This window comes from Aptenodytes patagonicus, chromosome 2 (assembly GCF_965638725.1).
Source record: "Aptenodytes patagonicus chromosome 2, bAptPat1.pri.cur, whole genome shotgun sequence".
Lineage (NCBI taxonomy): Eukaryota > Metazoa > Chordata > Aves > Sphenisciformes > Spheniscidae > Aptenodytes > Aptenodytes patagonicus.
Genome location: NC_134950.1, coordinates 153,170,274 through 153,430,882, shown reverse-complemented (window position 1 = coordinate 153,430,882; position 260,609 = coordinate 153,170,274). Strand labels below are relative to the sequence as shown.

Genomic DNA, 260,609 nt, shown 5'->3' with positions numbered 1-260,609 from the left:
ATTAGCTTTATTGATCTTATGATAAAATGAAATTGTCTGCACCCCTAAAAGGAAACCTGTAAATGTTGCAAAATGGAATACTGAAATCTCATCTAACTTATTCAGAATGCTACTTGTTATTAACTAGAAAATTGTAACCTGAGGGTCTTCATTTAAAAATGTCAGCATTTATTATTAACATTATTTATTTAACTTTACAAGATAGGCTTTTAGCTATTGCTCAGAGCAATGTGTACAAAAGTTAGCTTAATGAGAAGCATAATTTTAAACTGGACATTTGACTTTATTAATGCTGTGTGTTAGATTTCACATGTATGACAAACTAAGCATGATATGAGCAAGGTTTTGAAGCTTCTTACTGAAGTGAATATAAAAGGCATCCGAAGACAAAAGAAGATGGAATTACCTGGGTCCATTAATAGAAATAAATTAATGATGTATTTTACTCATTTCAACTCTTTCATTACTCTCTTCTTTCCTCTGTGATTTGTTTCCTAGGCACTATGTTCCTGATTGATTGTTAAAATGTTGTAAGGATGATTTATACAAGTAGAATGTTCATTTGAAGTTTCTTCCATCCAAAGGTCAACCTGTGTTAACTCATGTGAGAGCCAGCTTTGAAGTTGGTCCTCTGATCACACCAGTGTTAAACTTTCTCCTTTACTTGCTCCCTGTTGACTGTTTGGTTACATTCACGTGAGTATTAAAATTTACCCCTTTGCCTGGAGGCCCATGGAAAGCCTTTGAAACACTTAACGGTCTTATTTTGACCACGTAATAGTAGTTGAAAAAAACTTCATAATTTTATTTTGAGATTTTTTTCTGTTATTTGGGGTTCAAAATAAACCTGTATCACCCCACACACACATTCCTCACCCCCCATAATTTTCACAGTGTTTTACAGAAAACTTTATGGAAATAATTGTCAGTATTTTTTGCTTGTCAGAAAGTATCCCCAAAATCTGAGTATGTATTTACTCATCTTTCCATCTCAGTGGGTAGTTTTCAAGTCCAAATGCTAGATTACATATTTTTGCACATGCATTTGATTTTCTGTAGCTGCATGTCAATATTAGGCTGCAAAGTTCTCTGCTCTTTATAGTAAATACATCTGTCACTTAGAGCATATGTATAGTGTATAGCATTTAGCCAGTTGTAATGTGTGTATAGGGTGAGAGATAGTATGAGGAAAGTAGCACTATAAACTAGCTGTATTTTCTTTTCTGATGTGAAGAAGTGAGAAGTGGAGGTTTTGCACAATCACTTGATTCCCATCAGTGTAAGCACTGTCTGCAAGGAACTGATGGAAACCCTCAGAAATAGTCTTCAGGCCTATTTTTTTCTACAGCAGAAGATCCTGATAGTTCCTGCAGAATAGGTTTTAGGTGTGTGGCCCTTACTGCTCATAAGGGGCCAAAGTAGGAAGCAGAATTTGCCTCAAGTCATAGAATCATAGAATCATAGAATCATTAAGGTTGGAAAAGACCTCTAAGATCATCGAGTCCAACCGTCAACCCAACACCACCATGTCCACTAAACTATGTCCCTAAGCACCTCATCTACACGTCTTTTAAATACTTCCAGGGATGGGGACTCAACCACTTCCCTGGGCAGCCTGTTCCAACATTTAACCACTCTTTCAGTGAAGAAATTTTTCCTCACGTCCAATCTAAACCTCCCCTGGCGCAACTTGAGGCCATTTCCTCTTGTCCTATCGCTAGTTACTTGGGAGAAGAGACCGACACCCACCTCGCTACAACCTCCTTTCAGGTAGTTGTAGAGAGCGATGAGGTCTCCCCTCAGCCTCCTTTTCTCCAGGCTAAACAACCCCAGTTCCCTCAGCCACTCCTCATAAGACTTGTTCTCCAGACACTTCACCAGCTTTGTTGCCCTTCTCTGGACACGCTCCAGCACCTCAACGTCCTTCTTGTAGTGAGGGGCCCAAAACTGAACACAGTATTCGAGGTGTGGCCTCACCAGTGCCGAGTACAGGGGCACGATCACTTCCCTACTCCTGCTGGCCACACTATTTCTGATACAGGCCAGGATGCCATTGGCCTTCTTGGCTGCCTGGGCACACTGCCGGCTCATGGTCAGCCGGCTGTCAACCAACACCCCCAGGTCCTTTTCTACCAGGCAGCTTTCCAGCCACTCTTCCCCAAGCCTGTAGCACTGCATGGGGTTGTTGTGGCTGAAGTGCAGGACCTGGCACTTGGCCTTGTTGAATCTCATACAGTTGGCCTGGGTCCATCGATCCAGCCTGTCCAGGTCCGTCTGCAGAGCCTTCCTACCCTTGAGCAGATCAACACTCCCGCCCAACTTGGTGTCATCTGCAAACTTACTGAGGGTGCACTAGATCCCCTCATCCAGATCATTGATAAAGATACTGAACAAGACCAGCCCCAATACTGAGCCCTGGGGAACACCGCTCGTGACCGGCCGCCAACTGGATTGAACTCCATTCACCACAACTCTCTGGGCCCGGCCGTCCAGCCAGTTTTTGACCTAGCGCAGAGTACACCTGTCTAAGCCGTGAGCCGCCAGCTTCTTGAGGAGAATGCTGTGGGAGGTGGTGTCAAAGGCCTTACTGAAGTCCAGGTAGACCACATCCACAGCCTTTCCTTCATCCACGAGGCGGGTCACCTGGTCATAGAAGGAGATCAGGTTGGTCAGGCAGGACCTGCCTCTCATGAACCCGTGCTGGCTGGGCCTGATCCCCTGGTTGTCCCGTACATGCCTTGTGAGCGCCCTCGAGATGAACTGCTCCATAATCTTCCCCGGCACCGAGGTCAGGCTGACAGGCCTGTAGTTCCCTGGATCCTCCTTCTGGCCCTTCTTGTAGATGGGCGTCACATTGGCAAGCCTCCAGTCGTCCGGGACCTCCCCTGTTAACGAGGAAGTCCTTGAATTAAATGTGGAAGCAGATGGGGAATACTGATAGAGTTTCATCTTCTTGCCCCACCTCAAAGGGAGGTGTGTATGAAATTAGCTCATGTATATGAAAATAACAGATGGAATTTGGGTGCACAGACAGTCCTTTCTGGTAGGTCCCAGTGAGCCAGACCAAGTGATGTCATAGCAGTGCAAGTTAAGTCTACAGAAAAGGTATATGTAATACAAAAATTTGAGGCTAAGAGCTTTGTCATACCATGACAACTTTGTCCTATCTTGGCCACCTCATAACATTATGTTAGACTTGTGTTAGATACAGGACAATTGTTAAGCAAATAAATATTCATCAGTTTCCACCCTACCACAATCTTGTATGGTGAATGCTAAAAGAAAAGCTACTTGCTAGAGCTTAACACACTGCAGCGGTGGCCTCAGCTCATGCTTGATGGTTTACACTGCTGCTGATAAATAAGTATAAGATTGCCAGGGAACTTTTTTATTTCACTTGAGTCCATAAAAATTTGCCTCCATAAAATTGTAGATTATCTGAAGGGTAGTACATACCCTGCTCAAGTAATGTACAGCTGAGCTCTGAATATTACTATTAAGAATTTGGAGATCTTGACCTTTCTATGCTCTCTTCTTCTACAGGTCTCCATGGTCTATAGTTGGTGCTGTGAGCCAAGCAAGAGTCTGTGAGCCAAGCAAGAGTCAATGTGAGACTCTCCTTACACTGTGCAAAGAAAGGACATCACCCCACCTGTGGCCAGTTGCATCGCTTTTACTCAAGACTATTCACCTCACATGATTCACAAGAGCATAAGACAATGAATGATTTACTGAGGTAGATGTAGTAAGCTAACAGTGTTTTCCAGATGATGTTGACACTATAGTTTTCCATAAAATACAAGTCGAATATGAGCTCTATTTGAATTTAATAGAATCAATACTATGTAAAAGAGGAACTTGACAATAGCATTGTGCTTCCTTTGGTAGCTTTTTTTTTTTAATTTTAGTAGGAGGAAGTGAATTCTCACTTCCTCTTCCATTTAATAAGTTTCTATACTGCCCAGTTGCAATGTACGATTTGTATTATTTTTAGAATATTGTTATAAATAATATTTCAAATACTGTCATGTTTTCCTCATGATAGTTTGAGTGTCCAATTATCAAACATTTGTATTCTTGCCTAGTGACACAACCATCTGCTGACACAAAAGAGCTTCCTATGAGAATAAGGTAAAGCAAGCTTTGACCCAGCAACAATAGTTAAAATCATTATACAACTTAAGTATTCCAGCCAGAATCATATGCTTCACTAGTCTTTCATGTTCCTGGGGATGAAGGTTCCTATGTACTAGCTATGTCAGTGGCAATTATAAGAGTTTCTTGCAGGACACATTAAGGCAGGATGTGGCTTTGTTTTTTGGGTAAAATTTTTGCAGAAAGTATGTCAAATAATGTAGCTTGCCTTTGCGAAAACTGTTCCTTCTGCTCTAAAAATATGATAAGCACGAAAGATCTTTGGCTGATAATGTTTCTCTGAAAGTAAGCAGATTATTTTCTCAAATAGATTTAACAAATAACTTCAAGCTCTTAACCAATTTTGTCCAGGATTTTATGGAAAAGGAGTGTGTTCTGGTTTATGGCTGTATTTCAGCAAAGCAATTAAGGAAGTGCTTGTCCCATACCCATGTTCAATCCACCATGTTTGGTGTTTATACTCGGTGCTTTCTTATTCATGTTGAAGTTTCTGCTTCTGTTCCCTTTTTGCCTCAGTAACACTATTCTCATCTCTCTGATTATCTCTGAACATAGTTCAAGTTGTTTGCGTACTCTTCACATTTCACTCTTCAATATTATTTTTGCTCATTTTCCAATGAAAACCCTTTGCAGCAGCATTTAGATTATCCTCAGCTGACAGAGACCTTTCTAAGTACTGGTGGCAGTAGTAGCGTAGCAAGTATGTGTACTACATTGTCACTGGATTTCAAAAAACCTTTGGAAGAAGCTTTTTAGAAGTTTCAGATGTGAAGAATAAAATGTGAAGGCTCTTGTAAATTTTAATAAATGGGCAAAGGAGAGATGAGAGCTGGTGAGTCTGTAGTGAAAGAGAGGTGGTATGGAATGTGGAGAGTCCATAGAGGGACTTGAAAGTGAAGATCAGCAGCTTGAGTTTGATATAAGTGGGAAGCCAGTGCCAGCTAAGGAATGCAGAGACTAAGTGGTACAATAAAAGCATTGGGCCTAGAAAATAATCTTCTGAGCAAGAAAGAATAAATGAGAAGGGAAAGACCACATCTGGAGACTAAAGATAAGGATACGAAATGAGAGCCTTGCTTGAAGCTTTGACATATGGAAAGAGGACACCTATTTTAGTGCTGCAAAGAAATAATCAGCAATCTCTAGACACAGCTGATCTGGGAGGATCTGGATATATATCTGAGTCAAGGATGATGCCCAGTTTACAGCATGGACAGAAAGCATGTGGAAGCAAATACTTTCTTAAATCTCTTCATTGGCTCAACTTGAGCTTGAGTTGACAGCTGGATAAAGAAAAAAGTTTAAAAGCATACGTTGCAAGCGAACCTGGAACATATAAATGTTCTTTCCAAATAAATTCAGCAACTGGCATGCACTGATTTTTGAAGCAGTCAGTATTGTCACGTACACGGTATGCACTTGATTTGTTACTTGTGAAGGCTGTGAAAAGCAAACTCTACACTTTGCTCTGGTGGTAGAGTGTTGTAACGACAATAGGACTTTCAGAGACCAATGCAGCATTTTTAATCATAATTTTTTTCTGTATTCAGTTTTCTTTTCCTTTCCTATGCAGAAAGAATTCCTTGCCTTATGATACAAACATACAAAAGGAATGTCTCATTTATGTGAACATACTCCAGAAAAAAGTCTTAAACATTTACAACTTTGCGAATATGTTTTTTGTCTCATAGTGAAGGTAGTCTTGCTTGACAACACTATATACCACTTCTCCTCTATAACGGTCATATGAAATGAAAAGTGTAATCCTCTTCAACTAAAAATGACATTTTCCATAGGTTTAATCTCTCTTACGGGCTTCTTTTCCTCTAGTAACTCTGGGTCTCACATTCTCCAATGTATCTGCCTCAAACATTTCTAGAGGGTAAGGAAGCCTGCTCTTTCCCTTAAAGCACAGAATACTGGTAGTAAAGCAACGGAGAGTGAGGTGAAGGAGCTAAATGAGGGTTTGGAAGACCTGAGTTGGTTTTCCAAGTCTGCCACTGGACATTTGTAATCAGGTTGCTAAAGGCATTTAAAGCCACCTAAAAATGTCAAAAGAGCTAAATGTCGACCTCGGATTGTAAAAAATATTTGGGTCCCATTAGCTATGTGACTGTGCCTAAACTCCTGGAAATCTGCACCTTGACTGTCTATGAATCAAATCCTTCTGGGTGAAGAGTGGGGAGGGAACACTTCTTTAGGTCTCAGATGTGTTCTGGACACACCTGCATTGGACTGTGACCTTCTCACAAACTCTGGCCAGGTAAGTACCTCAGGGAGCTAGATAGGTGATTTAACCACAGCACAGAAACTCTAACACAGCTCCTGAAAATACTGAGCAAACACAGGATATAAGTGAAACTAGTGTAGTACATGAGAAGAAAGACACAGATATGTAGCCTGCTCAACGGTCTTTTTCTTTATAGAAACAAAATTTTTGCCAGGTTAATATTATTTCTAGAAACAGAGGCCAAAACAAACACTCCTCTTGGACTATCTGATGAAAGTCTATCTTGAGTAGAATAAACTCAGCTGGGTCTTGATCAATCAGTGTTTGAAACATTTCCAGTTTGACTGTTAATGTGGTTTTTTTGCCAAAATCTTAGGCTTTAAATTTATTTTAGAACTACATTGTTGAGGAAAAGTCTTTGTAATTGATCCTAGCCTATTTTTAGGATTACCAAAATAAGGTCTTGGGTCTTGATGGTGGGCAAATAGCCATACTGAAAAAAGATCCATAAACATCTCACAGCTTGGAGCAAAGCTCAATGTAAGCTGTTTACAAAGGGTATTTGAGAGACCACCAGACACTGGACCATTATTGAGAAGAACCTTGTGAGTTACTGTGCAGAATTCTGTACTAGGAACCAAGGAAGCTAATTTGCTTTTCTCTTACACAGCAAGAGTGTACTTCCTCTCTTAAGGAGAAAACTGAATTCGTCTTATTGATAGAAAGGCACTAAGACAAGCTAATATGCGATGTTTTTTGCAAGAGGTTTCATAATAGGTTGGAAAACACACAGAGCACCTGATTCACATCTGTAGTAAAGCTCCTTCACATGGGGTAAATGAGGATCAAGTCTACAGTATTTAGTAGCTTAAACAGTCTTAATTTAGTCGTCTTTCTGAGAATAACCCCCCTTTTTTAAAAATTCTAAGCTTGCATACGGAAATGCACAGGTCTAAAGTGTCAGCTGCTATAATGCTGCCTATCTTTGCAGAAGCCATTCGTGACAATGCCCTTTCCTTGGGTACGCCTGAAAAACTTTTTCCTGTATATGAAAAACCTCAGTTGTTCTTGGATGAATGAAGATAAAGAACTAGAAACCTATAAATGCTCCATGGTATCACTCCTGTGCTGTTTCTCCCCTTGTTAGTCTGAAAAACGAGAAATTCTCATGAATTAAAAGAAAGGAAAAAAGTGGCCATAGCGATTATTACAATTGGAGTTTTCTTCCCATTTTCACCCTGAAGGCAAAAGGCACCAAGAAGCATTCCCACCTTTCTTGTAACTCTGCAGCCTGGCTTTTTTGAAATTACACTGCTATAAGTTGTGTGCAGAAAAATTATCTGGGATCTAGCTGTCTTCTTTTTTGTTCTCTTTGGCAGCCTCAGGACTGAATGGTAATATTTTTCAGCATTAGTGAAATATAGACACTATATTTCACTAATATAGTGAACACTCAAGATTTTGTCATTTTGAGTTCCAGGTTCAAGCCCCCATTTTTAACAGTGATTGTACACTTGTCTAAAACAAAGTAGAAACATTACCAGATTCATACCTGATGTACCTCTAGTCTGGAGCGCTCACTGGAAGATTTCACAGCTGACACTTTCCTTGGTTAGATTTAATTTCTTCATTGTTGGCCGGTGCTTCACATAGTCATTGTTTCTGACTGTTAGACATAAATTGATCAGAAGGAACATTGCCAAAAGCTTTTCAAAATGTTAGGTATATAATTTCAAACACAGTTGCTTTTTTTTTTTTTTTAAGTTTCAAGAAGACTAATCTTAACAGAATCCAGCAACTAAAGTAAAATATAAACAGGACCATCTTGTCCTAGTTCCATATTGACAAGTCCTGGTTCAGAAGTTTTGGAAGTGAATGTTAGATCTCTTAGTCTGTTCTTTTTTATAACACAAGTCAAAAGCCCCTACACATACACACTGTACTAAGCCAAATATTTTTTTGTTTTGGAAAAATATTGTTTTGTGATTTGAAGACTTTTAAAGATAAAGAATCCAGTCTTGCACCCAGCTAGCTCCAGATTTTCTAGGGTTTTGGGGTTTTTTTTTTCTGTCTTGGTTTTCTGCCTGAAATCCTGACACCACTTATAGCTCTGGGTGCTTTACCATTAACTTTTGTGGATCCAGGACCTTTTCCTCATTTTTCACTCATACTAGCTTTTAAAAATATTTTCTTTAACCACCATCTCTTTTCCCTCAGGGCTCTTTGGTGTTCCAAGAGTAGCTGGTACATTTTAGCCCAACCTATACCATACTCTTACATATTTACTTTTGCAGGGGCTGTAGAGTTTTGATAGGTGGTAACCTGCTAGTGATTTATTTTATACCAAATATTTAACACATAAGCATATACCATACCAAAGCTTTTATTAAGGCTGCAAAATAAAACTTTCATGACTTAGGAAATGACAGAATTAAGACTGCTGATGTAAATTAATTTCTGTCACATTTTTTGCATACAGTATATAGCTTTTTTATATGGCCTCTACGCTTTTTTCCACAAACCACTGCCAGAGACAAACACCTACCAGAGTATGTATTGGTCCAAACAGTTGAAAACTGGCAAAAGTGTAAAAAACTGAAACCAGATCTTATAATGGGAAAATCTGAGACAGTTTTACTAGTAAGTGATAGTTTCTGCTACTCCTGTAACGAAAAAGAGAGACAATAGGTTAGATTTGAGGTTGTCCTCTAGCCATTAGAAACAATATATGGAAGGAAATACAGCAGTTAATATGGAACAGTTAGGTATCTTTTGCACTAGATGACATTTATTTAAAAATGTTATTTATGTCCAGCAGGGGACCCTACTCCACAGTTCACGGTAGCCCAAATGTGCATTAGTGGGATGTACCTCAAGCACACCTTCTTCTCTTAGTAGAAGACCTTCTGTATGAAGGCTTGTGAAAACAATAGGGTCTTCCAAAACTTAACTCTAGAGTTGCTCAAGAGAAATCTTTTCTCAAACACTTGCATACTGTTCCCGCTACCACGATATAGGGACCCTGCAGAACAAGACAGACTCCTTGTTTGGGTGGTTTGATCAGGAGAATTTCTGGGCAGCCTGGTAATCTGTATTTGACCATAAGCCTTCAAAGTAGAATGCAGAAATCTCTGTCCAAGAGATTCTCTCTCTCCAAGTATGAGTACGTTGACAAGGATTCTGTGCTGCGCTACTAGTGCTCACATGTGGCATTACTGAAGGAGTGCAATCAGCAATTAGGAGAACAGAAGGTGACCCAAAGATTGTTACTTCAGGAGGCTGAGACTTGTAGTACCGAACAAATGCTGATCAGCTAGTGTAGCCAAGACTGAGATGTTTTTATCATTGTGTCATCCAGCTACAAATGCATCTCTTTGGAAACGCCATTCTGCTGGAATGTTTTCTGTCAAGAGTTGCTGGTTCATTGAGAGTGAAACGTTTCATGAAAGCTTATCTCAGCGAGCCTTATAATGGAATACAGATAACTTTTGATAGTTCTCTGCTAGGTGGGTCAGCTGCCAGTTTTCCATTCAGTCAGATCTACTCCTGTATGGTGGCCTCTTCCTTGTCTCAGGGATCCAGGGAATACAAGGACCTCCTGGGATTCAGGGCTCCACTGGTCTAGAAGAAATTGTTGCTTTTTGGAAGTGCTGTGGATCTTTGTTTCCCAAATGAAGTTGTTACAGGAATGTCTATTTCCTAGGAAATGTTTTAACAGTTTTCATTCTAAATTGGGAGAAATTAATATTTCAAAGTGGTGAGATTTCTCAGAAAATATAAATTCTGAGCTGTGACTAATTCTAACCATGAGCAGCTTCTAAGTATTGGTAGTATGCTCCAGCTGTAAAATCCTAGAATAGGCAGAGTCTGAGAGTCTGAAGGCTTATCCACAGGGCAGATACAGCTCGCTTGGAGGAAGCAGTTGCAACACAGAGCACATCTGCAGAGATGTGTGCAGCCCTGTGAGCCAGTGCGGAGCAAATTAGCACACCGATACGATGCAGCACACTGTTGTGCCGAGAAACTACACTGGGTTGTGGAAACAGTGAAATGGTATCAGTAACCTTTCAAGCTGTGGTGTATGCATTCTCCTGCTCAGCTATAGTACAATTAAGAACTACGTTGTGAAAACGATCTAGTTTTCTCTCAGCAACTGGAGAAAAACATTTGTATTTCCTGTCTTTGTACTATTTTAACCACAGAAGTGTAACTTACAAAGACTAAACTTGTACTACCAGCCTAATTTCATGGGCTTTTTTTATCAACTTATACAAAAATTATTTTAGGTGATTCCTTTAAATTGTTTGGATAATCAGGTCATTCCAAAACTTACTTAGAAAAGGGGATTCCTCTTTTGTTTGCAGCTATGCTGCAGAATTGTTGCTATTGCTTCTGTGCAGGTGGGGGTTGGCAGTATTGGTTGTCTGAGATCTATGGCACACAGAATAACTCTTCTTTTTTCTGACTCAGTACCCATATGCCAAGGTAACTTGACTTCTTCTTGTGTGTGACTTAGCAACAGTAAAGTATATCCTTTGAACTATGTTATTTCCCTTTTTTATTGCTTTCATGAAAACCTAGCATCTCTGTGGGGCTATTGTTTTATTATTGTCATTATTCAATAGTTTCTGCAGATGTTTCTGCATCTTCTCCCTTTGGACAGTTGTGAGTTTACATTTCTTTCCCCATACCAACTAGATGGTAAACTGTTACCTGTAAAAGGATGACAGTCTAGACATCTAAAGGAGGTTGGCTATCTCATAAGATTTGATGTCAGTTCTTTATGGAGGACATAGCAGAGAGAAGTACTACTTCAGTGACATGGCGCTCTCCTCTGTTTATCTAGTTGTTCAGTCCTCTAAGGTATAGTTACAGGCAAATTGGTCATCATGGACATCATTGCACACTATTTTGCATGACATAAAATCATTCAAGGAAAAAAGGAATAAAAGTTTGAGGTCTACCCACTCTGTATCAGCAACTGTAGGTGATGGCTCTTTTAGGAGAAACTTGTCAATCCCTAAGCACGTACTATTAATCAGCTCATCTATACTTTGATTAGAAATCCTTTTACAATGTACAGAATAATCTGCTTGAAAGCCAGTCAAGAAATAAAGACTGAAGGTTAGTAGACATTAAAAAGAATTTCTAAACAAGAAACTTAGCAGTTCTGAAAATACTGAAAACACCTTGGAATTTAAATTTGATAATGCTTTGAAAACCAGTGAAGGATACAAGGCACTGAGCAAAATTAGGGTGTTTCAAATGCTGGCTGATAGTGAGTTAGATATATTATAGCTGGATTTGTTTCTCCTTATTTTTTTTTCCTTTCTTTCTTAGTTAGTGATCATGCAAAAATCTCAATAGCTTTAATGGAAAAACTCAAAACTTTTCCCATGCTTTTCATCTGGTTCATAATTATTTCTTTATTTAACTATCAATCTTCTTTGGAAGCCAACATTTACTAAAAATGACAGTAATATGCAGAATTTTAGCCTGAAAAATAAAGACTTGTAAAAAATAAATAATTGAAAACAACCAGACAAAAATATGTATTTTGTTCTGGTTTGGGGTTTGATTAAAGAAAAATGCATATCTTGAAAGGTATGCACTGTAAGCAGTCCTGCTGGATGTAATAGTAATTCAGATTGCTAAGTTAAGCATGTCTGTAAAGCCTGTAGGATCAAATAATTGTAGTACGTTGCTATTGTAAAAGATTGTGAAAGGCAGGAAAACAAAATGGGGTTTAGATGGCACCTGGCATGGATTTTTTCCAAAACTGCTGCATGGTTAAACTAGAGATTTAAGAAAAATTAATCATATTGAGCAATCATGTTTATGTATGACTGCTTTGGATGTTTTTTGTTATCCATATTGCAAAATATTGTCCAACTTCAAACATGCTTAATACAGGTTGTCCGGACTTTTGCAAAATACTGGTTCATGCAGAAAGCACACAAAAAAAGAACACTTTACAGCATCCAGCTGCCTCAACTGGTTAGAAACAAGGAAACAAGCAGAAAAAATGTGCGGCTCAGGTTTTGACAAAGCAAACGGCCTTTAAGGAAGCCGTGCCCCTCAGGGCCTGGTACCGGGGTCCGGGCCTCGCTGCACGGCCCCGAGAGACCCCAAACCACCGGCCACGGGGAGCAAAATCGGAGGGGAAAGGCGGGGGAGTGCGGGGGAAGCGACTTCCTCGTTCGGGACGGGGACGGGGACAGGACGGGGACGGGGACGGGGACGGGGACAGGACGGAGACAGGACGGGGACGGGACGGGGACAGGACGGGGACGGGACGGGACGGGGCTGCCGGCCAGGCGCGGGGTCCTGCTGCCCTCTGCTGGCTGCCGCCCCGCCCCGGCCTCGCCCCGGGAGGGCTAAGGGCCCCTCAGCCCCCCGACGGGCTCCGGCAGGCCTTGAGGAGATGCTGAGCCTCTGTAAAGGGTCTCTTTGGCCTCGGTGAGATGGATTTCGAGGTGAGCAAAGCCCGTCTCCCGCTGCACGGGACGCGCTAGAGCTGCTGCGTCTGCTTGAAGATGGTGCTAAGTGAGTCGATTTTGGGTTCTTTCTGGGTTTGTGTGCTGGTTCGGAGCAGCACAGCGGTTTTGAAGCAATTATCTCAGTCTTCCTCACCTATCGCATTCAGTTGTGGTGCTTGCAGAGGGGGTCTCTTTTGGAGGAACCTAACACATAAGCTCTTTTCTGGACAATCACCAAATGGGCACCAGCGCCTGATTGGGGATGTAGGGGTCCAGGCCAATTCTGTATGAATTTTAATCGTTGCAAAGTCTGAAGTACCGTCCCCAAACTGCACATAGTTTAGATGAAGAGGCCTCCTTACCTACTTCTTTGATCTGAGCCACTCCTGTTGTGCTAGTGAACACAGCCAATCTGAAAAATGCCATGAAGAGAAAAAAAAAAAAGCCTCGCACCAAACCATCTTGCAAACATGTGAAGTATGGACTCTCCCTGCTTACGCAGAGCCCATGCAGGGAAGGAAAGCAAGAGTGAGATAGGCACTGCTTTATGTGTATTGACATACAAGTCACTGACTTCAGTTTGGATCTTTGGCAGGTTTGCTGGGTGACTCTGTGGTACCTATGCACTGGTAGACAGTACCTACAAATAGTGTCGTATAGCTTATATGCCATATACTAGACATCAGCAGAACATTTTTTTTTTCTTTTTTTCCCCTCTCTATTTAATTGATGCACAGTTTTTCAATCACGAAGGACAGCATACGCATGTTTATGCTGCTTGTCAAACCGATGGCAGTATTTCACACTGCTGCATTCTGCAATATAGGCACTTCCAAAGTCAAAACGCATGAATCAGTACTCCTGTTTGCGCTATCACTGATACGATGTTTGCCTATCCAAAGGCTTTTTTCTGCAAAAATATTGTCATTAAGATTCAGGTTTGAAGTTAAATTCTGTTCTTATTTTTCCCAGCAGTATATAAACACCTCAATTTCAGTAGAGTTGCTCTCGATTTGTGCTGCAACTGAGAATATCACACAACTCATGCCATTTCATGAATTATTAGCCTGCAGGTGTAGCTATTCTGGGAATCATCCCCAACTCTATAGCTTTTCTATGTCATTCCTGAAGATGATCCAAAGATGAGTTTGCATCTTAGGCAGCTTTATATGCACTGGCATGTGTCCCCAGAACAATACAGCTGTGGTAGTGATGTATTGGCTGCAAAACCTATCAAGGAACCTGAGAAAATACAGAGGTATTAATTCAGAAGAAAAAATTAGCTCATGCAGAGCTCCATTCTACCACAGCTGGGCTGTGGATTCTCTGGAGGGACAGATCCTGGAGATTTATCCCCATTTATTCCATGTCTTTTTGTGGTAGAGATAGTGGAAACCATAGGATAACCTAGGATCTCTCAGGAGTAGCTGACCCCGGAGTCCTACTTCAGTTGAAGGTCAGGGCAGAGAGTCTAGGAACTGTTGGGCGTTTCATGTAGGACTCAGTCTGGCAGGGCTTCCAGGTTTCCCTGTCCCAGGCAGGAGCCCTGCAACCTGGCAGGTCACCAGCCTTGCAGAATTCAGCTGGGGGTACCACCCCTTGGCATCTGGAGTCTTTGCTGCTGCACAGCATTTCAGTTTTGACAAGCTGGTGTTTTCAAAGGAAATAATGCTTAGTCAAAAAATGGCCAGCCAGTTGTAAGTGATGTATGTGGTATGCTTTTTCTGTAGCAAGGGAAACAGTAAATTGGCCGGTCTGAATAAAAAAATGGAGATTCCCAACAAGTTTCAAATAGAATTTGTAGGGGGGAAAAAAAGAACAATGTGCTGTTTCTCCTCTTTCCTGTATAAGTGATAGCAAAGGAACCATGTGAGAGCATTGCAAAGATACTCTGAGAGGGGGTTTACATGCGTGTGAGCCCGGGGATGGAAGGAAACTGAAGATAGTGAATCAATAAATAGTATACTCTGTAATTGTTCTTCTGTCCATAGCTATTGTATCTGTGCCGGCCAACTTCCCAAAGACAAAATGCGGCATCGCAGTTAGTGCTGAAGTGGACACATACTTGATGTCGCTTTCCCCCAGTAGCATGTGGAAGAGATTAGATAAGTGAGGTGGCTCCTGCTGCGGGGAGTTATTCACGCTTCGAAGCACTTGAAAGGTATGCTGATTCTCACACATCGGTGTGAGCGTTGCCAGAAAGAGTCTAGGAGAGCTGCTTTATCAACATCACCACAGCCGCATGGCCGATTTAAAGTCAAAATAAACCCTCCGCTTCGGTTTTTGCTGCGGCTGTAGGTAGCCTCAGAGAAAACGGCAGCTGCCGATCGTGGTTATCTTTGGTGTAGGTTCCTGACGATCAGAGTGAGAAACAAGAAATCAAACTACCAGTAACTTTTTCCAGCCGCGTGAAATTTTCTTTACTGGAAACTGCGTCGCGCGTGTACTTTATTCCTGTTGTTTTGGGGTCATTATTACTATTTTTCAGGAGAAATAAAACCACTCGGAATGCAAGCCCACCTTTTAAGACGTGTACATATCACTGCCGGGCGCCTTGGGATAACACCTACTGCGAAGAAATGCCGGCGGCCCCCGCGAGAGAGCCGGAGCCCGGCGGGCGGCGGGAGCCGCGGGGCAGCTCCTTCCTCCGCCCCGCCGCCGCCCCGGGAAGCCGGGAGGGGCTGGAGGAGCGAAGGAGTTAAAGGGAGGCGCTTGGGAAATCTGATGCTAACGAAGCCTCAGGAATGTTGCACATTTCCATTCCCCTCCAGCTTTCGGAGGAGGTCAGTCCCCGCTGCGGGCAGCAGCTCCGAGGACCCCAGCCCCGAGGCCGCACTTGCTCCGGGCGCTGCCCCGCACCTTCCCGCAGGTTACGCCGGGAGACGCCGGGGAGGGACGGGACGGGACGGGGCGGGAGGCGGGTGGTGTGAAAAGTTTTTCCCGGATTTGGGATGCTCTGGCGCGACCTGCAAAACCGAGGGGGAGAGGGATGAGGGGTCCGCGGCTCTGCGCACCCCGGGCTAGGGCGGAGGGAGCGGCGGGTGCGGGCCGCCCCACAGAGAGGGGCAGCTCCCCTGACCCGCCGCGGCCTCTCTTCTCTTGCAGGCGCGGCCGGAGATGCCGGGGAGACGGCTGTGGTGGGCGCGCTGCTGGCTCGGCGTCTGCCTCTCGCTGCTGGGCGCGGGGGGCGGCACCGCCGAGCCCTGCCGCGGCCCCCCCTGCGGCGGCGGCGAGGCGCCCCCGCCGCCCTGCCGCGGGGCCCGCTGCGGCGGCAGGGCCGGCCGCCCGGCACGCTCCTTCCTCCACACCGCCACGCCGCTGCGGCCACCGCAGGGCAAGGCGCCGCCCGCCGCCCCTCACGCCGCCCCGCCGCCCCGCCCGCCGGCCGGCAGCGCCCCGCACCCCGCCGCCAGGGGGGGCGCGCCGGAGGCCTGCCCCGGCGGAGACTGCGCCGCCAACGGCACCCGCCGCGACTGCCAGGGCCTGGAGTGCCGGCTGCCGCCCCGCCTGCGGCCGCGGCCCCGCGGCCCGGGCTGCGCCGCCCCCGCCGAAGGCTGCCCCGAGCCCGCCCTGCTGCGCGCCGCCGAGAGAGCCGCCCAGTTCGCGGGGGACGACTTCGCCTACGCCGCCCCCGAGCTGGGCGGCGGCGCCCTGGGGGTGCAGCTCACCTGCGACGTCAAGCCAGGTGCGGGGCGCCCTGAGGGGGGCGGGAGGGCCCCCCGGGGCGGCGGGCGCTGAGGGCCGCGGCTCTACCGGGGTTCCTGCAGGCCGCGGCGGCTCAGCGTGGCTCACCAAGAGCCGTAGTCGCAGGTGTGCTGGGTCTCCTCACGCCTGGCAGGAGTCCGCTGAGCCGAGGAGCTTGAGCACCTCTGGGAGCCTGGCCACAAGGGCGCCCGCACGGGTACACCAGACCTCCTCATTTTGGGAGAGTTAGGAGGCAAATCTGGCACTGGTCTTTATGATGCATGGGGGAACTGCTGCCCCGGCTCCCCTCTCTTCTCTTCATCTCCCCTCTCCACACACGTGCACATAGGAGACCCACAGCAGATGAAACAAGTCAAAACCTTTTTGCTTACTATCTTTAAACAAGTTTAAGACCTCTAACTGTCTCTCTCTTCACAGTCTAGTATTTCTGGGGGGGTTTAATTTATACCAACATCGTACGAGGCTTCAGTGGGGGGGGTGTATGTTCCACACCCGGGATGAACGGACTGGTGCCATTGGTAAGAAACTTGCTGCTGCTGACAAATTGTCTCGCTGTAATTGCCAGCAAAAAACCAAACCAAACCAAAAAAACAAAACAAAAGAAAAAGAAAGAAAGAAATTGCAGAGTCTCTCTTACTGCACATCATTCAGAGCACTTGTCTGTCAATTGACGAGCACAGCTCTGGTCAATTCAGTATCCCTGTAGAAAGCCAGGTGTGTCTGTGGTTATACTCACAGGTCAGCAGAAGGTGTTATGTAATTGCCTGGGATATATGGATTTACCCACATGGAAAGCACCAGCAGATCTTTAATGACCACAAAGCAGTTCGGGTTCTGGTTTAATGCCTTATCTGAAAGATATAGAATGTATGAGGAAGGGTGATTTATTTTATTCCCCATTGATGTTAAAAGCTAATGAAAAGCATGAAGAAGGTAATATAAACTTTGTCACATTGGTGTGGCTAATCCGAGGGCTGTGGCCGCTTCAGACACCAGAGCGCATGCCAAGCCTCGTTACCAACGTCTATGTAGTGAAGCGATGTCTCCTCCAAAGCAGATTCCAGCACTTAGTGGTGATTCCAGTCCCAGGGCTGAGCTTTAGCCCCCCTGTGCCTAGCGCAGTGACACTGTCTACCTTCATCTTGCCTGATATTGCTGCCAGATGTCTTACAGAACCTCTGTATGCTCCGTGACCAAAGGTGGACTGAAAACAGTGAAGTCAGTATGGTTAGCCTCCATTTTCTCTGCTTTTGTGCATACTCTTTGTACTATCATCATAACTGCCATGCCTCTGTTTTGCAAAAGGACCCAGGATATTTGCGTTTTCTTTGTCCTTACCAAAATCCATCTCTATGTAATGCAAGCCCTGGCAAATAATAAGGGCATTCTGCATGGACAGAAAAAACTAATACTTCTTGGATGGTGCTGAAAGCAGACGTACTGTATGTCCATGAAGGTCTTACAAAGAGCATCCAGCTCAGCATGACCTCTTTCTCCAAACATCCTCTTATTCTTTGGCCGTCTTTAGAGGACCCGGATCAGTCTGTGTTGCCCAGTCTCCAGTACCATCAGCACTTCCAGCTAACATGGTGAGTTATGTGCACCCCTCATCTCCTAGGCCTTAGGGTTAGGTCCTCTGTCCCCTCTGATGTGGGTCAGAGGAAAACAGAATAAGGGAAATTAAAGCAAAGGGGTCAGAGAGTGATGATGCTGGGGATTTTGAAGACTCGATGCAGAGTTCACTGTACTTGTTCAATTTTATGCTTGTTGCGGGCCTGGTGCCAGGTGAAGTCTCGGAGGAACAGAAGTCTGGTTAGAAGTTTCCCTTAACAAAATCCTTGAACACATCAAGAATGGATTATACCTTATGGCCAGTGGCAGTCATGGATTAGTGCATTCATTTCCTTCCTGTGGCGGAGAGAAGCATCCTATATGTTGGAGAGAAAGCAGCGTACAGCACTGCCCACTAAACTGCGTAATCTCATGGAAGGCACTGTCAGCATCGAAGCACACAGTGAGCAAACCTGTGATAACACATGAGCTTCTATGTGCGAGAGAGAGTTTTCAGATGAGGACAACTGCAACCTCAGAAGTTCTCCCCTCTCACCGTTTTTGCCTTGTGGCCAGCGAGTGACACTGGTTGGCACCAGCCCACACCCAGGCCTGCTGCAGCAATCATGGCTGCAGTTGGTGTGGATGAGACCTGCTGTAGACATACTTCTGTCCAGACTGGACAGAGGACATATATACATGTTTTGCCCATTCCAAAGACTGGACCCAGGCCTTCGCAAGGCAGCTTTCGCTCCTAGGAGTGGATTCATCAACATCTAGCAGAAATTCCATGTTCTTGGCATCAGGAACAAAAAAATAAGCCATGTTGACAGTCTTTGGTTTCCTTCAAGTCAGTGTACAGGCAAGCATCCAGTATTTTGCTCTGTCTGCAACCTCTAACATTCTCTGCATTTGCCTGAGACCTTCTTTTGAACGCAGGTCAGTGGGTTTCCTGCATTAGTGCAGAGAATACCTTGTTCAGTCCCCATTTGCAGCTGGAGTGGTGGGTCTTGGGAATAAGCATGGTTCTGCATAGCAATTCCAGCATGGCTTGTCTATTAGAACAAACAGAACAACAAAATGTGATAATCAGACATCTAATTAGGAGAAGTGCATTTACGGTTGTCTGGGGAGAGCTGCTACTCAAACAGCATGCAGTGAACACGACAGGGCAAATGCAGGTAAGGGTCATGAAGAGCCTACTGCAGTTCCAGTCTTATAGAGAGCCCTGCTAGGGGAGACTGAGAGCTCACTCAAGAGCTGTGCCCAGTCTGTATGGTGGAGATGGTGGCTTTCCTGCCATGAAATTTTGTGGATAAATCTCATTATGCAGGTGTGGCAGGAGTCTGTCTTACAGATGTGCAATACAGATGTAACTTCATGGAGAAGAACCAGATTCAGGGAGAACTGCCTGTGGTGGTCAATAGCGTGTGGGGACCAGCAAGAGTCCCTCTGAAGGAAATCTAGGGACCTCTTGAGTGCAGCAGTGAATATGCTGCAGACAGGCATAGCTGAGCTCTAGGAGTCTCTGGGGTTAGTCAGAGTGCACAGAGTTGCCTCTAGTACTCAGAGTGGCAGCCGTGTGTTCCCAGTCCTCTTTGCAGTGTCTTGTGAGATGAGGCTGCTCCATGTGCTCAGCATGTGACTTAAGTGAGCAGGAGGCAAAGAAAATACCACAGTATTTTAAGTATTTTTTTTCCTATGCACAGTACATCTTTTGCATGACTGCAGGGTGATGTCTATACATTTTATGGACGGCGCAGGTGTATGCCTCCAGCCCATGCAATCGTACATTTATTTTAGCCTCCAGGAACTTGTCACACAGTCGGAAAGAACACAAGTTTATGACAGATTATCTGCCACCTCTACATCCTCACCCATACTCCTAATTCTTCCTCAGTTAATCACCCCAAAAGAGGAGGTTTCTCTGGCAGCCATGTGCAGAGAATTTGTCTTGGGGATTTCTAGTGTTTTTAGATCAAGGATAAAGGTACAGTTAGTTCCTGGTGGCAGAAAGAAACAGAAGGCTGTCTGGCCCTTCAGTTTCACATCTAAGATGCTGTAGCTGAAAACAGAGGAAACCATCTATTCAAGAAGAAACAGGTCAGTGACTGTCATTTCTCTTGTTTTTAGGGGAACATTTCTGTCTGGTTACCATTTCAGCACGTCACTCTAAGGCCAGCCGCATGGGGTGTTTCTTTGCCATTGTGCTCTCCTCAGACAGCAGAGGAGCTGAAATACGCTGCCTAGGTGACCCTAAGGCCATTTTTCTGCCTGTATTAATTCACCATCCACAGGTGGAGACCTGGTGGCCCACCCCAGCCTATGACTACCAGCTCTGTGACAGTGCATGAGTAGATTTGCAATGATTCTTCAGTCACTGAGAGATCTCCCCTCCAGTTTACCTGGCGGAGAAGGCTATGTTTTGGTGAGCAGAATAATATTTTGTTCAACCTGTTGTGTAGCCCCATTCGTGTGAGGTGCAGTCTACTGGAATGCTTGCTGAAGACCATGCCTGATATCAGCCCTCCAAGATACAGCCCAGTATCAGGGGCTCCAGGTGATTCCTAGTACTGTGTCTGTGTTTGCAGGCTCATCTGCATGAGGCAGGTGACTGTTACTCTCCACCAGCTTCCTGCCAGAACCAGCACAGCCCTTCTGTGGTGATCATACAAACATTCTCATCATCTTTTCAGCCAGTATCGCCAGCACCACAGCTACTATCTGGAAAGTTCCAGCCAGCTGCAGCTAAACCACCACTTCAGTTGGCCAGGTGAAGGTGTTGGAGTGCAGACTTGTACCCCCTTTTCAAATCAGATGAGCCCATTCCTCTGCAAGATTGTCACTGCTATTTCTCAACAGCACCGTGAGTACACCTTACTTCAGATGAAGGATTGGCATCCCAAAAGAAGGAATGCACAAGACCTGTTTTTGTTGTCTTACCGTTTTGTATTCCTCTGTGTTTCTCTCCTCGTTAATGGCCATTAAATCCTTCATTTTTCCTATCAGACCCATTTTTCTGTTGTTTTCTTTTGGGCAGACTTCTCTGTAGCTGCAAACACCTGCATTTGGGCAAAATAATGTGCAGCTGCCATATCTCATACCTGCCAAACCTGGTGAGCAAGGTTGTACATTCTCATGCTGTTGCTATCTGTGCACTGAGCAGTGCCTGCAGCCCACTACTCTCATCTCCTGTGGTTACCAGGAGTGACTGGCACCATCAGATGGCCCTGTGCTCTCCAGTCCCAATCAAGATCTCACCTTCCCTTCCTCACAGTAGGATGACTGCCTGCTTTTAGCCTCTGCCCCTTGTGCAGCGGCAGATTGTGCCTGAGGGCTACGTTGTCCATGCAGCATGCCCTCAGGATGATGTGTCCTTTCCAGGCATACTAGGGAAATGTAGCAGAGGTTTGTATGTGATACTATGTTTGTACCAGGGATTGATCCTGGAAGCATGGAGCAGATGTCTGCAAAACAGACCTTGCCATGGCTGCGTGTGGTGTGCATGTGCAAGGAAAGTAATATTGCATCTGTGGTCATGGGAACATCTGAATGTTGCTAGTGGGTGTACCTGTTTGATGCTTGTCTGGACAATGTGGAAAGGTGCTTAAGTGGGATTGCTGGCATCTGCTAACACGTAAATATCACTTGCAGTGGAATCCTTCTCATAATTTTAGACATCTGTGATAGAGACATCCCCATCTGACATGTTCACCGTACCTCACCTTTATATAGTTAATTGAGAGAAACAAGGCCACATTTAGGGCACTCTACATCTGAGCTATTTTAGACTTCTTCAGAATTCTTTTGGCAAACAAGGTATCCCTTTTGCTTAATTGAATGTAGTTTATTTTCAGTAGAGGCTTCTCTTTCATGCAAGACCTTTATTACACTCTGTTGCTCTGGCATTGTGAACTGCCAGTAGCACCGATTCTACTGTGCAGTGAAGGACCTCTTGTACCGTTAAGTATAAGTTCAGTCATAGTACTGCAGAATGGATAAAAATAAGAGAAAAAACTTCACAAAGGATTTTTTGGGTTTCACATTCTCACCAGCTGAGCTTTAGACAGCCAAAAGGAGCAAAGCTAAATTGACTGGCTGGAATGTAGCTGTTGTTACAAAGTTCCGTAAGGCCGTTTAGGGCAGAGGTAATAGAAAGCTGGTCCATCATGTTGAGTAAGCTTCACTGCGGTCAGTACTTAAAATTATAGCTGTTGTTATTGCCAGGAAGTCAGACAGTTACTGGTTGAAGACAATGCTCCTTAAGTATGTGCTTCAAAATAAGCTCTACTTTATGCTTCTTACTGAATCAGGGCTTTAGTTAACCTTTCTTTGCTCTGGTAGTTTTGCTCGTGTGTGAGAAAAGCCCAGATTCCCAGGACAGGAAGAGCCCAATAACCCTGTCTTAGAAGAGTCTGTATTCTCCCTGTCTATAAATTTGTGATGGCTGGAATCATTCAAAATGTTATTGTTATTGGTCCCTCAATCTCAGCCACTGAGAACTGGAGGAAGAGTCGTTTTGGAAAAAACTGGTTTGGTAATATATCCTTGACTATAGGATTTACTTCCTCTCACAGTCCCCCAGAGGCATTTCCCTGGGCTGACTTTTAAGTGGTGCAGTTGGACTTTTCCTCACCTCTGTGAAGGTTATTTCTTTTTTCCTTTTTCATTGAGAAAGAGGGTCAAAAGGCCTAGAAAGGGGGAGTTTAATGCTGTTACTTTCGTTACTATTTATTCCTTACAAACCTGAATTTGTTAACATTTCAAGCTTAAAGTCAAGATAATCTCTTTCTGAAGTTATTGATAAAGGCAGACATGTACGCAGCTCGTTCAACAGTAAATGCGATGGCTGTTAGTACTATGTAGCAGTTTCCTAGGGGAATGCATTTAGATTTTAGGTTTTCTGGTATTGTAAGAATATTGTGCTCATTATTTACTACATTTATATTATTTTTATTGATAACTGTATTGCTGTACTAGCATGGAGCCCTGTTCTCACATGTGATCTCAGCATGTAAGAAATCATATTCATGCAGGACAAGAGGATGAAGTCCCTCTCAGAAAACTTACAGGGAGATCTACCAAGAAACAATTAAGTAACAGGAGTCAACATGGTAGCCAAAGCCTCAATATGCCAGATTTCATCAGCTATTTTTCTAGGTGCATATGCTTTATTTGGTCAGATAAGAGCCGCCCTTTTCCTCTCAGACTTTCCGTCTGCTTTGAAGACATAACTCTTGCTGATACATGGTGTAGTCCTTTTGCGTTGTGTTGTCACTTGTACAGCCAAAATACTTGGCAAAGACCTGTGTTCTTCTGCCTGTATTCTCGGTTGTAAGCCAGACTTCTGAGAGCAAACGTTTTGTGAAAAGGAATTTGTTAATGTCTTTCCAGCCTCAAGCACAAATGGAGCCCATGTAGGTTGATGAAAAACCTTGATAGGCAGTGTGCTTGTAACTATCTTGCTGTTCAGTATCTGTCAAACCTATGGGCTGATTTCAGGCAAATTTGACAACAGGCAGAGGTATTAAAAGTAGGCAAGGTTGTATAAACTTTGTAAGAGGTGATTAAAAACAGGCGAGAGTGGAATATGAGCATTTGAAAATTTGCCTCTAGCTGTTAATCCTTTCAGCTGGTAGGACAAAAGCAGCTTGGTTGTTGCTCTGTATTCTCAAGAAGAAAGGTAGTGAAGGTAGTGCTACTTATTTAGCCAGTCAAATAGAAGACACAAATCCACAGAGAATCAGATGACATTGGTTCTGCTCTTCACAGAACTACTTGTTCATGTTAGGCGGAAGGAGATCTGCGGGTATAATTTACCAGATATTTCAAAATCTGGAATTTCAACTAGGATGGGGAGTGTGGCCTTTCCTGGATCCTGGTCTTTACTTTCTCAAATCCAGTACCCTGCAAACTACCTTAATACTTAAGTGAATACTGAAAAATAAAAATTAATGTGTGCCTTATGCAGTGAATAAAAGTAACTGAACAGCAAAATATTTTAGGAACGGTAAACAGGAACTGGCTATGGTCTTTTTCATTGTCTCATCTTTGATGTTCTGCACTCGAAGAAAATTCAGTGCTGTGTAAGAACAGATGAGTGACCGTATTGGATTCAGGATTCTCAGGCAGTGTCCAGCAGCAGATACTGTGGAAAGCATGGCGTGGTATTTGCCTAGATCATTTTCCCAGCTCCAGCAGATTGTTGCTCAGATTTCCTGAACCTGATTGATGTCTGTGTGTCTTTTAGCCCCAGATTGATTTTATTTTATGTATTGGGCCAGCAACTTTCTGGACCTGATTGAACTTTTAAATGAAGGCAGCAGTTTCGATACATGTTAATGCCCCCTAATTCTTGTATTGGAAGAAAGAGTGAAGAGTCTTTCCATATCCACTTGCTTTAGGACACCTGTAATATAGCACAGCTGTTTGGTTTCTCTTTTTTTTTTTCTGAGCCTGAGAAGTCCTACCTACTTTCTCATATTGTAGCAGTATCATACGTTGGATTTTCCTTTCTGCCCTTCTGTGAACTTTTCGAGTTCTTCTGTGCCCTTTTTTGAGATGGGGAACCAGGACTGTATGCTGTATTAAAGATGCTCTATTGATTAATGTAATGTCATAATGATACATTCTCTGCTGTTATGTTTTCCTCTTCTAATTAGTCCTAGCATTTTATTTGCCTTTTTGACCTCTGTTGGGCACTGAACTGATCATTACATGGCTCTGTAGCCCAACATCTATATCTAGATATATTACCTCAAGATTGTCTCCAAGTGGTAATAGTAATCTACCAGTGCAACATTTGATATAAAAAAACTTAGATTCCCCCCCCCCCCCAGTGGATGCTGCATTTCACCTTTATCTCCTTTGAGTTTCTTTTTGCCATTTTATTGCTGCTACTCAGTATCATAGACTCCTTTTGGAGCTCTTTGCAATTGACCCTTACTTTTACTACCCTTAATAGCTTAGTATTCTCAGCAAGTTTTATCACCTCATTTTATCGCCTCTACAGTGAAAATTGACCATTTACTCCTTACTGTATTTGAACATGTACCTATGAATGATTAATCTGTTATTGAACCCCAGTGATGATTAATTTATGCCCTGAAGCAGGGGGCTTGATTACGACTTTTTTAATGTCTACAACTATAAATGTTGTTGCTTATGAAATAGAGCCCCTCCCATGAAGGGGCTACAAAGATAGTAAAGGAACTGGCCTTATAATCATGACTTGAATTTAGTGAGACTTTTCATTAACTTATTAAAATTTGAATGCCTTTGAAGAGATAATACAGCAAGCTGGAAAATTACTTTTCTTGGACAATAATCGATCATTTGTATTTCAGGAGAAAATGAAGTTCCATCTGAAGATGCCCTAATACTACAGCTGCACCTTGCAAAAGGGCATGAGAAATTTACTGAAATGCTAAAAAGCCAACAGCAGATCATTGTCGATTTGCAGCAAAAACTTGCTGAGCAGCAGCACATATTGGTTAGCCAGCAACGGGAGATTCTTGAACAACAAAGAAAAATGTATGAGCAAATGGATCTGATCAAAGTCCAGTATGGCATGCTTTTTGATACGGTGAAACAAATGTCATTTCAGAGTTTGCAAGAAGATATTCAAAATTATTTTGAAAGTCATCTTCAAGGACTTCAGAACCAGGTCAGAAATCGTCTCCAGAAGTCATACTCTGTGCATAAAGTAGAAGTGGATGCAAAAGTGATTAATGTTGGGGAGTCTTTGCTGGACTGTGGCCTTTGTGAAAGTGATGAATTTTGCAATTTCCAAAAGACACCTTCACAATGTGAAAAATGCACATTGTGTCCTGCTGGTTTTTTCCAAATGGCCGAGTGTTCTGCAAACTCTGATCGGATTTGCCAGGTGAAATATAATTCTGTGTCTTTCAGTTATTGCTTATGAAGTATTGTGTTGGACATAATGGGATAACATTCTGGAAATAACTACTTGAAGAGCTAGAGAGATCCAGTTTGAAGCATGTGTTTTTCCGAATGGGTCTATGGCACTTCAAAGTCTGCCTGAAGTTTTTGGTGGGTTTTCTCTTTACCATGTACTGCTCTAAATGGGGCACTAGTTTGTGCCTGTTGGGTGTGACGCTTTCCCAAAACTGACCGCTGGCAGGACTTTGATTCTTTTCATCATGGTAGGAAAAGACATCCTAAAACATGTATGCTTATGCATGCTAAATTTGTTTATTTAATCCCAGTCCACTCTACAGGAACTTCTAGACATCTCTGAAAAGCAGAGGAAAGCTTTACTAGGCAAAACTAGAGATATTTATTTATAAGTTTGGAAACAAGTTGTCAGTTAAAACAAATGTAAAAACTAGTTCCAGCTTAAACATATAACATACAAACATATAAAACACAGATGCTTTTATTATTAAATACATTTTATTATAAAATACATTTTATTAGACAATACAAAAACAGCATGTAAGCAACATAAGATGGTTCTTTGGTCACTTTCTCTCATTTAGAAGTCCTAAGATATATGGGGAACTTGATATTTAAAGCAGTGTCTTGTTTGTCAAGTGTTGCCCCCAATTCTTAGCTTAACATGAGCCCGAACAGCTGGTGACCTAAGCCCAAGATACTGAGAAGAGAACCTGAAAGAGTCTGTCCAGTTCCCTCTCTGCTAGTCTCAGTTTTCTTTAATGCTAGCATTTAAATGCAAATGTAGCCTGTTATTCTTTCACCTCTGCCTGCTGTAGGGTGAAAGGAGGGCTTGTTGACAGGAAATACTACTTTATCATTTACCTTTCTTGTATGTTTTTCAGTTAGCACCTTCCTCGCAGACTAAATGTCTTTAAGAGCCTTTTCTAACACTGTCTTGATTGTTACAACGTCCTTAAGACCAAACGAGTGATGCATTGCTCTCGAGAATGTGGTACTGTCTTATAGATCATGCATGGTAACAAGTGTTAGTTGTACAACCAATCCATTTAGCTCATCATCTGCACACTACTAGCTTTCTGTGGACACCCCGCAGTCTTTTTCGATACCTTGTTAAAACAGGTGACAAATCCAAAACAAGTTGTCTTGCTCCAACTTGCTTATGGGATCAGCCCCCTTTCCATCCCTACATATGCCTTTTACTGGCAGATGGGTGTCACAGAGCCTGAAGAAGTGCCTGTTTCAAATTTAAGTTGTTGCGTTAAAGTGTTTCAATGTGATTTTTGTGGTTTACAGGACAGAGATGAATGCACTGAATCTCCAAGCATTTGTGGCGAGAGGATAAAATGCCTGAATACTCCGGGTAAGTTATATTCTCTGATAATTAAAGAATGAAGATAATTAGATCTTCAGGAGCAGGCTGAAGAGATAGATAAGGACTCAGGCCTGTATGTTCGTGAGTAATGACATGCTCAGCTTGCTGGAATCAAAGGGGTTGAAAAACACTCAACTGTAAGTTGATAGCAGTTGTTGTGGACAATGGGCTATTTAGGACATAATATCCACTAGGAGCATTGGATGGTCCCTGTTACCTTATTTTCGTGGGGTTTTATATGCTTTGGTTTTAATTTTCACATATGACCTGACTTTCTTCTTGTTTATGCTGGTGCAAATGGGGTGAAAATCAAAGATATTATTCCTAATGGAAAAAAATAGTTGTCATTTTCCTTCTGCTGCATTGGGGTAGATATTTGATTTGATCTAATGAATGTTCTTATAAGGCCTCCCCCCATCAATCTTATTCTCCTTTAGCAAGAATATTGTCAGATACTGGGGAACAATCAACAATTTCCATCATTTGTGGGGTCTTGGGGGAATTTTTCAGACACTTAAGAACAGATTTGACTGGAGTTCTGCACTGCAGACTTCACCTTCATTACTTCTCATGGCAGTCAGACACAATAGAGCAAAATTAATAGACATACTGAGCAAATTATATCCAGGTACTAGGTTTCTTTCTACTTGTCTAATTTTTGGTCAGCCAAAAAAACTTGAAAGGAACTCTGTGATCAAATAGCGCATTTCACCACTTGTGACCTCTACCTGAGGGCTCCCAGTCAAATAACTGAGGGAGGGGTTCATTAGGTTTTATGTTTTTCCTCCTCTAGATTTCTTACTTGTAAAAAGAGGGTGGCCTCTCTGAAGGGCAAGGGCTGTTTTCAGTTGATTATGAGTGATTTTGTACTATTCCTGCCCTGCCACTGGTGGAGAAAAATGTGGGAGAGAATTGGTCCTAGGAAAGGGTTAAAAGAGGACATGGACTCACTTACATTGTCCTTAATTCCTCTGGGCAGGAACTGTGGTGGGTTGGATGGTATTACTACAAACACCACAGGAAACTGGAAATGACTAGAGGAAGAGACTGTTTAGTGTTGCCTTATGTGGTAAATGCTGAAGAGGAGGTACCATCAGTCTTACAAAAGAAGAGGCAAGACACTTTTAGACAGCCTTAGTGGTGGGCAGTTAGAGACAAGACAGCTTAGGGCACAAAATTTGAGGGAGAGCATTGGAAAGGTGTAAGGTTTTTTCTCTTCTTTGGTAAGAGACTGGGTTTGGTTGAGTTAGTGGTTTTGTGGAAGGAAGCCCACAAGGCCCCAGCCCTAAGAAAGGAGAGCCACCAATGTGGTAGTCATTTGGTGTTGCTCTAGTCTGTGGCTTGAAAGAGGGAAGGCTGTAAAGATTTATCCAGTGGGTTCTGTGGTGGGGGGACCCAGACCAAGAGTGGGTCTATACAACTGCTGGAGTAAATAAGTGAGGGCAAAATACTGCCAAGAAACAGACGGATAGTGGTGCTGTGTCAGACCACAGAAAGGCAGTAGCAATGTACTTGAAAGGAAAATGACTCTTCCCTTGATTCCTCCTCTCCCAGTTTTAATGGTGGCTTATAAAGATGTGAAAGCAAACTATTTCCCATCACCTGGATCAGGAATCAATGTCCTGTCAATGTTGTCCTCGTCTGTCATGGAAGAGAGAGCGTTCTTTTTATTTTTTATTAGAGAGGACTGCTACTTTCAGCCTGTCTGTTCATGATAGCTCATTATCTTATACAAATGCAATTAACTTGTCAGAAGGGAGGCTGAAACTGAATGTCTGTTTTGGGTAATGTAGGGGAGATAGGGATGTGATCTGACATACGAGTTCCAGATGTTGTATGTGGTTTCTTGAGCTGCACGCAAAGGTTGTTGCATCTGTAGCAACTCATGTTCACTGTACAGTGTGAAGGGAGACAGTTGCGTGTTTCTTTATTGTTATTTGCTCTAGGAGCCTCTCTTTCTTCACCCTTCCACTTTCCTCTACATCATACCTTCTTCCCCTGCTGCTTTTTCTTGCTTTTATCTGGGATGAGAGTTGTTAGGCTATTTGATTGAAGGCTAGTCATCAAGGAGCAGTGACAGTTGGAGGTACCTAATCAGCGAAAACGGAGTCCAGTGCATCGTTTCCTTCTTAGACAATCATGGGAGGGTGGTCAGACTGTTGTCTTTGGTGTGAACCCACCAAGCGGAGTCAACCAAAGGCACTCTCCCCAGAATGCCATGCAAGCTAAAGTGGACTTATGGTAGAACTTACTGTGGGATGCAGGGGGAAGAGGAACAAGAACCTAGGCAGATAGCCCCGGTTTGTAATTAGTCATGTTGATTTGTGATGATCTAAATTTGACATAGAGGGTTTAAAAAGAGATGGATTCCCATACTTAATCTGCTTGAATGTCACCTTTGCATCAGGCAGTTATGAGTAGTAACAGCAGAAAAACATATGCATGGCTCACTCTAATTGCCTTGCAATTGCCTGGCCTCCATGAATGGCGAGGGCTGGTGAATGTGCTGCAGAGATACTCGATTTCAGAAAACCAGCTTGAGTACAGCTGGGCTGCTCACTGTTAAACCTGATGCAGCAGTGCCCAGAGCAGGAGCCAGGAAGAGGTGGGAGAGGTTGTCAGGCAGAAAAGAGAGGTAGGAAGCAGTCACAGCATGCTCCTGTGCTGGCTTTCTGATGTTTGACTATCATTTGCTGCTTGATCTCTTCTGGGTAAAGGGTAGAATGCTGCTCTTGCCATTGGGTCCACAGTATAAAACGGCCTATATGCTGCTTTGAAGTCACCTATTTGAAGTACATGCAGGGGGAACACCTGCTGCAGATCTAGCCAATAAAAGACTAGACAGCAAATTGGTGAGAGTAGTCACCACACGTATTTGTAAAACTTGATGTTTATAAAAATCCTTAAATATACATTAAAATATTTTAAAGAAGCAAATAGCATAAAAAGTATTTCTAGGCACTACTGTAGGTCTTCTCTGCTGTGTGAACCAGCTGTATTTGTGTACTCAATAGCAGTTCATCCAGTATTTCTCAGTGATGGGGCAGCCATTGATATGAGAAGTAGAACTGGTTAAGAAGTGTCATGTGAGCAATTACACCATGGTTAAAACTGATTCCAAAAGGAAAGTTTGTCTGGGATTTTTTTTCTGTGTTCCCTCTAGAATGTTCTTAGTTGAAAAAATGTGATCTTATTTATTTGGCTTTTGTTTCTCGTTAAAAAAAAAAAAAAAAAGGCAAGCCAGACACTTTCGGGGGAACAAAGTGTTAAGTTTCTCTTGATTTTTTTTCAAATGGAAAAAATCTTACTGTTCTGCAGTGAGCTCTTTTGAGAAAATGATACCTGGTCTCAGAAAGAATGTTCTCACATCATAAATTGTATAGTCCTACGTATCAGTGTTAGTGGAGAATCATCACTTACGTGAATGAAACATAAATAGACAAAGAGATATGAGGGTGAATATATGAAGCCTGTATAAATTAACACAGCGTCTAGTGTTCTCTGCTGAATAATGTAGTATCAGAAGTGAATTTTAGCCAATATTCTGACCTCCCTTGTGGGCTAGGTGCGTGTGTACTGCTCTGTCTTGCAGTTCGCAGTATGTGTGGCATGCTTTTCTGCCTGCATCAGCAGTCTGCATAGCCAGCTCCACCCTGGGATTAGCAATGGAGAAAAATGGCTTGTTGGGGTCCATGTCAAATGCTTGTAGTCCCAGTCTCAGAGCAAATCCCAGCCCAGATATAGCAACTTTCCAGCTGAGGAATAAAGCAAATGTATGACACAGTATTTAGATAGTAAAGGATATTTAAGAAGAACTATAAGAAAGGTGATTATTGAGTTTTGATTATGGTGGTAAAAAAGCAGAAGCGAGTGCATTAGTGGTTAAGCTTTGAGGCACAAACTGCACGTGGTTATTCTTTAGGGTGCCGCAAAGCTTGTGTGTTGATTTAGATCCTGAAGGCTCCGCGCACAAAGGTTTTGGCCACCGGTTGCTCCAGCTGGAGGTATTGGCAGCTGGTGGTGCTCTTGGAAAATTGCCATAGAAAATTACAGGCTGGTTTTAAAACCTGCTTTTTGGGTGTGCATTCTTTGATCCACTGAGGTCATGGTGTAGCTTTTAACAGAACAAAATTCCTTTATGTCAAATAAAGTCATTTCAAATGGCACCTCTAGATGTTCTCTTTACTGTTTGCAGCAGTGTTTTATTTTAACTTTAGATTATCACAACCACTGTTGTCCTGTGTCTTAGGGCAGTGGTCTTCCATCTTTTAAATGTGTGGACTTCTGCATAATGATTTTAAGCCTGCTGTTTACAATTTTGTTTTTCCTACTTGTCTCTTGCAGGTTCTTTAAAAACTGTACACAGAATGCCTGGGGTCCACGTCCCTTGGGTTGAAAAGCACTGCTTTAGCAATCACAGCTACAGCAGTGCTACCCCATAACATGGCCGGGCAGACAGTGTACGTTTCCCCTTGTGTAGGGGAACTCTCCATTAGTTGAAAATATCTTTGCTGCTCAGTGTGCCAGTTAGTCACCATGCCTTTTACCTCAGGGAAGGGAGAGAATGTCTTTGGAGCAATATCATTGTATCTGATCCGTTACAGGTTTTGGTTAGAATTGCCCCTCTGTAGCTCCTTTCCCACTCTAAACCACTGGACTCGGCTTGGACAAGGTGTGTTACGCCTAATATTTCCTCTGTTTGCTGTCAAGGTTCCTTTAATAGCACAAAATGATCTAACATCATAATTGTCTTTTGTTTTCTCCCTTATGATTAGATGTGTTATCAAAGATACTTGATATGTGGAGCTGTAGAGTTCTTATTTTTAGTTTTTTAAAGGTATGACAATAAAAATTGTCCGTTTCCTGCGAACAGGTGGTTTCCGATGCCTCGGAATTGCTGAGAAAGATGCAGCTTTGGGAATGTGTGGAGAGGAGTATTTCTTTAATAAGGAAATGCAGGAATGCCAAGCGTGTTTAAAATGTGAAGATGGAATGGTGACCATGCCTTGTTCCACTGTCAGTGATACGGTTTGTTCAGCGACCAGTGAAAACAAGCTCTCAGAGTCTTGGGCTGCAAACATCATTCTACCCTCTGTAAATGCTGGCATCTCTCAGGTCTACTCTGGCTTGAACTTGAAACTAAAGGGAAAGCTTCCCTGTGAAATCCTATCTGTTGAAGATAACAGCCTGGTATTCAGGCAACACGGTCTGTTGTGGACTGACCTAAATTTTGCAGTAAAGCACAACTGCAGGAATTTTTTGCAACTTTCCTTAAAGCTAAATGGCAGTGAGGAAGGCTACGAACTGAGCGGTGTTCGCATTGAACAGCCAGAAGGAAAGTATTTCCAGAGCACTAGTTTAAGCAGTGCTGCTGAAGTGGAGCCCAGCCAAACTCTTTCTGTGTATTTGAGGAGCCCCAATCAATTCTGCAATCAAAGTAAAGACTTAAATATTTATGAACTTAATACCCCACTCAGTTTGTTTTGGTTGTCCCATGACACGGGTGCTGTGGCACTCAGTGCACAGATGTCAACAACGATGCATTACCAAACCAACTATCGACCTACCTTTAAAATAATTTCTGTTTCCGACCCTTACATGCTAAGTTTATCTCATGATGGCAGAGCTATAAGGTTCACTGAAACCGGTGTTGTCAAATTTGTGTTCCACCAAGCATTGTATTCCATGGGTCATACGTGTGTCAGGGAGGGCTTCTCCTTAATTTCTTATATCAATAGGAATGGTACCAACAGAGAATTAACAAATGTATTTAAATCTGGGGTAAATTACAGAGACACATCAATATCTGCTTCTGGGGCCACAAAAGTTGGTGCTGGAGATCTGATTAGCTTTGAGATACTTTCTCCTGCACAGTGTAATGTTCGGTATTTTGGGGATAGTTCTGGAATTAGTATGTTTAGCCTGATCTGGATCCCTTCAGCAGTTTCTAGTGCCATATCAGCCACAGTTTCTGTTACAGGTCTGCCTACTGGAGCTGTGAGAAACAAATTACTGGATTTCACCCAGGTCTCATCCAATGAGAAACAGATACAGCTGGTTTCTTCTGGACAGCTTGCTCAGAAGTACTTCATTTTTACTGAAAAGGGAGTTGCCAGTCTTGCATTTACCTTAAAGCTAATCCACTCATGCAATGTGCTCAAAATGACTCTCAATCAGTTGACCATGGATCACATGCAACCCACAGCAATTGCTCAGCAGATTGGAGGTCAGATGCCAGAGGGAAGTATATGGACCAGTGTGTCCCTCCGTGCATCTTTTGAAGTGCATAACGGAACACTGATATCAGTTTCTCTTGACTGTGTGCGTGGAAGGATCAATCAGATCACTCATGAACATGGAACCAGTATATCTATTTTATGGATTTCATCTTAATTTCTGTACAGTGAAGTTGGCACAGAATTGGGGTTTAAATTGCATTTGGATTCTACTCTGATTCTGTACATAGCTGACACCTTATACTGTGTTGACATGAGCAGATTGTCCCACTAAAATGCTCTCAATTTTAGGAATATTTAAATATAATCTTAATTGAATGATCAGTATTTAAAGAAAAGAGAGCTTTCAGTGTTCCAAGATTTTACTTCTGTTAACATCTTCAGGCAGGGGAACCTTGAATTCAGACCAAACTCTCTTATTTTTAATAAAGCAGTCTCTTGAAATTGGTTATTTCCGGACCACAAAAAATTGCAGGTGAGGGTAAATACGTACCTTTTAGTACTGCAACTGAAAGCAGCACAGCCAAATAATGGAAACCTACTTTCAGTTTCTTCACTACAACAGGCTAATAACAAGACTAAATGCACTTTGAGGCGTATTTGTCTACATCTTATAAAATGTTGTGCTTTCTATAAATGGAGAGAACATGCCTCAAACTAGAGGTGATAATATGGTAACACTGGAGTATACATGCTTAATATTATAGAAGTTGACTTGGGTCAAAAATAGAACATTGTTTTTACAACAAAAACATTGGAACTAATGACTGTTCTAATTTCATTTGGAAATAATCTGCTTTTAAGTAATTTGGGAAGGCTGTTTCCCATTTTTAGTTTTGCCAGTGAAAAGTTGCAGGATGAGAAGGAAGGAAGTCTGTTCTAAAAAGTAAGAGTATATAGAAGAAAAGAAACGAGTATTAAAAGCATGTCTTGAAAATGAGACTTTTGGAAATTAAACAAATTTTTATTCTGTTTCTTATAAATGACAAAATATTTTTCTGACCAAAAAGGAACACCATTCACAAACATATTTATTTTGCTGAACAGGTACTTAGTTTAAAAAGGGTTTTTTTTTTTGTTAAATCGCTCAGTTAATTCAAAGAAATGGTGTATTAATGACACTGATTTTTGTCATCTTCCAACTCTTCCATCAAACTATTCTTTCTTTTTCTATTCCATGTAGAGTGTTTTCTCTCATTTTCTCCTTTCTCCTCCACAAGTGCTGCTTCACTCTCCTTTCTCATTTCTTTTGTTAGGAGTAAATGAATGGTATGCTCTGTCACATAGCTCAACTCCTTCCAGCCGCCTTTTACCATCCCTACTAAAGAATAGATGTATGTATGTCACATACGTAATTATAGAAGAGGGACATAATAATGCACTTGCAGGCTGCCTTACATCACTGAAAGAAGGAATATTATGCACGATATAATTTTAATGTAGGTGTCTGCCTGAGTATGTATATCTAAAATATATGTACTTTCCTGTGCTCTTCACCTGTTTTGGAGTGTTTTTGCTGTATAGTCTCCTCCTATAATTTTCTGTAAAAAAATGAACCCAAGTACAAGACTTCTATCTGGTGGTTCTGTTTTTACTTGTAACTTTATAACTGTATCCTTAACACCTGCAGTTATCTTTCCATCATCTTTTTTTCTTCGAGTGTATACTCAAAGATGCAGGCTTTGGACAAATTGCTCTCCTGCTCCAAATAGAGAACAGTAGTTTTTCTTGTTTTCAGTTGCAAAGTCTAAGCAGTCCATCACAAGATACCTCACTGGGCATTGTGTTGAAGCCAGCATAAATATGGCAACCACAGTAAGTTCAATCCTGGTGTCCCCGAAGTCTGTGACAGAGGTCTCAGTGCCTGTGTGTAGCCAGGCTCTCATTCATTCTCACAAGGTCATAAGGAAGTATGAATTAAAGCTAATATTAAAGGTGTTCAACATTTGCAAAATATGGTTATCGTTACAGAAGATATTTTGTAGTGGTAGAGAAGGACTTCTGGAATGAGAGCATGTGCATCTATTATATACAGAAGAGCTGCATTACCTAGGAGCAGAGCAGTTTTTCTGGGTACTTCACTCTGGAAGTCTACTGAGGCTGAACAAAGATGAAATGCCACAGGAGTTAAAGTTTTCTGCTATGTCCATCTGCTTTCTGTAGAAGGATGCACGTGATGTAAGAGGAGGTCTGCAGAGAGCAGACCTGGGTATTTCTAAGGTAAGACTTCAGGGGAAGACAATGTTAGAGAAGGCTCAAAATGATACGCTTACAGTTTTGTTTTAGAGGAAGTTAAGAAAGGCACTTTCTCACAGACATAACCCCTTATTTTCCTTTGCTGTTTTGTGCTATGCAGTTGTGTTAAAGGCTGACACTCCCCAGTATAATGACAACTTAAGAGTCATTCTAGATTTAAACCTTTGTAGCAGGTATCAGAATCTGATGTTAGACATAATCTGGCACATCTTTAGCAAAGTGCAGATGTTACTTGAATATAATAAGCATTTGCCTATATATAGCATATAGCAAATCTAATGGCATGATTTGTGTGAGTATGCTTTATTTGAGTGAGATTGTGATATCCGTGGAATTGCTTGAATATGGAAGAGACTGATGCTCAAATCCTGTATTATGCACACATTGGTGGTACTTGCATTTAAATGCACCATTATTAAAGGATGCAGAAACTACCAGGGAGGTACAAGTGAACATTATTGCAGCTAAGAGAGGTTTCAGTATGAATTCTTCCACGTAGTAAATCTTCTTGGAGGATTCTCAGGGGAGTGCCCATAATTGCCCTTAAATTCAGAGTAGATTTTTAGATGCACAAGGGGAGAAATGCAGTATTTTGCATCCATCTGGTGGTGGTAATGCATCTAATACTTTTTTGCTAATGTCATCTGTGACAAGGTACTCACGTGATGAAAAAAAAAGTCTTATTAAATATGTAGTATTAATAGCAACTTACAGCAAGCTTAGCCTTATTTCAAGCAGGAAAAGGCTGATCATTTGAGCCTTTTTTGCATCTCTCCCTTTCAAAAAAAAAAAAAAAAAAGCCTGAATCCATAGTTCAGGCCACTTGCTGACCTTGGTTATAGTAACAGGAATTTCGAGTGAGTGTGTTGTAATCAGTGTGGATTTATGATAGCCTAATTAATGGCATAGTATATAGCCTTTGCATCTATTAAAATGATATATGTTTCCACATACCATGCAACATTAAGTGGTGCACTATGATCCTAAATAAGATAAAGTTCAAGAGGAATCAGATGATACACAATGAATGCTAATTTTATGGCACTTATCCCATTTGCTGTAATAAATTGCATGTTTTATTGACAGGTATATCTTATTAATTACATTTACAACTTTTGAACTTTTTTATTCATTTTTTCATATGGTTTCTTTCTATTAGTAGCACAATATAATACTGTGAAGTATGGAATTCATTTAAAAACTTTTCTTTTGCATCTTTTGGTACCACGTTCATGAATATGGTTAAAATAGCTGGAGACAATCTCTCCAATGCTTTCTGCCAAAGAGTGTTTCCAATGGAGGTATTCATAAAGTAATAGAGTAAGTATGAGGCTGGCAGAATCTAGCTGTACAGAAAGAGTTTAAGTTAATACATCCAGGAAGGCAGATGGTTATTTCACTTACATTATGCAGATAATGGGCAGCAGGTTGTTATAGAAAACTTGACCATTACAGGACGAAAATAATTTAGGTTGTATAGTGCTGCTCATACAAGAGGAAAAAGGATTTGACTTACAAAAACCTGCATTATTTTGTATTGTGAAACATTTTGCAAATTCAAAGGTAGTTTACCTGAGTATATTTTGTTACCTATACAATTTTTTTATGCTTTCTATGAAGTAAAAACTGGGCAGAATATGTTAAGTCTATTTTAATATTGTGGATGCTTCCTCTGTTCTGTGGTCTCTGCAGATTGCAGTACACCGTGAAAACAACACTAGTTTCAAGTGGTGCTTTTTTGTGAAATTTCCTACTTTGAAATATTACCTTGTTTTAAAAATGCTGTTTAGACACTTGCCTCTGTTAATATTATATTGTAATGTTTTAAGAGAACTTTACTGAAATAAATAAAACAATAAGGCTTCATTGGTGTGTTTGTTCTGTTCTGAGGAAGACTAATTGTGGCTATTGTGATTTTTACCACTGACTCTTTTGGGGCCAGGATTTCACAGTTGTTATCTGAATTAGTTACCTGTGTTTGCTGAAGTGGCACTAAACAAGAACAGTAATAGTACACATTTCTAGAGATCATCTAGTCTACCTGTTTTCTGTTCCCACTGTCATAACTGTAGATCCGAGAAGATGAAAATTGCATTTGATATTACTATACTAATAAATACTTGTGTCAAAAGGGCGGTACAGTTTATCTTGGTCATTGCTACCACGCTAGTAATACAGAGAAGAAAAATGAGAATACATTTTTTTAATAGAAGAAATTTGTCTGGTCTTGGTGCTTCATAGGCTCTCTGTCATATGTGGAAGCTTTGACAGTGTGGTGGGGGGTCCTGATCAGACCTTTGCAGTAGCACAGCTATGCTTTTGTCAGGGTCCATGCAAGTTAAAGCTCATGTGTTCTCAGTAGAGACTCTTTACAATTACTTTAAATTATACAACTGTTTCTTCTTTTCGGAGATGTTATTGTTTATTAGATCTGAATGAAAGAGAGGTGCTGTCAAATGACCTTCATTTAGAAATAATTTTGAAACAGATTCCTCCAAAAAACAATTTGAGACCAAATTGGTGTTTATTTCAGCCTTTTCCTTTAAAAGCAAAAAAGAGAAATTTTACATGATGTGTTTTTCACTAGTTGCATTTGTACTGATTTGAAGGGCTCAGAGGAATAATTCCTATGAGAAGGGGATTACAGACGTCATTAACATAGCCTAAATTAGTCAAGGATGAAATTCAGAGGAAGGAGAAAAGTTGTGAAATACTGGTGAAAACAGAACCATCCTCCTCCAGGCTGGATCCAAAACTGCCCCTTCTCTTCTGGCCTTCAGCAGCTGATACGGTTTATGCCCTTTCCATAACAGCCCAAACCACCTTGATCTTTGACCGTGGCACACAATGGCGCTCTCAGATTCACCTTATGTTTCTCTTCAGGGGTCTGACGTTCACTTGTACAACATCCATACTACAACATCCATACACACGTGTCTAGAAGCACGCTGTGCGACCAAGCCTGGTGCCCCTTCCTCTGCTTGGAGGGTTTGCCTTAAAATAAGGCTCAGAAGATACTAACTGTGGTAGTGGCAGTGCCTGTGCTGCTGTGGTAGTGCTGCCTGACAGAAATAGGTAGTGAGTGGGCCTCAAAATAGCTGTGTTGCCAATATGCTGGACTTTAGCACCTCTGTATCTATACATGTATACACGTCTTTCACTGTCTGGCTCTGGATGCATGAAAGCCAAATGACTGCAAAAGGGGGATCCAAGACACTCTTGTTTGCATTAAATAATTGAATCGTTATTGCTAAAACAGAGTTTCTTGGCCAGCTGCAGTTTGTGTAGCTTTCTTCAGTCCTTCCTTGGAGCTCTGCAGGCATGTTGTGACATTCAGGATTGCATCTTTTGTTTATAGGCTCTTTAGAAGAGAAACTAACCGCTCTCCAGACAGTCTAGTGCAATCTTGTTAAATGGCATCTCTCGAAAGTAGCCTTAAAAGGCTGGATGTAATTTCCTTGCTAGAAGGGTGTTAATGCCTGGCTTTAGCAGAAGCTTGAAGTAAAAGCCTGTCATGTTAAAATATATATGTATCTCCTTGGGTTAAATAGCATTTCCTCTAAAAGAACAACTGTGGAAAAAGGATTTTCAAAAGTTTCTACATCTTCTTATGAAAACAATTTTTCTGACTTTCACCTTTGCCATTTTTCAACTGGAAAGGTAGAGGAAAGAAAGGAAAATAAGGAACTGAAGGTAGGGGGAATGAAGATAGAAGAGGAGAAAAGTGGGAGAAGGAAAAAACAATCATCTCCAGTGTTTAGGTAATTTAATGTATGAAAATTTAAACTAGTTTTCTTCAGAACTTTCTGAAAGAAATTCTTGTTTTTTCAACTAGTTGTAACTGAAAATTTGTTCAACTGAAAATGATGTCTATCACGTTTGGCTTCATTTCTGTCTCTTCATCAAAGCACTTTCCACCCACCAGCTTCTGTAAACTTCACTAACATTAGAGTATCCTGAATATGCTTAAGTATTTTGCTGAGCTGGAACATTAAGTTGGGTAATTGGGTTAATTAAGTGCCAACTTATATTGGGAAACCTCTGGATATTCTTGTGAGTTTTGGCATGCAAACCTCAGTTTTCATCATTACCTCTTAACTATGTTTATATTGGGAACTGCTTCTCATTAGATAAATAGGCCTTCTCTGAGCTCCGCATTATCATCACTTGACTGCTAATGGTACCTAACATTGCCCATTTAAGTCTCCTTTGGGTATTTTTCTATTATACTGCAGTCAATAATGTAGACATGTACTGTGTCTTGAGGACCCCTGTACACGTGGAATGTCAACAGTGTTCTTGTCACAGTTTTTCCTGACTTGCTTCATTGTTTTAAATCGTAAGTTGAAATCAGTTCAGGAGTCCATATGATAGATACGGGCTTTCAAAGCAAATGTGACCTGGTGAGTGATTTAGACTGGTAATCACATCTGAGTTGCATGATTGCAGCCTTCTCTTGCAGGGTACAAAAACTTCTGAGAATATTCACAGATTAAATGCAGGTGTCTTGACTAAAGAGCTGGAGATGCTTTGCATCAAACTCAAATAAAAACCTCATACTCTACTCAGAAGGTCAAAAAAGTAAAAAGATTTAGTATATACTGTAAAATATGCTGTTTGTTGAAGGAGAAGTACATTTGTTGGTTTTATTAGGAGAGGAGAATGAAAACATGTGCTTTATGCCAAGTAGAAAAGACAAATTGCTTAAGATGCCTTTATGCCTGAAAATGCTCTGTACTTCACTTTTTCTTGAACACGTACCTAGATTTGTTTAAACCTTTGCTTCAAACTACTGCCATATCAATGACTTAGTACAGGCTTGATTCGTGCTAGAACCTCTTTGAGGATATTTTCCCCCCTGTATGCCAGACAAACATAGAATCATAGAATCATAGAATCATTGAGGTTGGAAAAGACCTCTAAGATCATCGAGTCCAACCGTCAACCCAACACCACCATGCCCACTAAACCATGTCCCTAAGCGCCTCATCTACACGTCTTTTAAATACCTCCAGGGATGGGGACTCCACCACTTCCCTGGGCAGCCTGGTCCAATGTTTCACCACTCTTTCAGTAAAGAAATTTTTCCTTACATCCAATCTAAACCTCCCCTGCCGCAACTTGAGGCCATTTCCTCTCGTCCTATCGCTTGTTACTTCGGAGAAAAGACCAACACCCACCTCGCTACATAGCATGTTTCAAACACATCTGATCAATCCTTGGAAAATAGTGTCTGATACTGCAAGTCTCCCGAGAGATGTGAGCCCCGCGATTCTGGCTGAGGCAGCAAGTGTTATTTTCAGCTGCTTCAGCCTCCTGAAGCCCTTGTCCTGAGGTGGTCAAGCTTTCCCCCACCTTTTGGCATTGCTAGAGAGGTGCAGTGACAGCTGTCTTGCCTGGGAAGCTGCAAATACTTGTTTTGGATCAGCCATGAATGTTTTTTTTCCTCCAATTTCAGCCATTCTGCCTTCCACCCTCCTTTCATGGTTAGCCATGAGGTGGAAAATCCACCGTTCCCACAACTCCACCCTTGACATGCACCTTTACTTCTGCTCTCTCATGTTTCAGTGTGTGACTGTGGTTTGAATCATTGTTTTGCTGGCTGTAGGCTTCCCTCTCATACTCATCTGTGAAGCACCACATACACTTAAGCACCACGTACCTCTGAGAGGCTTAGACATATGCATAACCAGAGATGTTTTGTCCCGTTTGGACCTGCTTACACCCTTGGGAGGCCAGATTAGTGGCATTCTGCAGGAATGGTGGGAGTCGTAACAGCATCATTTGTGTAGAGCACAAGATAGTTAAAGCATGCAAAACCCCTCCTCTGGTCAAGACTGGGTTTTGATATTCTGTGTTTTGACTGTCCTCAGGAGTTCCTTTCGTTGGTTAAAAAAGGAGGTGAAAACTCTTACAATGCTGAGAACAAATATGTATTTTTCTCTGCCCAGCTTTTCTCCCTGTTACTTGCGTATCTCAGGCTAAGGCAGCAAACAGCCTGCCTTCCTTTTGCACAGTGTCACTGTGCTTCATGCTGCAAGCTTTCAGAACATTTGACAAGCCTGATTCTGGCAGCCTGCTGTGAGCCTTGAAGAACCACTTCATAGCCAGAATAAGTAAGCCAGAGCCCAAAGTGAAATGGGGAAAAATCAAGTGCACAGTTTTAGGTTATCCATCAACATCATACAACTCTGCTCCTAAGACAGTAACTTTTTATGGAAATAAGATTTGGTAAATTAAGCCATAAAGGTCAATCCAGAGCCTACAATGTGCTTGCTACCGTGACAAAGCACGCAGTCTTTTCTATTCCATAGCTTGGGGTAAGATTCAGAGTAGACTTTGGTGCACCATTCACCCATAGGCCCTGTTCTTAATGGAGGTTTTCATTTTCCCAGTTCTCACTTTGGGAAGTACATAAATTCACTAACATTCCCATAGTTCTGCTTTTCACACCTAGAGATGACCTGTTTCCATAACAGCTCTCTTGCAGTGTTTCACACCTTTTGGTACCATCCCTTGCTCTAAGTAAGGCTGTTGAAATACTGATGTCCTTGAAAACTTCTTTCAGGTCCATGTGTATGCATGTGCACTTGAGAATTCACTTATATCCTGGGAGAAGAGGGGATATCTCTCTTTTCTTACCTTTTCAATTGCCCCCAAAGTCAACTATATAGAAAAGATCTGCTTTCATCCAGTCTTCCTGGCACTCGATTTCCAGACGCCAAAACACAAAGCAGTGTGTTTCCTATTCTGCCTATGTTGATAAATGTTGATAAATACCTACAATATTATTGGTGTGCTACTGATAAAATCTATTTCAGAATTGATAATCTTTAACTTCAAGGTAATCCAAATCATCAAATACTTCAGTTGGTTTAATTATGACTATAAGGCTAATACTCCAAATGTCCTAATACTAATGTTAATATTCTGACTAATAAGAAATACAAGTTCTTTAAGATTTGCAATACATGGTTGGGGAAATGGATGTTTTAGCTCATGGTCACAAACACCTTTTATAAAAGCTATTTTGGTGAAGACTATCATAAAGATGCTTTTTCTCCCAACCCCCCTTATTTAGATGTGGTCTCTGGGATTATGGCAACTACATCATGTAGAACAGTTTATGGCTTTTTTGAAGTTATGCCAGAAGCCATTTTACTTCTAGTTGCTCTTAGGGCCATGAAAGTGCACAATTGGATTAAAATTTTATTTCTACAAACCTGCTCTGCTCTACACAGCTCATCTGGTATAAATCTGGCAGCATTATCAGGTTCTGAGTTGGATTTATAAACAGCGTTCCATTGGGCAAAAGAAATGGAACAATCCTTGATACCTGGTAACAGTTGTTGGACGGTTATTTCATATGAAATATCCCTTAGCAAAGTCCCTTCAATTATTAATTAAATTATTAAATTAATTAATTAAAATACTAAATGCAGACCTTGATGCCGCAAGGAGTTTGTTTGTATAAAAGGTATTGGTATGTGTAAGTGTAAAAGTGTAAGTCCTAGAAGTAACGGGAATACTCATGTGCACAATAAATATGGCTGATGGTTAGGATCTGGGGGACTTGAGCTGTAAATGGTAGCATTTTATTTACATAAGGCAAATGTGGGAGGCTATGATGCTCAATGACTGGTCTGTGACCCTTGATCTGTTGGCTTGACACTGTTGTTTGCTAAAAGGCACCTAAGTGTTAAAGCATTTTCTGTAACTTTGCCTACGGGCACAAGGGATAATGAATTTGGCCAGCTCTGCAGGCAGTATTTACATCACAATGCAGGTATCAAAGTCTTTGAAGTTTTGTTTCTGTCCAAGCTGGGCACAATATTTTTTGACCAGAAACAGATCAGAGAGCGGGACCTCTTGCTGAAGCTCAGGAGTCAGCGTGACGGAGGGTCCCGCTGCAGCCTGGCCCTCGCAGGTGTAGGAGTGTGTGGGACCTTACCAGCCTCCAGGACATGCTAAGCTTTAGGTATGGCTGGGGTGTGTTGAGGCAATTTTGCTGTCGTAGCATTTTTGTTGCTGATTGCTGTACTCCTACGGCTAAGTAATGCTTTGCTTGGAAGGTTGCCCTTATTCAGTGCTGCATCTAACCGCAACTTAAGGGAAATTTATTCCAGGAGCCCAACCTGGTTTGAATATCTAAGCAAAATGCCTAGAAATTAACGATGCTGTAGCATGGAGATCTTCCCGACAATGGCTGAGTTTTCACATGTCAGTAGGGGCACAGGACACATCACTTGACAACAGAGAGACTTAGGCTGGAACTGTAACATATACCTTTAATTTTTGTACTGTAAAAATGCCACTCTGGTGGGTTCAGTGTGGCATGCTAAACTATGCAAGTATCCAGTGTGAGGTCTATATTAGGGATGGGGGTAATCTTGTGGGTAGTCCTCGATCGACAGGTAAAAACTGTTTCTGACATAACTCAAAAACCGTTCATTCTGTCTGTGCTGTAGTTCACCACATCTGTAGCATGTGCTACATACTACAGTGACTCCCAGGAAACCAGCAGATATAAATTCACCGGACTTTGATGGTGAAGTGTTGAGGGCTCCTAGTCACATGCATCTAAATTTATGGAGTGAAACTTATGAAATCTCTTCTGCAGTCATTATTTCCAGCTATCTAAAAGATCCACATGGATCTGCTCTCTTCTAATAAATAACCACTTTGAAATAGGTATTTGAATTACAGTATTTTTGGTAAACTGAAAACCCTTACTTCAGTAGCAATACTGTTACTAACTGACAAGCTACATCACCGAGGTCTGGATCCTTGCTTCAAGTGGCAGCTACTCAATCCGTATTCAAGCTCTCAGTCCAGACTTCAAAACTAAAATACCCTTACTGATCACCAAAGTAGCACTGTAGCTCTGTTAACAACAGTGTCTTAGGAGCCGGGCAGTAGCAACGACTGTCTCTAGACCAGGAGGGCGAGTAGCTATACGTGAGTGGGACCCTGCAAAAAGTAACAATGCCTTGCTGAAAAGCTCAGTGCCCCCATTCAAAAACAGAAACTCATGCACCCAACACCGATGTTTCCTCTGCCGCAGCAGCCTCAGCCTGTGCGCAGGAACATCCCCTCGAATTTCACGTCCTTGCAGCCAGCCAGGTAGAGGGGAAAGCCAAGTCGGGCACTGCCCGCAGCGTGTGGCCGCGCAGTGCGGCTCCCTGTAGGCCAGGGAAAGCTGCAGATGGGAGGCTGCAGCCAGGAAGGAAGTTTTCTGATTTCAGGGCCACTAAGTGCTGATTGCGTTCGCATTGCCCCAGAGGTGTTTCTGTGCCCATCAAGGCGTCCAGTAGCAGGTTTGACTACTAGAGAGGATTTTTTTCATTCTAGTGAAAAGCTCTGAGCAGGGGAAGGTCTTATTTGTCACTGGCTTGGCTTAGCATCATAAAAGTGGCAGTAATAGTTAGCTGATAAGGGCAGTAAAAAGGCGGGTCTCCAACCCTGGGGAAGGTTTTGACAAATGGCTGCTTGCTAGATTGGAGGTGTTGCTGGCTTGGAGACAGATGGGCTCATCAGATGAATGTAGGTAATGCTACAGGTAAATGATAGAGAAATTAATATAGACATAGTTGAGGTAGTTACAACAATCTCTTTATCTACTGTTGGCATCTTTTGCCTTCATAGTTAACTCATTTTTCTTTTAAAGAGACCTTCAGAGGCCAGGGAGCGAGGGATGAGTGAGCTCTTTGGGCACAAAAAAAAGGATGTCTTTTGATTTTGGTGCCATACATTAAACAGCTGTGTTTGTGAGAAGTCTTTACCCCAAATTGTTTTGTTACAAGTTACATGGGCTTCTGATTTGCAATCAATTCATGATAGATTTTTTATTTTAGTCCTTGCTCTTACAAATTTTTGTCTTTTCTGTTTCCTTAAGTGTATCACAATATGCATCAGCTGATATTCACTGTAACCATTTGTTAGAAATTTCTGTACAGATTTAGATGAGTGGTAATTGAATGTTAAACCCCCATACACACTCATTTTCAAAAGGAGAGGAATACGCAGTCTGCAGTTTGCCTTGTACAATGTTTTGAGCAATACAGACCTTGTTATATTTCTCCTCTCATATTTCTGAATGATCAAATCATTTTAAAAATAAATGTTATGTTTGAGGTAGCTTTTCTTTTGGGCTTGAGTCTATTTCTGAATGTGAACATCCATATGGTCTTGCCTTAGGTGCCCTGAGGTCAACACTGAAGTCTTCAAAGGCTGAATTAACCTGACATAAGAAGATACTCAGACACAGAGGATGTAAGAATGAAAACAGAGGAGGTCACAGTCACCCTGTTCCCTCAATTTCTGTTATTTAGCTTTTTCTGGTGCTCTTGCTACTTATCTCCAGATTTCTCAAAAGGGACTGAAAGCCTGTTACCACAGCCTGTGTTTTCAGTGTATTACCTGTCATCCACAGTTTACCCTGAGAGCCCTGCACTGTTTCTTCTTCACTAGGAATCTAAAAAATGCATGTCTCAGCATAGCAATTTCTACTATAAGAATAATGAGAAATAATGATTGTTCTAATTGTTTCTTTGTTCTAATAAGAACAAAGTTTGCTGGGCATGTGATAGACTAGAAAAGAAAACGAAAATAAAGGGCAAGGAAAATACAGCCTGAGCATTGGGTAGCGTATCAGATGGTCTATTTGCCTATGATCGGGCCATTCCTTCATCTTCCCTAAACAGAGAAGACCTCCCACCCTTTCTTCTCTTCCAAGCTTACAGGGAGCTGTGCTCGTTTGAAGGCAGAAGTGAATGGAGCATGAGAAAAAGTTGGGTTTTGATGGGTAATGTCTGCTCATTTCCTTATCTCTATCTTTCCATTGAATTTTTAATAAAATTACCAGTATGCTTAGGATAAGAGATTTTTCCTACACCTTTATTTGATTCTGAAGCACAGAGCCCCAAACCACATCCATGTTTCCCTGCTACATTCAGGGAAGAAACTATCGCATATCCTTGGAAATGAACCTGGCACCATTCCCTGGCAATGGGCTGGTGGCCAGTATCAGGAGCTGGACTTTTGTTATCTTTACGCTCTTCTCTAGTAGTTTATTGTTGACCCATATAAAAGTCACAACACTGACTGGATGATGGGTACAACTGCTGTGTTCTTGTTTAGATTTCAGCACTCTCTGACCACAGAGTGCTGGTATGACTGGGCAGGCGGCTCCATCTATTTGCTTTCGCTTCTTTAAAAATGGGATAAAGTGCCACTATAATACAGAGGTGTTATGAGGGTAAAATTCATTATTAATGACTGCGAGGTATTCAGATGCAGTGGTAATGAGGCTATATGGATGTCTGGAGTATGTGCTTCACTGCACATCTGAAGCAAAACATGTCTGTTTCCTTGACAACCCCTCTGCATCTGTACCATTGTAGCTGCTCTCCACCGTACGTGGAAATATCAAGCATCATTACTGAAGCTTGCTCACATTTTGCTCCATTCATATTCTGCTATTAAAAAAATTCTGTTTGTTGCATTGACAGTGTGCTGCTCTGAATGGTGCAGGCCTATTCTTCCCTGTTACTTCCCCTTTTCCTCCTTCTCCCTCCCCAGGGGTGCATTGCCCCCTTTTTCTCTACCATCAGGATCTGTGCTCACCCCTGCAGGAGACCAATTTGGTTCAGTTGACTGGTAGCAAACTAACCTCGTGCAAAAATGAAATAAAGGAATAGTTTTCTGCTGAGCTGCCTTTCAGAGGGGTCAGACTGGCATTTGGTGCTGCGGGGATAGCAGGGGCCAAGCAAGAGCAAAGAGAGGCAGGAGAGAGGGGAGCCATGGAGAGGGAGCTCAGCTTAGCCCTCTTCTCTGCCTACAGCAGAAGCCTCAGGGTCACCCCACCAAAGGTGGGAAGCAGCAGCACTTCTCTAAGCGGTGCACAAATGTGGTAATATAGAAACACATCATGTCCATGTCCATGCGTTGCCCTTGAGAAAATTAAAACAACATGAACTTTCTGAACAACAATTAGTGCTGCCATCTGTTACTGTCAGCAGATGTACACGATAACCTTGTGTTTGCTGCCTTGGAAAGAGCTGTGTGTATTTCACTTATGTTATCCATAAATGTTTTCCTTTCAGCAATGTAGAGATATGTGATATTATCTAACAGTTTTATCTTGACATGTGTCATGGTTGTACGAATGCCTTTACATAAAACAAATATCAAAGAGATCTTCTGCAGTTCCAAGCCACACACAGTCACTGTTTCTAAGCAGGTGAGAGTTTATAGCCCATGGAAGCCCAAAGACTGCTCATGTGAGAAAGTGCGTAAACTTATTGCAGCCTCATCCTCCTAATGCAGCCAGTATCTTTGTTCTCCTTTGAACTCCCGCGTGTTAAGATGATTTGTGACTACCAAAGATCCAATCCTACATATGGAGAAAATCAAATGTGTCGTGTTTAAATAGTTGTCACCAATTTCAAAATGAAAACTTCAGGTTTCAGGAAGTCAGTTCTTCTCGCTGTCAGTCTAGCCTGATTACCATGTAAAGATACAAGGGGAATATAGGCAACAAAGTGGTGGAAAGGCACCCGAGTTCAAATTCTGATGCTCTGCTTGTTCCCAGCACCTACGTCTCTGCAGCTCAATTCCCAAGGGGTTCATTGCACCAACCAGTACTTGCTTGCACCTCTGTTCATGAACAGGTTTGCAGCTCTGTGCATTTGCACTGGGTGACGTCCCAGGAAAAAGTGCCAAATAAGAGGGTTAAGGTGTTGCAAAACTGAACATGAAAATAAATTTCTGCTTAAGAAACTTTTTATGATTAAAAGGAAAAGGAAGTACAGAATGTGGCTCACAAAGTCTGTCCTGTAAATCTGCCCATTTATTCAGTTTTTATGTGAGCATGATATTACCACGATTATATCTTTAGTGCGAGTGAGACCTCCATCCATTATCTAAAAGCTGGAATGTGAATAGATGCAAAAGAAAGGAGAACCTTGCTTATTTTTAGCAAGCACTGAAGGCAGGTCAAGGAGACTTTTCTCTGTGAGATCTACGAAGATTATCCTAACAGTTCCTCCTCACAGTGCATGTTCTACCTCTTTCAAGTTTATACATCTCCTTTAGCCTAAAACAGGTTGGTCCCTACTAAAATCTGTTTCTTGGAGTAGTATTTGTTGCAAATTAAGACATAAGGAATTGCTCTACAGTATCTTGGGAGACCATTTTCCATTTTAAAATCAATGCTAATTAAGTGTACATACTTTAATGTTAACATAAATTGGTTCCAAATTTACATGCTACCAATACCTTACAAAACATCATTTTCCTTGATTCTAATGAGATCTTCCCTCAGTGTGTTTTGTGCAAGTTAATTAATTAAGTGCCTTTGTTTTTACATAAACATAAACACACACACACATATAGTATCTACATGTGAAATAGAGGGAAGAAACAATGGGAATTAGCTTTTTTGGGCAGATGTGGGTTGAAATTCCCTTTAGGTATAGGACCCCACTGAAACCAAATCTTCTAAAACATCCTAAGCAGGCTGTTGGAAAAAATGACAAATTTGCTTATGTGTGTTTGTGAGAAAGCACTGACACAGATGTCTAATTCCAGGACGGGGCTCAGGGTCACTAATCCAAACTGAAAATAGTCACTTTCTGTAGCTTTCATATAGGAGTTAAAATTCCTGGAAGAGATGGAACTTCCCCATTTCTTACTGACCGTTTCATGCAAATCCCCAATCTCCAGGCGTACAGACTTTTGTTAGGGATGTTCAATTTCTCTGAAAATTATGAAGGGACTTGAGCATTTTCATGCCTGGCAGGTATTTTAAACAGCTGAGCATGGACACAGCAGCAGAGCTGCTCTATGGGAAGCGTACAGAGAACGGCAGAATGTTCTTTGCATTCGACATAGGTACCAAGAAAGCATTGGCTACGTGACAAAGAGACCTTATGGTACACATGTTTACTTTAATGAAGGGCAGGGTAGGAGAACACATATATTTCTCCACAGACAAAAATATACTCCAGAAATATGGAAGCCATATGGGGAAACACAGCAATTCCCTGTACTGGGAAAAAGACTCAAGTGTGACAGAGACCTCAGTGAAAATAAACTTCAGGATCCAGTAGGCACTTCTGCAAGGGATTAATGAAGCAAATGTGGACTTGCCTCTAACAAGAAACAGAGTCCTAAATTCAATACAAACCAGTTAGCCCGTTATTATTTGGGTCATGGCAAAACTGTGAGAAGCAGGGAAGCACGCCCCTTCGTATTATAGTTTGCTGTAGCTGTGCACCAGGTTTCACATTGATTGGACTTCTAGATTGCCTCCAATCAATAAAAAGCCCAGGACTCTCCACAGTGCAGTGCCTAGTGGTCTGCATTTCTGTAGGGAATCAAGTCAAGCCTGTGTGCTGGGTCCAGTGGGAAAGCTGGTTTAAGAAGCTCCTTCCTTTCTTCATAACAGACATGAACAAGTGTTGCAATGCTATGCTGAAGTTTACTGCCTCTAAGTTATGAAGTTATGGCTGGTTTTGGGGCCGTGTTGTAACCCAGATCACTGAAATGTTTAAAACAGTCACCAGAGACTCCAGGGCAGATACTTCTGAAGCCAACTTTGTCATCACAGCCAGCACTGCATAACTGCACAATAAATGTCGTAGCTGAGTGCAAGTCCATGGAAGAAACATGGAAATCCATGAAAGAACATGAAGAATGAAGAATGAAGAATGAAGCATGAAGAATGAAGAATGAAGCATGAATAATGAAGAATGCAGCCTACCTGTGCCTTCCAGCTGTATGATAAACAGCTACTGGCCACAGCTGCAAAGAGGAAATAGAGCAGCCTCCCAGACCTTGGTTTAGTTATTTACAGCACATCTGATCACACCACATTATTGCCAGCTACAGTTTTGTTAGCAACCTGCAGTTGTTTCACAATTTTGTCTTGACTTTTAGAACTGTTGATGGGAAAAACCCTATGTGATTACCCTCAGGATGCTCTTTTTTGGCTATTCCTGAATGAAATTGTTCCATTTTATTAAAATGGCTTATTTCAATTTATTTAAAATTAAGAAGAACCAGCAACCTTAAAATGCCCTTACATCTAAAAAGGTGTTTCATTTCATCCCAGCTCATCCCCACCCTTCTGCTGATAGACTTTGGCAAATATTTGGAGAAGGAAGGGCTTAAAAGCAGATGTAAAATCCCTCTTGTATGGAGATCAATGATCCTTCTTTCAGAAAACTGCCTTCTTGCAAATCCAGCAGTGATCTTTAATCCATTGACTTATACTTCTGACCTATGATTTCAGCATCTTCTAAATAATAATCTGGAATAGCAACCTTCTTGTTGGTGGACCTCAGATGCTTCTGTAGGATTAAGGAATGTAGTCATAGTGTCCAGACCTCTGATTTTGCAGGCAACTCTGCCAAGTTCCTAGAAATGTACACTGAAAGCAGCTCTGGGACACTCTCACTTGAGTTCCTGCCCCTACAAGCAGATCTGGAGGAGCATAGAAGTAAAAAATCTCTATCATCCTTCAGAACAGGAATCACTTAGTACAAACTCAGTGTGGGTATGCCATAAGACATAAATGACAATCTCTGGGTATGGACATTACCCTGGACCAGAATGGGCGCTTGATACCAAGGACATGGGGACTCCGTGTTGCTCACTAGCAGTCCACAACACTCTACACCTTGGAGGACTCTTGGTCTGCTTTAATTAAAATGAACTATACGGTCCATGACAGCTCAGTGTTAGAGGGCTGCAAAGGTGACTTAAATCTCATATGTCTGTTGTGCTTCACAGTATTTTTCCCTTTTCTTGCCTGCTGTGCTTGGTGGTTAATGATTATAATTACTTTTAATAGATGCAATCATGCAGTAGTAACACAAGTCCTTTGCTGCTGCTGGAGCTGCAAAACTCTTCATGTCTCAACGATATTTCAGTGGGTACGATGGAGGCAAGGCATAGGCTGTTTAGGTCACTCTCTGTGAGTGTGCCCAATTACAATGTTGGATCATCACTGGCACACTGAGAATGGAAATTTAATCATGTACCAAGAGGTATTGCCTTCAGGCTATGTTTTCCTTAAGTTCCTGTTCTTTTTAAGTTATTGTCAAGGGTTATAATCCATCAATTTGAAAAATATTACTCCTTTGAGTCTATCCTTAAAGAGGACTCATCCATTCCAGCGGGCTGAAAGAGTTTAACATCATCAGCTGCTCTATTCCTGGATCACCACGTGTGTGCAATTGCCTGGAATCCCAGGCTTTCCCATCTGCTTTCACTAAAGGACAGTGCTTTTCTGCCTTAAAGAGATTAAAAACAGACCTTGTACTTTTTTGGGCCGTGACCATCAGGCATCAGAATGGGAGGACACTAAAATTTTGTTTGAAACAAATTAAGTGTAACAGGAGCTTTCTTGGGGAGAGTTGCAGTGTCTGTGTGTATTTAACACATAAATGATGCTTTATGCTTCACCAAAGCCAAAAATATCCATAGTATTTGCACTGTTTGAAAATGTCTCTGAAGAGCTACCCTAAAAACTTGATTGGGGGGGGGGTAAATCTTAATTTTCTAGCTTAAGGATAAAGACTGAGCTTTCCTGGGGACAAGTCTAAAAATATACAGTCATGAAAAATTTCTGTTAGGGTATTTCTTCAATTCACTTGTCTAAAATTGACATAGAGCAATAAGGAGGCTAAATGTCTAGTCAGGTAGAGTCCCCCCTACCAATACAGGACACGACATTTCACAGACACACACTGAGCACTTGAGTGGCAACAGAAGAGAAAGCAAAACACACATAACAAATATTATCTGCATCACTTGATGCACTACTGGAAGATGTTGAGATTCTGTGGCATTATAAGAATGCACAGAAAACAGCATATACTTTTAACTCTTCTGGTTTTTTATCACAGAAGTTAAATTTTCTTGTTCTTATGGGTTTGAACTTATCCTCTGTAATCTAATTCTTCTTGACTTCAGATAGAGGCAACAATATCAACTCATCTAGAGAGCAACTACATTAGGGCACAGATGATACATAAACAAATTATTGAAATTGCTGAGTTTGAAGACTTGTACTGTGACCAGTCCTGAGTTTCAATCTGTCTTTGCTTCTGACCAGTCCTTTTCAGTCAAACCTCCAGGAGATACACACACCTCAGAGACACAGCTGTGTGTTTGCCCACCATTCTCCTTGCACTTGCATTTTCTGCTTCCTAAAGCTGCCTCAGGGTCTTTGTAAAATAGTGGTAATATTCATGATGGTGATAGTTATATAGACTTTTAAAATATTGTGATGAAAGATTTGTTTTTATGAAAAAAGATTTTCACTGTCTTCAATAAGCTTTGAAAGAGGTGCTAAAACAAATTGGTAATTTAGTCGTTCACAAACAAGATAGTGCAACACATAAAAGCTTAATTCTGCTTCCAACAAAATCAATGGCAAAGTCCCCACTGACCTCACTGGGGTAGAATCTGGCTTTGGGTACTTGATCTTGTGTCTTCTAAAGGCAAGAAGTTTTGCAGTGAATATAATGAAAGCACAAATAGCTGCTAGAATAGCTGTACAACGTTCGGGAACTCAGAAATTCAATACTCCTTGTACTTAGCTAAGAAACAACAAGAAAAAATTTACATATCATTTGCTCTGCTCAAAACAGAATCAGATTTTATTGTATTTTCTTAAAGTTTTTTTGAAATCATGATTTAAATATTGATATTCAATGGAATTTTAAACATTAATGATCTGCATTTAATGCAACATTTTGGCCTCCCCTTGGAGCACACCTACCCTGGACCAGCTCTGGAGTTTGGCAGGAACCCTGCTGGTAGCACGGTGCAGCAGCCACCTCTCATGTAACACTGTTCACAATGTAAGATGTTTACATGGGTTAGACTCAAGCGTGTAGTACTGCTGTATAATCAATACTGCTACTATTTCTGTTTGTTGTACGCCAAAGGGTGACGTGGGTAAGCAAATTTGAGAAGGCTGTCAATACAGTTATATATTCAATACAGTGCAAGCTGTATGTGCAGGTGTGTGTAGATATATAACATGTGGTGTAAATACACACACACACACACACGCACACAAAAATAAGGTGTGAATGAAAAAACAAAGCCTTAGTTTTATAAGCATGTGCTAATTATTTTTAGGAAATGTGCACAGTCATACTAATCACTCTGAGCTAGAAGAAAGCATATGTTCCCCCTAGGATAAATATACTTTTCTGGAGTGAGGTTCACTTACCATCTTTTAGTCAAAAAAACCATTTTTTTTCCAGGGGAAAAAAAAAAAAAAAAAAAAAAAAAAGAAGGGTCCAACAATAAGCACCTAAAAAAAATTATAGTGCAAGGTACTTTTCTTTGAGTTATGATTTTAAATCTGTTGAAGCAGAGGAGAGAATGAAATGTCATTGCCCTATCTCTGACCGTGGATGCCTGAATAAAGGACAGAGCCGTGTCTCCATGGGTGTATGCTGAACCCCGTCTGTTTTTTGTACGTGAGGGAAATCTGCGGGGGGAGTATATGGAATGAGATGGTAAGAAATCCAGTTTGTAGTCCAGAAATACTACATTGAGCTAAACACTCACCTGATTAGCTACACCAATATGGAGATCTTTCAAGGCATGCCCAGAACACCACCTTGTAGGCTCCTACATGTAGTGAGGACATGTATGCCTCAAAATTTCTTATGTTGCAAGGTGGGGCTGCAGATTTTGAGGCTTTATTGGTGATTAGATCTAGTTGCTTTTGTCCCATGTTTCAGTCCAAAATAAGCCTCCAGCTTGCAGTGCTACACTGGCCACAGAAGTATTTCTGTTAACCCATCTACACATTAGGGATCATACTGGTGTTTTGAGATACATGGATTTCAAATGCTAATTGTTGTTACAGCCATTAAGTGTACAAATATCACTGTCACTTTTTCACAAAAAACACCGCTTAGAGTTCATATCATGCCATAAATATCTGGGTATGAGAGGTTTTGCTTTATAAACAGGAAGAGCAAGATGGTTCTGCAGTGATGAACCAAGATGCCTTCTTGAAGGAAAGCACTGGTCAAGCAGCTGTTGCTGGCAGGATTGTGCCTACCTTGTGGACATACAGAGCCCCTGGAGAGCCACTTGAATAAGGGTAGCTTAATACAGCTTCTGGTGAGAAAGCAGAGGTTTTTTTATTGCCCTTTCTCATAACGTTTTCTTACCCTACATTCTTTTAATGGGTGAGAATTTCTTGGTGCCCCTCTGACTTCATCTTGCTGTTGAAGAAGCAAAGGAATGCAAGCAGCAATGCCCTCCTCACATGCACCAATAACAACTTACAAGAGGAAGAATCTCAGCCCAAAATATAATTTTCATAATAGTGTAATTAAGAAGGATTTGCAGTGAACGATCACCTTGTTTTTTTGTATTATTTTGGATTGATTTTTTTTAATGAAGCAATTACTTGCAAAATTCTTCAAAACAAAACCCATCAGTTTTTCCCCACCTAATTCTTCTTGTTGGTAGAAATGTATCATTACCTTTGGCAGAGTCTGAGTGTGTTCACACTTGCCTTTGCACAGCTACTTGAGCTTTCTGCAGCAGTAGCAGGTAAGATGAGGGTCAGTAACCAGAAATTGGGGTCAGTTTTCCAGATATCACATTACATATCTCAATCACTAGGTCTTTCTGGAATATTTCATCTAAAGACATTAAAGTTTAGCTGCCTTTTAAAGCAAGGTCACTCAGTTTCTCCGAATTTGATCTCCATCCTGTAGCTTTTTACACAAAGACCCAAATAAGATTTGCTCACAGCTGTTTCTTAGCACATGAGTGGGCTTAGTTTGCTGGGAAGCAATTTGAATATTGACAGAAAGCTGAAACAATGCTGAGTTAGTGCTCCAGTCCAGTGCTTTCTTAATTTAAAGGAGAGGGAATTGAGCCTGAAAAAAGCTACAATATCACAGCGCTATTTCTACTGTGGGAATTTTGTATACAAGTCACAATAAATGTGTGCAATTCAGAAAGCAGTGTTTCCTGTTGTCGGATGGGAGGGAACAACACACAAAGTAATTGGATTACGAATAGAGCAATAGCAATGAAACACTTGTTCGCAGTGTGTGAAACTACAGGGAAAACAGAACTTTCCCTGCTGTGCTGTAATGTTTGACTTTCCCCCTGGGGAAATCCCGAGCCCCAGCCCCTGGTCCCCACGGAGGAGCACAGAAGGCTCCATAGGGAGCCGCTGTGCAGGGAGCTGCCACAGCCAGCCAGGAGTGAAGGGCACAGGCAAAGGCAGGGCTGAAATATCTGTCTGACGTGACTCAGAGGAGACCCGTGTAGCCAGCTCGTGTTTATTTGCATGCTAGTCCTCAAACTAGTCGGTATTTTTCACAGAAATTATATGATGACAAAACCTTGAAATATAGTTGTTTGGTGACATCAGGGTGGTGAGATACGGCTCCTTGCCATTGCTGTCCAGATGATTTGTGCTTTTCATTACAGCAATATGATAATAAAATCAGAGTCCGGAGAAAGAAAATGACAGGCAAAAGCAGACGCTTGCCAGTAGTGTGGTATAACAAAGTCCCTTGCTCTGTCTGGAAATATAAGCTTTTTACCTCAGTAGAAAGCTATTTAGATCGTTCTCATTAAATTTATTGGTAGGGTGAGTTTATATAGGTTTGACACAATGATTCGGTAAAGGTGGCCACTGCATTTTTCTAAGTGTCTTTTTTTCAAACACTGAAATGTCCCATCAGGCAGTAAACCTGGCTTTAGTGGTCAACTTCAGCAATTAGTGGGAGAAAATAGCCAGAAGTTGCTGAGGTCTGCAAAGCGATTCCTTTGTCTATTTTTAATCACACCTTTCTGGAGAGACACTGAAAATTTGAGAACATGCTACCAGGGAATTCAAGCTCCAGCACTTTTCTCTGTATGTGTTAGGAACTCTACTAGGGAAAAAAGAAACAAAAGTAAAAAATGTTGCATGATTAAATGGTTTGGGTAGAGGGGAGAAACTTGACCTTGGTTTAAAGCAGAATAGTAAAAAACTGAAATTAAAAAAGGGTCACTTTTTTTGCAGTGGAAAAAAGCTGATGTCCAGCTCACAGCAATTTGTCACATTCATTTGCAGGAAAGACACGGGAGTGAGAATCATAGCAGGGGTAAAACTGCAAGGAGGGTCAGATAGTGCTTGGGAGGGATGTTTAATGAAAGGGGGTATCTTCAGAGGCAGAAACAGAAGATAAGCTCCTTGGGTAAACATTTGTAATGCAATAATGTAATAACCAGGGCTCAGGAGTCTGCCAGGGGCAGAGTACCCATGGTTTTATATTGCACATGATGGAAACACGCCTTAGTACAGCATGAGTATGAGTTATGGAGGGTAGAGCTGTCTGCCTTTGTGCTAAATCTCCTGTGGCTTTTTAAGTGGACAGTAGCAATTTCTCCCTGCACACGGGAATCCTCAGGGGATGGGCACCCAAACCTTTGGCACAAAGGATAAAACAAGACCATGCCTTGCTGCAGCATGGCTGGGCCAACACAGCTGCTCTAACCCCACGGTGCTCCAGACCCCAGCAGGGTCGTGCTCCAGGGAGCAGTGAGATGGTCCAGCCTCACCTCGCTCCAGCCCTTGGCTCTTCCCCCATATTGCTTTTCTTGCTCACTAGTCCATGTCTGTGCCCAGACCTCGAGGGACTGATCCTGCAATACATCTCTCAGCAGGGCCTGACTTTTCAAAAAATTGTCAGACTGGTATTTTTAGCTCCACATCTGTCACTACGCTGTATTTTAGTTGACATGGCATTTTTCAGACTGATTTCAGTAGCTGCCTGATAGCTTTGAAATTATCAACATTTGTTTCAACAGGAAAGCCTGTACTTGTGAGAAGAAATAGCTTTTCTGATTGGTATCCTGAAAAAAGCAATGGTGCTAATGACCATGCTGTCCGAGAGAGGAAACAAGCACCTGAGCGTGGACCACAGCAAGATCTTCTAGAGCTCCCAGAGATACTGCAGCAGTACCCAGAAGAACCTCCAGCATACTCAGAAGCAATAAGTGAGCTGAGTTAATGCTGGACAATTTCTTGCTGAATACTAAAATGTCCCACTTAATTTAATGTTCAGCGTGTTGTCATTTTAGGGCTTGGCAAAGGAAAGCTGGGAGAAGCATCAATAGTGTTTTGCTGTAAGGTGAGGTATGTTACTGATTTCATTTAAACAGCCATTTGTACCTTAAGGAAAGCAGAGATTATCTGCTTCCTATTTGTAGAAGAATATTAAAGACTATGAAGCACCAGATAGAAAATGAGGACTGGTAAGCGCCCCTAACACATTAAGCATTATAGGGCAAATTGCTACATATAGTGTGCCTGCACATTTTCTGTGGGTGTCAATTACATGCACAGAGTATCTATTCTCATTGGATAATTGTGGTTAATAACTGTCCATCTGAATACACTAATGGCCACATGATTACTCAAGGGTTGAGTTTTGCAAGTAGATTTTGCTTCTGGCTCTTTATCCAAATAATAAAGAGGAAAAAAAAATACAGTAGACTTTTGTTGAAAAATAGGAGATGAATCTGAAAATAAATATTTCTCATGCACCATTTCTTAGTAGTTTAGTTTACAAAGCAGATTAAACAACCTGAAATCTATTAAAAAAAATAAAAACGTATGTCTGAGAAAGTAATTTCCCGTACTAGAATCAGACTAACACAATAGTTTCCATTTCTGTCCATTTCCACGACATATGCAGCCAAATCCTTATGATTTTCTTACAATTCTGCAAACTAACTCATGACCTCTTCAGAAATATCCTTGTCTTCACTGGCTTTACGGGAGACTATAATGAGTTTAAAACCACCATTTAAAAACTGAACCACATGTTTTTTTCAGAATTTTAGAACTGGGAGTTTGTTAAAACTACAGGTTGTTGGGGTTTTTTTATTGCATCTCTGTGTAGTAAGGCCTCTTGCTTACTAAACATTATGACTAAATGCAGTTGTGTTTCTTTTTTTAAACTACAACTCTCACAGTAGCAGCTAGGCTAAGAACATGTAAAACTTTCATTAGACAAAAAATCCTGGTTCTCTTTTAATTCACACTTAGAAAATGTAGCGATTTCTTTGTAGTCTTAGCAGCTCATAAATCTATAGCATACTTTTAAGTATTTTCCAAGTTATTTCTATAAAGATATAGAAAAAGTAGCAAATTAGTCACTAGCCATGACATGCAGCTGACTTAATGGAGTTTGTGTAAATGCTAACAATCATTAATGTCTGTTGAATAATAGGGCATGCATGTATAATCCACTTTTTTTGTATACCAAAAGGCACAAGCTAACACAACATAGGCTAATGTGTACTTCAAGGTTTTCATCATCCTAGTTAATCTTGCCTTGATCCCCGTTCTTCTGCTTAAAACATCCCAGGCACATTCCACCTAAAGCTCTTCTAATAGAAAACATCAGCTTAGGATAGTGAATGAAAGACAATATCTCATTGACCCTGGTAGAGTTACTTTACTTTCGTTTTTCAACAAATGCTTGATTTCCATATATATTTTGTGTATATATATCTTAGACTGAGCAGAGATGATACCTATTCATGATACATTTTCAAAACACTTCTGTTATCCTTGCATTATGGAATTTTGCAGAAAATAAACGATGCTGCAGAATTAACAGAGAATGTAATCCCTGCCACGGGGGTCTGTAGGATGCTTCAGAAAACACAGGCCTTGCATTCTCCTTTGAACGTTTTCCAGTTTCTATTTATTTATATAGCAGTGCAGTGCTTCTGTAGACTGTATTCACTAAGTTTTCCAAATACTTTTTAAAACATTATAGAGTCATCGTTTTATAAGTATTTTAAAGCCATTGCATGCATTCTGTTCATATTCAGATGAAACACAAACTCCTTGCTTAATTTTTGGCAAAGAATTGTTTTCTCACGCCACAGTCCACCCAGAGTAAGGGGCAACGACTCGCTGTGGTGTCCAGGAGCTGGACAAACTTACAGAGTTTAAATTCTTCTTTCTCTTTGACTTCCTTGGGAGTAAATCAGCATCCATCTTTTTGGAGGGTGACTGGCAGCCCTTTCTTACCCCTAGTCCTGGAGGATGGACCCCCAGTCTGCCCATCTCTGTGCCAGCCTGCAAGTTTCTGCCCATCACTCTGCCTGGAAGCAGCAGGTTGGAAGCAGCGAATTTTACAGCCTCAGGTCCTTTCTAGCCTCTGTGCATGCCCAGGGTGGCTTTACAGTTTAGCTCTAAAAAGGCCAAATTGTCAATCTACGGCAAGCTTGTCCTCTTGAGAAGTGCAGGGTCTGGAGAGGGTACCACCTTACACACTGTCAAAATGCAGCCCCTCTGTCACTGTGGCTTGTCAGCATGCAAAAAAACACCATCAAACCCAAACAGCTCTGGTGGGAGGAAGTAGCAAAGATGGCCAGTGGGCTCCTCAGACCTCTGGAGTCCACAGCAGTTTTATCTCTGACTTCAGCATGGTCAGGATTTCAACCACCAACTGAATTAGGCAGGTTGTAGGAACTGTAGTTAGCTCCGAAGCACCTCCAATACTTGAAACTTTTTTTTTACATCGTCTTCTGACATAGACTCTCTTGATCTCGAGGAAAGCATTACCCTGATGGCCAGCTCTGTGGTGTGCTGGGATGCTCGGAGGTGCTGCAGCCCAGCCCCGCTTCACTACACGCAGTACTTGCAGCAAAAGACTTGGCTGGAGGTGGTAAGACTGCAAGCAGACATCATCTCCTCATCCCAGTGCAGCATCCTCACATCCGCTTGCCTTGACTTTTAAAAAACCTTCACAGGCTTAATTTGTATTGGAGCACGATTGAGAAATAAAAGCACCAGGAAGCTCTCTGCTCTTTGTTAGTGCCCACTAAAATTTACCCTCCTCCTCAGCTTCAGCCGATCCTTCTTAGTGGCCGATTAATGTCTGAAATGTGAAAGCTTGACTTCATGTCCTGCTACAATCTCTCTGACTCACTCTTCCCCAAACCAGTCCAGGTACCTATGCTTTGAGCTATTCTTTTTTAAGCTACATTATGTAAAATATCCTCTACAGAGAAGTAAATGTTTCTAGGCAGAAAGTTAACTACAAAGTACAACTAAGGTTTCTTTTATTCACAGCTTAGTAGATTTAATTCTACATTGCTATTCATCTCTGATGTGTGCCTCATTGAGAGAAATACTATCTTTATAGACATATGGCACTAAAATTGGATGAAGATAAAAGTATGATATAGGTATAAACATGAGAAGAAAAAGAAATAAAAGAAAACGAGGTACGGAGGAGAGATACGGATTCATGCATTAGAAACACATAAGAAAATAAGGTGAGAGGAACAGTTTTATCTAATGAATTTATGAAAGTTGGTTATTAAAATGCTTAGATGAAAATATGTGACTAAGAAAAAATTAGGAATCACTGTAGTCTTATATAAAATGCTGTCTAATTGTATCAGCAGCTTTCTCCAGCTAGCTAGTAATGAAGGGTAAAGTATACCCCAACTGCTACCAGTGTATTATTAGTCTGTTTACAGATTTAACAATTTAATTGCACAGTCCTGGGTCAGCTTGTCTCTTTTTAAAAATAATGACATCCAAGGTGAGAACGAAACAAAACATTTCAGGTTGTTAAATTAGCCACCAGGGGAAAAATTATAAGGTCTCCTGAATACAACTGAGGTACAGAGAAATTACAGGAAAGACTAACAAAGAAATCCATCTTCTTAATGATGGCAGTCACTTTCACATTTAGCAGCCTCCCCGCATGGGTACCAGTGTGTCAAGTAAATCCTTCCGCTCTTCTAGGTCGGTGGAGCTCTGCGTTATTGATGTTCGATGTCTACAGCAGCTTTCTGTCCCTTCCCCTGTCAAATTCAGGTTTCTATTAAGCAGTCAAACTCACTGAAGGTCTGATTCTTGTGAGAACAACCAGATCGCAACTGTGTGATGTAGAAGATAACTACCCACTCCGGAAACATCGTCCTTTTAATGGAGAAAACCCGATCAAGTTCAGAACGACACAAGAATATCAGGGAAATCCTGTGATCCTTACAATAAATGGGAGTTTTACTGCTGATTTCTGCAAGGCTGGGATTTCATCTAGCAGCTGGACTGCAGAATCCCTTCCCATAGCCAGGCTGCAGCTGGCCAGGCAGCCCCAAGCAACCACTGCCACAACTTGGAATATTTAAATAGTTTCTCATTTAAAAGACAGATCTTAGGTTGGTACCTTTTTCCCCAATTTCTAAATTGAAACTCCTGTAGTCGATAAAAATCCCACGTTTTCCATGTCATAGGCCTGTAGTTGATCTATGTGTTTAAAATATCCAGCCTACTGTAAGGACTGCACTTTCACTCTTTCTGTACAAATGTAAGTTGCCCTTGGCTGCAGGAAAGCCAGCTTTACATTTGTATGAAATAAATTTCCATGTACTTAAATCTTCTCTGCCCCTCTAACTTGGCTCTCAGTCTTTTCTGAGGCCTTGGAGAGTCACCTACCTTCCTCCATGAGCTATGTGAGGAACTTGGGCATATAGGTAGTTAAATTAAAAAAAGCTGGAATTGTCACATCGGAGTGGTCAAACCGTACTGGTTTAACTGCTATTTGGTACTTAGCTGTCTTACCCCTAAAACACTGCTTGCAGGTAGAATACTTTTTGAAACCATTACACGTAAGGTGGGGATAGGGCATCCCCATTTAGTAGAAAAAAATTATGGTGAGTTAAAAACACATTAACAAGCCGGCAGTACCTGTGGGAGCGTCTGCTGCCCTCTGAGCTATCCTGTCTCCTGCCAGTGGTGGTGTCTGCGCTGTGCGTTTCAGCTTTTACCTCTGATCTCTGTCTGGTATGAAGTTTTGACATCAACCAATGGCATTTGGTTAGTTTTCTCTCATTTCCTTTCAACCCCAACAATCTGGGTCCGGTACCCAGTGGTCTGAATGGAGGGAAGACTGCACGGTCACACAATACTTCACTGATTCACAAAATCCACCATTTTGTATGGGGCGGCTGCCGGGCTGCCTCTGCTTGTTAAACACCCATGCTCTACAAATACACCTTCAAGTTAATTGTGGCAAGGAGTGAGAAACAAATTTATGACTTGATGAGACTGAAATGAGTGAATTTGCACACACGGTAACTCTGCTTTGGTGTAACTTTTTATTGAAGCCCCACGTTTCCAGGCGGAGGGTGTGCATGAGGAAAAGCCGCATTTGTCACAGAGTACTCCGGACTCATCTCTCGTCACCATGCAGCAGCTGGTGGGTGGTCATGTTTCTGCTTTTTCTCCCCACACCTTTGCCTTGCCCTCACCAACCTAGCACAGGCAAAATGGTACAGAAAGAGAGAGACGACTCACTTTACTGTAATTAATGCACAAATGTGGTCCCATCAGGAGGCAGTGCGAGGCCACCTCATTCCCCAGCTACCTCACGGCTGGCTGTGACGGACTCTTTCCCAAGGGCTTGGCAAGTGTGTGGGGCGAAGGAAAAACTCCTCCAGCAATGAAGTGTGGTCTGGGGGGAGAAAAAGGCCAGGTGGCCTCCAAATGCAACTTGGATCAAACCAACTTTGATCATCTAGTTATGCTGGACAGAAGGGTAGTTATAATCTGAGCATGTTTGAGAAACATAATTTCTGCATTTTTAAGCCGAAGATGTGGCATTAATTTTGAAATAGCAGTTTTTGTTGAAAACTTTACCCAAGTTAAAAAAAAACCCAAAACACACAACAGGTTTAAAAGGCTAAATAACCCCAAAAGAAAATACAACATCAGTTCAAACAATATCATTTGGTTGACCAGAAATTAAACTGAGGGGGGACATATATATTTTTTTGTTTCTGCAATAAAAATTCATTTCAGGTCAACTCAAATAGATTTTTTTAAAAATCTTTTCTTACCATTGAGCTGAAAAATCCATTATTCCTCTTCCAAGTCTCTTAATTCTTATATCTTAATTTTTCCCTCCTCATTTTTTAAGGTAAATATGCTTTCTCAGTTGGACTGCCAGCGTATAGTAGCTGTTAACCGGTTTCTGGTGCCTATTTTAATTCCCTCATGCATACAAATTCAATATTCACCTCCAAAAGTACGTGCAGGTCAGGAACCAGTTTTTTATCCTGTAGACCTTTGCAGTGGTTTGGCAAGGTTTTACCTGTCTAGAAAGCTGACAAATGCTCTTTGCCAGCCACTGCCTGCCATGGGGTGTGAGGACCTGGTGGGGCAACGTGAGGATGGACATTCAGCCGCTTCCTCCTGCTCCAGCTGACCCTAAAGGCACCCCCCTGCTCTGGTACCCCCTCGGCTGGGAGATGAAGAGCAAGCACATGAACGCTGCTCTGGGGAAAGCTCCTTGAGAAATGGCTGTGTCTGAAGAGCTGTTTTGCAGCAGCAGTGACAGTCCAGGTTTCCATTTGGCGTTTGCCTGTCAGGCCCTGCCTGGCCCCAGGGCTCAACCGATTTGCTAGGTGTCGTAAATGGCATTGGAACAGATGGACATTAGTTCAGGCAGCCAAGACATCCTGTAAATTATGTGGCTCATAAACTCAGTCCAAGTCCATTTGCAGTCAGTGGGAATTTTGCCACAGACTTGGGCAGGGGCTGGATCAAACTCAGCTTGTATGGGTGTAGAGGAGCGGGATTTACAGCTACCTTCCTTCAACACATATCTGTCAGTAACTAAGGCTACAGGGTATTTTATCACCTGTTCACCACTGCACTGGGTTAATTTTCAAGGCGAGTCAGGGTGAGAGAGCATCCAAGATCACCCAGCTGGAAAGATGAATTAAAGAGGAGTCACCACCAGCTGGATCTGGCTTCTGTATTTCATTAGGGACTAAACCAGGACTGTCCTGCGATGTGCAGCGTCGGTGCCTCTCCCCATTCTCCAGCCCCAAGGGAAATCACACCCCCTGTCCAGCCACCTTGCTCCTACACCCATCCCTCCCTTCTTCCTTCCCGTGCCCTGAGGGCACATCCCAGTGTAGGAGGGCTGTCAGCTCCACGCCCTGTTTTATCTACTTAAAATCTGGTAATATATATATGTAAAAAAATGATTAATGTGCCAGTGCGTAGTGTAGTGAGAATACATAGGCAAAACAGGCTGATGAATTTGAAACAAACACAGAAGACTGAGTTTGTTTCCCCCAGTCCTGGTTTTAAGGGATTAGGACAAGCATCCAGGCTGCTTCTCCAGCAGAGCTGGTGGGAATGAGTCCGAACTCACCCCCTTCCCTCTCTTCCTGCTTTTTCTTTGTTACCTTCAAAATCCAGTTGCAAGTGCAATCTGGATTTCTTGTTCTGACCTCTCTCACAGTACTCAGATTTGAGAATCCTTTTTAGGAATTCTGCTGTGTTTTGAAACATTTAATGATTTAGGAGGAGACAACAAACTGTATGGTTAACATAGGGTAGCAGCAGTCTGGGGAGTTGGCAGTTCAGGTCACTGCCTTTGCCAAAGGAGGATAATCGGTACAGTTCCTTACATTTGTTATCACACTGATTGTCTGAGATCTCTACAGCTCTCTTGCTACACTGGATTTCCTAGAAATTAATTTCATCTTAATCCACAGCACTGACAGTCTTGAAAAGTGTCACTGAAAGGAATTACAGGTAGTCACAGATTAACCCAGGGCTGCTGCCTTGAGTCACAGAAAAATACAGCGTGAAGGACTTCAGGAGGGTCCCTGGTCCATCTGTCTGCTCAAAGCAGGATCAGCTGTTACTCACTTAACATTCATCCATCCTCTTCTGAAGACCTCCAGCACCCCATGGTCTCCCAAGGTAAGCTGTTTCAAGGTTTTATTATCTTTACCGTTGGAAAGCTATTTCTAATATTGAATTGAATCTTTTCTGCTAGACTTTGAACACATTATTTGTTATCTGAGCCTTCATGACCACAGAGAAAAAAAAAGTCCCTTCCTCTCTGTCCTGGTTTCAGCAGGGATAGAGTTAATTTCCTTCCTTGTAGCTGGTACAGTGCTGTGTTTTGGATTTAGGGTGAGAACAATGTTGATAACACAACGATGTTTTAGTTGTTGCTAGGTAGTGCTTACACTAGCCAAGGACTTTTCAGCTTCCCATGCTCTACTGACTGAGAAGGCTGGAGGTGCACAAGAAGCTGGGAGGGGGCACAGCCAGGACAGCTGACCCAAACTGGCCAAAGGGATATTCCATACCATGTGACGTCATGCTCAGTATATAAAGCTGGGGGAAGAAGAAGGAAGGGGGGGACATTTGGAGTGATGGCGTTTGTCTTCCCAAGTAACCGTTACGCGTGATGGAGCCCTGCTTTCCTGGAGATGGCTGAACACCTGCCTGCCCATGGGAAGTAGTGAATGAATTCCTTGTTTTGCTTTGCTTGCGTGTGTGGCTTTTGCTTTACCTATTAAACTGCCTTTATCTCAACCCATGAGTTTTCTCACTTTTACCCTTCCGATTCTCTCCCCCATCCCACCGGGGGGGAGTGAGCGAGCGGCTGCGTGGTGCTTAGTTGCCGGCTGAGGTTAAACCACGACACTCTCTATAGCAAACTTCTAGATATTAGAAGACTTTAGTCATAATTTTTGACATGTTTTTTTGGCAGACAGTTCAACTTTCAGTATTTCCTTGCAGATTGTACGTTTTTAGATTGCTAATAATTATTGTTGCTGTCATCTTAATGTCTTCCTGGAAGTGCGATGCCTAAAACGGAGTATTATGTCCCAATTCAGGCTGTACCAGTCATCACTGGTGACCAGATCAGAGGGATGACTCAGTCTGTGGTGCAAGCCATTTTCCCACTCATGTATGACTACATCCTTTTTCTCTCTGATAGGACATTGTTCACTAATAATTGAGCCCCTTTTTTTGAAAGGCTACTGCATAACCCAGCTCCCAATCTATGACTGTCATTAGTCCTGCTTGAAGTGACACCCTTCACTTGCCTTTACTGAGCTTTAACCTATTTTTTTGGACTATTTTTCCTGTTTGTCGAGATTGATTTGAATTCAGCTGCCCCCTTCCCCTGTTCTTCCCAGACTTCTGCCCCTCCTTGCACCATGCCATCTAGGCACTTGATAGACATCGTCTGTATTTCACTGTCCAAGTCATTAGTGAGAAGCTGAACAAAAGCAGGTCTGAGACAGGCCCCTGCAGAGCCACTCTCTGTGTGACCTACAAAAAATTCTCTGGGCACATCTATTAACTAGTTTTGTACCAACCCCATCATAGCTTCAACCAGACCACACGTCAGCAGAAGGGATTAAGAGCATTTCTTGCCCCTATAAGCACCAATGAGCACTTTATTGGAGTGTGCTGGTGTGGATTCAGGTCTCATTAGATAAAATTAGTTTGGACCTGAGACCTCATGGTGTTGTTTTTGAAGGTCCCAACCACCAAACCACCGAATGAGCGGGGAGACCTCCTCCTCTGTGAGCCTTTCTTGATCTTCAGCCTATTTTGTCTGCTGTTTGTTGCTCTTCCTGTGGCAATTCTTCACGGGAATCAACTTTGAGTTAGTTCACGTTCAATGACTATGTAGTAATACAGCAAAGGATGATGGACAACAACAGCCAACAGCTCGTGCATGGTCCTGGGCATTGAAACTAGGGATGGGTGGCCAGAAATGAGGATCCACCCTTAGTTTTCTAAATTTCTGCTTACAGCACTACTGTGGACAGTAAGGACCTTGAGGTAGGGTTATATCAGCTGAAGCAATAACAGAGGCCTTTGCCTCCTCATTGGGACTTACTGTATAAGGCAGCTAAGAACACAGTTGTTTCCATTTGATTATTTTATGGCACTGAGCTAAATCCTGAAGCCAATGACTGTATACATTCATCTTCCTACAGAAGGGACAAAAGACAACAAAGAAACAAAGTGCTGGAGTCCTTGCTGGGTGGAGAAGTAAGGGTGCTGCAATCGCTGCAGGACAGAGCCTGGCTCATGCTATGCGTGAGCAAAGGTCCTGCAACAGGGTGAGTTTTCTCAGGGTTAAGAAGTGCTTGGATAGCATTAGTTCCCTCGTCCAAGAATAAGGGGAGCAGGGAACATCTTGGTTGGGCTAGAAAGCAGAAAAGTACAGACAAGAGAGCTATTTATGGCATTGCTCCAAAATGCTGTCCCTTCTGCTCTGCTCTAAATATTCACGTGCCAGGTAATGGAGCATAGCCATTTGCCAGCTACCCTTGAGGACCCCCTTGAGCAGCAGCACAGCAGTCTCATAGGAGATGTGCTATCAGTGAGAGCCCTGCAGAGAGGCCATTGTCACCTGTGAGGACAAGTCATTCCCCATTTCTGAGGATCTCCTTCCTGTCAGCCCCAAGATAGCCAGAGATAAAATGAAACCACTCACCATCTTACTGTAGTGCCTTATCGGATACACTTGAACAAAGATATCCTGGCGTATCCTAACCTCTGCTACAAGGTGTTTGTCTGGAGCAGGAAAGTGCTCAGATTAATTTAATGCATTGGTCCTGTCACTATGTCTTTTGTACCTCTGTGGACTGACCCAAAAGACGCCCTGGGCTGGCTGGCTGGGCTGATTTGTATCCACCCTGCTGAAGGCCAGCATGTTGCCCACATCCACACTGCACAGCACTTTGACCAAGTCTCTTTAGGGTACCGTGAGGTAGTCCTGAGGCATAATTATCACATTTTCAACACTTCTTGAAAGACGTGTAGATGTGGCACTTAGGGACATGATTTAGTGGTGGACTTTGCAGTGTTAGGTTTACAGTTGGACTCAATGATCTTAAACATCTTTTTCAACCAAAATGATTCTATGATTCTGTGAGATCTGAGAGAGCTCTGTTACAGCCTGCAGAATGATGTCTTTATGCATGACACTAGGGTATTTTTTGTGTACCCAAGGGAGAGCAGGAGTATTTTTGAAATTGCAACATCCCCTGTGATGTAGAAGTCAAACTTGGTGCAGCCTGCATCTATGCTGTCTGCTTGGATCAGACTCTGTGGTGACCTATCCTGTCAAATGTGACCAGTTTCCCATAGAAAAGGATTAGTTGGTTCACTCTAAAAACAAGCCTGAGAGCAAGCCAGGCTGCCCACAATGTGGACAAAGAGACAGACTTTCTGTGTGGGAAATATGAAGGCTAGTGATCAATAGCTACAATTTATTCGAGATTCCTACCAGAGTTACTGCAAGAAAATTGCTTTCAAGAACTGTAATACATCAGTAATTTTCCACGGCATTGCAATTGAGGCATCTACAATCAGATCCAATCACTGGAAGGTTTGAGTTTGGTTATTATTATCTCTTTTTTCATAAAGACTGTAGCTGAACTAGCTGAAGAAAAGGAGAAAAGCGATTGCAAATTGTCATCTGTAGAAGACAAAGTCTATCACAGCGGTAAATAAAATGCAGACTGTTTCAGAAGCAATGGCAAAGTAGTGAGATGATCCGTGCATACCTCTTGGGTTGCCAATGTCATATCAACAATACGTGCTTTGCTTGTAGATTTTCCTGCAGCACCAGCTCATAAAAACATGACACTGTGAATTAAGAGAAATGGCAAAGGGAGAAATGAATCAATGCAAATTGAACCATATTATGGACAAACAAGGCACTAAGTAAAGTGCGTCCATCAACTGACATTTTTGAGCACTACCGTTAATCGTACAGATTTTGTATTTCACTTTAATGTGATCATTTCTTTCAACTGCTGACATCTACTGAAGTTTTAGTAAATGTGGGATATAAATAGACAGATCTCTGTCTGGTTAAGCATGGAAAACACCTCTTTGTATTGTAGGTAAAAGGACAGATTGAGATATGGAGGCACTTGCACTATTTTATAACCCTGCCATTTATCATTTGCCTCTTGGATACTAATTCCTGAGGCAGCTTATTGGTTCTGTACACTGCAAACAGGAAATGATTATATTTTAATCCAAAGTTATCACAGAAAATAACCCAATGGTAATCTTGCAGTCTAAACATTTCTATTGAAGCGTCTATTCAGCACTGTCATGAATCTCACTGAATAGTAAGAGCTTACTTAAGGCACTCTGCATTTTATTAATATCATCCTCACCAACTCTCATTAGTATCACAGTTAATACAGTTTAATTCTCAATCTCCCAAATTTAACACAGACAGGCTTGTCCGGAGTAGCTGCCCAAACTGTTGGTGCAAGAGCCATACATAGAATAAGGGATGGAGAAGGTATGTGAGAATAAATCTGTTGCAGGTGATTTATAACTTGTCTAGATCTGTTCTGCTCCCAGGTAGGACCTCAGTGTCCACTGCAGGAGGAAGGTGTACTATCCCACCTCCCCCAGGAAGGACAGCTTTATTGGCCCGGTCTCTGGGAATCCTCTTCACAGGCACTGTGCAGAGGTGTTGTCCTGGTTTCTTTGAGCTTTCTGCAGCCAGGAGGATTTATCAAACATGCTGGTGGAGGTCATGCCTCTGGCAACTGGTGAAAGGAAACAGAGCAGCTCTGAATTCCCTGTGTCCCAAAGTCAAGTTCATTGAAAGATTAATCCAAACAGAGAATTGCCTGAAACCTTCATATTTTATTTCCACAGTCTCTCCTGATGAGAAGGAAAGATTGGTGAAAAAGAAAAATCATCATGTGAGACAAAGACCTGAGACAAGCTCTGTGTACCGAGTCTCTTCCATGCTTTCAGATCTCGAGCTGACAGTGTTACAGCTTTTACTGCTATGAGGCTTGGGCTTCAGCTGGTTGCCAGTGTAATACAAACAGCAGTGGTTCATCTGAATGGGGAAATTAGCTGGATTAGCTTTAGCAGAGTAAGCTGTTTGGCAGGGACTGTTGTGGCGTCGCTTCCCATGGTGGGCATTGCCCCTCAGCACAGGAGCACCTGGGGAGCTCTGCTGGGCAGTCCTGCTATGTGTGCAGTCCTCAACCACGCTGCCTCATGGCTCTTTATAGACTGTCTTTAAAAAGCTGTGGTCTGCAGCTAACTATTTTAACACAAGCCATTTCCTTTTAATTTCTCAGAGCAGCAAAAGCATGTTTACATCAAGTCCCAAACATCTGTTCTTTCTTCCAGAACTGGTTTCATTACCAGGACAGAGGAGGATGGGTAGGAAAATAGAAGTCCATCGTGCAGGCAGTGCAGAAGTGTGAGAAAATGCAAGTTTACTGATACAGGATTATATAAAATAATAAAAGTATCTAGGGCAATGGGGCAAATCATGTATACTTATTCTTATACGCCCTCTTCTGCATGTTAGTTTAATGCTTGTTGTGCGGAGCATATCTGTCGGCTGCTATGTAATTAAAAGCTTGTATGATTGTAGTGCCCAGTGCAGGTCAGATGCCAGTAGTACACTAGGCCCTGTTACTTGTAATGCAAAATGAAGTTTTTTAGAAAGAAAGGTTGCCTGGTTGTGTGGCTTTCAAGCTCTAAAATCATTCTATGGAAGGTAAGGACCCCTTTAGAAATTTCGCATATTGCAGAGCAGTACATGAACTTGTTCTTCGCAGTTATCAGTCTCAGACCTCTGGGAAATTATCCATAGGGGTTTACAGGTCACAGGCTGAAAGCCAGTAGTCTAGAGGACTGGGATTAAGCAATCTGGGTTCACATCATGCAAGTTAGGTATCTGAATATCTTTGGAAGACTTGGCACCAGGCATCAGCTGGAGTGAGAACATTCACAGGAGCAGCTGTTGCAGAGTAGTGGGAGAACTGGAGGTTTCCATCCTTGCTTGACTTGTGACTTTTCTCTGTCCTGACAAAGTAGCCTTTGCTCTGTTCACGGAACGTGGATTTATAGAACAGATTTTTTTCATCTTTCTTTGTAATGCAAGAATTTCAGCAGCAACATGCATAGGCTTTTATTCTAATACAAAAAAAGGTACGTATTCCTTTTCCTCTGACTCTAACCTCAGACCCAATTTTGTGCTCCGAAGTACAGTGTAAAATCTATACACCTGCATCCTTCAGTGCTGTAATGAACAGTGCCACGACCTGCAGCTGTTCTGTCTTCTCAGTGAAGAGCAAAGTCAGGTCTGTAATTCTTCCAGCTGCAGCACTTGCCTTTCCCCTAATGGCTGGATTACTCCCTTTAGTTAGGCTGGTCAGGTAGAAAGCTGATAGTTCAGACATTGTAGGTCTAAGACATTAGCACATTAAAGTCAGTATCCTGTGCCTTGCTACAGGGCTCGCTTTGTACCTAGAATGATTTTCTACTTGGCAGTTAGCCTGGCTAAGTCAGATAAAAGATTTACATTTCCTTGAGCTCTGTCTTGCTTTGTTCCTTCCTTAGCCATGCTGGAATGTGATTTTCATACAACTAACTTGATACTTAAACTTGCCTTCCTTGGAGCCGTGGGCTGTAGAGTAGGTGGGGGTCCCTTCTGGAGGCCATTTGCAGAAAAGCAAGCAGCGTTCACGAGTAGCCAGAATCGTTGAGACCCAACCACCACATCAGCCATGTCCTTGGCTGGTCCATCTTGTGTTGTCAGGCCAGCTGGGCCTTCTTCTGCCTCTCATTTGCCCGTCAGCCTCTCCTGTGCTCTGAACAGCATGGCCCCAGGGCCAAGGATTTGCGAGAGCTGCAGGAGAGCCCACCTACACTGTTGTCTCTGCATTAGCGACCCCCCCCCCCCCCCCGGTAGCTATTAACTACCGAGTATTGAGGCAAACATCATGTCAAGAAATCTCTTTTACGTATTGTCTTGCTGTTCTTTATAGCTGTGGACTTCAAAATCATGTGCCAGTGCTTGTTCCCCCCCCCCTATAATAATAATAATAAACAACAAAAAAACCCTACAGGATTTATGTAATTCGAGATGTGGCTTTCTTTGGTGCAGACACAGTTCTTGGTCTGCAGTTCTGCTTGCACTGGATGGTGCCTGTAATAGCTGTTTCAATAGCTGAATTTGTTTCCTAGTTCCTCATAGCACATAAGCATCATCAGTAAAACATTCTGCTGTATTTTATTGACACGATGCAGTTTTGCACTCTGTCCATTTCACGACACAGCATCCATTTAGGGAAGAATAGATATCTTCAGTAGTGGGAAGAGTGTCTCTCTGGATGAAATTATGCACCACAGAGTAAAACCCCAGAGGATATCACGTGCTGGTATGTCAAAACTACATGATGAGGTCATGTAACAGGCACTGTTAGGTTTGCTCATTCAGCCAGTCTCTGCTTCACAGAATCTCGTTTATCTAAGCTTTACTAAATCATATTTTATTAACCCCAGGTTTAAGAAGTGAACTACAAAATGCTTTATCAAGAGCATGAAACACAGTCAGTGGACTGTGGACGTGAGTCAATTGGGATGGCTCCAGGCAGGTTTTGAGGTCTCCCTGCGGGGCTCTTGGCGCTCTGCCTCCTTTTGCAGCAGACTGGCTCCAGGATGGGGTCACCCATTGATACTGTGCCTCTCGTGGACTTGGCTTGGACCAGGACCACCCCATGATAAAGGAAAGAACAGCCGCTTCTTGGATTGAGGACCCCAGTCTCGTTGTAGTGGAATTTTAATTGAATTTGTAGGCTGCAATTCAAAGGAACCTTAATCTCTTAAAAAAAAAAAAAGTCCCATAAAGGTACGAAGATGGTTAAGATGCTCACATACAGACATGTTGTGGGAAAGGGGCCAGAGGGAAGAGAGGCATGAAAAGGTGGAGCAGGTGCGGAGAGAAAGAAGCAGCACAGTGGGGCAGCGGGGAGAGGCAGAGCGTCCCGCGGGGGCAACAGCTCCTGGGAGCTCTATGGGACTGCACAGCAGCACGGGAACCCACCAGGTCCAGATGCAATATCGCCATGCCGGTATGCTGCCACAGTGAAATAGGTCATCTCTTCTAGATCCATGATTCTCCCTGCGCAGAGTGTGGGTTTTGTGGTAAGGAGCAGAGAAATAACAAACCAGAGCTTCTGTTCTCATAGGAGAATGTCAAAGGAACCAGCCTTTGTAAAGAGCAGGTGCTCAGGCTGCCGCCTGAATTCCCTCTTCTTCGGCATTTTGCCTTCCTTGAGCACAGCCAGGACTCTGAGCTCAACTCGTCTCTCAGGGAGACCCCACACAGCTCTGGGTGCGACACGTTTACAGCAAAGCCCAAGCTTCATGCACTCCCGTGGGAGTAGTACTCAAAAATACTAACCCAGTGGTCCCTCTCCCAGTGCCAAATGAAGAGCTTCATCGGGGTAAGGTTAGTATCTTATCCCCACATCTTCTCCCTCTCTGTATTTCCCTACAGAGCTCTTAACTGAGCTCTGCCCAGGCACTTGGCATAGGCATTCATCTCAAATTCTGCTGCAGACTTAAAGAAATGATACAGAAAATCTCATTTCAGGTGTAAGCTTTCTGACTGGTGCTGCTTTCACGGCATCGTTTTGTTTTCCTTCTCTGCTGCTAGCATCAGGCTGGGCAGCACTTGAGAGGGTGGAAGGAAAGTAGAGCAGACAGAGAACAGATTTTGGAGGAATGAGGCCCTGGGCCAGGGGAGACATGAGGATTAAAGTCTTAATTTTTTTATCAGTTGTTTTGTCTTTTTTATTTCACGGCACTTTTAAATTGTTGCCATCGTATAGTCTGTGTTGTCCTGGAAAGTGCCCTGACTGCTTTCACTGCTGTGCCGGAGGCTGATTAGAGTCTATGGTTAATTTGGGGATAACTGCTCGTGGAATAAAAAGACAAAACAAAACACAAAAAATTTTTCAGCCTGTCTGAGGAGAATAAAGCAACTAAATCCGTCTTGTAAACATAAGGTAAAGGAATACCAGATGGCAGATTTACACTTGTATGCTGGTGCTGAGTATCGCCTCAAAAAGGGTCTGGTGATGGAATTGGGTTTTTTATGTTACAGTAATTAACAGAATGCATCTTGACATGAAAAAATCCAGCAGGAGACATAGAAAATTGCAATTAAACATTCTCTTTATTGGGGCCTTGCTCCGAAATTGCACAAGTGATAAGTGCTCAGAGTGCCCATCAATGCTGCTAATGAAAAGACCCAGTCACGTTTCACACTTTTATTTGGATTTAGATCAACACCACAGATAAGATACTTTGGTCAAACACAAGAAAAAGGTTGCTATGCTGCTCTTTCCTGGCTGCAATAAGTACAGTAACGTGGAAAAAAAATGCTGGTTCTCCTGGAACACTGAATGTAAATCTTGGATTGGCACATACAGCTAATAAATACATTGTTTGCACTTCGCACTTCAAAACGGAATTGCACATGCAAGATGTAACCAGGCTACCGATCACCTTCAGCATTGTCCCTGTACTATTTTTACTTTTTAAGCTCTTTGCTTGCCTTTTTCCCAGCAAGAAAAAAGAATATAATTTGCTGCTTTATTCAGTATTTCAGTGATTAGTCTGCTGATTTTGACACATTTAGTAAAGGTCACATTGAAGTCCTTCCTGGTAGAATTGGTATCTCCTCTATAGCTTGACGTGCAACACTATATGCATCGCAGGCAGCAATGGAAATCCACTGAAGTGAGGTGAGGGGTCTGCCCAAAAGCTGACGAGGAGAGGTTAACACCAAGCAAAGATATAGTAGAGGGACTGGCGTGAATGCAGCTCTTATAATATCAAGAGTCAATACTACTACCACACAAATAATGACATATCAATAATATATTGTACAAGCTTATACAGCAACACATGTTGATTTGCAACATTGTACAGTTTAAATCTAAAGTGCACAGCCTCAATCTGAGGTGACAAAACAGTACTATCAATATAATAAAGGCAACACAATTACAGACACAATTTATTTCCTCTTACTTCATGTCCTCGTGATATTACATTGAATCAATACTCCATTTATCTATTTTAGATGAAATTAAAACCACATTGCACTTCTTTTTTTTTCTCTTCAAGTATTTTAGAGACAGCAAAACAATATTGCTTTACAAAACAGAAGTTGGCCGTTTAGGCAAATTTAAACCAAAACTTTAGTAGGGTTATAAGTAGACAGGCCCGAGCTGCAGAACTCTTACCAACACCTCCAGATGTTGGGGGGAAAGAGGATCAATGTCAGTTTCCATGCCAGAGTCACCTCTAATGTTAAGGAACGATGCAGCACATGAATTCTGCAAGAGCTGTGCCCATGGTTTCTAAAAAGGCTGTGAGGCTCCGCGTGGGCTGTTTTAGGCAGATGTAGCCTTAACTCAATTTTTTCTGCAATTTCAAAAGCTGTTGCAGACAAGGATGGAGTCCAGCACTGGGAGAAACCTTTGACAAAGCAGTTTGCTACTTAGACCCCATCCCTGTCACTCAGATTACAGTCACACTTAATTTAGGTCTTGCAGACCTGTACATCTGTAAGAAGTCTTTACCCTCCTAATGTAGCCGTGAGGTTTCATGCTATTTCTTTAGTAAGAATTTCAGTCAATTTTAATTTTCAGTGTAGTTTTGGACTGCCCACAGCAGAAATGGTTATGAGATAAGTGTTTATTCAGACATGTGACATTTTTTGGATAGGCTTTTTGACCACAGAATACAGAAACCATCCAAATACAACCTTATTTCAGTCTTGGTTAGCACTGTATATTGATTGTGCGTCTGCTTAGTTAGGCCAAGTGGGAAACAATTAGGAATAATAGCATCCTATTGTTGTACTGTAATTGATCTTATTAAGTGGTTTTAAGAGCTGCAGTACTCTTGAGGTTTTTCAGTAATCAACCCTGGAGATGTACAATCCATATGACATGGAGAAATGAGGTATTGGTACCTCTTAAGAAAGTAGTAGGTGGGCTTATATTTTAAAATAAGCAGTAATAAATATCTGAGGCACCTCCATCAAAAGAAAAGAATCCTAGTTAATTTTCAGCTTCTGTCCTTGAAGTTTTATAACCCATATAAAATAAAAATATATAGTTTACAAAATAGGATTTTTTTAATATATATATATTTCCTTTTGTAAAACTATACCTATTTAAATACATTTGAAATGTTGCTCTAGGTAAATTAGAAATTCTGTTCTAATACTATGAAAAAGGCAAAATACTTTCACTTTTAAACATGCAGCTTGTATGCTCTGCTTCTCACCGCCCCCTCCCACTTCCCCAATTTGATTTTGTCATCATTTTGGGCAAATTTGGCACCATTCAGTCTGATTGCTTTTAATTTAAAGTAGTTGCTGTGTTAAAATTGGGGATAAAATTTTAAGTATCTTCCGTTCTTCCTTATTTGTTTCAGTGAAGCTTTTTGTGCAGCTAATTATTAAGGAAGTATTCTAAAACTCAGGAAAGGACTTTAAAAGAGCCATGTTTCTTGATTTTAAACTGTACTCTACTCCAACGCCACAATATAGAAATAGATTTACTTTGGAACAAACTACAAATACATTCGCACAGTTTGTGACAACTTAATTGTCTACTTAGAGGTCCAGGAACAGACTTTCACACCCAATTATTATAAATCTTGTCCCAGGCGTTCTATTTCACCAATCAGGAAATCAATGTCTTGGTGAGTTGCTGCGGGGTTTGAGATGACCATCCGGAAGAAGTTCACTTTGTCTCCCAGGGGCTGATAGCTCACCATGGTCGTTCCATACTCCATCATCCTGGCTTTTATCACCGGTGCCACCTGCAATGTAACAGAAAGCAGGGGATGATGATCATGATGATGATGATGAGTATCATCATCATTATTATAATTATTTTCATTATTGTCATTATTACCATCATCCTTATTATTATTACAACAAAACACAGACTATGTTTTCTTCTTTTAAAAAAGATGAAGAGCTACAAGAAGCAGTTAAAATGAGATTACATCCAATATTGATAAAACAGTTAACCTCCATTAAGGAATAAATGGCTCATTGAAAAGACACTGGGTTTATCCTGTTTCTTTGTCCTGCTCTTAAAATCACTGGGGAATTTCCCCCCCCCCCTTTCTCAATATTGCTGACAGCCACACAGTAGTTGTTTTTTGTAGTGCTCAAAACATATTGTTACAACCATTTTCCATCTTCTTTTCGTATACCATAGTGGCATGGTATTATCAACCTATTGTACTTGCTGGGTTTAGCAATTGCAGTCTGCAGTAACTTCAGTAAATATACACAGGGTTCAAATAAGTACTCTAGAGACCAGGCAAACCCAGGGAATACCAAACGTGGAGACCAGAGTAAGGTGGTGCCAGCCTAACCTGCACTAAAATGACCACGGAGGTGTCATTTGCCGGAATGTCGCAAGGTGACCTTGCCCTGTGCCCTGGGAGACCATTTTGAGGATTGCCTGCCTGCAAGGATTTCACTGTTCACTACACGATGTCCTGGAGGGTGCTGCTTACCTTCATAAGGCGGCTCATTCTTTCTTCGTTGTCTTCCATACTGCGCAAGCTGGGAGGTATATACCAGAAGCAGACATTTGTGTGCTGAGGCTAAACACAGAATAATGGTTTATACTGTAAAAAATGCTCATAATATCTCAGTTGCAATTAAGTTCGTGCCTTTCGCCCCTCTCATATATCATATTGTGACAACAGTCAATGGTTTTCATTATTGTGGTCCACTGAGAGTCATCATCATTATTAATGCAGAAAAGATAATTTTAGGCAATTTATTCCCAGGGTGTCAGATGCAGAAACACATCATCCAGCTGTGCAAATACATTTATCCCCTACTGAGAGGCATCTAGATTTTGTAGGTGCTGTCCCCTCCAGAGGCTGAAGGGATCGTTTGGCTAAGGCAAGAGTCTATTACAGATAATTTAGAGGTGAGGACCGTGTCATTTACTTTTATGACATGACTGAATAATATAAAATCTGGTTCTGTAAACAGGAGTCACATAGGTGGTACATAAGACAGTCTAAGATTTTCTTACATTTAATGAAATTTATTACTTCTCAGTTTGATTCAGCTAGCTGCCGTATTAATATGCATGCACCACAGCGTCTTAGTTAGTTTAACTTATATGGGAGCACCAAGTAGAAAGGCATAAAGTAAGAACCAGTTGACAAATTGTGTATTTTTGCAATCTCCCAACAGTTGCCTCCCTTGCTACGTTCCTCTTTGCTGGGTGCTAAATGTGTGAGTTACAGCAACTCCTGCTGCTGCTGGTTCCTTTACTCATCATCAGACCCAGTGGACCAAATTCAGTGATGATATATAAGGTGCAGGACATAAATCACATAGTGGCATGTGGCTATGAGCCTGTGATCTCTGAAGAAACATGGTGACGTTTATCCTTGTGCTGCAGAGCACTTAGGCATGCACTAAGTGATCACTACCAGGGAGCAATGTTCTGAGAGACAAAACCTTCCAGGGCAAGTACAGAGACCAGAAACCATCACAAGTAGGAGGAAAAAAGCTAAAATGACATCTTTTTTTTCTCTTTTATAGGCAAAACACCAGTTAACTTTGCAACAGAGGTTTCTACCAGGCCTGTCTCCAGCCATCACAGCCAGAGAGGGTTGCCCACAAAGAGCTGGCCAAACACGGGACAGTCCGGTGCAGTTCAGAGGTATAGCCACACAACCCAGGCAGCACTACCTTGCCCTGGGCACTATGCTCCAGCTGAGCACCTGGCACCCAAGGGTCCCATCTCAGCTGGACTCCCTCAAGAGAAACAACATGCCTAGAGATATTTGCATCCCACACGGTGGTGTCACCTCTGCCACATGAGCCAGCTGGGCTCCCGAGCAACACCAGCCCCTGCCCCGCTGTACTGCACCCCATCGCAGCAGCCTCCCCAGGTCACCCCAGGTCCCCTGTGACTGCCCACCTGAAGATGCTGATAAAAGTGCTTTGCACAACCATCCTTTCAGAGTTGTGTGGGGCACTGTAACCCTCCACTCATAACAGACCCTGCTATTAGGAAACCACAACTTGTTTTTATTACTTAAGAGCTGGTTCTAATTGTGTGTGTGCTGTGTTAGCCTGAGATGCCAGTGTTTAGTTTCAGTGGGGTGAAACTGTGCAAACTGAAATCTTATGTACAGCTGCCTCATCTCCCTTGTCCCTGGATCCCATGAGGAAGAGAGATATTGGCACAGTAACAGGTTTTGTTACAAGGGACGCTGCTTTCTGTCACGTGCTGTTTGGTTTGACCTGTTGGTAGCATCCCAATAGGTGACTAAGGCAAGCGCTGTTGACCAACTGGGAGAAAGAAGTTGCAAGACATACCTTTCCATCGAACACCATTTCATACCCTTCTCTGTTCTTTATTTTATTGTATAGGTATTCTGCAAGTTCCAAGCACTTATCAATTTGTGCTTCAAATCCTGTGGTTCCCTTTAGAGACAGAGGGAGAAAAAAAGTTATGGGACTATCTGTTCTGTGAACCGAAACAGTGAAAGGACCATGCAGCACTTGCCAAAGCACCAGCACAAGTCACCTCTCAGAAGTCTCTTCTGAGTCTTCTCCGACATCCTAATCTGTCAGAAGGGACAGATTAAGGATTTGATTCTACGAGACGAAGGGCACATCGCTAAGCAGAGCTCCTTTGTCTCTAGCTCTTGCCACTGACTCCCTTATAGCCACCTCTGCAAAATAAGCACTGGGTACTAGCTTGGTTCTCAGCAAAATATTGCTAACACCTCCGATGAAGGGTGCCCTCGTTGGTAGATTTTGTAGAGGCTGAGCATGGTTTCGGACAGCCTGAGCTGGCGCAGAGGAGGGTCTCTAGAAGGTGCTGAGTTCCAGACATGGGGAGTCTCCTGCTATTTTCAAAACATGGGATTTTAATCTTCCAGAGGTGATGGGCTGGGGGCTTTTCCAAGAATAATTTATCTTTTTTAATTAAACACAGAATGGGGCAGATATGCTTTTAGAGCCCGGCCTGATGCCTGTGAAAATGCACATTTTGTTTAGATACTGCCCTGCCTCTGTAGTGTTTTTCTCTCTTCTTTTCTAATTGACACCATATAAACTCAGAAGCTGTTTTTAAGAGCTGCAGCAAATCCTGCTTTTTCTTCTCTGGCAAGAGTCATAATCCTCTCTCTGTGACATCATAATTGTTCCTGCAATCACCAGCTGTGATGCCACAAACAAAGGATCCAGCTTTATGAGGGAGGAAGGGGAATAAACAGCTGGAATAGATAAACTGTTTAAGAAACACACATCCTATTTTGTAACGTTAATATTACAAGCGGAGTGTGAGAAGAGAAAAAGCAGTACAAGGCATATTGAAAAAATGGGGTTTAGAAGAAGAAATGTCTCTGAGTAATGGATGCACGTCCCTGCTAAATCTGTTCTGGCAGCGCAGAACTGACTTAAAAGCCCCTGACATTATCTCTCTGTGTACAGAGATTTCAAAACAGGGTAGAGCTAGCACAGCCCTGGGAGAAAGGCTTGGAGTTAGAGACATGTGGCTAAAATTGCCTGCCACTCTGGAGACCCCAGTTAGCACAACAGCTATTGCGACCACAGAAACTTGCATCCTCCTTTACAGACTCCCACACCTCCAGCTACATTTGATGTCGGTCTCAGAATTGCTTTCAGAGTTTTCATGAAGTACATGAGGATCTTTAAGGCTTTCTGGAAATGAAAACAGTGATGTCACCTCCTCTGAACAAACCTGAGGCAACTTGACATAATAGGTTGGATAAATATATGGAAGAACTTATTTAGCAACATTCTACAAATACAGATTAATTAATCATTAGAGCTGGTATTTTCAGATTTCCCAGAGAACAGATTTTGATGAGTTTTCCTCTGCTCCTTCAAAAGATGACTTCTTATCTACTGCATGCAATGAAACTAGGTATTCCAGTCCTGATTTGCCATGTTTAGTTTCTGAATGTCATTAAAACATCTTTTTATTTTGAGAAATCTTCATAACAACATTCTTAGGTATATGATTTATGCTGTTAGACTCCTACAGTTACACAAAGCAAATGCTATGCAAAGCCATGGAGTTCAAGTTTCAAAATCATGTGTGCTGCTTTGAAGCTAAATTGTTAAAAGTATGAAAAACCAGAAAATAATAATGTTCTTTCTTTCATGTTATAAATGGGAAATTCAGGTCAGATATTCTCTAAAATGATGATTATGGAATAAAACCCTGTATCTGGTGTGCATTATTTTAAAGCAAACAAATATATTGCAGGCAGTCCTACCTTTGCCCTCCACATCAGCCATAGCTTGAAGACATCAACATGCCGTCCACATTGCAAAGCCTTGTCTCCTGTGTCATAAGACAGGTCGTAGTGCTTGTCTTGTTGAAAGAGGTAGGAAGCATGCATTTGATTGCAACTCTGCATCAATCCCTTATAAAAACAAAGGCACAAAAAAGTGATGTTGGCACAGATGTGACTACTGCTTTGAGGGTTGCTTTGGGCAAAAAATTACAAACACCCAAATTCAGTGGAATATAGTCCAAGTGCAAAAGGAAGATCAAAAAAAGAGACAAAACCAGACTTAGTTGCTCAGTGGACTAAATTTTTCATATCCCATTCAGTGCCCAGGACACCTTCGTACCTGACCCAGCAACGTGTAATCCACTCCCAGAGCCAAGGCATTTTTTAAAAAAAAGCTGGACATTGTGCTTCCTAACATCATTGTGCATAAGTTCATTTTTGGATCTCACTTTTTATTCCTTATTCTGGTTCCTTTTCCTCCTTTCCTTGGAAGGCTTTTTTTCTGGTTGAGTCAGACCAAGCCAATTTGATGACTAATCTAAATAATATCACACCACTTTTCTAATTGCTTTGGTCTCTAAAATTCTGATTTTCATTGTTTTCTTTCTTTGTAGGCACAGTTCTTTTCTGCAAAGCCCTCAGTTGCAGATTGGATCCTTAAGTGGTATAGAAAGCTTTGAACAGACAGAAGAGCATATGGTCTTTAAACAGCCAGCTAGGGCTATTTCTGGGTTGCAAGATACCATTTTGAGAGGCAGCTTCGTGGGAGGGCCAGAAGCCAACAAGGTGAAGAAACCTGGCTCATGAAAGAATAAGGTTTCCTTTTTAGCTTTTTAAGTGAAATGCAGAGAGTCATGTTCTGGCTCTAGTTAAGTCCTCAACCAAGTTTAAGGTATACCTTACGGCTGTTGCCTGAAACTGCAATTTTGAGTCCAAGAAGAATCAAAACTTGGCTGTTTATCATCAAGTCTAATCTTTATGTGTAATTCAAAACTGAGATAGTAAAATGAGAGGGAAAAAAAAAATTGGCTTTCTCCTAATCTGAGCCACCTGTTCTTACTAGAGGTCAAGGATGGTACTGACTTCAACCAGGCAGGATTTGTCTCGGGGAACTGACCCAGAGGGCAAATAAAAGCCAGCTTCTCTCTTCCTAAGTGCAATCACTTTGTATACAATCTGTTGTACAGCTGTCAGCAAAACAGCAACCAGCTTTTTGATAGCTTGTCTAGTAAGTGGTGGTTGTATAGCGGCTGTCCCAGTAACTGATGGTTATATGAAAATTACAGGCTTGAAGGGTAATTCAAATTCTAGTACTAAATGAAATGTCTACTTTTTATTCCAAGTGATCTTAGTCTTCCCTTTTTATTTCCACATACCCCAAAGTGGATATATGGATCAGAGTTGGGCTGAAATATCTACCATAAAAGTCTAGAAAGTATAATGATGTCTAGATTCTGGACCAAATGTCATGTTGCATGTATACCATAGCATTTATTCTAAAAGGACTACAGTTTGCCTACAGCTACATTTTATGCTACACAGAAACTAGTGGGGTTACACAGCTGTGCACCCACAACTTAACTATGGATATTTTGAATGGAAAGCCACAAACTCTGTAGAGACATTGCCATTAATTTGATCTATCATTTCTGCTAGACAGCTGCTTTAATTCCTTTTGCAGTCACAGCCTGAGCATGTAACTAGAGGTCTACTTCTCAGTTTCTTTTATAATCCTCATCACATTAGCAAATAGCTATGACACAGTTATGAGGAAAACATCCAGTATTTTCAGAAGCAAAATGTCAGAAAAGATCAGAGAAGTGAGTATATTGGGACATACCTCTTCTCTTACTAGCAGGGCTGAACACTGCAGCGGGACACCCATCATCTTGTGAGGGTTCCAGGTCACCGAATTGGCCCTGGGACAGCAAACCACATGAAACTCAGACATTGTACTATGGTGGTGAAACGATGGAGACATTTAGTACTAATAATAATGAATGTGTAGTAATGCACACTTTCTTCTTTTTCTGAGCAAGCAAAGCTGAAAATAATCATGGCAGATACTAGGAAAGTAATGCCTTCATAAGGGAACTAATCCACTCTAGTTGGTTTTTGGATGACAATTCTGGCAACTTACCGCAGGACAATGGCTCTATCCACTGAACTTCATCAGTATTAAACTTTCTGGGGAGTCATCTATACTTCATAAACATAGGACAAAAACACCCACCTGACTGATGAACTTTCTAAAGTCGCACAGCTGATTAAAGATGCAGATAGGAAGCTGGCAAACTAGCATACTCCCTCCCATCGATTCCAGTTTCAGTAAGATTTTAGTAAGTAGCTCACATAGGCATTTTTGAAAATTCCCTTAAATACTTCTGGGTACCTCTGAGTCTCTGAGTAACTTGGAAAACCTGGCCCAAAGTAATTTTTCTCAGTGTTCTGCTGATGGTAAATTTTCATAGCTCCTTCATTTTAGTTTGGCTATGATAATTCACACAACTGAAGGCCTGGGTCCAAAATTACCATAGTAATAAACATAGAACTGATCCACGCTTCCACAAAAGAGCCTGATCCTGCCTCCCTTCAGGACACATTCACTGCAAAAATAACTGTCAGCCCAGATCTTGTGAACAAACAGGGTCCTGTCACAATACAGCTTAGAGAAGAGACATTTGGGACTGTGGCGAGGGCTGAATGGAAGATTGTCCAGTTGTTTATTATTTTAATTTTGTGTTATGCTTGACTGGCTATTTGTTAATTACTATTATTACATATGATTAGCTGATAGATGTATACATTTGTGTCCTATTTGGCAGGCTGTCAAGGATGCATAGTGCACAGGATTTCATGTAGTGCAGTGATTTGAATTTTGATGGTATAAAACAGTCAACTGGGGCATGTGAAATTTAAAGGACCCAGGACACACTTGCAGGTAACACTTATGTGAACAGAGGTGAGCATGTTGGAATCTGGCAGTATTTTTCTTTGTAGGATTTGGAGACAGCGCTATAGGTTTATGCAAGTCCTTATCATTTCCTGCCAAATTGCTTTCACTCCTTCAAAGCAAGCAACTCCAAAATTCGCATGGACACCGGGCAGCACTTCTGTGCTTTCTTCTTTGCTATTTAAATGGGACTGCGCAAGTGTCTGATGCAAAATCTGTAGGGAACAGGCTTACACAGGCAACATCTGGCCACTTGGCTTGGCTTTTCGAGTATTTGGCAGCTTTTAATCAGCTCAGAGTCAGTCATCTGATTGCAACACCAAAGCTAATGATTCTGAACGTGCACTCAGGTCTATGAATTTCCTTTGATACGATACTTTTTAATTTTTATCTGTGTCTACGCAGAATCAGGCAGAAATTCTTTAAAAGACTTCTAGGTAATAGTAGTGGTATGGGTTTTCTCATGCAAAAGGATTATTTACTGACAACAGCCAGATGTTAATTATCTGCCTAAAACATTTAATTTACCCTAAGGTCATTTATTTCCCCAATTACATCCCAATTGCACATAGAAAAAAATTAATTATGTAAAATAAAAATCCACCATTTTTCATTTGTTACCAGTCATTCTGGGCTTCAGCCATCAGTATCTGCTTGAAGAAATTGCTGACTGAGCCAAACAGTGAAGGAAAAAAGCTACATGTATCCACAGATGTTTTTTTAAAGCATCTCACGTTCACCCAAATAACTGAGCACCAAGCAGCTATGGGATTTTTTGGCTGTGGGTCACAGACAGAAAAAAAAAAGAGAAGTTTTCCTTTAGAGATTTCAAACGGATGACAGGAGAGATTCAAGACTGGCAGAATTTGGTCCTCAGCCATCATTAAAAACAGACTGAGGTGCATTCACTGACCAGCCACAGCCCCGGAAAGGATGCCCAGACCCTGTACAAGAGCACTCATTCAGCTGCAAACATGCTTTTCACGTGTAGCTGTCACCCCCTGCCCCAGCTTCTGGGAGAGGGACACCAGACCGAAACTCCTGACGGTGGCCAGACTGATCTGCTCCAGACACCAGGCGTTCAGGGTGCCTTGGAGCAGCTTGAAATCTGCCATGTGGGGACTGGAGGGCACCGTGAGGATGGTCCTGCAACTCCTCCTGCCTTTGACAAGAGTATTTTTCTGGACTGTCTGTTACCAGAAGGATGGGAGTACTCAGAGCACAGAGTGCTCCATTTAATGCTCCCTCCTCCTTGTCCCTTTCTCCCCTATCAAACATGAATAACAGCTCCAGTTCTCTTCTATCCAGACCTGTAATGACTGGGTTGTACTCTAGTATCTACCATGAAACAGGAATGTCCATAAAAGTTGGGTCTAGTAAGTCTCCTCTAAAGATACCCACATTTGAAATCTGACAAACTGAAATGAGCTGCTGTGTCCATCAAGCAGAGGAACAGCATTGGAAATGACAAACTTCATTAATTCACTGCCAAACATATGGAGATGTTGCTTATCAAAGCACTAGATAAAATCCAGTGGAGTTTTGGATCTAAAGCGTATTATTTGGAAAGCTGTCCAATATAGATTCAACCTGAACTTCTCATTCCAGCAGAATTTGGACAGCAATTTGGGAAGCAAACTCTTTTTTTCATGCTCTGTCCTCACAGGCAACTGGGTAGATTTTTCTAACTTGCTGGATATTTGGATGCATATCCTTTTAATGCACAATATGTAAGTTTGGAGTGCTGGAGGCAGTCTTAACTTAACTAAATTGAATTCATAGAACCATTGGCCGATTTCCAAATTTTGCATGTGAGATGTATGAGAAAGGAACTGAATCATCAAGGTATCCTCCTAATCTTCAGGAACAGGATGAGGAAGTTGTTTGTAATTTTAATTGGCAAGGAACAGCAATTCGATTTAGAGATAAAAAAGGCGGAATGGAATAATAATTTACTCTCGAACAGCATGAGCTTCAAAAAATACACAAATGTGAGAGTGACTCCATCTAGTCCAGTGTACCGTCTCCAGCAAGTGGCCTTAATAGGTGCCTGGGAAGCACACAAAACAGGGCAAGCATATACGACCTTCCTCCAAATGTTCTCTGAGCCTCCAGTCATTTGTGGCTCACAGAAGTCCCGAATTGTTTTTATTTGTCTTCCCTTGAACACAGGTAAATCTTAACATCCTATGGCAAGGAGTTCCACACCTTAACTAAAAATTTCTGAATAAGCAGCTGTTTGTAAGTTTAAATTCAGTATTTCCAGACTCTGAACTGGACTGGCATCACTTATGTTCATCTGTGTGTATGTGCAATGTTCATGAGCTCATGACTACGACTATGTATATCCAAACACAGATTTACTGAGAAGATGTCATTAACACAGCCTGGAGGGGGATATTCTCTCCAGAAGTGACAGAGCAGTGGTCAGTGACTGCCAGGACACCTGTCCAAACTGAAGGTGCATCCACCTTTTATACTTAAGACTTCAGCATGCAAGACCTCCAAGATTCATTTCTTAGAGGAATGCAATTGCTAATTCATGTTGGACACTGAACCAGTGGATGCTGCAGAAACCACTCTGGAGCTGCACATGTATGCTGGAAGGAATGAAAAAGCAAACAAGAACTGTCTGCTGTTTGTACGACAAAACAAAGTGCCACACTACTGTAGCATTGAACAAAGGCACGTAGCAATGCTACTTCAACTGGAAGGACAGTTTGCACAAGTTCTTCACACTGTATCTTGGAGAGAACATCGATTTTTATTTTTATTTATAGACATTGCTATGGTAATCACAAGTGTGTTAAAATGTAAAATTTAATAAATGTATTTAATTAAAGTTAATAAATTATACCTTTCAATGCCATTTAACTTCCATTTGTGTTTTCTTGACATCAGGAGCCCGCCACCCCATGCTCCCTAGAAGGCAAGACACATCTTAATGAGAAGACAACTCTGCGTTTCTCCGTGATGACATCTGTGCATTCACATCAGTTTGGGGCCCTTTCTTTCTTCTTGCTGATGTGGCGCGTTCCAAAATGACCAGGCAGATGGGGCCTGAGGCATTAGCTGTACTAACAATTTTCTTCCAGTAGCTTGGAAGCAGTGGTTTATAGCCCATAATCCGAGTGCCATCCCTTACCGTCTGCTAACCCCTCCCTCGCCACCTCCTCTGACACTGACACATTGGGCTGCCCCACACTAATTAATGACTTGCAGAGCTGCTCCTGGGTAAGCTGCCTTTTCTCTTTTAGTGACTACGTGATGATAACAGACCAGACTGGGATCTCAGCTGCTCTGGTGAGTTTTCATCATATTTCAGATCACTACTGCTTGCCCCCTGCTCATTTGCTTTTGCTCACAGAGATCTGGGACAAGCAGGCGTTTCATGTGACTGAGAAGTAATTTAAGGTAAACATGAATTCTTCCTTTGAATTGGAGTGATTTTGGCTGACAAAGTAATCCAAAAGCAAGATATCCAGCCTTACGGAAATTCAATTACCAAGCCTTTTTGGAGAAAGGATTTGCAAAAATGACACAAAAGCCATTCTAGGGCTGAAAGATGATCCTTCAGAAAGATTTATTGGTAAGAGCCCAGATAAAGCTAAGGAGCCAATCTGATAAATTTCTCTAGCATTTGCATTAACCTGTTCAGCAATTTGCGGTACTTTATTCCAGACAAATGTAGCCTTTTTCATTATGTATTTATTTTGCAGCTGCTGCCGAAGCTGAGCCAGTGCTCAGTATGGTTCTTATACATTTCTTGTACTAATGGCATTTAGAGATAAAACTGAAGGCCAAAAGCCCTCAAACTAGGTCATCTTAAGTGTCCCAGTTGCTAAAAGTACCGCGCAGTCACAGCTCCTAAAATGTCCCCCTTACCTTAGCCTTTCAGAGGAGTGGTAAGTCAGTGCTTGGATGTTAGACTTAATTAATGGAACCAAATACAACGGTTTTTGTACAAGATGACGCTGTCCAAAATGAATAAATTAATGCTAATACACCTTGTAATCCAACCTCCTACATAAGATGATACTTACATCCACGTGCATCCAGATTTTGTATTTCTTGCAGATGTCTGCAATAGCTATGAGAGGATCAAACGCCCCGTACACTGTTGTCCCAGCTGTGGCACTCACCAGAAAAGGAACAAATCCCTGCAAGAAAGCATAGAGGTATTTGGCAAGGTCAGGGTGCTGCAGCCTCCTCAGTCCGCAGCAGCCCCAACTCCTCTTGTGCTGCCTCCACGGTGAGCCCACAAGTGTCTCCTAGAGGACATCCCTGCTACATTACACTGGTTTTCTCTTAGTTTAGATGCCAGTGATATTATAGTTTCTACCTTAAGGTGGCAGCAAACTTCCAAACCAGCATGCTCCATTTATTAGGATGCATGAGACAGGTAAGGGCTCAGAAGAACAATTCTGCCCCATGCCACCTGCCTGAAACAAAGAGGTCTGCTCTGCATGATGTTGCATAAAACAAACCTCACCCAGGCACCACAGTGCAAGAAATATCTCTGGTGAACTGTGCCCTGGGCTGTATTATAATTATCCCAGTGAGCATCTGAACGTGTGGTGGCCCAGTCCTGTCAGTGGGAGCATCTTGTCTGGGGGTGTCCCCTGGGGGCAATGCACAGGGGAGGTGTGGGGCTCACCTCCAGCCCCATCCCTCCTGCAGAGCAGGGAGACAGCAATCTCCACGGAGGCCAGGGACCATCTCTTGGATTCCCTCTGCTAAATGTTGTGCCTCACAGAGCAGCACTCACTGTCCGCCGCATGCCATAATTTATACCAGTGTTTCATTTTAAATTCATTTGTAGTTCTGTTGATTTCATCAGCAGTACTCAGAGCAACAAAGGTAAAGAGTGGCTACATTTTTTGCAGAGCTGGGGTTTAAACTATCGAAAAGGTCTAAACTTCCCTCTGCAAAGTGAAGTACGTGGTCAGTAGGTTTGGGTGGTACTCTGTTGCCATGTTGCCTTTCATTTTTATCTACTATATTGCTTTTCCTAGCCAAAGGAAGCTTTTAATGAAGATTTGTGTTATCAATGAGCTTTGAATGCTGTGTTTCTAATTATTATTTACATAAATGTTGTTGAAGGCACAGGGCTAAATTCATTGCATACTTAGTAATCTGTTGTTTTAATTCTAGCTTCTATTAATGAACACATACAAAAGTAGTGCATTTTGAGAGATGTGTGGATTTTAGTTTATCTTCCATTGTTTTGATAACTATGAGGAATACTTTCAACATGTTAAAATACATACAAATTATCCAAATGATTACTCTGTTTTTGCCAATATTCAGCTGAGGAACTGCATCATAGGCTGATAATATAAAAAAGGAGGATGTTATGCAGAGGAACATGTAAAAAAAGCCAAATAGCTCATGGAAATTATAAAGTAGCTCTAAACCTATTTTGTCAGCAACTCTTGCCTCACTAATTGCCAGGCTACATTTCTGAGAAATAAATCAGAAGTTAATGGGCAAGCCTATGTTGTTTTACCAAGGAAAGCAAAACAACTAGCTGTATCATTCTTGGGTTTTTTTTCTTTGGAAGCAGAAAAGCTAGTAAACTTACTTTTTGTTTGGCTTCAAGAATTCTTCTTTCAAGGTCTGATGGGATCATTTTCCCTCTGGAGCAAGAGAGAGTTCTATTAGAAATTTGATCTTGAAATCAGTTCTTGCTGTTACTTCTTCACTTAACAGGAAACCCAAATAAGGAACTTTTTGCCTAAGGCTTATGCAGCACTGAAGAGCACAGAAAGACTCTGACCATTAATCTGAGTTTTTACCCTAATTATTTTGTCAACCAGCTTGCATCAATATGGTGATGGTAACTGAGACAAGTTATCTCATGGCCACCCTTATTAAAGACTGATGCTGCTCCATGGAGCCTCCTGGTCCTGTTTGATGTTACAGCCCTGGGAATATGCTCCAGGCTCCCAGGGAGAGGCTTAGCCCAGGGTCCCAAGAAGCTTGCTGGGTGCCAAACCCCATGCTCCCCTTTCAGCAGGCACAAAAAATGCCAGCTGAGCTGCATGGCCTTGAGCAGCGTGACTCAGCTCTGGTGTAAGCAGTCGTTTCCGTGTTTCTATCTGAGGGATGAACTCATTTCAGGGCAACTATTCCACAGTTTGGTGCATTACATGTTTGCATTTGCTTGAAGCAGGATATGAGAAGAAGCTACTAGTCTGGACTCATTAAACGCACTGTCAGGCCCTTTGTGTTGACTGTATACTGTATTTGCAACACATTTAGTATGAACCATTCACTTAAGATTCAGACTCAGCAGTATAAGGCCTGAAGGCTAATTTATGAAATCCTGTAAATGAATTAGGTGCAAGGTAAAACAGTGCTGATATTGAATATTGAGGTTAAGTTTTTCTTTGCTTTAGCCACAAGCAAGACTAGCTAAGAAGAGAGTATGCATAACAGCAATACAAACATGACAGCTCCCCACATTACAGGAATAAACTCTTCACTGGATTTAAGTGTTGTCCATTTAGATTTTTATGCGTATATGTACTTTGAAGGACTTTTTCAGTTTTTAGTACAGTTGGACACATTTTTTTCTATCACAAGCATTGTTTCCTGTTGCTATAAAAAACCCCCTTTACTAAAACTCAAAATAGCAGTTTTAGGGAAACAAATAAAACCACGAGTTTTAGTTTTACTTTTACATTAAAAAAAACCCCTGAAGCGTTTTCATGACATTTGGACGGATGTAAATAAAAAAAAAAGAAATTAATTTCTTGTAGTAAGATACTGCTAGGTTTTATAAGTTTTCATCCTTACACAGCTCACAATAAGTCAGTAACTATTTCAGTAGAAATGGGTTTGCACTGCTGAGTTTTTTGCAAAATCTGTCTAAAAATTAGCCCCGATTTTTCTCATAGAAATTCAAGGTCTAAAGAGTATTCAACTCATTGTGAGCTCTCCCCAGTTACATGACATGTTCAGAGAAAAGCAGTAGTTGTCTTATCTTCAAAAACTGTTTCTGGGATCATTAGAAGAATAAAGAAAAAAAAAAGCATGCCAAAGGAAGGCAATGAGTTCCTCCTCCAAACATAGTTTAGATGTTGGTCTTTAATGGCTTCTAATTTATTGAGCTTGTGCATACAAACAGACACAGAGCTGGGCAGAACCCTTCATTGCCAAAATTTTTTTACCAAGACAAGTGATTATCTAGCCCCTGGTCATGTTGAGTATGCCAAGCTTTACCAAGGAGCAAGCAGTAGGTTGGCTTTGGGAGAGGCAGAAGAGACTCAGCAGCAAAAGGACACCAAGCATAGAGTAAGTGTTGGTGTCTAAGTCTTCTCATATTACCCACACCTGCACACAGTCTTCACTGCTGCCACACCACACTAAAGTGTTTTGACCCCAAACCTGCATGTAATATGCTACTGCTACCAAGATGTCTGCATGGTAGTAAAAGAGGCAATGGAAATATATGGTTGTTCAGTCTGGGGTATGAGCAAGAACATGATTTTCTGCATGTTCTCCTGGTTTGAAATTCACCACACATTTACATAGTCCCATGATACAACAAAACAAGGCAAACTTGGCAGGTGTGGGTCAGGACGGAGAAGAGAAGAGCCACCAAGAAGTGTGCTTGGTCATGCTGGAAACATCAAAAAGATCTCATGGTGCTCCTTCACCCTCCCACAGGCCCAGATCTTCACAGAGGGTCCTCTCCACTGCACAAGCCCACATCCTGTGCAAAGAGCCCGCTTTGTCCCAGTGGTGTCTGCTGGGACTTGGTGAGACACGCAGTAATCCCGCTGTTTACTTCAGGGTGGGCAGGGTAAGCATTGTGGTCTTCACAGAAAATCATCACGCTGAATTTGCACAAGAAGAAAAGGAAGACGTGACTTCATTGATCCATGTCTGTGTTTAGTGAACAGAAACAATTGGAGGTTTATTTTGATGTGTGTTGGTTGTGTTGATGTTGTCATTAATTCCTCTTCAAGGTGTGCTCAGTCTTTTGTTAATAAAGAGATAATAAGCCCGTAAGTCAATATGCAGATGCTGTGATTAGCACTGTACATTGCTTAGTTGATGCTCTTCTTTTAATGTGGGAGCAGAGTATTTTGATAGCAGTAAAACCTTCCATTTACGCTAGAGCCATAAATAATTCAATACCTTATAACAATGATATTTGGGACTCATAGTAAGAGCATATTCTATTGAAAAGATTCTCAGTAGAAACCATAAGGACTGTTCTATTAATTTTTGTCCCATAGAAAGCATGTTTTCCCTAAAATTTAAAATCTTCATCAGAACATGTTGATTTTGTTAATATTCCTTTGCCTTCTCAAAATGGGTTTTCATAGAGAATCAAAACCTTTTAGTTGGGTGAGTTAAGCAAGAAGTTATCTACCACCGGTTTCGTACTGCTGATGAGACCTGTAGGTTAGGTGCCTGCTGTGCTACTCCTTTCCATGGACCATCCCCCTCCTTGGCCTATGCTGCCCACAATGCTGCCAAGACCCTTCTCTCCACATCCCATCGCAGGGGTGTCCCCGTCAAAGGCACTGGGGGAAATGTGTGGTCCAGCTGAGAAGGATGGTGAGAGCATGAAGTAATAGAATTACATTAGCAAATGCGCCTTAATATTTTACTGCTTTAAAAGGCTCACTTCAGTTCATTTTAATGGATCAAAATGTGTCTAAATGCTCCATTTTGACCAAAACAGGCTTCTTCCTCGTTTCTTAGCAGAACGTGTAAAGAATGATTGTTAGTTGGACTTTTTGTTTCATTTCAGGATGAAAGAAAAAGCAGTATCAGAAATCCCTGAGGAAGGGAACTTTAAGATTTTTGATGAGCTCCAAAAACTGACTTGCAAAGAAGCTACTGACAGAGTCAGTTCCTCAAGCAGGATAAATCACTGTAAGGCTGCTAAAGATGATAGCACTATGATGAATTATACCAACTGTTGACTGCATCCTGTATGCTCTCTCTGAGCTGAGCACCTGATGATCTTCTATGTACCGATAAAAAGAGCTGTATTTGGCATCTTTACTTACCTTTCATCACATCTAATCAGAATCACACTATCTGTACCAATACCCAAGGCTGCAGCTCCTTTCTTCACAGAAAAGTGACTCTGAAAAAATACATTTATTATTACTTATTATTTTTATTATTATTTCTTATCCAATTTAATATAAAACACTACACTTGCAAGCCCTTTGGCAAGTAGTCCCACACGGGCAGTAATTCTATTCATAGACTTTTTGGAAACCAATCACTGTAATTTGAGGCTTCGTATCAGGTCGCTACAGTCAATTAGAGAAACAGCAATCACTCTAATCTGGATTTACTCCTAGAATATTAAATACACAATTGTGGCTGATGATGGACCCAAATTCTGTCCTTGATGCATACCTGCAGCTTCTATTGCTTGTACAGATTCAGCTATGAACTTGATTCACTGAAACAAAAAATTCTTCCCTAGAGAGTTCATTTAGTTCGTAGCATCCAGAGTGATGTGCTTCTGCTGTATAACTTCTGGCCAAATAATATACTGAGAGAAATTAAGATAGGAAGCCTAATTGTGATCTCATGCCAGTGAAAGCTAGTAATAACCCCCATTAATAAATAGAGCTACTGCAGTTTAAAATCAGAACTGGGCTATTAGTAAGACTATTACTTAATCTGTACGTACAGAATAAAAAGTGGAAGTTATATACTGGAGTGCAAGTCAGCCTAATTTTCTCTAGCTCATACGACTTAACTCCTGAGCCAGTGTTGGTTTATAATTCTAATTTAATTCCTAGTGATTATGATAATGAAATAGTTTTATATCAAATTATACCACCAAGAATCTGATTTTTAGTAACTCAAACACAGCTGTAACAATATTCTCCAAAGTAATTTTAACTACAGATTATTAGACTTTAAAAAAATGGAAATTCTTTGCATATACTACAGTACCATTAGCTCAGGATGTAACACTATAAAAAAGATCAAGGAGATAAAAATCTAACAGGGTTTTTTAGGTGTCTGAGATGTTAAAGAAGAAAGGAAGACACACAGTCTGCCGGAGCAGAGAAGCAGACCACAAAGCAGAGAAGTACTCACTATTGCTTTGTCAAGTGAGTATTTGGCTTCAACTGTAATGAGAGCAGTAGGGAGCTATAGGGGAAGAGATGGACACGACAGTTACACGTCTGCTTCCCTTAAAGGCCGTGAAGTCAGTGGGATTTCACTGCATACTTATGGGCTCCCTTCATAATGAACACTTTGAGAAATGAAAATCAATTCTAAATCAACTTTGTGAAAGAGAGAGTGGAAGAAGAGTAGAATTGCAACATGTACCTTCAATTTAGTAAGTAAAAAAACCCCTGTGTTTTAAAAATCACTCGGGGGTAATTATTGTTAACAGTCCTGACTACTGTGGTTTCCACTCCAAACTCCTTTTTTCATATGCCTGTATCTCACACCGTTTTGGTTGAAATGCCTCAAGTTTTCATGATGCCCATGGACAATTTGAAAATACTTCCTTCAAGTGAATGATGTTTTTCATACTAGGTTAGGTTTTTTTAATGCAAGGGGGTGGTATAGCTTTCCCCCATGGGGCATGGCTGCAGTATACCAACAATTTGTATTGAACAGCCATTGACCACCTTGTCTAGACCTAAAATCAGTTTTTAAGGCCCTAGTACAACAAACCATCCTAGGCCCTGAATTAAGCACATTCTGAAATGTAAACATATGCACGTCGGACTGACCTCTGCACAAGCTGATGATCAAATGAAATGCATACCCATGCGCTTAGATGAGCAACAAGGTATTTGTGCTTGTGCTTCAGTGTTTTGCTGAATTAGACTGGGTTCACTGCAGCTAGCCTAATCAGGCTTAAGTCATCATGTAGGTTCCTCTGCAGTCTCGGGCGGGAGACAGGCACCTCCAGAGAATGATTCATCCAGCATGAGGGTTGCTGTTTTGGAGCGGGTGCTGAATGACATCAGGTGAGGAGATTTCTACCCCTTCCCTATGGACCAAGCCCTGTGATATCTGCTGTCTGTGAGAGCGGGAAGTGTACAGCACCTGCAGGCACCAGTGCTCTGGAAACTGGTAAGATATTTGATTTTAACACACTGTTATTGTCTAGCCTATTAAAACCACAGGTTAGTGATATGCTCAGATTAGATACGGAGTTTGCCCTGCTGTGTTTCTAGCTGGAGTCACAAAGTGCTAGGAAGTATTTACACATTGAACATCATGGGCCTGCTCAGCATCACACTGATATTTTTCATGGCACGTACTTATTTCATGAAACCAAATTTTTGAACAAACACATTTCCATGAGCTTCATCAGCTTCACTAAAATCAGTGGACTTTTCCCAAGTACAAATGCACCGTAGATTAAGGCTTGGACTGGGACCAATCCACAAACTTCTGTAAGTGGAAGATACTGAAGTCTCTTCCCAGCCTTGCGGGTCTCCCTGAGCCCCATGGTGCAGCAGTGCAACTTTATGAGAGCAGGGAGGAGGAGAGGCCACGAGGAGGCTACCGGCATCAGGGGGCTTATAAAAAATTCCTAAGTTTAGGAAGATATCTTTGAACTTTGCAAAAATTGAAACAGAGCTAGAATATTGCCAGCATAATGTCAGTTCATTGATATGCTATGTTAAGCTAGAATTGAATTTATATACTTTAAAAAAGAAAATCTGGGGTTTTTTTCATGTATGACACAAACCGATGTGCACATATGGGGTAGTGTAATATATAAATACAGGTAGAGAGATAGGAGTGAAGAGTCAGATACATTTCACTGGGTTTTGAGTAAATGACATTATATTGATGAATTTTGCTCCTTATTCCATACTAGTTAAAATAGATTTACTACTGTAATTTGTTTTTCTAATAGAAAATAGAACTATTCAAAATGCCTTAAAAAAGAAAATACGGATTTGAATGGTTTACTATGAGGAAGAAAATTAAGACCATGTGCCCAAAGGCATCCACTGGAATATGGCCAAGCTCAGCTGCCTCATTGAGAAGTCTCATGGCACTGCTAAAACAGCATTGAGGAAAAAAATGAACGTAGTGCTGATAGCTCAGTTGCCTGAAGGCTTTTTACAGACTGAAGGGAACTCAGTGGTCAGGAACCAAAACACGTTTAGGGATAAATTGGGAAGAAATACAGAAGTCTGTGCACAGAAGGGCAAATGCAATTACACTTTCTAAACAAACTTTGAATATGAAATTGCTCAATCTGAGTATACAGTCACAGATATATGACTACTGTTATGTTTTCTGTCTCAGGGTAACATCAGAGGAATTACTCCAACTGCCTGAGAGGCTCTAGAAGAGCCAGGATGAAAGTGAAAATGGAAAAAATATGGTTTTAAGAGCAAAGAAAACTTCCCTAATGATGATGACTATTAAACTTTGTTTTAATATTCCTGGGATGGTGCTGAAAATTTGGTTGCCTGTGTCATATAAAGGCGAACACAGAGAAATATAAAGGTCAAAGAGAAGGAAAGGCTTGCAGAAATAAGCCTGGTTAGACAGAACTACTGACAGATTCAGCTGGGCTAACGGGGAAGAAGGACATTAATTGTGACCCCTTTGGGAATATGGGGGCTACAGTTTGGCCAAGCAAGGAAGTGAGCTTGAACACCATCTTTCACGACACAGCCATGTAGGAGTTACGCAGATCTGAAGTCTTATGGTGGGAGAACCAGGGTCAAAAAGGGAGGATGGGGCAGACTGCCTGCTGCCAGTCCTGAAGGAAAAATCAGGCTATGAGAAGCCGGCAGGACCAGAGTCTCACCACTGTCCTGTGCTCGCCAGAGGCAGGACGACACGCAGGTGGGAGTGGGCTGTCACTGTGGCTTTCGCCCTCCCTCCCTTCATGCGGTGCTACACTGCAAAAGGGTGCATGGAAGACTACAACTACATCCCCAATAGAGAGGAACCTCAATTCATCTCTGAAAAGAAATGTGGTTAAAATTCAATGGTGAAGGAGAAGGCATAGAGTATTAGTCAATATTAGTGACAAAAGCGTATTATTAGTCAGGAAAAAAAAATGGTGATCTTGAGCCAGGGGAATCTTCCCTTTGTCTAAAATGTCAAATGCTGTTAGGAATAAGTTTGTTTGCCTGATAGCCATTTTTTCATAGTTAGCTTTGTAAAGTAAGAACACATTGTAAATTTATTACAGGTGCAATAATGAATAGGCCTTTTGGAAAAAGGAAGAATTAGAATAATTAAAAATGTTATGATGCTGAAAAGTATGGCATTGTTATCTTAAATGAACAGTGCTTCAATATACAGATGCTCTTATTTTTATAGCTTGACAAATTAATTGCTCATAATCTGGCATGGCTGAAGCTGTCAGGAAGAACCATCCTAATGCTGTGAGCCCCAGAGGTCACTGCTGGTTTTTCAGATTGCAGTTTCTCCCTGCTCACATAAACCCAGAGTGGCATAAGCTTTGTGGAGGGAGCTCATCAGCAGTGAGTTCCCAAATGCTGAGCAAGCCGAGCCATCCAGCAGCCACAACTTCTCCAAGGTCTGCAGGTTTGGTTGCTGACACCCCGGTGCTCTGCAGACCTGGACCCCCAGCCTCACCCCATCAGCCACACGCCAGCAAAGGAGGCACACACGCTTTCCTCTCCATCGCCCCTGGGCTTTAAACATTGTGGGATCCCTGGATGTGTACGCTGGGCTACTTCTCTCTTAATTTTAATCATCTAAAAATGTGTGTCTGGTCTAGGCTTGCTGTCCAGGCTCCCTCAATCAGTGGGGAAGAAAAGGTACCTCCAGAAGGCACCTCATCCCTGAGGCTTTGGCACCCATTTTAGACTAGGATGAGTTGTCTTCTGCAGATCTTGCTCTCTTTTTATTGGCTATAAAAAGTGCATAGTCTAACTCAGATTAAAGATTTACACTTCAGGTGATTAAAGTTAAGTAAGTGACATGAATCCTATCTTTAATGTCTCATTGTAAGCTACAGCTTTTCTTTCAATTATCTATGAAAAGAGTATACTGTATCCTATCACATTTTTAAATACACTGTAAATGGTATATATGTTTGCTATTGTTTCCTTTAGCTACTGCTATTCAGTTTTTAAAGTTATTTGTTAATGTCAGGGGAGAAATGAATATATTAATGTTTCTGCACAACATACTAATATTTCCATGTCCTGCATTTTTGAGATATAAAACTTCATACTGCTTTTCTAATCCAGCAAGACTCACAACTTGTTTTTTTCCAATGCGGATAGTTTTAGAGCATTATCTGTGGATAAGAAACGTTGCATTGAGTTCAGGAGGATCCTGTGGCAGTGTAAAAGTCACGAGATATCAACCAGATGAAGGATTAGACCCAAATGATGAATGTCTCCTTTGGGACAGGCTGCCTTAGAGCATTGCTTTTCTGGAAAATGGTTTTACTTTGATTTGAATGGAGTTACTTGAATTAAGTTGCTCCTCAAGTAAGACCAACTTTTTCACTGTTTTCCTCTGGCTTCAAATACCACCAAGCAATACTTTTCTAGTTATTATGCACTAGGTAATGCAAAGAAAGAATGTGTGAATCCATGAGTTTGATTTTTAGTTTCCTTAGGCGGAAACGAAAACGCTCCCTACTTACTCTGCATGCTTAGAAGTGTAACTTACAGCTTCGTAATTTAAGCCACCAAATGGAAAACATGATCTCCAGGCTCCTCAAATCTTTCCCTAGAAGTCCCACCACAGTGGTTATCCCTCGGAGAGCTTCTTGCAGGTGGCAGTCCTAGAAACTGCCTCCTAAGTAGCCTGGCTAGAGGGCAATGCTAGGTGCCATGAAGTGGTGGGACTAGAGATCAACTTTTCATTCTGCACTGAAACCAAACCAAAATCTTCCGTAGGCTGTGTGAAATGGAGTTCTGTCGAGCTGTCTGCTTTGAGACAGAAGTCACTTTTTAATGTCCTTCTGTTTCAGAGCCAAGAACCTCCATCTTAGATTTCAGAAACTGTTCAGACAAAAGCTTTGCCAAAGCCACTCTTCTCCCACAGCTACTGGTGTAGTTTGCTGTATTCCCTGCAAGTAATGGGGCTCGTCCACGAGGGGAAATCAGCGTGCAAGAAGCTGAAGCGGTGATTTATTGCAAACCGCCTCCTCTGATCTAATTGATGTGTGGATGCTGCGCGCACTATGGCTGCGAGGGTGCTCCCCTACCACTGCAGACAAGCCACCTCTCACAGATGCTCCCAGTGCTCCAGAGAATAAGCTCCCTCTGAGTATGTCCGGCTGTCTACAATGCTGACACCTTACACTTAAGCTGCCAACAGACCCTCCCTTCACAGTCAGTGGCTGCTGGAGCCATACTTCCAGTGAAACCTTGGGCAGGAGCCGTTTCACCCCGAGAGCAGTGCACATGGGGGGATGCCAGAGGCAGAGACACCCTCTCTGTGCTCCCCTGGCTCTCTAACTGGATGAACTGCCAGTTCTTACCCTGTGGTTTCTCTTCCAAAACTAAGACAGGAGTTGTATTGCTATTTCCCTGGGGAACACCTGACAGGCGTTCCTCCCTGTGGTGGCTGCTAGAGGGGGTGGGAAATTAGGAAAGCTGATGTGGCCTACATGAGCACAGTCTTGCTGGGTTGGAGAACAGCAGAGGTGACAAAATCTCTATGTCTTCCCAATTATGCCGAGCTTTTTTTCATTCCCTGAACTGTGGATTGAGTCTGTATAGCCCCCAATTAAACATCGAGTCCATGTAAAAGGTGCAAGTCTCTTCAGCTATTTTTATACTATCAAATAAAAAGGCCAAGGACTGTTTTGTAACCTGAACCCAACTAGTTCTCTACAGCTAAACTTTTCCACTCTGCACCCCTTTCCTCCTCAGAGTACAATGACTTTGTCCTTTTTGCCTGCTAGGGGTGATCCCTGCTCCATGCTATTCCCAGCTCCTGCTGGATGCTATCAAAGGGAGTGTTGGTTGGCCAGGTCAAAATGACAACATGGAATGGGTTAAAATTCAATAGGACTTGCCTTATAGACAAATGGATCAATGAAAATGTTCTGAGAAGGCAGCTCTCCCTTTCAGCCGCTTTCTCCACACTGAAAAAGGGATGTGCTCAGCTGAACACTCACAGCAGCCTAAAGCTGATGCACTGGGACACAGGAGGCAGCCTTCATCTTAGATTTTTCATTGTGTTTGAAACGATAAGACTAAAATAGGTTTTTACAAATGGTATCCATCACTTTTATCCTTCCGAGTCAAGGTCTCTTGTGTCACGTGCAGTCCAGAACAGCTGCCCTGAAGGACATTACTCTGCTCCTGCACCAGTGCAGATGAAAGAACCACTGATGATGCACTGGTGAATACAGAGGATTGACTTAAGTCCTGAGCAAGTGCATCTCAGTGAAATTATACCTGCACCAAGACCAACCTAATCAGTTACAGGGTACTTCACTGTACACTGTTTCTGTGTACTGTTTCACTTCACTGGTGAAACAGAAATAAACAGAAGCAGAGTGAGAGATAAGTCACGGTCCTACTGAACAGCTTGGGGAAGATCTGCTTACTGGGAACACTGGAATAGTCACATAACCTATTTTAGGCACCTAATGTAGGTTGTGTATGTCAGGAGGCTGATCTCTGTGTATGGTCAATGCACAGAAGTAGGTGAACCCCTCCTGAAGGTGATTCAGAACATCTAAATTAAGGAATATTTAGATTCCTAATTTGGATGCTCTGAGCTTCCCTCCAGAAGTGCCTCTCTTCCCTGATTATGCAGAGAGTGAGACTCCTAATTTAGGAACATGATGCACTCCTAAATTAGGAAGGGAACTACTTAGAGCTGTGAATTACTCCCTTCTTCCCTTCTCCCCCACTGGCAGCTGAACCTATCACGGCATCAGATTGAGGCCAGATTCTGATTACAGTAATATTGGTGGCAATTGTGGTGTAACTTCATTCGTTTATAGTAAAGGAAGCTCTAGATTGTTAGAAATGAAAATGGAGTCCAGTCTGTGATGCTAATATTCTTGTCTGACAATTGCTGATATTGGAATCTTTACTTCTGTCTGAAAATTTTGAGACAAAAATGTCAATGTTTCTAAACACATAAAGTAGCTTTAAGCTTTGTTTACTGTCATGCCACACACGCAGAGCATGAGGAAATTATAGTATCCAGTTTACAGACTGCTTGTTCCACAGCCATCATCTTACAAGAGCATCCAACTATGGCAGAGAGAAACCACAATCAGGCTGGGGAGTCTAAAAGGAAGTAGAAGATCACCGTGACGTGATAAATGAGACAAATGACATTCTCATATCTTAGTGTCCTTTCAGGTTCTGCAGGACATTTCCTACCTAAAAAGGGGATGGTACTTCTGGGCCTCTGCAATTCCTGTAACAGTCTCTGCTATTTTGAGGGTTAAACCCTGATCCCACATCCTTTGGGCAAATAAGAGTTAAAGGACTCTGTCTTCACTTAGCATGGTTTCTTAACTTCCCTAGAAGATGCGCATGTATGTAAAGAAGTATGTAAACATACTTTATAAAAACCTTGATTGAGGAAGTGACAAAACTGTAATTTCAAGATTCTTTTAAAATGTAACAGATTTCAGATGCTGTTCTATGGATTTGCTATTATATTTGATTTTAGAATGTTTAATTTGCTAAGGGAACTGCTTCTTCCCTGGCATGAAAACACAATTATTAAAGCTCATTTCATTATTTTTGCGACTGATAGCACAATTTGGTTCTTTGTTTAACATTCCATCGCTATGAATACAATGGAATTTTCTAATGATTAATAGGATTTATTATTTTAAATAATCATGCTGAACCTTATTTGCAAGACTTATTAGGTCTGTAACTTCCATATGAATAATGCATCTCTAGCTGTACAGCCAACTTTGGAGAGTTGCTACTCATTTGTAGAATACCCTGCTCTCCGACTGCTTTGGGGACAATTATTCTGCAATGTGGAGCCCACAGTTGTGTATCGCATCTCATCCTACTGCCATGAAAGGCATCCTCAGAGTGATTTCCTCCCAGACATTTCTGATCAGTTTTTAGGACACTTTGCTCTTCACACTCGCACAGAATGGAAACACGTTCTCTGGTAAGTCAAAAAAGGTAGCCAGGAGGATGCTGTCACCTAATATGGACGGCATCTTGCTGAGCCCCAGCCATGAAAGAGTCCTTTCTGGCCAGGCCCACACAGTTGGAGAGAAATTTAGAATGGGACCATGAAGCCTGAAGAGAGCTCACAGCCCCTCCTGGGTATAACCTTTCCTTTTCCCCTTCCTCCTGCACACGCATTCTCCACTGTAAGCTGCAAGGAGGTTTTAACTGGCCATAAACCCAAAACAACCCCCACAATACAGACAGAAATATGACTTCTGTATGATTGTTCAAAGAGCAAAAAACTCTGTGTTTCTCCCATGAGGACCACTCTGATTTCTCCTGTGCCCACCTCCCCTCGCTGCTTGCACCGCCAGATCCCGTCAGTGCCTGTGATGAACCCCGGTGTGCTGAAGCTTTTGCTCACAGGCAGAAGCCCACAGTAAAGCCCAGTTCCCCACCGTATACCGCAGCTGCTCTGCTGTACACACACACAGCATTTCCATAATACTGTCTTCATGTATGTTATCACCCTCTCATTAAATAATAGCAGAGTGGTTTCGGCTAGAAACATTTTGACGCACAGTGATTTTCTGTTCCCCCAGAGTGACCCAAACAAAAGACATTCCTGGCAGAAAGTGCTGAAGCCCGACGATGAGCTCTCATCGTTTGATGTGGTCCTTACCGTTCACATCGACATTTATACAGACACAAGTGAGAGCAAAAAAATGGCAGCGGTTTGTAGAACCTGCTCTCCCTGGGTTTCAGCCACAGATAACCGCACAGCTCATCCCTCTATATATGAAAAAGCCAGCCCCTTCCCGTTCTTTTATTCCCAGTGAAGGAGTAACAGAAATGAAGACAGTTGGGTACAAATTCCCATTCGGCTATTTTCTTCATCATAAATTCATACAAGCAGATGTAACAGATAGGAAAAAACAGAAACACATACATGTTCTGATGTGAAGGCAACCAGTCTGGGAATAGTTGCCATTCCTTTTTCTTTAACTTCTGGGAACATCTTGAAACGTGCAATCAACATAGCATACATGTTAGATATGGCACCACCTGGAGTCCACAGTAATATACTGTTACTTTTTCTATGCATTGTAATATTATTGCAGAACAAACGACAAGTCTTGCTACAGTTTTTCTAACTCTAATGTTAATGTTTCTGCCCAATGGCAGATTCTTCTTCCTGATGCTCCCTCACAGCTGGGTTGTGTAATAACAGGATCTACTACACCCAAATAACAATTTATACAAAAAGTACTGCTGCAAAAAATGATGGGGGTTTCCTTTCATCCTCATTTTTGCTACCATTTCTCCTTTAGTCCCCAATCTTATCTTTCCATATGCCATCCACACATAATCCTTACTCTGTTCCACCTCCCAAGCGGACGCCACCACAAGGCAACTTCCAAGTGCAACCTAAACTGTGCTCTCCCCTCCCAAATTTGGGTGGTGTTTCATGCCCTGGCTCTGAGGAAACCCACACAGTGAGTCCCAATAGACACTATCTTCCGGATAACTGGAGTGGGGGGAGGGAAGAGAAAGGAAAAAGGGTCATTCTAACAAACATTTTTCTTTTTATTTGTCCTCTGATGGGAGCAAGGGGAAAAGGTTACATGTCCCTAACACCAGCCTTAAAATCACTGGCACACATTGACTTAAAATACCCATTTCAAGATGGGTATTTTACCCATTTCAAGATGAGTATCGGGTGACAGCTCTACAGTATTCTGTTCCCATATTTCAATTATCAATGCATAAATTAAAAATGAGCACTTTGTTTTTCTTTTCTGATATTTTTACAAACTGAGCCTCTGTGTCTACAGTGGAACAATGTTTGGTTATACATTAATGCTGCATGAGCACTATGGGAATATAATGCAGAACCTGAGGCAGAGTCTCAGTACTTTTACATATGTACGCACATAAACACACACACACAGAGACACGTATACATAAAATCCACCAGTTTTATCCTGTATATATATACTATATATATATACAGACTGATTATATATTTATGTTTATGCACATATATTTATATAAAGCAAAGGTGTATACTGGTCATGCTTTTAGGCTTTTAAATGAACAGGTCAGAGTGCAGCTGAGGTAGAGTTCAACTAACCCAACTTTCATCCATCTAAAAATGGAGTGAAGAGCACAAGACAGGCACTTCCAGAAGATGGTTCAGTTCATCCTAAGGTAGCTGCCTGTGGTAGGTGGGATGACTTTCCCTGCAAACACATCCACCCCTCTCCCTTGAATATATGGGAGCTGCTGTAACTAGCTCAGGGTAGACACCCAATGCTTGGACAGCCAAAGTGAGGTAAGATAAAATCCACCCTTTAAACAGATCAAGGTAGCTCTGCTGAAAGCAGCGACGTTACACCAGCAGGGTATATGTGCTGGCGAATTTAGTATCGTTTTGACTTTTGTAAGATTTGTATTTATCCCACTGGAGATATATATACTGTTCCACAGCCCACAGAAACCATGCCCTTCATTTCTAATCAATGTCCTAGCTTTGCTCTTGCAGTGAGGGCTGCCTCTGCTCTGGGCTTTCCTGGACATCACTGGTCCTCCTGTGAATCCAAGGGAAAATGCCACAGAGGGATGGCATTGCTGGCATGGGGGTCAGTACAGATCGGGCTTTTTCTTCCCCCTTCAACTATCTTGAGAGGTATGAACATATTTCTACACCTCTTTTCACAAACGACAAAACAAGAAATGGAGAGATTAAGAGGAAATGCTCAGGTACCTGTCCCTAAAAAATGCAGATGTCATGTAACGGCTGCTGTTGATGATTTAGGTGACTGAACTAAGGTGTCCAAGTTGAAGAAATTTGGCCTATATTGTCTGAAGTCATTGGCTCAGTGTCAAAAGAATCAAGACTGAAACGTTAAGTTTCTTCAATACCAGGCTCTCCTATTAGTATTTATTACCTAGTCATTTAACCTTAAGCTTATTAATAACCCCGCATTCTGCCTTTAATTTTGCAGCTGTGTTTACACCCACAGTTAATTGCAGGCAACAAAACACACCTACAGAATTTGGAAAACCTAATCAGGCCTTTATGCTTTGCATGTATTGATACTGTATATTTCATTCCAGAGAATGCAGAGAGCGAGAACCTTTTCTTTGCAACAGTAATGTCTTCAGCTGAAGCCGTGACAGTTTGAAATGAGAAGACAGCATAGAGATGATTTTGATTATTGCCTAAAAAAGCAGAACCTCCACACTGGGTATTGCTGCCTTAAGAGAGTGAATTAGAAAGATGCACTTTGCACAAACCAGAAATTTGCAGAGAAAGAAAGGATGAGAGGGGGCAGCACTGCAAACGGCCAGCACAGGTATGCGCCTGCCAGAGAGCTCGTCCCCATGCAGGTTTCAGCTAGCTGAAGTGAGCTCCAGCATCTGACATGCTAGCAACACCCTGACTCCCCAGGTCAGGCAGGGACCTCTCGCTGACGCAGGACGGACGGCAGTTCCTTCTGAGGCATTCATCTTTCCTGACTCACACTATCTCAAACACAGTTTGCCAGACTTGGGCAGATCTGGCGCATGCACTGAGCCTTTCACCTCCGCCTGCTACCCGTGCCCAGCCTCTGCCCACCACGTCCGCTAAGCAGCATTGCTATTGCTCTTCTGTCCCCGACCAGCCCGGCAGGGCTATTGCAGCTCAAGCCTGCAAGGTGAGGAACTGAAGACCAGCTGTACTGAGTCAGGCCAGGGACTGGACAGTAACCAACCACTGTCCAGTTTCCAAAAACTTTGGCTTAGGTCCTGGGCTCGTGATACACGTTTAGATGCTGCTCTGTGTGATGGAGGCCACGGGTTTTGTCAGGACCTCTAAGCACTACAGTAAAAGCTGTCAGAACTTTTACTCTCAGTGCTTTTTAAATAAGGACTCAACAAGAAGTAATGTAAATTCTTCTCATCTTTTTCTCCACCTCTGTGGAAAGGCCCAGGACAAAACTCACACACTTCCCATGTGTGCATTCAGATGTGAGAAGTTGAAGACGAGCCTTGCCTGATCTTCTGCACAACATGAACTTTACCATTCATGCCCTCAGACAGCTGCACATCCTAGGCTGTTATCACTGAGGCCTTTCCTTTGCTCAATAGTCCAAACACTCTTTCCCTCTCCATTAGGTCACTGAACTTTCTTTCCAGAAGGGCTCCTTCCTCACCAGCTATCAGTCTGTTCTCTTTTGACAAGCCAAGATACCATGCCCTATGTAAATTCTTCAATTTTTTGCAATTTGGTGGGAAAGATAGGCCAAAATTTTTAGCAATGAAATTCCAGAGTAAGGTAGGAGGTGACAAAGAGTATAAATCAAAAGACTAAGTGGAATGATTAAAAAAAAAAAAAGTCTTAACAATGTCGTGTTTGACAGAGTCAATGATTTCTCTACAGTTAATCACACTCATTTTTTGCCTTATTGACTTGCCCTGACGGAACCAGGTTTCTGAGCCTTTAAGCACTCAGATTAACTAGCCACCCAAGTACCCCCACTGAGCTCAACAGGCCAGCTCACACATGGAAAGCTAACTGCAGACTGTAATGTTGGCAGGATCTTACCAACTCCACTGAAATTACTTAAAGGGATGCTACGTCTTTCCCTCTTTGCTCCAATTTCCCCTGCGGTGATGGAGAGCATTGTTGTGTTTCTTCCCTCCATTATTAATAGAATAGTCTTTCTATTTCATGTAATCCATAAAAAGTGGGGGCAAAGCGAAACTGCAAGGCAAATGTCTCTTCTGATTATGTTTCCCATGTGCCATTACAGCTGCTCACAATGCAGTGCAATTTGCTCAAACAGACCCTCATAATCACATCCCTAAAATTCATAAACATGCAATACTTTATCTCAAAGAGGCCACTGGTGGTTACTAGCAAGTGTCCTCTCGAACATGCATATTTTAATTACGTTTACTCTTTAACTACAGGGATGTCATACAGCATAGTCTGAAAAATAAAGAAAGCTTGAAATATCATGTACCAGGTGAAAATATCCCATCGCCACAGCCCCCTGGCCAGCCAACCATCTCTCTCATTTTCCTTAGTGTGACATATTCCAAAAGTACAAACACTGGAGCAATTTCATAGGTGAACCTGAAATGTAGTAATGTCCATATTTAATGCTTTCATCTACAACACTAACACATCTTTTTCCAGTATTACATTACATTATAGCCACAATATACTCTATCTTGCTCTGGACAGAGTTCTGTTTTACAATACTTTTGATAATCTTCCTTCTGATTTGACGTCAAATGTCTAGAAAGAGAAATGCTGAGAGCGCTTGAGACTCCGTTTCCACCCATTTCAGTGAAACAAATCTTGCCCACCTTTTCCGGGCTCAAGGCTTTGCCCTGTAACCAAGAGCTGCTGGGCAGAGCCAGACCTTCGCCTTGCAAAAACCCGTGTGCCTGTCTAGAAGCATACACGTCAGCAGTTCTGTTCATGATGACAAGACAGTGCATGAAGCTAAGCAAGTGCACAAAAATGCTTCCTAGTCACAAAGTGAAAAAAACTCCACACTTCAAATTCTGCACCTCTTTCTTACAGAAAGCAATGGCTCTAACTGCTCTGAGTATGGATTGTACATAACCCCTCTACATGAATGCCAACTGTTCACTTAGCAAACCTTCCATTTTACGTGTTTATGCACGCAAAATGCTAAAATATTTTTTTCTGTGTATTTTTTGGGGGGTAGCAAAACCAACATCATATTAGTACGATGACATTTTATAGAAGACAGCCTACAGGACAATGTTGAAAGTCTTCATGTAAATAGCTGTAGCAACCACTTAAAAAGCAGACAATTGTTTTTCCAGCAACCTTAACATAAAAGTATTCTTTCTTTCATTCAGCTACAGCAGCTAATATTTTAGAGTGTAACTGTAAATATTATTATGGAAAAAAAATCTGCTACTTACATATTAGTATTTGCTGCTGATGTCAGCCAGTCTGCTGCCAATCCAACCATGTCCAATCCAGTTGAAAGTTGATTAAAATATCTAGGGTGCCCTGCGTAAGATGGAAAAACCTTATGTATCTTATACCCTGCATAAGATGTCCAAAACCAGGACAGTTATCAAAAGGCTGATGACTCTGAATGAAACTATTCAGTGCTGAACGGTATATTTACCTCCGGATTTCTATAGAGAAGGAAGTGCTTTCAAGGTACGAAACAAAGCAAACAGCAATAAATACATTTCTTGGAAAAGGCAGGATTTATCTTCTTTCTCATTCCAAACTCAGTAAAATCAGACTAATTACACTGAACGCAGAATATTTAATTCCAGCATTCCCTATTATCCTCTCAATATGCCTTGAAAATTAGCACATCACTGCCTCACAAAAATAGCTGTGTGCTCCCGTTACTGTGTCACATGTTGTCACTGGATGTGTTTTTGCCTGGCTAGGTTTGAAAGGCACGCACGAGACACCATCTGAAGAGCTTGCCAGTACATATAACATCAGTAATGAATGGCTAATGATTATAATAGACAGGGCGAAATGAGAAAATGGAACATTTTGGTGACTGCTTTGCACATGACTCAAAGGCTGATGATTGCATGAAGATGGCAGGGAAGGTGGCGGTCCTTGTCATTTCTTCCCTGTCAGAGTGCAATTACAAATGGCCTGGCTGCTCGCAATGGCGATTTTAAACAAACCCCAGGAAAACCAGCATTGCTGCCCCAGCAGAATGATGCACAAGAATATACTCAATGAGCTGATAGTCCATTTACCTGGTAAATCTAATTGGCTCCTGATTTTTTTCTAAAATCCTGTCAGAGATTTTTCTTAAAAACATGCCTTCAGCCATTAAACCCAGGAACCATTAAAACTCAGTTTTTACTAGTTGCTCCCCGCAAGCCCCTGTTAAGTGGCATAATTACTGGTACAAATTATGGATGGTTCACAATTACTTAAATGTCATCTGACTCAAAGGACAGTAGCTTCTGCTTGGAAAACACCTGTCCTGACCCACAGACGACATACTGTTATTGCCATCACAGAAAACAAAACATAGAGTGAAATGATTGAGGAAATGCAGACCCAGCACCAAAAGAAAACTTATCTTTGCTCTCCGGTGGCCTCTTATCAGGCACAGACACATGGCTGGCAGAACAGCACGGGGAATTGCTCCCCGGCCCCCACCTTGCACACACAAAGGCAGAGTAATTGGGCTGTGCGGGCAGACCAGAGCAGGGGATACGGGGCTGGGGGGGGGGGGGGGCACACACGCAAAATCCAGCTCCCTGCACCCTTAACCTGAGACGAGCCCCATCCAGCCATCCAGCTGCCATCCAGCTGCCATCCAGCCTGAGTGCGTTTTGTACCGAGCCCTCCCCACCGCAGATAGGAACTGCCACCTTCCCCTGGTCCACGCTGCCCAGGACAGGCAGCCAAAGCCCCTCAGGCACACACTGCCGAGATCTAGCAGGATGAACAGGATCCGGCCGCCACCCCACATGCTCTCAAATGGGGTAGGTGGGCCTGGGGCACACGTGCACCCTGCCACCACTGCCAAAGCCACTCTTGCTTTGCAAATAAATCCACACGGAAAAGCTGGGGAATAGCAGAATTCATATTTGCAGCTGCAGTGTCTCGGCAGCTCTCTGTCAGCCCCGTACCCAGCCCCAGGCGACAGCCCTGTTGTCACTGCTTGTTTCTTCAAGGAAACCTCACAGCACACCTCCTGCTTTGGGAACTGCTGTAGGAACGGGGCCGGCTGCATGCAGGGGTCAGGGCAGCCGTACCCTGGAGTGAGATGGGGGAGCAGTCTTGTGCTCCTACAGAGACGTTAGTACAGGGAGAGCAGGAGCTGCTGGCAGAGCCCCCAGCACCTACACCTGTAACATGGCCCCCTCCACTCAGTGCCCTTCCCTTCTGCAATGTGGCTTTAACACGCAGTGGCAGAGAACGTAATGCCCCAATCTGACCCCAACCTCAGCTGCAAGTGTTTGTCCATCCATGTGACACCCTAATACGTGGGTGAGCTCTCTTCCCTCAGCTAGCTGGCCACAGAAAATTGTGGCTTTGCTTAAAATACAGGCTCCACCAGCCAGGTAAGACGAGTTTGCAAGAGATGCTCAAAAATCACTACCCGGGTGCCATCTGCCTGAAACGCACATCCTTTGTTGTGGTTGTCACTGAACAAAGAGGTGACTGGAAAAAAAGACTGACAGGGTGCAGGGAGTGGGGGGAGATGTGAAAATAGGAGATTATGGCTTACTGGTTGGTTTAGCAATATACAACACATTTATGCATATCCCAGAGTAAATCGGGAGATGATGGGCAAGAGCCAGGGCTGAGGCACTAGGACAGCCAGGGATGGGCTTTCCCTGCTGAAGATGTGCCTTCGTCTCACACCTTCTCAAACATGCTCCTGCTTGCACTTGGTTTTAGGCATGGGCATCCCCTAGCATTAACATGCAGCCTCCGCAGCCTCAACAGGGAAGCGACAAGGGCCGGGCAAAGCTGGACAGCATGAATGAAGGCACGGCTGGTGGCACTGGGTTTGCCCTTGCTCACAGCCCCACTGCGTGCACGGCCTGCTACCGGCATCAGGGCCTGCCAGGAGCAAGGCTGGACCAGCGCCAGCTCCTCACACCCTTCCTGGGGTTTCCAAGCCATTTTTAAATGCTCGCATTTCAATTTCCCCTGTGAGCATTGCACAGGAACTGAATTTCACATCTATCTTTCCCTGCATTTTCAGACGCTGCTTTCTATATTCTCAGATGAAATTCTCGCCAGAGGTGGATGCCTGGAGCTGGTAAGGGGGCAGAAAGCTGTGTGTGGCTCCCCCGTGCAACCCAGCGAGCCGCAGCACGCAGGCAACACCTGGGAGCATCCTACACCCGCCCCTCGGCCGAAAAATCAGCCATCTGGCTCCTTGAATCCCAACCGGGGATCAGTGCTGGGACTTGGGGATCCAGCTGTGAGGCTAATCTAAGCAATACAATTTATTTTCCAATCTGCCGCCCAGGTCCCTGCAGCCACACGCAGCCCAGGCGCTCCTCAGCCCAGGAGGGGCTGTGTCCGAAGGGCTCCTGCAGCGGGAATGGATGCAGACCCCTGCCGCCAGAAACCTCACCGCACTGTCCTTCCTCTGAGGGTAATTCAAGCGTTTCACTCTGAAGCTTGTGTGATGGGGGTGGCAAATGCCGAAGGGCTCTGGGTGTAAATCCCGCGCGTTTCGTGGCCCCCCCCAGGCTGGGGCAGCTGCCCCAGGATGCTGAGGAGCGGCAGCAGCCAATCGAGGTGGATCCGTGCCCCCCAACCCCGCAGGCAAACCCCACCGCACCACCACATCTTGCACAACCCCCCCACCACCAGTCCTCGGACCTTGAAAGCATTATTTTCATTAAAACAAATAAAAAAATGCCAAGAAGGGAAAGCCTTGCATATTCATAGGGAGGAAGAGAAATGGTAACATTGTTTTAAAGGGTCTTTTTTGGATGCAGAAAATGAAGTAGGTCCATTATGTGAAACAGGCTATGACAAAAAAAGATTAACGAAAATTGCTTAAGAAATCCTATTCTTTGATTTCCCAGATTCACAGATCCTGTGTGTCACAGCATTCTGTGAAAATGTTTCCTACCCAGACACATCACATGGATCACTGGACTGATCGACTTTGTTCCTGTGGACATCATTTATCTAACTCTTTATTCCAATATTTTACAGACGTTTTGACAGCACCCAATTCCTGCATCAAAAACATTCAGCTGGACATTTCCACCTCTAAATGAGGAGGATTACACAGATCCCCCCCAATATTTACTGGGATCATTCTGTTCTGTTCCCAAAAGGTGACAAAACCTGATTTTTGTTTTCCCCTCAACCTCTATCCACAAATCACCTTTTTGCCTCTTTCAGTAATTGCTACACATTTATTTTTAAGCAATTTCTCAGTAATTCAAATTTCTACTAAGAGCTCCCTGCACTCCACATTATTTCTCAATCGCAGCCGTAATTGTAGCTACGCTTTTTGTCCGCTCTGCCGCAGTTGATTTAATGTGGCCCCGGGTGCGGAGCCGGGGGCTTCCCCACGCCCGGGTGAGCCCCACGCTGCCGCCCCGCCACGAAGCCCACATGGGGGGGAGGTCCCAGACAGGCAGGAGTCAACCCACCCCTGTCCTCCCCAGTGAAAAACAACAACAACAAAAGGCTAGTGAAACAATACGGGCTTTGTTTCTATTGCTTGAGCCTAAAGTTGGAAAAAAAACCCCAATACTCCTGTGGGCAGTTCAATCAAATTTTCCTATTTTTATGTCCTGCAGGTAAGGGGAGAGACACAGCAAATGGCCGCTCAGAGCTCCCATTTACAGGATGTTTATTGCGGTTTTGGCTGTTAAATGGGCTGGTCCCTGCTGCCCCCCTGCAGGGACGCCCCCCTCCCCCCCCCCCCCGGCTTTCCTCCTACCCCGCCTGCCTCCGAGCTCCGCGCCCGACGCCCGCCGGTCTGCGGGGCAATCCCCGGCCCATCACATGTAAAATGGATGAAAAGGAAAGGAGGAAAGTCGCCGAGGTGGTGCAAAGGCTGCTCAGTGGCACACTCGGCAACTCCGACGCACAGAAGCATTAATTTTAAATCGGAAAGGGTGTGCGATGCTGCACCGAGAGCTACAGAGACAGGGTTGCTGGAGTATTTTATCATTTAGGAAAACGATTCTGTCTCTGCTAGAAATTGCCTGGAACTGACAAAACACAGTGGCTGCTTCAATCTTTAACGTTTCAAGCTAAAATGAAATGACACCTTTAATCAGTGGCTGAGACCATATAGGATAGAAAATTAACATGGCTATTACCTGTTTTAATCGCATACTTCAGGGTTGTTCGGCAGTTCAATAGAATTTCTTCCAAGGTCTGTGGCTGGTCTGCCAGTTCCCAGTTATATTCCTGGAGCAGCTCATTTGGGTAATGGAAATCAATAACTTTTGTTGATCTATCAAAACTTTTCACCACATACTGAAGTAAAATGTCCACAACGTCTTGTAGGAAAGACATAGTTGTTATTTCTCCGTTGCATGCCGGCAGAAGATCTGGAAACGGAGAAATGAAAAGTTAACTTCGTTTTACGACCGTATACACGGATTTCGGACAAAGGCTTCTCCCGTTTATGTTTAGGAAATCTTTCCACTGTGTTCAATACAAATAGACTTTGTTTTCATTTAATAAGCAAATCGTTAAGACTGAATTTTAAGCAACGTTCTGAGAGATAATAGTTAGGTTTTAATATCCTAGCTAAAATAGCAAATTTTGCCCACGGTATATTTCAGACCAATTTTTAAGACGATGAGAGAGAGTAGGGAAACAAGGAAAAAGGGAAAACGAATCCTGGGGAAAATAAAGATTGGGAAACAAACGCTACAAGAAGCACTCTAAAAACTGTCGTTTGCCTTGCAATAAAATACCTTCCTTATGACTCTCCAATGCAAGTAACTTGTTGATAATTTAATGCCTTTTTCTGAGGCGATGCTGCACGGTCTCTCAGTGCGCACACTGACATCTTTTGTTTAAACCGAAGTGCGATGGCTCAGGCGTAGCCGAGCTGTAGTGGAACCCCCTAATTTGGGGTAACCCGGGAGCAGTCAGACAGGCAGCAGCTCAAGCGCACGGCGCCTGCAGCAGCTCTCCCACGGCGGGGCCAGGAAGGCAGAGCTCGCCCCCGTCTGCCGTGCAAACGGGAGCGTTTCTGGCCAGTGCATTTCTGCGGGGAGCTGGGATCTATTTACTAGCGGAGACGCTACCTCCAAGGTCGGAAAAGATGAAGTGCAAAAATACCTCCAATTAAAATAAATCAGTAAGAGAGCGCTCTTTCTCCCTCCTCCCCGCAAACCATAATTACATCGCAGGGACTTCAACGAGAAGGTCGTTGCTGTCAGTATTCCTTAGGAAGAGCAACCTGCGGGCTCCAGCACGCCGGGATTTTATTGCTTTTTTTTTTCGGGATCTTTTTTTGTTTGGGCTTTGGGGTTTTTTTGGCGGGTTTGAGAAATGCCCAGCGCCCGCGGGTGCCGGGGAGGCGCAGGAGCGGGCCAGGGCTGGGGGCGCCGAGCTCCGCGGAGCCGCTGCACCGTCGGGCACCTCCGGCCTCCGCGCACCGCGGGCGGAGGCAATTTCCCAACCGAAACGCTGATTTTTTGCTAGTTTTAGAGATGCGGCGTGGCCCGGGAGCGCCGTTACCTGTTGAGTGCAGAAAGGCGTAATTCACCTCCGCGTTTTGGCAGCCGCAGGGTTTTTTGTCGCAGGTACAGGCCGGCCGCGGCTCCGCTGCCCCCGGGGCTGCCCTGGCGCCGGTTTCCACGGGCTTCTCGGCATCTCCGTAGAGCAGGGCTTGACGGCGACACGGACACACGGCCTCAGCACCGCGCCATCAGCCCTGTCCCCCCCGCCCCCCCACCCCGGGGCAGGGCCCGCGGCCGCCCGCCAGCGCTCCGCGGGCGCGCAGCCTTGCTCCGCCGCGGGCTGCCGGGGCCTCCCTGCCCTTACCGCAGAGTTTGTTTCCGATCCCTCCGGTGAACTTCTGGGCAACCTGACACCAGGCTCTGGCTGCAAGAAAAAATGGAGCGGAGGGTCCGTGGGGACGGGCGCGGGCCGGAGGCGCCCCGTCCGACACCCGGCACTGCTCCCCAGGACCCCCCCTGCCCAGCCGAGCCGAGCCGGGCTAGAGCCGCCGTCGGTCTCCGCCGCTCCGTCCCGCCGGTCGAGCTGCCGCAAAGGGGTCTCCGGCGAGCGGGCAGCGTTGCCGCGGCGGCCCCGCGGCTCCGTCGGGCCAGTCCCGCCCGGCTGCTCGGCGCCCCCCTACCTGTGCCGGGGCTCTCGGCGGCCGCGGAGCCCTCCTCGGCCCCGAAGGGCCAGAAGCCGGAGCCGGGGCTTGCCATGGCGGAGGAGAACCGGCGGGGCGGGCGAGGAGCGGCGAGCTACAGCCCAGGCGGCCTGAGCGAGTGTGTGTGAGTGTGCGGGTGTGTAAGTGCGTGCGTCTGCGCCAGGCGGCGGCAGGCGAAGGGGCGGGGGCGCCCCGGGCACGCGTGGGTGGGAGCGTCTCCCGTGGGCGCCCCCGGGGCGCGCTCCGCCAAGCTGCGGCGGTCGCTCCCCGCAGGCGCCGCGCCGCCGGCCGCTGCCCCCCGCCTGGCACGGGACGGGGCGGGCGGCGCCGCGGGGGCCGGGGGAGGTGCCCCGCCGAGCCGGGCAGCGGCCGCAGCGGCTGCCGTGAAGGGTCGCCCCGCAGCCTGTACCGAAGGGGCGGGGGGGCCGCTCGGGGCAGACCCGAGCCCTAGAGGCGGCCTGCGTGGGGGCTACAGCTGCCTCGGGGAGGTGAAGGCGAGCGAGGTGCCTTATGCTGCCGCCGCCTCACCGACGGCCCCGCAGCACGACGGCCCGGCGGCCCCTGCGGCGGCAGCCCGGCGGGCCGGGGAGCGGGCGGCCGACCCCCCGGCGCCCAGTCGAGCGCTGAGCGGAGGGCAAGGGTGCTTTTTCGGGTCTTGACGAGGGCGGCCGCGGCGGTGCCTCGAGGGGAGGGCTGGGACACCGGTCCCTGAGGCTACGGGGAAACGTCCCCAGTCCCGCGAGCTGCAAAGCACCGAAAAATCCTCCCCCCGTCACCCCCTGCACCGGAGCACCCCCGCGGCTACGAGCAGGGCGGCGGCGCCGAGGCCGGGACAGGCCCTGCCGTAGGCGGCGAGCAGCGGGGGAGTCCCGGGGCGGGGAAGGGACAGCCCTCCCGAGCCCCCGCCGACCCCCCGGCCCGGTCCTCCCCGCAGCGACCGGCGGGGGCTCCGTCGGGCCGGGGCGCCGCGGCAAAGGCGCTGGTGGAGGGGCCCGTGCGGGGCTGCGGCGGCTCCCGCTTCCCGCTCCCGCTCCCGGGCTGGCCAGAGGGGTCCCGGCTGCGCTCCCGCGGAGGTGACGGGAGGAGCCCTGCGCAGAGGCGCGGTTCTCTTGGGGGGGGGGGGGGGGGGTTGCTCCTGTTCCTGCCTGCTCCGGCATCTCTCCGGGCATCCCTGGGCCGCTCCTAGGGTCTTCCCGCAACCCCCCGGGGCCGGGGGGCCTTGCGGAGCCGCCCTCTCCGCTCCAGCCCCGGGGGGGGGGGGGGGGGGGGCGCAGCAGGTCTCGGAGGCGAGACTGGAAAAGAAGGAAAACAACCGCTCCCTTTCCCTCCCCGACGTCGATTCTGAAGGCTGCCAAACCTCCCCCTTCCACCCAGCCAGTTCCCCATGGGAGCACGGAGCCCGTCCTTGCCGTGGCTGCTTCACCTCCCGCACAGGAGAGATTTCAAGCCCTAATTCTAGGAGGGAGGCAGGCGAGACCGTGCCAGGCCAGGATTTGGCCCTGCTGAGAGCACTGGTCACCCAGGCCACCCTCTGCCTCTCGCAGCCAGGCCCTGGGGGCTCCCAGGCTGCGTTCGGCGGAGGGCAACTCCCTCCACTTTCTACATGCATTCACATGGTTACTAGGACTGTTCCCCCCACTGAAATCGCAGGGAATCGTCTTGATGTTTTTCAACACCGCCCTGGTGAGAAAGTAGAAGAAAACCAGCCCAGACATCCCTGAAATTACAGGTCTGTTCCAGTTTCCAGATCACATCGGCTTTAAGGAAACGTAGACGATAATTCAGGCTTTCCATGGCGAGAGGCTGCTGTGAGCGCTTCCCTGCCTTGCTCGCTCGTGCCCCAGTCCAGTGTTTTCATCAGTTCTGGGTGTAATTCAGACACAGCCAACCGTATCACTGCTTTGTGCATTTTTATTTACTTTAGCGTTTTAATAATACATGAGAAAGCAACTTTAAAACCAATTTCAAAATTTAAACAATTTATTGCAAATTTTACATTGCAGCAAATTTTAATCCAGTACACAGCCTTATGACTAGTTACAGATCAGGAAGCAATGGTTACCTGTCTCTGGGGAAAGGGCCAAGTGTGTGTGGGATACAGACAAAAACCCGACCCCTGTGGCTCACTGCTGCCACCAATTGTAGTATTTAAGAGAGCTAAGCAAGGGAGCAGGATCAGGGCTTTATACTGGCATCATGAAATTTGCCTTCTCTTGCTTTGCAGCTGGGAACATGCAATTATGAATCCTGAAAGGAAGCGCAGCAATTATCTGTGTGGTTTCTGTGAAATACGGTCTTTTGAATAAAGAATTGGGGGAAATTTTGAACACGGTGGCTATTGCTTTTATTTCCACTTAATTTCTAGTGAAACTGATTAAGAATGGTCATTACACTTAGGCAGCAATCAATCAGAGAACGTATTTCTGTTCCTTTCTTGGCACCCCAGAGATTAAGATTCCTAAAAATGTAAAGCAAAGGAGAACAAAGCAAACATGATTTAAAAGTTCATCACTTAGTCACAAAGCTCAGAGGCAGAGGAGAGGGCTGGATACGCTTCCCATAAGTGGACATCTCCAACATAAAGATTATACACATAATATTGACCTTTAAAACTGGCCACTAGCTTTACAGTAAAGTCAATAATAAAATAAACTGCCATAGTATGCTATCCAATTAATCATTTAGATTTGTTTCATTAGAGGGACACTTGCCATATACAGTTGATCCCAAAATTTAGGCATTGTAAACCTAAAATGAGCAGAAATTCCCCTATTTTTTTTCCTGTAAAACAATTTGTTAGAAACAATAACTAAGGTTTTCTGAAGGTGCATATGGGAATTTGAAAGCTTAACTAGGGAACTATAAACTACATGATCTATTTTAATCAGATGAGACGAAATGCAAAAAAGAAATATGCATTGAGGAAAGTAAACTAGATTTAAGCTGCTTAATGTCTAATAATTTAAGATGTAGCAGTGGTATCCGACAGAAAGCTGATTTTTATATTAGGTTTTTTTAAAGTATATGATATGCGACTGACACTGTCCCTTTGCAACGGTGTTGGGCTGTAAACCACAGTAATTCATATTCACATGAACACACACTTTGTAAATGTGAAACATTGGAGATTTAAAAAAAAAAAAAGGAAGCACATGGTATAAAATGATAAAAAAGATTATGCTAATAAAAGCCAAATGGCAGCAGGAACAGCAGCAGCAGCTAGAACTGCTGGATAAGGCGCCGGCGCTGTGAGGTCTTCCGCAGCAGTCGTCTGTAGTCATAGGGATTATCTTCAGTTTTACTCTCTTCCAGGGGGCTTTCTGCAACCCTCGACCTAGGGATTAAGCACAGAAATGTTTTAGAAATTAAAGTCAAAACATTTACCTTGGCAAACGCTCCTAATTGACTGCTTAACCTCCACCCTTGGGGGAAAAAATAAAAGGAAAAAGAAAAAAAAATCAACTGACTTTGCTAGGCCTCTTCCTGTGCTGCATAAAGCAGGCGCCTTGGAACAAACACATTATATATTAAGAGCAGATGAACACAGAAGAACAACATGTTCTTCTATGAAGGGGACATAATAAAAGGACATAAAAACGTTGAGAACGTGGGGTGCTTTGCAGTAGCATTTGCCCGATGGTTACTGAACCAGATTTTCAGTTGGCGTAAATTTGTTTGCTCTGTTTTTAACCTGCCTGTGGAGCTCACTGTAAGTGTCCATCTCATCTTATTTTTTTTTCAGATGGCAAGCTGCATTTTGGAAGCCACCTCAGGATGGCCAGAAAAGGAGGCAGTCAAGCTGGTGGCTTCTCTGCAGAAAGCAGGCAGAAAGTTTGGTGCACATCCACCCTATTTAAAACCTAACTGATCAGAAATACAATTTTTAGGTTCTGCTTGTGCTGGTTTTGGCTGGGGCAGAGTTAATTTCTTTCACAGTAGCTCGTATGGGGCTGTGTTTTGGATTTGTGCTGAAAACAGTGTTGATAATACAGGGATGCTTTAGCTACTGCTGAGCAGTGCTTACACAGAGTCAAGGCCTTTTCTGCTTCTCACCCCACCCCACCAGTGAGTAGGCTGGGGGCACACAAGAAGCTGGGAGGGGACACAGCTGGGACAGCTGACCCCAGCGACCAAAGGGATATTCCACACCATATGACGTCATGCTCAGCATAGAAAGCTGGGGGAAGAAGAAGGAAGGGGGGGACGTTCGGAGTGATGGCGTTTGTCTTCCCAAGTCACTGTTACGCGTGATGGAGCCCTGCTTTCCTGGAGATGGCTGAACACCTGCCGGCCGATGGGAAATAGTGAATGAATTCCTTGTTTTGCTTTGCTTGCGTGCGCAGCTTTTGCTTTACCTATTAGACTGTCTTTATCTCAGCCCATGAGTTTTCTAACTTTCACGCTTCTGATTCTCCCCCGCATCCCACTGGGAGGGAGTGAGCGAGCGGCTGGATGGTGCTTAGTTGCTGGCTGAGGTTAAGCCACGACACTGTTTTAGTTTAATTTGATTTTGGATCAGAGATTTACAGCAGGATGTCTGTCCATCTCATCTGGCACTTGGGAAGCCAAAAACTAGCAGGTAGGCTGAACACCAAGCATTTGTCCCTGCTGCATAAAGATGGGAAATTTTCAGCTATTCATTTTACAAGTTAATTTGGCAAGATTCCATGAATAAAAAAATAGATTTATGTCAAATTTTAAAGTGTATCTTTCTTTTTAAGAATCTTTTGAATGTCAACAAGGATATACAACAATTATTTTTTCCAGTTATTATTTTGTATGAATTACCGCTCAGTAGCTCTTAAAATTGAAGTCCTGCGCTCAGCTGGGTGTCTCTTCTTTCTTGTGGTAGAACTGCTGTCCTTTGAGGTGGAATCAGTAGATGAAATTTCTTGGTAGTAGATATCTAAGTCTAGGACTTTGCTTAGACTGTCAATAAATAAGTACAGTAAGTTAACAGTTCCACTTTTCAATATTATATTCAACATTTAAAAATAAGGCAACCAAATATCATTATTAGTTGTGGTTACGTGTTGAGGATCTAAGGAAAAATATATATAAGCACAAGAAATCAGCCTCTGAAATGTGACTGCTGTACGATGCAGATATTGAGAATTTTGGAATGCTACTTTTAGATGTTCATAAAGCAGACATATATGACTGAAATTGTTTGGGTTTGCCATTATACTCAATGGAGAGGCATTTTTATGGTATAATTCATCTGACCTATTTTAGATATCTCTTTGAGGAAGAGATGAATCATTTTCCTAAAGATGACTATTTTTTTCTCTGAGTATAAGAAGAGAGTCTAAAGCAACTAGGTCAGGTATCGGTGTCAATAATGCAGATGTCTCTTATTTTGTTAGATGAATGCTATCCAGGGTATCATATGTACAGAAAAAAACAATCCCAACATCCAGTTTAGAATGGCTAGGAAAAAAATAATATCCTAAAAGCAACCTGAAAAAAGAAGTTCAGAATTCAATTCTCACATTGGTAGAAACCAGAAATAACTCATTGATTTCAGTTGCTATGTTCTACCAATACAGAGTCAGCACATGAAAGAAGATACAGTCATGGAACTGGTTAACTAGATTTAAGATGAGTGAAACCTAACTGAGGCCAAATGAGAGAAAACACTAGATTTGGATTGTCTCCTGGCTGAACAGGAGACAATGATAGGTGTGAATTTTTTTCAGGATCTAAATTACATCAGAAGAAGAACTGTAACAGACCAGACACAGGGGACATGGACATGAAGTGAATCCTTTAAGCAGTGGCATAATCAAATGCAATTTAAACTGAGGTTGAATGGAGCTAGATGCTGTGAGCACATATTATGTGCATATAATGTCATGTAACTTCCTTTAAGAGACGTATTTTAGATACAGAGTTTGTATTCTGCAACCTCAGCCGAGGATAGTGCTAAGAGCCCATTCATCTTGCATCTATGACCAGGCTACCATAGCACGCATGCTATAGTACTATAGCAGTGTCACTGGGGAGCAGCGAAAAAGCTTAAGTATAGAAACACAAATAAAATAAAGCTATGAGGTATGTCAGGAGCTGTCAACCAGGTATACAGCACACGTAAGGATCTAAGATATGGAAGGGCAGAATTATCTATTGCTTGCTTTATTTCTGCAGAGATCCATCAAAATAGGTTAGTTACACTGTGAAGAAAAGACTTCTGGTTAAAATTTCAAGGGCTACTATTCTTTCCCTGTTATTAATAATTGTTGTTTTAATTTTTTATGATCTATTTCCAAACAGTCATATATTTTTAGGAGAGAATTTTAACAGTCTTTGTATTTTTGCTAAGAAAAAAGAACTGGTTGCTCATTTGCTTTGACTGGAATTTTAAGCACCTTCAATTATTTTCTGTGTCAGAACTATCTTTGATGTGGACCTTATCTTAACTTATTATTATGCTTGTGTTGCCATGGTAAAGGGCCATGCTGTAGTAAAACTGAACGACTGAATTCTATAATGGATTTTTGTCGTTGAAAATTGCGTATTTTAACTTTGTATATGATGTCCTTCCTGTGAATCACCAAATTACCGTGCTTTTTTTAATGCTTTATTCTCCTGGTTGAAGTACAGCTAAGAACTATTTCTAGAGTACTAAGATGACAATAGTGAGATAATGAAAAAAATTACCTTTCTTTTCGTGGTTTCCGTTTTTCGTCTTGTATTGATTTCTAAGAAAATACAAAGTAATTTAAAAAATACTAAGAGGAAAGCTTATTCAAAGATACAGTTCATCAATATGTTAGGTAGGAGAGTGTTGTATATTCTTCGTTAAAAGAAATTATAGAGAATCTAATTTGCTGAGCAAGCGCCCCAGAAAAATCTTTCAGAATCTTTGAGACGGAGAATGGGATTAGCATGACTACTCCCAAATTTCAGTTGTCATATGTGAAAAAACCTAAAGTAATCATCATCAGAACAAAAAAGGAGATCTCAAACTTTCAAATATCTATAGTTGTTTTAATGAAGTTGACAACAGTATCTCACTGAGGCACATTTACTGTGATGCCATGAGAATTTCCATGAATACAGGCATCACAGTGGGAGCAGGCATAATCCTCTTCTCATTAATGTCAATGCAGTCTTGTCACAGGTTTTAGTAGAATAAAATGGACATTTAAAAAGCAGTATACTAGGTGGCAAAAGCACCTTTAGGATACAAAACATCCAGAAGTGCAGAGGAGAGAGATTTATAGGGAATGTGAATAATTTCTTATCTCTAATAGATTTCCATCCCTACAGCCAAAACAATGCTATGCTGCAGCATCTAAAGCATCACACTTCAAAAGTAGTATATTTAAGTGCAAAATCTTAATTTTGCACTTATTTATCTTAATTTTGCTCTTAATTGTGTTTCTTGCAAACGAGTGAAAACTTATTAGAATTAGTGAATTGTACCACTGCAAAGTCACTGAGAACCAGAAATCCTGATGGACAGACACTTCTTATGCAGGTAAATGCACAAGACATATAATTTCAAAATGATAGGCCGATCTAAAGAAATACACCCCAAAGTAAACTTTTAGTGCCTTGTATGAACAATGGGTTATTGTCAGACTTCATTTATACCTGTGCACCACTTTAGCTCATTTAATATGCAAGGAGATGAGTGAGAATAGAAGGTGTCTAGTATCTGTAACGTGATGTGAGAGAAGTATCTGTTTTTGCAGAAGACACAGGAAATTTTTCAAAAAACGCACTCATATTGCGTGCCTTCACTTTCAGGTGATCTGGGCTTGATAATCATCTGTGAATACCTGCAGGTCACAGAGATTTTTAATAAGGTTGAAAATTAATGATAGCTGGAAAAGCTGACTACCCTCAAGTTAGAGCTCAATGACTTGCCCAAGGTCTAAGAATTTAAGAACTAGTAGGTCCCCTTTCTAAGCTTCAGTGTAGCAGATATTTACATGAACCTTTCCCTTACCAGTGTTAGGAAGACAGGCTTCTCTTTTTCACGCCTTCTTGAAGAATACAACTAATTGAAGGTAAAATTGCTTAATACCTTGAAAAACTGCTGCTAAAAATTCGTTTAAAAATTCCCCGGCATTACTGCAGTTTTTGTTCACACTGATGTGATGGCTGTTTTCTGATACATGGAGCTGGCCATGTAACAAATTAGCTTTCAGAAAATACTGTGTTCCTGACTGTATAGTCTCGGCTTTCTAAATATGTATTACTTCAGAATTACACTTCACCTCAGAAATTTCCTAATACAGAATTCAGTTTCATGCCTTTCATTTCAGTCCTTTATCTCACCAATCTTGCTTTCACAAAACAAATCTTATTCTTACATGCCAATTCATTTTTAAGAATATCATTTCTCTTCAGAATATCACTGTTCCAAAGCTGTGTTATTTCAAAGCCCCCATAATAAAACAGCCGTATTTGTCTTTTTTGGTATGCCAGGCACAACTCTCCCTAAAGGCCCTGGTGACACCTTCTGTTGAAAGGAGAAGCAATTGCTACGGTTAGTTTATTAGCTGGGCTCTCACCGGCTGTTAAAATAGGTCACTAAGATACAGGCATCTCGAGCAAATGAGTTTAATTGCTTTTTTGTTGGAACTGCTTTCTGAGCTGCTTTTACATTTTCTCTCTGCTTACTTTCTTGCCTTTTTTTCTATATTTAAGGGCACTGAAGTCAAGAGTGGAAAGCAGCCCTTGGTATCTGAACGTGGACCAAAGGCTATATAGAGGGACACTCAAATCCATTAGTCTCCTGAGCTGTTGGTATTTGCCAATTCCTTCATAATCACAATCTGACACATTTGTAAAGGAAGTTACAGTGTGCATACTAATACAGCCTATTTTAATATTTGCTCTCTCTGCAAGATCAAGCACTAATTTAGACACTCAAAATAGCTCTCCGAATGAACCTGTTTCTCTCTCGTGACTTACAAAGAAACTACGGAGACTGGGCACTTAATTTGGGTATCGAAAGTGCAAATGCTGCTTACGTGTATAATGAATGTATGTATGTTTAGGTACAAAACTAAAAATTGGCCTGACCTAGGGCCCCAATCCAGGGTAACTCTGAACCTTAATAATTTCAAATCTAGTTTGAAATGTGAGGTTTGTGGCCTGCCTCCTTTCAGCAGGGCACACCTTTTATGTTGTATTAGAAAGGAATACAGGGAATCGGGCAATTAGAAAGAAAGTTTAGATGGGAATTATCTGGCAGTCTTAGCCCACAAAAGTTTGCTAAACTCACATGTATTAGAGTGTAGTAGGTGGAGTCTTCTGGATTATTTAATGTCTTAGGCTTCCGTGGCCTCCTTGGGGGTCTCTGCATTGGGCGAGAGTCTTCTACTTTGGCTGCAACTGTAAAAAACCAGAAGATAGCAATGCTTATTTCACCAAAGAGAGCAAAAAAATCCATGTAGCCACTTTTACTGCTTGCAGTAACTCAAGAAAGCAACCATTTGGGGCATTTCCATGACCAGATTGAAAAGGGGAATGGGTTTATCCGTTTGAGTCCTGACTACCACATGGATACATGCTATGTAATGAATGTCAGGCTGGAACAGCCGAGCAGTCTGCCTGGCACAGGCTTCTCCTTCTGAAAAGGGCTGATGCTCCACATTCAGAAAAGGACTCTGAAGGATAATGGCTACTGGAAGGCTACCAACTCGTAACAGACCTGGGCAGCGGGGATGATGTTTTTTAAGATTCAAGTCAATCATTAAGGTGCTGAATGAGGGAACTACCATTAGACCTCTGATTCAGAGGTTAGTCCTCTACATTATCATGGTGTAGATTTTCCCCAAGGTCTCCTGCCAAGGCTGTTCTGTTTCAAGACAAATCATGTACCACTGGGCAACACAGCGTGACCATGTCTATCACATCCAGTATAATCTAGTTGAGCATACTCAACTTCTGGTCTATTTCTACAAAAGCTTTCTGCAAACATGCAAAAAATGTTTTCATTCTAATGGAAACGAAATCAAGATTTTAACACAAAATGGAACTGCTGTCCTCTGGCAGTCTCCAAACTCAAAGTTAAACACTGACTTGTGGGTTACATTGGCTGGCACATGGGGAACTAGACAAATGTCTTGGGTATTTGCTTGTTAAAAATCTATATGCAATTCTGACAGTATTAAGATACAGGGCTGCTAAGGGTTCATAGGCTTATAGGTTCTGAGACCACAGAACTGACTCAGCGGGGCTGAGGAACCACAAATGTACAGTGTGGTGAGCATGACCACCTTACATTCAGCTTCAGCTATAGGAAAAGTTAATAGGGGGCTACGGCAATTCCTTCATGTTGAAGGAGGCGGGGCTTGCAGGGCAGCAGAACACCTACGATAGAGATGGGTCATAGGGACACATACAGGGTGATGAAGTCACAGCACATGGTGAACGGTGTGTCCAGGTATATTGCATTATCCAATGAGATTTTAGATTGTCCTTGTTCCATCACAGAAGTATTCAGAGGACAGTCCATGAGAAAAAACATCTCCTTACTCATAAATGAATATAGCGTGAGGGTGGAATGAGGATCTAGCTCCCAATGAATTACTGAAGTGTGTTCTGCTGATCTAATCCTCTTTCACATGAAGTGACTTTAACTCCATAACCCCAATGTGCTAACTACATGTGATTGAGTCTTAGAAGGAAGAATGTATTTTGTTCTCTAATGACCATTAGAAACCCTTTTACACAATAAAAATAAAAACTCTCCCGTGTACATCAGACATCTTTTTAATTAAGGAGGTGGCACAATCATTTAAAATGAGAAAGGATCAGTAATACATCAGTGTTGACTCCTGCAAAATTAGCTGTGTAAGTTTTTTGTTATGTGTGATAAATAAAGGTTTGTAAAGGTCATGGATATACAGAGGAGGCAGAATGAATAATGTTAATTTAAATTGTAGTTGGATAATGATTACATTTATTGTTTTAGTTTCTTATCTGAAATGCAGACTGCTTCTCATGCAATGAATGAACAAGTATCTCTTAACATTTTGCACTTAAGAGAACAATGGTATTTTTCTAAGCCAGGGTACAGATAATTCATGTTAAACAATGAAATTTAGATGCAATAAATTCATTTTAGTAACCTGTATTAAATATAAATTACATTCTCTGATTTGAATAGGTATAGCAGGCCTGACTGTGCTCTTATGTGGGCTGTTGTTACCCTGCTGCATTTCAAATGGGCCACCTGGGGTTATCTGAGTTTCCATTTGTGAGAGAGTAGAGGCATATCTTCGCTGTTTTATTCTTAAACACAACAGGAGCCTAAACTGGAAAAAATACTTAAAAACAACCCCTTAAAATTCAGTGTAGTTGAATAGAAACACCTAACCCCTTGTCTGTTGGACATTTTCAAAAATTGTGTCAAAGATCATGACTACATGAAAATCTGGAGAAAGAAAACAAAGCCAAATTGAGGGCTCTAGGAAAATTCTAAGGAAAAGGCTCTCATAATACCTACAGATTTTTTATTGTCCCCTAAGAATTCATCACTATGTATGCTGTTATGTTATTTAATTCACCACTGTCAAACACATAAAGCATTATCATATTCGAGATTACAATTATTCCAAATGAAATTACTTGTATACTTCTTGCGTATGTGCTCTGCAAAGACGACTCCTCTTACATTCAAAAAACATCATTTTGGCAATGATAAGGGTTTCAGTAAAAAATAGCTTTTAACCTCAGCTCGTGCATTGTACATATGTATGAGCTATGCAAAAGAGTCGAGGGGACAGAAATACCATGTTGGGGCAGACAGCCTTCTAAGCTTGGACCTCCATCGTTCCTTTTTAAAATTACATAGAGGGCTGAAAATGCAATTCTGAGTTTTGTTTCCAAATTACAGTAAGTAAAAAAACAGTTTGATGGGTTTAACTTGCTTTGTTTCACCAGAAAGTGAACCTGTGATTTCCTTCTGCACTTAGATTTGTGTGTTCATTGCTACTGAAATACAGCTGATGTGGTAGTTACTTGATTTGGATAACTCACTGCACAAAGTAAAATTTCCTTTTTTATTAGTTGCTGATAATTCCAGAAATCATTTAGTTAGTAGAGTTAAAGGTGGAAGGCAAATTAAATACCCAAGCCTGATAAACGGTGAGTTTGATGCGCTTGTTTTCCAGATGGCCTATACCTTTCTGCAGTAGGCAATGAAGCATAAAGAAGGAGTATAATCATTCACTTATTAATAGGCCAATTATGTTGCTTCTAGAGTCCATTACAAAGAAAAGGTTTTTCTTGAAGCCCAGTCTCTCCATACTAAAATATCTTATAGCCTATTTTTCCTTAAGACTTCAAGTATCTCTAGCAAGATCTGGCTGTGTGCTCTATATGTAAAAGGAAAACCGATGCTTTCTATCTAACAAATATTTAAATACATACGTTACAACATTGATATGAAAAGCATTCACAACAGTAGCCGTCAAAGCACTTTGGAAATGTCAGGTTGGCACTATCATCCCTATCCTACTAGCAGGGTAAATGAGATGCACAAAGCAAGACACACCGAGACTTGCTTAAGGTTATATCCCAGTTAGTCATTAGCACAGCTAAGGAGCTGGACTGGAAGACTGTGCTGAGGCTCCCGGCTCTGCAGCCAGCCCATGCCCTGCAGTTATATCTACCTGAACAGGTGCTGTCAGTGCTGTGACACATTCACATGCCTTAGAAACAATGCATAGGAGAAATCGGAAACAAAAGCATTTGATGCTACACAGACATTCCTTTTTAAAGGTTTTACCAACAGGTAGGCAAGTTGAACAAGTTGAAAGGGAGAAGAATTTTCCTCAAATTGCTTAAGTGCATGCAGTCAGTACTCAATTAGTCAAAAGAAAGAGGTATTGCTCTCGTGACATGGATGCTTTGCTTTTGAACCTCAACAGAGAATGTCAGCCATGCTGTAACCCATGCCCAGGAAGTTATATCTCTCTGCTGCCCAAACCTGAAGCAGACTGTCAAAACGTACATTTGATCAAGTGATGATGGAAAGTTTAATAAAAGTTAAGGTCATTCTCCATGAGAATGAATGACTTACAGAGTTAAGGGTCAGCAGAGACATGTGAACGGTGTGGCTGCCAGGTAACATTAAAGAAGGTTTAGCAAACTTATGGAAAACTTCTTATTCCTATCAGTATCTCAGCTAGCTCGTTTAACACTACCTCAAAGGTTCCTACCTAAGTCGCACACACGCTCTTTGACTCTATGGTGTTCAGTTACGAGGTGTTACTACTTTCATACTCAGTCCTCACTGAAAGCTCCAAATACACAAAAAATAAGAAAAGGGACAATGAAATTTAGGACCAGCTCATTTAATGTATGTGTATCCTGAACACCACCACAAACTACGGAAACTGTGAAGAGCTGCAAGTGCTTGAAACATTCAAGTATGAGCAAGAAATGCTTGAATAAAGATGAGTCAGTATCAACAGCCCTTTAGGTTGAACTGTGTCTGCACATTCTGATGTACAACGATAAGCTTGGAAGACAACGATCGCAAGGAATCAACATCCATGGATGCCAATGTAAATTAATGTATGACTTACAACAGATCTTACACTGAAGGCTGGAGAAATAGTGTGGTTACAGCTGTGATAAGCATCTAAGTGATGAAAGGTCTCTATTTATTAGGCCACCTGGAGAAACAGATAAACCTGTCTTCAGGTCATTTAAGTGAAATGTTACATGTTTGATTCAGTGCTGTTCCACATCTTACGAGAACAGGAAGTGTAAAGCCAGGCTCAGAATAAAGCAGGAAGAAAAACAAGAGTAAGAGCAGTAATTGTATGGGTTTTGTAGAGGGGCTTAGAAGTAATCAGCAAAATGCAAATATAGCAACCGGAATTCCAGGACTTGATAATGAGAAGTGAACAGCTATTACTGCTTACAACATTTATGTGCATACCTTTTTACTGTCCTAATTGTACATAGTATGAGGATGTAATTACTCAGGTTTGGGATTTGCACATAGAAAAGCACTGCCATTTAACATTCTGGTTAGTAATTTTCAGGTATTGTTTATTCACGGGATGTTTACCACAGCCAGATTTGGAAGTTACGGTTGATGGATGCAAATTCTTAGCAATCTGGAAAAAACAGAGGGATTATTCTGGCACAGACCTAGAACTAGGAACTGCAAGAGTCTGAGAACTTTCTGATTGCATCCAGCAGGAGTTGAGAGTGTGTGATCTCTCGTGCCTAAGTCCCGCCAGCCCCACTGAAGGAAGCAGTTTCAGTCTCTGACCGACACTAATACTCTCATTTCTGAGAGTCTGGTGACCTGGGATTATTGCTATTTAAGAGAGGATGTTTAAGGAAAATGGCTGTACTCCACTTCCATGACCTCCCAAATCTTATGCTCTGCCATGGATCTGACCACTTCCCAACACAGATCTTGTACGTCCTGGCTGCACGGTGCCCAAAGGGCCACTCCGGTAGCTGAGAACGGCCAGACAGCGGAAGTGCTTGACTACCCTGCTTTTCTCCAGTCCCACGCCTCATTGCTCCCTGGCCGGACACTCACTTGCAAAGAAGAAAGACCGGCCAGGGAATACTGCTCTGCTCACCCAGTGCTACACGGGCTCCCTTTTCCTTGCAAAGGCTGCCCATGAAACCTCCATAAACACTGCTGCGGCAGCCTACAGCAGGAGAAATCCTGGATGAAAACCCTGCCTGTCTCACTGCTTCATGTAACTGAAGAGGTCCTCAGCTGCACCGGCGTTCCTTGTACCATGTGAATTTCGCTCTAAATATAGAAAATTCTCTTCCTGAGATTTTGTACTTGAACTGTCATTTAATATTTACAAGGATGGGCACCATTAGTCATCTGGAGAAAAAAAGAATTGCTCCCATAATGATCAAATTCCCCTCACTTCAGGCTTTGACCTCAAAAAACCTGACAGTGGTAATTTGTGCATCTATTCTGACACCACAGTAACCCAAGGCTCACTAGCAATCCAAAGGTGCAGTCCTGGGATGCAGCCATTATGTTTAGCTGAAAGCATTTAGCAAGCAAATACAACCTACTCAGAAATTCAAGCCACAGGGAATCTTGTTTATTCCAGGAACCTTGTGCAGCTTGCTTTATGCATTTTTATAAATACAAATAAATTAATTTAAGAACAACTTAACCTTGTGGATTTAAGATTCATTTAACCTTTTTGCTCATATGTTCTTTAAACTGCAGGCTTTGCATTTTTATTAAACAGTTTTGAAAATCTGAACATTTGTCACAGTACGCCATCCAGCTGCCCCACAGTTCCTCCCCTTCTGTGGGTAGCAACGTAATAAAATATTTTATTAGAGGAGCCAGTAAGTTCTCAAACGAAACAATGGCCACCTACCCACAGATGAAGGTGGACAAGTATTCCTAATCTGGCATACAGCTATAAAATACAATTCACGTGTTATAGCTGTAAAATGACATATAAAACTAGTGAAGCTGAGGAAGAAGTGTAAATAAATGTAAATGACCAAAGTAATTACAAATAGGTAAATACTTCATGATTCAAAGAACAGCTAAAGCTCAACAATCATTGCCTTCATAAGGGTAGGACAGCAAAGGTAGCCCTAGAGGGAAACCTGCAGTAAAAGCATATCCTTCTGTAAATGTGTGTGTATAAATTGTACTGTAACACATAATGTAGGCAAGAAGACAGGAAGGCTCCTCCCTGTTTAATAGACAGTGGATCACTCACCACATCTACTTGCTTCACTTTAGCATGACAGTCTGCAGTACATTACCTCAGGTCTTTGTTTTATGTAGTTATCTTACTATACTGCATACAGGAAGAAAGTATGATATCCAGAATGCTGATAACTCCTGTGTTGTAGACAGTACAACCTAAATGAACTGAACACAGGCATATTTTTACTTAAATATTCTCTACATCTAGTTAGATCATGTTTGCTATAATAAACATCTACTTAAGTTAAGACAACGCAGCTTTGTGACTGAGCTCTGTAATGCTTAGGCTCCAATCGGCTCACAGGCAAGCTGGGGAGTTACTGTAGTGAATTCCCCTCCTTCAGTACACTGTGCATTGATCATAGCTGGAAAGGATACAGTTTTCCTGTTGTGTGAATTATGTTTGAATGTAGAAAAAGAAACTTCACGTTCCGCACTGAGGAAGGTCTTTCAGCGGACTGGTTAGCAGTTATAAATATGGCTGTGGGGATGTGAGAAATCAGGGATCGGGTCCCTGCTGCCATCACTCCATATCCTAGGTGAGTGGCTGAGCCTGGCGCCCACTGTTAAACTGTGTTGCAGAGAGCGAAACTTCACGTCATGGCTGGGAAGGGTGGCAGAACACAGTCTTCGGCTAAAGCCCAGCTCACCTTCCTTCTCGCTTTTTTAAAGTTCCATGTCTGGCAAAATTCACCTTCATTACATTTACCATGAGTAGCCACACAAGTTGTACGAGGTACTTGAGTCAACAACAGAACACAGCAAACACAAACTACGGCTGCCCAACTCTGACCAGCTGGGCAAGGGCAGCCAAGGAACCAGACCCAGCTCAAAGTGTGAAGCCTGTTGTATCAAGGGAAAGTTGGCTACAGAAAGATTGGGAACAAGAGTTCTAGTAAGAACTGTATGAGGACTGTTTTTGGGGTGGTTTGACTTACTGGAGCAGAGTGTTCAAGTGAGTGACTAGCTGGACAGCAGTAAACAGGCTGGAAGGGCTAGTTTGGTTTGAGATAGAAGGGGCCAACTCATGCTTTACCGTGTTTAAGGGCTGGTAGGACAGCTTTAGCTGGCCTGTGCTTTGGTGGCACATTTCTCTGTAGCGAGTTCAGTCATAGCTTCTTAGTCAAATAGCACCCACTATTTAATTTTAAATGCATTCACCTTTGAAAAAAGTAACTACTTCCGAGCTCTGTACTTACCTTGTCTACACGCCAACTTGCAGCAATTTAATCAAAACCAAAGCATGTGTCCACCATATTTATTTTGAAAAAAAATATATTTTGCAAAAATTCTGCATGAGCCATCTTGAAACGAGCATGCTTTGACTACCAAGTATGTTTTAATCTGTATGAATGAGCATTCAAGACTCTCTTTTTGATGCTTCCTACTATTTTGAAGTCATGATTGCTATTGCTGACATTTTTTGCAAAAGACAGTTAGTCAAAATAGCAAACATTCAATTTTTGCATCCATAAGAGAAAAAAAGGGGGACTTGTAAGTCATCAGAATTTCTGTAAAGATTTTGCCTGGTGCACAAAAGAGCTAAGTGCTGTCATGTCACACATACAAACATTTGTCAGGAGAAAACATAAATCCTCCTTTTGTTAAGACCGCAAAACATTAGTGTGTAAAAAAATCTTACTTCTTTCTATTTATTAAAATGAGGCCAAAGACCTGGTCTCTTGTGCACTCAACAACTGTTTCAGTGTTGTCTTAAAAAGCGTTTTGACTTGGTTCAAAGAAATGTATGACATTTTTCATGTTGTTGTTCAAAAGGATACAACGCAGCACTTTCACACACTTTACCATTGGAAAAACGCTGTATTATGACACCACAGAGGTTTAAAGCAGTGGCACATTTTCAGAGATAAAGGGAAGTGTGAAGTGGCTGACTGGTCACCACTTTAAGCAGGGTTGCACGCAAAGGTGACAAACTGGCATCCTTTTGTCTCCCGTAGAGCTACTTAAATTTATAGCAATGTTAAGAGTAGACTTTGCTCCATTTTGCACATGGCATGAACATACTGGTACATTTTCACCTGGTTCACTTGTGTAAGTAATGAGATCTTTAACTGGTAAAACAGGGATTTGTGTATTCCCTTTCCCTCTATCTACCTCTCTTCTCTAGCTTCTGTGAGAAAATATGTAAGAACCAAGAGTTATTTTCCAAAGCATGAATTTTTAATTTCTCAGGTTTATGTTGTCAAAAACCAGCAATATTTAACAGAGAACTCAGTACAAACCCATTAATGACAATTACAAACATTGCTCTGTCTTTAATGAAAGATTATGGCATTTAGTTTTCCATTTCACATCTGTCTTCTCTTGCAGTCTTTGGTATTGGAAACAGGTTGAACTACATAGATTATCTACTAGCAGCCAGTTTACACTTAGAGGTTTAGATTTTGTAAACACCAAGCCCTCGTTTTAGCAGCTTGCCCATTTGAGAGGACTGCAAAGTGGGAGTGAAATACTTTTACCATCTCTTCAACGTATCCATGGGAACAGAAGGAAGTTTCAGCATACATGACAACTGAATCCACAGTGTTGTAATGAAAATAGTACAATTAGCTCTGGGCAGCAAGGGACAGTCCTGGATCTGATCCCAGCTGTGCAGGGGTGAGCAGTGATCTTCCTCAGAGGCAGTGCAGTGACATGGGCTGGCACAAGCCCCCCCTGCAGAAATGGAGACCCACCCAGTCATCTGCCACGTTTGCCCTCATCTTCCTCTGCATCTGTGGTCCAAGACACAAGCTGAGGAAATCCCCCATTATGTCTATTCTAAATGAAGAGGCTCAGTCAGCTCTTTGTGGACCTCTCCGTGGGGCACAGGTCTTAATGATCTGCATGCTCTGAATCCCATGTCTTCCACCTTTATTCTCCCAGTACTCCCACTGCCACCTAACCTGCTTCAAGTGTGCTTGCATTTTGGGAAACCCCACTGCCCATGTTAACTGGAATATAAATAACTTGGAGTATATTTTCAGAGGTAATGTCTTCTTAAGTGTGCGAGTTAAATGGATGCCAGTTATTAATAAAACTTTACTTGTAATTTTAAGGACATACCCACCAGCATGGGTAGGAGTTACAAGTTTTGGTAGCCTCAGTTGCATTTGTGGATAGCTAAACTTTAGTCAGCATAAATGTGACAAACTTTGGTAAATTGTTTGACATAGTACCTAAAAAATACTTTGTTTTTTAAAACATAGTCCCATATCTTACCAATAGCACACACAGTTGAGCAACATATGAGTAGAAAAGAGCCAATGTGGAATTTTTACCAAATAAAAGTATTTCTAGAGATGCTATGTCTAGGTCTCACAATGATTCATTCACCAATCTTAAGCAGCATTGAAACAAAATACCAAGAAAAATGGTAAATATGTAAATCCCAACCAGGCTTGGATATGTCTGTTCCAGACATATACTGATATGGGGCTTAGTACAAAAATGAACAGCACGAGTTATATGAGAAGCCAGAGCTAACTCATCTACTAGTTCCCTGGCCTTTAAAAACATGACTAGGAGTTGCTTCTTGACAGTCCTGTTTACAAATGAAAATTCTGCTAACAGTAAGGTTCAATATTACCTGACTGACAAACATGAGAAGAAAGTCGGCCATTAGCTTGCTTATCTTTGGACAGCATCACGGGTCTCAGCTGATGTGACAATATCATTTCATTCAATTTTTGCTGCAATGCTAAGTAGTCTTCAGATAATTTTGATATCTGAAAAATATAACACAGGATTTTACATTATTATATAAGTAAGTATATATGTTCCAAGGTAATCAAAGGTAATCTCTGGACTAGAGAATGAATTTAAAAGGTATTGTTCCACGTACTTCAGTGCAGGCCCCTACCACACTTACCTCCCCATCCCCCTTTAAAATAAAAAGGGGGGGAGGGGGAGAAAACACATGGGAAACTCCACACTGCTGCCCAGTCCTGCATCTACCTCATATTGGTTCACACATGTGAGCAGACGGTGCCTTGCTGATGCAAAATAGCTTCTACAGCTGTAGGCATACTTCTCTGCACATGTGTGAGTCCCTGACATTGACACAGCAACTTTTAGTTTCATTTACAGAGACATTTCACAGGTTTACTGAATTAAGAGCCTTGCCTGATAAATGCACATTTCAACAAATGTAAAGCTTCTGCATTTAACCTAAACCAGGTTAAAATGAACATAATTTTTTTGCCAGTGCTCTAACTTTGTCTTCCCTCCTTCCTGAAAAGGGTATTTTCTCTTGCAGCCCAAAATATGCATTTTTATAGAACACTCATTACAAAATCTCAGTCTCAGTTCAGAGTGTAAAACCTTGGTGCCACTGAAGCCAGTAAAATAACTTTGCCATTCTGTCATTGCTCAGAGTATTATGTTCAACATACGTAGCTTATAAGCTTCTTACCTGCCGCGAAAAGGCTGCCAAATCACAAGCCTCTTTCTCTGAGTCTCCCTTCAGTGTCTTAGAGTCTTCAGCCTCTGTACTGCTGCTTTCCCTATCTTTTGTTGTTTGGGGATCATTATTTTGAATGTGCACTGTTTCTGTTGCCTCCTTTATAGTTTTCTCTTGACTTTTGCAAGGTAGTTTCCCTTCTTTTCTGAGTTGTCCCCTCCTTCTGTAACCCCGGTAACTGCTCTGAATAACCACTGCTGCCTTCTCTTTGTCTTCTGAACCTTGTTTTTCTGCCTCAACTTGCTTCTGTGAGCCTCTTAGTGACTCTTTTCTTATAATTCCTTTACATCCTGTAGGCATCACTGCTTCATGTTTCAGGTGGTTTCTTTCCACATCCCTGTCAGTCCTGGGCTGGACCACAGCAGATTCTTGATCTTGCCCATCTGCACTGAGTGTGTCTTGATTATCTTGCTCTTGCTGGGGACTAGGTTCAGCTGTGCTTTTGACAGAAGATTTGCTGGACAGCTCTTCCAAAGAGGCTTGTTCTTCGCCTTCACCAACATGTTCTACTGCAGGGTTCTGCTTCACAGAAGCTCCCTCTCCTTCAGTAGATGTTTTTTGTTGCTCCTGTACATTCCCTGTGTCACTGTACCCAGAGCACTCGCTGTCAGTAACAGCATCAGCTTCATCTTGAGTCTCCTCGTTTGCTGCTTCTTCCAGTGTATCATTTTGATCTGGCTGCAGTTGTGCTTCAAGGAATTCCACAGCAGATAATTCTTCCTCTGCTATTTTTTTGTGCTGTTCCTTTATTTGTTTATGGACTCTGTAGCCTCTGTAATGGCTCTGAACAATGACAGCTGCTTCTTCTTCTGTTTTAGGAAGGGCACTCTTCACTCCAGCTGGACCTTCCTCATTATTTTGAAGTTCTTCATCCTTTTCCTTTTCACTAATGGATGCTGCATTTTCAGTTTGTCTCTTTCTAAGTGATTCCCTGAATGGAGTAGAGTTTTGGGCAAAAATTATAGCTGAAGGAGATGAAGGATAGTGACAACTTTACAACTATCTTTGGTGTACTAAATGGCAATTTGATACATTGCAACATGGGAAAGATGTAGTGCATATAGCTGGAATTAAAGATAGCAAACCAATCTCTGTCTGTCTGATGATTATTATTTCTTAAAGTGAAAAGGGACATCCCTGTTAAACTCTGCACGGAAAATTGCTAGGGGGACAATCTAGGCTGCATGAGGGCTGATAAAACAGTAAAGAATTAATTTAAATGTTAACAAAAACGTAAGGCAGAAACTTTTTAGCACCTTAAATATGTATAAATACACACAATCCTAAACGTATTCATGAAAGAAAACTGCCTCAAGTCACACTAGAAATGCAAAAAAGAATGATCCTGGGCATAGGTCCAGGTCAAATTTAAAAGACCTATTCCCTAAACTGTCTTTGTTACTATCAATAAAACTTCAGTGCCAGGTGAAATCTGCCACCCTGTTCCTTCCCTCTGAAAGACTCTGGATTCCTTCACAGCTGTTTTCCACCTCTCTGGACTAGTGTCCACCTACTTAAATGCTATCACTGAAAAAATGATGGTGATGAGCAAAGTGCTACTAGCTCCATTTCAGAGATTGGGACTACAACCACATTGCAGAGATATTTAGAATGTGATTCACCTCACCTAACTTTTAGCTGTTTGATGTGAGCAAGACATCTGGGTTTCCGCTGTCATCACCTATGCTTATCTCAAACAGTGACTTAAGATGAGAAGAACAGTTCCTTGAAGACACCTATTTCTTGCTCTTGTCTGAGCATTTTTTATGATGAGCTAGTTCCAAAAAGAGACTCATCTACAGATTACATTAACATTACAGGTAAGCACAATATTGTTGGTCTTTCCCCTAAATATGACTTTATTCCCTGGGCTTAAAAATAGGAGAAAATTGGCTACTGACTTTAAAAACCTCCACATAAATGTACATTACCTCTGCATATATACCTAGAATAATCCTAATTTGCTTCACTTTTAGCTCACATCGCTGTTCTTCAGCAGGTAAAGGGACACATTTGAGTGACATAAGAGATAGAAAATAACACTACCTCCTCCTTTTGAAAATCTTCCTCTCCTTATGTCCCCTGTAGTGAGACTGAATTGTTATTGCTGCTTTGTTCCTTGCCTCAGTTAGTTCTTTTCTCTTCTTCCTGAGTAAGTATCCTCTGGCAACTGATACAAATTGTAATATAAAACAACCTTAGGCAACAAGAAATGGGTGTCCCACACATTTCAGAGAGTCAAATGATAACAGCATTAAACAAAAAACAATAAGGAAATACGGACTGGGGTGGTGGTTATGATTACGTTTCATCTGAAATTATTCTGTCCCACAAAACTTTTTGAGATTTCAGACAGCTGTACCCATTCTACATGAGGATACAAACAAGCTCTTTCTTCGTATTTTATTGGACTAAAGAAAATACAGGAAGATACAGAATGAAGCAGAAGCATAGTGCTGTAGAAGTGCCTCTAGAACACAGTGCTCTCAGCCTCATGTACCTGCTTTGCCTGATTCAGGCAATTGATTTGACTCAGTCTTTCATTTCCCTGGGAAACGCCTGATTATCAGGCTATAGAGATTACCAGGCTCTCTTCTGGCACAGGCTTGGAATTAGCTGAACATTCACTAGATCAGAGAGAAACTGAAAATTTTATAGCTCAGCAGTTACAGAAGACTTAGCTCATGCTCCTTTTGCAAAGACTCATTATTCAAAATGAAAAAGCTCAGCATGAAAGATGTGCTAAGCTCCACAGTAACCAGGTGCACTGTAGCAAGGGTACTCACTACTTGTGCTTTGTGGGAGGGACAAGTTAAAGTTTCTGGTCTGAACCAGGATGAATAAGGACTCAAACATCGGTCTTCCCTGAGACATGTAGGCACTGACTAGTCACTAGGGGCTTGATGCAGTTGCCGGCACATAGGTATCTAGTGCCATCTGAAGTGCTCCAGGATAGCCAAGGCATCTGCATGGAGCTGGCAGAAAGAACAAGACAGATGGGACTTTCTGGTGAGGGAAAGTTGAGTATACCACATGAAATAAAGCTGGAGGCCAGGCAAGATAACCTAGGGCATCTCAAATGACACTAGATACTAATATGGGGGCAAATGAGCTGAGCATTTGGTGGTTTTGAATAAAATGAATCAAACTCTAGGCTCTGCTGACTAAAAGAGGAGTTTAGACACCTAGGTCACTTTTAGACATCTACACTGAAGTGTCTTAATCAGAAACTGAATTGCATTCAAAATGTTGCTTCAAAAATTCCTGAACTTGCAAGTAATTTCCTAATGGGAACTAGCACAGTCTCCACAGTGCTGTGATTTGGACAAGTCTGCAATTCCAGGGATTCAGCACAAATCCGGTAATCCCTGGCAAAATAAAAAGAATATAGTGTTTTGTCAAAATATTTCTGTTGAACTCTAATTCCAAATGCAGTACCAAGACTATGGTGGTAGAGGATTCAGATGATTTAAATACCCTGAGGAGATGGTAGATATGGGAGCTCTTACTCCAACTCTGCTGTGAGAGTGTTTTGCATCACAGGGAAAGGTCAAGCTCACTTAAAAATGGGAAGGGAGCATAAACAGTCTATTGTAACACATTCATATAACTTGGTGCTAGGTTTTATTTGCTTTAGCATTCCCTACTCATAATTTAGACCAACTTGGGCTCCATTAGATGCAGTGGTTCAGTGTAAGAAGCACTGTATAAAAGGGACATAAATTACATCTTGATAATTGGATATAGGGTAAAGGAACCCAAATACTTACTGGAAGTGGCACAATCGGTTTTTATACTGCAGTCTGACAGGGCCTTAAAAAAGTGCAAATTATAAAGCACTTGGAATAGTTCTAGAGTTTCTTGGACTTCTGAGCCAATCCTCCTTCCATTTTCATACAAAAGCAACTCAACAGGAGTTATTTTGAAATAAATCAAGTTACATTGTCAATGGACATACCAATATAAGTTGTCTGGTCTTTTCAGACTTATTCTCGTTCACCTTTGAAATTTCCTGAGAACTTTGTTATGAGATAGTAGCTGTCTAAGCTTTGTTTTCAAACTGGAAGAAGAGTTTTGTATTGCTTTAGAAATAAATGGGGGGAAAAAACCTGAGAGAGCTAAGTAAAAATGGACTTCCATTTTGTTCTGGCTTCTCGTGCACTGAAAAAAGTTGAAATAAAACTGCACACAGGACAGAGAAGGTAGACAAGAAGAAACATTGGGGAGATCAACAGAGCAGAGTGGTAAATTCATACTTTTGCATTTGCTAAATATCCTAATATAATTGACAACTTTCAGGTGTGTAATTATTTTTGGCACATCACTGGATTTGATTCTGGTTTTAGATTGTTTTCTACACTGATGAAGTTCTATGAGCTGCAATGAAGTGCTCTTCAGTACGCACTAACGTTGGCTCAGTGCAATTAACAGATGCATCTGACAATGATTAAAACCAGCACTGGTGTCGGTATATACTCATGAAGGCATATCTGAGGTAGTTTAAATCTAGATAGCCTGGGTACTTGCGGCACTAGCTTATATTTGGGGTTGCCACCTTTGTAATTACTGAAAGTGCTGTGCAGATTTGTGCCAGCTGTTTTCAGACCTGTGCCTCTTGAGTTGTACTGCTGCTGATTTCAGAGCTGCCTGGACTACATCTGGCTTGGGGACATCTCTGCATTGACAGGGGAGACAGAAATAAAGGGAGGAAAAAGGGATGTCACGTAGCATACATCTGGGCCCAAGGTGATTATTGCTGCAGAAGAGAAGGAATATTTTGCTAGGTTGGACTGAGCGATGGCAAAAAAGAATCAGAGACACGAGTGAAATTACAGGTTGTAGTCTTCTCAAACATAACCATTACTGATACATAACAAAACCTATTCCTAATAGGACAGCACACACACATACATTATATGCAGACTATCATATGAGGCTTCAACTGTTTCAGCTGTAATACTTAAGACATATCAGACTAGGAGTGAAAAGGCTTGCTATGGCATTTAACCAGCCCACTTCACAGCTGTGGAAAGTGCCCCTAAGCTACTTTGAGGTACTGGTAACAGAATACATTGACCCGTTTCAACCACTGTATATAGATACATAACAGATAAATTATATCTCGGAATGTGTAAATGAGCATAGTCAATCAGTGTAGCTAGGTAACAGCAAAGAATCTGGATCAACATATTGTGTATGGATAGCACATTAAAAGCCACAAAAGTAAACAATTCTTACTTGCTTGAAGTCTAGTAATATATTCTTCCACTTTTTTATTACGTTTTGCATTTGTGTATTCTTTACGAGCAACAAAACCCCTGTAAGCTGAAAAGAGATGTCAAAAATTAAATAATCCATTAGGTACACAAAAGGCTGCAAGAATAAAAAAAGTCTGGACGGAATTATAGACCTCCATTAAAATATTCATAAATATTTTGCAGGCTTTATCTTTAAAAAAAAATCGCAAACAAGCACAAGCAGTAAATCTACATAAAAACTATGTTTTCTGGTGAGTAAAGTTATTATGAATGAAATGAACACAAAACACGAGAGAATCAGAATGTAAAATAAGATGATGTTTGAAATGTATTAAAAATTTCAGTTGATGTCTCCATCAACAGTGTAATTGGTCTTATTATCTAGGATGGTTAATACATTTTATTTTCATTATTATATTATACAATCTTGTCAGAGCATGCCAGAATATTATTAATAACAGTATCATCTGTGTAATCATGTCCTTCCGTTGTTAAAATTGCCTTTTAAATGTGACAGTGATAAACGTAACTTCAGTAAAGAGATTGTCATAACTTGGTTAAAAGAATTTTTTCTTCCCAAGAACAGATATCATCAAATGTAGATATTTTGTCAAATTTAACAGCAGGAAAACAGCAAAATCCACATCCAGCATGCACATCCATCTATCAACTGTACACAAGCACTAGCTTTAAGCAAAATGTTAAATGTTTTAAAGCTATTACCTGACTGTATTTTGATAGCACTTTGTTCCCTTTGTTCCTTTATCTTTTTGTATCTCCTTGAACCCAGCCACCCTCTGACACAAGCTTGAATCAAAATAATCATGTCAACTGTCTCCTTCCGCATTAAATTTAGCTGCTCCACATGATAGTATTTGAGGAATACCTTAAAAAGAGTAGGCAGACAAGCAAAAGTTTGTTACCCTCCCAGGCCCTGTATTCACTCAATCCATTTAACATCAACAAGAGTTACAAGTTGGTTTCAAATGGTGAACAGACTCTTTAGCTGTAGTATCTAAAGGATCATTCTTGTTAAAGATAGCATTTTGATTCTTTGGGGTATTAGTTTACCTGACTCTCCCCTTCAACATCTTTTGTCAGTGCCTGCTTATTCATGCTTTCATGGGAAGATGTTTTAAAGCCCCAGTGCAAAACTTCAGTCTGTAACTATAAATCTATGAGGCTGACAGTTTTGCTAACCTCACAAATCTGATGTGTGTTACATAAACATGATCCAAATCTGGAACCTTCAACCTCCCTGCTTTCCAATTAAATCTAAGGCATTGTTTACTTACTAAATTGCTTTTATCAAGCATGAAGCTCATATAACCCCTGAAAAACTAGTCGCACAAGAGATACAAACACATTCCTGGTGTACATTAGGATGAAATAAAATGCGTAGAAAGAGCTTGTGCAACTAAGACAATAATTATGCTTATTTTGCAGAATTTCCCCGATCTTTGATCACTCGTTGGTACAGATACAGGTTAACCCTAATTAAAGTAAACGTAAGCTATAGATCTCACGATATGCTTCCTTTGGCTGCATGTTGTCCATTAGCCTTACTAAGACAGCAGAGGGAAATAAAGGTTGAGGAGGAGGTAACTTCATGGCTTCTGCCCCACCTATCCAGGAAGATGTGTCAGAACAGTTGTTTCTTCTACACTGAGGTGATTTCAAATAGTTTAGGATCTATCTCTCTTTCTATCCATATCCTTCCTGGGCACTTCTGTTACATTAGCAAATAGAGAGACTTGGTGCAGTACTTGTCTGACGCTGCTTTTCCCTGGCAGACCTCCTGAGATCTGTCAGTTGAGGGTGGGTGGGTGTCCCTCTCTGACACACTGGGAAGACTAGTGAGCTAGAACCAAAAGGAAGGGTATGGAAACAGACATGTATTTCTCTTTAATAAAGTCTTCCCCCACTTCACATATATGGGATCATCCTGCTATCTCTTCCCGCAGTGCTCAGCAAAGTCTGCCACAGAGGCCTCCGGCTGGAAAGCCAAAACCTTTTCCTCTCCCTTTGTGAGTCTGATTGCTCCAGGGAAGAAGTATAACTTGTTTTCCTTTAGAAAGCTTGGACTACGCTCACTGGGATCCTTACTACCACATTTTTTGAAAGAAAATGCAAGCAGTGTTGCTGTCACATACTGCTTTGCACTGTGGCCTCACTAGAGCTGATCAGAATTTTAACACTTTACAGGGTCAGGATTTCAGCCAGATATCAGGGAACAGTACCCAGCAAAGGGTGGGTTGTTTTAAACCGATAGAGACCAAGAGCTACCCCAACCAAATGGGTGAGAAAGCAAATTGCTTAATAAGTTAACAATGACATACTGCAATAATGCAGATACAGTATATTAAAAAATTACTTTAGTTTTTCCAAGAACCCAGTTGTCAAGGCGGGCTTTTTCCAAGATGGCAGCACAGGTTTCCGGGCTGACTGGAGGATCATCATTTGTTTTGTAACAGATGAGGTAATACCTAAAGGCAAATAGGTTATTATTCCATTAATAGCAAGCAATAGATGCAAATACATTTAAACCATTCATTTAAATAATAAAAAGTTGCATGAAAGAAAACATAGCACTGAAAAAAACCAAAACAGCATATGAAAGAAATTGCTGTGATTTATATGCAGTACTGAGAAACCCAATCAAAAGTGGATGAGTGACATATTGCACACCCTGGAGGGTTGTTTAATTCTATATCAACACCAGAAGGCTTTTAAAAAGTGTGCAACCCAAGTAGAGTTGTGCACCAGTTCTTTGGCTCTCTGCATTCTGTGAAAGTGATTTCAGTGGCAAAATAAAAATATTTTTAAAGTTTTTCTGCCTAAATTAGCTTATTTCTTATCTAGAAATGTCATGAAAATTTCATGTCTTATCTCATGTGCTAGACCATCTGCCTTTGAGATAGTTAACGTGATGTGAGATGCATCCTAGCTCCTGTTAACTCCTTGGATTCAGCTTTGCAGATCCTTTTGGAACATATATGTGCCATTATGACATATCATATGTAAGCATTTAATCTGGCAATCTCATTACTCAGAATTAATTCTGACTAAGAAAAGAGGTGAGGATGCTCACACATAAAAATTACCCGTAATGTACCAGCTCAGCTGCTGGGTAGGAAAGTTCTTGTGTGTTCCAGGACTTTCCAAAATGCTCCGTAACAAAATGAACCATACCTATCTTGTTTTTTTTAATTCATGAAAATTACATTAATTATGTGTGTTTCCTGACAGTACATTCTTCTTTTTTTCTTGTTATTCAGCCTTTATACACAAAGCTTGGGTTGTACCAGCTTTAAATAATGGTAAGAATTTCCTCATGGAATAATAAAAAAAGAGACAATGTTGATTCCTGCATTATCACCAATTCCTACAGCTCCTTATTTTTTCTTTTTACTACACAATGAATTGGCTTATTTTTATTCTAACAAAATAATTTTGCCATTATTTCAGGTCTACCTGTAACTCTCAACTATTAAAAAAAAAAGACAAGGAGATAGATAATAAAAATCTCTTTTTGTTTGAGGGCCATATCCTCAGTGCTGGAGATCTGCACAGCCTCACTGCAATCAGGGGGCATGCTCTCTGGAGAGCTACCCTGTTACGTTCACTGCTTTCCTCTCTTCTACCTGAAGAGTAAAATTTTTTATAAAAAGCAGTGACCAAAAGCCACAGCACATCTTGGTGCAGTGATAACTACCTTTTCCCATGCTGCACTCTTCCAAAACAGTAATAGTCCCAGGATTATTCTTTCCAGAAACAGTGCTATAAAAACATCACTTTGTCCTTCCTCCCTCTCCTTGTGCACTTGCAGCACTCTGCTGCCAGCTCTCTGTTTCTAGTGCACTATTACTTTTAAGTGCTTCTGTCTGCATGGGTGTTGCTTGCTTCTTCCCAGTTTTGATCTCCATTCCATAAATCTCAGTTCTGACTGAGGCAAATACTCAGGGTCTTTATTTGTAAGAGAGAAGTACAGATAAGTGTTCAGGATTAATTTTTTGGGGCGGAGGAAGAAGAGACAGTTAAAGGAATTATAAAATCAGAGCGAGTTCATTACTCTTCTTCTTAACAAGTGACTAATACTCAGAAATTACATTTTAAACAAAATTATGCACTTAATGAATTTATCAGCCCTAGATTAGCAATACCAAATTATCATCCACCCTGCACAAGCAGATGCTGCACAGTGCTGAACATCAGGAGCTAGAGAAACTGTGGTGCTCCTTGGATGCTATTGCTCCAAATTCTTGGCTTTAATTTGAAGCATTCAATTTCTAAACCTCAACTCTTTGAAGAAAACTTGCAGATTATAGGCAAGACAATTTTTACCCAAACGTGCAGGGAACCTAAAACAATGAGATGCATCATCTTCCCCTACCAATCCAAAACAGGTCACTAATCTTGTGCCTGAACTACTCTTTGTCATCCAGTCTGTAATCTTCTTTGTCACAGGAAATGTCTTTGTATTTTTTCTTTAAAGACCATACCAAAGACACTGCTGATGGTTAACAAACACTGAGCAGCAATGACAGGAGAGAAAAAGGCTTCTTCACATCAATGTTACCGTTTTATGAAGTTAGCGAACAGTATACGGTGTGAATAACCCTGTCTTCGAATTCTTGCTGTCTCCAGAATTCCTGTGTAACGCAGCTGAACCAACACTTTTTCTTTATCAAACTTGTTTGCCTGCCGGTCGTTGTTTGGCTTGATGCACCTGACAAAATGAGGCTGGCCGACGACCATTTTGGATAACAAATCCATCAGAGAATACTGCAAGAAAGTAACAAGATATCTGCCATCAGGATATTTATAAAACTTGTATATAGGTCCATGTGTAGCTGACATTTTATTTCATATGATCAGAATCATGTCCAAAGCCATTTACATTTCAGTAAGCTGGTACTTTAATGAGAGATGAAGTAAATGACCCAACAACAATTCTAGCTCTGATAAGATCTCTAAGTTACTAGCGTATACTACTTGACAGAAACACTGATATGGATGTACCAAATTCCACCCAGAACATTCTCACAAACTGCCATAATGTCTAACATATGATAGAAACTCTCCTTACACTTATTTGCTTCTCTTGGAGCCTTGTTAGGTAATTACAGCCCACTTTTTCTTTCTCCCATTGTCACCTATTTGAAGATCTTTATTCACCCAGAGAGTAAATCATCCATCTACAGATGGGAAGTGGAAGAGGAGCAAGCCAGTAAATATTGCCATCCCTTCATTAGACTGGAGGAAACTAAGGCCACCCCAGAAGAGGGTCTGCTTAAACTGCTCTGATCTAGCACGTCCTGTTCATTGTATAGGCTGATAGTGATACTATAGCTGCCCTCTAAGAGGAAACTTTTGAGGAGGGCAAAACTAGAAGTACACAAAATCACAATTCCAAAGTTGTACTTTCCCACCTCACCAGGGTACCAGGCTAGCAGAGGGATACAGTTTGTAGCTCCCCATGCCAACTGAGGTGAATCTGGTTGTAAACAACCTTGACTGGTGTTTTGTAAAATTGTTTCATGGGAGAATCTTATTAAAACACAAATGAAGAGGCTCAATTCAGCCTGACTCAACAGAAAGAGGCAGCCAGGAGGTAATGCAGTTCAGCAGTAGGTTGGATACATGAAACTAGTGTAGGACATCAAGAGCCATATGTTTCCTATTAAAATGTGCAATTCCATTCTGGACAGATGCTGCACCATGCACCAAAGTGCTTAATTAGCTTCATCACTAGTGTGCCAATCGAACACAAACAAGTAGGACACGCTAATGGATAATTTTTCTTTTCCACTCAGTCTGAGGTGGCAGATGCTTTTCTCAATCACCCACAGATTTCTGCATACGAGTAAACCAGTGGGGCTGAAGCTGAATCTTCATTTAAGAGCATTACCTAGCATTATCTGAGCAGGGATTTCCACTACAGCAAATAATAACAGAAAAGTGTAAATATAATTAACTCATTTGCAGCCTCTGATGCTAGATGTGCTGGTAATGCACTGAATCACAGACATTAGGTTTGAATGAGATTCAATAAATTTTTCCATCTAGAACTTTAAAACACCATGCAGCTTTGGAGCACCATGCTATCTAGGCTGAAATTATCCTTCGCAGTCCACAAAGCTGTGCAATTGTATCTACTAAACAGAGATCTTGCTCCTTACTGTTCTCTGTCATAGATGTAAATGAACTCTTATGGGTCGTGATCATCACCTCAGCCATCTTTGTTTTTGCTGGGAGAGATGACTAAATAAGAGTTGGAAATTCAGAGCTGAGCCCAAGTGAACCGACTCTGTGCACCACTTTGGAGGAAAGAATGCTTTTCACAGCTATTTTCTATTGCAGGACCAGCAGCACAGCCAGTGCTTGGGAAGGTCAAGAGCACTGCTGAAGGAGCCACAAGGATGGACTGAGGACAGCCTCTGAGCAGTAACCATCAAGATCTTTCTCTGGAGCTCCTGCTTCAAATTAACTTTGCCCTCTTGCTTCTTAAGCTCTTAAAGAAATGCTATACCACTAATGTCCAACCTCCCTTTATCTCCCTTGGTGGAAAAACAAGCAAGTGAAAGATTAATATCCATCACCATACATCGTCATGACAGAAATGTGGCTGTGTAATCAAGTACAATTAAAGATGAAACATCACAATCTCCTCTAGATATTTGTACTGCACAGACCGCTGCAACATATATGCAGTTCACAAACTCTAAATGGATCACTGTTGACTCTAAGTCAACAGGGGCATTTCAAAAGGTGAAAGAATAAACATTCATTCTACTCTAGACAAATTTATTAAAAGATCTGATATCTTACTCTAAAATAAGAAGCGACTGTCTGTGTTTTCATGCTGGTTGTCTCTCTTGGATGATGTCCGGTATCTCCTGCTTCATTCTATAAAGATGAAGAAAGAAAAATGACACTTTTTGTCTCTGTTGAACCTGTAGTGCCCTTTCCAATGCCACAACAAAGCACCCCTCAGAGAACATCATTAATTAAAAAAAAAGTATTCTAAACAGAAAAAGTTACAGCATGATCACTAGCACAAATCAGTTACACCAGTATGTTACATTACTTTGCTACACAATACACAAACGTTCACACACAGAGGACACAATCTGATAACGGAGCATCTATATAACTGCCACAAATAACCTGACAATGTCTGAGGTCCTGAGTTATTTCATCATCACTGTTATTTTGGTAGTTCTCTAAGGAACTTGACTATACTCCACACCAATATTTTAATTTCTCTTTTTGCTACAGTACAGGTAGGAAATAATATTTTTTCCCCCTGAAGTTGTTATAAAACTATAGCCAGAAAGAAGGGAAATGTTAGGTTTTTACCTCACGGGAGGAATATGAATTGCACAACACAAAGATATCCAGCTAAACAGAAAAGAAAATAGGAGAGGGAGAAAAACCAAGGAAGGGGTTACTTGCTTACTTTTAGTACCAATAACAGTATTGCCTTTCTAGTTTAAATTAGGGTTCAATGCGGAATCACTAAATCAGTTCTCTTACCTTCGTATGACTGATTGATTTCTGGGGGGTCCACATTTGGTAACTGATTGTAGTTTTGCTTTTAGTGTGTGCCAGGTTACCTATGGGAAGATGAAAGAAAGCGACCTACCAAAATGCTTACATCTCATCTACACTAAGAACTATGCTGAACCACCTTATTCATAAGTGTAACCATATGATTATAAAGGTCATTGACTTTTTTGGAGTACGTCCTTATTTCCCCCTTCACCCTTAGGATGGAACAAGCTCTGAAGAAGTTGCATGAAGATGGAACATGGGCTGAATTTTCCTCCTTCAGCACTTATGTCACCTACTAGAGCAAAAAAATAAACAAACAGACTGCTGCAGAAGGTAAGAAACATACATCTTAGAGTATCCATGTGGTTTTACCCTAAAGATGTTATTGTACTATTTGAGTTCTAAGGGTACATATATATTAGTTAAAAAAAAAAAAGTGCTAGCACCCTTCTCTGGCCCTGGGGGCAAGTGACATGGCATTACTCAAGTCTATACAACCAAACTCTGTACTTCACTGCTCTTTAACCTCCTGGTAAAAATAAGGTTGTATCTTTCCACAGAGCTTGTTGGAAACCATCGCTGGCCTGTGCTTTCTCTTGAAGCGTGCCTGGGTATGTCTGGGAGACTGCTAGCTGACACGGTCCAAAACTGTCCCAGGGAGGCATGCTAACAATTAATCAGAATGGGCAATCCTGTGGGAGTGTTTCAGCTACTGTTCACTGGCCCTGTTTGGTTTACTAGCACAGACATAGTCTTAAGACTCTAACCTTTGAATTCTTAATCAAGTAATACCTTTATTATGATGACTTAAAGGACTAGGTGCATTGGAGTGGTTTACACAGACACTGGTCTTCTAAAAGAATAATGAGAATTCTGCCGAGCTTTCCGTCATGTCACTCTATGTTGATAAACCCCAACCATTGCTGCACGCTGCCATTGCTTCTGCTAATAACACCTCTGGAATCTCACTCTCCACTGGGACAGCCTGTAATCTCTCTGTGCTCAGCTACTATCAGTAAGAGGTGGATAAGAGTTGGATAAACAGCTGCAAATATACGGCACGACGAGCTAATGCGTCATGTATTATGTGATAATATCAAGCGCTAAACCTCCCTTGGGCTTAGCTGAATATCACAGGGTGGGAAGGAAAGAGAGAGAATTACTCACACCTAACTTTAGCTATCTGAAAGTGAGGTGTCTACGGGATCCCCACTGTATTCAGTGGAGAGAGGCACCTTCAGAGGAGATTTACCCCATCCTAAGAGAAACACCTGAGACAGGCAAGATAGGTTGGACTCTGGGTAAACCTCTACATTTCCACTGATTCTAGATGAATAACTTAGATCAGAAATCTAACTTTTAGTTGGCTATAGCTGGATGGTTTGGGTCAGTTTTGAAAGGCTACACACAGTGTTTCATAATATTTAACATGAAGACTATAACAACCTTCAGAGTTATCTCGTAAAACATCATTACATAAGATTTGGGATCAGTTCTTGGGACCATTTGGGCCCTGACTTTGGCTCTACAGAAATTATAGTTTAGTGTCTTAGCAGATATCAACAAGTCAAAAAATTCAGGCAAGGACACTGAGCTCAGTGTTTTCCCAGGAACACTGACTTAAAATAGACCTTCAAGACCAAATTTTGCATTCCACCAGCAAAGCTCCCTTTGTGAAGAATAGGAGCCCTGCCAAAACCTCAGTTTCTGTAAGCTATGATAACATTTTAGAGAAATTTCCATTAGGCTCTTCCAATTTAGCTTTTCTGTTCTACTACAAGTACATCTCCCATGTAGTTGTACAAGAAAGTAATGTTGTAAAGTACCTACTGTATGGCATCAGTGCCATCATGCAGGGAGTAATACAACACAATAGCAAACTGGTTGTAAGGAGACTTACCCATCATCCTAAAATGGCAGGTAGGACACTGTGCAAGGACCTGGTTCAACTAAGGTGAAACTTAGGAGTAATTTCTGTAGAGCCAGTCATATTCCTCCACCCCAACTTATGAACTCCCTGAGGAAGGGCTCACTACTAGGATCCCATCAGTTACCTATTGTAAAGGACTAAAAGACTGGGGAAATAGAGGAGTGTCTCTTCGCTCTTTGTAGCAGATGTTAGGAGCCCCAACCTTGCTTCTCTACTACTTTAGAGAAAAATTGCACTGAGACAAAACAGGCAATTTATATATGCCCTGTCCAAAAAAGGCCAGTGGCTTACCTGATCCTTTTTGTTCAGTCCTCAACTCAAGGGATGCACTCCACTCCCTGTCTTGCTCCCCTACCCTGAAGAGAGGACCCTGAAAGAAGCCTCTACCACTTCCTTGGCACTTGACCAGACCAATCCCTCCCCTGCAGCTTGAGATGGCTGGGGCTCCATTCTGTATAGATTCTAGGGTTGGAAAGTTAAGCCACAAAGTGTATACTGTCATCAACAAATGGTCATATGAAACCTAGCAGTGGTCATCATGAAGGCTAGAGAAGAATAAGAAGATTACCACAATAGCAATACCTGTTTTTGTAAGAGGATGGGTTACCAACTGTCGCGTCAGATTGTTTTCAGATGATCGCAGTAGCAGCACAATATCAGCTGGCAGAGTATCTCTATTTTTGGCTAGGAATCCGCTTGCATTATATAGAACCTGTTTAAAAAGTGCTTTTATGCATCTTCTGGGCTTTTGAAAAGTAATTGTAAATTTAAGCATTCTGGCATGTGGCTTTTAATATATCAAGATACACAAATAGTTTTTCAGCCATTGGGCTCGCTTTTGCTTACGGTCTTTCTTTTGACCACTGAAAGTTCTTACTTTTCAATACTGAGAACCATTGATGCAGATCACTAAAAGCAAATCCATCATTCCAAAGTAGCTTGACATTTATTTTCCCTAATGCAGATATGTTAATATTAGTTTTAGCCACCGTGGATTTATCACTAAGACAAGTGTATTGTAATCCTCCTTTACACAGGAGTCATGTGTAAATGCACAATTAACAATGCACTTGATTTCAACCATATCACACAGGATTACCCATATGACTGTACAATCTTTCTGTCCCATTCATGTCATGCTGTACTGGACCCAGGACTTACCACTCTTCCTAGAGATCTCTGTATTAATTGTAGAGGAAGTTTGCAAAATCACAAACTGCATATTGGCAATTGAAATATCTCTAAAAATTCCAGGAATGGTGTACCTAACTCAAAATGTACCTCTAGGGCTCTATCTCAATGATGTTGTAAAGGACCCACAAGAAAACCTGGCCTGTGAAGAAGGGTAGAAGATACTGGCATATTTAATTTAGAAAAAACCCTCACAAAACAACCCTTCAATTGTAACAGAAGTAACAGCCTTCAATTACAAAAAAAGCTTGTAAAGGAAGAGGAAATAAATTGTTCTCCAGTTCCACAGTAAACAGGACTAGGAGTAATGAATTTACATCACAGAAATGGAGATATAAATTAGACAGTAAGAAAAACTTCCTAATGAAAAAGCTTGTTGAACACTGGAAAGGGCCGATGGGGCATTGGTGGAATCCCCATCTTCAGTGGCTGGTATCAGGAATGGTACAGGGAGAGCTGGCTCTCTGCTCCTCAGCAGTGAGATATGCTATGCTGGTGAAGTGTAATCCAGCTGGAGATGAGGTTCAGAGGAGTTACTGCAGGCCTTTTGTAGCTGGCTGACTTACACAAGGGGCAAGTTATCTTCCATCAGCTGATGGGCAGTATGTTGTCTCTTTCCAGGCCAGCTGCTCCAGCACTGCACAGACCCAACAGAGTTTCCTATGTGAGACAGCAATGCCCTCTCCATACCCTTTAAAAGAGCTCAAAAGGAGGTGGGAGCTCCTGCTTTCACGAGGCAAGGTTCAGGTAACCAGTGGCATCTTGCTGCAGTGCATCAGCAGCTCCTCCTGAGTTTGAAAGTCATGTGCAGCAAGTCACCTTGTACAGGAGGGCAAGATGCTGCTCATCAGATGAAGCAGAAAGCAGGGCATGCACTATCTATCTGGCTGATGACAAAGTACAGAACTAAGTGAGGATGATGGGGTGTAGGAGGTAGGAGAAAGAATGGAGCTGGATCCTGATTTGAAGCAGTGGGAACAGGCATGGCACAGGACTTTGAGGAACTAAGGGGAAAATGAGTTGCATTACATAATGGTTATGTTTTGGTTCTTCTATAATACAGTCAGTTCATTTACCTGCCAACATTTAAGAAGAATACACTCCTGCTATTGCTTTTTTTTATGAGGGAAAATAACTTTTCAGTTTACTTTTGATGTGTAAGGCACTGCCAACGTTTCCATGTCAGGCCTGAATAGATGAAGGTTGAGAACCAACCCAGCTGACCTCTTCTATTTCCTTCCAGCCCTACCATTCCACAATCCCCAACTAATATCATTAGGTCTCTTACCTTTCCTGCATAATGATAAATCCCAAAGGTTAGATCTACTCTTTTGGGTCTCCAAAAATATTTTGACTTCAAATTATCTTCAAATTTTTCTGAAAGGAAACACATATCTTGTCTTACTGGAGTTACTGTACGATAATTGTCTTCTGAAGCTGTATTCCTCTAAGGATATTGCCTGACTTGCCAGACAACGCAGAGGCACAAAACAGACTCTGATGTTTTTAAGGACGAAGATACCATAATGGTCTTGTAACAAAAGGCACTGGATAGCAAATATGGGAGCTTTTGGATCAGTTACTTTGTACCAATTTTTTTCTGTGTGACCTCAGAAAATTGCTTGCCTTTCTAAGCTTTTGATCTTCATATAGGAAACAATGTAGTAATCCTTCCTAAGGATTCCTTGGGGAATTGTGAGGAAACACTTACCACTTGATTGAGGCCTCTGTAGTGTAAACTAAAAAGTATAAGGATAGTAAGACAACAAGCTCATATAATTGCTTTAGCATGGGCATCGTTACTGGATGTTATTAGGTTTTGTGATTGGGTGTTGGTTAAAACTCTCATCTGACACTCTGCACATTCGAAAATGAGTAAAACAAGGATTTATCTGCACAGAAACCCCACTGAAATAACTAAATCAACTGTAACTGCAACTACTTAGCAGCACTGAAATATTCAGGATCCGATTTACAACATATTTAGGTGTTTTAATTTTAATTTCCGAATAGAAAAAAAAAGGAAGCATAATTTGCTGAAAGGCACTGAGGCAGGTTTGCAGCCAATACCCTTAAAAAGTACTAAAATTCTTGTTCAGATACGGCTCATCAAAAATCTCAGAACTGAACATGACTCAACTTTGAAAACAGTGTTCTTGGCATATGAACCTAGAGTTTTAACTCAGTTTGATCTTTATCTTTCAAGCCCTGCAGCTAAAAATTCCTGAAGGCAGGAGAATTCAAAACCTGGATCAGCAGCTTAGATTCATTTGTACTCTTGATGTTTCTCTGTCACAACTTCAAAAACACATCCATCCCTGCATGCATGCCTCCCACTAACATACTGTGACACTGCAATGGGGGCTCACTAAAAACATAACTAGCATATAGCCTAATCTGGACACGCCAAACAGAAATCTAACAGGGAGACATCCTGCAAAACTGTGAAATAAACCATATACTTACCTACAAGTGTCTGATCTGTTGCTTGTGGGAATCGACTTTCCTCATCCAGAAGGGACAATAAACCCATTGGCTTCTGCAGGAACATATCTAAGAGGGGCCTGTTGTCCTCATACTCTATAACTCTTGCATCAACACCTTCATATAGGTATTCATTCTGTAACGAGCAACAGAAGGCATGTTTTGTCTATGTATACAGAACCACTTCAGAAAATAATTCACAAAACTACATTGAAAAAGTATGCCCTGGGGCTCAAGACATCAAAGTTTTGCAGAAACAAATGTCAGTTGGGATGTATCACACTGTCAGGCTATAGATTTTAATTTGCCTTTGGGTATGTAAGTGCTGCCTATGGCATATTTGGTAAAGTAAGATGCTTTCCAGGAATATGCAAGAATTAAAGAAACAGAGTTGAAGAAGATAAAGTATAGTGTTTGCAGATGGAGACCTCAGTGTCTATTTACTTCCCTGGTCTGCAATGTAGAAAATATTTCTTAATAATTTAGAGCTACATTTACATTCCCAATTTGTTGCTCAGATCTATGTGAGGTACAGTGGCCAAGATTTACAAAAATGACTACAGATTACAGAGGCCTCACTTGTTTGATCCCCCTCCTCAAACACCTGGAAAACTTCTTATGTGGAGAAGAATGGTGCACACACGTTCTAATAATGAAAGAATGGTGTACGTACTTTCTAAAAATTAAATAAATTGTCTCAGGTTGTCCTCTACAACATTTTCACTCCTTTTAAGGAACTAGGGAAAGGTATTCAGCAAGATTAAAAAACAATGGAAAAGCTGGCAAGGTTTTTTGTGTGTTGGGTTTTTTTTTTTCTCCTGAAGACTGCAAATATCTTTGGATTCCTACCAGACTGAGAAAAACCTGATAATAAATGCTGTGTTCACAGTGTGTTGCGATGGTTTTATCTTGAAAATAACTTAAATTATAGCTGAAGAATACAAGAATGACTTTCTTTAATCCTTCAGCAAGGCAGAGGACAGCCGTAGACTTACCAAGAGAAGCATAAATATAGCATTATTTTCGCCTGCATTATGTAATGCAATAGGAGTTATCCACTGCACAGTGCTCCCATATATACCAGGGCAGCCTTCAGTCCTGTGCAGGCTATACTATGAAACACATAATTAAGCCTTTTGATCTACTTTAAAAATCATCCCTCTTCCAAAGGATAGGACTTTATAAAAGTGTTGTATTAATGTATGGTGTTAACATCACAGTTGTGCTATCCTGAATTCATTGTGAAAAGAGTGTCATAAACATGAATGATGGCTAATATTAACAAGTTCAAAGACCTCTAACCCTGAAAGACCTCTCCTTATGTGTCATTCACTTGAGTCTGAATGAGTGAAGGCGGCAATATATTGAGCATTTCGAAAAGGAGTTAACTGCCACATACAACAGAAAAGCACATGTTATTAGACTTCATACCTCTTAATCTCTAAGCCAGAGAGAAACAGCAAAATAAATAAAATCAATAATGCTGTCCCAGAAATACAGGCCCAAATAAATAAATCTGCTGATCCATTTGAAAGGGAAGACAGAATGTATACCTAAACCCTTCCAGTATCCAGATTGATCTAATTTCCCAGGACACTCTTCACTCTAAGGATAGGTTATGGCTCAGTTTATATGCCTGTACAAGGGTGTAAGCAGTAAGAATCTCTCCTACAGCCCCATGAGGGCTCCTCATCTCAGACATGTAACATCATTAACTTCATTCATGTCTCCCTCGGAGCAGTGGACAGGTGGAGTTTTGGTTTTTATTTTAATCAGTGACCTGAGTAGCAGGACAAGACAAGGAGAGTAATAAATGTATCACTGATATAGGCAAGAAGTTAATCATACACCTGTAGGAGCTAGTGGCAGGAAGGGAATGAGTCCATGTTATCTCCCAAAGATAACACCGGAGTAGAGGCAGCTTAACCGAGGGCTACAGCTGTACTGACACACAGATGTTACGTTCATGAAACCAGCTGTTACTGCTTAGGATTATCAAGAGTACCCTTATCAAGGGGGAAAAGGGAAGAGATTGCTCAGGATGAATCTATCAGAGAAGAGTGTTTCTGTGACACTCAGACATCCTCAAACAAGCTCTCACAGACAACCTATCTAATGATTAACTTTTTCCAACTTCAAATGCTTGTGAGAGAGGCTGGTTTAGAGAGCTGATAAAAGAGTTGTCCTTGAAACTGAAAGGAGGTCTGTAATAGCTGTACTACTACACCGTAACAGCAACATCTGCTCCCCTCCCTGCCTGGCCCGTGCGCAGGGCCTGACCTCCAAGCCTGCAGAATATGTGACCATTCGGTCTTTTGTGTCTGCACCTCGACAACTGAGTGAGTGTCAGCACCGACGGTTTTGGTAATGCTGCTGTCTGCCCAGTAGGATATGGAAGGAGTTCACTCCATCACTTCCCACGGGCTCCTGGAGCACAGCTGATAACCAAGTCTCCCAGGCACCACTGTGACAGATGGCTCAGAAATAAGATACCGTTTGCATACATTTTCTTATGCAATGCTGGTCTTCAACCATATTATTAGGATACAAGCAGCAAGGATAAAAGCCTTAACGATGCACATCATAAAACTGTAATGAAATAGATCTTATTTGAGTTAATAAGCTGAATCAGCTACAGGATTCTGTAATCCCCCATGATGTTTTATGACAAGAAAGCTCCTTAAAATAGCAGCTGCTCATTGAAATGCTAAAGCATAATCCACTAGAAAGTATTCCTATGGGTGGGAATGACTGAGTTGCACTAATACTTGGGCTCCTATCTCATCTCAGTATTGCATGGTATCTTTTCTGTGATCAAAACTTGGTAATATTAGCTTGTGCAATCTGGTTTCACTTAATAACAAAAGAATTATTAAATGCATTAGGAAAATGGTCTTCATGTTTAATAAAAGTAATGGCATTTTGCCAAGAACATGGTATGATGACACTTTGGTTTAAATGGGAACACCGGAGACTTACTCAGAATGAACCTTTTCCAGCTTAAAGTAGAAGATTAAATTGTCGTAAGAATGTAAAATAAACATTGCATATATTTAATGCAAAACTGACAGTAAACTTGCCACTTTCCAAAATGTTTTAGGTATTTGACATTACACTTTTGACTTTTTATGGAAGAATCACAAATAAGAAAGAAATGGGAAGGTTGTCTTGCTGGACAATGTTACTTTCAGATCATGGAGCTCACAGAATTAACTTACATCAGTACCTTACAGGAAACACCTTGAAGGACAGGACTGAAGGTGCAAAAGTTGTGTTTTGCTTAATATTAACCTAAAAAAAGCTTGTGCCAGCATTCATTCCAATTAACTATAGACACATAAAAGAAGTGACTGAGAGCCCACATTTCCTCCCCAGTCAGTGGAGACAGAGATGTAACTATTTGTCTCCACTGACTATCGGGAATCTAAACTGTCTTTGTCTTAAACTATACTTCCCACTTCAGCCTTTCTGTTAAATTAGGGAAAGGAGACTGCATTCAGGCCTAAAAGCCTTTATTCTTAAATGCAAACATTAAGTCAACAATAAAGAATAAATTCCCTTAATTTTGACTTGAGTTCTCCATGTTGGCACGCAGACACTGCTCTAGCAGACATCCTGAGCCTCGGATGGTGATAGTACCACTGTTCCTTCCTACTATTCCTATAATTTCTGAGGCCATATTTTTGTAGGCCACACTTCCGAGGAAAGCAAAACTGTGAATGCTTTTCAGATTCAGATACAGAAAAGAAACCTCTGACAATGCTAAAAACATGTCACCTGCAACACTGAAAGTACAATTCAGCCTTATGAGTTCATTTACTATTTGGCTTCATTGCTCAAGTTGCCAAAAAATGATTCACCTTCCTTAGTTATATAATCGCTACTTATTAGGTTGACATGGGTGAATTGAGAACTAGACTATAATCAACTGATTTAGGCCTTGACTTCCCACTAGATATGTCAGATTTCATCTAATTGCATGTGGTATGGAATGGAACAGGGCAAAACAGGGAAAGAAATGAAGAAATAATGTACCTATAAGTTTTACTTCTCTTGAGGGAAGTGTGAAAGAAATGAAATTCTGCAGTCTTCCTTGGGTAGGTCTACTGGGTGCAATGCAGTGTCATGTTAGAGATTTCTGAGATAGCACAGAGCAATCTGACATGTCTGTCTGGCATTGCACAGGGCTGTGGAGAGATATTAGCCTGGGTCCCCAGCAACAGGGTACCTCCACCAGCATGACAGTCAGCTTGGGCTAATGAAAAGTCAATGCAAGGGTCTTGGTGATTGCTGGCATCAGCCTTCTCCTAAACATAATTCCTGTCTTTTAGTATTAAAGACACAAACCCTTACATGTGTATAAAGTCAGGCAGACACATCAGCAAAGGGCAGGGGTCATCCTATTGTTTGGCTTTTACATAAGTGATACTTTGCATTATTAACAAGAACAATTTCAGTCACATGATTTTGAAAATATTTCCTTTTTTTCCATATATAGAAAATTTAGTAATTGTATTTTAAATTTTCCTGCAAATAGCTTTCTCTTATTTGTCTGCAGGGAGGGCCTGTATTTACAATTAAAGTACATTACTGGTGTTAACACAGGAGAGTCTAAATCTGACAACAGGAGGACGACTGCAAGGTTACAGCACATCACATATGCCTTTCCTTTTCCTACGAGCCCACCAAAGAAACAGACTGTTTGCATAAAGATGTATATATTCCAAACAATCAAAACCAGATAATGACCTTGCCTAAAGATTACAGGGGCTGAAGTAAATAAGGTTCTGAGGCAAAGAACCACTCCATAACAACTGATGATTGCTAAAGGGTGTAAAAGATCTGTCCAAAAACTATTTCAGCAAGAACAACCTAAGAGACATGATGAAGACTTGCTAGCTCGTGTCCCTTATTCTCTGTGTCGCTCACAAATGATCCTGGCCAGACCACTTGAACACACACATCCTGGTGCTTTCTACGTGGGTGTGAGTCAATGAAATCTATGAGAGAATGAGTGGGAGTGGGTAAAATTGACATACTTAGAGATTCTGTAAATAAAGATCACCTTCCCCTTCCATAAGGTCTGTAATTGTCATACTAATTTCCTACAAGGAGAAATGGGTAAACTGTATCTTGTCAAAATCAATTCATTTCTTCCCTAATATGCTCAGTAGCCCTCTCTGCAGCAGGGCATGTGCAGGAGAGCAAACTGTTCCTACTAGATGGTAACACCACAAACCTTTATATTAATATAGGTCTGGCCAAAATGTTCTGTATTAGGATACCTAGAAACAAGTGAAGGCAGATTACACTGAACAGGACCCAAGTCTAATCAAAAAAGAGAAGGAATATTAAGACAATATTTGGGTATACAGGGATAGGGTTAGGAAAGCCAAGGGTTAGGAAAGCCAACAGCAGCAAAAAGGCAACTAGGGAAAATGTGGGCCTGCTGCTGAGCGGGCGTGGATGACATGGAAAAGACTGAGATACTCAATGCCTTGAAGAAGGCCTTGACTGATAATCCCAGGTCCCTGAGACCAGAGGGAAAGTCTGGAGCAAGGAAGACTTACCCTCGGTGGGGGAGGATCAAGTTAGAGAACATTTGAGCAAAGTGGACGTATGCAAGTCCGTGGGACCTGGTCAGTGCCTGGATTTGACAGGAATAAATAATGGTGCTGCAGTCTGTGCTATTTCCATCTTCCAGCTGTTAGAAACAGCAGTACCCAAGTGTTCTTTTTGTGTGAATTTATGCACTTTGGAAAGAAGATGCCTAAGGAATTATAGTAGTTCAGGCCAATTTCTCTCTGACTTTTAGATGGTATTAAAGGCAAGGAAATACTTGTGACTGAGAATCTCCCACATAAATCTATAAAAACAACTAGAAGGTCTAAGACTGCCAGACAGCATTTCCTGAAATAATCAGAAACAGGACAAAACATTGATCCATATAAAAAAACCTGCCATTTTACACAGATATATACACCTCTATTCTGACACATGCATGTACACACCTACATACATAGACACATTCCAAACTTGTATGTGTCTCATCCTTAAAACAAGCAGTGATTAACACTGACAAAATACTCTTCTTCTACTAATAATTAAAATTAGTATTCAGGAGGATTTTCATCTATGTATCATAAACTCCAATAATTTCAATAAAACAGAGAAAGTATTATTTCACCTAAAATTTGAATATTGACTGTTCTGCTCATGCAGAATTCTGGAATATTTCTATTTTCAGCAAGATTCATATTTTTTCCCTGGACATGTTATTTCTTCAAATAACAATATTGAATAATGATTTAAAGATGGTTAATTTAATTCTCATGGAATTATTTACAAATTTGAGATGATCTTTTTTGAGGTTTTTCACTCTCCTCTTCAATTTCATAAACTTTTATAATTACAAGTATATTCCTTTGCTCTGTTTTACATCAAATTATTTAGATTAAATCCATCATTATTTAGCTTAGATGATCTAGTTCCTGAATAAGAACAAAATAATTGCGAGACTTTCAGTTTTTAATAATGGAATTTCAGTGTTCATTAAACTTATGAGTAAGCTATTATGAACACTGCACTTTAAAAATTATGTTACTCATTTATTTTTTTATTGTAGAATCATACATTACATCACTCAGGTTATTCCTCAAGAAAACAGCATTGCATTTGCATCAAACCAATTATCAGTGTGTTATGTTGCTTAGATACTGTAAATTTCAAGTTTAATGCATTTTATGTAGGCATTTTACTTGCAAATAGCAAGCACTGCTTCACAGAATACATACTCAGAAAACATTTGTTATAATCTGCAATTTACAACCTATTATGGAGAAGGAACAATGTAGTTCCTTGAGACAAGGTTTTATATGTTCAGCAATATTAAAGCTTTATTAAAATATTCAACTCATACCTGTTCCCAGGCAAAAACGTGTTGATTGAAGTAGAACTGAATTTGTTCATTGGCAATGTTGATACAGAGTTGTTCAAAAGAATTTTTTTTGAAATTCTCAAAGCCAAAGATATCAAGAATTCCAATGTTCAAACCATCATCATTTCCACTGCAAAGATTAAATAAACTTTCTATTGTTGTATCTTTATTTTACATGGACTAACTTCATTATTATTTCACAAAAGGAAATAATGGGCCAAATCTGTATGCCAGTTAAACAGGATAATTTTTGCTAAACCAGATATCTCTTAAAATAACAATCAATTTTTGTATGCAATACAATAAATGCACATCAATTCAAAGATGACTGTATTTGCAGGTCAGATAGATACACTGAATCACATAATGACCAAGTCAATTGGTAAGCGTAAAGAGGATTTACAATTTTATTTTTAAACTAATATTTGCTAAAAGCTGACCACAGTACAGAAACAGCATGCAGTTCTTTTTGTTTCTCTTGTAATAAAACAGGCTTTACCCACCAGCATCTTGAAATTAGATTGCTGTCATTAAATATTATTTCTTCATATTAAATATTCACAACAATTAAAACTGCTTATTTTAACATGAAAGACAAAAGAATGAGTAGCTAGACCTTTTATGCATCTAAATAACTACTTTAATACTGGAGTGTGGTATGAATTTAAATTACCTATTAAGTTCCAGAGAAGTACTACTAGTAAAAACTTCAGTCTGAAGTTTTAGCTAAGGCATTCTGAGAGATACGTGGTCATTTCTTCAACTGGAAAAAAGCTCTAATATTTGTATTTATTTGCTGAAACAAAAAATTAAGAGGATATAATTTTATATCAAACTGAAGTTGACATTAGTGTCTTTTCCTAGCTAAATTAAAAAAAATAAATCACATTCTATCTATAAAACCCCTTTGAGGGGCTATCTGTAACCAATTTTTTTTTTTAATAAAAAGTTTAGGAAATCGGGTATGAAGAAACGGCCTCATGAATAGCACTCGAACCTCTTTGTGAAGTCCATCTCAAAAATGGAAGTGTTTCATTGTGGAGGGATCAAAGGTATTTGTTGATTTTGACCTGAATTTGGTGACTATTTTATCTGTCTGGAAATTACATTTTTGGTGAATAAACTGCTGAAATTTGTCTGCCCCGTTCCTTCTCAGAGCTAATTACATAACAATAGCAAATACAAATTATATTACTACCACAAAACCAAAGCAGACTTCTGAACATTTCAGGTCGAACTTTCTCCCTCCTCACCAGCATAATAAGTATTCAATTTGAAAAGGGCTCTGTAACAGGCATGTGAGAGAGGCACACAGGCTAGCAGTGCTGCCCCATCTATCATGAATTTTATCCTATTACTTACTGATTAAAGTTCTGTTTATTACTGCTCTGCTGTAAACAAATATTTGAAAGTTTAGACAAACTTTAGGATAGCAGCCTTGGCTTTCCTCTGATGTTTAAAAAAAAAATCCAGAAAATCTAGATTTGCAAACCAAAGCTATTTATTATTGATATTCCTCTTCAGGTAGTTATCAGTTTGCCCCTTTTCACTGCTATTATCAGCCACAGTGGGCCCTGACCTGTAGGATCTACAATGCAAGCCACATTATTTCTTCTTCGATTAATTTGCAAAATGTGTTATATCCTCATTCCCAATATCTTTCTTATCTCTGTGTTTAAAATGTCACCTTGTAACGGCAGGGTGGACATTAACCTCAGTAAATGTGTTCGGAAACTACTCTCACATATATATGAAACCACACTCATAACAGCAGCAACAGAAGCAATAGCATCAGTGCAAATAAGAGCAGAATTTAACCTATGCAACCAACAGATGATTGTCAAAAGTTGACCCTGAAAAAGTATAAAGGAAAAAGTAGTCAGTATGCAATTTACAAAGGGTTAAATGAGTAAAGGTCAAACAGGAAAACAGCAGACGCCTGTGCTATCCATATATACTGTATTTTCACTGCATACTATGAACAGGATAAAACCTTCTTTTTTTAACATGATGGTGTCATAAACAAAAAGGTAGCAGAGAAAAAGTAGGTGAGAACACTAAATGCTGTAGCGTAGATGATATTATTCCTACAGAAAATCTCTCTTTATTCTGGAAAAGCTTCTTTTACCTTAAATGTTTGTCAGGTTTGAGTAAAGTGTTGATGCGATTGACTATCCAGCTAAAGAGGCGCCCATACAGTGCTTTGGCCATGGCGTCTCTGACATCAGTGGCTTTTTCCACAGTGTTGGGACGAATAATTGTTTCTCCTCGAGTCACTACACAGTGAGAGGTGAGGGCCTCTTGCAGCTCATCTGCCTGAATACACAGCAAGGACGCACCTAGGAAGGAAGGTCACAGGCATAGCTCAGAGGCAGATTTTGGAAGGAAAAATATGCATTTTTGCAATCAAAGCTGCAAGTGCAACGTATTATGAATAAGGGCCAAATCAAAGTCTTGAACTATGACTAATGAGGGTGTTCACACCAAACAACTGTCAGTATCTAATTTAGTCACCAACCTTCCTAGCTTCCACTGCAGTCAATGAGTAAGTGATTCAAAGCAGAGGCCTTTAGGTTCTAAATTGCTTTATCAAGGAGGCTCTTTCTCCAAACTGTCTACAGAGAAATGCTAGGGAATCTAGGTGACTATGTCAGGAGTATGTAAGTTGTGAGGTGTGAATATCCCTCTCAATTATAATCCATCCATATAAGCCACTGCTGTCCTCCTTTTGCTCCAAAAAAGAGGTGCTTCTTTCCCAGTTCCACAATATTTTTCTATCTACGGCAGGAAAACGTGTAAGAACATAGCATGAAGACTTCATTATCTCCCCACCTGTAATTACTGAGAAAGAGCAGCAACTTTCTTGAGAATCTTTGCCCCTTTCCCTCCTCTGCCTCCTGGCAGCCTGTAATGTAAGGTATCCCTTCCAAAGAATTAGTGAGCCATATTTCAACAGGCACATGTGGGGAACAAGTAATGAGCATCTGAGAAAGAAACTGGGAAAAAACTATTCAATGTGTTAATGAGGTCCTCCATCAAATGTTCAAATAACCTTGGAAAAATTCCAAAGATTTTCTTTTCAGGCATCTGCAGTATTAGTCATGTTTCCTGAATGTCAGTGACCTGGTTAGTCAAATAAGGCACATAACATGGAAGATTTTTTCTTTTTGCATTTGAATTCAGGTGGGCTTGGAATTAATCTATCTTCAGCATTTAATTACTCTTGCAAAATTTCCATGTGAATACAGTTTTCATTGATAACTCTCTTGCAATAAAAGAAATTCGCTATCAAAACACTAAAGGAAAACAGTCTTAAATCAAGAAAAAATACTCACAATTCTCAAGGGCTACTGGATTGGAAATGTTGCTCTTGTCAATCATATGTTCAGATACCACTGCAGAAAATTCAATGTTACCCACATTTAAAATGGCAGCCAGGACACTGTACACACTTCCAAGTTCCTGAAAAGTATATTAAAAAAGATGCAATACTTAACAGCCAGATAGATTTGTCACTTTGGTTTGCGTGATGGGCACGTGTGTGTGTTGTTTCCTGTTGTCTGCCACCTGCCCCCTACTTTTAGGAATACTGTTCTTAGCAGTTATTCCCTGTTCTGTACTCAGCATAGTCTTTCAAGTGTAAGACGCCCAAAGAGGGCAAGACAACCTATAGCCTAATCTCTCTTCCATACTTTTTGACTGGACAGGATTGACATGGAGTAGGAGAAGCACAAAACAGTGGTGAACATAATCCGCTTACACAGAAAGAATTCAGAGGTTATTTATACCTACTGTTCACTGTGCCTGCAGGCACCACTGTGTCTAAAAATGTGATACCTAGATCAACAAAAATATAAAAAAATCTGCATCTATGTTTCTTGGATCACGGAAGCAAAGGTACTCCAAAAAATAGGTCTGCAATGGCTCCCACCGACGTCATCAGAAAAAGTTTCACTGGGAGAAGAGTGAGACCTCACATCTGATTTGGCAAAGCACTTTACCCTTCAAAATGTCAGTTAGGAACTGTGTACTCACCAAAGCACTTTAGTATGGACTTTACTTGAACATATTTAAATTTCAAATGATTTAGTAGGTTCTGAAGGGGATTCTGCCTTGAAAAAAGGCTAATATTAGTCTGGACAGTGAAGTGATTCAGTAAATTATTTTAAGTACTTATATATGACAAAATCATATTTGCAATTAATGAAACAATGTTTTCATTGCAGGTTTGACTTAGATTTGAACTGTGAATTTTCATCTGAACTGTGAACGTTTATCAGTATACTTGATCATCTCTGAGTATTTTCTACTCAGAAATGCTGAGGTGTTCCTGTAAAGCAGACTAGGTTTTAAGCTAGGAATCTGTGATAAGATATATTCTGAGGCACGCAGTAATAGTGTATTTTATAAATAGCAGTTTTATAAGTTTTATAGTAGTCTTATAAGAAGCAGTTTTGTAAATTTGATTGGTATTTTATAACAATGGACTTTTCATAATTGCACAGCATTTTATCCCTAATATTCAATAGTTTGCTGGTACCACGTCAGGCATCATTTACTCAGATAAAGTCCTTAATTGCTCTAGAAAACTTGATCTTGTTTTCAACACTTTCAGAAGTTAATCTAGCAATTAATAAATTAATTATTCCAGTGACAGCAGGACAAACTAGATAAGCTCACTCTAAAAAATTATGCTCGGGATAACTGGCACACAGTTTACCTAGGTTTTAAGCAATCATTTTCATTTTAAGCTTAGGGACACAGATGAAATGCAAAGAAATGGATAGCTTAACATCTGCCATTATGCTGTACAGTATGTATAGCTGCTGACATTTTTGTGCCCTTTTCCAGTATGTTTGAAATCTGGCTTGATCTGTCTCATACAGCATGATTATTGTCCACCTCAGGCAGTCCTTTCCTATTAATTTGGCCATGCAGCCTGAAATAAAACAGTGTGATTTTAAGACAGGGAGTACTGACAGTAGTTACTATTAAAGCCTGCCAGTTAGTTAAAAACAAATTTCAAAGAAATAAAGCCTTGTTTAGGTCTCAGTTTTAATTGGAGTGGAGAAGATATTCTGTCCAAGGTTTTCTGCTAATAAAACACAGAACATGCTTATATAGAAACTCCTCTATGCACTGGGATGAATGTCAAAGCTTAAGGCTGCATTACTAAGAAGTGAACTTAGAAAAGCAACTCATTGTCTTACAGTATCTTTTTCTCACTGAAAATAAATTGTTTCTGCACACGTATCCTATATCAGAACCTCAGTGGGGGAAGAGGACTTCTCTATTCCTTCACTCTTGCAAACACAGCCTCAGACAGGCTAATTCATCCTGTGGAGAATGTAAGACAGGCTAACATGGATGGGGCTCACATGTAACCGCAGTTAGATTGCCTGTGGTACTCAACCTGCTTCTGAAACTGTGGGGGTTCTACAGGTAGATAATAAGTGAAGATCCATGCTAGAACTGCACAATGTGACCAGTGACCTAGTTCTAACTGGATCTTCAATATGTAAGGAAGGTCTTCTCTTTTGGATGATCAGGATTATTGTTTCCATCCGTCCAAGTGAACAAAAGAACCGCGAACAAAAACAGACTCGCTGCTTTTCATGGCATAAATTAGGACTTATCAAGGTCTCTGGTGCTGTGACAAAACTGCTATCAGTGCTGAACTGTGCATATCCTTCCACGCTGCTTCTGGAAAGGTAAAAATACAGACATGAAAGGATGTGATAGCACAGGTGTGATATTACTAAGTGCAGTTGTGAATAAGCATGTAGAGGAGGAAGAGACTGTGAACTCCACTGCTACTATGACTTAATGCAAAATGAGTATGGAGGAACAGAATAGGTGAATAAATCTGTTCTGCTAGCTATTCAAATATTTACATTGAGGGAAGCCTGAAATATTCAACTGAAGTGAGTAATTTTCTGTGAAAAGCTCCTTACAACATGCAGTTTTGTCAAAGAAATGAAAACACACATCCATTCTGCAGCACTAGTGCTATATTTCACAGATACTATACGGATCATACTCCTACTATTGTTTGTGACAAATAAAGTCAGTGGTAAACTACAGCTGTGATGTACCACTTCTCCTAAGAAAAGAGAACTAGGGTGCAGGATGGGGTTTCCTTCCCTTGCATCCTCCTTGATAAATCCAGAGGCCTGTTCTTATTTTAATTATACCAAAGACAGCCTGAGGAGAGGGTTTTAATGGCCAGCAGAGCAATGATATGAGATCATAAAGAAAGAATGGGTTCAGTTAATGTTTAGTGATGAGATTCACTCCAAAGGGACGCAAAAACTTCATTCACCTTTACCCCTGGAGTTGTGAAAATGTATTGAGTTCATCAAAACTCAGATCAACTCAATGAATTTTTAGAACTCTCACCCTGGACTTCATCTTAAAACAGAGATGAGGCTTATATTCACAGGCCTAAAATTATAGGCTAATAAATAGTTACAACATCATTTGCTATGCATTTAATTTGCAAAAGCCTTTTTTCCCAATTACTCAGCTGTGCTGTGTTCACTCATTTCAAAGTCTTATTGACTAATACCATTTTATTAGTTTATCAATGCCTTGAAACCTTAAAAATTTAAATGTGGTAATATAACAGTAAGCTGACCATGCAATATCCTAAAACATAAACACACTACTGCTAAAGGAAGAAAATAACAAGGGAGATTATTTGAAAGCTTTATATAAGTTTTCCTGATTAAGGTAGCCATTAAAGTTCACGAAAAAAAAGGGTTATCAGCACTCACCTCTAGCGTAAAACCTATGACTTTGAAGCACTGTTCAATTAATTCAAACTGAGACTTATAAAAGCTATTGTTCATGAAATCTTGCACTATTCTGAAATGATCGTTTTGCAGATATCTGAAAGAGTTGATGGATACAGAGTTAGAATGTAAATGAGGTTGAGAATTCAAGAACACTGCATTTCTTAGTAATCAGTTTATGTAAAAATAAACTGCATTACCTGGGAGGTCTATATTCTGGCAGTTTATAATGTGCCAGTTTTTTCTTTTCTGCCAGACCAGCATAAATATAATAAAAAATATGGAAATTCTTCTCTCCTCTGAAACAACAGAAACAACAGACTGGTTTAGTAATGTAACTATGTTACATTTACTGATGACATACATGCTATTATTAAATGTTCTTTTAATAACAGGCAAGGCTCATGCAAACTGACAGAGGACTCTGAAAGAAGCTTTATTACACAAGTTCCTGTGAAGTGAACACCCTTTCTGTGCCATTATGTGTTTATTCTGAAGCTGCCAGGGCAGCTGCTCAGTAGCAGCAAAATGCTGCTCTGCCTTTGATGTAATTGGTAGATGCTGGGTGAGATCTTGCATGTTGTTCACCCACCTGCACTAAATTGGCTGCTTAACCTCCAATTATTTTAAAAAAATCTTCTGACCGTGGGAGAGCTATACACTCCTGATTCACTGAATCCAGTATGTTTGCTGTGTCCTTTAGCCTTGAACCAAGAAAGCACATAAGCAGACATTCAGCAAAGGGCCTTATGACTTGGCATGCTTTGCCTAAAAGTTAGGTGCGCAAACTCAGAACAGAAGGTTCATTGCACATCCAAGGCTCCTGTGCACCTTATGAGGAAGAACTGGATGCTTAGGTGGAAATTTGCAACCACCACGGAACCCTGAGATGGCCAAATCAGGCACTATGAAATGGCAAAAAGGAATTGTGTTCAAACCCCTGGTTTCTGCATGAGCTGAGGTCTGTGTCTCAGGAGCACCACTACATGCTTCTGTGAAAAAGGATCAGAGCCCAGTGCACTCCTCTCTGCATGGGTGTGCCTAGATCAGAGTCCAGTGCCAACTTAGTTTGCATATTTTACTGTGGACAATCAGTAGTAGAAAACAAGATCAATTTAAGGAGTAGGAGCAGATCCCTTACCTTCCCCCTGAGTGTCTTAACCACTACGTTGCATAGCCATGCTTTGCATGCTCTCTGAAACCTCACTGTGTCCTGACGGTTTGTGTATTCTCTTGGAAAGGTAGGGGAACCTGTAGGTTCAAAATCTCTTGGCTTGAAGTGGGTCTGGAACTTGGGTCTCCCATTTTCTGTGTAATCAGTCACTGGTTTTCTGCAAAAAGTAATTCCTAGCTCTCCATGTGAGTTTGGGAGTCATGTTCTCCCAGAAGAGCAGAACAGACTGCCCTTGCAATGCAGGTACCCGAACGCCAGTTCTCTGCCCTGGCATGGCTGCATGGACCAGCCACACAGAGACTCAGGCTAAACACATCGGTGGCATTTTCTTGTGAATTCGGACATCTAAACACCTACCTAAATAGCATTTGAGGCACGTAAATGCTTTGCCGACTTCCTGCCTCAGCATGTGGCTAAATATAAATACAAACTGACAGCCACAGAACAGACCCATGAAAAGTTATGAAAAAAGTAGCATTTTAAGGAAAAAGCTGATTTTATTCTGAAAAAACAGGTTCTGTGCTTATGTTCAACTGGGGAAAAAAACACCATTTCATAAAATTGCCTCTAACTTTAAATTGTTTATTGAAACATTCCAAGTGATACTTAGATGTTCTTCATCTCACAAATCTACAACAGGCAACAAGGTCATGCAGAACTACAAAAAGAGTAAAAATGAGTAAGAGATCAGCAAGGGGAAAAACTTATACCAGCGACAACATTTCTCGTCTCAAACTCTGTTTATCCTATTGTTATTATGGCAGAAATAGAGCTTCCAAAACATTTTTTATCTGGATGTGCTATACGTTAGGATAGAAAATACATGTCAATAATTTAAATTAATTGGAAATGCCATTTAATTTTTCCGTCATTTTATATTATGAGATACACATATGACAGAGGTGGACCTGTTCTGCATTTGGTCCATAACCCTTTATAACCAAATCCTACTAGAAGCTCCAAAATGGAAAATGAGCACTTTGCAAACAAACAAACAAGCTATAATACTAGAGGAAATGTAGAGGAATTAAATCCAAGTGATATACTTAACACAATGCTTCAAAATTCCACGAAGAAATTTATAACTGAACTATTAGAAAGTTTTTTATTCTTTACACATTCTGATACACTTTATATATCACATACATATACATTTTTATGAGATTTGTTTAAATAACCTAGGAGGCAATGAAAAAAAAAATCAGGAGTAGCTTTCAGCGCGCTTACAGATTTATAAGCTATTCATAGATCATTTATAAGAAAAAATCCCAGTACCTTATTCATCTTCATATTTTGATCCAAGATAATTTCCTGCATTGTAGGCCTACTCTGTAACCCCCAAATTAGATCAAATATAATTTTTATACTTACACTGCCTGGTGGACAACTCTGGATTTTTCAAGGAGATACTCTGAAATCTGAGCTCCTACTACAGTGCCACCACAAGTAAATTTCATTTCCAAATATTTTCCAAATCTGCTCGAGTTATCATTGATGATAGTGCCTGCATTCCCAAATGCTTCTACAAGGTTATTCACCTGGAGGATCTTCTCCTGTAGAGTCCTGTTATTAGCCTGGATATGAAAAAGATATTGCTTAAAATTATCAGTAATCATTCAAATACATTCATTCTTAAGTGTTTCTTTCCTCTTCTAGTTGGTATTGTGAAGTGTGACATCACCAGGGCAGCCATTCCCATGTGAATCATATGGAAAGAACGGCATGTACATATCATGAAACCTGTCAGAATATAGCAATCTACAGAACTAACGGCTGTCTGGAAGAGGTAACACACAAAATGATAATGACAACACCAGAACTAATCGATTTCTGTGGTCCAGCACTCTGAGATGGCCAGCCTGCTTTTAGGATCCTTGTTAGCATGTGCTTACTGCTGCGCTGCACCATACCAACAGATCAGTTTGCTTCTGTCTCACCTGGGACATGCAAAAATGGCATTTTATTTAGACAATTATGGTGGTCACTTCCCAGAATGACCGTGTCCCACTGACAGCAATCTGGTTGTGGAAGGAGGTGAAAAGCTAGAAGAGTATTTTATTTAGTACAGTTTGGGTGATTTGAAGACACTCAGTTCAACAAGGGACAGACTAACTCACAGCCCTCACTGCAGTGGGTACTTCCTTGTGGAATCCCCAAAATATTTTCAAGTGACCCTATTTCAGGAGGGAGGAAGGGTAGATAGGTCAGCATCATGTTCCAATCTGATCTTACAGAAGTTCTTTGGAAAATGTGTTACAGTCTTGCCCCCGCTACCAATGCCCTGTCCATAGGTTCAGTCAATTAGGCCTAAGATAGCAAAGCCTGACGGAGGCATCCCCTTTGAAACATACCTTGCCCAGCACAGTGAGCTGCTGAACCAGAAGATGGGCACTTTGCGTCTTGCCAGCTCCACTTTCTCCAGAAATAACGATACACTGCAGAGAACAAGAGCGTGACTCTGAGCTCATTACATATCTCTCAGCCTAGCAAAGGATATAATTAAGACACCTCATCTTTACCTGATCGGAGTTGTATGTCACCATGGACTGATAACCTATGTCAGCAACAGCAAAAATATGAGGAGGGTTGGCAGTCCGTTTGGCTCCAATATACAGTTTGGAATGCTAAGCATAAGAAAAATGAAAACATTATCAATGTCCCTTAACAACTTTTTTTTAATCAGAATTTAGTTTTATTTTCAGATTAGTGTACAGCATGCTTAGGTTACCAGCAGTGGTGTTTTCTGAGTGAGCTGTCACTGCGCTCCCTACATTATGAATCTGTATGTACTTAGTACTATAAGAACTGCTAAAAATGATGAAGCACAATTTTGTATGATGTCAGCCCTGATTATGCTATGAAACTCAAATTATTAGAAGAAAATTTAATGTTGCCAGACATCAAGGACCAACTTATAATTTCATTTTATTTGTACTTCACATCCTCTTAGTATTTCTGCATGATATTGATGTCAAAACTTAAGATCTTTTCTGTACCTGTAGTATCTGGTAATTAATAATGCCAAATTATTGTATGACCAGACTTTCATATCTGTTCCCTTTTGTACAATGGGGAGGCAAATTCACAAAAGCTAAAACTTTACAGGGTTGCTTTGTGAACTGTCTGATCAATTAAATAGCTATGGCTTCCCCAGCTCTCTTGGGAGAAAATGCACCCAGCTCCTACCTCCAGCCATTCACAGAAATTCTCCATGGGAAGTGGAGGAGAAGGAATGCTCCCTCCCACAAAAAGGGGTAAGATTCACCTGAATAAATGCACTTATCTGTACAGATAATACTTCTGAACTAGCTGCTATGGGCAGCTAGAGCCTTTATACTCTGTGGGGTTCTAGTCAAGAAATCTCATGAAGTTTAGCACGATTCATCTCATCCTAGAATGAATGTTGAAAGTCACTAGAAGAACAATAACCTCAAAAATCCTATTTCTATCCATTGATTAAAATGGATGACTTGCTCAGATATAGCTGTTTGCACTTCAGACATGATATAGACATGATCTACGCTATAGACATAAAGATATCGGAAATTAAATTTTTTGGAGTTTCTCATTTCTGTGCTGAAATTCAGCACATGATAAGGATGTGTGTCAACATGCACTTGAAGGGACAAGCATACTGGTAATTCTGTTTTTCAGAGTGAACTGAAGTAAATCTCAAGAATGGTCTTACTTTATACTTAACACAAATATTCATATTTTAATGGAAATCAGCGCTAGTTTAAAGAACCAAACCTAGATTTTCACACCTGTGAAGAATAAATATCTATGTTCCGAAATGGATTGACAGCGATGAGAATGTCCCCAACATATGTGTAGATCTGATCTTTGGCGTAACCCTTCTGCAACTGCTCTGTTACTGTATTCTGATGGAGAAAGAATAGGAACATTGAGTCACATGGGGAAAAAAAGAATATTAGGAAAATGTATAAAATATTTATATGGTTACAATGAGTGAGGATAGAGAGGGAAGGTATTAATAGTCAGGAATACAACTGATCATGATCAAAAGTGAGTAACACTTTCAAACACACTGGCATTCCTAATTTCTTGTGTCCAAACTCACTTTGAACAATATATACTTACAGATCCCCAGGTGGCTGTAGAAAAATGAGTTAATAAGTACTGCTTTAATTCAATTAATCAAAGGTTTCCATGAGACAGTCCTGTCTTCATTTCTAACACTACAGCTTCATGTAAGTCATCAAGCAAGAGCCATATGCTTGAATTCATAACTGCCATTATAGCTGCCCTAACATTACTCTCAGTTATGATAAGACACAGATCTTCAACTGTTTGGATCCTGTTAATGTAAACAATCAGGCATCTTTCTATATTAACAACCAGTCTCTCCTGTGATTGTTCTTTGCTGCTGCAGAGCCAGTTCTCCCTGAACCAAGAAAAAAGAAGAGCCCATTAATGGCATACCCAATTTCTTGACATAATTTCCCTCAGCTTCTTCTGCATACAGAGCTGAGTATGTAAAGTGCCTGGTTAGGTTTCCAATCAAAACAGGACATAGAGCTGGGTGAAGAAATTCAAACCAGCCTTGAGACTATTCTGAGGTACATGTGAAAATATTTAGGCCCTATTCCCACTGGAACAGAATGACTGGCAGCAGAGGACTACAGAAGGAATTGCTTTCCCTCCACATCCATCTATTCAGAGTGTTGTGCACCGTGTTCTGGTTAATGCACTTAAAACCTGAATTCTCAACAGCTGAAGAAGTTACATTTCCTTCACAAGAAAACATGAGGAGAAAACCTTGGTTTTCCATTGCCTTGATAAACTCTTCCCTTTTCGGTTTTGAACACTACCTTGCTTTTGGCCATAACCAGATTCACACTAACAGAATTTTTTAGGGGAACTTCTGCCCTTTTTGAAATTATTTCTTGCACCGATAGGTCTTTTGTTTTGCTTTTCTGATGGGGCTATCTAAACTGGAGGAAAAGTTTGAATGGAAGAAAGGAGACAGTTCTGAGAAGCTGCCATTCATATGTGAAAGAGGTTTTAAACTGGATTGGATTTAGTACAATATCACATAGTCAAATGATGCCTTTAGATGGAGGCTTTCTGATGACTTTCCTGAGAATGGTCCACCTCTGAGGAGACAGGATATACTTCCGGCTAGTCTGGTTTTTTGTGTTTCTTCTCTTTAGCTCAGATTGTTTATATGCTTCATGGCGAAAGATAAAAACCAGTCTTGCTAGCATATGGCTATTGCCAATATTTAAAAAATGCTTAAATATGAGCTTTGTGCAGTAGATGAAGTCTGGATTAGCTCAGTTAGTATTAACTAACTTAAATAACTTAAAGATTAAGCTACTAAACCAAGCTCTTGGATGATGGAAGATGTTCTGTGGGCTGTTAGCATTATGTAGTTTACCAGCTCAAGAGCCACACTGAGTATTCTGTACTGACAAAGATACAATATACCAGAGAAGTTTTACAGATAAGAGAATGTGAATTATAGTCTATGGTCAGCCTGGTAGAGGAAGAATGACAGTTTGTTTACAAATACTGATGGCCTCTAAGACCTGCAGATAATGTGCTGTGGCCTGATTCTTCTTTCTGGTTTTGAAGCTTAAAGCATAAACACAACAGACTTCCCTCCTCCCTTATGCATGTTCCCCTGCTCCTAGTGGACTCATTTTCAAACTTTGACAAACCAGTGAGATTTGTATCAGTAATTTTGTCAAAAGTTCACCAGAAGACATTGACAGGTCAGAGCCTCAGCTGACATAAATTGATCTCAATGCATCTCCACACCAAAGTAAGTCAGTGAGAACCCAGCCTAGAAGAGTATGGTAAGCCAGTTTAAGACAACTCTAGATGTCCAAGCAACAGGGGAGAAGGTGCTTGTTCTTGGACCAGGACCAATTTCAGGTTAACACATCATTGCAAACTAGAAATTTAGCTGTAATAAAATCCAGTGATATAAATCCTGTTAAGCAAATGGTGCTACGATACTGCTCAGTCTAAGGCTGTAACTGCAGAGGGTGTTTTAGCTTTGAGTTGGAACCATTTCTGACACAGCAAATCTCATCTAAAATATTTGGCAGAAACTGGTAAAATGCCATTGTACACTTACACAATTGAATTGTGACAATATAGTTGAACTTGAAAATCAACAGCACACCATTGTGTTTTAATATGTGATTAGTCCTCTTCAGGAAAACATGAAAAAGGAGGTTCTTACCTCATCCAGTACCTCCAAGGTTGCTAAATCATCTACCTCTTCCTGGTTTGAAACTAGTGACTTACTGTAGTTCCCTTTCTTTGTATGAATACGTTCAAATCTAGAAAAGAAAGACATGCAATTTCCTGATGTAAGGAAACACAGAGCAGATCTTGCACCTGTAACCAACTTGAAGGCAATTCAGCCAAAATATTCCAGCTTTCCATTGTTCTGAATTCAAACACATGAATGTTTGAATAACAGGACAGGATATAACTTCTTAGTGCGACACACCTGTACTTGACAATTCAAAATCTATGGTTTGATCCCACAACTGATACCATGAAGAACTTTTTCACTGTACAGATCCCTGCTTGATCACACCCCTACATCAGCTGCAAGACTGGAGCTATGCAGTACAGGGAAAAAAAGAACATATTTATGAAGCATATAACAGTCAAACTCTGGCACCTACCTGCAAAAAGAAAAATGACCCAGATAAAAATTATGGATAGAACAAAACCAGGGGTGTATGATGAAATAGTATGGCAAGGATGATGCAGACAAAGCATTCAGGATGGAAACATTTCTAGCTTAGTAATGGCAATGCTCTAAAGCCTGGCTGAGATGGCCACACTGCAGAGCAAAGTGCTACAGAACCACTGGGGTATGTGAAATACATTCTGGCCAAGAAGAATTTTCTTGGACTTTACAAGAAAAAAATCGTACAAAATAAGGAAACAAAATTTCAAATCTTTTTCTTATCAGGCTTAAACTTCAATTAAGTTTGTCTTAAGGTGAAATTTCTTTTCTCTTTTAATCAAACCAAAGAAAACTTTATGCAGTCTTATAGAAATGAGCAAGAAAATTCCCAGAGACTTGGATCATTCTCTATCCAAGAGTAAAGGCATTGCTAAACAAAGCAAAAGCAGCAGAAAATGCAAGGTTTACAATTCACATTAGTTATACTTGCTTTATGAGATGGGGGAAAATCAGGGAAAGGGAAACTGGATAAGTAACAGCAGAGTTCACAAACTAAATCAAACTCAGATGTGCAATACGGCACAAGCACAGAAAGACTACCAAGTAAATCCGACCTCCTGATATGACCTCACTCCCCTTCATACTATAGGTAGGAAAGCACCTCTCAAACACATGGAGCGTATACCTTGGTAAACTGAGACAGCAGGGAAACTGTTTTGTGTGAAACACACTCAGGCTTTACCTTGATTCCAGACAAGACCAGGGAAAACCTTTATTTAATTTTGACATTTGGATATATGGCATGAGTAAAAGCAGACAGGTGTTTTCATAGAATCGTAGAATCATAGAATTATTTAGGTTGGAAAAGACCTTTAAGATCATCAAGTTCAACCATAAACCTAACACTGCCAAGTCCACCACTAAACCATGTCCCCAAGCGCCACGTCTACACGTCTTTTAAATACCTCCAGGGATGGCGACTCAACCACTTCCCTGGGCAGCCTGCTCCAATGCTTAACAACCCTTTCGGTGAAGAAATTTTTCCTAATATCCAACCTAAACCTCCCCTGGTGCAACTTGAGGCTGTTTCCTCTTGTCCTATCGCTAGTTACTTGGGAGAAGAGACTGACACCCACCTCGCCACAACCTCCTTTCAGGTAGTTGTAGAGAGTGATGAGGTCTCCCCTCAGCCTCCTTTTCTCCAGACTAAACAACCCCAGTTCCCTCAGCCGCTCCTCATAAGACTTGTGCTCTAGACCCTTCACCAGCTTTGTTGCCCTTCTCTGGACACGCTCCAACACCTCGACGTCCTTCTTGTAGTGAGGGGCCCAAAACTGAACACAGTATTCGAGGTGCAGCCTCACCAGGGCCGAGTACAGGGGCACGATCACTTCCCTACTCCTGCTGGCCACACTATTTCTGATACAGGCCAGGATGCCATTGGCCTTCTTGGCCGCCTGGGCACACTGCCAGGTCCTTTTCTGCCAGGCAGCCTTCCAGCCACTCTTCCCCAAGCCTGTAGCGCTGCATGGGGTTGTTGTGACCCAAGTGCAGGACCCAGCACTTGGCCTTGTTGAACCTCATACAATTGGCCTTGGCCCATCAATCCAGCCTGTCCAGGTCCCTCTGCAGAGCCTTCCTACCCTCGAGCAGATCAACACTCCTGCCCAACTTGGTGTTGTCTTAGTGCAAACTTACTGAGGGCACACTTGATCCCCTTGCTCAAATCATTGACAAAGTTATTAAACAGAACTGGCCCCAATACTTATCTCTGGGGAACACCGCTCGTGACTGGCCACCAGCTGGATTTAACTCCATTCATCACAACTCTTTGGGCCCAGGCATCCAGCCAGTTTTTTACCTGATGAAGACTATGCCCGTCCAAGCCATGAGCAGCCAGTTTCTCCAGGAGAATGCTGTGGGAAATGGTGTCAAAGGCTTTACTACTAGGTAGACCACACCCTCAGCCTTTCCCTCATCCACTAGGCGGGTCACCTGGTCATAGAAGGAGATCAGGTTGGTCAAGCAGGACCTGCCTTTCATAAACCTATGCTGACTGGGCCTCATCACCGGGTTGTCCTGTGTGTGCCATGTGATGGCACTCAAGATGAATTGCTCCGTAACCTTCCCCGGCACCGAGGTCAGACTGACAGGCCTGTAGTTCCCTGGATCCTGCTTCTGGCCCTTCTTGTAGGTGGGCGTCTACCCAGGCAAGAACTTTAATATACAGTGAACAGAGGACAGGAAAAAGAGGGCAGTTGCACCAAGATGGAAGTTAGAATGAATGAACATCATACTGATGGGGCAAGCTAAGAGACTTCTGAACTCCCACAGTAAGATTTACTGCAGAGTTTAATGGGCTGTACCTGTTCCATGAACATCACCTACTTCATGGGTGCTACTTCAGGTCATGCAGGCTGTGCACTGATATGGGATGCAGGTGCAGAAAGTCAAGCAGGCACTCACTTGGTATTAGTTACTGATTGCCAGGACTGAAAAGGGGCTGGAAGAAATGGGAAAATGAAGCCCTCCCAAACTGTGAGTACAATCAAGATCTGAATGATGGAAGTGCAGGCATGAGTGTACGTCATCTAGCACTTCTTTCAGTTTCTCTTGTGTCTCATGATCGTTCCCTGAGGGTGACAGAATGGCCTGTCCTCACCCAGGTGCCAGTAATGGAGCAGTTTCTTCCTCCCTTAGGCAGGTGCCAGCTACCACTGGAGTCTTTCCATTGTCTACAGTGCAAACGCAGGAGTTTCACACCCACCACAGCTGACTAATTCTGCAACCTTAATATCAAGATACAAACATGTAAGACTTCATTGCAAGAGCCAGCATAGTTTCACGGTCTCTGTGCCAATATCGCAGCCCTATACCCAGTGTGGAGGCTAAGTGACCAGGAAGCACAATGAACAATATGGATCAACAGAAGCTACATTGTGCTGATGGAAGGGAGGGACCAAATCTTGCCAGTTTTACACCTGGATATTTTGCAGACTACTCTCAAACTGTCATTAGGACTCTGGAGCTGCATGGCAAAGCAACCTGCTTCCAAATGTTTTCTTTCCTTCAGTATTTACTACAGGCCAAAAGACTGATTGTAGATACAGTTCTAAGGATGACGGTGAGGATGAATTACACAGAGGTGAAAAGCAACATGAATACTACATAGCACAGTACCAGAGCCTTATTACTGCCATGCAGCACAGAACATGCAACGCATAGGCCTATTCCAACATGAGCAGCGCAAATAGACAAAAAGAGATGCAGGAGGAGTGCGTGTCTGCGTGGGGGAAGAAAGGCAGCTTTTGCTGCAATAAATCCATAACTGGGCTGTAATTGGTATGTATTTAAATATGTTGAAGCAGAAAACACACAGGAACACAAGCAGGCAGCATCAAAAGGGATGGGTCTGGTGTAAAGCAATCACACCTCTCCTAGGTCCAACCTCTTCTTCTCTTTCCTTTGGAACCCGTTTGTCCCGCGAGAGCTGTCCTGGTAATACTGTCCTTGCAGTAACACTGTGAGACAATTTTTGGTTCTATGTACCCCCAGGTTGTATTAAAAAGGATGTGGTAATATTAAGATTTAAATTAACTCTTCAGCCTTGCTTGGTCTGCTGCTGCTTGATTTGCATTTACCAGCTAAAGGATATTACTGCATTCAAAGACAGAGGTGCAAGCAAAATCCTACCTCCTCAATAGAAATCTCTCCCCTCTATAACCCACACTCCTATCTATACCTCTTTTTAACAATTTCAGTTGAAAATTTAAAGATGGACATTTGAAACATTTCTCCTTTGTTCCTGCATGAAGGTCATTTTCTGTCGAGAAGATGCATCTAATATCAGCATGACTTTGAGAAAGACCTATCAACATGCACATGAGGGAAAGATGCGGGAACTGCAGGACTATATCAAGCTCTGCTGTTCTATTTTTTCCATTGTCGAAGGAATACCCAAAACAAGACATCTGTCAAGTTATGCTTTCCATTTCTGGTGGAATTGTTGCACATGGTTTTTTAAATGTTACTGCATATCAGTGAGAGTGATATTTCCCAAGATTTGTTTCAATTACTATTTTTCATTTAATGTAGGAAGTTAACAACTGCCTTGCAGGAAGGGAGGGGAATGCTCCAGTCATGGAGACTTTCCTTTTTCTATTATTTTCATTTTCTTTTAAGGAAACTATCTCTATTTATGCCAGGGAAGTTTAATTACATAAAACTGATTCTCCTGTAATCCTCTTCAGCTGACATTATAAGAACACTAGTGCTTGTTAAACCAGATTATGTTCTCCATTCTCAAGAGTACAGCAGAGCGGCAGATTTGCAGAACACAATATTTTTTCTGCTTTGCTGTCAAAGGGCACAGACCCCTCAAGGGCAGTTATACTGCTTCACTTACTAAAACTCCAATCACTTAAAAAAACCCGCGTCAGTGCTGTTGACATCAATGCTGAAATTTCATTATAGTCATGCACAGAGACATTGTGAACTGAAATAACCATGTTTCTCTGTTCTGTTCAGAAATTATTTGTTGGAGGCATTAGATCTTACAGCCATGCTCGACAAGCAATTCAAGCAGCTAAAGGCCAGAAACATCAACCCAGTATGGACAAGAAAATGAGTCAAGGCAGCATTGTTTCTTGCATCCTCCTTCACTCCCCGCCGCTTATCTTTCAAGGTTCAGTTAAATCAATATGAGGCAACTGCAGCTTTTTTTTTTTTTCAAATTGTCAGAATGTATTTAAAAGATTTCTGATAGTTCCAAAAATACCATGAAAAGGGAAGTGTGACTCATGATGCCCTGTTGAACTCTCTGCCTAAACTGGTTGGAGAATCATCTACAGACTAAGAAGTGACAGGAAAAGGGCTGGCCTTAGTCTGGGTGTAAAGACGACACTAAAAATAATCAAGTTTTCTGTAAGGTGAAGGCGGGAACAGCTGTACACCTCCCAGCAGTTACAAATAGCATTAAAAGTGACAAACAGAAAAGAAGCAACACAGAGAAACCTGTACAGGATCTGTCATTGCTGGTGATTCTATTTCTCTGGAGGCTGCACAGAGCAATATTAATTCACACTTAAAATCAAAATTTTGTCTTCAACAGATGTATCTGGTGAAATATGCTTAAATAAAACTATAGTCTTATATCTATGCAAAATCTGTACCTGAATTTAGAAAAGTGTATTGATAGACTCCAGCTGCATCTGCACAATGCGTGCTCCCTCTATGTTTAAATGATTGCACAGCACTGGCTGCAGTCTCAGGGAGCTGTGCTCAAGCTTTTGCAATGTTGCTGAGGGCAGAGTGCTGCCCAGCAGAGCTACAGGGCTTTTGATTCAGAGGTGGCCCATGTCCAGCCAGTTGGGTCATGTCCTGGTCTGCAAAATCTGTTTGCCAAAGTCTGTGCTGGTTTACCATGCCCTGCAAAAGACTGCGTGCCCTGCAGGGCCCTGCAGATTATTGGTCCTTCATAATAGGCTTACGAAATGGCTGTATCCTCTGACAAATTTCAGGGAAAAATATGTGTTCTTAACTGAGCAAATAAGAGATCTCCAAAAGGACTCTTTGGGATTAGTTCTTCATTGCCATTATGCGTCTGGCCCATGTTCTACAATGAGAACCATTCTGAGAAGATGAAGGGGAAGCTCCAAAAGTAAGCGATGCCTGGTGAGGTATCCCATCTTCAGGAGAAACAAGTTGCTGAGCAAGTGGACTGACATGACAGTAAGTAGCAGTTGTAGAGCATTAGTCCCAGGGAGTCCTGAATGCAGGAGGAACTTTTCTCCTGTTTTGCTTCAGGAGGTAAACTATTCTCCATTCAGGCACTGCTGTTGCCCATTGTACTGTATGGAAGGAGACTGAAACTGCATTCTTATTCTGCTATAGAGATGTGTATTAGCTAGAAGCACATGGGACTGGAGATCTGCTTATTCTAAGGCCTGCGGTGCCAGAAACTCTTTATTGCTTCTACAACCTGAGAGCAGTTTGCAGCATAGCCATCCTACGTAGGAGTGTCCTCAGTGCAGGAATACATGCTCCTTGTTGGTACAACAAAGCTCACGCCGAGTTCCAGGAGAGGAAGAAGTGGCTTGAAGTGCTCAGGGATTAGTCTGGAACTCTGATGTCTCAGGTTTAAGCCCCTACTCTGCTACAGATTTCATCTGGAGACCTTGACCAAGGCAGCACTGGACTCTGTGTGAGCTATCTTACTCTGCTCCTCATACTGCCTTTGTCAAGCTAGTCTAGTTATCTCCTGCTCTCCACTACAGCCTGCCCTGCAGACTTGAGCTTGAAGGATTGCTATCAGCTGCTTTCAACTGTCAGGATGAGTCAGAGAGAGAGAGGGAGAGAGAGAACACCCAGAAAATAAGGGACACAAGTCTGCACAATCAGGGAGAGTCATGGAAGGAAACTATATGGTACTCCCTGCTTTTAATACGGGTGAATAAATTGATAACCACCTTTGTGCATGCTGTACATGAACTTCTATGCACTTACCTCCCTGAACTTTCCAAATAGTTATATAGAGCAACTGTTTAGCACCCTGTCACTGGATTTCAGTGCTGTCCCTACATGGCCAATACAGAAGGACAAACTCTTAGGAGAGTAATTCAGCTCACCCAAAAGCCCTTGCTCTGAATCACTTTGCAGTAGAATGGGTCTCTTTCCCATATTTATTTAGAGGGCATATAAAGATGAGTCTCTTAACCTGGGGACCAGAGTCAGTTGCTGAAATCTAGGTGCAGTGAATATCCCTCGCATATGCAGCTTGTTCTGGAATGAGTCATAATTCCCAGGAAATACACATTGTACTAATCATTGCATATTTCTGCAGAGACTATTGTAAAAGCAGTCAAGATTAAGACAGCCAAACAACTCAAGATAAAAGTCTTACAAGCCTCACTGTCAGGTGTAGATGCGACAGTTCTGAAGGCCGTTTCAAAGACAGCTATTTCTGTTGCAAAGTAAAACTCTTTACAATGCAGGTTTTTTACCCTCGTTTGGCCTAGCAAGAAGTGTATTTTTAGAACGGTTTTTGGGTATATGATGCAGCACTCATTTCTAATAATTATTTTCATCACTAATTATAAATCTTAACAGCTATAATGTGACTTACAAGAATGTAAGTATGTGATTGAGGGATTGGCTAAAAATGGGGGAAACTTAAGCAGTGTTCAAAGGTGAATGATCAGGCTCCAATGAGATTGTTTCTTCATTAGAGAATTTGTCTTATTTTCATTGAAGATTGTGCAATAAATTCCATTTTCATGCTTTTTGTGTCACTGTCAACACAGAAAAGAATTGAAATACTATATTTAAAGAGCTAGGTGGTCCTGAGGACTGGAATAACAGATAAGGGGATGAAGTTTATTTGTATAAAACCTCAAGATCATACTACTAGGATGTAACAGAATTTTTTCTATTAGTTGAAAGTTCATCAATTTGAAAAGACTGAGGGAAAAGAAGTATCAAGATGATTATGAGTCATGAACCCCTCTAAAAAGAGGCAAATACCACCTTATGAAGTTGCATAATGAAACAGGCTTTTCTTGCCGCAGCCATGATAAAGGTAACTCCTGCAGGAGCCCAAGGCCCTTGTCCTGAAAGTGACTCCACTCACCAGGAATTCACAGTTCAGTGAGAACCCAAATGCTAAACAACAAAGCCACGAATTAAATACATTTAGTATGCAACTTTGCTGGCTTCACCTCCTCCCTAACATGAACTTATCTCCCATAGCTTACTTCATCATTCCAAAAAGCACATTTTAGAGACGTTTCAGTCAAGATGTTATGGGAAAATATTAATATATCAAGGGACATTTTCTCATGCTCCTCCCATCATAATTTCTTCAACCTGAGATCTGAGCTAGGAAAGGTTAAGTTGCAAACACTTTTTTTTAGCATAAAGAAGTCATGACTTTAGAGAAGAATGTATTGCATTTGCTCAAAGTCAAAAAGTGGAATTTGTAATGAAGCTCATTGCTAGTATTCATGCTTTTTTGAGCCTCAAGTAGCACAGGACGTGTTAGTGCTATAAGACTCTGTTCAGAGGCTACTGAAAAAACAGTACAATCTTCCATCACCTTCATTAAGTCTGGAGCAGATCTACGGCATATTGCTGTTTAAAAGTTTTATCAGTGTAAGTTGAGATTTCTCTGGTTACTCAGGAGGTTGGTGGGCTCTGTTCCTCTTGCTAGGTGTTTGCAAAGGATGCAGCACAATAGTCTAAAAGTAGGTTCCTCTTCACTAGAATGGTAACAATAATGGGAAGGTTCAGAGGGCCCAGTGCAATGCCCTAATGACTCAGTGACTTGTCAATGTTAGAAAATACCTCAGGCACAATGGTGCTAACGGTGACTGTAGGGTGGCTCCACTCCATGCCTAGAGATCACACACCCTTCCCGAGCCGGCATGGTGCACAAAGATTGGATCTGAGGATCTGGTCTTCTGCAAAAACCCCAGAGAATATGACATAACCTAACATGGTCTCTTCTTTCCAAACTATACCAACTGCATATTCAGCAAACAACAAGAAAGGATCACAACCACAACAGACTACCACTGCAGAAGGCAGGCAGAGCCAAATTACACCTCCGCATGCTAGGCAAAGAGGGTGATTTGATTTTGAGTGAAAACAGGAATAGCGCACACAGGAAGACTCAGTGGCTGGACCTCAGCTATTAACTTCCAGGCATTTTACTTTTTTCTTTGGAAATACAAAATTTTTATTAATAAAGTGTAATTTGAAGAGGGAAACACATACTGAGAAAATAACTGGATTCCTTACCTTCAGCTTTAAGTCAACATTACCAAATTTCTTGAGTGTGTATGGCATGCCCATTTATACAACATGACACAGGTATGACGATTTCTTGCCTCGGTGGAAGGAAGGGTTCTTTAATACCTGCCTCCCAGTGCCAACAAACAGGAGAACTATGCCTTCAAATTATGGACCGAGAAAGCGTGAGCTGGAGATCAGGAGGGAGCTTTACAAGGAAAGTTGCCAGCAACTGGTGAAAGTTCAGGGATTCCACAGTAGGGCCCTAACTCACCAGTGTACAAACAGTCCCAGAAAAGGATAATCAAGAAAAGAAAGCCAGGAGATTTTAAGATGAGACTTTTCCAGGTGACTTGTCACTACACAGCCTATGTCTTGACTCTGAATCAGATTTACATGGTACTTCTGTACAGACTTCTGTTGACACCATTTGCCCTGTGCAGACTGAAGGTCAGAAGATACATATGATTAGTATTTAAAGACTTTTAAAAAAGTGTGACTACTGAATTCAAAGATCTTTGTAGAATCTTTTTATCATTCAACAGAAGAAAAAACAAATGCCATTCTGTAATAATGTCCTTTACAGGCCTGGAATTCTAATTTCTTCTAAAGTGAAATGATACATGTACTTTACTACAATTTCAGCTACTGGAAAATAATGACTGCTTTTCTTGCTTGTACAGAGATAGCAATAGATATTAAGATGGGTATTCTTACTGTTTTTAGCAGAAGGCTAACCTTTTTATGCATTCACTGCTATGAAAGACAATCTTCCAGCAAATGTAGTCAATAAATGTGTTAAAGCTGAAGTGATTATAGGTACAGTGACTGTAAAATGTGATTTTTACTTGCAGTCTTTCATACTCCCTTCACTGATCTCAGATATGAAAAGATTTGTTTATATCAATGCAAATGAGATTTAAATTAGTATCAGCCTACTTGTTAGTATTTTGAACTGCTAATCTGAAATATGGACACTACACACCAAGCTACTAGTTTAACCATGCCATTTAAATTACACCCTTAGTTAAAGAAGTAATTTTTTTGGCAGATTCCGATAATAAATTATTATTATTTTCAGAGAGAAAATTCCATCTTCCTTTGGGAACATTTATGTAGAAATTACACTTGATCAACTGTAAAAGCATAGGTAAATTCATCACATAGTAATACATTCCCTTAAACTCTGGTTCATATGAAGAGTGATCAGTTAATAGAACACAGTCTAAACAGCATGCAGAAAGTGCCAATAGATCATCCTGTTCCTATGCCATTCGACTGCTCTATGCACATGTAAACTGGGCCACTTTCTTTATGTTTGTATTGTATAGGGAAAGAAAGCTCATGTAATTTGCTTTATGCAGCATTTACGTGGAAAAAATGATTTTGAAAAAAAAATAGGACTTGATAGAAAACAAACATGAGTTCTATAAAATGGGTAAAAAAGCTCATGATACTTAATTGATTTAGAAGCTTGATTTTCAAAAATTATTTAGGCTTTCAAAAGACCAGTGTCACAAGCGTTATCAGGATTCAAATTCATACAATCTAGTGTTCTGGACTTATTTTACCACATATCGTTTCCCTGTGTTTTATAAAGAAATACTTTTTAAAGTCTGGAGTACGTTGTTGTTTTAGTGCTCAAAACTGACATCTGATAAGCTTATTTCAATTCCAGAATCTTTCTGGATTAAGCAAATGTCAAGTCTGCACCACAAAGAACATACAAATCCAGTCTGAGGCTTAAATTTAAGTCAACTGCATAGGTTTTTACTGAAATACCAGAAAAGAGAAACTACTACTCATCCCACATCCACTTACACAAAGTCCAAGAAAACTTGAAAATCACAAATTATTTAGAAATATATTTTTTATTATCTTCAAAGGATAGAGTAAATAGAAAATTCTCCGAGATCAGAACTGAAGACTGCCGTATATATTGTTTCTATAAATATGTGTGAAAGGAAATGCGGCAGATCTTAGTAAGCTTTTTCCATACAGATGATAATGCCGAAATGTCTTTTAAATTTTATGTTCCGTTTAAAAAAAAAAAAAGTCATCCTTTACCTTGAAGCACAGGAGAAGTCACACCAGTAGTAGTACATCAATACTAATCTTCTACTACATTTCACATCTGATACATTACTTCAGTGTACTGGGTGGGTTTTTTTAAATTGTAAAATTGAGCCAAGCCATTTTCAGTTGTTTTAAATAAAAGCCATCAGGTGCTAAGTGACTTATACAGAATTGATATTACTAAATACTAGTGGAAGAAAGAAAGTATCTATTCAATAAGACATAAGATTTGAAGTTTGCAGAACAAGGTCTGGTACCACTATCACTTCTTTCAGTCGATAGCATCCAATTCTTGCAGGAACCTGACTAGTTACTTTTTAGCATACTTGCTTAAACTAAACATTAGCTGACAATGCCAATGTAAGAAAATGCCAGACATTAATTTCCCCTAACTTTAGCTTTCTGAAAACTGGGAATCTAATCTGCATCTTGAGTCACAGGAGAAAGGGGAGGCACTTCTAAAGATTGTTTCATCCCACGTGTGAATCATGATGCCCCTCTCTTTGCATTGGCTCTATAGGGTACCCCAAAGATTAAGGTCCCTATTTTTTGACCAGCTAAAGTTATGAGAGGTGAATGTTTCTCTGAATGCTAGCCATTCTGAAACAGTGAAAGTATCAAAATTGTCCCAACTGGTCTACTTTTTAGCTACTTTTACCTTGCCTTTTCAGTGACTCCCATTTGTTGATGAACATCAATAAATTCCATGAGTTGCCTTTGTAGCACGTTTTCTTTTCCTTCAATTTGCTTAATAAAATCATGCTGCAAAAGACTAGACACTGTTGGACGCTTCTCATAATCTTTAGTCAAGCACCTGTGCTGGCAGAAAAAGCATATGATCATTGAGGGATCGCTGTTAAGTTTTGAAATGCTTGTCTGTAGTTCATTCATACCTCCATAATAAATACACCCATCTTAATCACAACAGCTCTGTACTGAAAACTGCAAGATTTCGCAGAATGGATGAGGCCAAGAAGTTAAATTACTGCATTTAAAAACTAAATATTCTCTAAATTAAGAAAAACAGAAATATCAAAGGTGTTTAAATGTTGTTATTTCATGTTTTAAATCTAGAGCCTCACTTGGAAGTCAAACTGGATTTACAAACTAGGTTTTTACAGAAAAATATTAGTAGCAACAGATTTCCACAGAGAATACAAAGGTATTTTACACATGACATTTACACATGTTCCATACTCAGCTACAGTGGTCTCAGTTGTTACTCACTTTTTAATGAAGTCATTGAATTCAGGTGACCACAGTTCAGGCTGCTGTAGTGTTGGAGGAGGATTCCTGCAAAGGTCAGTGTGATGATAAGTTAATAAGCTTGACAAAAACAATGTGTGAAGGCAGGCTGAGTAATGAGTTTTAGAAGGCTACTGAAAAAAGATATTGATTTCCACTGGTAAAAGGAGCATGGGTAGATGATACAATGCCTCACTGGTTCTCCTACTTTACATAACTAACAAGGAGAAATAGCATGGAGATGATCTACCAAGCGTAGCTAAGAATCACTATAATTTTTTCAATCAAATCAATAAACGGAAATGAAACTAACAACCCATTAATCACTATTCACTTGTAATGGCAAGTTTCTCTTTTCAAGCCTGAAACAATGTACTTTCTTAAGAGTATTTTTTGAAAGAAATTCTATTTTAAGTTTTCCCAGAAGGACTGAATTAATCAACTTGCTGAGCAAAGTGTCAGAAGGAACTAGCTCTTTATTAACTATTTCTCATTCATCAGAAGATAATCAGAAGTCAAGTGAAGGACTAAATACAGACCTAGTGTAAATTCTTTCTTTCTTTTCCGTTGAGTTAGATCTGTTTATTCTAGGTGTTAATTTGGTTCAAATTGTTTTAACAGTCTTCTTCCGTTCAAACAGAGGTGCCGTTTTCACTGAATGTAGTCACGAAGACAAAAGGAGTCACCTATAGATGAGGTGCCTCTTCTGTCTATTTTTGATTAATCATCATAACTGCTTTTGTTTAAGTGCTGCTTAATGTTTACTCTACCACTTTCAGGTTTCACTTAGTGAAATGAAAGGGTATTATATTTGCCCCAGGGCAGAAAGGGTAGGTGCCCAATATTTGTAAGGGTATAAGCCAGATTTTTTTTTGAAGGACTAGCTGAAATTACTGACTACAGCAGTTTGCAACTGCTTTCCCCATACCAAGTAAAGGTGAGAAGAGCATTCATGCTTTCCTTCAGTGCCAAGTCAGCCAAAATTTCTTAAACCTGAAGGTAATTTAATCTAATTTGGGTGACTTGGCTGAAAAGGACTTGAAGCACTCAGGTATACTATGTGGTCTCAACTGTTGTGGTACTACTTCGTCTGTTAGAGCGAAATCCACAAACTGCTGTATGATCAGCCCCTACAGACTTTGAGATTGATGTTCTTTGAAACGCTGTAAGTGGCACTTTGGGTACTTTTATCTCCAGCTTCAAAGAAAACGTGAAAGAAGTTGCTATTTGCACTGCCCGAGGACAGCAGCACTGGAACTGCCAGGACCAGCACAAGCTAATGAAAGGTGGCAGCCTAAATGTACGTGAGTGGTGGAACAACATTTTTTGCTTCAAAGGACATGGGATAACTCTTGAGGACAGGTATGGGGCCTGTTCACCACAGTGGCATACTCAGACTCTGTATTTCTATCATAAGTCATTCTCTGTAACAGAATATACGGGACTCAGCTGAGGCCTGCGCTTATGTATATTGGGCAGCAGTCCACTCAGGAGAAGGCCTTATGGCTTTTTCTCAAATGTAGCCATGATCAGCTCTGAACTTCTCGATGTGCGCACATGGCTGAACCAGAGCAGGCAGAAAATACAGCTGGACAATTTCTAGCCTCCTCTTAGTATAAATAATATGAAGAAACTGTACATACTTAAACAGTCTAAGTTTGAAGAAAGTAACAGTTAAGGAAAAAGTTGTCTAACCTGGCAAGAAATAAACACGTCAAGATATTACCTTGGTATTTTGAAGAGTGCCCTCATAGGGTGCAAATCAGCAAGGGGTGGATCTCCATCTCCCAATTCTATTGCAGTAATACCCAGTGACCATGCATCACATCTGGCATCATAGGAGCTATCTAGCTGCTGCTCACAGGCAATCACCTGTTGGAGTAAAAGACTGGGATGGTCACTGGATGGTCAAATGTCTGAATTTAAGAGTACATCCACAGCTGGGGGAATCTCTTACAGGATGGACATACTGGGTGAAATAAACAGACTTGCACACATTCAGCAAGCTAAAGCAGCCTGTTGCTGAAAATAAGCAATGCTTAAACTAGAGAAAGCAGGTCTCTGTGAACACCAGGTTCTCTCACCAGATGTTCCCTGATCTGACAAAAGGGTGCAAATCCTTTGCTTTTTCAGCTGAAGGTGGTAAACTGCATCCCATGGCTGAGGGAAGTAGAAGGAAACTCAACAACCCTAAATCTCTTTTCTATGGATTATTCCTGCAAAATAACTAATGGAGCTATACTGCTGTCTCCATGAAGTGAAACAAGCCAGAAAGCAGAAGTTGAATTCACTGTCTCCTACTGGGTCCTTATTCAGCCAAATCAGCCAATTTCAAGACCAAGCTAATTTCTCGACAATGTGTTTGCCACTGGTTTACAGCAAATGTATTTAATTTCATATGCATTTCAGCTCATCCACAATGCCCGATGAATCTAGAATTTTTCATCCCATTAGCTACAGGTCTAAACCAATGTGTATCCCATTAGCTACATGGCTAGACCAATGTGTATAAACAGAGTATGTTTATAAAAATATGTGTGTATAAACAGAGTAGTTTCATGTGCTATAAATAGATGTATATGCATGTGTTTCTGTGCATACAAATAGTGTAAGTACATAGGCTTATTTATAACAAAATATTTTTCCTGCCTCAGCTTAAAATATATCTTTATATGCTTCAATTTCAGGCTGGAAAAATCTCCAAAGATACATAGTACATCTTATTTATTCATAATAACCTCTTCCATTTCTTGCTGTCAGCTATTGATATATAGTATTAAAAACTTTCCAGGTGTAGAAATCAAAAAATAAAAGCTATAACGTATCACAGTACCACCCTGGGCTCCTTCCATCCATGGGGAGATGAGACAGCTATAGTTTCAGAGCTTGGAAGGCTGGAAAGGATCAATGGTAGTACTCTCTCCTCTTTAACAATTTAGTAAGCAATTCAACATCTTGATCTCTGGCTCTAACCTTGTCATTTCAAAAATAAACCCCATTGTAACTTAATCCTTGCAAACATGTAAGAAAAAAGGTCTAAACCACTTTTTTAAAGGACATTGCTATTTCATGTGGTGAAAGGTCCAGTGGTCAGGAAGAAAGACAAAGAAAGAACAGAAATGCAGAATGTGGCAGCTCAAATACCAGTGACAAAATGTTTTGAAACATGAATCTAACCTCTGGAGCCATCCAGAACGGGGTGCCCACGGAGGTGTTCCGACGGAGACGAGTGCTGGTCAGCTGAGCAGACACACCTGGAAGAACGAAGGGAAGCTATAATCAGAGCAACTGCTATTTCCATCCAAGACAGCCCTTCTGAATGGTGCCATCCTCGTCTTGTCATGCTATGACTTCCTCTGCAGGCGAATCTTAAATATATCTTTCCAGTTCTCTGGAAAGAGAGGCCCAGTCGTCAAAGATACTGAGCATTTCAGCTGAGGTTCTCCGCATCCTTTGTTTCCAGTGACTTCAGTAGGATCGGGATTTAGTCCCAAATGAGCATTTCATTAGTAATCTGACTCCATATATTTTGACTGGCTAATTACAGTTTTTCTATATCCTGTTTTAGGAGAGCAGTAAAGCACCTTAGGTAGGGAGAAAAAAAAAAAAAAGTACTATACTTTCCACAGATTCTTTTTTTCTTTTAATGCTCAGTACTGACACTAGACTTCTGTTTCATTATTTATATATTTTAGGTTGAACACTAGAAAAGATACTTATCCTCATCTCTTAGCTGCTCTGCCATAAAAAAGAAACAACAAAACAGTGAAACCTCAAAAATTCTTACAAAACCAGAAGTCTCTCCATGCTCAAAGCACATTCTCAAAGCACCATCAAATGCCTGCAAATCAGCTTTGTAACACGAGCTGTAGTTTAAGGAATTAACTATTTCAGGCCAAGAGCTGGAAAATGAACTCTGAATTCTAAAGATTCCTTACATTTTTAAATTAAAGGACACTGAAACATTAGGAATTCAAGTGGGCTGCAGCACAATTCTGACTAGCCTGCCACCTATTTCCTTCCTTACAAAACAAGGGTGTATTGGTTGGAAATATCTCTAGTGCGTGCAAAGGGGAGAGTACAACACATGGAGAAAAACAGCTCCTCAGCTAGCATGTCCTGAACTATTATGGATTTACGAGTCACAATCAACTGTGAGGTCCACTCGTGGAGAAAAACAGCCCCTCTGCTAGCAAGTTCTGAACTACTATGGATTTATGAGTCACAGCCACTGTGAGGTCCACCAGAGGCATATTCTGAAGTGCTGATATCATGGATGGCAAGAAAGGTGCTGTGTTCTACTCTTGTAGACCTTATCTTTGTGAAAACCCTGCAGATGGTTTGTAACAGGAGCAATTCACATTAACTGCCCAGTGGAAATACTAACTAAACCTCTGTCTAGATAAAACTTGATTGTTTGGGGTTTTTTCACTGGTGGTCAAGAAACCATAGAGGACTTGATCTGTTTTTTCACTCTAAAGCTATGTGTTCAGCTCTGATTCACAAAATATCTGCATTTGTCCATCACAGAAATGTATATAACTGCTGAAAATAAGGCAGCAAGAAAGATCCCGCCTGTTCCTTTGAGACAAACACAACCATTGCTTTTGTGGCTGTCTCCCTCTAGCCTACTCCAGGCTTGAGAAAGTTGCATCTCTTTCTCTCTCCGTGCCTGCAGAAAGTCTAATACACAGTGTTTGCACCACGGAACGCAGGACAATGTGAGTCTTAGCACAAAGTCCACCAATCCTGCTTTGGCTCAGCTAAGCAGGGGCTTTGTTTCTGCTACCTCAAGGAGTTGGCTGAGGTCCAGCTTCCGGCTCAGGGAGTCTGTGGCTGTTCCGAGCCCTCAGCAAAACACGTCATTCAGAAAGCAAGGAATAAGCACACATCACCACGGGTCTGTCACTGTTGTAGTGATGCAAATGGACATCATTACGTGATCCTCGGTTTTGGAGGGAGAGGAGGCTACTCTCCCCTCTCCCTTTCTACGTGTTGTGGGAGTCCCCTGCGCTAAGCTCTTTTTTCTAGTCTTGGAAGAGGAACCAGGATTCAGATGTGCAGGCAAAGGAAGGCACTAACTGAATTTTTATTATTCTAGTGTCAGATTTTGTAAATAATCATAACTTGCTGTGGAGATTATAAAGGAACATTAATGTGCACAGTCTTCTGTGTCTATGCACTGGTTTTTGCTTCTCTTTGAACTGTAATTATTAAATAAACTGAGGGATTTTTTTCTCCTGCCCCCTTTTTTACTTCAGTAAAAAGCTGATTTAATTTGAATTGTTCACCACTACTTTCTTTAGGCTCTTGGGTTTTTTGTGTGCTTTTTGTTTGTTTCTTTTTTACCCTTTTGCTCTTAGCAGTAAAGTGGCATTTCAGATTATGGAGTGTAGGTCTTATGACAAATGGTATTTCCTTGGGCTTTTTCTGTGTATAGAGGAAAGATGATGTAATTCCACACTTAGTAACATTTCTTCCAGCATTTCAGTAACCAGTCAAGCATATAGCTGACCAGCTTTTTTTAACTTGTATATTTTCTAACAAAAACATCTTGCTCCTCCCCCTTCCCCTTTACTACTGCTTGCTGCAACGAGTCAAATATTCTCCTAAAAAAATCAAAAATATGTCATAAAATGGTGTTTTACTACATACAAATTGTAAATCTTATGAAAGTGAAGAGCTTAATGAATAAGTGCATTAGTAGTACCAATGCACACCATACTCAAAAGAAAATATTGTGCATATAGTTGGAAAAAGGCTTTTTTTTTTTTTCCCCTTATTTCAGGCATTAGTTTACTAACAAAAACTGGAAATTGGCAGACTTACACCATGAGTATTATTCAAGCTTTTCATTGCAAAAACTGGCATATTGGAATAACATCGAAAGTAAAGCCACCTACTTATGACCTTAGCACTCAATAAAAGAAAAACAGTGCAGAAATGAGCTCCCTATTATTAGGAAAGATTTGTCTCATAGTAGCACCCAATCTGAGCAGACACTGTTCTGATCTAAATCGGGAGGCTGTACAACATCATTTTATGATTATGTCCTGTGACAGAAGTATGCACATTTTACTGGTTGATGCTAATGGGGGAATGGTGAGCCCTAGCAAATTCTGCTAAAATCACATTTGGCACACAGCAGGGATACTACATTCCCAACATGCCAGCCACCGTATTCATACATAAAAAACACAGACCCGACCCCAAAGGGCTTACACTCTAGCTGTCATACTGCCTCTGGCTACCTCTTCCATAACCCTTCTTCATTTGTGCCTTCAGTGTCCACTTCCCTAGCAAAGCATCCTCTTTGTGACCTTCTTTTGATTAAGAACCTGCAACTTGATCATTCCTCAAGCTAGTCTCTGGACCAAAAACTGCTCACGCTGTTAACCTTGCAGATCTAAACAGGCTGCAACACTTTGAGTTATTTCCTAACATTTTTTTAATCTCCTAGAGAAACAGATGTAAAACAGCAGCAGCATCTTACACTACATTCCCCTTAAGCCCGCTGGCAGGTATGTTTTGGCATTCCTGTTCCATGCTGTTTGCTGCAAAAAGTGGCCTCTCCTTCCTTGCCTCTCTCTCCAATGGTGTGAAGGCAGTCCCTCATAAATCACTCAATTCCACCTTTTTACTAGATCTGGAGGCAACAGGTCCTAATGGTTTAAGGTTTTCCTTTAGCACCTTAAGCTTCACTTTGAGAAGAAGCCGCCATTCTTGTCAAGATGTAGACAGAGAAGTAGCCACTTCCCATGCAACAATGGTGAGGTCATAACTCAGCTCCTCTGTAATTGCTGTTATCTTTGGCACTGTCACATTTCTTTGTTTCCTTCTTTCGGGTTGTGTTTGTATAATGGTACATAACCAGACAGGATAACTTCAGACAGATCAGCTGAAATGCATACAAAATGCTAAAAAAAAATACACATAATTCCTTCATACTCCATAATGACAAAAGACAACAGGGAAAGAACAAGATTAAAACAAAGTCATTCTGAGGGGGAGCAGCAAAACCACAACCATGGACTTCCGGAGGGCAGACTTTGGCCTGTTCAGGACGTTGGTTGAGAGAGTCCCCTGGGAGACGGTCCTGAAGGGCAAAGGGGTCCAGGAAGGCTGGACGATCTTCAAGAAGGAAGTCTTAAAGGCGCAGGAGCAGGCTGTCCCTGTACGCCGTAAGAAGAACGGGCGGGGAAGACGACCGGCCTGGCTGAACGGGGAGCTCTTGCTGGGACTCAGGAAAAAAAGGAGAGTTTACCGCTTGTGGAAGAAGGGGCAGGCGACTCAAGAAGAGTACAGGGATCTTGTTAGGTCGTGCAGAGAAGAAATGAGAAAGGCAAAAGCCCAGCTAGAACGCAATCTGGCCGCTGTCGTTAAAGACAACAAAAAAAGTTTTTACAAATATATTAATGACAAGAAGGGAGCCAAGGAGAATCTCCATCCTTTATTGGATGCAGGGGGGAACATTGCCACCAAGGATGAGGAAAAGGCTGAGGTACTCAATGCCTTCTTTGCCTCAGTCTTTAACAGGCAGACCAGTTATCCTCAGGGTACTCGGCCCCCCCGAGCTGGAAGACAGGGACGGCGAGCAGGATGAACCCCCCGTAATCCAAGAGGAAGCAGTCAATGACCTGCTACGCCACCTGGACGCTCACAAGTCTATGGGGCCGGATGGGATCCACCTGAGAGCGCTGAGGGAGCTGGCGGAGGTGCTCGCCAAGCCGCTCTACATCATTTATCAGCAGTCCTGGTTAACGGGGGAGGTCCCGGATGACTGGAGGCTTGCCAATGTGACGCCCATCTACAAGAAGGGCCGGAAGGAGGATCCGGGGAACTACAGGCCTGTCAGCCTGACCTCGGTGCCGGGGAATGGAATGGAGCGGTTCATCTTGAGGGCGCTCACAAGGCATGAGCGGAACAACCAGGGGATCCGGCCTAGCCAGCACGGATTCATGAAAGGCAGGTCCTGCTTGACCAACCTGATCTCCTTCTATGACCAGGTGACCCGCCTAGTGGGTGAGGGAAAGGCTGTGGATGTGGTCTACCTGGACTTCAGCAAGGCCTTTGACACCGTCTCCCACAGCATTCTCCTCGAGAAGCTGGCGGCTCACGGCTTAGACAGGTGTACTCTGCGCTGGGTCAAAAACTGGCTGGACGGCCGGGCCCAGAGAGTTGTGGTGAATGGAGTTCAATCCAGTTGGCGGCCGGTCACGAGCAGTGTTCCCCAGGGCTCAGTACTGGGGCCGGTCTTGTTTAATATCTTTATCGATGATCTGGATGAGGGGATTGAGTGCACCCTCAGTAAGTTTGCAGACGACACCAAGTTGGGCGGGAGTGTTGATCTGCTCGAGGGTAGGAAGGCTCTGCAGAGGCACCTGGACGGGCTGGATCCATGGGCCCAGGCCAACTGTATGAGATTCAACAAGGCCAAGTGCCGGGTCCTGCACTTGGGCCACAACAACCCCATGCAGCGCTACAGGCTTGGGGAAGAGTGGCTGGAAAGCTGCCCAGCAGAGAAGGACCTGGGGGTGTTGGTCGACAGCCGGCTGAACATGAGCCGGCAGTGTGCCCAGGCAGCCAAGAAGGCCAATGGCATCCTGGCCTGTATCAGAAATAGTGTGGCCAGCAGGAGTAGGGAAGTGATCGTGCCCCTGTGCTCGGCACTGGTGAGGCCGCACCTCGAATACTGTGTTGAGTTCTGGGCCCCTCACTACAAGAAGGACGTCGAGGTGCTGGAGCGTGTCCAGAGAAGGGCAACAAAGCTGGTGAAGTGTCTGGAGAACAAGTCTTATGAAGAGTGGCTGAGGGAACTGGGGTTGTTTAGTCTGAAGAAAAGGAGGCTGAGGGGAGACCTCATCGCTCTCTACAACTACCTGAAAGGAGGTTGTAGCGAGGTGGGTGTCGGTCTCTTCTCCTAAGTAACAAGCGATAGGACAAGAGGAAATGGCCTCAAGTTGCGCCAGGGGAGGTTTAGATTGGATGTAAGGAAAAATTTCTTTACTGAAAGAGTGGTGAAACATTGGAACAGGCTGCCCAGGGAAGTGGTGGAGTCCCCATCCCTGGGGGTATTTAAAAGACGAGTAGATGAGGCACTTAGGGACATGGTTTAGTGGGCATGGTGGTGTTGGGTTGACGGTTGGACTCGATGATCTTAGAGGTCTTTTCCAACCTCAATGATTCTATGATTCTATGATTCTATGATTCTATGATAGTCCAAATGGCAAATATCACAACGCATACAGAGGTGTGTAACCACATGCAACCATATTGCAAGTATGGTGGCATCCCCACTAAGACTGTAAAGGGAGATCAGAGAGCTTCTCCCAGGTTTAATTACTTAGTATGGATAGAAAACATAAAGATATTTAATAGAAAATGTTACTAGCAGGCCATACGGACACAAGTGGTTCGTCTGATGACTTCACAAGAGATGTTTCAGAACCTTTTTGAAACAACGTCAATATTCAGAATTCCTCATAGACTATCAACTGACCTCAAAACCAGACTTTTAAATGAAAAGACCACAGAGGCAATATTGTTTCCTTGGGTGAGCTGTTGACAGAAAAGCATGCGTGGGAACTTCTGCTCAGTGATGAAGGCTCAAATTAAATCTAGAACTAAAAACAGGTTCTGACCAATACGATGGAAATAAATAGGAAACAAAGTTGAAATGAGGAGCCAAAAAATTACAATTTTCAGCAGCATTTTATGTTGAAAGGTGTTACGTTACGTTATGATGAAGCATGACTTCCTTTTCATAAATCCATGCTGCCTACTCCCAATCACCTTCTTGTCCTTCATATGTTTGGAAATGATTTCCAGGATTATTTGCTCCACCACCTTCCCAGGGTTCAAAGTGGGCCTGACCAGCCTGTAGTTCACTGAATCCTCCTTCTCGCCCTTCTTGAAGATAGGAGTGACAATAGCTTTCTTACAGCCCTCAGGAACCTCTCCCGATCTCCGAGACCTTTTGAAGATTATCAAGAGTGGACTTGCAATGGCATTGGCAAGCTCCCTCAGCACTCCTGGGTGTATCCCATCAGGTCCTATGGATGTGTGTATGTCCAGTTCATTTAAATGTTCCCTAACCTGATCCTCCTCTACCAAGGGTAAGTTTTCCTTTCTCCAGACTTCTTCACTGGTCTCAGGGACCTGGGATTCCTGAAGGCCAGTCTTACAAGTAAAGACCATCGCAAAGAAGACATTGAGTACCTCAGCCTTTTCCATGTCCTTTGTCACCACATCCCCTGTCTATGTATTGTCTTAATGCTGTGTTTTAATGATGAAACAGACTGCCAAGACAATGGCCACTGGAAAACTAGTTTCCCAAACACTTAGGAAAACACACGCTGCAGATGCAAATCTTTAACTGAAATAGGGCATATCCAAAAGCTAACCAAATGGCCCTTTACAACTCCAGAAAGATAAAAAACTTAGTATCCAGAAGACCACGTATATGAACTGCCTGGGAGATGAAAAATCTGTCGCGTTTAATATAAAACTAAGAGGCATGGAGTCAAAGGGGGATAAAAACCAGTGAATCTATACTGTAAAATAAACAATAGAGGCGATATAAATGGAAAACTAAAGGAATCGAAGTCCAGTGGCTTTTGCAGTAAAGTCACCATGAGGACTAAAGACAAAGAAAAGGCATTTTTAGGCATATAAGGAACAAAATTAAAATCCTAAATCAGATACAGAATCACTACAAGGTACATACCGATAATAAAACAGCAAACAGCAACCTAAAAATAGCAGAATGTTCACTACATCTGTGAGATATATAATCTTTTTTAAACAAAAAGTTTTAATACAGCTTCTTTCTTTAAGAAATCAGAGAACTTTCATATTACAGGAGATTAGGCAGGATGGTGTGGCAGTGTACTCTAGCTTCTCTTAGTCTACGATTCTGATTGTGCCCTTTCTCCATGGCCCCCAGTAGAGCAGGAGACCATGGGCTGCCCTCCACATGCTCCTGACAGTTCAGTGTGGCACGAGGCCAATGATTCTAATCAATTCTCATGCTTCGGCGCTTCAGCTGGTTTCGTGAAAGGGATGCACAGGAACATTTGTTTTCCTGATGCACAATTGGCCAGATGTATTTAGAGAGGGGAACTAGTCTTCTGTGGAGCCTCAGGGATTTGTGCAGCTATACACTATCTGGTACAGTATGCTGGTGAGGAAAGTCCTCCTTCTTAGACGCTGCCTTCCTTACATATTAGATTTCAAACTAACTGCCACTTTTGAGGCCCAAAAAGGATTTTTTTCCCTGTATGACTGGTAAAACCCTGGAGATTTTTCTCCTTGTTATATGACATGGTTTTCCTGTTAAGATTATCTGGGTTACTGGCAATATCTATGCTGATGGGACAGAATATTTAAAATACCTAAGGACCAGAATACTTTAGTAGAAATGAGTCATTGGGTCCAACTTTCAGGTAAAAACGAATGGGTTTAGTATACACTGGTGAGACCAGAGGGTTTCTAATAACCTCAAGGGATGACTATTTTGTGACCCATGAAAAGACCAAGAGCAAGTCTTTGCTGGCCAGAAAGGGCTATTTTCTTGCTTCATGTGTCTCTGGCACACGACACCAGCTTTCTGTGTCAAGCTTCTTTAATGTTTAAGCCATCAGTGACATCTTTATGTGAATTAGTAGGAGAAAATATTTGAAAGACCAAGTGAACAGCTTATACTGGATACAGCATTTGGCAACATGATTTCTTTTTGTTGTTACTGGGCAGCACAAAGGTTTTCATTCACACATGGCCCATAAATAAGTTTTTAAAGACTAAGCCTTCAACAAAGAATTAAACTTTCAACAATGAAAATGCTCCACAGCTCAAATCAATACAATCCATCTTATCCCTGCTAACCCTGGTTTGAAAAATTTGGAATTATTACTTTGGGTTCAAAGCAGTTTGACAAGCTGCTCACGAAGAAAGCCTTCTTCAAAGTCTTTTCCTTTTATTGGCTTCTGTCATAGTCCCCTAGTAAATGCTTTTTAGAAACAACATGTGAATGTCATGCTATATGGTATGCAGAAATGACAACACAATGATAGTCTGGTTTTGATCTGAATCAGTGAAGCAGACAGCTTTATTATGGATGCATGCTAGAATGGCTAAGGCAAATACAAGTCTTGCTATGATTCATTGCTTAAAGTAAGCTAAGGGCAGAAAGAAAATTATTTTATTTTTGAATACTTTCAAATTAAATTATTTTAATTAATTGTTTCATTTTTGCAGAATGATTCAGACAGCATTTATAGCTAATGCCAGGCAAGAAGAAAGAGACGCAATAGGATATTCTGACTACTTCAGAATAAGTAATCTACAAAAGTTTGGAAAACTACTCAAGGTCACGCTGAGCTCCTCTTCAATGTCAGCAGGACATGTGAGGCTGGGAACTGTGATATATTTTAAAAGGGACAGAGATTAAAATGTCCTTCCCCAAAACGCCCCAACACTCAAACTTGAATCACTCACAACTGACTTCTCAACCTATTCACTGAGCACAAGGTGGCTCTAGACTCTCAATCCATTGCAGCCCAACCTGTGCTGCGTGCATTTGCAGCACAGTGCTGTGAGCCTTCTCTCCTTCTGCAATGCCATGTGCCACACAAGGCTTGCTAGACTGATCTATGATCAGTCAACAAACTGCATCTATCAAGCCTGTTTGTGGTAGGGAGAGGTCATAGCACTGTGTCACAGCAAGGAAACATGAGAATTGGTGAGGTGTCACGATGAAAGGCTGAAGCTCAGTGCTGTGGTTCCCTCCCCAACCTCTGACCCAAGATTTCAGATGCATTCCTCACAAGACCAGCAGAAAGCTCCTTCATGAGGCAGAAAACCAGGAGAGGTAAGCAATTAAGCAGATGGAACTATTAAGATGGAGTCTTACCATGGACTCATTAATTACTTTGAGATTGTCCCTATTACTTTGGACATACTGTCCAGTGTAACTGATTTTACTACTCTCACTTTGTCATTATAGCAGCTGCTGGCTCATCAACGCTTCAGAAACTCAACCTGTTAGTACAGTCACAGACTTTTGAATATTTTGGTCTGTATTTCTGTATCGGAATAGGCAAGAATATCATGCAATAAAACATAACAAAAATACCTACGCAGTCTAACTTATATTGATAAATTGTTACCTATCACTAATAGCGGTAAAGCATTACTAACATTCCATAATTCATAAGGAAGAAGTAGCACACCACTACTGAGTCACAACACAGAATGTTGGCAGAATTATTACACACTCTTTCCAGGGGAAAAAAACCTCCAAGTAATTTAATTTATGAACTCAACTGAATTATGAAATGAACTTAATACGTTCATTTAGTATTACCTAAATGAAATTATGTATGCATTTTGAAGTAAAAACAGAGTTGATACAGAAATACACTGCCAAAAAGAGTGTCTTACAATTGGCTTGTTTCACCAAATTGCAATTTTGAATAATAAGAAGGCCATCCAGAAGTGCCAGCATTAAGATTTCCTTGGCTCTTAACTTTGGATGACTTCAAATATCTTTAAAAGAAGAATGATCATTCTCACCATAATAAAATAATAACCCCATTACATTCCAAACACAAAAGCTGACCTCTGTCTACCTGGAGTTTCCAAACTACATGGAAGAAATAGTTCAAGTATTAAACAAAGTAATGTCAGTTTTCAGTATGTCTAAATAAAGCAATACAGTACCTCCCCCCAGTCCATTTTTTCCCCAATGAGTCATACTCGGGTTAAATCTCTGAGTCAGGCTACTATATATCCACGATAAAACTGTGCTAGCTACATGCAAAGTATGATATCTGAAACTGCATTTGGAATGCAAAGACAATATTCACACACAACTTTGAAATCCAACACTTCTAACATTTGAAACAAAAGCAGAAAAATGCAAACTAAGCATGTCTGAACTACAAAAATAATCCTACCTTCACTATATATTCCATTAATGTTACAATACATGTTTTAATTATGCAATCTCTTTATCCACAGTACTAAAGGAACCCTTGAAGTCATTATTCTATTAACTGCATGCAGAACAACTTGGGATTTTCCACCATCTACCAGCAGCAGTGAGATTGCATTACCTTCTTTCCATGTCTTCCACTGGAACCTGCTTTACCTATAAAAAACCTTAGATCTTTCCTATATATTGCTTATCTAATGATGGAGAGTTTTAGATACCATTAATGAAATGCCTAAGAAGAAACTGAAAAAGGACAGTGCCAATCCTTTTCAATGTCCCCTTTCCCACAGTGACAGTACTAGGCAAACTGGGGGGCATCATGGGATCTCTTGTAGTTAGAAATAGGCTTGAATTCCAAAGATTTAATAAGTCCTCCAACGTTTTATTTTCTTTATGGGAACGTGAATATTTCTAATAGCCATCTAGATGTCTGACTCTTTTTTTTTTTCCCAATGACCTTTCATGGTAATAAGATCAACAGTCTAATTACATGTGGTAGGAAAGTATGTTTTCATTTGATGCATAGAAGGACATGGCCTTCAGCAAGGAACAGTGCTGCTGGAAAACTATGCATTTGCCTAAGTGGTGGAGTACAATTTATACTTACATTTTTTCTGGACATTTCCAAGGCAACAGCTGCTCATCCTGAGATATTTCTAGTCTGTGACAGCAGGCTTCAGCAGTCCCAGAGAAGCATGAGCTACCTGTGCTCTTGTTCAAGACTATCAGCCTACAAGGTCAACCCTCAAAAACATAGCTGAAGAGGATTTTTCCGTCAGGATTACAGTCTCCGCTTTTTAGCTAAAAGAATCACTTGCCACATTACTGTAGATGTTTCAAAACTTTTAGTGGAAAAATGGTTCTTTCCTCCATGACTCTCCACTCGTCAGCAACCTGTCTAGTTTGCCGATAGGGAGTTGTGTCCTCTAGGATCCTCTTATTTCAATAACATATAAGCGTGAAAAGCTCTGGCTTTCAAGCTCCCAGACTCACTGCAATGGCAGGGGATTTCAGAAACACGTCAAATCTTTCAAAATGAAATGTCGCTTGGACTTTTTCAGACCAAAGTTAAAATAATAACAGTAATTATACAGCTAAGTTTCTTTTCTTCCATTTTGGAACAGCACATTATTTGACATCTCAGAATTTCCAAACGGGAATTGTGTCCTAGACTAACATTATTTAATACATGAAAGGCCCTGTGCAGCATCCCGATTTCAAGAAGAGAAATTGAATCGAGAGGGACTATTCAAAGAAGCAAGTATTTGTCAGCATAAGCAGATATTATATACTCAGTTCCCTATGAAATTGGTTACACATTGTAAGATGCAGATGAATATATGAATTTTTATTACAGATGAGGTGTGCTATGTGTGCAAGTGACTTCAGGCCAGTTTTTTAACTGATGAAACAAGGTCAGACACTGAAAGATATTTAGGCAGTAAAAGCTGCAGATAAATTTGTCACAAGACTTTCAAAAGGTATCTAGCATTAAATTAATTTGGATTTATATGCTTAGAAGTTTTGAAAATTTTATTAGGTGCATTTCTGCACCTTTAGTGGCTAAAATTTCTTTCAGAATCTGGCTCTTTAACATCAATCCACTGCATACAACCAGAAATCTGAGAAACAGATATAAAAGGTTTCCTTCACAGAACACTAATAAGCAACTGTGAATATAATTAAGAATATTTATAAAAAGGGAATTTGGTTCACACCTTGCTTGCCTCCAACTCTTTTTATACAATATATTATATAGCTGTCACCCTTTAAAGTGCTGCAGGGAATTTATTTTAATGTAAATGTATATTTTTCTATCAAATCTCTATCCTATACTGAAAACATAGCTGCTACGCTTGAATATAGTGCAGCTATTTATTATTTGTATTGATGCAGTAGAGGATGCTCCTTGCTTGGAGCGTAATTGCTGCGATTCTCAGGCATAACATCCCTCCCCAAAGGTTTTCCACCAGAACAGCTTAACAGCTAATTCCCACAAATGTTCAGGCAGCAAAACTGCCTTCAAGTCAACCTTCTTCTCTTACAAGAAAAATATGGACTTTTTAATGTATCTAGAAGTTTAATGAATTCAGGGACTGAATCTGTGATCATGGGATGTGCTTAGAGTAGATCCCCTTGGCTGCTACTCATTTTCTGTAGTAAAAAAGAATGATTTTGTTTATCTCTGCTGATCTAAATTATCATACTGGATGGATGTGAGGAGAGAGGATGCTTCCCTGGTAACAGTAGTTCAAACTTCTTGTGGCTTGGACAGTTTAAACTAAAACTTCTATCTGGCAGCTCCTTGATAAGCAACTGAGCTCCAGAAGCATTGGTGTGGAGATGCTATAAACTCATTTACTTGATTTGATCATTAATCTATCAACTGGGATTGGGCGTTTCTTAGATACGAGAATATTACTGGGGTGATTAAGCAATATTACAGCAGAATTTTAATGGAAAGCAAAAATTTCACTCCTCAAAGCAATCTGGGTGAGGCACTCCCATGGTATTCTTTCAAAGTCTTTCTCATCTCTTTAACTATCAATACCTCTATGAAAGGCAAACAGTTCAGACTGTTAACCTGGATTTTGGGAGAGCTTTTCTACAGACTTTCTGTGTCACCTCAAGCAACTCAGTCTCTCAAAGTTTCAGATTCCCAGCTGTTAACTGGGAATCATAGTAATTTACTTCCTCATAAGGGTGTTGTGAAGGTCATCCATTACAGTCTGTGCAGTGTTCAGAAACCATGGTCACAGCATACATAAATGCCTATGACACAACAACCATAAGGCAATGTGTATAAATTGTGTCACAAAATGAAACTTCTGGAAAGTCAATACTGCTGTGCAAGAAAGGACTCACAGTGGTGGTACACTATATACCAAGTTCAGAGTACAAAAAGAACAAAGGAAAGAAAAGCCATTCTCAAAGGTGATTTAATTCACTGGAGGTTAACTGTTTTTTCACTTATGACTCTTAAAAAGTTCCTAACTGTACTTAAAAAAAAAAGACAAAAAAAAGACACAAGTTCAAGTTATATGACCACACAACACATATAGACCGAGAACAGGTCCTTTTCTAGTATTGTGCTCCATAAGGCACTTCACAGGTCCATCTTTCAAATACAGGTTTTATGCACCTGTTTAAATGAAAACCACCATAAAGAGTATCAGGGGAGGAGAGCAAAGGGTTTTTCAGGAACATCTCATCATCAACCAGCAAGCAGGAGAATGGCGCAGACAAAATTATCTTGGGAAGGGCTCACTTCCTCTGTCAAGTGTGTTCAGTGGTTGAAGGAGTCCTTGATCTCTGCTCCCCTCTCCACAACGGAAAAGCTGTGTGCATGCTAGAAAGGGCTGTGTGATTATTTGGGTTGGTTTTGCTTGTTTGTTTGGCCCCATGTAATAATTGGTTCAACCTAGAACAAAAATTTTGCTTCCACTGAGTATTTACTGGGAGAAAAAGAGATTGTGCCTGTGTGTCTATCTCATTCTGTAGCCTGCAGGTTCACAGGCTTATACAGTAAAAAGATGGCTACGAGTTTTAGTCCCTGATCCAATAAATATTTATGTACAACAGTCTGTAGCAGTGTCAACATCAGAGAGATTTTGATCAACTCACATTCCTGGCTAAAAAATAGTCTTGGAATCTGATTAATGTGGATTTAAATCCTCTTAAGTAGAAGACACAAATCTCCCAAATCCCAGCTGAATACCTTAAACATCAGCCTGAAGGGTGAATGATGTGTCTTCCATGATGTGATTATGTATAAATTTTTCCCATTTGAAACTACTCATTATTGGCTTCAGATTGGTTTTGGGGGGAAAAAGAAAAAAAAAAAAAGGAAGAGAAAATTTCTATCTATTCCTAAGTTAAGGTGTAGTTCCTATATTTCTTTGAGAGGAAGGACTGTAGATTTTATTCTTACAGGCCCCTCTTCAACCCACATAAAAGCGTGTGTATGTATGTTTGTTTCTTGTGCACATTCTCATCTGTGCTTTGGCATCACCATTTTTCCCACAAGATTTTAAGATTATTTTTCAATTACAGCCTTAGCAGTAGATTGCAGTAACTGGGGAATAAAGAATTCAGGTCCTCATCCCTACAGCTTGTATGTTTTGACATCTGCATAAGTGAATTAATTTTCAGAAGCATCGATCTTCCACAGCTCTAATTGCCTTCAGCACCTTAAAAAATTAGTATCCACAACACATTAAAAACCTGTGGGCAAAAATATTGATTTTGCCTCACATTAAACTTCCAGATTATCAGAAAATACTAGTAAGTGTATGGCAGATAATTTAGGAAGTCTGGAGGCTTTTCAATAGAAGATTTTATCTGAGGAATAAAATAATGAACATAAATACATGAATTTTCGGAAGAATTAGTAACCCTAATAATTGTGGGGGGTTTGTGTGTGAAGGAATGAGAGTTGCATAAATACAATCTAATGGCAGGAAGACACTACACTAATGGGAGTTAAAATCCCATGATTAGTTTAAACAATTGTTATATATCAATTGAATAAATTTCATTAACAAAATAGGAGGGTAAAGGAAAAATGAAGATTTTCCATCTGCTGAATGGAATCATCATATTTACAATTGGCTGCTATGCTGTAAAGTAGTGACCAATAAATTGAATTTAAACATTAGAAGATGGTGTGCTACCAGAGAATAATAGTTCATAATAACAAGCATTGCAAATTTTTATACCCCCCTTATATAAAACAAGAGTCAACACACTTTTAAGGTAAATCACTGTGGTATCGCTGATAAATAACAGGTTGCATCCACTTACCTGTGTCTCTGCTTTTGCCTTCTGGTGCTAAAACCAAATGACAGCATTCAAGAATAACTTTAGGCCTAACAAACTTGAACAGACCCTTTTCATTTAATGCCAAGTCTTAGGTTTAGACTTGCCAAAAGTAATCTGTTAGTCTTCCCAGACTTTGGAAAGTGGGGATTACCTATATAATATCTCCCCCTCCACTGCCTTCAGGTACTATCTCTTGTTTTGTTTCAAATCAAACTAATGAAGTATATGCGAGTGAGATGGAGCTCTCCCGTTCTTCACAGTATCTTGTAAATTCTAAGTCCTCTCATATACAACATGAAGCTTTTGCCTATCAGCTCCTAATTTCACTGAACCAGCGCACGGTCCTGGAGGAAGTAAACACCAACCTTATTTTGAACCCTATTAACCTGCTTTGCCACTTCACTTACTGTGTCTGCCCCAAAGCATTTGGCACTTACTACCACCATATTATAACTTCTACTCGTTAACCATGCTATCTAAACAGCATTAGCAAAATGGCTGGAAAACCCAAAGTTGTAAAAACATGAAGTCTGTAAATATTTTATTTCTATCAAGTTAAAAAGTAACTTTGGCTATCCAAGTGATTTTTAATTAAGAACTCAAAAACTTAATAAAAATTTAATATCATTCATCTTTTCTGATTTGTTTATTTTATTTTCCATACTTCAGATGTACAACACTGGTTGTCTATATAAGTAAACATAACATACCAAAATCCACAAGCTTGACTCCTCCTTCAGTGGTCAAAAGGATATTATTTCCCTTAATATCACGGTGGATAGTTTTGTTTTCATGCAAATGCTGAAGTCCCTGGAAGGTGAGATGTAAACATGAACTTTTTACTAACAGCTCTGTTCCCTGTATTACATTTGCAGAAACAAAAAGGTACCAGAAAAGTATGAAAAAACTTAAACCAGATTTTTTTTTAATCCAAAAACACAGAGATGTCATTCTTACTGGAAAAACACTTGGCACACCATGAGGAATAGATATTTTTTAATTGCCCCACTTTATGTCAAATAGAAATTTTAAGATAAAAGCAGAAAAAAAGCACTATAAATCTACATAATATATTATACCTTTAGAGTATAAACTCAAAGAAAACTGCTAAGGCCTAAATTCCACTGCAGAAAGTCAAGTTCTGGTTAAAAGAAAATGAAAAATAAAGACACTTGATCCTGATTAGCCAAAAAAAAATTTCTTGTAGCAGTGTTTGAATTCACTAGATCTGTTGATCGTTTTGCTATAAAAATATTTTGGATCCAGACATAAGAAGTTGAACAGTATTTTGGGTATATTTCTGCTATTTCTCAAAAGAAAAGCGATTTTGATGCAGAACTGTATTTACTAAGGAAAGGAATCAGTGATCAGAAATCAATTTTCATTCTCTTAATAATGAAACAAACAGATGAATTGTTCTTTACCTTGTTTGTTCAAAAAGAACCGTCTGAATTACACATTACTTTGATTTCATTAAACACTGCTATAATATAAGATAGTGTGCCATGTTAGTGGGGACATGATCCTCATTCATTCAAAGAAAAAACTATGAGTTGAATATTGACTGTCCTTTCACTGAGAGCTTATCTTACCATCAGAGCTTCGCGTAAAATGTAAGCAATTATAAGTTCATTCATCCTTTCGCCTCTCTTCAGAAATCCTTTCACAAGATCAGTCACAGATCCACCATTGCACAGCTGCAAAACATCAGGGGAATATAAAAAGGAATTAAGGAGTGTTGGAGTAGCCACCTGGTTTTAGTTTTCAGTAGTTTTCATATTTGTAGCCAAATGAGCTCCTATTAAACTGGCAAACCACAAATTTGTCCTTATGTCTACTATTTATATAAACAACATACACAGCAACTTTTGCCAATTCTTTTTCACTACTTTCTGCATTTAATTCTTCTTGCCCAAATACAAGTACAGCAGCCTACCTCTTTGCTTTCCTATATATGTGATTACTTTTCACTGAAACAGAAGTAGCTTATAGTGCAATAAATTTGCTGTGAAGGCATGTTCTGTGGGGCACGCTAATTGCTTCTTGTATTCATCATGTGCAACTCACCAGCAATGCAGATTATTACAGCATCAATTCTCAGGTACAAAAGCTACATACAACATAAAATGGATTTAAGGCATTAGAAGACAGGCGGCAGAGAAATTCCCCCAACAAGAAAATCTTCCAAGGGGAAAGGGGAAAGCTGCTCTCTTTGCCAAGCAGCACATAATTCCTAGTGTAGAAGGATGTTATACACAAGGGATGGGCATCATGGAAGATGATGAAAGCACTGTGGAAAGAAAGGTCTCCTCTCCCACTGAAACAAGGTGGGCCACGGTGTAAGACTAATTATAGCCCTTGTAGCATCAACCCTGTCAGCTTCTTGTTCGAGATGCAGAGCCATAATCTACTCTGGACAATCCCTTCTCCTGTCTAAGGTCCAGTTAGACTCCCACAAACCTGTCCCGTATACACAGGAAGCAGAGGTTTGGCCTTGCTCTCTAAAAAGATTAGCGAGCACACATTACCAGCAGATTAGTTTAGACCTGCAATATTTCTTATGTTCATTTTTATCACTTACAATTTTTCTGCAGGAAGAAGCAACAATGTAACTTTAACGACTAACTCTGTGGCAGTTACATACCCGCAAAGAGGAAATCATTACTTAAGCCCTTAAACTATCCATAATGCACGTAACAATACTCATTGATTGAAGAGCTGTTGCCTTTGTAAAGGAGTAGCTGCTTCCAATAAAACAGTGAAACAAATTGTAAGTTTTATACTGTATCATCCAGTAGCTTTTCATAGGAAAATAAATACCCACATAAGACATTTTACCAATGTAGCACAAAACAGTCATTCCTTTTGGCTACAGATTTTGAAGTCTATTCAAATCGAGGGCATAATTTATCAATAAAACCTTTCAACTACAGAACTCTAGACATCAGATACTTTTGTAAATGATTTTTTTTAATCTGTTCTTCTATACCTCTACATTTTTTCTGTGCTGCAATTACAAAAAGACTTGCACCTTACAGTATAAAACATTTTACAGCCCTTTGTACCCAAACATAACAATAATTTTCTGACTACTTTGGAACCCCTGGGTTGCATTGAACTTACACCACATGAATGCCTACACAAATACCATTCAATACATAAGTCTTGTTGCAGGATGTGTACCCCAACAGGTCAATGAAGGCTCTGGTCTGATAGATGCTGAGCTCTACGGCAACAAACTTGGAACTCACTTAATCTCACACTTCAGTGGGACAATATGCATGCTTAGAGAGGGAAGAACTCATATGCTTAAATGATGAGATTAAGCGCTTTGCTGGATCAGGGTCAGATTCCCAAGCAGGATTTAATTTACTGCCCTTAGCCATGCTGGTCTGCCTTCTCCATTGACTTTTTCTAGTTACTTTTTTTTTTTTTTTACAATGACATCCTTCCAGGGTCTCTATTGTTTTAACTTTGCCACATCACTGACATGTTTAATCAAACTGAATGGATGATGACAATTCTGGTTAATTTAATGCACTTGCATTTCAGGGCACTGAAACTGTCTGAAAAGTGACAAACCAATTGTGAAATAAATTACACATATGATATTCTTCAAACTATTTTTCTTCATTATCTAGTATTAAAATTTTGCTTCTTATAGATGGATATTCTTCTGTTTTTGTTACAGAGCTGGATATCTGTTAGTCTTTCTGTTCAAGGTTAAGAAAACTTAACACAGAAAGGAATATATTATTTTTGTAGGTGGGAGGAGGAAGAAACTATACCTCAGAAATCACCTTCTTCAATATTTAGGCAGTAAAGCCAAGACTGAATTTATTTGCCTGGGTCAGCAATGTTAATTTTTACTTTCTTAAACATGTTGCTTTAACTAATTTTTCTACCCCTCTCATAAGATATAAATCCCTATTACAAGATAAATATCTGTATTGTAAGATAAAACTTATCTAAAATATCAGGTAAAGAAAGATACTAAAACTGTGATTATTTTAGACCAAACCAAAACTGAGCCTGGCTATGTAAAAGGCCAGCTGAGCAGGTCTTGAAGAAATAAACAGAAGTTAGCCACACCACCATGGAAATCCTCCACCGACTCCCAAGGTAGGGCGGCTGCTTAGGCAGAGTTCAGCTGAGGATCTCATGGACACAGGTTCTTGCACGCACAGGGCAACTTTTCTTTTGCTACTTCTGTCTCAAAGAGTTGTACTTTTACTTACATCAGACAATTTGTATTTTTCTGACCACTAGCATAGGAGGAAGAGGGGAAAAAAGGCTAGGTATTAGAATGCAAGCAGCTATAAGGAGGAAAAGGGATTATTAGAATACAAACTACAATTAGAAAAGGAGATTATGGCAGACGCTGTATGTGTGTGCTCTGAGCTGCGTGGGGTGGGGAGGAGGGGAACGATGACGACAACGATGACACAGGTTAGTATTAACCCTGTTCTATTTTTCTACAGGCCAAACAAGTCCTCACGGGTAAAACGTTGCATCCGGTCTCATTTCCTATTTCTACTGTCCATTTTTTGCAGATGAAGCTGCTACACGTCCCTATAACCATGCACATAACTAAAGTTCAAATGGTGATTCTTTCTCCTGACTCAGGCTATCAAATTGTATGTGTGTTCAACGCAAGCTTATCATAAACACATCAAAAAGTCCCCCTCATAATGAGTCAGGTTCTTCTCTTCCCTCTCAAAAGTAGCTACAGTAACTACGATAATCCTGCCTAATGCAGTGCTGGACCATGCTTGCTTGGGAATCTGAGTAGACAGGGAGATAAATTATCCTTGGGGATGTTGACCAGGATCTAGTTCATGACATAAAAACTTAAAGGGGAAAAAAACCCCTAAACTAAAAAAAAAAAAAATCACATTTCCTTAACTCATACAGTCCTTCAGTGAGAGATTATGGGATAAACATTATTTAGCAGTACTGCTGGACTGGAAGTTTCCTGAGGTGTTGTTAAATATTGCAGCTTATAATTATGATCTCTGCTGCTTCTTAGTAGCATGCTGTCTACAGTAAAACCTGTGTAGCCTCTTACCAAAGTTACTGAATTTGAGTTAAGCTAACTGTAATGCTTGGATGACAAGAAATCATGAAGGCAACAGACGTAATTTTTTCTAAAGATCTTTCTAGTTTCCAGTGGAAGCATCTAGAGAAGAGAGGTGCTGGTAGCTATTATTTCGTTGCAAGCATTGTGAACTCACATGGCCAAATAGCTAATCAGTCTGTGCCATGACTTCACATCATTTGGTAAAATCTCCTCAGAATACCTTGATGAAGGACACTATAAGCAGAAAACAAGAAACGCATGCAGAACTTGGGACACAGACATGCAGTAGAAGCTACGTGTCTATCTGAGCTATGCAACAGGGCTGCTTCCTACCCTAAAGGTTAAAGTAACTCACCAAAAGCAAATGTCCTTCAAACTGTTATGAGACATGGGCTCTTCCAGGAGGAGAGAGTAATAATTCTATTTCTCTTTCCCATACTCCCCAAAACACACACACATGCACACATTCTCTCTTGCACGCACAAACACAGTTCTTGTGGTTCATATCACTTTTATAATACCTATTATAAGCAACCAGTAGCCCCAGGAGGAAAAATGGGTATGGGAGAAGTGGTGATGGTGTCTGTTAGCTCAGGTTTGGCAGCACAAGTAGTAGAAGATGTAAACTGAATGGACTTTCTCAGTTTGCTTCTCAGATAGCACATACTCTGGTATGTGAAATGCCTGCTAAACCAAAGCCCTTCAGCCTGAACCGTTTTTAGGAAGTCTCCAAAGGCTGCATTTTCCCAAGGAAGGATAGAAATCCTCTTCTAAGCTTTGAATAAACTTAATTTAAAGAGAGACGCTCTTATAAACATCCAGCCTATGAGACATGGTAACGGAAGATATTAATGATCCTCCCACAAGGATGTTATTTAGAAATGTCATCTTGATAACTATGTACATGAGCAATTTTCATCAATTTAATGTTAGTCCCTTCTTCTATTGTTCCCTTGTGATTTACAGGTATTTTCTTTACCGGCGGTTTTTTCACTGCCTGCAGCAATAAGAATGCAAATATTACCTGCAAACACAAGCAACTAAAAGGGGGGTAAACTGAACCCTTCGGGCTACCTAAAAGGGGGTGGAGAAGACAGAGACAGACACTTCCCAGAGGCACACAGCAAAGGATGAGAGGCGACAATGCCCAACTGCAAGACAGATTCCTACTGGACATAAAGGAAAAATTTTCCCACCGAGAGTAGTTAAGCACTGGAACAGATTACCCAGCAAGTCTATGTTATCGCCATCCTTGGAGGTATTCAAAACTTGAATGGAAAAGACCCTGTGCAAACCTGTAACATTGAAGTTAATCATCTTTGAGCTATAATTTTCTATGATTCATAATATTTGGATTTTAAAATATTCAGTCCCTAGTTTGGATATTTAGACAGCAGAAACAGGGGGAAAGGACTAAGGAAATCTTGCATACTCAGACCAAGGGAAAGAATAATTTGATAGAAAGCTTGATCCATGTAAAAACCCGCCTGAAAGGGCTGTAGCTCTGATGGCCATACCTAGCTGTATCAGAAGAGGTGCTTATGACTGCTACAGTGGTAGCGAAGGGCTCCTCCCTTATGATTTTCTGGCACTCAAAAGGCAAAGACTCATACTGGGATGACATACAGTCCTCCACCCACCCATCTGCCACAGCCCTGTACTACTGTAATTGAGCTATTAGTATGCAAAGCTATCTTCAGCAATAGATTTATAAAATAGCATGATCCTAACACATGAAATGTCAGTTAAAATTGCCATCACATCACAGTCATGCAGGTGTTCTTTGTAGGTCTTACTCACTCTTCATCTGACCCAGCTGATACATTTCTCTCTGTTCAGCTCTTCTCGATTCTGATGCCCATTGAATAAGGATTCAGTATCAGCTTCGTTTTTAAGAAAACTATCAGTTGCACTTTTGTTAGGGCTATTACAGCCTTTAATCATCCAACTGCTCTTGATTTATGCATCTGTACTAGGCTGTCAGGTAACATTTGCTTGCATCCTGCAGTTGTCAAGGTGCTTTCATCTTATTTCAGTAGCTTGGATGTGAATAGCGGGGCAACTACAATTACTACCTTCCCTGTCTTTACAGGCTGCACAGACATAAATGACTGCGTAGCATATCACATATGCACAACTTATGGCATGCACGAATGATAGTAATGAAAAAGTCGTGTTGTCCAACCTTGTTTTAAAGTTTTCACACATAAGAATGCTAAAAATACTTTTTAGGCACTAATCTCTATTTTTTTCTGTTCTTAGAATACATCAATAATCTGACCTGTTCCACTGAGCATGCAGTACAGCAGTGCATGCTGTACATGCATGCACAGCCTCTGAGCTGACTGTACCTTCCTTTTAGTACTGACTGCTGTAAGAACAAAAGATTCTTATTTGTTGCTGTTTTGTTGTCATAAAACTACAGAAACATAGGAGTAAAAGGGACGTCAAGAAATAATTTAATCCACTGCATTTGCACTGTGTAGAGATCTGGTACTTTCAGGTGGTCCTTGACAGCTATTTGTCTAACCTGCTCCTAAAAATCTCCCACTGAGGGAGACTCCAATCTTTCTAAGTAGCCTGTTTCTGTGTTTCACTAGCCTGATAGTTAGAGCATTTTTCCTACTATCCAACCTGAATCTTTTTTGCTTCCAATAAAACTGCTTTATTTTTGCCCTTCCCTCCAGTAGTCTTTGATAATATATTGTCATTATTCTCTATTTAACATCATCTCTGTCAGACTACTGTCACGATATGTCATTTTTCTCTTTTTTAGGCTGTACAAAGTTAGTTGCTGTAACCTTTTGAAATCATCCATGTGTTCTAAATTTAGACTGCCTGCAACTTGCCACTGATGTTTGTGATATGTTTTGCCCCAAAATGCATACAGAATCCCTTTGGAAGTCTTGTCTTGGCTGGGAAAAGCTGAACAGAACAGAACAACCTCCACTTTGCAGAGAATCCCTTTCTGTAGTCTCATTGCCCAGTCAGGTATGTCCCATTTCTTCTTCCTATGGATAGCAGTACTTTGCATGTGTCTACTGATTTTTTTTCCTCTGATTCAAAAAAATTCCCTCCAGTATTCACAACTGTGAATCTGATGCTAATCTCCAACGTCCCTGTAATTAAACTAGGTGTCCACTCCCAACTTTTTCTGTGGACTTTGTTTCATCACCCAAGTTATTAATAAATAGAAACAGACCAAAAGCAGATGCTCACTTAAGATTCTCCCAGCCCAAAAGTGAACTACTGAGTCCAGTTTTATGAAACAGAGGTTATCATCTGCTTTATTGTTTATGTGAAGTTTCTGTATTTCCTCATTTTCCTCACAAGAATGTCACATGGGACTATATCAAATCCTTACAAAAGACCCATCTCATCTATTGCTTTCCCCTTGCTACACCAGTTATCCTGTTAAAAGAAGAGATTTTATTAATATGATTTATTCTGGTCCAATCCAAGTTGACCACTTATCACGTTACTGGGTTCTGGGTATTTCTACAGTGGTTTCTATTAATTTGTTCTAGAATCATTGTGGGTATCAAAGTTAGACTGGTCTGCATTTTCCTAGGTCATTATTTTTCCTCACTTTGTAAAGACATATATTAAACATTCTTGTATCTCATTTCTCTCGTCTTAGTAACGTAATCTTGTCCTTACCACTTTCCACATTAGCCTCTCTGAGCTTACCCTTAAATGCCTGTACCTTATTTTTGTTTCTGATATTTGAAGGCATTCTGAAATATTAAAAGAAGCAAAGCCTGATGCATTCTTACTCATCTCTTACTGTGCTTTTATCTTTTCTCTGCATCAGCTAATTTGCTATTGTGTGTTTAATGTCTTTCAATAACTGCCAGCTATCCTGCTTTCCTTCATTTTTACACTATTTTTCCTAAGCACAGGTACCTACCAGTTCCCCAAGCTGGGTGAAGCATACTCTCTTAAAGCCCATTATCCTTACCCTGCTGTTCCACCATCCCTCCTTTCCTCAGGAAAGTGAACACAATTATTTTGGGGCCTTTTTCACTCAAATTTCCTTCCATCTTCAACTTTTCAAAAGACATCTTCTCTATTAGAACAGAACCCACCTGATACAGCCGTTTCCAGAGTCACTTTCTTTGCCTTCTGTCTCCAAGACAGAACTTGATGGACTGTCTGTCTCACAATCCTGGCTGTCACGCAGGGTCAGCTGTGACCAGATTAACTCCTATTCTCTGCCTACGGTGTGACATGTCTTCACAACTACTACCACCAAAGAGCACATTCCACTGACAGCACCTAACACCTACCACAAATACTTGAAGGTCCTTGTGAAGACTTACAGGGAACTAAATCAGTTTCTTCAACGGGCCAAGTGGTTCAATACACAGCTCCTATCTGCGCACTGTAGTTTTAATTTCACCTCAAATGGAAGAAAGATGTGCACTGTGGCTCCTACTTTTCCTAACAACAGTACAAGATAACCCATAACCAAAAGAAACCATAGCAATGCTCTATGCTTTTAGGTAAAGTTGATTGCTTTCAATTTAGCATGAATGAAACGTATCACTGAAACAGACATCTTTCCCAAGTTATTTAGCTTCAGTGATCACAAACCATGTGGTATTTATAATTTTGCTCTCTTACATCATCTAGCACGTCCAGGGCTGTGTTAGTCAGAGCCTCATGGGTGTTTGTTTGTTGCTTCTGATTTCTTCACTTTCAGTTTGGCTTTTAACTTATTTTCTTTGGCACCCACATGCACTGACAAGACAGTCAGCCAGAGGAAAAGTTTGCCTATTCCACCTTATGCAACACTGGCCTTCACAGCCTCGTTATCTTTCTCAGTCAGGACATAGATATCTCTACCTCACACCGTGGCCAAAATTGGAAAGCCACATCTATGCCAATATTGTATTTTTCTAAATTTCTTCTTTCAAACAGCATAATTGAATGAAGCCACCAGGCTTTACATACACAAGAAGGAAAAGAAGTAATCCCCTCAAAGGAGGATTTTTTTCTGTTCTAAAACTTTTGTAGTATTGTTTTGTCTCTAACAGAATGAAAAAAAGCAAGTAGGTGACAGTGCTGTACAAAAGGTTTACTGGGCACAGCCCAGCTGAATTCCCCAGCTAGCTTTTCCTGATCAAACTTCATATTGCATCATCCCATAATTCATATTCTTTATCTTATGATATAATACATTTACATCCCCATGAAGCTGCTAATGAAGAAATGAATGTATCATCTGTCCATATCTCCTCCCTAAAGGAGTATACAGCTGAAGTGATACCAAGCTATGATTTGGAATAGTGCTGTGTAAAGCAACTGAGATCTAAATCACCGGATAATATATTTACAACAGAAATTCTGAAGGAGCTTCAACGATAGCTTCACAGCCTAGCAACAGCATAACACAGCTGTAATTTTTTAAAAATCAAATAAATGGAAGGATCATTTTGCAAAATCAGAGCTAACCTACCTACAAAACTGAAAGGCACTGGTCAGTAAAGAGCCCAGGACTTTCTGAGCAAATGCAAGAGGCAGCTTACTAAGACAGAACATTCTGAAACCGAAAACTTAGTGCAATTCATCATTTTATTATACACAAGGAGCAGTGGTAAAAATAACATTTAGAGTGCAAAACCATTCACTTGGCTAGGGAGAAAAAGGAATGCCTAAGTTTGGGATCAATAATGTCAACAGAAGTATTTCTACAGACTGCTGCAAACTTAGCTGAGGCTCTGGAAAACACACAGAATCTTGTAAGCAAATAGGGCAGCCTGTGGTAACAGCGAGCACTTCACAGCTTTTATTGCCTGCTCAGAACCATGTTGCTTTCGTTCATTCTTCACCAATTAAGAAACATTTCAAAGCACCTTCCTCTCTTGTAGCATCATTTCTATATGATTTGGGGTTCAGACAGTAGTTCCAAGTACTACCGTGTCCACACTACACATAATTCATTTTATGTCTGTGTTCCTACATGAAGACAATAATTAAGTATAATTCACTGTAATTTAAATTACTGCAATAGAAATCTTCCCTATTGAGTTTGAAAGCATGGCTGGGGAAGCACAGATCCAAACAATGGGGCTTGCCTAAAGGATCCTTTTACAAAAGGAGTGAAGCTGAAACACACTCAGCCAAAAGGCAATTCCTCTCCTTGCAGGAGTGTGCAGGACAGGTCAGCTTAACCGCTCTAGGAGTTGCCTGCCTCTCTCTGGTGACTACAAAAGGAGCTATGGTGACTCTGTAACTGCCATGGGACTATAACGCAGCAACAACATCCTGAAGGACATTCCAAAACATTCTTAAAGAGAATTTTCTAAGAACCAAAAGGATGCTAAACTCAAAAGACTCTTTTTTTTTTTTCTTTTTTTCTTCTTTAAATAAACTACTGGAATGATCAACTCAGAGAAACTAGATCAGATAGAATTGAAATTAAAGTGCTCTGTAAACCAATCTCTCCCTGCTCACTGTGTCTGTGCAAGGCAGTTCCTTGCTTCCCGGGTTTGGTTTCAGCAAAGTCAGCAGCTTTCTGAACTGCAACAAACACTGACATCCTTTCTGGAGCCCAGGAAACTTTTCTTTTTGTCACCACTGACACCTGGCTGTCTGCTTTCTGCATGTCCTGGCTCCTTGTTCCTTGCTATGGTACTCTTCTCCCATAGTCTGCAGGCTCCAGCCCTCTCTGCCCAATAAAGAGTAAGGACAAGGAGACCTCTCTCCCTACAGACACATCCATTTGCTCCAGTCACTCCCTTTATAAAGGGACCCAACATGTAAACTGAGAACAAACACAGCAAAATTATATTGTCTATCACACTTGAATTTAAGCATTTAACCCTCAGGTGTCTAAAGCAAAAAGAGACAAGCCTTAGCCCAAGCATTCTTACGATGATTGATGCCATCCCCCACTACAGCTTAGGGAGGTTTGGTAATCTGGGATTTAACCAAAAGCTATGCAAATGTGGGGTTTGGTTTTGGCGTTTTGTGTTGTTTTTTTTTTTTTTTAAATAACCTCACATCTTTACTAAAGATGTGATCAAAAATAAAATGTACAGAAAGCAAAGTGATGTTAAACATTAGAATGTGAAAGGCATAGTATTCACATGCTATTTAATTACATAGTGGAATGGTAAAACTTAGGGGTTTTTTTCTGGGCTTTTGCTTTACTCCATGGTGGCAAAAATTGTTAGAGGTTACTCAGAACCAGCGTTTTGTATGTGCAGTATTCTCCAGCAAGGTGGGCCATAACATATGCTCACCAGTTGTTTAAAAGATACGGACTGTGCAAACCACAATGTAATATGAAATACTCATTACACAGAGAAATTACGAGTATTTACTAAAACTTTGAAGCATCAAATGATAGCTGTAGCCACACATCTTTGATCTTGAGAAAATAGGATATAATTCAAGAGTGAAAATTTGCTATAATTGGGAAGCAAAGAGGGACACATCAGAAATGGAGAAATCAAGGCTGATTCAGACAAGTAATGGATCAAAATATTCAGTGTTGGTCCGAATGGAGCAATTATAACCAAAGACATTACTGAAAAATGACCCATGTTGAGAAATATGAAAAAGCAATTTTCAATTGTTTAATTTTTCTTCTATATATGTCATTTGGAAATATCTGATAATATTTAGACAAATGACAACTCCCTTCCCTCCACCCCACCCCCCATAAAACCCAAATGGACTAGTTATTTTCCACTATGCTAATTTCCTGAAAGATTATTGTTTTATAGCAAATCTCCTGTATCAAAAAAGGTACATATCTGCTTTCTTATTATAACTCTTATTATATATTCCATTATACAGAACAACTTCCATCTGAAGCTTTTTTTGAACTTCACAAATGTGCCTTTATTCCCTTAGATGGAAACGTATCTGCATATAGTAACTGCTGTATCTAACAAAAGCATACTGTAAACATCCCAAAGGAAAATCCTAAATAAATTATTCATCTGTACATACCACAAGGTCCTCTATTTCATGTAAAAGAGAAGTAACTGATACAGCGATGTCTCTAGTTTATCTCAGGTAGGCTCATCTCTTTGAAAGCCAAAATGAGACCGTTGGGTCCTGCTTCTAGGCGTTCCCACAGATTCCTGTGGGACTCACTCCAGCCAGTGCTTGTTAGTCAGAGAGGCCTCGCAGAAAAATGCATGTCACTGAATTCGGATTTTCCCATTCTTGCCAAAACTATCACAGCAATAAGAACAACTCCAGTTTCCATATTCCTACCCATTCCTTACAATTGTATTATATTTTTAAGACAAATTCTTCATTCGAATGGAGTTCAACAATTGAAGTCCCAACAGCTTCAATGACATGAAATTGCCTGCTAAACTTTAGATACACTGGTCTAAGTCACTCCCACCATGCAACGTCCCAAAAGGAGATCACATGATCAGTGTCTCCCCAGGCTCCGAGCCTTCCTGCAGGCTCTAAGGCTGCAGATTTTTTCAGCCAAACGTCTTTCCACATCAAGAACAAGCATTAGCTGCTTTGCAACACTGACAGCAGCTCCTCTGCCTGTCTTCCACGCACTGAGAGGTGCCATGAAGAGTGACAGCGCCATTAGCTGAGAAAGGAAAGAGATCAAGCTAATGGAGAGAAAAATGCTTTACTGCCGGCCATCAGGACTTACATGGTGCTGGAAAGCTCAGCAAGAGACAAGGGCAGAACTACTCACCTTGCTCTGAGCTTTCCTTTTCCGTGCTCAGCCTGCTTTGGCACAAACAGCACTCTGAAGTGGTAGCCTATGCCTGGATGCAGAAAAGGAGCAGTGTCTCCTGAAGAGTCTTGTATTACCCATGTGAGGGTGACAGCACATTCGCACTGCAAGAACTATACCTGTCCCCTGCCCCATACATGTTACAGGACTCCTTGCCCTTTTAGACTGGGATATGGGACTGAGGTAAAGGCATTGCATCCCTGGTCAAGGAAGATTATCTAGATAGATCAATATTTTAAAAAATCTGTTTATTTACCTAGCACGCAGAACTTATCAGTCCCCCTACAGAGCTCATAAAATCAAAATTAATGAGTCAGAAGTAAATATATTGTCACCTACTGCAAAATTTGAGACAAGTGTAAAAGTTGAAGAATCTCTCTTGGTTGTTTGTGGTTTTTTTTGGGGGGAGGTGTTTGGTTTTGTGTTTGGTTTTTTTTTAACAGTTTCTTGTCACTTTTCATGTTTTACATCACCCAGTCTCCCAGCTCTTAAACAGCTGAAGCCTCACCCACGTTAAGCCACACAACAGCAGCAGAAATATTTGGATGATAGATCTCTGCCTTTCTTTTTGTGTGTGGAGGTAGGAAAGGGACCTGAATTTCATAATACATTGTTACGGTTGTCCTGATCCTAGAAGTTCGTATTATGCTTCTGGCTGCTTTAGCCTCAATTTTTTAAAAATACCAATACCTAGATCTTACTTTGGACAGTGGCTGCTCCTCTTTTGTAGCAAACCACACTGCAACCTAGAATTACACTGTTAGTATCTCAACTCCCCAGCTCAAAAAAAATCTCCCTTCCCCAATGCAACTGGACCTGCTGAGACTGATACTTCTTTAGATGCATAACTATACTTCACAGATAGGACATTATATAACAGAGCAGAGGATTTCTTCTTATAAAAAAAAAAAAAAGAAAAAAAGGACGCATTTCAGTGAATTACACCATATATTACAATTACATGCGAAAAAGCAACATGATCAGAAACTCTTCCATGTATAGTAGGTCAGTGAAGGATCCAAAACTATTAGCACACAAGATTTGGTCATTAATTATACTCATTTTTCTCTATCTGACACATATGTAAATTGTGCTGTCACTGTTCATTTATGAATCTGTGAGGAAAATTTATACATATTTCATGAATTCTAGGGCTTTCTCTGTGACCACGGTTGGCATTTACAAACATCTGGAAGCATCTGATTTGCTAAACTTCTCTCCCCAAACACCAGATACAACAGTGCAACAGCACAGCAGACTCACTCCAGGCCAGATGCAGCAGTGGAGATGTGTTGTTCAGCATTCTTCATTTTACCCAGGAGTTACTGCAACACCTTCTCTTGGCCTTGTTGAGTTCTTATCCCTAACCAGCCACCTCTGACCATGCCACTCTTCCCTTGAACCCTCACGCTGGCTGCCCCTTCTCAATCACATCAGATATGAGCTAGTTGTTTTTACTGTCAGGACCCGTAGCAGTCCTAATACCTTTCCTTAGGCAGCAACAGATCTACTCCTATCCTTGATCAACTACTCACAGTGCTGGCATCCATCACCAGCTAACTGTAGGCGTAATATGTTTTCCTTTCTGCTTTGAAGGAGCAGCCAAACCAAACAGAAAACCACACCGCTATCATCCTTCAAATCCTCCTTAATAACTCTCCTGTGCTGCAATGCTGACAAATGCTTGCAGCTGCTTGAGATCACAACTGACTTCTGTTATCCCCTTGGTTCTCCATTTCCAGATCCATTTGTTCTATTTGGCTTAAAGCTTTGATGTAAGCTCCCTGCTATGAAGGCTCACTTTTAGGATTGGAAAGGAGTGAGTAACTGACACTCTACACATTGTGCTGGCCTCTCCATCTCTGGGCAAATTCAAGAATGGTAATTCTTCTAAAGGATCTGCACAAAACCAGAAAGGACTTGTATCAGGAGATCTCAGCTTGTTATATACTCAGTATATGTAAGTGACTCACCAGACAATTACAACTGCCCTTATAATTAGTAATTGAGTAGGAACTACACTGGTTTGCTACCCTGTGCTTATCACACAGCAACAGTCTTTGTCAGATAGGTTCTCTCACAGTTCTTACCCTGTCACAAGCATTTTGGCTAGATGGGCAAGCTTTCCCAGGCCAGGCAAGCCACTAGAAATCATCTTGTAGCAATGGACTGCCATTACCCTGGTACAGCAGGTTGGCAGTTTGGCATACTGGCACTTTATTCCTTTTTTCCACATGGGGCTACAGTGTCCTCACTCAGATTAAATGGAATCCACACCATGGGTTTGTACTTTGTCTATGCTTGCGAAAAGAGGCCCAGGTGAACTGAAGCACTACAATTTTCTGTGTTCTAGTTTAATTCAAGCTCCTGAGAGCTTCTATTTACTGGGTTTAATGGTTTTGTTCCTTCTGAAGAAAGCAACACAAATAGAAGCATCCCAAGGATTTAAAAAGATAATTTAGATATTTGTACATTTAAAATTTTTCTTCTTAGTGTTAACTTTAAAAGATCAAAGTTAAGTAACAAATTTGAATCACTTCAGGCAAATTTTAAATTAGGAAACGTAGCTGCCACTGGATCACAATAATCCTTCATGATAATCTTTCTGTAATTCTTTTGAGTTACCAGTATCTCGTTAGCAGGTTCAATTAACATCAAGAAATATCCAGAAGATTGAACTCAAAATATACCACTTTGCCTGCAACAATGTAGAATGATACAAGTTACGGATTTATTTAATGCATTTATTTTCCCACATTATAAGGTTGAGGGAATGGAAAAGGCTAACATGCCACTTCTTTAGAGAAGCAGGTCCCAAGCACAAGCTATTCTACACCTTCACATGATTTCTCTGATGAAGATTACACTAGAACAAGAAAAGGTTCTACATGAGAACAAAGATGAACCAGGTTCATTTCAGTCTGGACTGTGCCTAACCAGCACCTGTACAGATTGCACTAGCTACTCAAATATTGTTTGCGAAGGTACTTTTTAAGTACCTGGTCAGCAAACAGAGCTTGCAGTTCACTGCAAATTGTAACATATTCCCCCTTTTCAAATGAACAGGATTCTAAATTTCTTACCACACACTGAAAAATATTTTGGAAATATTTTCATAATGTTGAAAACATTATATTCTAATATTATATGTAGTAATAAGTATATAATAATGACACAAAATTTAAAATTGCATGCTCTAAGAGGAGACTGTATAGCATGACAGTACCATCATCAGGTTTACTGTGTCCATAAATGGATACTAAATAGAATAGTCTGAGACATCCTTAATACAACAATCATGGTTGCTGGAGAGCATGAGGGAAATGGGCTGCAAAAACTGGACAAACTCTTCCTAAATAGCATCTTCTAGTGCCACCGTAGGAGACAGAATGCTGTGTTACATGGACCATTGGTCTAACTCAGCAGGGCATTGCAAATGTTCTTGAAATGTTCACGTACACACTAGGAGAACCATAACACCTAAAAAGAATGCTTTGACAGGCTTCTTGACATTCAGCACAAAGGGATTCATTTCTATAACTTCCTGGCAATTCCTTCCACCTCTCCAGAAATGGACATACACCTCTCCAAAAATGGAGAGGTTTCTACTAAAGGCTTTGATATTACAAAACTGTATTTTTAGGTGGGAAGTCGCTCCATCCAAACTTTTTTTCCCTACCAAGCTAAGTTTTAACTCATGAAAACAAAATCTTTTTTTTACTATAAAAATAATGGATGTTCCTTCTATTTCCTAAGCATAAAAATGTATTGAGAATGATAAAATATACTAGTTTACTTATGTGACTCACAAACCCAAATCCATCTCAAATATGGCATGCATAACTATGTGTCTTTTGAAAATGGACTAAGATGCTTCTTAAAGTTCTACCTGATCTGCGTAGGAAATGAACTATAGAAATTTGTTGCATTATGATTCTTGGCCTCTGGCTTACAGTAGCAAGTAAAAGCTGTGTAAGACCTACCATTTACCTTGCTGTGGTATTTTCAGACTTCACTCAGTCTTGACTAGGTTGTTCTTTGCACCAGATCTCAGTCAAGGGCTGTGCCACTTTTCTCCCCACCTGCCCTTGACCTACACGCTCACCTGTAGGGCCTGATTTGAGTCACATCTCTGCTCCATCTTCCATCAGCTGATTTCCAACTATCTCGCATCTATTCCCTTCTCAACTAACATCCAGAGCAGAAAGAAATGGGCTATGGCACACTCTGCCTTAGCTATGTCATCATGCTGATGTCTGCTGACATGAAACTGCTAAGCTGATTCATCCCAAGTATAATACCCAAGTGGTTTCTTTTCAACACAGACTCATTTCTTCTGCCTGCATCTCTGGACACATGTGACAAGGCTTAATACACCTGGCAAGAATCTTCCCTCCAGCAATATTCTTCATTGTAAATGTGATTCGAACAGCACCCACACAGGGGCAGATGTTCAGCCTATCTGAGTGCAGCCTACAGAGAGAAGGGCATTTCTGAACTGACAGTCAAGAGTACTGTTATTCCATACAGATGTATTCCTGTTTCACATTCATTCCTCTAGGTGATTTCCTTAAAAATGCTGAACTGAGAAAGTTAGGTTACTTTATGACCAAAAGATGCTACTGACACTAAAAGCTCTCATATTATTAGTTTTCCTCTAGTCTTTAATTATTTGTTAAAATTCATGGTCTATACTAGTCTCAGATTTAGGTCCCTATGTGTTAAGATGAACACAACACAGTAACTTTACACTTCTACAAATACTGTACTAGAGTGTCACATGCAGAAGTGTGTTATGCAAAAAGGTTGTTTATTTTTCCAAGTAATCATTATGCACGTTGTTTAACTGATTAAATCTACACTGAAAGGTTAAATCAAAGTATGAAATTGACTACATATCTCTTGATACTTTATTATATCAAAATATATATCATGTTTATTTTAACAGAAAAAAAATTAATGAACAATAGTTCCTACTCTCTCAGAAGCATACTTCCAGCTCACAGCACTGCAACTTCAAAATGCTTTACAAGATCAGTTAGGTAATCTGCACATTAGCACAGAGACAGAGAAATACAACAAAGAAAATGAAATCCAAATGTTCAGTAGAAAATGAGGAATTTCACTTCAAATTGGAAAAAAGATTTTCTATGAAGGCATGTGCTATTAGGCAATTATTAAGTGAAGAGATTCAGAAGAAATGTCATGTTTACCCAGGATTATTCTGTAACAGATCAGTTCCATCATTCTGAAGCAACAGGTTTTGGCTTCTATAGACATAGAAACTGTCAGATGACCCACACCAATAGGTCAGCTCCAAATTCCGTTCAGTTGTAGGTAAATATTTCTTGATAGTCATCTGGTTTAATGATTTCTAGTCAGAGGATTGTGAACATCCAGTGCTTCACAATGACATATGCCTCAGAGTGAGCAGCAAATTAAAGCATCCATTTTAGTTAAAAATGGAATGTCCAACTATCTTGTCCAAGAATTTGAGAGTACAGGTTCACAACAGGTACCAAATCACGTAAGAATAGATTCATTTTAGAAAACAGAGATGGAAGGTGGGGCGGAATATTTCACACCAAGACTGCAATAATCTCATAATCATAAACCCATCCAAGGTCTTTTCCAGTATTCAGAATGGGTGGTAACTTATGAGGTCTGACAATTTTATGATAATTCAAGTATTCAGGACTAAAATCTCTCAAGAACCCTTTACAATATTGTAGGATAGTCTTTTTAACTACTTGGTCAGTTTTGGCCTCAAAACTGTACCTCAGCCACTCACCTTAGCCTAGTTCAAACCCAATTAGCCTCTTTTCTCCAAAATCCAAACATTATCAAGTGCAACACAAAACAGCTACCAAAAACTATGGGATACGTCAAAAATCATCACACTATATATACTAAAAAAGGTGTAAGAATTGAACAGTACAGTTCATATAACCAATGCTGAAGACTGAATTAGGAGGAAAGAAACCTGGCAATAATCTTTCTTTCCAGACTGGCTTGCTGTTGATACATTGCATGGGACACATCTTAAAGAGCTGAGGATTTTTTTCCTCTAGGAAAAAATGATTTAATAACATCTCCATATATGGATTCAAACACTCCACAGAGTAACTTCATTGGTAAACTACAGAGGTAGCTCTAAGCCCATTACTAAATGCTGAGTTTTGCCATCTATCACCACCTGTTCTTACTGGAATTTGAGAAACTTGCCCTCCAAAGCCTCCTGCCCACATATCCCATCACAGAACACAAAAGCAGAGCAGAGCAACAAGCTCTGCTTTCAGTGCCCCACTGCTCCTGTAAGCTCTTCCTGGCAGCTGCAGCTTTGCGGGAATCCAGAATACTACAGTGCACAATAGTCTGCATCTGATTCTCTGCTTTTCCTCCTTGACATCATTTTGCATTCAGATACTATGGAAGCTGCTTCACATTATGCGAACTGCAGTGGTCTACACTGTTTGTCCTTCCAGTCTTTGGGAACTATCAACAGGCTAGGTGCAAAAGGTCCACCTTCATTTCAGAGGATCACACAGAATTTGCAGGGATTAGTTGATAGCTTTTTTGAGAGAAGGAGATGAGAAAGATCTCCCCCTTGGTATCAAACTCTGCAAATCTAAATTTCAAGACTGGATTCCCCTCCTCAGGGGAAGCAACAGTTCTGAATGAAAATGCTCTTTTATGATAAAATAAATAAAAAATCCACCCCAAACCCCAAAGCAATGGAAACAGAGGTCTCTGTAAGCTAAAGACTAATCACCACCTTTATGAATTTAGACACAAATATATTGTTAAAAAAACCCCCAACAAAACAGAATGGAGATGATGAATATATCTTCATTCTTATAAACTATAGGACACCTAAATAGCTACTGTGAAAAACAAACTGCAATGGCCCTGTAAAACTGCATACAAGCTGAAAGGAAGGTGACACTTCAACAGAGGAATCTGTTCCACAACAGTTTTCTTTCACAGACACTTCTATTAAAAGGAAAGCTTCATCAAAGTCACCATTGGAATTTATTTTTCTACTTACGCATATCTACGTGTACACACACCAACTGAAATCCACTGCACTCATGGATCTGTATGTGCAGTGACAGAAAGCATCCAAGACTATTCCACACACTCCATACTAGCACTTGCACAATGTACAGCTTGGCATGCAAACAGTAAATATAAAACTTATACTCCAGATGTAGGCTTGTGTTTTTCACATTAAGAAAATAAATCCATGTGAAATATAAAAGTTAAAATATAAACACTTGACTGTTTCCTCACAGTCTGTTCCATCCTGGCTGTTTGGCATCCATCCTTTACAGGCCAGAAGTTTCACAGATGGAGTTTCAAATGCCCAGCAGACACAACAGAAGCTAGATTTTCAAAGATGCTCACTGCACAAAGAGCTGACATCTTTTGATGTCAGTCTAACCTAATAATTTATTATGATTTCCAATGCAAACTATTCTTAAAAACATCTTCCCAATGCAAGTCAGAAGAATTTGGAAAAGCTTTTAGAATTTAAGCATTTTTTTAGAGCTTGTTTCCAGGATTAGATACCATTGTATCATTGAGATATTTGGCAGGAGATTTGTATTCACTTAGCTGACAAATCATAAAACACAACCAATTCTTCAATCTCAACCTTATCAAACACTGATCAAACATCAGCAAGAGCCTTGATTGTTATGAAAGGCACACTATTCCTGTCAGGAACATTCTTCTTCATTTTCCTCTGGGGAGAGGAGGAAGTTTTTGCAGAATAGGTTATAGTGAGTCTGTGAAAACAGTAACAATCAAGCTCTTTGCTCCTAGATTAGGCAAAACTAAAGACTGAAACACACAAATTACAGGCCTTACCTTGCTCTGACTCCATTTGAGGAAATCCTGCTGCTTTCAACAGTATTTGGGTAGTTGCCTGTTTTTATTGGTTTATTTATCTATTTGTGCATTTACTTGCACAAAAAAAGCAAATCAATTAATTAATTTCTATCATTTAATTTAGGAAAAAAAATCATCACAGTGGTTTCTTTAACTGTTATGTCATATCTTAGTCATATTTAAAGAAATGCTGCCGGGGGAAGATTCCCGTGACAAGCCTTTCACCAAAGAAAGATTTTAGGTAGCAAATCCTATTAAGTCCTACTAGAATTTATATCCTAATTCTGAAGGCACAGCACTACCAGTAGAATACCAAAATAAGAATGCTGAACTCGGAGCAGACCGTTAATTCAGAACACTGAAAAGACTAAATAACAGCATTTGTCACTTCACATGCAACCGCTCTAAAGAAAAACATCAAACAAATGACTTGCATCTCATTCACTGAGTTTATACTCAACATAGGAATGCCAAATGGAAGAAAACTCTTATTTTCTGAATTATTTACCTCAAGAACTAGCCAAAGCTGGTCTCCATTTTTCACATCTTTCTTATAATACATGCCATAGAATTTGACTACATTGGGATGATCAGAGAGAGCTTTCAAAATGTTGTACTCGGCTTCAATTTCTTCATCAATATCCTAGTGTCACAAATGAGAAATACATAGTGGTTAATAAATAAATAATGATAGCTATTTAAAAAACCCAACACATAGCATTTTCTGGCTATTCAAATGTAGTTTGAAATAATGCAAAGAAAAAAACCGAACAGAACATGAATGTACCATTTGCAGGGCTACAAAGCTTAGTTCTGTTTACTCAATACAAAACAGTCATCTGGTTTTTTACTTGGTCTTTATCAATTTCAGCTAACGAACACACCGGGTATGACAAAGCAGCCCTCAGGAGAATGGGGAAGGAGCATTTCAAGGCAAAGCCAGTGCAATCCACAAGTGGGTAGGTATGCAGATGCCTCGGGAAGTCACATGTCACTTCTCTAGTCTCAAGGGTATCCCCAGCTAGAGATGATGCAGCTGGAATTACCTCTCCACCCCTCTGTGCACAAACAAGTATGACTGCAGCCACATCTTACTCATTTATCATCCCACTTTCTAGAATCATCTGGGAATTTTTCTCATTTTTTACTATCACAGAAATTGGTAACATCCATGATCTCTCTGGCTTCTCCTACTGAGCTATAAGAGTTGTGGCTTTTTGTCAGTCTTTCGTTACAGACCTCGGGTTTCTTACACAGCGAGGGAAATACATTTGGAGGTGAGAGATGAGAACAAGTTTTGCCAACACATGCACCAGGAGCTGTGCAAGCCCTTTCAGACCAAACATAGATGCTAGCAACGGTGGGCACTGGATGACTCAGGTAACCCCTTCCACCTATGCACTGGAATTGCTCATTGAGGGACACTATCAGACTGTGTTTCAGTGATGCTGAGAAAATATTCAATACATCCTGGCCACAGGTAGAGGCAGAATAGCTGCAGTCATTTCCCCCCATTGTTTAGATCTCAAAAGAAATGTTAACATACTTGTTTCCAAATTTAAAATATTTTTAATACAATTTGCTACTTACACCCACCCAAAAAGAAATAGAAATGAAAAATCAATTCTAGAGGAAGGCTACCTATGAACTCCACTATCCACACGAATGGATTTCGTATCAATGAAAAGCACCTACTCAGTGCCGAAAACCCATCTCACCACTGCCAAACAGAAGTGACCATGGCAGAGAAAAGGGATGCTTTGTATTCCCAATGAATGACACTCCTTCTCATTTTGTTCACCACCAAAGGCATCTGCCCTAAGAGGACTTTGATCGCTTGTTTCTTATACAGGTCTCTCCAATACTAAATCCAACTCAAGTTCCTCATACCAGCCTTTTGTCTTGAGACTGGTCTCAAAGAACTTTGCCTGTCACCAGTATCTTCAGGAATTGGGCCATTAAACTTTTGCATTGAGATTACAAGAGTAAGTCTTCTCACAAGGAAGGGTTTTAGAGATTTTTTTATTGGAGTAACCAAAAACCAGCAGAAATTTTCCTCTTTCAAAAAAAGGAGGAACTCACTTTAAGTTAATTCTCCCATAAGCACAACACAGAATACAGCCAATAAAAAAGGAGATGCAAGGAAGGAAGAAAGAACCAAGGCACTGAAGGTGGCAGAGGAAGGAAAGGGAAAGAGTGGAAGTTAAGAAGGGATGAAGAGAGAAAATGCATCTGGCAAAAACAAAAGGACAGATCATAAAGCAAAAAAACCCCCCAAAACTACCCATGAAAAAAACAGAGTCGAAAGCCAAAAAACTACACACAAAACATACAGTAGCCCTGGCTGCCTTGGGGAAATTGGAAGAGAATTAGCCCACTGTCCTACCGTGATTTAATAGAGGTTTTCACCTCCTGAAGGGTACTTATTTATGAGATTTTTACTATTATAAAGAGAAATGAAAAGAGAGAGAATGAAATGAATAGAATATTCATTCTGTGCATACTAGAAAGAAAAATATTCCTCTGCATTTTATGAAGGAAGAGAACTTGAAATACTTGTTTGAAATTGAACATATTTACCTGCATAAGAGTACCTGTTTCAGAAATGGTAAAGGGAATATTTCCATGTGAACTTAGGATAATTTGGCTAAGAGCCCTAAAGTGCAGTGGTATTTACTTATAGCCCTGAGGACAAGACTAAGAGCATTCTCAGTTCCATCTTCATATATTCTCACTTCAACACCTTCACTTTCCTGTTTCAGTTTCAAAAAACTGAGCTGTTATTCAACACAAAGAACCTGAGAGCTCTAAAGGATTAAACATGAAATGCTTATTTCAGTCTCACATCACCCATGATAATGTAGTTTCCCAGTTTAATTTGGAAATATCAGTTAAACCAAGTGATATAAAAACACGTTTCTTCTGCTTGTTTTTTCAGTCCGGCTCTCAAGTGGCACAATTCTGAAACCATCTTCAAAGAAAAAAACTGTAAAATTTAACGAAGAAAATACAGAAAGTAGTTATCTTTCTTCATTGCAATGGCTCCCTCTGCAGCCATTAATAATACTTTCCATTTAAACAGAAAGAACTGTTTATTGCTTTCACCCTATTTCTAATATAGGACTGCCATTTTAACAGTAACATGGAGGTACAGCAGCTACTCCAGACATCCTGTAAATAGGAGGGAAGAAAAGAAGAACAGTATTCTTAGAATAAAAAGGAGAATATATTCAGTTAAAAGGTTCAAGTCTTGGAGAGTGATGTTGAGTGCAATACTGACTTCAATTTTTTCATTAAAATAAGGAATCTGTTTTCATCAGTTATAACTCTTCCCTTCTTCAGTTTCTTATGTTGCATCTTTATCCATTGTATTTCTTTTGTCTTCTTTACATTCTACTCCCTTATCTCCTACTTAATCTATTTCTCTTTCCTCTGGCATCAGCTTTACTACCTCTTCTTTCTTCCTGTCATCATCCTTTATCCTTTTCCTACAACCTCCAAAGTCTACACAACATTGAAAGTTTCCCCAATGCCTTCAGTAATCCCTGCCATAGCCAGTTGCCGCTTAAGAATCATTCTTGACACTTGTGAAAATAGATGAAAGCAGAAGCATTTCCTGCCATACGGGCATTTAGACAAACACCAACTGCAAGAAAGTCCTGCCTATTCACTGTAAGCACAAGAACCTTGTTTACAGAAAGCAACAGAGTCCAAAATAGAGTTTCCAATGAATTTGAATTCATCAAGATCCTTATCGCTTGGCTGCAAATCATATTTACTTTGGGAGAGGTACATGATATTGAATTGAGATGAGCCTCCTTTTGTTGCTTTGAAAGCATGCTGAAATAAAAAGTAGATCAACAAGAAACACAGCAAAGATAATGCAAGACGCTATGTTTTCACAAACACGTTTCATGGACTTACGGGCCATGGATCATAATTTGACATGCGTGTGATACGCAGGGATAGACAGAACCCTGTGTGGCTGTGCAGCTCCAGACCTGCAGCGTTTCACACGGCATGACGTGCTCTTCCCTTCTGCCCAGAGGTCATGCAATGGAGGCACATGCCTCACAACCCTATACTGGGAGTGCAAAAGATGAGCTCAAAGGGGCCACTTGAAACAGGAACAGCTCCTTGTCCGTGTTTTGCGGGCTACTGTTATCGAGAAAAATCCCAAGCCACATGCAGCACCACTGAAGTTAATGGGGTATGCCTTGACAAACCAGACTAATGCTCTTCCTTACTCTTTGAGCATTATTCTGCCACCCAACAAATGTCAGTTATTGAGAACAAAAACATACTCTACAACATAATAATTCCACCTCCCAGTCACCTGGTGCTTTGTGTGTAGGAGCTATTGCCTTTGTATTTTCCATTTGAAAAGATGGATCCCTCTGTGATACCTACGTATTTTGGCACATTCTGAAAATGCAGAACCAACAATAACAATAAAAATAAAGTATGCTGTTTTATTTTTAAAGTATCACTCATAGCATGTAACTCAGCTAAAAGCATGTACTCAAAATAGATGCTTGAAGGTACATCTAAAGCACTTAAAAGTACGTAACTTTCTTACTGGCTAGTATGTAAAAAAAAAAAGGAAAGGGAACAACAGTAAAAATAGAAGAAGCTAGGACTTCTGGTACTGAAAAGCAAAATAATCAGCTCTGCTTCTGAAAGTAAGAGATAAACAAGGGGGAACCAAAAGTAGAGGTAACAAAGTTTAGGTATACTTCTGACTCCTACCATATGCAACCACTTCCAAGATCACTTATGATACGAAAAATGCATTGATAGCTAGCCTGATACTTAGCAGGTTGAAGCAGTTTATTTCACTATCACTTCTAACACAAATGATCTACCAAGATTAAAAGAAAAAAAGACTACATAAATTCACCTACAACTAAATAATCACAAACCAAGTAATTTAAGTAGCTTACGTGAACAGGATCCAAAATTTTGACTGCTGCTTTGCTGCCATTTTTCTTATTTAACACCTTGAAAACTTTTCCATATGTTCCTTTGCCAATAGTCTCAATTATTTCCCAGGTATCTGAAGGATCAGGAAAGCTATCAAATATTATTGTTTTCCCAGTCAACGGAAGCATCTCAAATGATGGCTCCTAGGAAAAAGAGATTTCAATGTTCACTCAACAAATGGTTAATAGCAATTGGTTTCCTACAAATGCGAAGAGAAATACACACTCCAGTCTCAAACACTAGAAATGTTTTTGCATGTAGTGTGCATGCACTGAAAGCATAATGAACAAGAAATGCTGCACTTAATACAGGTACGTGCAGTCAACACAATATCAAATGAAGGGGAATTCAAATAATAATTTGAACTCATTTCAGGCTTGAGTGAAGTCAGTAGAAGCTTTCCCATGCACTTCAATGAAACTATAATGTCACTCTGGGATTTTTTGAGGGGCAGGGGAATGGCAGTCCAGTTCATAAAATCCAAAAGAATTTGGCTCCATTACTAAGAATCAGGCAAGAAGGTGAAAAAAAACCCACAAAACAAAACATGTTACATAATAGCATTAGGTTCATTCAAACTTTTACAGCAAATGATCATTTTTCTAATCCTACTCTTACCATTTGAATTTTTATATAGATCTCATAAGGCCAAGCAGATCAAGGTGGCAGATCTTTTCACAATATTATGGTCTTCTGACAGCCAATCATTCACAGTCATGGGAAACGTGTTTACTGATGTACGTTCATTAACAACTGTTTTACCTACTGTAAAGAAAACACCTTTTACAATGATGGAATTGTATCCATCACTGACCAGGTTATACCTATGCCCTGGTCAATGATGGATACAATTCACTTATACATGCCTTCATAGTGACTAACTATCCAGCAGCTACAGCGGTAAAAATAAAGCACACACCACCCCCCCAGACAAACAACAACAAAACAGAAACCCCACCTTTACCCATTGTTAAGAACAGCCAAAAACTCAGTAGAAATGTGTTAAAAATTACATTCTCGTATTCTTAATTGTAGAGCCAAGACTGAAAAAGAGAAGGGGCAGGGAAGAGGACAGACTCAAGCCCTTACTAAGTAAGCAAGCAATAAATAAGTGAGCCAGCTACTGAGTGCTTAAGTCCTTCCTGAGCACAATATGCAGTAAGCAAGCCAGGTTTGGAGAGTAATTTTCATATACCCATTTTTCAAATTTTTATATAATACTTTATAAACAGACTACAATGTAATAATTCTTGGATTTTTTTATGTCAACAGCACAAATCTACACACATAAAGCATTTTATGATATTACTCCAGTGACAGAAATTGCACCGTGATACCATACTACTTTCTTTGATAATGAAGAGAATGGCTTCAATTTCAGTTTCATCCATGGCTTCCAGCATACTAGACATACTTTCTTTATTCATCTGCTTATTCATATAACCATGTATTTCCCACTACACATGCAGCATATATATCCACTATACATACAGCATGTATACCACCTAGAAGCAACTGAAATGGACTGCTATACAAACACACGTTGTACCAGCTCTTTCAATTATCTGATATGCATACTGGCACGTCACGTGCGTTCAGACTAATTTTCTACTGGATAATACAAGCTCGTCTGGGGAACACAGGGGTCAGAATTCTTCCCATCATTCTGTTCTTGGTTGATTAGCTCACTGATGAGTGAGAAGACAGGGTTTTCTTCTCTCTCTCCTCCCCCTGCCCCTTTTTTTTAATATATACATGACTATTACCAACTTCTATACCCGTTTATGCAGCAAAGTAGTAAAATACCGTCTCAACACCAGGAAACCTGCAGCAGTCTGTTGCATACCGAGGACTGCAACCAGTACTGGCCCAGCACCTTGATTTCAAGGGCTGTGGGAACAAAATGACCCAATTTTATCTGCTACAATGAAATCTCCCTTAACACAAATCCAGGATAAGGTCAAAGTAAAGATAGAGGATCAAGTTCCAGAGACATGTAGCTGTAATACATAAATCCTCAAATTTCCATTCCAGATTCAAAATTTGCTTTTTCCTTCCGTCCAGCCCTCCCCCTGGGATTCATATAGACACAACTTGGACATTGACTGCAGTCTCTTCCTAAGGCATTACCTTTCCACCTCATGCCTAGTATTTATCCATGCCTTGGGAGCTTCACCGTGTCCAGGCAAAGCCATGTCTTCCCCAGAAAATGAACACAAATGAGATACAACTTTTTTTTTGGAACTTGCTTTTTCTTTTGCCTTTAAAATAGCGCTCAAATACAATCGTTCTGGATTTTTTTAAAAATCATTTTATACATATATATAAATGCTTTGTAATTAGCTCATAATTGGGACTACACAAAATAATAACCAAATTGGGGATGATAAAGGGATTAGGATTCATAATCCCAAACCCCTGCTTTGAGGGATTCAACAATGATGGAATTTCAAAATTTCTCTATCTGAACTTTAGTTTTTAGAATTGAAGTTAACTATTTATTTAAAGTTTTACTGGATACTCAATACATAACTAGTGATTTTTTGGGAGAAATAAAAAGTAGAGAGCTATCAATGGGCGCCTTCATAAGAACTGAGATGTCCAAATCATATTGGAGCCTGTCTACATACGAGTTATTTTCTACAGAATATGTAGTTTTCCATCAAAATCTAGGGCCTGCTATGTCCCACGTTACAAGAATACACAGTAAGAGCCTCTGACCCAGGCAGCTTACAGTAGGAGATACGCAGAAGTGGAAGAAAGAAAGACTCATTTCCTCCCCTTCAAAGACGAGTAGTTAAGATGCAGGAATGCAAAGACCAGCTTCACATATTTAGCCCGTGCCAGGGCCAAGCAGGGAACTCTGATACCTTGAATCTCCAAATATACCCTTAAGCAAAGGTCCACGCCTCTGCACAGAGGTTTTACAGCAAGTAGAACATTCTAAGAAAAACCACGTACATCAAAACCTGCAGCTTCAGACAGCTTCCCAGGCTTCATTAACTTCCTGTACATTAACAGAATGAAATTCATTGACCCCCAGTATCAATTGCGGAGACTGGTACAAGGAGAACTGTTAAAGGGCTGAGGAAACATGATCCTGCAGGTGCTATTTGGCTACCAGAGAAGAGTGCTAGAGACACTGTCATATGCTTGCATTTTCCTCTGCAAATCACACCAGTTGCACATTATCTTGTCTTAAGAAAAGTCACCACATACGCAACAATAATGCATTCAATAGCTGTCATACTTCGTTCGCTATTTAAGTGCTATTCCAGAAAGAATTGTTCACCCTAATCCTTTGTCTTTTGATTTACAGCTTCAAAATCATAACTTGAATAAGTTATATTGAACATCATATTTCCTCACTTCCACCATGTTTAAGAACAAGCCCCTGCAGACAAATTGTTTAGCTTCCACTTCTATTATTAAAAATATATTAAATAGAATGATTTCAAGTGTTCTGTTCTGGGTTATGAATAATGTTTCATTACATCTCAGTGAAGTTGAGAAAGCTGATAGTGATTTAACCTCATATTTCAGCAATAAATTGGACTGTCTCTGGAATACGTCCGGATGCCCGAACAACTGGGTAATTTATCATACCCCTCACCATTAAAAATTTACTTTAAAAAACACAACTTACAACTTGATCCAAAGTTCTGAGCTAGGAATGTACCCTTGAACCTCTATAGAAACCCTTTAAAATATTTCTGGTGTGCTCAGTGTGACAGTTCACTCAACTTCTGCTCAGATTTTGGCTAACCTGGCTCCTGCTAAGGCCTGATGTATGCTGGGAGCAGCACCATTAGGTCAAAGTGAGAGCACCACATATGGAGGACAGGTGGCCAGAAAGACCTAAAGGGCCATTATGCACCATTATCGCCTGCAAACCGCTGTCTCCTGCAGCCAGTATCTTTTGTCTGGCAGTTTCCTCAGAATCTGCTAACTTATGGAAATTATGTAGGCCAAACCTCCAAGCTGTAAGGTATAAAGCATCAGCTTACCCAAAAAGCTTTTGAAGCAGATCCAACAGCAGCTGGACTGCTGAGGCTTTCCTGCTTCCCGGTGTGATACAGGGGACGCCGGCACAGTGACAGAGGAGGAAGGATGAGCACTCTCACCCTCGGCTAGGTAACTTTTTTTTTTTTTTTTGCTCATAGGTGCCCGAATTAAGAGTTATGGGTTATAAGTTATGAAACTTATGACTTGAACGGTGAATAAGTGAATTCACCTGATAAACTAATCAGGGCAAAAGGGGATTGAGCCCCTGTTTGTCGTGTTTGTTTGTTGTATTTCTTAATGAGCTCATGAAATAAAGTTTATATCGCAGAGTACGTTGTCCTATAAATTTGAGAGATTCAAACGGACCGTGACACTTACAGTGATTAAATTCAGGGTATTCGGGGCAGGAAAAAGTAGTTTTGGAGTTCCAAGACAACAAGCCACTGTGGTTGGATTTTTTGGTTTGTGGGTTGTTTTTTTTCCTCTTAGAGGGGGATCTGGTGTCAGTGATCTGGCTGTCACAGTAAAGAATAAATTGGGTGAGAATTCTTATGAGCCAGCCCTCTGTGATTTTTTGCTTCCTAGGTCACATCAAACATACACACCCTATATGCAGCAGACCTCAGGTCACATGCTAGAGGTACCGGGAGATGCCCTGCTCAGCATCGATGCTGGCAGATCACCACATTCTCTATCATTTTCAGTATCTAGCTAGTTTGGAGAGGGAAGGGGAAGGGAAAGGAAGGGGCAGCCTCATGAAGAACATAGTGTATCTCCTGTGGACTATCTGATTGCTGCAAAGGCAATTCAATGAAGCACATTTATGACACCCAAAACTTAAGATACATACCAATTGCACTGTCAAGAGCTTTATGGTCAAGGCCACGGAGTGTTACAGACAATAGAGTCAAGTGGGAATAAGCAATAGGTTTTGCTTCTGCAGGCTAGGTTGCAAGCACAATGGAGCCTGAATTTCACATAGAATATTACATGTTAATTCAATATTTTTACTACTGTTTCATACCACCTAAGTTTGCAACTCCTTTCTAAACCTTCCCCACCACAATGGTTTCTGAATGGACCTCCATCTCACTTGGATGAAAGCGTATCCATATCCTCCATAAGGAGCTGATAAAACAAGAGAGGCACCTTGCCTCATGTCATTCATCCTTCTCCATAAAGGGAGCCTACATGATTAGCAAAGCACATACCTATTCATATATGACTAAAATGGATCCAGCCTTTAGGTTCCCATCAGCATCTTGTCACCTGGCTACCACAATCTTCTGGTCTTGAAAATTAGAACCAGGACCTCATTGATTCAGTTCAAAACACGCCCACTGAGGTCTTCTTTGATCTCTTTTATTTGTCCACATCACTCCCCCCTTCCCATTGCAAACACTACTTGCATTTGACCAGACAGCTCCTGCACATATCCTACCCCGTAATTTGCCAAACATCTTCACGTGTCACGGGAGGTGGATGTCAGGAGCCAGCAACACTAGCTTACATTGCCTACTGGGTCTGTTACCTCTGTGGAGGTGACACTTGCGCTGCTTCAGATTCTGAAACTTAAACCTCTTGCCTAATGGATGCCAGAAAAATAATCACCCTAAAAAAAAAAAAAAAGGAAAGAAAGAAAAAGAAATTGCAGGCAATGTTCATGTAGAGACCGCTGAGGCTTCTTATATCAAAGAAAAAGCCCTTCTCACCTCACTTTTTCACCACATGATGCCTTTATCCAATATCTAGTTTATAAGCTCTTTGGTCTGGTACTGATCACAAGGCACAGTGGGGCCTTGAAATACTTAACGCAATAGCACAATAAAATCCCACAACACATTTCCTCTTATTTCATGAGTTTATGCCACACTGACAAGTACTTAATAAGAAAGTTAAAGGTTGCTGCATGGAATTCTTAAGACAAGCCAAGAGCATGAGGCTACAATATCCCATTCATCATACTAACACCTAGCACTTTCTGGATAAATGTCCAAATAACTTGATTGTCCAACCATGAACATGGATTGCAGCTCAGATCCTGAGCTAGTATAAATGTAGCTGTAATGAGCCATTTACGCAGCATACTATCTTATCCATCATTCAAAGAATAAGTTTCGCTCTGGAAATTCCAATACCACCCCCACTTAATTCTGGAGGATATTTGGCCTCTGATTTTGATGATGTTACAACCTATATCTGAATGGGAACTATAGTCAAATCTAAGCTCAGTGTGAGCAGATTATTTAGTTTGGCAATTAGTTAAAAACAAGTGTTTAGAACACAACTGTTTTTTACTTCATTTGTCAAAATCTGAATACACTTACATTATAATTTTACTCTAAAACAACAAAAAATAATTTTGCATGATTACATAATTTTTGTACTATCCATGTGTCTATCTGAATTATCCTCTTTGATTGTACATCAGTTTGCTTACTGCTTTCCACTCTATAGATCCCCCAGTGTTTTCCCAGAACTGAACAATTGTCTTTCCCATCTGCAAGAAACTTTCCAGAGGAAAAAAACCCACCTCTTTAGCCCCAGCTAAAGAATAAAAATCAACAACCTTCTCTAACAGTCAGTCCACTTCTTTCACTGTTGTGTGCTTACACTAGTAAGAAAGACACAAGAACTGGGATTCACCTAACTTGATATGTGTACAATATACCTATTGGAACCGAAGCTAGATACTGTAATCCCATTTTAGTCAGTCAAAGCAACCAAAAATTGATTTACCTGACCTAGTTAGCATCTATCTCAGCATAAGAAGACTTGCTCTCCAGACTCTGTTCTGGCTAAGTTTCCATCGACTACAACAGGAACCCAGTTATACAGCTTCAGATGTAGACGTGTTCAGTAAAATGAATCCTATCCTACTTAACTGCTGGAAACAAAGAGTTATAGCTTGACAACTGACAAAATGAGTATCAGCTCCATGCTACAGTCAGGGAAACTGCAAGCCAGCCACATCTCATCACCTGAAAGTTGGCAGGCAACTTGGACATTGTCTGATGATGCACAGAAAAGGCAAGAACCATGCAATGACATTGCCAAGCAAACTTTGAACCCAACAATCTAACCCTAAATTAATGTAAATGCAGAAATAAATGGTTACTTTAAAGCATTTGGAGGCAAGGACTGGTGATAAATTTAGCTTAATCTCAGCCAATGTATGTCCTGGGCATAATTCAAAGTATATACATTAATTTTAGGGCTGCTCAAGGAAAAAAATTCATCCATTTTGAGGCATTTTTTAGTATTCACTCTCTGAAGGGCTTGGTAACTGCTTCTTCTGTTTCTAAAAACACTTTTCCTCTTTGCTGACCGTTATCCAGTGACAACTTTCCCAACAAAGCAAGACAGCTTTCAGAGAAACTTAATGCCTCTGGTCTTCTTGACCTTTGTAAAACTTCTATACGCAGTAGAGAAACAGTACTGTGTGGTATCGGTACCTGATCTCCTTCTATTGATAAATGTATATTGGGTGTCTGCACTGACATTTCATCTGCTTATTATTATTCAGCTGATCTTGACATTTCGACTTGCCGTAGACTGAACTGACCAGCCCCGCTCATGGGAGACTCCAGCTCTTCACTCTCTGAACGTTCTCAGAGGGCGCTGCTGGAAGAGATCTACATCAGTGTTAGGTTCCACCTTGGTTTTCTTCCATTCCCACCCATGCGCCGCAACAGTGAAAGTCCTACTGCATGCTGAGGTTTACAGTTCTCAGGCAACTCCATTGGAGGAGGTTTTTTTTAAGCAACAGGTTACAGAATCAGCAAGGGTTGTAAGCATTCAATTTAATCTCATGCATAGGGGATGCCCACTGGATGACAACCCTTTAGAGCTCAAACATGACATCAGTACAGGATCCCAGTTTTTTGAAGCCAACCTTTAGTTATAGGAAGAGGGTATGAAAAGAACATGGAAACAAAATGCTACATTTAATTATTGTAGTCAATTCAAAAGCTCTGGTATTTTGAAAACAAATGAGAGCTAAAGATTTTTATGGCAATTTTTATCCAACAGAAAATATTTATGCAGGGGCATTACAATCATGAAAACAAGATTAATAACAGAAGGGGGAATGGTGTCATTATCAAATTGTATTCGGACCTTGTGCTGCCAGAAATAATGAACTGACGTTAGCAATCCATGAACTGAATCATATCCAGCTCATTTTGTGGCTCTCAGAAGACAAGCATTGCAAGTGATGAGAATAATTTTTCAATGACTACACACTAGATCAATATATTAGCAAAGAGCTCAGCTTTCAAAGCTAAAGCACCACTTAATTTTCCTATTTTAACACAATAAAACTTTATAAGGCCATATAATCAATATGGTGTGATCTCACTCCCTATTCCTCATAACTTCTAACAGCAGCGAAGTGGCAACTCAACGTTAATTTAGCAGCTGTATCAATGAGCTTTGGCAGGGCTTGAAATTAAGGTGATATAGTCATTTGATAGCAAGATAAGGAAGGCATTACAGACAACAAGCAAATTTGCTAGCACTTAACACTAGCAGGCAAGAAGTTATGGGGTATTCTTTCTATGAAGAAATTCACACATTTCTTGCCGAGTCCCACGGTCATGCTACGGCCTGGGCGGGCAGCGCGTGCCCTGCTCTGCGAGTGCCTGCAGCCAGCCTCAGCGCCCTGACCGGTTTCACCACAAGTGGTTTCACTACGCACGAAGGCGTCCGGACCTCTCTCCTGAACACTCTACATACTTTCCTTACCCAGAAACTCACCTACGGGAACAACAACAACAAAAAAGTAGAAACAAGCAGGATTCACCCAGGGGCCTGAACGAGAGAGCCCAGGGGACAGTGCCAGTGCCAGCCCGCACCCTCCACACGGCCCCCGGGGCCGAGATCTCCCCGGCCCCGAGCAGCCCCGCTCGCAGGCCGCGCGCCCCGGCCACGCCTGCCCGTCCCGCAGCTGCCTGGAGCGCCCGTCCCGACACGGCGGCTGCCGCCGGCGGCGGGAGGCACCGGCCCGGCCCGTCCTGCCTGCCTCGCCACCCTCCGGGGGCCGGTCCGCCATGTCGGGGGAGGGGCGGGCCGCCCCGAAGCCCCTTGGCGGGGCGGGGCCGCCGGGCAGCGCGGCTCCCGCCGCGGCGGCTCCCTGGGGAGTGGGGTTACGCAGTGGCGGCGGAGCCGCCAGTCAGTCACCGGCCCTGGGACACCCCTCCTGCCCTGCCCGCCGCTCCCGGGCCGGGGATTACCCGCAGCGAAACCTCCGGTCCCCGCAGAGTCAGCCCCGCCGAGGGGGCTGGGGCCGCGCCACCTCCGGCGACCGTGCCTCGGATTCACCCTCCTCCGCCGGACGGCCCCTGCCCGGCCCGGCCGCAGTCCCGCCTCGGGGTCAGCGGCGGATAAGCCGTTTGCCCCGCTAATCGCCCGCAAGCGCCGGCAAAGCCGGGAGGGCTCGGCCCGCCCCGGGCAAGGCGCGGCGGGGGGCGCCGGGGCGGCCCGGCCTCTGCTCCCGGCGGGGAGATGGGCGGTTGCTGAGCGTGCAGCCGAGCCGCCCCGGCCCGGATGGGCCAAACCGACCTGGGATCGCCGGCCGACCGCGTCCAGAGCGGGGTCACAGCCTCCGGGGCCTGATCCACCCAACGGGGGATTACGCTGCACCTGTCGGCCACGGGGCATCCAGGGAGGCTGTGGACTTAGTACGGGAGAGCTGCGAATCGTGGCCCTGGGGCTGCCGCTGGCCACGCAGCCCTGTGTGAACCTAATGGACTTACCTGGTCCGCTAAAAATAATTGAGATCTGGTGCATGCACAGAGCTCACGTTATTGCCCATTGCAGAGAGGTCACTACACAGCGGCAGCACAACATAAGTGTAATACATGGTAGCAGGGTGAAGTTGCAAGACAAAGTACTCAAGAGTTGGGAAATGGATGAATTTTATCAGTAGAGCTCCTATGTGATTTATGAGCCAGTGTGTAATTATGCTTCCCAGGTTTTCTTTGGAGGACCTCTGCCACATCCACTGCAAAGAAGCAGCCAAACTTAATCAGCACCAGGGAAGGTGTGCCTCCATCGGAGACTTCTGCTGTCATGTTGAGTTTGTCTCCTTCCATTTTTCTAATAACATTTGAACCCGGTTTTTGTTTTCAGGCAGGTCTGACAGTAGGAGAGTTGTTTCAGAGCTATCTATGTTTTATGTCTTTCACAAAAGCAGAGCAGAGACCAGGTAGTTCATAGATGGCCTTTCCATGTGAATATATCTGTGATGCGAAAGGCTGCTTATCCCATCCCAGACATCAAAGAAATCACATGGACAAGAAGCCTTATAAAATTCCTCACTGTGGGAAAATCATCAATAGAAACTTCTATATTCTTAAACCCCAAAGCTAAACAGCCATGAGCCAGATATTTTTAAGGACAAGAGGCCTCATTAATTACCTTAATCAAAGCACTACTTTACTGTATAAAAATTGTTAACATTTTAGGACTGTGCACAGCATTATGCACATAGGAATTTATGAGGGAAAGTTTAAGGTGCCATATAGTCTTTATTAACTCCTTTCATTGCTGGCTGCTCTGTCCCTTCATAACCTTTTCTCATCCCCTGGTTGAGACCCTATAAAAATACAAAATGAGCTTCCTAGTTTTATAATCCCATTTTACTAATTGGGGTTGGAAGCACTAGCAGAATAGGGCCCCAGTTGTAAAAACATCCATATCTTTTAGGCTTGAATTGCTACATGAGCGGCATTTATGAAAGCTTCCCTCTCCCCGAGCAAAGCTCTCATTGATTTTAGTTGTGCTTATGGGTACCTAGCACCCACTGCCTTTAGGCTGTGTGTCTGGCTGGATGGCAGGTCACATGCAGAAGCATGACAGTCTAATCTGCCGATCATGCAGAAGCTTGACCAGAGTGCACCATGAAAAAGGGCTAAAAGCCTCTCAGTGGAAAGCTAGGTACAAAAAGGGGATGGTGCACACTCACACCTCTCCTCCTGGACAGAGCTGGTATGCATCCGAGGCCTGGAGCAAGGAGCTGAGAAATGCTTAGACACAGTCTTAGGAGCCAGAAAAGAGAATAACTTCAGCGATCGGTTCATATGTCCCCTTCCACTCCTAGCAGTGCTGTCTGAAAACAAAACCACTGCTGCCCACCTTGTCTGCTTCTCAATATCTGTGTGCCAAAGTCACTGTCCCTTAGCTCTGAAGGCCTGAAATTCCCTGTGAACGCTCCCTTTTCTGTCAGAGGGATCTCAAAGGCAAGAATCCATGATGTTACTCAGCTGAGTCCATTTGGAGTGAAGTGTTGTGCACACTTTGGTCTTCTGCATTAATTAATTAATTAGGTGAACTGGTCTGTGAAACTCCCAAAAACTAGTATCTGCTTCATTTAGATGATCCTGAATGACGTGTAAGGAATGACAGCCCGTTTCTGCAGAAAGGATCCTAGTTTAAACCAGTAAAAGTCACAACCAACCTCTGAGGCCTATAAAGGTAGGCACTGTTCAAACAAACAAGGAGTTTCAGCCCTTAGTGAATGACAGTCTACATGTCAGATAGACACGGATTGTGCTGGAAAACTTAGGCACGAGGCGATTAAGTGACATTCAGTGTCATGCAGCTTAGCCACACTTCTCCTTTCCCTTTATTTCACTCCTTCATGTTCTTTCTCCATCTCAACATGCCTTGGCTTTTGCCCCTCTTTTTCCCAAATGTTTATGGCTTTGCTTTTCTCTAGGAAGCCTTCCAGAGGGGATTCCAAAGTTCCTGAGTGAATTTGGGTATATGCTCCCTCTCCCCCAAATAATAATTGAAATAATTAAAGGCAAGTGTTATGTATTGACAATATCTAGATATATATTAAAAGATAAATTCTGATCATCTCCAGCTGTACCTGGTATGAGGTTAAGTTGTGCTTAATGTCATGAGACAGCATCTATACTACACTATCTTTTTAACAGATTGCGATTAGGTTGGTTTCAGACTCTCTCCGTGCCTTTCAACATAGTTTTTAACTTCATTAGAAATACTGTGGGTGTAAGTCTGAAAACTATTTTTAAATTACTATGTGAGAAATGTGAAAGCAGTGTGAACAGACACACTTTCAGAGCATCTTCAACATTAAATCACACTAGACAATTGCTTATAGAATGTCTTATTCTTCATTGTTATATAATGGACCAGAAGCATACATAAGTAGAATGGACCTCTTTTACTTCAGAACTGATAAACTCAGACTTTTACATTCCTGGAAGCTTCTAATGACAAAAGAAAAAAAGATGCTCTTGTGATTAAGGCACCAAATTAAGACTATAATTTATTTAAAAAATTAGTTCCTGTATTGTGAAAGTCCTTACTACATCCAAATAAAGTCAGGATCCTGCTGCTCTGGACACTGTGGACCCCCCTACAAAAGGAGGTCCTCCTGCTGTTGGGCAGAGCTCAGGCATGGAGGGCTTGTGGGACCTAAGGCACATGTTCCCTCTTAATCTACTGTCTTTTCTTTATAATTGAGCTTTTAATACTATTCTACCCATGAGGATGTCTTTTGATGGCTAATTATATGCAAATAACAAGTGACGCACAAAAAGATCAGCAGATACATAAATGATAACTTAAGAAAATAAACAAGCACATTTAACTAGCAGAAGAGAGACCACCACTATAAGAATTAAAGAACTTACCTGTCTGGGGAACTGCTTTTTGACCTCTCTGGCTGCTTAACTGAGCACAGCCTGGAGCAAATATGAGGAACTCCTCCCCTTTTGGTGTTTATTACAGAGAAACAATACTTCCTGTGACACCTGAGTAAATATCCTCTAGGAAAACCACCACATAGTTTCTCTACAGCTAGCTTATTACTCCTTTGATCATAAACACCATCCACCATAATGAATTACCAAGCATGCCCAAAAGCATGTGTTATTTATTGAATGCATAGATTTCTCTGAAGCAACCCCAAGCTTTGCCAGCTATTTTCTTCAGTTGATCAAAAGAGCTCCGTAACCCCTTTTGAAGGTCTTAGATGCGTGATCCTTGTAATCACATTTAAAGGGCTGGTTAGCTCAGGAGACTGTTAATAGGATACAAAACCTTTCACATCCAACCCAGATCAGTGCAGATGAAAAGTTATGACTATTTAACAGCTCTTTCATGTCCTGTGACCTAACCCAGTTCCTAAAGGAGAAATGTTTCTATTACTTTAAATTTACAGAATGTGGTTTTCAGGCTTTTTTAACTGCACGTGTAATACAGAACATTTGACAAACAGGAAAATAATTAAAAAGCTCCGTGGTAATTAATGAATCCAATTAAAACTGCAATCAAAAGAATTTTCAAAATTCCCACTCCAAAACTATCTCCACAGTCTCAACAAACCCACAAGCACAGGTGAGGGTTATAGTAATCAAAAAGCAGGAATTGCTGGAAAGTAGAAGTGATTTAGAAAACTGACAGTTCTTCACTAAAATTTCATTGTATCAGCCCCTGTCATTAGACCCAGGAGCTGCACATCTAGCACAGAAGTATTGCCTTTGAATGGTGATAGCCTAACTCACACTTACTGATTCATATTCAGTAGGGAAATAAAAAAATACAAGCAAACATATGCAAGGCATTGTGTTGAAATTTCACAGCTATTTCTACTTCACAGGGTTTGAGGTAGCAAAGTTTTAGGGTTTTGCAGGTATTGTTTTCCATCTAAGAAAGTTCTAAGTCAGACCCAATTCGAACTCGTGTCTCAAACTCAATTTTTTAAAAATGCCTTTTTTTTTTTTAATAAAATATCAGGAAAAGAGGTATCAGGAAATTTGGAATATAAAACCTCCACAGTTGTTCTACAAAATCACAGGAGAGAAGGTCAGGGGCCAAATGATAATTGCAGAGAAGATTTATGCCACAAAATGGCTTCTACTGTCAGCAGTTACTTAGAGAGTACAGTTATCCCTTCCTTGGAACGCACTGATCACCAAAATAACCTTAAAGGATTTTGCTTACATGCAGTGATGTGAGCTAGTAAGAAGGTGACAGGACATCTGAGGATTGCTGCTTTCTACATACCTGGGTGTAACGTGAAGTGCCAATCTTGAAAACGTGCAGGTAAAGATTTGGGGTTGTAGTACTGCCATTTCCAAGCGTGCACAACAGATCCCTCAGAGTCATGAAGCTGGCTTGAAAATTGTGGGATTAAAAAACTAAACTAAGCAATAAACACCAGTCATGTGGTAATATTGGTCATGTGGGTCATGTTGTTAATACAGCAGTTCCCCTACTAACTGCTTAGAGATTTCAGGTTTGGCACTTTATTTTTTTTTGAAAAATATTTTTGAATCAGTTGTACAGAGGGTCTCATTTATATCCTGGAGTATCCGTGCCTAAGTTATGCACAATCCAAGTGAACAAAAATACATAATACATAAACTGTGTATTTCTTTACAGCTGTATTTCTCCATAGCCCCTGAAGGCTTAGGTAATCAGCACTCTGGCATTAAGAAAAATACCTATTAAACAAATATCACCATTAACATTACTAAACACAAATGTACTTTGTTATATAAATAGGACTGTGAACTAATGAAGTATAAGCAGCATCAATGTATTGATAATTCAAGCAGTTAAATTGCTGTTTGGTATATACTTCTAGTTATCATCTGTGCTGTTCTGGTATGTACTTACAGGAGAGTTGAAAAGACCTTTAACTAAAAAAAAAACCCAGCAGAATCTTTCTATAAGATTATTTATACTTTTTTTCCACCCTGAATTAAAATAAGACCTAAAACCCAGAAGCTATTCAGTGTAGAGGCTCCTACGTAATATATACCTGTACAGCATCCAGTCCCTGAGTTCATTGCATTCCAGGTGCTGCCATTTAACCATGTTTATTAATGGGGCAAACAGAGGTCTTGTCATATCAGGTGATAAAAGAAGGCACAGTGTTGAGCAAGTGTGTCTTTTCTTCTGCCTCTGAAGGGGTCACAGTGCACAAATGGAAGTGTCAGCCAGGAATGATAGATGGCATTTTGTGTGAGTGAAAAGGAGAGGGAATCAGTTTTGTTCAGTAGCCAGAGCACATACATTTCTGTGCAGAAAGTGGCACCTGGGATCTGCCTGACCAGTAGGTCTCCAAATCATTGCTCACTTTTCTTCTACCTGACATGATTTTTTCAATCAGCCTTGGCTAGTGACAGAAGATTCTCCATGTTCACAGTTCCCATAAACATCCATCACAATTATTCAAAGTTAAATTTCAGGCACTAAAGACATTATGGTTTACATAAGACCAACTTCTCTCAAGACTGAATCAGTTCCAGTAGCCTTGGCAAGAGTCACAGGGCACCAGCTCCTTAATCTGTGGATTAACTGGATGTTGAGGTTACCATTTGGAAAAATTAAGCTTCTAATCCTCGTAATATGTAAGGAACTGTAAAATTTAATCTAAATATTCAGGAACAAGATGGAAAAGAATGATAACCTAAGAAATTTCATTAGTTTTATTTTGCTAGGCCTTCTTTTTTAATACCATAATTTTTAAAGCCAATATCATGATTTTGAAGGGATATGACTTGTGAGGTTTGCGAATTTGAGGCTGGAAGTACTCAAATTACTATTCTTGGACAATTTCAAGTTTGGAATATCGCGTAATATGCAGAATACTTCCAATGGATACACAGAATGTCTCAAGCGTTCTTTGTTCTGCTCATTTTTTTCCTATTTTACAGTTTCAGACATACCAGGAGCTTGCTGTCAGGCTAGATCTTCCTCCCCTTGGAGCCAGAGGTAGCAAGCACATTGCCAGACTTCATACACTTCACAAATCCACACTTCATTAATCCCAAACAGTTGCAAAATAACAAACAAATAAATAAATGCTAGAAAATTATCTTTTTCTTTCAGGAACAATAAAAAAGGGACAGGTTCTTTATATCACACTAGCCCCAAATGAAGAATGACAGCATAATCTGAGAATAACCTGAAAAGTTTGTTTTGAAGTTTTTCTCCATTATTTTGCCGGTACTATTATGAATTCCTCAGCCTCCTAATCCAGAGGCACACCACAAATGAGTCTTATAAACAGTTTCCTATTTGTGAGCCTGTCATTAATCTCTGAGGACGTTCCAAAGATAGCCCTCAGAGGATTTGGATTTGTCGTCTTCTTTTTCTTTTTAATCCAGTTAGGGAGTATAGCAAACAGTGACACAAACAGGATTACATTTTGAAGGGGCCCATGCCTGATTATGTGAGCAGCACACAGCCATGCTCAGCTCCGGGTTCCTGCTCTGCAGTTTGCTCTCTTCCCGACTGCTCCTCCTCCTCCTTTCTGGTTGATTGTAAAAACATTTGAAAAAACTTACTTATTTCAGAAAAATTGCAGATTTAAAAAAAAAAAGAAGAAAGAAAAAGGAGGGAAACTGTGTGCCATCCTCATTTTTAGCGTCTTCTCTGTCTTTATTACCATACTTGTGTCCCAGTGCTCTACCACTTAACCGTATGTAGCATTTCCAACACTTCATTCTCCTGCATGATGGGACAGCCTTGTCATCTCCGCTCCTAGCAGGAACGGAGGCAATTCTTCTTCACTCCTGCAGAGTACTTCCAGCATTTCTGTGGTGATGGGTTCCTTAGAGCCAAATTGTCATTAGGACTCTTCCAGGTAACAAGCACTCTTTGAAATAAAAACACTGATTTTTAAACACTGAAGTGAAGTATGAAAGGCACCAGTATATTCTCCATCTCAGAATACCTTCAAATCAAGGCAAAGAATTTAAAACAATGAAAGGCTGTTAAAAAATCAAGAATTCTGTGTTCTTGGAAGTATTAATTGCATATTGATTATTGCAGCTGGTGTGCTAAATGGTCCCAATTTTTCTATCCATGACCATCTCTCTCCATTATTTGTAACTCCTCCAATTTCTCCCATTACCTGCAAACTTTAACAGAAAATATTTTTGCTTCCCAGCTATTGTCAGGAAAAAATTGTTTAGGACCAGGACCAGTTGATACAGACTTCCATTAGAAACATACCTGGTTTAGCGTGGTTTTTAATGTCACATTAGATTTTGAGACCTACAAGTAGCCAGTTTCCAGTCTGTCCAATGGTGACGCACTGATTTTATAGATTGTTAGGACTAATATAAGCTATCTAGAATGACTGGCTTTGGTATTTCATATAAGCTGCTATAGTTAGCAAGGGTCCACATTTAAGAAGATACTTGATAATATATTCTGTCAAAAACATTTATAAGGCAAACAAGATAAACAATAAACCGACATGTTTTTCCGACTAGAGTCCCAGTTCTCAAATACGTCTTATCTGTGCTATGTTATGGTTGGCATTATAAAAATTAAAATAAATGTCACAGAATGCATTTTATGAGTTTATACATAATTTCTACACCAGGGAATACTGTTTTTGTTGCTCATACACACGCCTCAGATGGTATCTGACATGGTTCAATATGATCTGTAAGTCACAACAACATGGCAATGTAAATTGTCTGAAGTAAAGAAAATTATTGAATAAGCTCTGAAGGTTTCAATAAACGAGATTTAGATTAAATCAAAAAGCCAAAGCCAACAGTCAAAAAATGCTCGTTTTCTCCTTTACGTTATCTAGCTAGCAAAGATGACTGTACTGTGTGTGTTTGTTAAATAATATACCTTTGCAAAGCTGAGGTAAACTTATCTGGCTGTTCTTTAAAACATTTAAGTTGCAATTAGTGTAATGGTCCAGCAGTTACTGTGTCTAGCTGCTCTTCAGTGCCAGAATTAGATCTTTAGTTTGCCTCTTAAAATTGTTTTTTAAAAAGGATTGCTAAGCAAAACTGCAGAGGAGCCATAATGGATCTAACCATGAGGAAGTTTTCAGTCCTGGAGATGAAAATGGTCTTCATGAAGGTGCTCTAAGGTACAGGTTCAGTGGCATAAACTTTGCTCCTGAAACACAGCAGCCTTTGCAGCTGGTAATGCTGAACTGTCTCTGAGGAATGGATCATGCAAAGTGAAATTTAATTGCAGTCCACCCTAAATTATGAGCATCATATAGGTGACAGGTTTTCCTTCACAGAGTCCTTTGTGAACTGGACTTTGAACTAGCTTTCACACCAGAGCACAGTGTGTCAAGGGATAAGAGAATGGGGGTGGAAATGTGTTGCTGGAAGTAGAGGTGGGGCTGTTTCACCCACTGCTACAAAGCTAGGCGCTGAGAAGAACGGCTTTTCCCGAGATGGGATCTGGCCTCACTCCCGGGCAGTCTTAAGTACAGCCTGTCCTAATGAATGTTCTTGACTTTGCAACCATAATAAAGTTCTCTTCATCTAAGCTATATATACTATATATAATAATTTATAATAACTAATGCTATTTCCACCTCCCTCACCTGCCCTTACACAATTGTGAACCCACAAACACACTATTGGGAAAGACCAGACGAATTCTCATTTCATATGTCAAGCCAGTCCTAAATTAAGAATTAGGATGAGGTATTTTATATGGGGTTGGCTTATCCTACCCTTGCCTGTTACAGTGCTTCCTGTACCTTTCTTTGATGGAGCTGAAATTGCTCACTGCTGGAGATTTGATGCTGGACTGGGTAGCCCACAGGTTTGGTTCACAGCTATGGAAATTCGGTGTTCCCACTGCAGCCACTTGGCCTCAGGATTAGGGTGTTTTCCTACCCTGTTTTTGTTGCCTGCAATCTCTCCTGTGGAGAACGTCCTCAGCACAAGCCAAGACTGTGTCCTTTTTCCCTTTTTGCTAAAACACACTAGTTAATCATTGCTCTCACACACAATTGAGGCAGCAATGCAATTTTTGATTGTTTTGCTAAGCTGTGCGGAGGTCAGGGCTGCTGCTGCTATCCTGTGTGCACTGCCATCCTCAATCAGCCTGTCTAGTACAGAAGAGGTTGTTTTTTCCCACAGATGGTTTTGTGTCCTGAGGTTCTAGCTTTGATTGTGGCAACTGCCTTACTTAGCAGGCACCACAGGATGCAGAGGGAGAGAGAAATCAGAACAGCGGGGGGAGGCTAGTGCTCGCCGCAGAGGCACAGCAAAGAGCAGGGCCACCCACCGCTTCCCCTGCTTGCATCTGACAATTGAGCTCGGATTTCTACCTTCAGTTCTGCTTGAATCCAAAGAAGGGAGTTGTGTGTAGCAAGCAGAAAATTGCCTACAAACTTTCCGCAAATACAAACAAATTATATTTTTTTTAAAAAAGGGACTGCAGCTTAGGAGAGATTCAAAATCTTATCCCCGTATCTTGCCATGCAATGCAAACCTCCTGACTGCTCCATTTATAAGTGCTCAGAGGAGAGTGAGCCTGATTCTCTGTTACCAGTACCTGTCTGACTCAAGAAGGAATTCCCAAATTCATTATGTGAAAGCTACATCATCTGGCTTAATGTTCAGAATGCTACTGCATGCAAGTAACGAACAGCTAATTACTATATTTGTATGGGGGAGTTCAACATGGCACCGTTTTCTAGTTGGGGAGCAGATGCAGATTTCTGATTATCAGATGCACTTATTAAGATTTACATTCCTAACCCCAATCTCATTCAAGGTAACAGTAAAACTTGTGTTGGTTTGGAATGGGCTGGGGACTGACCTTTGACAAGCAGTATTTTAAAATGAAATTCAGATATTTCTCTTACTGCCTGTTTAGATACATGGCAACAATGAGGAGCAATACTTTACATTTTCTGGCACTTTTTATTCCTAGGATTTCTGAATATGCCACAGTCTACACGCACATCATCAGCCCATTGCCAGATGCGTTGCGGTAGGCAGTAGAGATCTCCATGCTCACAGACAGCAAGCAAGATTTCAATTTTGAAATCTGATACAGGAGACTCACTGCACAGCAAGCAACAGGGCACCTCAGATGGCTGTCTCAGAAGGAGCAAGGCGCGGGATATGATGTGTTTTGCACCTGTTATGCAACAGAGAACAATTTGCCAATTAATTCAGTTAGTGTTAGAGAGAAGAGATAACATGTCTTGGATTTCCTGCTCTTAATTTATTGAACAGCTAGGCCCTTGAGACTAATAAAAAGTATTTCATCAGCCTGCAGGAGGTCTACGGTTTCTGATATAATAGAAAAACACCATCTTTCAGAATGGCAAAGTATCGTGAGCTGATGCAGACCCTGCATAAAGAGCAGGGTGCACTATTCAAATAGATGTTCTACCTTACCTTTAAACTGTACTCCCTGATGGGCAAAATGATAAACAACAAGGTACATGGGGTGAATATTTACTCATTTCTTACCCCTCTGTTTCTTTACAGTGACCACCCATGAGAAAACAAGGTAGTAAATAACCTTTCTATCACTTTCTCCTGGCACATAGGTAACAGAAGACTTTCATTTCCTAGGCACTTCTTACATGGGACTGTGTCCTAGGGCCTAGGTGACAACCTGAAGTGACTTAGGTCCTAAGCCACTACTGAGGGAATACGAATATAGAGGACTCCATTACTTTGTGTGTTTACTTAGGAAATAACTGAGGAAATAACTCATAAAAGACTAACTCAGTTGTTAGTTTCTTTCTCTCCGCAGCTTCATTAATACAAATTGGAAGAACAGGTAATACAATAGAAAGTCTTTTGGCTTGACAGCAGATTCCCGGAATCTTCTCACTTTCAAACTAATAAATAAATCAAATGTTCCTTATTCATGAAGATGGCAGTACCATCTTACAATGCTTGCTCTGATGCCAGGTGCAGTTTAACTAAGACAGAGGGTCTTACTTTTTTTCACTTAGAGGCAAAGGGCTTATTGAGGTACCGGCTGCTCTAGAAGCGGTAACATTTTTCTGCAAAAGGGCATTTAAAAATGAATCAATGCTGAATTAATATTCTTCAAAGAACTGGTTTTTTAACTAGTTCTAGTTTATACTATATTTATCGAGCCTGTCAGTTGGAAGGCCTGTACCTAAGCTCCGATGATTATGCATCTCCTGAGTTGTAGTCTTCTTGTGCAGGTATGCTAAGATGGATTTATCAAGGAATCAGTGGAGTTATGATCAGTTAGAAAAATAAACCACTGTCCTGCCTCTTCTTAGTAGGTGCATTATCTCTTTTCGTCTCTTTTCAAAATAGGCAGCTCTGTCTTCACTAGTTTAGGGACACATTCCCAGTCTGTAAAGATTGTTTCACAATGTGCTGAGGTTCAACCTCAGTTTTATCATGAGATTCAGGACTGAAAGCTTCAAATCAAACTGCAGACACGATGTCTGTTTTCTAGTTGAAGTAGTCGTGCTTTCTTCCACAGAAAGGCTGTATCCTCTGAGATGAGAGATGTGTAATTCATCCTACAGAAAACTGAGAACTAAACAAAACCTGTTTAGTTTGCAAAGTGGATGATGTGGCAGTCTGTAAAAACCCTCAGTGCTGAAGCACCTGGTGGTGAAGCCTCCGAACACAGACTGAAGTGCTTACAGTCAAAGACGCAGTGACAAATTAGAATTATGTCTGACCTCCAGCCTTCAAACAGCTTCTGGGAAGTCAATGTGATTCATGTGGCTTCCAGGCAAACCTCACCGGCAGTAGCTTTCTTAAGATTCCATCTGGAGCTGCTCAAAAAATTCATCCCAGCTTCTGTCAGTCTTCTCCGAGTCACCTTCACGTTTGTCACCCTGGTCAGAGTCTCAGGTTTGTTGTAATCCAGGTCGGTTGCTTTGGATTTCCTCGCCAGCACCTCACAGGCTGCTAGCAGGATCAGGGCCTGTGCTTTTGTTCTCTAGATAGCTCAAAATACTTTTTCTTCTCATGTATCATATATTCTGCAGTTTCTAAATCCAACTAGGTAAATTGGGATGATCAATGACATTGATGGTCATTTATAACTTTGCCTCTACAACTTACCTTGAGCAGCTTCTTACTGAAGAAGAGAAACAAGAAAGTTACATTAGATAGGCAGCAGAAACCTTTGTCCAGTTATATATAACACTGAGATGTTTTTTATTTTGCTGTCTTTTTATGTTCCATGAAATCTTTCTCAAAGGAGAAAGTTTCACTGAAGTGGTAATAGAACATTTTTATTTACTATTTTCTTCATGTTTACTATTTACTATTCTCTGTATTTACTATTTTTCCATATCTCTGGGTTGGGTTTTTTTTCCTTTAGAACCACTAGAACAAAGACAAAAATGTGGAAGGCAAAATTCAAGGCTCATTATTTTAGAGAACGCTCCTCAATGCCAAGACAGCTTCACTCTCAGTTCTTCAAGAGGGTGACTTCAAAAGAATGCAACACAGCACACTGAGTCCACAACACCATTTTTATTCATTTCACACAGGTCTGTAGACAGCGTACAGCTGCCTCCAGAGCAGAATTAGGTCTGCATTGCTATTGAGTGACCTGGCTTAGGGCTGCCAAGAGATTTTTGTGGGTAGCTCCTATTAATGCTAGTGAGAATGTGACAAAGTAATCTCTCGTGTACAGATGAGAGAACAAATCCATTCAGTTGCAGAATAAAAATACTGTCAATGTTTGAGGAACTACAGAAACCTGAACCATATAACAACAGCAGCAGCAACCAACAGAATAATACTTTTGGCGTGTTAGTTTTGGTAGTACATTGCTAGTACACTGTTATTTTGTTGATCACATCCATTGGGATCTGACGACGTCCATCTTGCCATTTTATTCCTAAAAACTGGATCTCCTGTGCAGGTCCCTTGACTTTACTTTGTTTTATGGCAAAACCAGCCTTCAGCAGGATTTGGACTATTTTCTTCCCTTTTTCAAAAATTTCTTCTGCTGTGTTGCCCCACATGATGATGTCATCAATGTATTGCAGGTGTTCTGGAGCCTCACCCTGTTCCAGTGCAGTCTGGATCAGTCCATGGCAAATGGTGGGGCTGTGTTTCCACCCCTGGGGCAGTTGGTTCCAGGTGTACTGGACGCCCCTCCAAGTGAAAGCAAACTGTGGCCTGCACTCTGCTGCCAAAAGGATTGAGAAAAATGCATTAGCAATATCAATTGTGGCATACCACTTGGCTACCTTTGATTCCAATTCGTATTGAAGTTCTAGCATGTCTGGCACAGCAGCACTCAGCGGTGGCGTGACTTCATTTAGGCCACAATAGTCTACTGTTAGTCTCCACTCTCCATTAGACTTTTGCACTGGCCATATGAGACTATTAAAGGGTGAGCGGGTCTTGCTGATCACTCCTTGGCTCTCCAGTCGACGAATCAGCTTATGGATGGGAATCAGGGAGTCTCGGTTGGTGCGATATTGCCTCCGGTGCACTGTGGTGGTGGCGATTGGCACCTGTTGGTCTTCGACCTTCAGCAACTCCACAACAGAGGAGTTCTCCGAGAGACCAGGCAAGGTGGACAGCTGTTTAATTTCTTCCGTCTCCAAGGCAGCTATACCAAAAGCCCTGGTACCCTTTTGGGTAGAGGGAGAAATACCCTCTCTTGAGGTAGTCTATGCCAAGGATGCATGGAGCCTGTGGGCCAGTCACAATGGGGTGCTTCTGCCACTCATTCCCAGTTAGACTTACTTCGGCTTCCAATACAGTTAGCTGTTGGGATCCCCCGGTCACCCCAGAAATACAGATGGGTTCTGCCCCTATATAGCTTGATGGCATTAGGGTACACTGTGCACCGGTGTCTACTAGAGCCTTATACTCCTGTGGGTCTGATGTGCCAGGCCACCAAATCCACACAGTCCAGTAAACCCAGTTGTCCCTTTCCTCCCCCTGGCTGGAGGCAGGGCCCCTCTAATCCTCATCACAGTACTCATTTCTCATTTCTTGTAAATACGAGTCAGAAGTTTCTTCATTAAGATCAGGAGTAAGATCAGCCCTTCTACTCTGGGGAACTGCCCACTGGAAACTGAAGCAGCAATTTTCCTGGAAGAACCCCCTTCTGTGATTGTTTTCCCTTGCAACTCACGTACCTGTGCCCCTAGGGCTGAGGTAGGTTTTCCATCCCACTTCCTCATGTCCTCTCTGTGGTCACACAGGCCCCATGGTGTACACCCTTTATACTCTCTCTCTTGAGCAAAAGAACGCTGACTCCTAATAGCCAAGATATTGGTCCATATAGGTGGGGAGTAGGACCTATCCTCTTTGAATTGCTGGAACTCCTGGGACAGTTTCTCCACAGCCGAGATGAGGGAAAATGAGAGACTTTCTTCATATTGCTGGAGTTGACCAGCCAATTCATCCATCATTTGTTCCTCTCCATCTTTCCAGGTCATCACTGCCAATGAGTTGGCATATGACGATGGTGAGCTCCTTATAAACTTCCGCCACATGGATCGTGTGCACTTGACTTCATCTGGATCTTTAGATAGTTGTTCATTGTTCAGGTCACCATAAATCACCTCCAGCACAGCTAATTCTCTCAGGAACTGGATACTCTTCTCCATGGTGATCCACTTGCCTGGGCAACATATGACATCTTCCTTGAAGGGATACCTTTCCTTCATGCTTGACAAGAGTCACCTCCAAAGGCTGAGGACTCGTGTCCCTTTTCCAATTGCTTTGTCAATACCCCCTTCCCTGGAAAGGGATCCCAGCTGCTTGGCTTCCCTACCCTCTAATTCCAGGCTACTGGCCCCATTATCCCAACATCGGAGCAGCCAGGTGACAATATGCTCACCTGGACGGCGGCTGAAATCTTTTCGTATATCTCGCAGCTCACTCAGGGATAGAGATCGGGTGGTTACTGCCTCTTTCATGAATTCTTCCTCTTCTTCCTCCCTGAGCAGTTGCTGGCCCTCCTCCTCCTGTTCTCGTGACGGCCCTTCTCCAGAGTAGTCTGCCTCATCCCCTTCTTCCTCTGGCTCCCTTTTAGAAGAAGTTTCTTCCTCCCTTACTAAACGAGCCGACTTCCGTTTCCAAGATTTTTTCTTGTGTACAGGGGTGACCGCTACCGGCACAGGTTGGCTTTTTGGTTCAGCCACAGGGTGTGACGCTGGGGTCAGAGTGGCCGCAGTGCGTGTTGTTTTACCGTCAGATCCAGAGACCTTCTCTTCCCTTTGAGGGTACTGAATGGTGTTGAACAGGGCTCGGTAGGCATGGGCCAGGCCCCAGCACGTTGTAATGATCTGCACCTCTCTGGAGTTGCCAGGGTGACTGCATACTTTGTCCAAATATTCTACTAACTTTTCAGGATTCTGCACTTGCTCAGGGGTGAAGTTCCAAAACACTGGGGGTGCCCATTGGCCATCCTATCCCCCACACCCTGCCACTCATAACTATTCAGCCTTGGGGCAGATCTCTGGATGATATTCTTAAATTGCTTATTAACTTTAGACAAAACTGAAACAATATTCCAAAGAAATACCAATAAAAGTATCTTAACTACCCAAGGATGCTCAAAATACTGAAAAGTTACTGTAATGAAGGAGGAAACATCATAGAAGAAGGTAGTGACACTGCCATTCTGTCTTTCCTCCGTAAAAAAACTCTCAGAGGAAGAACTGTAATTGCTAGTTGTCTCCACGAAGTAGTATCCATAGTACAGTAATGGCTTCATTGCAAAATTCACATACAAAATTAAGCCCAAGGTCAATGTTTTAAAAATAAACCTCCCAAGCGGAACATCACCAATCACTGCAGACCACAGCAAACTGCAAAAACCAACACCAATGTCTAACATGTACAGCAAAACACCGAACACGATGCAGATTAGACAAATCAATATTGAGAACAGAGGAAGCAACATTGTGACCCACAACTATTAACAGATATAAATTCCTTAATACGCTCCGGTTAATCTGTTATTATCTCAAACCCTTCGAGCCCCATGCTGGGCGCCAAAAAGGACTGTCGTGGTTTAACCTCAGTCAGCAACTGAGTACCACACAGCCGCTCGCTCACTCTCCTCCTGCCCCCCCCAGTGGGATGGGGGAGAGAATCGGAAGAGTAGAAGTGAGAAAAACTTGTGGATTGAGATAAAAACAGTTTAATAATTGAAATAAAATAATAATAATAATAATAATAATAATAATAATAATAATAATAATAATAATAATAATACACAAAGCAAGTGATGCACGAAGCAATTTCTCACCACCTGCTGACCGATGCCCAGCCAGTCCCCCAGCAGCGGCCCCCCTGGCCAGCTTTCCCCAGTTTATGTGCTGAGCATGACTTCACATGGTATGGAATGTCCCTTTGGCCAGTTTGGCTGTGCCCCCTCCCAGCTTCTTGTGCACCTCCAGCCTTCTCAGTCGGTAGAGCATGGGAAGCTGGAAAGTCCTTGACTAGTGTAAGCATTACCTAGCAACAACTAAAACATTGGTGTGTTATCAACATTGTTCTCCTCCTAAATCCAAAACACAGCACTGTACCAGCTACTAGGAAGGAAATTAACTCTATCCCTGCCAAAACCAGGACAACCATGCAGTCTAAAATCAGTACAGGTACAAAGATAATGCAGTGTGTCCTTCCACTCTCCCACCTCTGCTGGGATTTTTCTTTGTTGTATCATATTGGTAAATTACAACAGCATTATTCCAGCTTCTAAGAAAACCTGTGAATGAGTAACATAAATATTTAGCCTGAAATCCACATTGTTAAGGGCAGAACTGAAGACAATATAAGAACAAACAAACAAAATTTCAAGGAAAAATATAAAAGCATTGATTATATTTGCTTTGGTAAAACAAGTAAATTTGATATTCACTTGTTTAGACTTTATTTAAAGTATAAGCAGATATTTCCATCAGAAATGCACACATGCTTATTTGTAGTACTCAATGAGTTACTCTTCAGTTATTTTCTGTTTTTATAGTGTGATTTCATACCTTCTTCCCACTAAATATTATTTGTTTACAGTTCCACTCCTTCAGTCCAAATAAAGCAGAGGTTTTTCTGAAATCCTGCATATTTAGTGTTATCTGGGAACCAGTCCTACCAGTACGTCTTTCAAATTTCTTGCTCCACTATTTAAAAATGGTAACACTAAAAGGGAACATCATAGGGACAACTTTGAGAAAGATTGAAATCTCTTAACTGGTTAGTACAGGACACAGGTATCTAAACCAGGA

The 260,609-nt window shown here is 41.2% G+C and overlaps 2 protein-coding genes across 2 annotated transcripts; both read right to left on the bottom strand.

The window, feature by feature from the left end:
• Positions 1 to 74,770: 74,770 nt before the first annotated feature.
• Positions 74,771 to 116,013, bottom strand: GAD2 (glutamate decarboxylase 2). Its single transcript, XM_076331726.1, has 16 exons — positions 115,828 to 116,013; positions 115,512 to 115,571; positions 115,206 to 115,355; positions 113,828 to 114,061; positions 108,944 to 109,034; positions 108,004 to 108,116; positions 103,941 to 104,056; positions 93,938 to 94,017; positions 90,490 to 90,544; positions 88,949 to 89,065; positions 87,763 to 87,827; positions 83,793 to 83,871; positions 81,932 to 82,081; positions 79,998 to 80,105; positions 78,164 to 78,253; positions 74,771 to 77,452 (listed from the first exon to the last, which is right to left on the bottom strand). The coding sequence occupies exons 1-16, from the start codon at positions 115,901 to 115,903 to the stop codon at positions 77,279 to 77,281; spliced, it is 1,758 nt and encodes a 585-aa protein (XP_076187841.1). The 5' UTR covers positions 115,904 to 116,013; the 3' UTR covers positions 74,771 to 77,278.
• A 3,028-nt stretch (positions 116,014 to 119,041) lies between these two features.
• Positions 119,042 to 241,104, bottom strand: MYO3A (myosin IIIA). The gene is made up of 36 exons (XM_076332355.1): positions 241,075 to 241,104; positions 233,575 to 233,757; positions 229,140 to 229,274; positions 208,523 to 208,627; positions 207,641 to 207,740; positions 191,294 to 191,370; positions 189,843 to 189,988; positions 188,099 to 188,164; positions 187,530 to 187,685; positions 175,547 to 175,646; positions 173,097 to 173,213; positions 171,852 to 171,956; positions 171,684 to 171,767; positions 170,704 to 170,906; positions 168,359 to 168,457; positions 168,141 to 168,255; positions 164,700 to 164,826; positions 163,493 to 163,703; positions 161,347 to 161,494; positions 154,410 to 154,563; positions 153,232 to 153,320; positions 151,335 to 151,464; positions 151,044 to 151,214; positions 148,805 to 148,884; positions 148,097 to 148,174; positions 145,845 to 146,050; positions 143,640 to 143,751; positions 141,989 to 142,151; positions 141,246 to 141,332; positions 138,054 to 138,177; positions 135,960 to 136,938; positions 135,135 to 135,273; positions 125,090 to 125,199; positions 122,509 to 122,549; positions 120,637 to 120,777; positions 119,042 to 119,182 (listed from the first exon to the last, which is right to left on the bottom strand). The coding sequence occupies exons 2-36, from the start codon at positions 233,740 to 233,742 to the stop codon at positions 119,068 to 119,070; spliced, it is 5,181 nt and encodes a 1,726-aa protein (XP_076188470.1). The 5' UTR covers positions 233,743 to 233,757; positions 241,075 to 241,104; the 3' UTR covers positions 119,042 to 119,067.
• Between the last annotated feature and the right edge of the window lie 19,505 nt (positions 241,105 to 260,609).

What these genes read in the sequence shown, in the direction of transcription:
- GAD2 (XM_076331726.1), bottom strand. Translation starts at nt 115,903, where the DNA reads ATGGCAAGCCCCGGCTCCGGCTTCTGGCCCTTCGGGGCCGAGGAGGGC. An exon ending in TCAGCAGCAAATACTAATAT is followed by an intron (nt 108,117 to 108,943) that starts GTAAGTAGCAGA and finishes ACTACATTTCAG; the next exon opens with GTTCACCTATGAAATTGCTC. An exon ending in TTGCCTTCACATCAGAACAT is followed by an intron (nt 94,018 to 103,940) that starts GTATGTGTTTCT and finishes GTATTTTTTCAG; the next exon opens with AGTCACTTTTCTGTGAAGAA.
- MYO3A (XM_076332355.1), bottom strand. Translation starts at nt 233,742, where the DNA reads ATGCTTCCGTTGACTGGGAAAACAATAATATTTGATAGCTTTCCTGAT. An exon ending in TTCAATGACTTCATTAAAAA is followed by an intron (nt 187,686 to 188,098) that starts GTGAGTAACAAC and finishes CTGCCAGCACAG; the next exon opens with GTGCTTGACTAAAGATTATG. An exon ending in AAGATTTTCAAAAGGAGGAG is followed by an intron (nt 136,939 to 138,053) that starts GTAGTGTTATTT and finishes TACTCCATTCAG; the next exon opens with GGAATCACTTAGAAAGAGAC.